The 288,358-nt window shown below is 45.8% G+C and overlaps 2 protein-coding genes and 1 long non-coding RNA gene across 9 annotated transcripts; 2 read left to right on the plus strand and 1 right to left on the minus strand.

Moving 5' to 3' along the window:
• The first annotated feature begins 21,161 nt into the window (after positions 1-21,161).
• NSG1 (neuronal vesicle trafficking associated 1) lies at positions 21,162-52,053 on the plus strand. 2 transcript variants are annotated; one of them, XM_082389978.1, is made up of 5 exons: positions 21,162-21,302; positions 21,696-21,850; positions 25,428-25,544; positions 43,320-43,430; positions 50,204-52,053. In XM_082389978.1, the coding sequence occupies exons 2-5, from the start codon at positions 21,722-21,724 to the stop codon at positions 50,402-50,404; spliced, it is 558 nt and encodes a 185-aa protein (XP_082246104.1). In that variant the 5' UTR covers positions 21,162-21,302; positions 21,696-21,721; the 3' UTR covers positions 50,405-52,053. The 2 variants fall into 2 exon arrangements, with proteins under 2 accessions (XP_082246104.1, XP_082246105.1); XM_082389979.1 differs by lacking the exon at positions 43,320-43,430.
• On the minus strand, positions 51,954-172,660 carry STX18 (syntaxin 18). Of its 3 annotated transcripts, XM_082389977.1 has the most exons (13): positions 172,373-172,500; positions 132,523-132,611; positions 105,194-105,261; positions 105,027-105,099; positions 92,649-92,764; positions 90,808-90,885; positions 90,582-90,648; positions 76,382-76,497; positions 66,944-67,032; positions 57,694-57,752; positions 56,129-56,198; positions 53,680-53,760; positions 51,954-52,986 (listed from the first exon to the last, which is right to left on the minus strand). In XM_082389977.1, the coding sequence occupies exons 5-13, from the start codon at positions 92,755-92,757 to the stop codon at positions 52,891-52,893; spliced, it is 765 nt and encodes a 254-aa protein (XP_082246103.1). In that variant the 5' UTR covers positions 92,758-92,764; positions 105,027-105,099; positions 105,194-105,261; positions 132,523-132,611; positions 172,373-172,500; the 3' UTR covers positions 51,954-52,890. The 3 variants fall into 3 exon arrangements, with proteins under 3 accessions (XP_082246103.1, XP_082246102.1, XP_082246101.1); XM_082389976.1 differs by lacking the exon at positions 105,027-105,099; XM_082389975.1 differs by lacking the exons at positions 105,027-105,099; positions 132,523-132,611 and having other exon boundaries at positions 172,373-172,660.
• A 12,176-nt stretch (positions 172,661-184,836) lies between these two features.
• On the plus strand, positions 184,837-197,300 carry LOC309628150. Of its 4 annotated transcripts, none has more exons than XR_014244201.1 (3): positions 184,837-189,420; positions 190,846-190,983; positions 192,133-197,300. It is a non-coding gene; the product is annotated as an uncharacterized lncRNA (long non-coding RNA). The 4 variants fall into 4 exon arrangements; XR_014244202.1 differs by having other exon boundaries at positions 184,837-189,101; positions 189,241-189,420; positions 190,846-197,300; XR_014244203.1 differs by having other exon boundaries at positions 184,837-186,693; positions 187,980-189,420; positions 190,846-197,300.
• Positions 197,301-288,358: the final 91,058 nt, after the last annotated feature.

The following is a 288,358-nucleotide window of genomic DNA, read 5'->3' on the forward strand; positions in this document are numbered from 1 at the left end:
TTTGGGGGGATGATGGAACTATTCTCTGTGCTCTGAGACTGATGGTGTTTACACAGCTCATAGAACTGTACCCCATTAAAAAGCAAAGTTTTCTCTGTATAAATTTTAATTTTTTTTTTTTTTTATGGCATGCGGGATCTTAGTTCCCTGACCAGGGATTGAACCGGTGCCCCCTGAAATGGAAGCACAGAGTCTTAACCACTGGACCGCCAGGGAAGTCCCAGTGTATAAATTTTAAAAGAAACAAAAAGTGTGCTTTATATCACAGAAAAGAAAAAGAACCCTCTGGCTACTGTTTGGAGAATGGACTACAGGGGCCTACAAAGAGTTGGAGCAGGTTGGTCACCAGGCAGAGGCGGTGATGGTGAGGCTCGGGGGTAGCCAGGGAGGCGGGGAGATGCGATCAGGCTAGGGCTGTGTTTGGAGGTGGGAGTGACAAGATTTGCCGACGGACTGGATGGGGACTGGTGAGGAAAGTAGCGGAATCAGTGATGGTTCCTAGGTATCGCTGTGCACCTGCCTTGGTGGAGATTGGGGGAGGAGCCCTGTACCAGTCAGTACTCAGGTGAGGGACAAAAATCCTCCTGCTGCTTTAGGCAGAGAGCGATTTCATCAGGGAATCAGACGCGTACACAGTCGTTGGAACAGCTGAAGGAGCAGGAGTGACTTCCAGGGCAATCGCACTGAACTGGGTCATCAAGAAAACCACGGAGAGCCACAGTCAGGAAGATGGTGACGGAAGAGCCTTGTCCTGCCCTCGGCTCCAGGCACACACTGCCCTGCAGAATGAAGGCTTTTGTGCTGCCACCTCCCTCTCCACCTAATTCCATTCCAAGCCCAAGACTCATGCAAGTGCATCTAACTGATGGTATTAGTCTCCTAGGGCCACCGTAACAAAGTGCCACACACTGGGTGGCTTCCACAACAGACATTTATCTTCTCACAGCTCTGGAGGTTGGAAGTCCAAGATCAACGTGTCAGCAGGCTAGGTTTCTTCTGAGGCCTTTCCCCTTGGCTTATAGATGACCATCTTCTCCCTGTGCCCTCACATGGTTGTCCTTCTGCGTGTGTCTGTGTTTGAATCTCTTTTATAAGGACACCAGTCATACTGAATGAGGGCACACTCCGGTGACCTCATTTAACCCTAATTACTTCTTTCAATTTAAATGACCTCTATTTCCAAATGCAATCACAATCTGCGATATAATAGGAGGTAAGGAGGGATTCTCCCCTAGAACCTTTTTAGGGAGCTGCCACCTTGATTCCAGACTTCCAGCCTCCAGAGCTGTAAGAGAATAAATTTCTGTTGTTTTAAGCCACACTGTCTGAGGTAATTTGTTACAGCAGCTACAGGACATTAATACACAAGGCTTCTGAAATTCTCACAAAATGTACCTTTGCCTCATTGGCCCAATTGTTCAGTAGAATGTTAGAGCCACAAGGCCCCTCCAAGATCTTCTATGGCATCCAGGGCAGGGCTGGGAAAAAGAACACCTCAGCTCAGATCCCAGCTTTACCTCTTGTTGACAGCGTGACCTTCGGCAAGTCACCTAAGCTTTCTGAACCAAAATTTTCTTTGGTATAAAATGAGGATGATGACATCTCCTTCATGATGTCATCATGAGATAATAATGTACATTGAACAGCTCAACACAGCAATTGGCATAAGTTGCCCCGTAGATTCTGTGTTGTATTTCCTCTGGCCCATTCATCGTCCTTGCACCACCATGGTACTTGTTAGTCGATCGGACCATGGCTTTTCATCTTTGTGAGTAGAAGTCAATTAGGTGGTGTTTGCTACTGATGCAGGAGTCCCAGAGAGCTTAGTGGGATCCTCCAGGTCACTAGGGCCACCCTGGGAAGCAGCCAGGCTCTAGTGGCAGCCCTGGTGTCATTAGGTTAGGTTGGTTCTGGTAGATGCTGTTTTATTAGCGAACACTGGATCCCAGCTAGAAGCTATGGCCTATGCTCAGAGTCAGCCATGAGCATTGAAACAGTGCTTCATGAGCAATAAATATCTCTGGGCTTGTTAAGCATTTCCAAGAGACTGGCGGGTGTCTTCCTCCGAATTGATCTGGATAAGCCACATGGCATCCCTCGCTTTCCCTAACCTCCTGATGAATTACTGTAAATGTCTGTCTTCTTGACAGTTTGGGAACTCATAGATTGGTCATCCATGCTTGCTCACTGGCTCAGACTGCATCTGGGTGAGTCCTCTTTTTTTTAATCTTATAGCCTGAAAAACTGCTTCCTTAGTGTAGAATCCAAACCCTCCTTCCCACCCCCAAGGTTGTGGCTGTAGTTCAGGGCGTGTCCCCTCTCTGGTCCTGCCAGGCCCCCTGACACTGGATTGAGCCATTATCAACCATTAACCCCTTGGCTTGAAAAACCTGTTCCTTGAAGTCCTTGAGGGCCGGCACAGGACTGCAGGGAACCTCTGTGGACCTCAGTATCCTCATCTGTACGTTGGAGACACTCATAGTCATCGCCTCATAAGATGTGGTAAAAATCAGGAGAATCCAAATGAAGCGCCAAGGACAGGGCCTGACCCACGATCAGTGCTCAATAAAGGCTAAGACATACGATTAATGTCCAGAAAAAAATAACGCTCCCTCCAGCGGACACAGTGCTTTCGAGTTTGCAAAGTGCTGAGTTAGATATCATTTCATTGCCGCTGGGCGGCAAGCCCGTGAAGGCAGATCAAGGACAGTGAGGCCTCTGATTCGTGGGTGAAGGAGAAGAGCTCTCAGCCCCACGGTCGGGCGGGAGGCAGCTGAGCAGGGCTCCAGCTTGGAAGCCTGAGCTCTTTCCACATTTCTCCGTGGGAAAGACTAGCCAGCCCCTGGAGAGGGAAGCTGGATTTCTGTGACAGCACTTGGGGAGCAAAGGCTGCATCTACTCATCTCTGTGCTCCTGACACCACACGTGTGACTGGCTCGTAGGAGGACACCCTCAGTTAGGTTTTGGTTGTTGTCGAGGTTTTATTTGTTTTTAATTTTTATTGAAATATACATAGATATATACATACTCTTTTTCAGATTCTTTTCCATTAAAGGTTATTACAGGATATTGACTATAGTTCCCTGTGCTATACAGTAGTAGGTCCTTGTTGTTTTTCTATTTTTTATATAGTAGTGTGTATCTGCTAATCCCAAACTCCTAATTTATTCTTCTCCACCCCTTTCCCCTTTGGTAACCATAAGTTTGTTCTTTATGTCTGTGAATCTATTTCTGTTTTGTAAATAAGTTCATTTGTATCATTTTTTTAGCTTCCACATATAAGTGGTATCATATGATATTTGTCTTTCTCTGTCGGACTTACTTCACTTAGTATGATAATCTCTAGGTCTAGCCATGTTGCTGCAAATGGCATTATTTCATTCTTTTTTATGGCTGAGTAATATTCCATTGTCTGTGTGTGTGTGTGTGTGTGTGTGTGTGTGTGTGTGTGTGTGTGTGTGTGCATTCCACATCTTTATCCATTCATCTGTCGATGGACATTTAGGTTACTTCCATATGTTGGCTATTGTGAATAGTGCTACCATGAACATTGGGGTGCATGTATCTTTTCGAATTAGAGTTTTCTCTGGATATATGCCCAGGCGTGAGATTGCTGGATCATATGGTAGATTTGTTAAATGAATGAACAAATGAATGAGGGCTATGTACAGTGATTGAGTCAGAGGTGTGGATCATGAATACTGAGAGGTCTGATTAATAACACTTTCTCTAAGCCTGCTGAATGCTGAGCCAGCCTTCACAACAATCCATCACTGGGAACATTAGTTCCATTTTACAGATGGAAAAACTAACACTCAGAGAGGTTAAGCAACCTTCTGCCCATCAGAAGTCAAGTGAGTGGTCCAGCTGGAATTGAGTTCAGGCCTGACTGATCCCCATTACACTTCCTAAATAGCCCCCAGGGTATGTGATGGGAGATCATAGACTTTCAAATCAAGATCCTATTTTCTGTATAACTGCAGTTATCCAACTCTTAGAAACATAAAAGCTTACGTTATTTCTACCAAATTATAACTACCAATACTCTTTCAAAGCCTAGGATATTGGTTTCCCAATATTGGCTGCCCTGACAAAGTACCACAGAGTCGGGGCCTTAAACGACAGAAGTGTATTTTCTCACAGTTCTAGAGGGGACTCCACTTCCCCATCATAGGACTTGCTTTGCTGATGACATGTGACTAGAGTGACATGTGCCCCTCCTGAGGAGGAACTTTAAGGCCCATCACGTGGTCTGGGCAGCTCTCTTTTCTCTCTGCTCCTAGATCAGCAGGTCCCTGAGCGGGGTTGCTGCTGCTTTCGTGTTCTGGAATAAGGGGGATGCACGGCGGGACCACAGAGACCTACAGTGGACCTGAATAGGAGCATCCCTGCTGATGCAGCTGGGATCTTAGGGTTGCTTGTTACTGCAGCGTGGCTTGACCTCAGCTGACTTGATACACAGTGGGCATCACTTTATGGATTTTAAGGTGTCCAGTGTAGTTCTTCATAATGATGGAGGGAAACCCTCATTCCTCAGACCCCCTGTTATTAAATTCTACCTGCTGCAGTGTTCATCTACCTGTCTTTGACAATACAACTTTGCAACTGAATCTCTGAAACACCAGAGCGGAGCCCAGGCCTCAGCATTCATCACGGTGCTACCTGCTCCACAGCCCGACTGCAGTCAGAGGCTGGCCACTGGGGGTGTGGGCTTTGGAATGAGAACCAGGCTGGAATCCCACCTTTGTCCTTCCTACCAACCTCATGACCACCAGCCAGTTACCCAACGGATTAGTTGGTTAGAGTATTAGTCTGCTTGGGCTGCCATAATAAAATACTATAAACTGGGTGGCTTTGCAGCAGGAGGTAGATGGGCCCCAGGCCAAGCAGCTGGAGTTTGTCCTCTGTGGACAGATACTCCAGAGCCCTGCCCGGATAAGAGATAAAAGACCACATATTCTTCATTCTCGGAGTCAAGGAGACCTTCCTGACTACACATGCTCAGAAAGGCCCCTTGAAGGTCAAAAAGGGAGGAGGTGACACCACATAGTAGGTGATGTCAACCTACCCATAGGCCTTTTCACTAGAATCCATCTTAGCTAAGAGATGCGGGTGCACACATGGGAGGACCCTGAGATAAACTCAGAACCAGGCAAAGCAAAATGATTGGCCAGGGGCTTCCCTGGTGGTGCAGTGGTTAAGAATCTGCCTGCCAATGCAGGGGACACTGGTTCAAGCCTTGGTCCAGGAAGATCCCACATGCCGCGGAGCAACTGAGCCTGTGTGCCTCAACTACTGAAGCCTGCACACCTAGAGCCCGTGCTCCGCAACAAGAGAAGCCACTGCAATGAGAAGCCCACGCACGGCAAGGAAGAGTAGCCCTCACTCGCCGCAACTAGAGAAAGCCCGCGCACAGCAACGAAGTCCCAATGCAGCCAAGAATAAATAAATAAAATAAATTAAAAAAAAAAAGATGATTGGCCAAAGGAAACCCAGAGGAAATGCCCCATAAAAGTGATCCAAACTACCACGAGGGTGCGACTCTCTCTCTGAGCCTGCCTGTGTGTCTATCCACACGTACTCTTTTTCCTCCTAATAAACACTTTACTCATTTTACTACTTTCCATCTCTATGTGGAAATTCATTCCTTCACAGCTGATGGGCCAGGGCCTTGTCACTGGCCACTGGTCCCTAGTGGTCTAGTGGGTAGGATTCAGCACTCTCACTGCCGCAGCCTGACTTCAATCTCTGGCTGGGGAACCAAAATCCTACTTCAAGCCGCTGCAAGCCGAGCCCACCCGAGATCAGCTTAAACAATAAAAATTTATTTCTCACAGTTCTGGAGGGCAGATGCCCCAGATCAAGGTCTGGCAAGATCAATTTCTGGTGAGGGCTCTCTTCCTGACTTGTAAGTGGCCACCTTCTCACTGTGTCCTCACATGATGGAGAGAGAGCGACAGCTCTCTGGGGTGCCTTCCTCTTCTGACAAGGGCACCAGCCCTATTGGATTAACCCCCTCCCCTTATGACCTCATTTAAACTTTATGACCTCCTCAAAGGCTCTGTCTCCAAATACAGTCACATTGGGGGTTAGAGCTTCAACACATGAATTTGGGGGCAGGCGGGGACACAGCATTCAATCCATAATAGTGTGGTAGACTGAGTAACAGCCTTACAAATACGTCCATTTCCTAATCCCCAGTACCTGTGAATGTCACCTTATATGGAAAATGGGACTTTGCAGATGTGATAGAGTTAAGAGTCTTGAGATGTGTAATCACCCTGGATCATCAAAAGACCTCATGAAATCACAGTGGTCCTTGTGAGAGGCAGGCGAAGGAGACAGGCAGAGGAGGGGACAACGTGATGACAGAAGCAGACACTGGAGAGAAGCTCTTTGAAGATGGAGGAAGGGGCCATGAACTAAGGAATACAGGAGGACCCAAGAAGGTGAAAAAGACGAGTAAAGGCGAGTAAACAAATTCTCCTCTAGAGCCTCCAGAAAGAACCAGCTCCACCAACCCGGTGAAGCTGATTTCAGACTTCTGATTTCCAAAACCATAAGAGAGTAAGTTTGTGTTGTTTTAAGCCAATGAGTTTATGGTAACTTGTTACAGCAACTACAGGAAACTAATACAGCTGGGATTAGGTTTGACTGTGACAGAAAATCCCACTTAACAGTGGCTCAAAGAAAAGAGCTGGGTACAGAGTCTGGAGGCAAGTGGACCAGGGCTGGGGGCAGGCTCAGTGTGAGGTCCTCGGGATCCCAGTTCCCAGCTACATCATCCTGGCCGGGGCCCTTATCCTACGGTCCAGGAGGGTGATTTCCACATAGCAGGCAGCAGGAGGGAGGAAGGGACGAAGGCAATAGAGGCAAGGGGCAGGCACCGACTCTCCCTTACGGAAGGTTACTAGGAGCTGCCACACAACACTTCTACATTTTTTTCTCTTGCCAGAACTTACCTACAGGGCCATACCTCGCTGCAAGGGAGGTAAGACAATGGTGTTTCTACTCTGAACAGACATGTGCCTGGAGGGACCTTTTTTTACAACAGAAGAAGGGGAGAAAGGGTGTTGGGAATGGTCCACATCTGTTATGCTGAACCTGCCTGACCCTGTGAGTCAGGAATGTACTCGCTTCAAGGAACAGAAATCCTGCCCTAACAGAGCTTCAGCAAATTAGGCTTTGCTTTTCTTGGACAAGGAGTGCTTGGTTGCTGGTGCAGTGTAGCTATTACAAAGATGACCACACTTTGAGGGTTGCTTTCCATCCTCAGACTTGGAGTCTTACGGACAGAAAAAGGCTGCTGTGCCTCCAAACATCATTTTTACATTTAAGGCAGGAAGGAGGATGAAGAGTACTGCCAACATGTGTGTCCCTCTTCAGCAGAAAAACAAAAGCTTTCCCACGGACACTCCCAGAAGACTGCGTATAGTGCTCATTGGTCAGGACTGAGCCTCATGGTCTCTCTAGCTTCAAGGGAGTGTGGAAAACCAAGCATTTTGCTTTCCAGCCTCTCCATTACACAGCACATCAAAAGCATGGGTACAGGAGTTCCTATACCAAGAGTTATTATCACAGTAGTTCACAGAGACTTGTATGTGCCCAAAGATGTTCACTACAGTGTTACTTATCACTGGGAAAAATCATAAACATCCTGCATGTTCAACATGTATTGTTTGGGTCCCAATTAATAAGCTGATCATTCAGTGTCTGGCCCCTCACCTGTGTTACTTTATCTGGAAAATAGAAGAAAATATGATTTACCTTTTAGGATTATGGTGAAGACCAAAGATAAGAATAGAGCTTGTCTGGCACATAGCTGGTGCTTAGTCAACGGTAATGTATCTTAACCTCCAGCCCTCCCACTACTTGCCTCATCTTTTACCAACCGAAAAAAAAAGGAGAAATAACCAGTGTCAATGTGTTCGAGGCATCTTGTTAGAAATGTTTCCAGTTGGTTTAGCTTTTAGATCTCAGGAGAGTGAAACTACATATATCCTCTCTCTAAACTCTGGAGGGAGAGGTACCCATTTGGCAGGGTAGGGGTGGCACCAGCTTTGACGCAAGCTGTACTTGGTTGGAATCTGTGTTAGATGACCAGGCTCTACCGTCCTGCGGGGGTGACCTTCAGCCCCTCCTCTGTATCATGGGGAATAGCGCTGACCTCCCAGGCTGTTGTGAGGTTTCACAAGAAAAGTGCCCCAGGTACAGTGTCTGCGATCTAGTAAACCCCAAACCAGTGCCGGTCCCCTGCTCCTGACATCAGATGTTGGAGGAAGCACGCTGTTCCCAGGCCCCGGGGCATCCTGACATTAGCAGTGAGAATACTGTAACATGTTAAGGGGTTCCGTTCCAGTCGAAGTCTCCCTGGCCTGGGCCATCCAGGGCTCCTGGCTAAAAGGTGACCTAATTATTAATGAAAGCTCCAGAGTTGAAAGCTAAGACATAATCCACCCCTGAATGGATTCAGAAGGAGCAGATAATGGGACAATAAAATTAATCTTGTAGAAAAACACAATTAGCTGTATCATTTATAAATATCATCTCCTTCCTCACAGGGTGAAGCGGGGAGCAAGCAGCATAGCCTGAGCTGTTCACAGCCTAGCCTCCGCTTTCACATGGATGGATGCATTTTCTGCTGGGAAAAGTGTTTTCATTTCACATTCCAGGGGCCTTGTTAGAGGTTTCAAAGCAATCTTCAGGAGCCAAGAGGACCCAGAGAACAAAATCGACGTCATGGCCCTCCATCTCCCACACCCTGTCTCTTGCCTGTTTCAAGTCATTTCGATGTGATCGAAGCTCCATTTATGGAGAATGTATTCCGCAAGGGGCCCATGCCAGGCATGGGGGTGCCGAACGGATGAGCCCCCGATTCTGCCCTCTCAGGGCTCACAGGAGACGCAAACCCACCCTGAGCTCCCAGCCCCAGCCATGCGACCCTGAGCAGGTACTTCAGCTCGACAAGCCTCAGTTTCCTTACGGGTGCCTCCCTCCTCTCATGGCCCGGGGAGGATCAGATGGACATCTGCAGAGCCCCCACCCAGGCCTGGCCCACAGCAGCCTCAGCGACCAGAAGCCGGGGTGGCTGCCATGGTAGGGAGTGTTATTTATTGAGCACACGCTGTGTACCAGGCACTGTTAGCTGCAGAAACCTGAGGGCATCGTATTAGACGCTCATGATGCCCCTCATGGTTCAGGGGAGGAAACTGGGGCTCCGAGAGGGGAAATGACTTACAGCTGGAAAGCGACCAAATCTAGGTTTGAGCCCCAGCCCATCTGGCTTTGAAGCCCAAGCTATTTTCTGAAACATTACTCTCTGATGAGTAATGAAGTTGAGCTTCACTGTGAGCTGACGTCTGCCCCCCGCCTTTCGTATGTTGGAGTCCTAACCCCCAGCACCTCAGAATTGCCTGCATTTGGAGAAAAAGCCTTTAAGGAGGTGATTAAGGTAAAATGGGTAACTAGGGTGGGCCCTGATCCAATCGGACTGGGGTCCTTATAAGAAGAGGAGATTAGGACACAGACACACAGAGGGACGACCCTGTGAAGACACAGGGAGAAGGCGGGCATCCACAAGCCAAGGAGAGAGGCCTCGGGAGAAATCATCTGCACCCACAACTTGATCCCAGACTTCAGCTTCCAGGATGAGAACATAGTACCTGTTATATAAGCCCCCAGGCCGTGGTGCTTTGTTTTTGTTTTGTTTTTTTAACATCTTTATTGGAGTATAATCGCTTTACAGTGGTGTGCTTTATAACAAAGTGAATCAGCTATACATATACATATGTCCCCATATCTGTGGTGCTTTGTTGTGTTGCTGAGGGGAACGAGGAAGTGAGTTTCAACCTAGGGAGGGGGTGAGGTCTTAGAGGATCTGCACATCGGGCGGGCAGGTCTTGAAGTTCATTAGGAGGGACCTGCACAGGCAGGGCGGCTTCTGGTCCCAATCCCAGTGTCTTTCTCAGTCTTGCCCTGAGGCACAGCCTGACTTCCTCGGGAGCTTTTCTTCTCTCAACCCAGCTCCATCCCACCCTTGGGAACTACCCAACCGGGAGACAGAGAGGCTCCCTAACAGGCCCTCAGTCTCTTCTCATGGGTGTGCAAAACACACACAAAAAACACACACGCACACAGGCATACACACGCACACACACAAACACACACGCATACGCACACATGAACACCCGTGCACGCACACATGTGCAATTCACACACAGATGCACACGCGCACACATATATACACAGATGGGCTCCTGCACGCACAAAACCCACGCACACACCTGCACACACAGCCACAGTGTCACGAGCTGGCTGACACAATGGTAGAGTGGGTGACTCCTTGGGTTTGAGTCTCAGCCCTGCCACGCCTTGAACAGGTCTTGGTTCCCCATCTGCAAAAGGGCTCTAGCCACAGTACCTACACATACGTTCACTGCAAGTATGCTATTTAAATAAGTCGATGTATGTAAAGTCTTGGTACAGTGCCTGTCGTGTAAATGCTATAAAAGAGTTAGCAATTAAGATCCTTATGCCTCAGAATCATTCTGTCCCCACCCGAACTGCCGATGCACCAACCATTTTGTGACCCGATCATCACCACCCCCGTTTTTTGAGATATAATTCACATACCATAAAGTTCACCATTTTAAAGCATACAAGTCACTGGTTTTCAGAATATCCACAGAGTGGTGCAACTATTACCACTATCTAATTCTAGAATATTCTTATCATGGCAAAAAAGAAACCCTATTCTGTTAGCAGTCACCTTCCGTTTCCTCTCCCCCACTCCCCCATCCCCCAGCAACCACTAATCTACTTTCTATCTGTGTGAATTTGCCTATTCTGGACATTCCATACCAATGGGATCATACAATATGCGGTCTTTTTTTTTTTTGGCCATGCCAGCCGGCTTGTGGGATCTTAGTTCCCTGACCAGGGATTGAACCCTGGCCCTCAGCAGTGAAAGCTTGAAGTCCTAAACACTGGACCGCCAAGGAATTCCCAGTGCGTCATTCCTTTTAATGAGTAATAGTCCATTGTATGGAGAGACCTCATTTTGTTTATCCTTTCATCAGTTGAGCCCACTTTTCGGCTTTTATGATTCATGTTGGAATGAACATTTGTGTACTCATTTTTGTGTGAACATGTGTTGGGTGCATTCCTAGGAGTGGAATTGCTGGACCCTACGTTCATTCTACATTTGACTTTTGGAGGAACCGCCATGTGTTTTCCACGGTAGCTGCATCCTTTTACATTCCCATTAACGGTGTAGGAGGGTTCCAATTTCTTCACATCCTTGTAGATACTAATTATTGTCTCTTGTTGTTGTTATAGCCATCCCCCAACCATCTCTGTGTCTCTCCCTCCTCTCCTTCTCCATGACCTCGTGCCCATTCCTCCTTCACCTTCTGCGTGGCCCATGGTACCACTGAGGGTTTCTAATTTCACGGCTGACTGCCTCAGGATCGCAGTTTTCCCAGGTGCCCCATGATGAACCTCTGTGTTTGCCCAAGTACCTGCAAAGGCTTCTGAGCTGTCCGAGTCACCCGGCAAACATGTTGGAAGGTGCTCATTCCCTTGTCTGTCCCTCAGTTTCCCCAGCTGTAAAATGAGGTACTGGATTAGATTAGGGTCTCAAACTCAAGTGCCTACAGGGGCCAAGCAGGCAAGGTAGCACAGGTGTTAGGCGGATGGGGGCATGGGGGGGGGGTGGGCAGGGCATGGGGGGGGGTGGGCAGCCATTATCCCTATGCAGCTGATTTTTGCCACATAGGAATACCTCTATTCTTAGATCCCCCAATTTTTCAAAAGAAGGCAGGAAATCTGGATGTTTTGTGCAATCTCCTGGTTTTTCAATATTTCCAATGCAAGCAATTTATTTTAAAGTGCAAACAACCAAAACATATCTGTGTATCTAGCCTAGCCCAGCCTTCAGAATTCCAGTTTGCAAACCTGGAAGCAATGATTCTGAAACCTGTGTGTGCATGGGAATCACCTGGAGGGCTTGTTAAACCAGAGTCTCTGATCCAGCCAGGTCCGGGGTGGAGCCTGAGAATGTGCACGTCTAACCAGTTCCCAGGCAAGACTGCTGCCGCTGGTCTGGGAGCCCCACCTTCAGAATCACAGCCCTGGACTAACACCAAGTTCCATCCCAGCTCTGAAATGCAGGTTCGTGATTCTAGACCCCAGAGTGCGGGCTCTCCTCTCGAGGGGAGGAAGCACCACGTCGTGGATAGGGCTCTGGACAGGAGTTAGCAAGTTCCTGTGACGACCACCCAGCTAAGATGGCAGCACGGAGCAGGTACCCTCCACTCTACCAAGTTTTAATCGTGGAAATTCATGCTTGTGAAATGCTCTGAAAACTCTAAAGGGCTATTTAAAGAAACGCATATGACGTCAAAATATGCACTGGTTTAAGATAAAAAAAATGTAAAAACATTAAGGAAGTTATTTGGGCTGAAGAGTTTCTGTGTTAGTTTCCCAGGGCTGTTGTAACAAATGACCAAAAACTGGGGGGTGGGGGGTGGGTGGGCTTAAAACAATAGAAATGCACTCTCTCCCAGTTCTGGAGGCCGGATGTTCAAAATCAAGGTGTCAGCAGGGCGTGCTCCCTCTGAAGGCTCCAGGGGAGGATCTACTGCATGCCTCTCTCCTAGTTTCCAGGGGCTAGTGGCAATCCTCAGCATTCCTTGGCTTGTAGCTGCATCTCTCTGCGCCGTGGTCTCTGTCATTACCTGGCCTTTTCTTCTGTATGTCGCCCTGTGTCCCCTCCTCTTCTTATAAGGACACTGGTCATTGGATTTAGGGCCCATCCTATATCCAGGGTGATTTCGTCCCAAGCCTCAACCAATTATATCTGCAAAGACACCATTTCCAAGAAAGGTCACATTCTGAGGTTCCAGGTGGACATGAATTTTTAGGGAACACCGTTCAACCCACTGCAGCCCCCTTTCTCCTTTTTTTGATTTAGTCTAATAAATTTGGCAATTTGGATATTTTGCTCACAGCAAGTTGGAAAGAGGTAATGGGGTGACTGGTGCGGATGGTTACCGGCAGCCCCCTGAGGGGATGGAGGCCACAGAGATGTCAATAAATAAGCACTAACCAAGCCCCCGGAGCCTGGGGACACTCGGTGTTGGGGGGCTCCCGGCCCTGGGCTCCCTGTCCAGCTCGTGCAGAAAGCTGACCCCATTCTTCAAGAAAGGGTAAGATTCTTTTCAACATCCTTTGTTTTGGAAGACAGGGCAACATACCTTGCACGTTAGAATAACTGTGGTGCAAAATGAGGAAAACTGCAATCTTTGGGAAGACCCACCCCCATTCCCCTGCTGGACCAGAGACCCAGGGGAGCCCGCCTGACAGAGAAGAGGTTATAAATTATGGATGTAAGAAAAAAAATCATGCCACGGCCAGGAGTCCTAGCTCAGCTCAGAGCCTGTGGATCAGCCATGTGCTAATTTCGCTGGGCTGCAACTAACCAAATCCCAGCCCCAGCCTCAGGAAAGGATACATTCCGGACGGAACAGCCCCGTTAGGTCACAGCTGAGCTGCCTGCAATGCAGCTGGGACTTGTGCTGTGTAGTCTCCAGCACACTCCCGGGATGCTGTGAATCTTAGACACTCTCCCAGGGACCCTGGCTCCACGCAGCGTGGAATGTATTGCACTCATCCATCTGTGGGCTTTTTAAAAATTCAATAATTAATTCCACCGTACGGTGCTATTACTGTTATTAGGATTTGGCCTTTCTCTGGTTCTTTACTTTGGCAAAGGGCTTTTATAATCATTTACCAGCTAAATAATTTAACACGAGTTATTGTTACAGGCTGGAAACCTGGTTCTTAGCTGGTGCTGGGTGATATGAAAATGCTTCTGAACTGAGCAGGGTAAAAGCTGGATGGAATTACCTGGCCCTGGTAATTTATTCCCCAGGTCGTGTGCAGTACCTTGCTAGACCTCAACATGCTCTCCGTAATTTGGGTTCTGATTCATCCTGGGCCATTCTTTTTATTTATTTATTTATTTATTTATTTTTGGCTGCGTTGGGCCTTCGTTGCTGCACGCGGGCTTTCTCTGGTTGCAGCGAGCGGGGGTCGTTGCGGTGTGCGGGCTTCTCACTGCGGTGGCTTCTCTTGTTGCGGAGCACGGGCTCTAGGCTCACGGGCTTCAGTAGTTGTGGCACACAGGCTCAGTAGTTGTGGCTTGTGGGCTCTAGAGCGCAGGCTCAGTAGTTGTGGCGCACGGGCTTAGCTGCTCCGTGGCATGTGGGATCTTCCCAGACCAGGGCTCGAACCCGTGTCTCCTGCATTGGCAGGGGGATTCTTAACCACTGTGCCACCAGGAAAGCCCCATCCTGGGCCATTCTTGTCTTGGGAGAGTGAACCAAATGGGGGGGGGGGTTGTGTGGCTTTGAAGCTGGAGGGGAATTAAGTTATGGTTCTAGCCCAACCCCCTCATTTTATGTAAGGGGAAACTGAGGCCCAAGTGGGTTGGTGCTTTGCCTAAGGCCACGTTGCTAGTATGACTCCAACGGGTGGCATAAACTCAGGACCAGAGTTTAGGGTATTGAGATTTAGGGTATTCCCCCTCCCCCATTTCTGGTCCTAAGTGGAACTTGGAGGAAGGGAGGGAGGGGAAAGCAGAGGCAGCTGGGTTCTCCCATCAGCGGGCAAGAGCATCTGGCCGGGGCTTGGAGCAGAGGGAGGGAGCTGCAGTTTTGATCGGGAATCTACACTTTGACTAGGTTCTTGATGTGTCCTGATGTTCTTCTACCCACATACCTTCTGAGCATTGTCTTAACGAGCATATCTCATCTCGGCCTCAGTGGTGTCCCCTAAGAGATGGAATAATAGAACTTCACACAGTGGTTAGAGGGGATTGATAGTCAGTGCCTAGAGAGCACTTACCAGTATTCACTGCCCATTAGCTATAGTTGGTACAGTCTTTCTACCTATTATTATGGTTCCTTTATCTGTAAAATGGGTATAACGATGCCTGCCCCCTACCACTTCGGAATTTTTGTGAAGCTAAAAAGAAAAAGAAAAAAGATGATGGCAGAGAAAGTATTTCATCCTCCTCCTCCTCATCTAGTTCTTCACCCAGGAGGAGGGGGAGGCCAGGGGGTAGGGGTCTTCCTGGAGGCTCCAGAGAGGGTCCAGGCAGGAGCAAAAAATGTTCTCCCTTGGCATTTGTATCGGTCAAGATGCCAAGAGGTAGCAGGTGCCCCGCTAAAATGGGATCGTTTGAGGAGGGATGTGACCAGGGGCCCAGCAGCTGTGGTCTGGTAGCCGGAGTGAGCACTGGGGAGCTGTGACTATTCCTGGGTCAGCAGGGAGGCAGGGAGAGGGGCCTGGGCTCCTCCTGAGTGACCTTCCTCAAGGGACACTTCAGGGACGTGGCCCACCTTCTTCAGGGCCAGCCTGAGGGGGCTGGGACGCAGGACCCTATTGGCCAGAGGGCACTGAAGTAAGCCATGGTCTGTGCAGGCCAGACAGAGAGTGGGGCGGCGGGAGCGGGTCTGCAGAGGGCCCAGCACGGCACCGTTGGTGCCCCCAGTGCAGACGGGGTGCCTGGGAGGCGAAGTGCGTGGGGTGGGAGTTCACCCGGTCTGTGAGTTCACCGCCATGGCTCCCTTGGGGGCTGACCCGCCGAAAGCCCCAGGGACAGGTTCTACTTCTCCGCTGAGTGACTGGCGGCACTACTCCTGGCTGGCCTCAGCTTCCCTGGATGTAAAATGTGAAACGAGGGTGTGGAACTAGAGGATTATTCAACTTCTGGAAAACCCTTGATCCCAAGATGCGTCGTCATTTGATCTGTATTTCCTCCCCAGGCAGGACCGTGGAGATGTAGCTTCTGAACTTGAACACCCCCCCCCACCCGCCAAATAAAGGGAAACTATTGGATGTTCTCCTTGGAACCGCACGCGCTGCTCCCCTGCCCTCAGCCTCTTCTGTCGGTGGTAGAGAGAGGTGGTGTCGCTCCTCCCTCCCCCTCCCTCCCCGCTGACATGGAAAACCTTGGGGTCAATAGATATTCTTTTAGGTTCCTTCCGCCGGACAGTGACGTTCCTTGTCCTAAATATTTTTCTACTCTACCGTCCTTGATTTTAGGGTTGGACAGGTTTGAACGTTTGAAAGCAGCCTGCGTTGTGCAAGCCACAGGAATTTGGAGCTACCAGCATCTTGGAGACAATTACCCAACCAAAAAATTCAACTTCTGCTGACTTTACGTGCATCGATCACACAGAATGGCAATGCTCTGACCACAAATCCAAAAATGGGATTCCAATGGGAAGGATTTTAAAAATCATCTTTTCTTATATCCCAAATCTTGGAGCTGAGAAAAGGAAACCTTTGTGATCACTCCCGTCATTTTGTACACGAGAAAACTGAGGTCCAGAGAGTGCCACTCCCCAGAGCCCCATGTCTTTCTTGCTCACAACCCCTGACCCCCACAACCCCGCCAAGGTCAAGGGCCTCACAGCCAAAGCGAGGTTGATCTTAGAAACATTTGGGGAAAATTAGGAACTGCTGAGTGGTTCATTAAGACTCTACAGGCAGCAACAAACAACCCACCCCCCAACTCCCCCCCCCCAAGACTCCTAAAACCCCAAATACACATACAGTTCTGTTTAAAAATGTAAGAGGTCACCAAATGACTTGGAGCCACATAATCCTGTTTATTTAGTTTCTACAAGTATAAAGAAAGGAATAAAAATATCGCTCATTCATTTCTTAACCATTTACTGAGTCCCTAATGCACGCAGAGGGTTAGGGACTACAAAGGTAAGTGAAACACTAAAATCATAAAAATCACTGTATTTATGATTTTGTCTACACATTATACATTTTACAATAAGGTTTGGCATTTTCCAGAAATGAGCATTTGCAACAGGGTTAAACCTAGGAAGGAGAATGTCTCAATGATGCTATGGGCCACCTTGCCTTCAGCTTGAATTAGACCGTGAATTTTCTCACTACACACTTGAACTTGGCTTTACAAACCTAACATTTCAATGTCTGAATCTACTGTGAATGTAAGATGAGTGGATGCCTACTCCATTTAACATATGGTTCCTGTGTACTAGCTGTGCACCAGGCCCTGTTCTAGGTACGGGGGATGGAGAAATGAAAAATATTTATTTTGCCAGAATTTGCTCCTGTGCTGGGGATCAGGCTGGTTATGGGGAAACCTGCCGGGTGAGCCCAGAGCCTGGCCTGCCTCTGTCCGGCACTGTGTGGCCTGGGACTAGGAATTTACTTCCCTGAGCTACAAAGAGGCTCCTTAGGACCTGGGGAGGATCTCCTTAGTCACTCTGAGCACTAACCCTACACTCGTGACATGCCTCTACCACCTCCTCCTGGCCTCAGCATCACTACCAAGAAGACACTGCAGGGTACCTAATTAGAGGTCAAAGCCATAATAAGAGCCAAAGCTGGCACTGTGTTGGTTTTTTTTAAATATCATAATAGCTCATTTGAGTCTCACAACACTGTGATGGAGGTATTATTATTATTCTTTCCATTTTATAGATGGGGAAACTGAGGCACAGAGAAGTTAAGCAACTTGTCCAAAGTCACACAGCTAGAAGCAGGAGAGAGGATTGGAAATCAGACTGTGTCACACTGTCTCCTGCCGTGGCAGCCTGGGCTCCAACCAGTGGGACAAAGAAGGTCGCCGAGAGGCTAGGAAGTGGAAATGACAGGGTCTTGAGTGTTGGGGAGCAGCAGTTGGCTGCCCTGCCCGGTGGAAGGTGGAGGGGTGGCGGTTACTGCACTCATCTGTGCAGTGATGGATCTGTCCCTAGAAAGGGATCATAACCCTAGAAATGTCCCTAAAAGAGTCATCTAGAAAAACCAAATCCGTGTCAAAAATCCTGTGAATCACTAGGAGTTACAGATTGCTGGTGCTAGGATGAAACTGGGGTCCGAGGGAAGAGCATAGTGTATTTCACAAAGATTTCACTCTGTGGACACTGTAAAAACACCTTAAATCAGTTTGTCCCACAACACAGCTTCATCGGTCCCCAGTTCTGTGACTGTAGCCTCTTCAACCTCATCTCTAGCCAAGACCCTACCCTGCCTGTCCCAGAACCATCTACAACCCTGAGTTCCCCAAATCACTGCACCCTTGCAGGTTTGACGCTTGTGGTAAGCTCAGTGGTGGCCGCCCAAAGACGTCCAAATCTAACCCTCGGAATCTGTGAATATTGCCTTATAGGGCAAATGATGTGATTACAGATTTTTTTCTTAAACATTTTTTATTTATTTCATGTATCTATTTATTTATTTATTTTTGGCTGCGTTGGGTCTTTGTTGCTGCGTGTGGGCTTTCTCTAGTTGCAGCGAGTGGGCGGCTACTTTTCGTTGCGGTGCGCGGGCTTCTCATTGCGGTGGATTCTCTTGTTGCAGAGCACGGGCTCTACGCATGCGGGCTTCAGTAGTTGTGGCACAAGGGCTCAGTAGTTGTGGCACATGGGCTTAGTTGCTCTGCGGCATGGGGGATCTTCCCAGACCAGGGCTCGAACCCGTGTCCCCTGCATTGACAAGCGCCACCAGGGAAGCCCCGTGATTACAGATTTTGAGAGAACATTATCCTGGATCATCCCAGTGGCCCCAAAATCCAATGACAAGTGCCCTTACAGGAGACACAGAGGAGAGGAGGGGGCAGGGCGATCACCGAGGCAGAGACTGGAGGGATGCGGCCACAAGTCTAGCAATGCCTGGGGCCACCGGAAGCTGGCAGAGGCAGGAACAGATTCTCCCCTGCAGTCTCTACAGGGAGTGTGGCCTGGCTGACCCCTTGATCTCGGACTCTGGCCTCCAGAGCTGTGAGATGATACATTTGTTGTTTTAAGCCCTCCAGTTTGGGGTAATTTGTTACAGCAGGCCTGGGAAACTGACATCTGCCTACACATGCATCCCCACCTGGGAGACCTTCCGCCCACTCTGCTCTCCCTCAGGTCCCCCTGGAGAATTTCATACTTTGCCCACAGTCTCCTGCCTTCTCCCCCGGCAGTGGACGAGGTCGCTCCCACTGGCGGGCCCTCTGCTCCTTCGGAAGCCTTGCCATTTCATTTCCCTTGTCCATCAGCTGCCGATGGGGGGGCGCTGCGTGTCTTGTGCATTGCATTGTCCACGTGTGTGCCCTTCACCGAGTCTGGTGCGGCCTGGGCACCCACAAAAATCCCACACAGAACGAAGCTGCAGAGTCCCAGTGACCGGCACCAGTCAAAACCCAGGACAGCGTGAAAAAGCAACTGGCGACTGTCCCCTGCTGTTTCTGGGACACCAACCATGGGCCATACTTGTCTCTGTCCTCCTCAGCTGACAGAGCCTTTGAGGGGGAGAGGGGTCCACACAGGGCCCAGGAGGCCCACCCCGCAGCTCCCTGTGTGGGATTCTGACTGCATTGTTTGTGTGTGTGCGTGTTGGGGCCTAAGATGGGGACAAAGCTATTCCCTCGGTGAATGAAGCCCACAAGGTTTCTTGTGATCTGTAAGCTTAGTCTGGCCAGGGACGCACCTAAACCAGCACCTGAGCAGATTCTAGCTACTCTTCCTCAACTACTGCAGGAAGTAACAAAGCGTCAGGGGGGAGGCTCCCCTGGTCCCCTGTAAGAACCCGGACCACACACAGATGCCTTATCGCTGTACCAGTCCTGCGTTCAAAGGGCCTTTGCCAGAAAGATGCTGATGCCAGGCCCCCAGGTGCCTGCGTCTGGGACACCGGCCCTTCCTGGGCTGGCCAGGGGTCGTGTGCGCCAAGAGCCTGGGTCCTGCCAGGCTGCCCTGTGGTCAAAGGCTCACGTGGACCCTGCTGAGGACTTGGGCCCAGTTAAGAGAAATCCAGGCGCCTCATCTGCTTGTGCCCTCCCGGGGATTTTGAAATCAAGGTGCCCATGGCCAGGTTCCTAGACTGACCTGGTGGCCCAAGGCTCAGCAGGGAGCGAGGGAATAGTGTTCCTGTTCTCTAGCTCTATGGAGAGGAGGTTCTGCCGGGGTGGTCCTCTCATGGCTCTCAGGCGGCAGATGGAAAACGCTGGGTCTCAGGCCATCAGCCACGCAAAACAGAATCAGGCAAAGGGTGTCAAAGTGAGACTTTGGGGGACACCTACTCTGTGTCCTAGCAGGGCCCCAGCAGGACACAGGGACCTGGGAGGTGCCCTTTTTCCAGCAGCAGCCTTCCTTCCGCACCTGGTCTTGTTCTCCGAAACCCCGCAGTTTCTCATCTGGGGAGCCCTAGGCTAGGGCTGGTTGGAAGTCTATAAAATGGGGCCCTAATCTGGGCAGCTGCGACAGTGGCCCCGCTGGGGGGAGAGAGGGCCAACGGATCGGGTTAGAAACCCGCTTCTTCGTTCCAGGACGCCCTTTCTCTGCGCCCTGGATGATCGAGGCTGCCGGCTGCCGGGAGCGGACCCCAGCTTTATCTTCCGACCAGACCAGAGAAACGCTCCAACGCGTCACGCGAAGCGCTCTCTTTACCCTGGATACCTTCCCTCCCGCTACCCTGGGCGTCCCCCCACATCCGGACACCGTCCCCAGCTCTGGAGAGCGCTCCCTCCACATCCTGTACCACCGAAAAACTCCCCCCTCCATTCCCATCCGAGCCTCCTTTCACCAGGGACACGCCCTCTTTTTGTCGCCCTCTCCCCAACCCAGCCACGCACTAACCAGACCACGCTCTGGTCTCTGCCACCGCCCACCGCCTCCTGGAACCCTACCCCGCAGGACCCTTCCCTATCCTTCAGGACTCCCAGATCGGCTCGGCTGCAAGGGGGGCACCTTTTCCCCCACTTTGGAGGATCGCCCCATCCCTAGGATCCCCTCGCCCCTCTCTCGCTTCGAATCGCCTTGCACCCCGGCCGCCGCCCCGGGGTTGCGCAGCCCGCACCTCTCTTTCCCCCATCCCCGGCCTCCAGCCCTGTGGCGCCCTCCCGCCACTCCGAGCCTCCCATCCGGGGCGCGATCCCATCCCCCTTATCGCCCCCCACGCCGAGGTCCCGGCGACTGCGGGGTCCACAGGGAGCGCCCCACTGCGCCCGCCCCGCGCTTCTTTGTGCGGCCGGCGCGCGCGCGCTGCGTCAAGGCTGCCGCCGCCGCCACACGCACGCACTCACCGCGCGCAGTTAACCCCCGGGAGCGGCAGGAAGGGAGGTGGCGAGCGGGGGGAGGGAGCCCAATCGCGCGGCGCCCCCGCCCCGGCCCGCGCGGCGCCGCCTCTGCCATTGCTGTGAGCGGGAGCGGGCGACGCGGAGGCTCGGAGTGCGGTCGGAGTCCAGACCTGCCGGAGCCGGGCGTGGGGTGAGTGCTGGCCGGCAGGCGGGGCCGCGGGGCGCCCGGGTTGGACCCTTCCGCCGGGGAGCCGGGTACAGGGCCGCGCATCTCCCCAGGTGGGAGGGACAGGGGTCCCTGGGCATGTCACCGGCGCGGCGTCGCCAGGACCGGGGACGCGTCTAGACCCGCGGGCAGGGGCGGCGCCCCCTCCCCGGCTGCTAGGCGTCCCTGAGCTCGGCGCTTTCGCCCAGCGGGTGAGTCCGTAAATACACAGCACCCACCTCCCAGCCCTCGGGCCGCGACCTCTGCGTCCTCACGACCCCTCCTCGGAGACGAGGCGGGGGCCGGAGAGCTCGCCGACGCCCGGGACAGCGGTTGGGTCCTGCTCGCGGTGACTCCCGCCCGGCCCTCGCTCCGCAGGCGTCAGCCTCGGGTCTCCCGGAACCATGGTGAAGTTGGGGAACAATTTCGCGGAGAAGGGCACCAAGCAGCCGCTGCTGGAGGATGGCTTCGACACCATCCCCCTGATGACGCCCCTTGATGTCAATCAACTGCAGTTCCCGCCCCCGGATAAGGTGAGAGGCCCCCGGCACCCAGGACCGCCGGGTGCGCACCCCCAAATCTCGGGTGGCGGCCGCAACAAAAGAAACGCGCCGCGTGCGCTGGGGACGCGAACTGGGGGCGGTCTCGGGCGATGTGGAGGACGCCCCTCGGAGGACCACGTACCCGCGCGGGATTCTGGATCGGGTGATCTGGCTCTCCCCCCACCCCCGCCCCGCCTTAGATGACAGCTTCTTCCTGACAATGGAACGCGGTCGCGGAAAGGTCCTTTCTTGATTTTCGTGGGACTCTTGTCCGAGAGAGGCCCCTGGCCCCTCCACCTACAACCCAGCCCCGCTCGTCCCTGCCCCGGGGTACCAGGGGCTCTGGTTCTGGGGTGAGCCCAGGAGTGGTACGGCTGCCCGTCGTGCCTTCCCGGATGATGCAGTTTCAGCCCGATTTGCCCCTTTGGGGTGGAGAGGCCCCTCTCCTTGGCCAGATGGGCCCTCCCTAGGGGCTGAATCCCCCTCCTTACCCTCTGCGCCCACCCCTCCCACATCGGCGGTAGATGCGGCAGGGTGCGCGCTCCTACACCGCCTCCTTCCTCTCTTTGTTCCTTTTGTGAAATCTCCAAATAAGCACTCGTGCTCCTCAGTATTAGGGTAACTGGGGACAGCCATTCATCATCCTCCCCTTAAAGTGGGATTTTTTTTTTCTTTTTGTTGAATTTAAGGAATCCCCTCTTTCTTGAATACCGCCTGCAATCAAGTAGTTTCTGTGTCCATTAAGAGCAATATTTTCAAGAATTAACATTAAAAACGTTTAAACGTCTAGACAATTATATAGTAAAACTCAAACCTAAAATTATCCACACACATCCATTCTGACCACCTTGCTGCTTTTTAAAATCATCCCAGCCACGAGGAAGCACACTCTGTTCCCCCAAGTGTGCTGGCATTTATTGTTTAATTTAATGCCTGGCAGGGAGGTTCTGACTCAGGGCTTGTCGTTTATTGGGGCATGTTGGTGATTGCTGGCCGTGGGGCAGGGGTGGGGATGAGAGACTGTCCCTGCCATGGGTCCTTCCTTTCTGCAGGATTCCGTTATTCCCATGGTGGGCCTTTTGATAGCCTTACTCAGCTCCCCAAAGTGGTTTTGATTCCCCCAACTCTGTTGTCTGTGTTTGGGTAGGAGAGCAGGGGGCAGGGGCCAGAGCGATGCTGGAACAGGTGTTTTATTTCAAGAAAAGAGGATCAGCTGGTCACACCTGTGCACCCGGGTCACGTGGGGCCACTCTGGGGCATTGATGGTCCAAAAGAAGCTTTGTGGGAGGGGCAGGGCTGCCTGAGGACTTGGCTTCCGCCTCCCCCTTCCCTGTCTAGGTGTCAGACTTGCCCAGTTAGCACAGCCTGGCGCCACCGTGCCCACCTTCCCCTCCTGCCTCAGCCTGTGCCAGGGACACTGCATCCCCAGGCAGCACCTCCGTCAGGTGATTCCCTCCACTCAGCCTCCGCTTTCGTCCTCAGTCTGTTCCATTCCAGAACCGTCTGGCATATAGTTGGCTTATACCAGGGAGGAGGTTTCAGGCAGGTATGAAATTCTGGCCAACCAATCAGGCCATCCGGGATAGCCTAAGCAGCTCTGAAGGTGACGAGTCTCCCATCCCTGACATGCTCCAGAGATGCTCCAGAGATGGGCATTCTAGCAGGGAGTGATGGTTGGGCCAGATTTCTGAGGTCACAGATGAGGAAACCGAGTCTCCAGGAGTTTATAGGATGTGTGCAAGGTCACTCGGCTGAAGGCTACCATCCTCCAGAATGTGGAAGCTCTGGCGGGGCCCCTTGCTCTGCCCTGCTTGCAGCCAGACTGCACTCTCACGAGACATCTCTTAACCCGAACAGCGACAACGTGTTGCTCCCAGCTAAGGTTCAGGGAGGTGATGTCACCTGTCCCAGGGGACACGTGTCCGAGGGCAGATAACACAGTTAAGGTTGTAAATAGAATGTGTGCCGAGCGCTGAGGTTCTGAGGTGCAACAGTGCCAGTAGTCACACAGCTGGTAGCAGCCTCGGGGCCAGTCTCAGCTGACGTGTTTGAATGCTTATTACTCACCAGGCACTTGTCTGCATGCTTTATGGCTTTCAATTACTTCAACGCACTGACGTTAGGAGGTAACTACCACTGTTACCCCATTCTACAGATGTGGAAATGGAGGCACAAAGAGTTTAAGGAACTTGCCCGAAGTCACCTAGCCTGTTAGTGGCAGAGGCAGATGGAATCCGGGCTGATGGGATCCTGACCGGGTCCCCACTGGGCTCAGGGTCCCACAGCTACTCAGGTACAGTTGGGGTTCGAGGATGGCAGGGTGAGGCCCAGGTGCTGCCCCCAGAGATGGGTGCCCCCAGGGTGGGCACGCAGGCTGTCGCACTGAGCGCAGGGAGAGCTGCATGTAACGGAAGGGAGGAGGGAGGCAAGAGTGTGCTTTAAAGGGGTGTGGCCCTTGGATCACTTTTCAGTGTCGCATGGCGTGGACCACTTTCTTCCTGAGGCTGGGTCTGGTGTCACAGCTCAGTCTGGGAGTGCCCACAATGTCCTGAGTGCTTGTTCTGCCCTGGGTCCCACCATCACGGAGGGCAGTGTGTCCCCACGCTGTGGTTCACCCAGTGAAGGGCGTTGTCACTTGGGTGAGCAAGAGGGTGGGGGGCTGTCTCTCTCCAGTCCAACTTCCTGGCTTCTGCTCTGGGGGGTGGGCATTTGGCGACTAGACACACATAGCCCCTGGACACTGCTCCCGGACGCCTCACCTCCCCGTCCAATGGGGACAGAGAAGGAAACAGCCCTGGCAACGGGGTGTGATGGGGTCAGTGATGGTGCGGAGAGGCTGTGAGCATCCGAGGGTGGAGGCTTGAGGGGTGGGTTGGGGCGCAGCTGAAGCTGGCGGGGGTGTAGGGAAAGGGCTTGCCCGGGGCAGAGGCAGAGCAGATTTCGTGGTTGGAAAAACATCTCCCACTTCACAGTGGAGAGTGGAGGGGGGACAGAGCAGGGAGACCCTTTAAGGGCTGTTGCCAAGACAAGGGAGAGAGGAGGATGGTGGGGTAGCGACAGACTCCCCAAGGTCGATTTGCTTGAAGGCTGGCTGCCTGCGCCTTCCTAGTGCTGGAGGGAAATAGTGCCCTTGAATCTTCTTGTTTTACCCGTGGCGGCACATGAAGACCAGTGAAAAAATCAACGCATCCTTCCCACCACCTGGGCCGATGAAGCTCTGGGCAGCGAAGGGAGCATCAAATTAGGAGTCAGGAGCCCTGCTGACTACTCTTAGCCCTGCCACCTACTAGCTACGTGGCCTTGACCAACGTACTTAACTTCTCTGCCCCTCCGTTATCATTTTTCCCTCCTGGGGCTGCTATCAGGATTACTAATGGGTAATTTCTCTGAAAGTCTTGGCACAGAGGAGATTTCTAATAAGTGGTGGCTGTTCTCATTCTTTCTGTGAAATGCTTCCTGGTGAAATGGTGACTTTGAACGAGGGTTTCCCCTCCTGTCCTCTCTGGACAGGTGTGTCTGAATGTATCTGGCTGTACTACTGACGGTTTGCTTCTGTTTCCTGGGCAAGGTGGTCGTGAAAACTAAGACTGAATATGAACCTGACCGCAAGAAAGGCAAAGCACGTCCTCCCAAGATAGCTGAGTTCACCGTCAGCATCACCGAGGGTGTTACTGAGAGGTTCAAGGTGAGTGGCCCTGGAAGCGGATGAGATGCTGCTTTTGCCCCCAGGAGGGGTCCGCTGAGCTGCAGAGATGACCTGTGGAGTGATGGGAACAGGACGAGACACCGATACGGGCTGACCCCAGATGTGCAAAATTGACCTTGTGGTTTTTAAAATTTCTTCTTTCTTTCCCTTAACTTCCAAAATGATCAATATTACTTAGTTTTAATAACGGGGAAGACCCATCCCTAAACTTTCTTCTAAAAGAAGAGGTTATAAACATATGACAAAGGTTATAAACATATGACAGATCACTTACCAAACATTAAAATCCCTTCAGTTCCGGGAGGAGGGCAGACAATAACAAAAGGGCAACCCATCGCACTTACTTAGTGCAAGACCCAATCGGAGCCTTGGCATGTGCAGGCTCAGCTAAGCATCCCTCCCCAGGAGGTCAGTACTATCCGTGTAACCTATTTTGCAGATGGGGAAGTTGAGGCACAGGGTGGTCTCAGCTCTACGTGGCAGGACCAGGAGTCAGAGGTGGTCCACTGCGGAACCCCTGTGTTCACACTCCATCTGACAGGATGTGGAGGGGTGGGGCCTGGCTGGCCCTGTACATGGGTTGCTGGAAGTGCTCACTTCGGGGAGGGAAACCTTGCTCTGGACCGTTCTTCAGGGAAGAACAACTGCTGAAAGGGGCAGGATTGCAGCCAGGCCTGGGCACAGAGCCTTCTCCCCTGAGTCTGGGTGGCCTCTGAGGATGGAAGCAGCTGTGTTGGTTGAGGAACAAGTTAGGATATTGATCTTCTGGAAACTTGTTCTTTGGGAAACATGAGAGATGGTAAAATGGAGGCCCTCACCTAGATTCAGAAGGGTGATGTGGGAGACATAAGTGGGTCACCCAGGCCTTGAAGGGTGGCCTTGGCTGGCTCCCTGGTTGCCACCCACGTGGATGTGTGAGCCGCGTCTTTATGCTGGGTGCATGGGCACCTGCCCACCCCCATGCCCTGCAGTTTCCAAAGCCCCTTTGCATACTGCATCCTGTTTGATCTTCATGACAAACCTGTGAACTGGTTAAGAGATGAAAGTGAAGCCCAAGGAGTGAGGTGGCCTTGTGGGGTGATTGGGGATGCCAGGGCGTAATGTGACTTTACATCCTTCCCATCACTCCGTGCTGCCTCCCTGGGCTGGAGGAAAACCATACAGGGGCCGGCCAAGCCAGCGGGTGCCATCAGAGTCGTTGCCGTTTGTGTCTGTGGGGTGTTTACTTGTGTTAGCTCATCTAATCCTCCCAGCAACCCTCCCCGAGAAGCAGGTACTATTGGTATAACCCATTCTATAGATGGGGAAGTTGAGGCACAGAGAGAGAGGCCTGCATCTGTGGTTTCTGTTGGTGGCCTAAGGAGGGTGTATAGGTTGAGATGCTCTTCTGGCGGCTCCTGGCTTGGTAATTCATCCGTGTTGTGAGGTTCACGGGGGCCAGGTTGGACTGACCTAAGGTCAGTATCTCTCTCCCACTCCGGCCAGCTGCTTGGCATGTGCCTCATCTGCTGCCACTGGCATGACCTGCCCTGTCCACACCCGGGGATCGACCCCTGGCTGAGGCAGAGGTGACCTCAGTTTTAAGGTCATGATAGCCATCATCCCGATGGCAGACACCATCTGGATGTCTGAGCGTGTCTGGGTTTGTCATCCCTGACTTGAACTCTGCCTCTCCTGGCCCCAGCATTTTGGGTGTCCACAAAGCAGGGTGCAGTGTGGCACTTGAACAGCTATCCCTTCATCTGTTGGTTGCATGCCAGGCTGTGTCCCCACCTCTGGGGTCCTTTGTTGGTGCTTTTCATGCACGCTCACCTGATGCAGGTCCCCACGTCCCTTGTTTAAGGCATGGGTGACGCACATGGGCCATCAGGGCTCTCAGCAGCCACAGCTGGGCCTTTGTGTGGTTCCCTGGCTCCGGTTGCCCGGAACCTGAGGACCCAGAAGATCCGTGCCTGCCCCAGTGGATCGGGCTGTGGTGGCACAAGTCCTGCCTTCTCTGCTCCCACCTCCTGGGATGTCTAAGAATGTCTAAGAAGGTGGTATATGCACTTGGTGTTCAGTGGATTATTGCAGTGCAGCGGCCATGTCCCCAGTTCTATACATAAGCCAGGCATGTCTGTGCACTTAAATCTGTGGCCTCCCTGTGATTCACAGCCACCCTGAAGGGGGCCTCATTGCCTCTTTTGCAGATGGGGTACTCCCCATGACTCTACCTCTGAGGCCAACACCCTTCCTCACATCTCCTGCCATACACACCTCCCTATGGGCCCCAACTTCCAATTCCCAGACCCTGTTCCCCTTCCATCACCTTCCAGTGCCAGCTCAGATATCACCTCTGCCATGAAGCCTCCTGGGATTAACCTCATTCTCCTGGTGTTTCCACCGCCCTTTGTAACGAGGCAATAACAGCATCTAACAGTAGTGGAGTGCTCCCATGAGCCAGACTCTGGGTCAAGCTCGTTATGCTTATGATCTCATTTTATACTCAGAAACCTCATGAGGCAGGCACCATTATTATCTCCATTGTACAACTGAGGGAAAACCGAGGCGGAGATCTTGAACCCAAGCAGCCTGCTCTTGGCTGTAACACCTGAGGTCCGCGTGGCTTCTGGAGGACACATTTGCATGGGATGCTTTCAGCCCCAGGCAGCCTATTGCGCTGCTGGACTGTTCTGCTTCTAAGAAGCCTTTTCCTTTGTTGATTCAAAACACTTCCCAGTGACTGCTGCCCTGTGGCCTCGATCTGAACACAAGTCGCCCTCCTTCACAGCAGCCTTCGGATATGGGGGGGCCCACGTACCCCGAGTCCTCCCCCGTGTAAGCATCATTTTTCTGCCTTCCTTTCCTTTTATGTCACAGTGACCAGACCCCTTTCCCTGGCTCATGCTTCTCTCTGGGTGTGAGGCCTGTGACCTGGTGTCCCTGTGAGTGGGATGAGTGTCCAGTGGGGTGGCCCTGGTAAGCAAAGGCCCCCTGACCTGAGTTGGTGACCTGGGGGAGAGCCAGAGCATAGCGCCCCCTGAGCCACCGTCAGGCAGAGTGCAGGTGCGGGGCTCTGGGTGCAGACAGAACTTTCCAGCCCCTCTGTGTCGGGCAAGAGAGGAGCTCCCTGATGCCTCCCCTCTGGTGCTGGACACATGTGCAGTGACAACTCCGTAAGTCAGGGGATGACTGACTGGGCTGTTGGCCCCAAGTGATGGGGACTTGGTGAGATTTCCAGGGACCCTCGCTTGTTGGGTAAGTTTGATGGCAGCTCCTGAGGGAGCCCTCTCTGGGCCATGAGTGGGTGTGAGCCCTTTACAGGTGATCACACATTCAGCAGGTGACCCGCCCAGGGTCCCACAGTCAGTGCGAGGGGACCTGGCCAGCTTGACCCAGAGGCCTGTGGGCCTGAGTCGCTCAGCTGAATGACCTGCGTCGTGCACACCTCCTGCCTTTGCTCCAGGGCCCTCCTGAACAGGAAGCTGGTTTACCGGGCTCCCTGCGTGCCGGCCGTGGGGTCTGTGCGTGGGAGGTGGCCTCCAGGTGTGGTCTGGGGCCACCTGTGTTGGAATCACCTGAGGTTCCATTTTAACAGAGAGACCCTGGCCCCCGGGGACGTGGATTGTAACAAGCTCTCCAGATGATTCTACAGAGTTCATGACCCTTTACGGGTGGGCTGCGTTCCAGCACCAGGACGGGGCAGGCTCAGGAGGGCTGGTGCCTTTTGGAAATGCTAACGGTGCTGGCCTTTCTGGAATGTTCTCTCGGCCTTTTACTGCCCAGTTGTGTTTCTGCCATCTCTGAATGCACGCACACAGTGAGGCATGCTTCCGTGGTGGGAGACGTCAGCTGGCTGAGGGCTGGGGGCTGTCTTTTGGACAACTGGGATGCATGTGGGCAACGGAGAGGAGGACCTACACCCCTGCCCCCCATCCCACTTGAGGGTCATCACAGCTGTGGCTGGAACAGAACCTCTTCCTCACCCTGCTGGTGATGGGGCAGCTTCCATGTGGCTCCCCAGCCCAGCTGTCTCCTCGTTCTTTTTGGCTCCGTGTGTGAATCGCAGAAATGAAATCGTGCCTTTCAGCTGTTGAAGCAACAAGTAGATAACATGTCCCCCTTTTGTCTGTAATTTGTGTAGTTCAGGAGCGAGGTGCCGCTGCTCTGCTCCTCATCTTTATGTACCTTTAGATGGCATCCTCGAGATGAGATGTCTTTTTGGATGTTGCTTTATGATTATCACCCGGGGATTAATCTCTTGGCTGCGAGGTTGCTAGGCTGGTTGCTAGGTAACTGCTGGCTGGGGAGAGGGTTTTCCGAGGCTCTGCCACACTGGGATTGCTGGATGAGTCACCCAGAGGTGGCCCGAAGTCTAGGCTTCCGAAGAGGTTAGTGTCAACGAGGAAAGCAGTTGTTTAATTAATTGGAGGTGTATCTATGCCGAGAATAAACATGGGCCTGAGATGTTTCTCAAATTAACTAAACCTAAACAGTGTTTTAATTGCACAGTCCCCCTCACCCATGCAGAGCGGCGTGTCGCAGTGCTGCTGAGGCTGCTTCTTAACACTTGGAGGATGGAGGGGCCATGCTTAGGCAGATTAAAGGAAGGTTTATGCTTGTGGCTGCCGTGATGGAGGGCTGCTGACGCCTCCGACATCCACACACCGTCTCCCTGTGAGTTCAGGGTTCGGGCGAACAAGCCGCGCCCCCTTCCCTGGTGCCACATTGCCTTCGGGGCTTTCAGAAATTCCAAGGTCAGCCTTACACAGTTGGTGCAGGGCTAGGAGAATGTCCTGGAAGGAGAGACCAGGTTTGTTTGAATAGTGTCCATGTGCTGCATTGGGGGTCCCTTTGCCTTCTGTCAACAAATGAATCTGTGGGTGGTTTGTATCTTTTCTCACATCCTTAATGACCTTGAGCTTCCTAGGTGTCCGTCTGTTTTCCACCCTCTCCAATAATCCCCTGGTGTGTTTCAAGATGCATTTGTTAAATATTTATGAACGGCGGCACCGTTGCCTTGGCATTCAGCAGTGGGCGTGGTCTTTGCAAGGTGGCACTGGGGATCCTAGAAATGCATCTCAACACTCTTGTCACCTTCGGCAGAGCGTTATGCAGGGTTCAGCTGCCCCGTTTTGCGGTTTCCTGGCCCAGCTAGAGAGTGGGAGCTTTATCTAGAATGGAATAATTAAGTGGGTTGAGTCATCTGGGGGGTGTGTCTGTATGTTCATTTTGTGTGGGTTACCGAAAATATTTAGTGCTGTATATGCTTGGAGATGTCAGGATGCATCTTATTTTTCCAAGATTTTTTTTTTTTTTAACTGCATTACTCAGCAGAAAAGCACATTTCTTTTCCCCTCCCTCCCGAGGGTGGGAGCGCAGAGAGAGCGCAGTAAGGATGACCCAGCCGCCATCGACCCAGTGCTGCCTGCCTGGGCTCTTAGTAACAGTCTTCAAGGTTGATCTTACTGTCCTAATTTTGGAGGTGGGGAATTAATGTCAGAGAGGAACCGGCCCAAGGTCAGCCGGCTAACTGGGGATAGCAGTAGGATTCGGACCCACATCCACCTGACACCGAGCGCGCCAAGCTCTACTTTCCATACCCACAGCTGCATGGGGCCCGTGGGGTGACTCTCCCCTGCTGCAGATGCCCTAGTTCCCATCCCAGCTGGGCAGTGACCCCCGGGAGGCCCCCCGGCAGGAGAGGAGACCCCAGGCCAGAAAGAGCAGATGGGAACACAGCAAATTCAAGTGCCCATCGAGCTCCTCGTCTATGAAACAGGGTGACTGCTAATTCCCAACTCGTGGTGAACATTTGGAGAACAGGTATAAGGGCCAGGGCCTTGTAAGTTGAGTGGCCGTGTAATTTATGGCCCAGACCAGGACACTTTGGAGAGTGATGGTGGACCCTGTGCATTTGGGATGCCGGGGCAGTAACTGTCAGCCAGGGCTGTCCCGAGCATCTCGGACACATGGTCCCCTCCTTATAACCTCCTTATAAAGTTCACCCCGAGGCCCATATCCTATTTGCTGTCCATTCCTGGCTGTTCTTTCCAGAAAACACCCCTTGGACCCCTCTTGCCTCTGGGGCAGGGCTGCTCTGGCTTGGGCTCACCATCTCTTCCAGACCCCTGCCACAGGCCGGCCTCCTGCCTCTGGCCCTTTTTTTTTTGGTAGTAAAATATACATAATATAAAATTTACCATTTTAAAGTGTTCAGTGCCATTTACTACATTCGCGGTGTTGCCCAACCATCACCATTATCTATTTTCAGAACATTTTCAATCACCCCCAGAGAAGACCCCATACCCACTGGCAGTCACTCCCCATTTCCCCCTGCCCTTAGCTCTAAGCAACCACTAATCTCTTTTCTGTCTCTATGGATTTCCCTATTCTGGACACTGCATATAAGTGGAATCATACAATATATGGTCCTGTATGACTGCTTCTTGCACTTAGGATAATGTTTTCAAGGTTCATGCATGTTGCAGCATGTATCAGTACATTATTCCCATTTATGGCTGAGTAATGTTCCATTGAATGGGTAAGACTACATTTTGTTTATCCATTCATCCATTGATGGACATTTGCATTGTTTCTACCTTTTGGTTAAGTGTGAGTAGTGCTGGAGTGAACATTCATGTACAAGTTTCTTTGTGACCACCTGTTTTGAGTTCTCTTGGGTATGTAACCAGGAATGGAATTGCTGGTTCGTGTGGTGATTTTATGTTTAACATACTGAGGAACTGCTGTTTTCCACAGCAGCTGCACCATTTTATATTCCCACCAGCAATGTACAAGGTTTTCACTTTTTCCATATCCTCACCAACACTTGTTACTTGTTTATTTTTTTATTATAGCCATTCTAGTGGGGGTGAAGTGGTATCTCATTGTGGCTTTGATTTGCATTTCGTAATGGCTAATGATGTTGAGCGTCTTTTCCTGTGCCTGTTGGCCATTTGTTTATCTTCTTTGGAGCGATGTCTATTCAAGTCCTTTCACATTTTTAATTGGGTTGTTTGTCTTTCTGTTGTTGAGTTGTAGTAGTTCCTTATATGCTCTGGATACTAGATCCTTATCAGATGTATCATTTTGCAGATATCATTTTGCAGATATTTTCTACCATTTTGTGGGGTGTCTTTTCACTTTCTTGCTAGTGTTCATTAATGCACAAAATTTTAAAATTTTGGTGAAGTACAGTTTATTTTTGTTGCTTGTGCTTTTGGTGTTACATCTAAGACACCGTTGCCAAATCCAAGGTCATGAAGATTTACCTCTATGTTTTCTTCTAAGAGTTTTATGGCTTTAGCTTTTATATTTAGGTCTTTATTCCATTTTGAGTTAATTTTTGTATATGGTGTGAGGTCAGGGTCCAACTTGATTCTTTTGTGTGCAGATATCTAGTTGTTCCAACACCATTTATGGAAGAGACCGTTCTTGCCCCATTGAATGGTCTTGGCACACTTAGCGAAAAAATCAGCTGACCATGAACACATGGTTTTATTTCTGAACTCTCCCTTCTATTTCATTGATTTATATGGCTGTTCTTATGCCAGTCCCACACTGTTTTGATTACTGTAGCTGTAAGTTTTGAAACTGTAAGCTTTGAAATTGGGAATCGTGAGTCCTCTAGCTTATTCTTCGTTTTCAAGATTGCTTTGGCTATTCACTATACCTTGCAATTTCCATTTCTACAGAAAAGGCTGTTGGGATTTTGATAGGGATTGCATTGAATCTGTAGATCAGTGTGGGAAGTATTCCCATCTTAACATTATTAAGTCTTCCAATCCATGGTGTTTTTCCATTTATTTGGGTCTTCTTTACTTTCTTTCAGCAACGTGTTATAGTCTGCAGTGTACACATTCTTTCACTTTTTACTGTAGGCGATCAACAGTAGTATAAGTAAATCCCGTGACTGTCACCAATGCAAATCACAAGTGTTCTTTGTATCACACTGCAGGTGTTGCCAAGATTTTGGGAAGTGTTTAGTCTCATCATTCCTTTGAAATCACAGTATTATAAGATCTTGTTTTTTTGGTGTGTTAATAAGGAAGCACATGCATAATATATCACAAATGTACATTTTTGCAATATTTTGATAATAGTATTTCAATATAATTGGTTTCTTTTTCCTGTGTGTTGTGTCTTTTGCATTTTAAGCATGATTCTGAGAAGGATTTATAGGCTTCACATGGCTGCCAGAGGTCAGTGGTACAAACGTGGTGGAAGCCCTGCACCAGGCTCTCCCCTGACCCCCGCTGCTCCCACACACTGTTCCTTAAAGCCCACTGCCCACAGCAGTGGGGTGAGGGTCGCCGTGGGGCACCCGCCAGAGGACACGGGGTGATGAGTACAAATCCCTGTACAGTAGCTGTAATTTCATCCCACTGTGTCCTGCTTTAGAGCTTTTATTGACAGCTGCACAAAAGTGATGTCAATTTAGGGACCATGTAGTATCTGCTCTAACACAAACACGTAAATTGGTGGCAAACATCTGTCCTTCAGGCAGCTGGCGACGCCTCCCAGCGCTGTGAGAAATGCTCATTTGGGACATAATAGAGGGGCAGCCGCCTTCTGGAATCCCGCAGTGCCCAGGAACCGTCTGGGCTCCCACCTCTTGGTGTGGCACACGGGGTCCTTTGTCACCCGCCCGTGCCGCTCTCCTGCAGGACATGTGATGCTCCAGCCGCACTGGCTGAACACACTGTGTCCTGGGTGCCTGGGGCTTTGGTACAACCTCTCTCTCCCTCTGACTACAACACACTTTCCTGAGCTTCCCTGGAGCGCTCCCCATCCTTCTAGATGAGACACCCCCTCCTGGACCGCTTCACCGCATGGGGGGTTTGGCCTCTGCTCCCGCCTTCCCCTCCTGGTTCTCACTCTGTGCTGTGATGAGTTAACACTACTCGGCAGAGACCAGGGCTGACCCTGCCGGCCAAGGTCACTCCGTGGTGGCCGGGAGCATCCACCAGCTACTGGGGATTCCGTCGATGGAGGAAGGCAGGGCCTTGGGGACCAAGGCGCTTTTGCCTTTGTGGGCCCTTTCCGCCTTAAGAAAAAAAGAACGTCTTATGACAGTCTTGGACTAAAGATGAATATAATCCAGGCTGGATTCGTTATTTTTTTTTCTGGTTTTTAAGCAAAAGTTAAAACCATTTTCTGGGGTCACTAAAAGCATCGCGGGCCCCAGCACTGGGTTTTGTGTGCCTGATAGAGATGTCGGCCCTGAAACAAAGGCCCTGCCTCTAAGGAAACACCCTTCCGCCAACCAAGGGCCTCCATGGCCTTCATCCCTGGCCTCCAGGCCCACAGCCCCGCCCGGAGAGGACAGCGGCAGGTTTGGGTACTGCCCGTCCACCCGGGTCCCGGCCTCCAGGGGCCCCTGGAGGGCAGAGCTGCCCGGGGTCCTGCCCCCTTCCTGTGCATGATCATTTCCTTAATAAAACCCAGCAAACTGAATTTATGTTCCACTTGATGTGTAGATGCTCCGGATTGGCTCCTGGCACCCAAGGGCTGCCCTGTAAGTCCTCCCTGGGGGATGGGCTACCTGCCAGCTGCATCCACCCACTGACTCATTCACTCCTCTCCCTCTGCCTGTTGTGTGGTTTCAGCCCTGCCCGCAGGGGCTCGGTCTATGGGGAGATGGGCTTGCAAGGAGGTGAATTAGTTTCCTGGGGCAGCTGAGTGGCTTAAAACCACACGCATTCATTCTCTGACAGTCCTGGAGGCCAGAGGTCCTAAATCAGTCTCGCTGCTGTGCTTCCTCTTGCAGCCTCTGGAGGTGTGCGCCTCGCATTCCTTGGCTTGCAGCTCCTCCCTCCACCTGCAAAGCCTGCAGCACAGCATCTCCAATCTCTCTCGGCTCTGTCTTCCCATCGCCGTCTCCTCTGTGGCAGATTCGCCCTCTGCCTCCCTCTTATAAGGGCGCCTGTCATTCCACTGAGGGCCCCTCTGGATAATCCAGGATAATCTTCCATCTCAAGATCCTTGACTTGATCATGTCTGCAGAGTCCCTTTTACCATATAAAGTGGCATGTGCAGGTTCCAGGGATTAGGACCTGGATACCTGTAGGGTATCAGCCGGCTTCCCTTGGCCTAGTCATCTCCCGGCCTGGGGTCCGGGTATGGGGATCTCCTGGCCTGGGGTCCGGGTATCGGGGTGTCCCGGTCTGGGGTCCGGGTGTCGGGGTCTCCTGGCGTGGGGGCCGGGTGTCAGGGTCTCCCGGCCTGGGGTCCGGGTGTCGGGGTCTCCCGGCCTGGGGTTCGGGTATGGGGATCTCCTGGTCTGGCGTCCGGGTATCGGGGTGTCCCGGCCTGGGGGCCGGGTGTTGGGGTGTCCCGGCCTGGGGGCCGGGTGTCGGGGTCTCCCGGTCTGGGGTCCGGGTATCGGGATCCTTGGAGGCTCCTGTGATTCTAATACACAGCGCTGTTTGGGCCTTTTCTGTGCTCAGGTCGGGTCACTGAGGTGGCGGCCGCCCCTCCTCTTGTGTGCGCCCCGGGCTCTTCGGCCACCTGGGCGTCCCGTTGTTCCCATTGAAGGTGCTGCCTTTTCAGTGGCTGGGCCTCCGTCACGTGTACAGGAAGGTGCTGGATTTGATGGTCTCCAGGCATCTTCCTTGCTCTGAGGCCGCAGCCCCGAGGGAGTGGGCCTTATGTTGCTCAGTGAGGGGCTGCTCTGCCCAGGTCTCCCGGACTCCCCACTGTAAATGTGGGTGCTCGCCCTTCACAGCTGAGAGGGGACCGAGGGTCAGGGGACAGATGCCCTTTCCAGGGTCACTGCGTGTGTTGGCCGAGCAGGCCTAGAACCCAGGCCCTTGACACACCTTGGGCAGTGGATGGTGGCTTGTCTCTCGGCCAGAGTATTTCAGAATTGGCTGAGAGATGGAGCCTCGGGCAATCGGGGCTCTCCAGGGTGCTTACAGCCATGGCCTGTCCCAGGGCCTGGAGGAAACACGTATGTCTGGCTAAGTGATTTCACATTCTGTTCTGGAATATTCTTAGTTGTCTCATGGGGGTGGGAGGTGAGGGAGGTTCATGAAACTCTCCAAACTGGGACAGAGTTTCATTTCACTTGACTCAGGAAATGGTAGATACTGGGTTATGGGGGACACATGTGCTCTCGGTGTCCAGAGAGGCTGGCACGTTCCAGAGCCCTCCGGGAGGCAGCGGGCCTGGCCAGGGCTTTGGTGAGGAGGAGGGAAGGCCGCCAGTCTGGCCATGCTGGGGAAGGGACAAGGGTGACCTTCAGGGGAGGTGAGCCAGTGCTGACCACTCAGGGCCTAAAACAGCCTTGGTGTTAGGGGCTGTGTTAGTTTGCTAGGGCTGCCGGGACAAAGTACATCGACTGGGGGACTCCAACAGCAGAGATGTATCGTCTCCCGGTTCTGGAGGCCAGAGGTCCAAGACTGAGGTGCCGGCAGGGCCGTGCTCCCTCTGAAGCCTCCAGGGGAGAAGACCCTTCCTTGCCTCCTCCTGGCTCCTGGGGCGGGGCGGGGCGTTGCCGGCAGTCCCTGGCTTTCCGTGGCTTGAAGGTGCATCACTCCATCCTCCGTCTTCACGTGGCCATGTGCGTGCACCTCTGGGTCCAGATGTCCCCTTTTCATGACACAGTCATACTGGATTAGGGCTCACCCGATGACCTCAGTGAATTGAATCACACCTGCAAGGACCCTATTTCTAAATGAGGTCACATTCACAGGTGCCAGGCTTAGAACTTCCACTTTTTTGGGGGGGGGCGGGGCACAATTCAACCTTGACCGGGGTGCAGCACGTGGGGCTGGCAACATGCTCTCGAGCCCTTGATAGCTTTTCATTCTCTTGATAAACGTGTAAGAGTGTGAGGCCTTGTCCCTTCTTCAGAGACAAGATGCGCAGACCACCTGCTCGTCACACAGGTGGCGGGTGGCAGAGCCGGGATCCAGTTCGGAGCCGGTTGGGGATCTTCCTGGAAAGGCCTGCGGCTCGCTTCTCGGGCCGTGGTGACTGCAGGGGACCCCATGTCATGTAGGGGATGTGAACCCACATTTCTCCCCCCACTCCCCACACGGTGCTCTCCAGCTCCAAGCCGACTCTGGGGCCCGGGAGAGGCCCGGGGTTCACCGAGGCGTGGAGGGGGAGTGGGACAGCCCGCCATTGGGGGCTGGGGTTTGCCATGCCCCATGCCTCCTGCTGACTCTCCGGGGATCTATTCCTTTGCCTTCTCCCTCGGCTGCTCGGGGGACTGTCGTGTTCTTATTTCTCAGTTCTGTGAGCTCCTCGGCCATCGGGCCCAGGAATCCTGGATGGAAGGCCCAGGCCAGGTTCCAGGAGGAGGGCCCCGAGGAGGTGGTTCCCCATGGTCCTGCGGAGAGAGGGGGGTTCTTTTTATACCTAAACAGATGGGGTGCTGTGAACCAAACTCCACGTGGCTTCTGATTCAAGGGATAGGTTTAAGGATACACGTCTCTCCAAGACTTGAGATTATACTTTTTATTATTTTTTAATTAAATTAAAAAAAAATTATTTATTTTATTTATTTATTTTTGGCTGCGTTGGGTCCTTGTTGCTGTGCGCGGGCTTTCTCTAGTTGTGGCGAGTGGGGGCTACTCTTCGTTGCGGTGCGTGGGCTTCTCATCACGGTGGCTTCTCTTGTTGCGGAGCACGGACTCTAAGCGCGTGAGCTTCAGTAGTTGTGGCTCGCGGGCTCAGTAGTTGTGGCTCGCGGGCTCTAGAGCGCAGGCTCAGTAGTTGTGGCGCATGGGCTTAGTTGCTCCGCAGCATGTGGGATCTTCCCGGACCAGGGCTCGAACCCGTGTCCCCTGCATTGGCAGGCGGATTCTTAACCACTGCGTCACCAGGGAAGTCCCTATACTCTTTTTAAAAAAATTGAAATGTAGTTGACATATAGCAATATTTCAGTTTCAGCTGTGCAACAGAATGATTCAATATTTGTGTGTATTGAGAAATGATCACGCTGTAAGTCTCGTTAACATCTGTCACCACACAGTTAAAATATTTTTTCTTGTGATGAGACCTTTTAAGAGCTACTTTCTTAGCAACTTTCAGATACGCAGCACAGTTTTATTAACTGTAGTCACCATGCTGTATACTACATCCCCAGGACTTATTTATCTTTAATTGGAAGTGTGTACCTTTTGACCTCCTTCACCCGTTTCCCCTACCCCCCTGCCTCTGGTACCACCAATTTGATCTCTGTATTTATGAGCTCAGTTTTTATTTTTATTTTTTTTAAGATTCCACATATAAGTGAGCTTGAACAGTATTTGTTTTACTTGGTTTGACTTATCTCACTTAGTATAATGCCTTCAAGGTCCACCCATGTTGTTACAAATGGCAAGATTTCCTTCTTTTTATGGCCGAATAATAGTCCGTTGAATATATATTCCACATATTTATCCATTCATCCACTGATGGACACTTAGGTTGCTTCTGTATCTTGGCCATTGTAAATAATGCTGCAGTAAACATGGGGGTGCAGACATCTTTTCAAGTTAGTTTTTTCATTTCCTTCAGATAAATACCCAGAAGTGGGATTGTTGGATCACATGGTAGTTCTTTTTTTTTTTTTATAAATTTATTTATTCATTTATTTTTGGCTGTGTTGGGTCTTCATTGCGGTGCATGGGCTTCTCATTGTGGTGGCTTCTCGTTGCGGAGCACAGGCTCTAGGTGCGTGGGCTTCAGTAGTTGTGGCACGTGGGCTCAGTACTTGTGGCTCGCGGGCTTAGTTCTTCCGTGGCATGTGGGATCATCCCGGACCAGGGCTTGAACCTGTGTCCCCTGCATTGGCAGGCGGATTCTTAACCACGGCGCCACCAGGGAAGTCCCAGTAGTTCTATTTTTAGTTTTTTGAGGAACCTCTGAATTGTTTTCCGTAGTGGCTGCACCAATTGACATTCCCACCAGTATTGCACGAGAGTTTCCTTTTCTCTGCATCCTTTCTGACCGTTACTGTTTCTTTTCTTTTTGAAAATAGCCATTCTAATAGATGTGATGTGATATCTCATTATGGTTTTGATTTGCAATTCTCTGATGGTTAGTGTTGTTGAGCACCTTTTCATGTACCTGTTGGCCATCTGTATGTCTTCTCTGGAAAAAAGTGCCTAAAAAAAGTTCCTCTGCCCATTCTTTAGTTGGATTCTTTGGTTTTTGCTCTAGAGTTCTATGAGTTCTTTATATATTTTTATATTAACCCCTTATCAGATATATGATTTACAGATATTCCTTCCCATTCAGTAGGTTGCTTTTTAATTTTGTTGATGACTTCCTTTGCTGTGCAGAAGCTTTTTAGCTTGATGTAGTCCTGCTTGTTTATTTTTGCTTTTGTTGCTTTTGCTTTTGGGGTCAAATACAACAAATCATTGCCAAGACCAATGTCAAGGAGCTTATCACCTGTGTTTTCTTCTAGGAGTTTTATGGTTTCAGGTCCTACGTTCAAGTCTTTAATCCGTCTTGGGTTAATGTTTGTATATGGTGTTAGTGGTTGAGTTTTATTCTTTTACATGAGGCTCTCCAGTTTTCCCAGCACCATTTATTGAAGAGACCGTTCTTTCCTCGTTTTATATTCTTGGCTCCTTTGTCATAAACTAATTGACCATACACATGTGGGTTTATTTATGGGCTCTCGTCTCTGTTCCATAGTCTATGTGTCTGTTTTTACACCACTACCATACTGTTTTGAATACCTTTGTTATATAGTTTGAAATCAGGGCGCATGATGCCTCCAATTTTCTTCTTCTTAAGATTGCTTTGGCTATTTTATGGTTGACACAAATTGGAAGATAGTTTGTTCTATTTCTGTGAAAAATGAATATGTAATTTTGATAGGGATTGCATTGAATCTGTAGATTGCTTTGGGTAGTGGTAGTGTGGACATTTTAACAATATTAATTCTTCCAATGCATGAGCACAGAATATCTTTCCAGTTTTTTGTGTCTTCTTCAATTTTTTTCATCACTGTCTTATAAATAGTTTTCAGTGTACAGGTCTTTTACCTCCTTGGTTAAATTTATTCCTAGATGTTTTATTCTTTGGGATGCAGTTGTAAGTGGGATTGTTTTCTTAATTACTCTTCTGATAGTTCACTTATTAGTGTATAGAAATGCAACAGATTTTTGTATGTTGATTTTGTATCCTGCAACTTTAATTTGTTGATTAGTTCTAACAGTTATTTGGTGGTCTTTAGGGTTTTCTGTAGATACTTTGTCATTTGCAAATTGTAACAGTTTTACTTCTTCCTTTCTAATTTGGATGCCTTTTATTTCTTTTTCTTGCCTAATTGTCCTGGCTAGGATTTGTAATACTATGTTAAATAAAATTGGCAAGAGTGGCCATCCCTTTCTTGTTCTGATCTTAGAGGAGAAGCTTTCAGCTTTTCACCATTGACTATGCTGTTAGCTGTGGGCTTGTCATATATGGTCTTTATTATGTACATTCCCTGTGTACCCACTTGTTGAGAATTTTTATCATAAATGCATGTTGAATTTTGTCAAATGCTTTTTCTGCATCTGTTGAGATGGTCATATGATTTTTATCCTTCATTTTGTTAATGTGATATGTCACGTTGATTTTGTGGATGTTGGAACCATCCTTACAACCATGGAATGAATCCCACTTGATCATGGTGCATGTATTTAACATATAGTTGAATTCAGTTCGCTAATATTTTATTGAGGAGGACATATTCTAACAGGGCTTCTTAACCTGTTGTGTGCCATGGACCTCTTCTTGGAATAATATTTTCAAATGCCCAAAATATAGAGGGTTACGAAGGAGTTCAGTTATTTTAAATACAGCTCTCCCTATGGACAACCCTGCTATTCTAGACTGTGGAAAGAGCTGCTGAAGTGGCCCTTGCTGCCCCCAGGGGCCGCCAGTGGGTAGCTGGGTCCCAGGCAGGGCAGATTTGGGTGAGCAGTAGTCAGGTGAATGTGGGGAGGGGCTCAGGTAGGATAGGGTGGCGGGCCTGGGGGAGGCTGTGTGGCCTGGGCTGAGAGTCCAGCTCTGCATCTGCCAACTGTGTGACCCGAGTGAGCAAGGGAATGGCTGTGGTGACAGTTGCAGCAACAATAGCAAACACTTCCTTCCAGAGCATCCACTGTGCCTAGGTGCTGTCCTCAGCAGCACAGCATTGAGCCCTCCACCCTCCCACCAGCCCCGGGAGCTGGGTTCTCTCACTGCCATTGGCTGGCAGGAGCCTGGGCCTGGAGGAGTTGGGTGACTTACCCAGAATCTGGCTGCCCCTCCTGGGTGCTGGGCACCGGCAGGGCTGCCACCCCTGTCAGAAAGCCCCTCACATACTCTGCTGCTCCCTCGGCCGCCGCGTGTCCCCAGGGCCACTGCCCCCTCCTTCCTCAGATTCAGCCTCCTTTGTCACCCAGCTCCATACTCAGCTGCCTCTGCGGTCTCCCTGGGCTGCCCACCTGGGCCGGGTGGTCTTGTCCTTGCCCACGTGCTATAGCGGCCACCAGAACCCAGATGGCACCTTCCCTGGGGGTGCTTTGGGCCTTGAGGCAGCCGTGGCGCCACCCGTGTCCCCTTGTCAGACGCAGGCTCCACGTGCAGGCGGGTTGTCCAGACAGGCTGGAGTGGCTAGAGAGGGTGACAGCCCTGACAGCCCAGGTGAGGGGTCACGGGAAGAACAGGGGGTAGAGGACAGAGATGTTGACGGGGACGGACTGCAGAGATGGGCAGGAAGGGCCTCCTTGGGGGTGACACAGAGACTCCTTGCTTGCTTGGGGGTCTGAGGGGCTGTTCCCTGGGTGGGGGACACAGAGGGGACGGGTGTCGCCCAGGCTGCAGTGAGCGTGAGCTGGGTGGTTGGAGGTGGGGACTCGTAGCCCGGGCAGCAGTGGCCGGTGGCCAGGGTGGCCGTGTGGGGAGAAGAGAGGGAGTAGTGGGGCTGGGCTGGGGGCCTGGGTGCCGCTGTTCCTGGTCACACCTCCCGACCTGACCCGCGGGGCCTCTGCACGCCCTTTCAGCCCAGGACACGCTCTCGCCCCTGCCCAGCGGCTCCCAGCAGCCAGGGAGCATCTTCAAGGCCAGATGCAGCATCATTTCGTCCCCCGTGCCCCAGGCCCTGCAGTGGGGAGGTCTCCCATCGCTGGCCCACTCTGCTCATGGGCTGTCATGCATCATCTGCCGACATTACTGAGTGCGTCCCGTGGTCCAGCCACGGTGCAGAACGCTGAGTCCCTATGCTAATGGGGACCACCCTCCAGGGTGGGGAGGACAGGCTCTAACTGAACACGCAGGAAACTGTCCAGAGTGGGGGTGATAGGGGCCCGGGAGGGTCTGTCTGTCCTGCTCAGCTGGCCCCAGGTCAAGGGCGGGGCTGGTGTCCAGGGCTCAGGGGTGTCTCTGGAACAGCTGATTAGCCGTTGGCTGATGCGTCACTGTGGTGACCCGCAGCATCAGAAGGGCAGCCCACGCCCACGGCTCGATGGTGTGTCCGATGTCCATGAGGCCTGATCGCTATCTGTACCCCGAGCTCTCTGTGCAAGGCCTGGAATACTAGAAATGGCTAGTTTAAAATGAAGGTGATGCATGCTTGTGGTGAAAAAACGAAGATGGTACAAAAAGTTGTCCAGTGTAAAGTGACTCCGCTGACCGCTCATCACCAGAGGCCTGCCGGTTCTGTGTTGCGTGCCTCCTTCCGGAGACGGTGCCCGTGTACAGTGGCCCGTGGGCCTGTGTGTGTGTCTGTGTGCATCTGTGTGTGGGCGTGTCTGCGTGGCCGCCCCTCAGCCCTGCTGACGGCCCCGCCCCCGCCCACAGGTGTCCGTGCTGGTGCTCTTTGCCCTGGCCTTCCTCACCTGTGTCGTCTTCCTGGTCGTCTACAAGGTGTACAAGTATGACCGTGCCTGCCCCGACGGCTTCGTCCTCAAGGTAAGCCCCCCCTCCCCTGGGCCCCCAATGCCTTTGCGCCTCGTCCCCCCGCGTGACTCATGACTGGGCTGGAGCGGCAGGGGCAGTGAGGGGGCCTGGCAGAAGCTCCCCATGGGGACCCTGGGGGCAGGGAAGCGGGGTCACGGCGGGGCCTGTGAAAGGGAGGCTCCTGTCTGCAGGCCCAGCACATCCCCTGGGGGGGGGCAGTGAGTGATGAGGGGACATGCCAGGAAGCAGAGGTCCCGGGAGAGGAAGACCTGCACCGCCACTCGGGTTTGGGAGCAGGGCCGGGCGACCCCAGCCCCCCGACCACAGACCCTGGTCTGCCCGCCATGCCGCTGGGCTCTCCACGCTCGATGCTCGCTTTGCTGATGTGATGCCTCCTTCCCCAAAGGCTACAAGTGGCAGAGAAGCAGACACATGGGGCCGCAGGATTAAGGGGAGAAAAATAAGGGAGGGGGTGGGGTGAAGGGAGAAGCAGGAGGAGTGAAACGCACGGGCCATGGACTTGCTCCCGTGTCCCGTACACTCAGCACCTGGGCCCCCTTTTGGTTCTGAACTTCCCAGAGCCAGTGCGAAGAGGAAAACATGATCAGTCCCAGGATTTGGCGCTGCTGGAATGAAAGCAGAACCCCGTCGTGTGTGCTACTGGGCACGAGCAGAACAAGCCCGGTTGCCCGCTGCCACTGGGCGGCTGCGGTTTGGGTGCTGCTGATGTGAGGGACACAGGCCCTTGTATGGGTTCCTCCTTCCACAGCTTCAAGGCTTCTGACACTTGAGCCCTTCTGCGCTCGGCGAGTGTGCGTTTTGTGCCCACCACGTGAGAGGCCCGTGAGGGCGCCGTGCAGGGACCTGGGGAAGGGCGTCTGGGCAGGGGGAAGCCCCCGGCCCCTTCCACCAGCCCGTGCACACCCCGGGCTGGGGCTGGAGGACTTATGATCTGTTTGGAGGCTCTGGAGACACCATGGTTTAAAGGAGGCTGATCCAGAGGGCTGGGACTTCGAGGAGGGCAGCACATGAGCTGATGCTGGAGGACAGCAGGGCTGAGCCAGGTGGGCGAGGGGAGGAGCGGGGCACAGGTGCTGGCTGGGCCAGTCCGTACGTGGTCCTTGTTGGGGAAGAGCCGGCTGTGGCCAGACTGGAGTGCCGGCCAGAGGCCCCTGGAGGAGAGGGAGGTGATGGGATGGTCACTCGGGTGGCTGGGGAGGCTGCAGATTGGAAGGGAGTGACAGGAGGCAGTGAGACGGCCCAGGAGGCTGCTGCAGGTGACCAGGGAAGAGATGGGGGTCTAGACCGGTCTGGGTGCTGCGGATGGAACAGGAGTGAATCTGGGAGGCAGGGGTGGGGCAGGGGGGGAGGACCTGAGGTCAAGGAGGAGGAGCCAAGGTGACGCAGGAGCCATGCCCTGATGGAACCCGGGTGCACGGAGGACCACTTCCCTGGGGACTGGAGTCCTCGTCCAGGCAGACGGCTCCCATACCTGCGGCCACAGCCCCACCAGGAGGATGCAGGGCTTCCTTCCGGGCTCGTTCTCTCTGTGCCCGAGGCAGAGGGAGGAGTGGGCCCAAACTGCCTTCCCCGTACTGCAAGGCCAGGTTCTGCTGGATAACCTGGTCCAGGTGGAGCCAGGGAGATGAGGCCTAGTCCTCGGACTCACAGCAGCGTTGGACGGCAGGTGTGTGCATGTTTACAAGGCTCTGCAGGTGGTTCCGGTGCACAGCCAGCCTTGGGAATTTAGAGCCCCTGAGAGACTGTTCCGCCTCTGGGGACTTGGCATTTTCCACTGGCATCTAATGGGTGGTGTCCTTCCTGGAGAACGTCACTGGGAGGGCCGGGGAGCTGCTGCCCTGTATCCCACGGCCCTCGGGCTAAGGCTGGAGAAAGGAAGGTGTGAGCGTGTGTGTCCCCTTCCTCCCTCCTTTCTGCGTGTTCGTACATGTGCATCACATGCCACCACCCGACAGTTTACAAGGGGCTTTTAACTAAGATCTCTGATGCTCCCAGAAACCCTGTGGGGTAGATGCCATCAGACCCCCTTTTACCAACAGGAAGTTGAGTACAGAGACGTCGTACCCAAGTCTCACCCTGCACTTCCTTCTTTATTCGGCATGTATTTATTAGCTGCCGCCTCCTGTGTGCGTGCTGGGGTGCTGGACGTGCCGCGGGGCACAGGATGTGTCGGGGGCCTGCCCTCGGAGCCATGTTGCAGCAGCAAGCCAGCAGATCGATGTGCAGAGATGTGGATGCTGCCACGAGTTAGGCAAGCAGGAGTACGTGGTGACCGCGTGCCTGTGGCCACCCCTTCCTGGGGGAGCACGGCGCTCGTCCGGGCTGGGGTCCGAATGAGCGGGGGGCGCGTTGCCGCGGACCTGCTGTGGGCTGGGCTTGTGCAGAGGACAGACTGGGCCGGGCCTGCTGACCCCGGGACCCGAGGGAAGGGCTGACGGGCACAGGCGCCTGAGCTTCTGGGATGCGCAGAGGGGCGCGGGCCAGCCTCTTGCAGGGGGCCCCAAGCTGAGGAGTGTCACGAGGGGATTTAAAAAGGCAGATGTGGGCTGGGGAGGATCGTAGGGTTCTGCTTTATTATTATTTTTTTAAACCATGAAGTCACTGGATGAGTGTTACAGAAAGGTCTTAACATAATGGGAGAAAACTGCCCCAGACCCTACAAGGTGTTTCCAGATGGGTGCTCCCCGTAGACTGACTTTTCTCTCAGGGAGCTTACATGTAAGGTTTAATAGCCAGGCCTCCTGGACCGTGGGCCAGGGCTGTTAGGACACTTTCCTGGGTTCCCTCACCTGTCATCGTTTCATGTTAGAGGCTCTGTGACCTCCCTGAGCTCACCCACGGCTGACATGTGTTTCTGCTGGGGTCTCTCCAGCCAAAGGGGGCAGGTCGCAGCTTCCCCGGAGCTCCCACCCTACCCTACTCCCGCGTGGCTCCCGGACACCCCTGGAAGCCGTCTTCCCCGGGGGCCTTGCCTGCCGCCAGCACGCCCCCCGCACCCCCGTCTTACAGCCTCACTGTGTGGGTGGCAGCGGGACCGTCTGTCCTGGTTGCCTGGCGGGCAGGGCTGCCCCATCCCATCTGGAGGCCTGTCCTAGCCTGGAGCAGAGTCACTCACTGCCCAGCAGGTGTTGGTGGCCTCAGAATGTCTTGCCAGACCCTGTGCTGGTGGCAAGGACAGAGTGAAGGAGAGGTGGCAGTGCAGGTGGGGGAGGAGGGTGGCCGCTGGCCTGCTGGACAGGGGCCAGTTCACCTGGAGGGCCGGCCCTGGGCTGAACAGACGGTTTGCCCCTGCAGAGTGGCCCGGCTGCCCAGTGCCCAGGCGTGGCCGGGGTCAGGACGCCGATGACGGAAGGGCAGGACCTCAGCGGTGCCCCTGTGGGCTTTTAATCTTTTCTGTCTGCTGTGCTGCGCTGGCTGCAGTCCTCACGGCAGCCCGGGGAAGTGACTCATCAGCCCCTTTCTATAAACGAGGGAACTGAGGCTCAGGCAGACCGTGACCTCGGCCTGTAACGTGAGCTCCCGCTCCTGCCGGCCTCAGCCCGCAGATTCGCTGCCTGGAGCTGTGCCGGGCCGTAAACACACTGCGTCCCTTTGTCATTTCTCTCCTGGAAGTAGCTAGCTGGCAGGTGTTTCTGGTCTGTATTTCAGGGTCAGTGACCTGGTGAGGAGACCAGTTCTCCGTGGGGCAGGGCGGTATCAGGGCTGCGGGGAAAGCACGCGTTCATTATTTCCCCTTCCATCTTCACTAAACCAGCGGCAGTGAGCCATGCATCTCTGAGGAGAGGCCCTGACTCAGGGAACAGAGGCGGATGGATGGACTTGCTGTCAAATTCAACTTATTTATAAACCTCTGCCGGATCCCAAAGCTCTCTAAACCCCCCTGCCCCCAAACCATGTCCCATCCTTCACCACCTGCCATCCTCCCAGACCCATGAGTGATGAAATAGCAGCCAGGTGGGCCAGGGCTGGACCAGGCATGACGTCATCACATCCGCTAATAACCATGCCAGGTAGCGCTGCCCTCCCTCTGCCGAGTGGCCACACCTGCCCCTTCCTAGTGTGAGCAGCAGAGCTGGATCCTGATTGGAGGCCACGGGGTGGGCACGGGGCTGCAGGGCCAGGTTCCGCAGGGCCTGTGGTATCCCCAGGGCCTGGCCCAGAACTGGCGTGAGCGGCTCTGCCCCCGATGGGCAGCCCACCTGTGGGAGAGCCTGTTAACCTCAGGCTGACACTCCTTTTCGCAGACACAGGGCTGGTGACCCCTGTAAGAACCATCCGGACGGAGAGGGAGCTCACTCACTTACAGGTGGAACAGGAGGCCCTGGGTCACACTCGGTCAGGCCTCTACATTGGCTCAAATGGGAGCTTTTCTAAGACCGAGATGTGGTCGCTTCTCTCCTCCACAAATCATCTGTTCGGCTCTGTGTGGCTGCTCCTGATACCAGGCAAATGGACCTGCACAGCGGGGAGGCCTCCGGGTCCAGTGGGTGACGTGCCCGCCTGGTGCCCGAAGAGGGCCTGACGAAGGCTGTGGCATTCACTGGGTTTCCCTGGTCCTGGCCTCAGCAGCACCTCCCGGGCAGCACCTCCCCCCTCCAGCCCAGCCCCCTTAGCCCTGTGGACGGAGCTCCGCCACACCCACCTCTGAGGATGCTGAGAGCCGAGCCGGGACCGGGGGGGGGGCCGGGCTGGGGCCTGAGGAACGCTGGCTGAACTTGAAGCTGCCAGGGGGTACAGTCCTGCTCCGGCACCCCGGGGGGACCTCACTGCCTTGTTTCTCACTGTTCTGCCTTTGGGCTGAGCAGTCACCATCGACAGCTTTGCGGGTGGCGGGGCGACGTCTGGAGTGCACTGAGCAGAGGCCCGGGTTGGAGCTCGGTTCCCACACTGCCCTGTGGTCCCTTCCCCTCTCTGGGTCTCACTTGCTGTGACTGAAATGGGACTAACAGATCTCAGCTCACAGGGAGACATTGTGCCCGGAAGGCACTCGGCCACCTGTCAGAAGGAACCAGTGTGGTGGCAGGGCTGGGATGTGGAGACGGGCCTTGGGTCTGCAGAAAGACCCCAAGGAGCAGCCCCTTAACAGGGAGACAGAGCTAACCTGCCTTTAGCTTCCGGAGGCTGAAGAAACCCGGGTCGGGCAGGGACAGGGCTCCCAGAGGAGGTCCCCCCGTGCATCCCAGGCTGGCGCCCACGTCCCCAGGGCAGTAGCCGCCACCGGCCATCCTGGTGACCATCAGGGACTCTGTCACGGTCTCCATGCTGGGCTCACCCAGAGAGGCAGAGGAGCGCGTCGAGCAGCGGGGTGTCCTGCTGGGCCCCAGGAGTTGGTAGAATCCTGGCTGCGCTCTTGCCAGCGAGGTGGCCTTGGCTGAGATGCTGCTCGGGGGGTGCGAGCCGGACCCTGCGGGCGGTGCTGGGAATCGGGGGGTTTAAAAGTCTCCCTGGTGACTGTGAAGGTAGCCAAGGCCCAGGACCCTTGTAACTGCAGTCTCCCTTCACTGTGTGACAGGGAGACCTTGGCGTTCCTGTAATGCTTTGGTTGCTTAGAGACACAGGCAATGTGCCTTCTGCCAGATGGAAGGTTTCTCTCTCTCTCTCTCATTAAAGCCGCAGCTGGCAGGCAGTGGGGCTCCCTGAGGTCTTCCTGGAGCCCCGATTCTGTCGTGTTGCGCTGCCGGCCCCCAGGGTGTTGTCCTTCTCCAGGCAGGTTAGTCCAGCGATCAAAGCCGCTGAGAGAAGGGCGCAGTGGAGGGCAGGCAGCTTCCCTGTGGGGCGCCCCAGAACTTGCTCCTGTCACAGCCCCGCACACCCCGTTGGCCAGAAGTTAGCCCCATGGCTTCTACTGGCTGCCGGGAGGGCTGAGAAGCGTGTCGCGAGCTGGGCACCACGCGCCCCGCCTGCCGCTGGGAGAAGGGTGGGGGGAAGCAGAGTGCAGCCCGCGACCCCTTCCTCAGGGCCTGGCGAGCGACGTGTGGAGACGGGGTGGGCGGCGGCTTAGCCCGGCTGCTGGATGGACACGGGAAGGCAGCCTGACTTTTTGGGGGCCCTAGACCCCCGGTGAGCGGACGAGAGCTAGGGACTGACCTCCCCACCCCCGGCCTCCCCAGGGTTCCACGGGCTGTAGGGAAGTGCCTCTCCCTTAGCGGACAGCTGCCCCCCGAGAGCCCCCCCACCCTCAAGTGCCCTCATGGGGTCCTCGTGGCTTCCTGGGCTCTCTGGATCGCAAGGTCACACTCACAGCTCCCTACCAGGCCCTTGCAGGTTGTGTGTCCTGACCCCCCGACCCTTGCCTTCTCCCCAGCGTTTGTGCCCTGCGGCTCCTCACCCTCTGCTCTGGCCGCGGGCCTCTCTTCAGCCTGCGTCCCCTTCCTCCTGCCCCAAGGACCGGCTCCTTTGGGTCAAGTGCCCCCCAACCCCTGCTCCCAGGAGCCTTTCTGACTCCCCTTCCTTCACTGTTTGAATATGTTGCTTCTGGTGGACATGTCAGAAGTTCCATTGTTTTCTAGGAGATTTAAAATAAATGGCACCGAGTGTAAGCTCTTTAAAGAAGCAGGAAGGCCCGCTGTGTAAGTCCCGTCGCCACGGCCTTGTACAGACGTCCATCCTGTTGCCATGCGATCAGTGTCAGGCAGTCAGCTCATCTCTGAGTCTCCTCCAAGCCCAGGGAGGTGCTCGGTGACCACGGGTTGGGTGCTGCCTGGAGACTCACGGGCCTGCCTCCTGCATCGGTGCGTGCGTCTCAGGGGCCGCTTGTCTTTCAGAACACCCAGTGCATCCCAGAAGGCTTGGAGAGCTACTATGCGGAGCAGGACTCCAACGCCCGGGAGAAATTTTACACCGTCATCAACCACTACAACCTGGCCAAGCAGAGCATCACCCGCTCGGTGTCACCGTGGATGTCAGTTCTGTCGGAAGAGAAGCTCTCAGAGCAGGAGACTGAGGCTGCTGAGAAATCCGCTTAGCGAGATGGGCAGGTTCCTTACAGTGTCACTTGAAGGTAACAAAGGGACTTTGAGGGACATTTCATTAGATATAATTACCGACAATTTAGAGGTTACTCATGTATGGTGCAACTGCTTCTGTTTGCTAATGCTGCTCTGCAAATACAGCTTGCTGCAGACCACCCACGGGCATAAAATCAAGTGCATATCAGCATTGCTTAAAGAGCTCTGACACCACTTTCCATGGTAAAGAATCTTAATTTAGCGACTTTACTGGGATTTATTGGATGCTGTCAAAAAATAAATTTACACTGGGTATGCAAGGGGTTCGGACTTCAGATAAATGATGCATTTTGTGGGATTGATTTTTTTTTTTTAAAACCACCTTACCGTTTGCAAACCTTACACCATAGCCATATCTAGAGTGATCCCTTGCTTTCCTAAGAGCAAGCTGTACTGCACGTTTCTTCCCACCTCCCGCCAATGGCAATAGTGCCAATGGTCAAGATGCACCATAGTGAGCGTCAGAGGGAAGGAAGGAAAGATGCCATCAGGTCGCAGTTGTGCCCTCGCCTGCCCCATGCTCTCTCCTGAGTGCGCAGGCGCTGCAGCAGGTCGGCTCGGGCAGGGGTCACTGCTGCAGGCAGAACGCTGCCTCTCGGTACAGAGGGCGCCCGCTGGGCAGGGGAGCCGTGTTTCCCTCAGTGCATGTGGACTGGGTCAGAGCATGTGAGGTGGGGACTCTGGGAAGAGGGGACCCTGGGCCACAGGCTGCAGAACCCGTCTCCCTGTAGCTAGTCCGTCTGCTCTGTGATGGGCTGAGTAGGAATGAAACCTACCGGCCCTTTTGTTCACATCTATTATGAATAAGTTTGCACCGACAGCCGTATTAGCTACTTAGTTTTAAAACAATTAGCTGGGTGAGAAAAGTGAAAGTGTAATTGCTGGTAAGCCAAGGCTACTTTAATTTTTATTTTGTGGGACAGATGTAACTCCTTTGATGTAAGAAACAGGCAGGAAAGGCTGGGGGCGGGGGGCTGGCGTCACACCTTGGAAGTCCAATTATGACATTTTCATTCACAATCTTTGTAAGACAATTATGTTTCAACCTGAATCTTGACATTAAAGTATATGTTTACAAAATTGCCAGTTAGATAAACTAAGTGTGTAAGATGATTAAATAGAAAAAAAGACGTTCATGGACATTTTCTTCCATGTTATTTACATGTGTTGTTTCTGGTGGACATGTCAAAAGTTTCACTGTTTTTTTACATCAAAAATAAATGACAAATAGTGCAAGATCTGTTGAGAACAAGCATGGTGGTCATGGCCAACTCCATTACTGTTTCCTGAAACGTGCTTCCAAAACATACAGTATATATTTTATTACCAAGGGTGTTTGGACACAACGACCATGACCTTGGAGCAGTGGGTGGGCACAGAGTCGTGGATGTTGTGAAGCTGTGCCGACGCATAAGAGCAATAACTACGTGCCAGAACTTCTTCTATGTAGAGATAACATCTATCAGCAAATTCCAGCCCATGTCAATGCAGTGCCAAGGCAACCCTATTTGTATTTTCTAGGAGACATGTATTTTATTGACTGTAAGCTCATTCACATGTAACTTTTGACATTTTCACTCTGTGCAAATAAAGAACACAGGACCCCTGTGGTGCTCCCCGGACTGTCTGTGCAGAGCCCTCAAACCCACACCCTGGGGCCCATGCGCACCGGGCGCTTTCTGCACAGGTGTGGCTGCAGGTGCCTTGTGCCTGAGTACAAGCAGGCGTTCCTGATTCCTGGGGCTCGGGTGGGTGGAGCGGCCCAGGTCCTTCTCTGGACGAAGCTCCGTGGGCCCCAGTGGCTGGAAGTCGGGCCTTCCCCACCCCCTGCCCACCCATCAGGAGAGTGTTGGGGGCAGCAGTTCTGGGGGGAGCCAGGCCCCGTCCCCACACTTCTTCCTGGACAGGAGGCAGGTGGGCACGCCCTGACTTTCTAACCTTGGACCCACCAACAATACATTAAATGGCTGTAGCTATATTTACTAGACTCACAGGGCGAGGCGAAGGTGACATCTTTTCTACCGCACGACAAGTCTGTGTATCAGTTGGCTGAGGCAGACAGGAAGCCACAGGAAACTATCCATCATCTGCTGTGAGGAGGTACTGGCCAGCGCTCTTCCTGCTGCCACCGGGAGGGAAAGGCCGGCGCCTCCTCTAAGCCTGAGACGTCTGTGGAGCAGGAGGCCCGCGTGCCCCGCACCCCGGGGCAGCCCCGTCAGGTGCAGGAATAATCACCCTCCCGGTTCCTTTCTTCTGGCCTCGGGATTGCGACGCAGACCACTTTTAGTTGTGTTGTTTTCTTTTTCAGCTACTGAATGGGCTTAAAACCACAAGTCGGGTGTCCCTTTTGTGAGTACATATCTCAGTGCCCCCTCCCCCCCGATGGCTCCAATGCCAGGGGCCACGACAGCACGCCCAGCGCGCCGTCTGCCGGGTGTGGCCGCCTAGCTGTCGTACCAGTCGAGGAAGAGCAGGGAGAAGGAGCACATCACCAGGAAGAAGAGCACCCACACGCGGAAGCCAGCGTTGTTCTTGATGGCCTGGGGGGCGGGGCACAGGGGCTTTGGTTTGAAAGGCTCTCAGCGGCCGCGTGTGTCTGCACGTGCTTTCCCTGCGAGGCTGTAACTGTGTGGACGGCTCAAGCCTAGGCTTACCTTGCACAGACGGCTTAATTATTAAGCAAAACCAAAAAGTGGGTTTAAAGTCTGTTAGACAAATGGGCTGCATCTCCCTCTCTGGTTAGTCATCATGTGGAGATCATGCACAATTCTCCCAGGAAAAATGGCTCACGTCCACCCCAGGGTTAAACCCACACAGACAGGATCGGAGCGTGTGTCCACTACCCTGACGTGTGTTTCCTAGTAATGCGATGGCAGTGGTCCAAGAACGGTCCCACGTCAACCCGAACTTGAGGACTGCACTCAGAAAATAAAGTCCACTCAACAGAGTCTACTGCGGTGGCCCTGTAAACAGCGACCAGGGCTCTGGGTCCTTGGAGGGGGTCCAACAAGCCTCTCCTGTGGGGCCCAGCCTGGACTTAGGGAGGGACCCCTGCGCCCCAGCTGGCTCCTCTGCAGGGCAGTGGGTGGGGTCCTGGGCCTGGCAGGGTGGAACGGGCCCATCCAGTGCACAGTCCTGAGACCAGCCCTGTGCACGGGGCCCTGACCGGGTGGACACTACTGCCTGGACTCAGCGCCCCTCCAAATCGGACACGGTGCCCCGAGAGTACCCACCTCTCTGATGTCTTCATTGCCCTCCTTGATATTCTCAGTTGCTCCTACTACTAATTGGTGAATACTGTCAATCTCAGCTTCCTGTCGGGGAAGAGAACAGCAGATAAATACAGCCGCCGCCTCCTTCGCCGAGTGTATGTCACGATAGAAACAGTAGCTGCCACTTACTAAGTGCTGGGGCTCTAGACACCATGAACCCATGGGTCCTCATAGCACCCGACAGGTAGGCAGCACTCTGATTTACAAGAGGGGAACTTAAAGCATAGAGAAGCCCAGAGTCACGCAGCACCCAAGCTGCAGGACTGGGACTGGACCTGGTGCCCGTGCTCCCTCCACGCCGGCTGGCTGCCTTCCTCCACTCACTGGACGGGAAGAGTTCAATCGCAGAGTGGCCACCACATGCCAGGGGCTTCGAAGCACATGTGGCTTTAAAACATACATGCTAGCTTCAAAATGGCACTTTGTATATCACCATTTTCTCTCTTAAAAAAAAAAAAAAAAAGCTAAAACTTAAAAATCAAAATGGTATGCAGGATGTTTGCAAAAATTTTACTGCAAATACTTGGAAAGCTTAAACATGGGATCCTGGGCTTCCACACGAGTGGCTTGCACCCCTGCACCGGCTGTGACCCACACTGCGGTCTAAGGAGCAGGACTGTCTCTCCCTCTGGGCGGTGGGGAGGGAACATAGACGAGTGTGGGTTTTAGGGAAACCTGACTGATACAGTATCGCAGAGAGGAAATCCACCTCCAGCCATCCGATTCCCAGCAGTGAATGCCACATAGTCTAAGGACCTGAGGGCCAAGGACTGCATTGCTCCAAAATCTTGCTTTTTTAGAGAATCTCCAAGTGGGGGCTGGCTGACCGCGGCCACTGTTCCCATGAGAGGACGGGTAAGAACCACCTTGCAACACAGATGAGGAGGCCCAGACAGACTCAGCTCTTCTCAGGTCTTAGAAACCCCGAGGGAGCCAGGCAGGGCTCAGCCTGTGCTCTGCAAACCCCTCCCAGGTCGAGGCCCGGAGCCCTGGGGGTGACACAGGGTGGGGCCCTGAGTGGCTCTCTGCCACCCCCTGGGGCACACGTCCAGAACCCCGGGACTGCTGCTTCCTAACCGAGAACCAGCCCCCAACTGAGACTCAAATGTGAATGGCAATCAGTGCTCCTCAGTGGCTGGGCTGAGTGTAGGAGCAGAAGCAGCGGCCGTGAAAAGTAAGGGCTTTTAGTGCCCTTGGGCCCCAGGACCTCAGAGTACCTTGCTGCATGTAAGCAGCCCTGCTGTAGTGAAGGCCCCTGGCCCGTGGCTCTGGCCGCGCTAGTGAACAGTGCATTACCCAGGTCTGCCACAGCCATGCCCACAAACAACGGCTCCTGGTTCCAGGACTGAGAGCCAGAGGGGGCCCGGATCCCATTCGCCACCCCTGAGAGTGACACAGGTGACCTCAGCCCCGCTTTGCTGAGGGGGAAAGGGCTCGGGAGAGCCGCAGGTCACATGACGCGTGACGGGGAACCGGGTGGGGGCCGTCTGTCTGACTCCACCTGGGCTCTGAGCTCCTCCCGCCACGCCGAGCTGCCTCTAAGGACAAGTGGGTGCTCTGAGAGGGAGACATCTGACTGAGCGGTTTTCTGTGTCTGGAGGCTGAACTGATGGCCATCAGGCTTCCAAGTGAAGGCTTAGCAGATACATACTAGAATAGTTCCTGCAACACGCTAGTGAAAAGGGCAACTCCTATGAACCACCTTGTGTACCCAATGTGCAATGATTTGACTCTGGCTGTGTGGTTTAGGGGGCATTTTGTGAGTGGAGTATCTTAAGCCAAGTAGCCCAGTCTAACACAGTGGAGAAAAATAATTTTGTCTTTCAAACCCTTCCAGTCTGTGGATACTAAAAACAACAGGGAGAATTTATCAGGTGTCTGAAAACTTTGCCAGTTAGTGGCTGCTGGAAGAATTTCAGAACTGTAGGCAGGTAGAAATGACATGAAAATCCATGTATGAGGACAGTCACATTTCCTGTGAGGACGGGACACCTGAGGTGGCGGGGACCCGGCACCTGAGAGGGCCAAGTCTGAGCTTGTAACACCGTTGACTGAAAAGCCACTACTCATGCATCGTGCCGGGTGCTTTCCATGGGTTATCTCGGAGCCTTACGACAACCATGCAGGGGCCACTCTATTTTACAGACGAAAAAACTGTAGTTCAGAGAGGCTCCCCAGCTTCCCAGAGGGCATCCAGAACCAAAATCTAACTGCCTCCCTCCCCCACGTGCTCCGCCGCACAGGGCTGGGGCGTGTGGAGAGCTGCCCCGGACCGCAGAGGCTGCTCCCGGGGAAGGGGAGGCTCTGGGCACACAGCTGCAGAGGCCCAACCACCTCAGAAGAAATGTCCCGAGTTCTTAGTATCTCCCCGTTTTAAGCTAAATCTTAAAACAACTATATTTTTTCTTACTTGTTGTAAAACCTTCTCTGTGAATATCTCTTGGAGTCTGGAAATTTCAACCACTTTCCCTTCGATTTGCCTTCATAAAAAAAATAGATTACACATTAACTCTTAGTACTTGGTGATCTTAACAGCAGTGTCACACATTTCTAAACAAGTCGTCTCTTCTAAGTGAAGGCATGAGAGAGGGAGGGGACGCCGCGTCAGGCTCAGGGAAGGAGAACACGGGCAGAGGAAGAGTCACTCTCCTTACTGGTTCCCCTTTAACATCCCTCAGCTTACTGGGGCATACTGGACTGTTTGGAAACCACCCCGCCCCCCTGCATAAGCTGGCTCCGGGGCCCAGCCTCCTGAGTCAGTGCCTGGGCCAGGGGCACGCAGCTGCGCCCAGTCACACAAAGCAAAGTCTCCTTTAATGCCGAGCCCTGTCCTAGCAACACAGTGACACATGGTGGGGATTCAAAAGAAAACGTCAGAATGTGCTGTCACCCAACATCGTTACCTCTCAGCAGGTTAGGGGGAAGAGTGCATTCACCACTCAGCCCAACTCCCTGTTGAAAGGAAACCTGATTCTGGCTGAAAACATCCCACGCTGGGCTATCAGCAACTAAGTGTGTGGGCTTCTCCCCGTTTCATGGGCAGCAAGGGTGACCCTGGGGCAGGCCGGGGGGTGCATGTCTAGAGGCTGAGCTGACAGCTGCTTTAGCACAGGCAGCGGCTGAGCTCCCAGCCCAGGAGGAAGCGGAAATGTTCGATGGGGAGATGATTCCTAGCTGTGTCGCGTGGGCCTCGAGTCCCCCTAGACCAGGTGAGGGAAGGAGAGGAGACTTGGGAGAAGAGTAAGGAGGGGTGAGGGCGGGGAGAGCACCGTCTCTGAGGAAGGACTGGGAGACCCGCCTGCGAAGGCAGAGACAGCGGAAGAGCCGGGGGCAGCGGTCAGAGTGGAAACACCTGCACTCAGTCTCCAGGGCTGCGCAAGTGCAACGTCAGGATGCATCTTCTTTTGGGAAGTGACCACAGTGCAACAAGAGTTTCGGCGCATCCTTTCAGAATGCTCCCGGCATTCCCAGGGCAAGAGGCCTGAGTGCTTTCACCGGAGGGCTGGCAACCGTACCTGTGTGGGCCACGGCCACGGCCACGGGCCTTCTGCGTGGCTGATCCCTCTGGTGAGGGAGCAGCCGGACCCCAGTGGAGCCATCTGCAGGGCTTCCCTCTGTCAGCCGTCCTTCACGAGGTCTCCCTTTCATCTTAGCGTAATTAAGTGTAACTAGCCCCCACGTGGCAGTGGTCATTACGTTTGGTGTCATCTGCCTTCATGAGCCGACCCTCTTGGATGGGGCAGCAGCACCTGGGAGCCTCGTAGCAGCCCGTGGGGTTATCTCACAGGCCCACAAGTCGAGGGGAGTCAGTGAATTCAGGCAGTTTCCGTGACCCCCTAAATGGCGGGAGGGGGGCTACATTTGGCCCAAGGGCCACATGTGGATGCCTGGGCACCAGAGTAAATTAATAAAGTTCCTAGTTTTGGGGAAAGTTGTAAACTAGGCCATCGGCTCACAAAGGAACCACACACATACCTCACTTCGTCAAACAGGCTGTTCATTTCACCAATCAGGCGCTGATTTTCTTGTTCGAACTGTAAGGAAACAAACACGTTAAGGATGACGACAAACTGACTAGAGTCTCAAAGCAACACAGCCAAAGGCAAGTGTCGAGCAAGGCGTGTCTGTGCAGAAACCTTGGATCCGCCCTCCAAGAATCACTCCGGAGCCCCTCTTTCCAGCGTGGATCGTGGCGGCATTGCTGGAAGACCCTGAGTGTTCGTGTGAGGATAGCCAGGCCGTAGGAAGAAAATGAAACCCCGCAGTGCAGCGGGGCTGCCTGTGGCTGGACTTGCCTCTCACTCATTTGAACCGCAAGCACGCAAGCCGACTCTGATTGGGAGCGCGGAGGCCTGTGGGTCAGCCCCGTTAGGCTGGCCGCCCTGCTCTCCCTCTGGGCCCTCAAGACCTCCTGATATCGTCCTCTTTAAATGGAGCGGTGAGGCTGTGCGGCTGTGCTGAATCAGGGTAGTGGCAGGACCGCACTGGGACTCAGTCTGATTGCAGAGCCTGGCCTTGGCCAGTCGCCACAACAGGGACAGAGGCCCGGGAGCTGGAGAAGCTGCATTCCCGGTGCTCGGGATGGCACCAGGCTTTGGGGCTCAGTCTGGGTAAGAACGCCACCCCAGCACCTGGGGAGTTCATCAGAGCTGAGCTAACTCTGCAGGGTGGACAGCTGCTCTCCCAGCCATCCTGCCAACTCGATACTGGTCAAACGTGAGGATGGCGCGCACCTGAAGCGCCGCCGTGGTGTGGGACCAGGAGGAGCTCCCCCGTCCTGTTGTCCACGATGATGGCTCAGTCCTCACGCGTCCACTCCTCCGTCTCTTCCCCGACGGCTCCCACGTGTTCCCAGCTCACATGCCACCTTCTCCATGATACTGTCCTGGGCCTTGGCGCTCAAGGTTATTTCTCATGTTTCTAACCGTAGCCTGGTATCTTCTCAAAATCCCTTAGAATATTAGCCATTTTCTGCCTTGTACTGAGTTGTGCGTGTCTCAAACTGTCTGCGTGACTATGAGCCGCGCAGGGGGGAACCGTATTGGACCCACACGCATTGGAAAAAGCCGCTGTCCACACGCAGGGGCTCGGTCCACCAGGGAGAGGGGCTGTGCTCTCACCTCCGCACCTGCCCGCGCCGCAACCCTGTCACGCCTGCCAGCCCCTCCGCACCCCTCACCTCCGCCTTGCTCACTCCCGCGCCCCATCACTCAGGGCGGCTTCCTCTAGCGGGGCCTCCTCAACGTCCAGTCCTTTTCCTCTCCCTCCAGCCCCTCCGCGAGGCTCTCCGCTGGCACCCTCCCTTCCTACTCTGCCGGTTTTACTTGGCACACTTGCTGTATTCGTTCCTTCCCTGCTATCTAAGTTCCGCCCTCATCTCTCATATTCTCCTTTGGTCTGCCCTCCATCCCATCAGTCACATGCCGGCCCTGCCCCTGCACCCTGCAGATCAGGTCTGATGCCAGGTCCATGAGCCGGCCACACCACAGGCCTCTCCGAGGGCATCTCCTGCCATCCCCCGCCTCATCTCTGCACAGGCTAGCTCTCAGCCTAAGGTGGATTTATCCTCTGGCCAGGGAACTCCCACTGGTCCCTAGAAACCCAGCATAGGCACCTTCTTAGTCATCGGACGCAGCAGGGCAGGTTTGATCATGTTCTACCATCCCCCTCTCTTTAAAGTTTCTCTGCTCTCGCCTCCACCACTGCACTTCCACACTTGTTCGGGGTCTGGCTCCCCTCCTGGGCGGGGTGGTCTTTCTCCTCTGGACCCCGAGCCCAGCACAGGGCCCGAAACACGACGGGGCGCGGGTTCCCAGCACCAGCTGCTCACCAAGGCACAGAGGCCTCCACTCCACCCCAGGCCACCTCAGAGGACGGGGTTGGCGAGGCTCCGGGAGGGCGGGAGCGGTGGGGAGCCTCCTGCAGGGCCAGGGCAACCGGCAGGCTGCCTTGCTGCCACGGCCCTGCTCTGCAAGAGAAGCCCCGGCAGTGAGAAGCCCGCACAATGAAGAGCAGTCCCGCAACTAGAGAAAGCCCGTGCACAGCAATGAAGATCCAATGCAGCCCCCCCCAAATAAAAAAAAATTTAAAAAAAAGCTATTTAAGGGAATAAAAGCGTCACTTTTGAGTCTGAAAGAATCAGCTCTGTTAACTGTCAACAGTTACTTAAGAGTCTGATATATATGAAAAAATACAATTACTTTAGCATGTGGGTGCTAATTTGACTAATTCTCTCAGGTACTTTACTCAGGTTTTGGTGGGGGGGTTGGCAGGGGGCATATTCTTTGAATTTTTCTAACAATAATATGGCCCTACCCTTTTAAATCTGCAGTCCTTTCATGCTTTTAAACTGTTCCTAAACAAAATTAACTAAGGGTTTGAGGTGGTTTATTACTGGAAATGGTCCTTGGGAACAAAGCTTTCTTTTTGTTTCCTCCCCAATTTAAGGGCACCTGGCTTTCTTTTAAGCCTCTTGGTAATTGTTACTGATTTATTTATTTTTTGGTTGGTAATTGTTACTCCTGAAGGGCTCCTGTTAGCAGCGGTCAGGAGTGGGATCAGATTCTGCCTCTGATTTCCTTCCAACCCATGGGTTCTTGATGCTACCTGAGAAATTCCCCATTCCTGGAGGAAGTGAGAGAAACAAATGCCTCAAGGGATCAAGCAGTGGTAAGGGCTGAGCAGAGAGGTTTACCGGTTTGCCGCACCACATTTATGGAGAGCAGCCTCCATTCAGGGGTCGGGAGTAACAGTGAAACTGCATTTAAAAAAACCAACAAAACCCGTTTCCCACAGGGAGCCATTTAACGAGATCCGGCTGCGCTCTGGTAGGTTCGGCAGCGGCCAGGATGCTGACCGCATTCACTCGCACAGGCTGCAGGGTGGTTTCCGAGACTGTGGGCAGCAAACCTGTACACCTCACCTCTCATCCGCGGAGTGAGGCAGGGAGCCACCAAATGCCAGGCTGCAGGGGGAGGTAGTGGCTATGCCAGGGGCTTTGATGGCCCACTTCCTGTGGCCTCATGGGAACTTCCTGGGTGATGCTGGCCCAGTCTCTGGCCTTCTGTGTGGCCTGTCAGTTTCTCTTTGTGAACAGATGTGGTTGGTTATTCTTATCCTTTCCTGCCTGACCCTGAGGGTGGGGAGGGACAGCTCCTTCATCTTCTAAGCTGTGTGCCCTTGGGCAGGTAACTTAACCTCTCTGTGTCTCTGCCTTCATCACTAAACTGGGGATAACTGTAGTACTTAATAGGGTTGTTAGGAGGAAGATATGCGCTAGTACTGGAAGCTGCTCACCAACTTCACCTCCTCGATAAATGTTAATTACTGTTATTTAATCTCTTCAGGAGTCAGATCCTGGATATGCAAAATGAGTCATTAAATGCTTTGACGGCCCCTTCCCCCTCCCTGGTTTCAAATTCTAGAGGGCCACTACTGGTCTCCTACCCTCTCAGGCCTGAGACGCACAGGCACACAGCGCGCCCTGGGGCTCCCTGCCAGCCCGCACAGGCAGGGGCTTCACAAGGTGCAGTGCTGAATGCAGCCTCAGCTCCACGATCAGCACCAAGGGCAGGGGGACCTACAGGCCCCGGGAAGACACACCTGCCATGCCCTCCGTCTCCAGGAGTCCCGGAAAAGGGAGATGAGAGGCCTGGATGATGGGGGAGGTGGGCGGGCAGGGCCCGGCAAGCAGGAGAGCAGCCAGCCTGTCCTTCTGGGCCATTGCACTCTACGCTGTTGAGGTCTCACAGCAAAACACAGTGCTTTCCCTCAGTGCAGACCCCCAACAGCAGTGGTAGGCATCATGGTTAAGAGTCTAGGACTTGGGGGCCCAGCAACAGTCCCTACCACATGGGGCAGCATAAATTAATAAATGCTCAAGCGCTCACACGGTACTGGGCTGAGACGGTGTGTGTGTGTTACACGCACGTTAGGCAGTATCATTTAACTGCTTTATTCCATTCAGAAGTCAGTCAGACTTCCAAACAGGGCCCCCCAAAAGGGTTTATAATCTGGTTTAAAGGATACAGATCCACATTGTGAATACATTGTTACAGAAATCCTTTTTAAATCTAATCCTCTTTACTATAGTTTTAAAAAGAAAATCATTCCTACCAAGGCCTTTGAGTGTCAGACGAGACCAGGAGAAGTGTCCGCATTGCAAAGACCTAAGAACAGTTCACTGAAGCAACACTGTGAACCCACAGGGGGCTTGGCCTAGAAGGCAGTCTGCCCCCTTGGCTCGGGAGCCCACCGCCCAGGCCCACTCTGGGCCCTTCTAGTTGTGCTTTATCTGTGCCAAACACCTTCACACTTGTGGCTCTGTGACCCTCACCGTGACCCCCACCTGTGCCCCTGTGAACCTCCCCAGGGTCTGTACCCCAGCTTTCACCTGTGTGGCACTCAAATTCTATCAACAATTCTCCTGTTCTCAATGTGTAAGCCAAGCTTGGCCACAGACCACAAGCCCTGCCAGCCAGCCACCTGGTGCTTCCAAGGGCCCACCTCCGGGGACAGGGGCTAGGGACACTTTTCATGTGATCTGAATAACAGAAGTCACATTCATGTCTTTAAAAATTAGTCCAAGAAATACATCACTAAGTGCAGTGGTTTCACTGGAGGCAAGTAAAATGAATGTGGGCTTAGAAAGGAGGTATTTTCTCTGGGTAACATCAGAAAACAATTTGGTTCCACTCAGCCTGACCACAAAACATCTGCTTATATTAACTCAAAGGCATTAATATCCCTGCATCACGAGTGATGAATGGAAACGTATTGTGCGAATCACACAATGCTCCGCAGCCATTCTGGAACGAGTAACAACAGCTCCTATGGGTGAAATAATGAATTAAACTGCTATTATAGGGCTTAATTCATTATTTTACCCTGAGGAACAGTGATTATGACTTATGACCACAATTTGCTGTAACACTTTCCAATTTAAAACCAATAGTATGGCATTTCTTTCTCTTCATTTTCAGGGTTGAGCCTTTTAAATAAGGTTCGGGTCAGTCAGACTGTAAGATATGGTACTTAGCTATGAGCCCCAATTAAGGAAGAAGTGAACTGAACATTAAACAGCTTGTCATAAAAGTGCTGAACAGTACAGCCTTTTGCCCCATCCTCTTGCAATTACGCAATAAAAATTAGGGAGGTCCTGCTGGTTCTGATCGCTTAGGTCACAGATATCATGACGCCGAAATAGCTAGCATTATTGGGAATGATCCCTGGCGTGTTTCTGGACAATGCTTCATTCATTTGGACAAAGCATGTGGAGAAAGCACGGTGCACCAACCATCATTATGGAAAGACGGGCCTTATGACATGAACATGTGTTTCTCATACGCATCAGCTACATACATCACACTCGGAATGTGTGCAGGGAACCCAGGACCACACAGGTCCAGCAACGATCTCTCACTGTTTGTGAGGGAACATTCTCTGAGCAGCTGCTATGTGCCCTGCACTTTCCTGGGCACTCATACATACATGACTGTATTGCTGACAATCCTGTCAATTTACCAAGCTGAAGTTCAGTGAGGCTTATTTTCTTGCCCCCAAATTACACAGGCAGTAAGTGACATAAAGAGGATTAAAAACCAACTCTGTCGAGTCCCAAAGCCCTTGACTGGGGCCATCTCTCACCGGGGCCAAGCATCAGCTAATCACAGATATCCTTGCTGCCAGCCTTCCACTGGTCCAACCCCTGTGCATTTGCAGCTTCTAAGCACGCGTCTGTGTAGGTTAACAAGCCGCTGCTGCTCACCACTGCCTGTGGGGAAAGGCAAGTCCTCTGGCAAACGGCTGACTGCCATTCTTCTAGCTACTTCCTTTATGAAGCGGTGCAGTGTATTTTTTAAAAAGCCCTAAATGGAAGCTAAGTTCTGCCTAAATACAAATGTATTCTTTCTTAATGAAGGGACAGTACTACACATGTCTTCATCTCTAGCAAAGATAGGTGGTCACGTTACATGATACGGGGAACGTGACATCATTTTCAATATAGAGTTATTTTGTATAAACTGAAGAAAAACTATGAGCTTTTAAGAAACTCTGGCCATCATTTGGCTACCAGCGAGCATAATTAACTTGTCCTTTAGCCTGTTGGCTTCTCCGCCGGGGCCTGCCCTCTGGCACTGCATCCCCGGGTGATGTGCTGTGCCTTTCTCTCCCCTGTATGCACTGTTTCAAACACCAGCCCTCGGGTGTATCCCACAGTCACGTCTCCAGCCCAAAACCCAAGCCTACCAGACACCTCCCGCGGACTCACACCTGTCGGTGACCAGGTCATTTCCTGACTGCCGGCATCCTGCTTCCCCAGGTCACAAAGCTCCAGGCTCTTTCTCCTGCCTCGCTCTCTCACACGCCCTGCTGCCCCCCAGTGGATCACCAGGTCCAGTCCGCTTCCCGCAGCATCTATCTCATCTCTGCTCTCACTTCCACTCCCTGGCCGTCGTCTTCAGCCTCTCTCTACTTGACTGGGCAGCCACGGCTGCTGCCTGGAGTCGTGCCGCAGTCTACACTGCGAGGCCTCCGGGTCACGTGCCTGCTGGTCTGGGGGGCACTGAGCACGTACTCCAAGTCAGAGGTGTGGAAGGAAGGCAGGGGCCTGGCAGGCCACTTTAAGGTGTCTGAGTTACTTCCTTAGCTCAGAATTATTTTTATCTATCAAGGGCACAGATAGCTCTGCTTCTTGTTCCAAAGAAAGTCCCACAGGCTCTGAGGGAGCACCCCCATAGCAAGTCCCAGGAAAAGTCATGGCTAATGGTGTCATCACTGCAATCAGTGTCACGCTTCTAAGGTGATGATCTTAAAGGGGAAACTGCTCGTCTGGGTGAATGAATGTGTGTGAAACAGTCCTGAGGATAAAATCTGTATGAAGACTCCATGGAGCGGCAGCTGCCACCCTGCGTGGCCCTTTGATCCTGCCGTGCGGGCAGCACACACACCACAGCCCCTCCCCACACACGTGAGCACTGCCCAGGCCCCCCCGACCCTGTGCAGGCCACGCTGTCCTGCCTCTGTGCACACCTGCCGCTCTGAAGGGGAAAGGCCGAGGGAACTCAGTTATGAGTGCCTTCTGTACGCCTGGCACCCTCTTGGGTTGGCTCACTCAGTCATTAGCCCACCGTGAGGGGCCACCGGTGTTTCAATCCCGCGATCAGGCGTGGGGAAGAAACAGGAAGCCTCGAGAGCAAGAGGACTCCGAGCCAGCTTTCTGCTCTCGGCAGCCAGCGCTCAGGAGAGCAGACCTGGCCCCCTGGCTGGGGCCGGTGAGGCCTCTGTCAGGCCGCCCAGGTCAGTCTGCCAGCGCTCCTGTGCAGGCTACACTCACCTAGACCACCAGATCCCAGCGGGCACTCACATGAGCTGTGATGCAGGAAAAAGGCTCAGGGTTTGGAGCCAGGGCTCGGGGCATGGAGCACGGCTCGGCTGCTCGGCTCTGTGACCTTGCACGGGCTTTGGAAGTTTTGTGCCCCATTTTCGTCAACTATACAAGAGAGATAATTCCTACTTCACTAGACTGTTAGGAGATTAAACAAAACAAGGCCTGCCACATAGAAGGTGTTCATAAATATAAATAATAACAATAATAACTTAGAATATTCTAGTAGTTCTTACTGATGATCCTGCTTTACCATTTAAAACAACCTAGAGTTTTTATATTATATTCATCAAAGTCACTCATCCATTCAACAAACAGTTCCCACCCTGCTCTAGGCTCTGGGAACACAGCAGTGAAAGCAGACAGATTTCCACCCTCGGGGCACCTGTATTCTAGTGGAGGGATGAGGGCAGGATGTGGGCACACAGACATAGTGGCTGGGGCCACTTCAGGCCGGGTGGTCGGGGAAGGACTCTCTGAGGACATAACATCTGAGCCTGTAAGACAGGAAGACAAGAGTGAAGAGCGTGGTGACACGGATGCCTCTGTGTGAGGTCTGGGAGGAGATGGGGGCCTCCCTCACTCGACAGCCATGGCTCGAAGCTCTACCTCTCATCTTCTTCAGGAGACATCAGGAGACTGCTGACTGCAGATAGGCTCAACCACTTACTAACGAGGGGCCCGTGGACAAGAGAGCCGACTGCTTTTTGCCAAAGTTACAAGGAGACAGTAATGCCCCAACACCTCTTAGTGTGATTACTGAGAGTATCACGGATAAGACAAGTACTAAAAAGTTCTGTCCACCGTAAACAGCTGCAAATTAAGGTGTCATTTGCCAGGCACAGCCACTGGAGGGGGACTATGTGGGAACCGGCTTCTCAGCTCTTTGGGCAAGGCCAGCATCCCACCGGGGCAGCTCTAGGACACATCTGTTCCCAACCCCAGGTACACGTACTCCATGTGGCTCTGTCACACCGATGTCCAGATAGCTGTGCACAGACCCGGCTGTAAACGAACAGGCAGGGGCTCTGGCCAAATCTGTCCCTTTTCTTTTGAAACTCACCCAGAGATAATAAACTACAATTGGCAACTAGGGGACAGGTAAATAAAAGGAGGTGATATTCGCAGTTAAGGTGTTACTCTTTTCATTCTTCAGCCATTACTTATGCTTTCTTCACATTACCATGCACCAGTAATTCAAACAATTAAAAATCACCATGGGCTTCCCTGGTGGCTCAGTGGTTGAGAATCCGCCTGCCAATGCAGGGGACACGGGTTCGAGCCCTGGTCTGGGAAGATCCCACACGCCGCGGAGCAACTAAGCCTGTGCACCACAATTACTGAGCCTGCGCGTCTGGAGCCTGTGCTCCGCAACAAGAGAGGCTGCGATAGTGAGAGGCCCGCGCACCGCGATGAAGAGTGGCCCCTGCTTGCCGCAACTAGAGAAAGCCCTCGCACAGAAACGAAGACCCAACACGGCCAAAAATTAAAAATAAACAAATAAATAAATAAAATTAAAAAAAAAAAAGCACCATAGCAGCGATTATAAAAGACCCATTTAGAATAGAAGACTATTTTACTGCTGCTGAAAAGACATCTAATATTAATAAAATTATTCCAAGGCAATTTCTTCTTTAATGCTACTGCAAATTTAAAACATATGAAAAGCATACTAAGAGTTTGGAAATCAAGTGGAAAATTGATCTAAAATATTTATTTATAATTTTTAAAACTCAGTATAAAAATTAGGGCAAGGGTATTTAGGATGACCTCCTACTCAATGAAATATTCTTACTAAAACTAGTTAAAAATACATGATTAGACAGAGAATAGCATTACCATTTGTATTTCTTCTGGGGATAATTCATCTTCACCTTTCCCATCTCCCCAGGTTCCCAACTCAGGTTGTGCTTCGGCCGGAATCTTTTCTGTTAAAAAAAAAAAAAAAATTGAAAGTAGGCAGAAGGCAAAATATTCACTTTAGAATAGGTTGTCTTAGGATGCAGGCATATTTAAAAACATGAGATGGAAGGAAATCATAGAGCTTTGTCCACATTCAATTATCTGTTGGTTAATATTCAAGCACTGCAGCATGACTCTTTACAATGTAAAGATCTGTGTGTGTGTGTGTGTGTGTGTGTGTGTGTGTGTGTGTGTGTGTGTGTGTGTGTGTGTGTATGGATAAAGGGGACCCATGCACAGTTTCAGTATTGCCCTGATCTCAGCAATGGTCGCAAACCAAATGGACATTCTTCAGGACCAGTTTTCAAGTGGACTTGACTTCAAAACACATACTCGTACACTTATACCCCTCCCTCTTAAAGACTGCAAAATGTATGGGTAATTTCATTTAAAAAAAAAAAAAAAATATATATATATATATAAAAGAGAGGAAATAACATACCACGCCAATCCCATTCCCCTCCCAGAAGTGACCACTGTCAGTGCTTTGATGGAGTCTCGCAGGCTCTATCCAGCACACTCACACACACACAGATATGCAATTCCCTGCCTCCTCTGCCCCCACCGCAGCCTAGAGATAATTTATAGTTCTGTGTGTGTGGTAGGTAGTGTGCTTTTCACAAAGATATCAGTGGTAACACAATGTTCTAAAACTTGCTTTTTATAACTTAACAATGCATCTGGGTGATTATCCAATGTCACTCCACATAGATGTACCTTGTTCTTTTAATTGCCGCATAACATTCCACCATAAGGAATTTTCTGTGTAACTGTAACTCCACTGATAAACCTTTGGTTACTTTGGGTTTTCTGCTAGTACAACGGTACGTGTGCCAGTCCATGCTTTGGTGCATTTTGATGTACTCCAGGACGGGAACCTGGGCATGGACTGCTGACTGGCGGTAATTTTACTTTTAATCTAGAGAACATTTTGACCGGGATCACATAAACATGGGCCAGATCTTTGACAGAGCAGACCAACAGCGCAGCTCCCAGAAGGGGCTGCCCCACCCGGGACCCTGATAGAGAGGCCTATGCGGCTCATCCAGGGGTGGGCTGGGAGCAAGGTGGGGGGGGGAGGGGGGAGGCGGAGCATCACCCCTGGGTGGAGGCTGTAATGGGGTCTTTTTTTTCTATAGGTGACTTTGTGTCGGGTGTCTCAGCAGTGCCTCTGGGCTTGTCAGTGGGTTGCCAAGTACTTAAAGGCAAATACTGCTTCTTTTTCTTTTCTTCCCCAGTCTCAGTAAATTTCCCATAGCTGCTCTCAGCCCCATGAAATGGGCAAAAGTCCAGAGTTTTTGTTTTGAGACTGATAAGGGAAAAGAACATAATGATAGCACCAATTTAGAGAAAGATTAGGCAGACCTATGTACAAGGTATGGTTATTATTCTGGATATGTCATCACAAAAAAACTCCACGTCACCTGCGACCTTGTGTAAGTTTTTAAAAATTGGCTGTTTTTGCCAGAACTGTCATCATATTTATAAAAGACACATGTATAACTTAGATATAATATAGTACCTATAAATATAATATATAATTTTTATATAAAAGATATTTATAAAAGGTTGAAAACATCTTTAGAAGCTGAGGAGGTATTTTTCTGAGACGACATTCTTCAGGTGGAACATCTTTACTTTTCACTCGTCCCACCCCCACCCCTAGAGCCCTCTATCTCCTACTTGATCTCATTATTGTGTCCATCTCAAGCTTTTACCTTTATGTGTTTTAAGGATAAGAACATCAAATTTAGAAACACAGAAACATCATTCACATCAGAACGCAGCATGAATCAGCTCTGAGCTAGAATGGAAAGTTTGTTAGGAGCCTTTGCAGCCACCTGGAGCCACCCTGACCTGCAGCTGTAAGAATCAGCCTGAAGCACGGCACACCCCACGCGAGTGCTCTGCCCAGACCTCCATGCACCCCGATGCCAAGACACTCAAGTCCAGACTCCTTGGTCCAGTACTCGAGGCCCTCCGTATGGTCTGGCCCCATCCACCTTTCCCACCTTAAGGCCCACTCTTCCTCCCCTTTCTGTGAGTTTTGCTGACCCAGAAGTGGTTTCTTTACTGACTACATTCCATACCTCTCCCACGCTTTTCGGCCTCTGAGTATTTACTCATGCTGTTTCCTCTGCCTAGAACATTCTAAGCTTCCCCTTTATCAGGTTCAGACTCATTTCTCCGGACCACCTCCTCCTGAAGTTCCCTGGCCCTCTGAGTGGACTACGTCCTTCCCACCTGTGCCCTCTCTTTTGGCACTACTCACTTTCTCAGGGGCTGGAATCTGATCCTGTCAACTGAGGGCAGGACCTGTGACTGACTGGAGAAGAAGGGCAAGAAGTATTCACAAATAACCGTACCCATCTTAGCGGAAACCAATGTCAGGAAACAAATTATAAATGGGTCCACAAAGATCTCATCCTGGCTGAGTAAGAATATGGAAGGAAAAAACCTAAACCTCAGATATGCACAGAAGGCCAGCTGTGACCACAGAGGTGCTTTATTGTGCTGCCTAAATGAAAAAGTAACAAGACTAGTGCCTTTTTTAAGAAACAGGAGTATGACAAGCAAGAAACCACCCTCTGCCTAGAACTGCACCGCCTAGTCCTACACTAAAGTATTTTTTCTAAGTTACATCTCATGTTTCAAAAGCAAAATGAAAAACCTGAAAAGATAAGCAAAAAGACACCACATAGACCAGATTTTAAAAATCCTTCTGCTAACTGTAGATAACCTTAGCAAAATGTCCACGGACAGGAAGAAGCTGTCTTCCAACGGCACAGAGAAAAGGGCAGATACGCGACCCCTAAGAGGAACCAGCTGGGTGTGGGGGACGAGATTTACCTGCCAGCATCGAGGTGGGGACGGAGATGAAATGTCAAAGGCCCTGGAAAACTGGCAGCACCACGGAGGTCTGCGCAGGCTTCCCCCTCCCCACACATTCCCCTTAGGTGACGCATCCGGGCCCGCGGCTCTGAACTGCCTATGTCCTATGACTCCCAACGACCTCCAGCCCTGAGTTCTTCCCTGAGCTCTAGGCTCGCTCCAACAACGGACTCACTATTTCCACCTGGAAATCCAATAGGCATCTCAGACCTCACGCGTGTAGCCAGAATATGATTCTGCTCCCTCCCACTCCTCCCGGCCTCGCTGCCGAACCTCATCATCCTCGCACCTTCCTCCTCTTGGTCGGTCCAGCCCAAACCTAGAAGTTGCCCTTGGTGGCTCTCTGTCTCTCACCTCTCGCGTCCTACCTACTGGCTAACCTTCAGTTCCCAAGTGTGAGCGGAGTTTGAGCCCTTGTCTCCACGGCCATCTCCGTCTCCACCACCACTTCCCTCAGGTGACACCTCGTCCCGCTGGCGTGTGGCCTCCTGCAATAGATTCCCAAGTCCGCTTGGTTCCTCTTTTTCTCACTCCACTCCAGCTCCACACGGTAGTCAGGGAGGTTTTAAATGTGAGCCAGGCCTTGTCACGCTCAGCTTCACAACCTCCAGGGCTCCTCACTACACAGACTCAGAGCTGAACCTTTGCCACGGCCTGTAGGGCCCTGTGTGATCAGGCCTCTGCCTCCATCTCTCACCCCTTCTTGCACCATTCTCACTGGTGCCTCCCTCTGTGAGTGTGAGTGTGTGCGTGTACATGTGTGTGCACGCATGTGGAAATATGCCAGCTCATTGCTCCCTCCTTGATCTTTTCACTGGCTGGTCCCTCTGCCTGGAGAACTTTTACCTGCAGGAAGGTTCTGATTTCTCCACATCCTGCAAACGCGCTTGTTATCATCTGCCCTTTTCATTCTAGCCATCCTGGTAGGTGTGAAGTGGAATCTCACTGTGCTTTTGATTTGCATTTCCCTGATTACTAATGATGTTGTGCATCTTTTTGTGTGCTTTTTGGCCATTTGTATTCCTTCCTCGGAGAGATTTCTATTCAGACCCTTTGCCCATTTTAAAATTGGGTTATCATTTTCTTATTGACTTGTAAAAGTTCTTTCCATGTTCTAGATATAGACCGCTTATCAGATATATGATTTTCAAATATTTTCTCCCATTCTGTGGGCTTTTTTCACTTTCTTTTTTTTTTAATCTTTAAAGCACAAAAGTTTTTAATTTTGGTGAAGGCCAGTTTATCTAATTTTTCCTTTTGTTGCCTGTGTTTTGGTGTCATATCCTTGTTAATCTTTTTTCAAATCTGAGGTCAGGAAGATTTAGCCGTATGCTTTCTTATAAGAGTTTTAGGGTTTTAGCTCTGTGTAGGCCTTTGGTCTATTTGAGTTACTCTTTTATAAATGGTGTGACTTAAGAGTCAAACTTTGTTCTTTTGCATGTGGATATCCAATTTTCCCAGCACCATTTGTTGAAGAGACCGTTCTTGCCCCCTTGAATGATCTTGGTCCCCTTGTTGGAACTCAGGTGACCAGAGCCACACGGTTTTAATTCTGGATTCTCAATTCTGTCCCATTGATCCATATGTCCACCCTTGTGCCAGTACCACACTGTCTTGATTACTGTTGCTTTGTAGTAAGTTTCGAAATTGGGAAGTGTGAGTCCTCCTACTTTGTTCTTTTCCAAGACTGTTTTGGTTATCCTGAGTTCTCTGCACTTCCTCATGTATTTTAGAATCAACTTGTCAATTTTCACAAAGGAATCAGCTGGGATTCTGAAGAGGAGGGCATTGTAACTGTAGATCATTTTGGGGTGTACTGCCATCTTTTTTTAAAAAATTTATTTATTTTTGGCTGTGTTGGGTCTTCGTTTCTGTGCGAGGGCCTTCTCTAGTTGCGGCGAGCGGGGGCCACTCTTCATCGCGGTGCGCGGGCCTCTCACTATGGCGGCCTCTCTTGTTGTGGAGCACAGGCTCCAGACGCGCAGGCTCAGTAGTTGTGGCTCACGGGCCTAGCTGCTCCGCGGCATGTGGGATTTTCCCAGACCAGGGCTTGAACCTGTGTCCCCTGCACTGGCAGGCAGATTCTCAACCACTGCACCACCAGGGAAGCCCCTGTACTGCCATCTTAACAACACTAATTCTTCTGATTCATGACCTTGGGATATTTTTCAATTTATTTGGATCATTTTTAATTTCTTTCAATAATGATCTGTAGCCTTCAAAGTATGTTTTACATTTTTGTTGAATTTATTCTTTTTGATGCTATCATAAAGGAATTGTTGCTTTTTAAATTCCATTTTTGGATTGTTCATTGAAAATATACAGAAATGAAATCTCTGTATAATGGTTTTGTATCCTGCAACCTTGCTGAACTCATTTACTACTTTTCTTTTATTGGTGGATTCCTTAAAATTTTCTGTACACAATACCAGGCGGTTTGTGAATAGAAAAAACTTCCTTCCTAATCTAGACTTTCATTTCCTTTGCCTTCCTAATTGCCTTTGCTATCTTGGCCAGCCTACTAATTGACTTCCAGTACTCATTTGAAAAAGAATCCTGCCCAATCCTTAGTGTCAAGCAATGGATCTCTTCATAGCTGCTCTATGAACTAACGTAAAATGTGCTCTTTGTGGAGCCCTACTGCACATGCCAGACACTGCCTGGCCCTTTATACTAGCTCCTGAAGTGCTCACAACAAACGACAGCCACATGATACTATAGGAAAGTGGAGGCTCAGAGTTCAAATAACTTGTCCAAGGTCACGGTGCAGGACAGAGGCCAGACTGTGAAACCAAGGTTCACGACCCTTCCATGACATCAGACTGCAACCACTGTGCTTTCCCTTCCCTCACACTCGGAGGAAGGGATGGCCCATCTCCATGAACAGCAAATAGATAAAGGTGGGGTACAGCAATGGTAATAGCTTTCTTTTGGGAAAAACAAACAAAATGAAGTAGAAAAAGCCTGTTATATAGGCAGGAATTTGTACATAAAGTGTGCACATTTTTAACAAGCACTAATTCAGATTTTATTACCCTTTGGGACTCCACATAACCAAGGAAGAGATGACTCAGAAATGAGCATCACCAAATGACCATGGAGGAAAGAGCTGCCTGGTGGAGCTGTGGGGACAGTGAAGTGGAGCCAGAGGTGGCAGCAGGGGCCAGGATGCAGGGGAAAAAGCAAGAGAGGACCAAGATGGGGCGGGAGGAGTCCTGAGATGCATTTACAAAATGGGGGAAATGGTTCTCGGAAGTGCCACTAAATGCTGCAGCTGGGACCTTGACGGCCTCCAGAGAGACACCCTTCACACCATTCTGCTCCTACACGCTGAGCAGAAGCTAAACTGGAGGGTTCTCTCAACATTCTGGTGGGCTGGCTTAGTCAGGAGATAACTTCGTGATTATAAAGCATCCCAATACTGACTTTAAGATAAAAATATAAACCGTGAGGAACAGCATTCTTTCACTGACCATTTGTTTTCTACCACCGAGAGGCATTAGGTTCCTTTTGCTTCAGGAAATATTTCCACAGCAACTAAAAGCAATCAGTGCTCCAAATAGAGTCTTCATTCATTCATTTTTTTCAACAAAGATTTAATGAGCACCTCCTATGTGCCAGGTATTGTTCTGGGTGCTAGTGTTACAGCACTGAACAAAGCACATACAGAAATTCCTGTCCTTGTGGAACTTATGTTTCAGTAGTGGAGACAGAGCATAAAGGATATAAATGAGTCAAACATATAGAAGGGCAGCGACAAGTGCCAGGGAGAAAGACAAAACAGGGAAGACCAGATCGGGAGGCTTAGTGCCTCATCCTCTTTCTACTGACCCTCATTCCTCAGGGATCCCAGCCTGTCTCATGGCATTGACGTGATCTAAAGACCTGTCCCCTGACCTCTAGACTCATAAACCCAACTTCCTGCTCAGCCTCTGTGCCAGGCATCCCTAAATTAACATACTCCACGCTGAGCTGACCTGCAGTCCCCGGCCTGCCCCTCCTCAGCCTCCCACATCTCAGTGAAGGGCAGCCACCTTCTACCCACTGCCCACAACCACTGCAGCCTTCCTTGCCCCATCTCCTCCTCATGCCCCACATCCAGGGAGCACATTCTGTGGCTCAACTTTCAAAATATATCCAGAATCCTACCCCTTCTCCCCCACGTCCCTGCTCCCATGCTTGGTGTGGTGCACCACCACCTTGTTTCCAGGAGACTTTAGCAGCCTCCTAACTGTCCCTATTTTGCTTCTTGATCCCCTAAACAATCTATTTCAACAGAGCAGCCAGAGGGACCCTGCTCAAATGTAGTCCTCTGTGTGACAGTCCTCTGTGCAAGCATCCTGGTGGCCTCCCCCCTCACTCAGGGTAAACAGCTCTCCCGTGGCCCGGAAGGCCCCATGACCTTGGTGCCCTGCTACTTGCTCGCTTCCTGTCCCTCTGCTCTTCCCTTACTCTGCAGCCTCCCGGCTGCTCATCAGCACACCAGGCACTTCTGCTTCCTTTGCCTGCGACCCTCTTCCCACAGAGAGCCACATGGCTCACTCCTCACTGCCCTTGGGTCTCTACTGAAACCTCAAGGACTCCGACCTCTCCAGTGGGCCAAATCTCTATTACCAGGACCCTCTCTATTATAGCGCAGACTGACTGTGTACCCAGTTGTGTAATATTCAATTACCATCTGTTCCCCTCTGGACTGCAAGCACACGTGCCTATTTTCTACTCGCTCCTGTATCCCCAACACCTAGCGCAGTGCCTGGCATAACAATTCTCAGTGTGAGCGAGGGACCCAGCAAGGGCAGACTCTCTTCACATGAGATTTACCCTCACCTGGGCCCCAAGACTCTGGACTGGCTTCTCCCCACTCTCAGCAGCCCTGACAATAGTTCCTGAGTGAATGAATGGATGGATAAAGGGTCGAGCGGCTATATCTGGCAGGAGTAAATTTAGATATGATACCCCTATGTATTGTTTACGAAAAGCAGGGCCCCATCACTTTGTGACTGATGCTGGGGTTTTCCCTCATTAGGGACAAGTGGAGATGGGGATGGGAGGGTGTGTGCGAGGCCTCTGGCCTATGGGACAAGGCAGCCTCCAGAGAGGATGGGCTCAGGCTCGACAAAGAGTGACCCACACCTGGAATCCCAGTGCCGCCCTTATTTGTTATTTGACTTTTAATAGGTTATATAATTTCTTCAAAGCTCTGTTTCCTCACACATAAAATGATGACAATAACACCTCAGAAGACTCAATGAGACTTGATTTGTTGACACCCCCAGTGGGTGCCCAGCACAATGAAGGGGGGGGTCACTGAACGCCAGTCTCCTTGCCCTTCCCATAGAAGCTGTTTTCAGCCACAGAAAGGCCTCTGGCATCTTTCAGGCTCACAAAGCCCCAGATGCATTCTGAATTCCCTCACTTGTAATATGCAGGGAATAAATTAGATGCAAGGGCAGCACAGATCCACATGTAAATGCCAGGTCCACCATTTATGAACTTTTAACTTGGACAAGTTTCCTAGCCACTCAGAGCCTTTAAGAAGGCTCATCTTAAAAAAAAAAAAGGTCATAAAATCCATCCCAGAGGGCTGCTACAAGGATGGTGGTGATGTCTGTGAAGATTCAGGACAGTGCCTAGCACCTGGGAGGCATGCAGTAAATGACAGCCATTGTGAGAGTACAGAAGAGGAGGCGAGGAAGACTCTCGGGCCTCAGCATCCTGGGATTCACACAAAGCAAAAGCTCATGTGCCTCTGAGGTAGAGCAAACTAAGAATGCATCCCCTACACAGGGTGGCCACCCTGGCCAGACACATGGATTGAAGATGTCCCTGACGGCATTATATATATATTCCCCTATGTTTCCAGACTTTATAGAGACACTGTATTTATCCAGCATCCACCATGTGTTAGGAGCCCGGCTAGCAAACATGAAGACAGGAAGTGTATAAACCCAGACTTGCATTTTGTCCTAGTGGCTCAATTGGCTGATAAGGGCGGCTGACACCACAGGCTCCGCCCCAAGGCAGGATGGTCAGGTCCAGGCAAGGTCAGGTGCTGACAGTGCGCTGCGTGGGTGGAGGGGAGGCAGCGCCCCACCGTTCCCGAGACTGACAGGCAAAGATCCCCATGATTCTTCCAGGTTCTAAGTCTCCAGTCCCCACCCCACTGGTGCACAGCAACTCAGGCCCTTTCTCTGGACCTTGGTGGCTGCCAGGTGACTGGGGGATCCTCCCACCCCACCCCTGCGGCGGCATTAAGATCCAACTGTGACCAAAAAAGACTGACACTTCCATGTTTCCTTTGCTTTATGCAAATACTAACACCACAAGATGTCTGGGGCTGTGTTCCTTCTTTTTCTGCTTTGTATTTTGGCCAACGTGTCACAAGGAAGAGGCGCAAGGCAAGATTTTGATTTTAATTCATACCTGGAAATTCTTCAGTGACAGGTCTTTCTTCAGAGTCTTTTGAAGGATTCTGTGAAACTTTCTCAGAAGACATGGATTCTCTTGTCTTTGTATTTGGTTCTGGTTCCAGCTTAGATCTAAAGATAAAAAATTAGCAGTCATATCATTTACTTACACAACAGGATTCTGCCTGAAAGCAGAGAGGAGTCACACGTGGCCCTCACGCTTGCTCTGTGCCCTCTGGGGGAGAGCAGAGCCGCTGCCCTGGGCCCAGCGGCCATCCCCACACAGCTCTAGTGGGGCACTTACTACATGGCAGACTGCACACCCCCAGCCGTAGCACGCAGCAGGACGAGTGCCGTCAGGACGCGCCGAAAGAAAGGACACCGGAACAGCCCGACCTCCTGAACCCACACTCTACACGTGGGCAGCAAAGGCCGACTGCTCTAAGTTCAACAAACCCAAGAAGCTGGTTGTCTTACACCAATGCAAAAGTGTTGCTGACTACACACACGCACGTTATATAACAAATATGATATATAAGTAATATCTGAAAAGAACTGAACCGTAAAAGCCCAAGTCTTTAAATATCCACTGGGGGGCAAGGCCCTGACTCAGGTCCCTAAGCCTCAGCACTCAGCACTGGCCTTGGGCTCCTCCCACAGTGTATTCTCTTCCACCCTCAGGGCCAGGTGCAACCTCACGCGCTCACAGAGGCCTCCTCTGACTCTCCTACCTAGAAGAGGCCTCCTCCTGTTACTAACCTGTGCCCCAGTGCCTGTCTGTCTTCCCCCCAGCAGTCACTGCAGTCTGGAATCACCCTGCTCGTTCATTTCTTTATTGTCTGTCTCACTCCACTGGAGTGCACGCTCTGAGAGCAGGGTACCTGACTTTGTAAGTCGTGGTTGCTGTGTGGCCCTAGGTTCTAGATGAGGGTGTGCCATTTAGTGTTTAATAAATATAGGTTGAATGAACGGATACTTTATAATTGTCAATAAATGGCTAATACGAGGAAAAACAACCCGGTTATGAAACAACGGGCCTTGTATTGGAATTCATACAGCACTATGAAAATTCTAGGCAGATTGCTAAAACGATCTAAGATAATTTCCACGTTACTAGGCAGAAAGACTAAAAATAAAAAGAACAATGTAAATGCATATAAGGATGATATAATCAATGCCAGCTAACATTTACTGAGGGTTTATCAGGTATTGGGCACTTTTCTAAGCACTATGTATGCATAAATTTATTTAATGTCATATATCCCTATAAAGTAGTTACTAGTATTAATGGCCTTTTTACAGAGGAGGAAACTGAGGTATAGGGAAGTTAGGAAACTTGCCCAGGTCACATAGTTAGTAAATGGCTGGGGTGGGATGTGACCTTAGGGAACCCAAAACACAACAGACTAGTGTTCTAAGAAAGGCTGTTTCGGAAATGCTCCTCTACAACATTAACAAAAGAAATTTCAAAAGTAATTATAATATCAGTCATGTTAAGTGTTCCAGTTACTATGGCTGAGTAACAGACCACTCTAAAATTTAGTGCCTTGAAACAATATTAATCATTTACCACCTATCGATGTTTCTGGGGTCAGGAATTTGGGAGCAGCTTGGCTGGGCGGTTCTGACTCATGAGGGTACCGTTATAGGGCAATGGGGCCCCACCATCTGAAGGCTTGACTGGGGCTGGAGGGTTCACTTCCAAGGAAGCTCATTCACACAGCTGTGTGTTGGTGCTGGGAGGAGCCCCATCTCTTCCTCATGGGGCCATGCTAATGTGTTACCTGGCATGGCAGCTGGCTTCCCCCAAAGAAAGCAGTCTCAGAGACTATGGTAAAAGCTTGAATGCCTTTTATAACAGCCTCAGCCTCAGTTTATAACAAACTGTCATTTCTGTCATATTCCTCTGCCCAGGCAGTTGCAATGGTCCACTCAGGTTCAAGGAGAGGGAATACAGACCTCATATCTCCCGCTCAATGAAGCAGTAACAAAATCACATTTTAATAAGACCATGTGGAATGGGATATGTTTGGGTGCAGCCATCTTTGAAAAATACATCTGCTATTCTAAGTATCACAGATATGCACAAAGATATCGTTTCAAGGATATTCAGCACTGCTTATAATAACAAAAAAATGACTTAGATGTTCATCAAAAAGTACCTGGTTTAGAGTTGGAAGATACAACAAAAGAGAAGACTCCATTTTCAATAGCCAAAACAAAAAAGATTAAAAAACTAACAATAACAACAAAAATTGCAGCGTAAACTTAGCAAGAAAAGCCCAAAACTCACAGATGTTCTTGAAAGATAAAAAAAATATACTGTAACAAATGAAAAGATATATCATGTTCTTGGATTGAAAAAAGAAATATCACAAAGCTGTTTGTTCTCCCTAATTTAAAAATATAATGTGATCCCAATAAAAATATCACCAGGTTCCCCCACCCCGCCATCGTGAAGTCAGACAAGTCAATTATAAAATTCATTTGGAAACATGCAAGAATAGTCAGAAAAACTGTAAATAAATATTGAACTCTAGTTAATGATATACATGCTGAAGTATTTAAGGATAAGTGTACTGATGTTTGCAATTTATTTTGAAATGCATAAAAAATGCCAAATGGTGTTAACGCCTATGGAGGGAAATCTGGTAATATCTAGCAAAATTATATTTACTTTCTAACCCAGCAATATGACTTCTATGACTCTATCCCAAAGATACAGCAATAATATGAAAAGGTAGGTGCAAGGCTATTCATTGTAGCAATTTTGTAATTCAATTTTAATACAGCAAAATCCTGGAAACTAACCATATGTCCATCAACCTGAACTGGCTTAATAAACTCTGGAGTACTATGGAGCTGTAAGGAATGAAGAATACCTTTATATACTGCTATGGAGCAAATCAAGCAAGGTGAAGAGAAGTGCATATAGAAGGGAACTTCCATAATCTGATAAAAGACATCTACAAAAAATCTACAGCTAACATCATACCTTATGGTGAAAGGCTAAATGTTTTTCCCTAAGATGAGAAAAAAGGTAGGGATGTAGTATACCTGGGCAACAAGAGAGGAGAGAGAACAATTACAAATCATTTTATGAGGCCAGCATTACCCTGATATGGAAATCTAACAAAGATATGACAAGAAAGGAAAATTAGACAAATACCTTCATGAACATAAATGCAAACATTCTTAACAAAATATAAGCAAACTGAATTTAACAATGTATAAAAACAGCAATGCATCATGACCAAGTGGGGTTTATCCCAGGAATGCAGAGTTGGTTTAACATCTTAAAATCAATCAGTGTAATACACATTAACAGAAAAGAAGAAAAGCACATGATCATCTCATTAGATGCAGAAAAAGCATTTGAAAAATTCAAGATACCTTCACAATAAAATGTTTCAGCAAACTAGTACTAGAGAGTGTGCAGGAAAGGGTTGATGCAGCAGGTTTGGGTGTTGCAACTCTACACATTACAAAGAAACTGGCCCTGGACCAGTTCCTGGGAGATAACCACCAAGCTCTTAGAACATCCTGCCTGATAAAGACTGTTTTTGTACCCCTGGGGCCTTGGACCACACCAGACAGTTTACACTAACAATGTGATTAATGTTGGGGTCTTGGACCAAGCTGTTTGAGTTTGACCTCTGGAGGGACTAGAGACTGATTAACTAAAGTCAGCGGCTTGGGTGCTCCATGCATACATGACTGATCCTCAATGAAGTCCTGTGGGCTTCCCTGGTTGACAAATACTGTGTACATGTTGTCCCACATCACACATTCTCATTGCTGGGAGAATTAAGCACTGTCCGTACTATTCCATTGGGAGGACAACAAGAAGCTTGCATCTGGTGGCTCCTGGACTTTGCCTTACGTGCCTTTCACCTTTGCTGATCTTAATCTGTTTCTTTTCACTGTAATACTATACCATGAGTATAACAGATTTTCTGGGTTCTGTGAGTCCTTCTAGCAAATCATTAAACCTGAGGGCAGTCCTGGGAACCCCTGACAAAGAAGGGAATTTCCTAACCTGATGAAGAGCTACAGAATACCTATAGCTAACATCACACTTAATGTGAAGCAATAAATCCTTGCCCCGTAATTAGGAACAAGGCAAGGATGTCCATTCTAACCACTTCTATTCAACATGGTACTGGAGGCCCACATCCTAGGCAGTGCAATAAAGCAAGAAAAAGAAATAAAAGGCATAAAGATTATGTTATTTATATATGGCATTATTGTTTATGCAGAAAATTACACAGAATTTACAAAAAAGCTGCTAGAACTAATATGTGAATTAATTAAGTTTGCAGGACAGAAAGTATTTTGCAGATACAAAAATTAATTGTATTTTATATACACTAGCAATGAGAAATTGAAAAGGAAAATTAATAAAACAATACCACTTACAAGAGCTTCAAAAAATCTAGGAATAAATTTAACAAATGATGAGCAACACCTCTATGCTGAAAATGACAAAATATTGCTGAGAAAAAGAAATTTAAATATAAAGATAGAAATCAATGAAAAGATATACCATGCTTGTGGATAGATATTAAGATATCCATTCTCCCTAAATTTATATATAGGTTCGATATGATCCCTATAAAAATCCCAGCAGGTTTTCTGAAGAAGCTAACAAGCTGATTCTAAACTTTCTATGGAAATATACAAAGGATCTAGAATAGCAAAAACAATATTGAAAAAGCAGAAATTTGGGGGACTAACATCAGCTGACTTGAAGATTTACTACAACGCCACAGTAATCAAGATAGTGAGGTACCAGAATAAGAAAAATCTGATTAATAACACAGAATAAAGAGTCCAGAAACAGATATATATGTATGGTCAATTGATTTTTGACAAAGGTGCCAGTTCAATTCAATGAGGAAAAGAAAGTTGAAATATTGCTGGAATAAGTGGATATTTATATGGAATAAAATGAACCTCAACCTTATCTCACTATATCAAAAAATTAATCTGAGATAGATGATGGGCCTAAACATAAAACCTAGAATCACAAAGATCCTAGAAGAAAACATGAAAGAATAGCTTGGTAGACAATATAAAAACAGATAAATTGGACTTCCTCAAAATTAAGAGTTTCTGCTCATCAAAGGACACCTTTAAGAAAATGAATAGACAAGCCACAGAACAGGGAAACATATTTGTAGCACATATCCAGCAAGGAACTTGTATGCATGCTATACAAAAATAACTCCATTACAAGTCAACAATAAAAAGACAAACAATCCGGTAAAGAAATGGGTTCAAGACTTGAACAGACATCTCAAAGAAGAAAATATACGAATGGTCAATAAGCAGAGGAAAAGGTGCTCTAGACCAGTCTAGAGCAAGAGCTGAAAAAATTAGCTATTACTACCACTCTTACTACTGCTGCTACTATCACTGGGTAATAAGAAAAGGCAGAGGGGTTATATAGTCTTGTGAAATCCTAAAGAAATATACATTTTTTATTCTGACAAGATGCAGACCAATGGAGGAACAGAAGAAAACAGCTGACAAAATCCATTAATAATTCAAAAAATTCAGGGACTTCCCTGGTGGTCCAGTGGTTAAGACCCCGTGCTTCCACTGCAGGGGGCACGGGTCCGATCCCTGGTTTGGGAACTAAGATCCCACATGCTGCGTGGTGTGGCCAAAAATCTAAAAAAAAAAAAAAAAAAAAAAAGAAAAAAATCAAAAAATTCAGAGAAGGGAGAACACTGCTGTAATCAGTGCAAGGGACTCAGCAGCGTCTTCCAATTAGGGGCCAACTAGTGCTCATCTTCTGGGTTGGTGCTGTGGAGGGGGAAGGATTTGAGGAGCCTTGGTAGATCAGCAGGGGACAGGTCTCGGGGGGGCAGCCACAAGCTGCTTGAGTGTGCACAGCCTTGTCCTCAGCCATGTTCCTCAGTAGGACTGGCCTGATGTCCTCCTAGACTGTCTTGGCTGACAGGTTACTCCAGTAATTCCACACATCCATGGTGGTTGGAGACTGGGTCCTTAAACCATTGGCTGATTGACTGCCTGAGAAAGATAAATATGTTCAGAAATATGTTTGGAGACAAAAGTGGGCTTGGATCCTAGTCTGCAGCTTATCTGCAGAGTAGCCTCTAGTCTGCCACTTATCTGCAATGTGACAGGTTTTTTGTTTTGTTTTGTTGTTTTAAATCCTCTTTGTCTGAGTTTTCTTCATCTGCAAAATGAATTAAATAGCGCTTTTCTAAAAAAAGGTTCTTGTCAACATTGAATGAGATCACCCGTGACAACAGACCTAGCATAGAGGTTGGCGTGCAGTAGGTGCTGCCCTGGCTCACCTTGTAAGCACTGGGCCTCAGTTTCCATATCTGTAGAGCAGCTTCCAGTATCTTCTGTTCCAACCAATAAAACAAGGTTCATTCTGCCTTTTTCTGTTTCACATCTTAGATAATAAGAAACCTGGCTTCTGGTATCCTTCCAATATTAACACTCAAAGTCATTGCAAAGACTAAATAACACAGCAGACCAAAAAAAAAGTACTATGGAAAAGGTAAGTACTTTATAAATTCTTACTGCTACTAATTCAGAGAGTAGAAATAACTGGGGGCTTCTCAGGGGAAGTGTCATTTAGGCAAACTCTTGAAAGAGGAGTAAAGTTTTGCCAGGCACAGAAAAGCAGAAAGGATATTCTAGGCATAAAGAACCTAGGTGTGGAATTGCTGGGCCATTGGGTGGTCATTTAACTTTGGAGAACTATTTGGCTGGTTCTTTTTTTTTTTTTTTTTATAAATTGGTTGTTAATATACTTTTCTTTTCTTTTTCTTAAATTTCTTTTTATTTACTTATTTGGTTGCACTGGGTCTTAGTTGCGGCAGGCGGGCTCCTTAGTTGCGGCTCGCCAGCTCCTTAGTTGTGGCATGTGAAATCTTAGTTGTGGCATGCATGTGGGATCTAGTTCCCTGACTAGGGATCGAACCCGGGCCCCCTGCATTGGGAGCGTGAAGTCTTACCACTGCACCACCAGGGAAGTCCCTGGCTGGTTCTAATAAAGAGTTACTTTATTAGAAGTAACTAGCCATAAATCAGAGTTCCAATTATTAACCAGCCATAATGAGAGTTCCAGTTGCTGCATATCCTCCCTAACATTTATCACTTTTATTTTAGCCATTCTAACATGTGTGAAATGGGATCTTGTGGGGTTTTATTTTATTGTGAAATAATCACGTGCAGAGAAGTCTGTAGTACGAAGAATGCTTTTTCCTGAACCATTGGAGAGTAAGTTGCCAACCTGATGCCCCTTCACCTCTGAATATTTTAGTATTTCCTAAAAACAAGAGTATTCTTTGATACAGTCAGAATACAACCATCCATATCAGGAAATTCACATTGATACATTTCTCCCATCCTCTCCCTAGACCCCATTCTAATTTGACCAGATCTCAATAATATCCTTTGTAAGAAAAAAATTCAGTTCAGAGTCACACACTGACTGCATCTAGTTGTCATTTCTCTTTAGTCTCCTTTGGATTGAACAGATCTTAGCCTTTCCTTGAGTTTCAAATCCTTGATACACAATAACGTGCCAGTTATTCTGTAAGACATCCCTCAGTTTGAGTTTGTCTGACCTTTCCTTGCGGTTGGATTCAGGTTATGCATCTCTGGTGTAAAAACAATATGATATGATAGAAGTGATATTCTATTTCTATACTTCTCATTTCATCCTATCAGGCTGTACATGATTTCACTTTGATCACTTGATTAAGGTAGTGGCCGTAACCGTAAAGTTACTCTTTCCCTCTTTGTAATTAATAAGTCCTGGGAGAGGGACTGCTTAGATACTATGCAATTATCAATTTCAAACTTTCAATTTACTCATTTATTTATTCCTCTCTAGATGGGCTCATGATGCCCTACTTTATTCAATGGGTTATAATCTGCTACCATGTATTTTGACGCTCCAATTGTCTCTAATTTGGTCAGCGGAAGCCCCTTCAAACTGGCTTATGTCCTTTTTGCATGTCCCCATCACTCTCTGAGCCGTTCCTTGCTTTCTGGCCCAACAAAATGGTCCAGGCTCATTTTATACTTTCCCTGACCCAGCCCCAGAATCAGCCATTTCTCCAAGGAGCGCTGGTTCCTGGAAGCTGAAATTGCTATTAAAAGGCCAAGATCTGAGTGCTAAGTATTCTCATTGCTACTGGGATGTCGGTGCGTCCAGGCCCTCTCGGTGGACAGAACCAGAAAATATGTGTATGTGTTTGCAGATCTAGATACGCATACACATTTACAACCATATTTCATTTCTATATCTACCTATGTAAAATGAAAACCATGAGTTCACACCAGTACTTTTCATTCCAATTCCATTTCCCTTTCACTCCCCTGAGAGTGTGAAACCTGGCTCCCATTATCCGTATATACTTATTATTTGATCAGTCCCCCTTGTACACTACCAACTTGCCACCTCCACTGCCACTCCTCCCCCATGTGGACACGCCCCTGTCCTTGCTCACTGCCCATGTTGAGCCACCCCTCCTCAGCTTGCTCAGACTCTGACCTGCCCTGGGAAATGACAGCTCCCCGAAGCTGCAGACTCGCGCCTTACTGTGCCCCACTCCATGGCTGCAGGACTGAATTGTTCAGGAAGGAGAGGGGCTTAACTGACTTTTAAATAAAGGGTTCCATTAATGTCTGTCGCCCTTTGTGTCCAGGGTATGCTAATGTGCCAGTTTTTAATTTAAAATGAATAAAAGACTGCAATGCAGCAGACGTAGATGAAGTTGAGTGCTTTTTTTTTTTTTTTAAGTGATAAAAACAGATCTAATTATATACAGAATGTCTACTGAGACCCTCAGGGAAATTACAGATTAACTAGTTGAAGGTAATTTGAAAAAAGCAATTTTTAAAAAGTCATCAGAAAGATCAGTTTATGCTCCATGATTTACTTAAATTGACTTCTCTAACTGAAAGCTGAGCATTTCATAACAGCAATCAAAACAGTTTCCACCTGGCCAACATCTGTTTCCAGGTCCCTTATTTGAAAGACTTTGGGATTTTATTTAAAACTTAAGAACAGGAAGAGATAGAAGAGAGGGAGAGAAACAGATTTTCCAGTTTTAAAACAAGAAAATATGTGGAAGAAGTTCTTTGCAAACCTTAAATAAAGCCCTATACAAATATTAGAGAAAAATGATTAATATTCCAGAGTCAGGCATAGCTCTTCTACTTCTTTTATGCCCCCAACAAAGACTCTGGGTAGAAAGGAGATATTTTTGATACCTAATATTATTGCACTCTCATTTCAAAGATGGCTTTCAGTCTAAGGTATGCACTCTGGCACAGGTACCCTCTGCTCCCACAGAGCGGGAATATCTCACACTACCTTAAGCCATCTTCACACTTACAGATATTTACTGGGCATCTACTCCATACTGGGTGATTTTCAGGCCAGTGCTACTCAAAGTATGGTCCGCAGACTAGTATGAGACTATGAACTGTTTGTTACTGGTCTGCTATGAATAAGTACAAAAATGAAGAATAAGCATATAGAAACTTGTATAGCAATTTGATACTGCCATTTAATCAGGGGGCTCCTGTCTCTGAACAGGGTATAGACCACTTCAGGTGTTGTCAAACTACTGTGGTGGCTCACCAGCAGCACAAGCTATGAACTTGACCTGCGCAGTGGAACGTGACACATCAGTCCCCGATGGACTGCAAAGAACACACAACAAGAATGCGGTCCTTCACCTCAGAGAGTTTGGTCTAAGCCAGGGTCAGCATGCTTTTCCTGTAAAGGGCCAGATGAGAAATACTGGAGGCTTTGTGAAAGAACATATATGGTCTCTATCCCCATATTCTTCTTTTTTTCTTTTGCTTCTTGTTTTACAAACATCTAAAAGTATAAAAACCATGTTCACCTTGAGGGCTGTACAAAAACAGGCTAGATTTGGCCTACAGGCCATAGTTTGCTGGTCCCCTGTTCTAGGTGGTGAATAAGACAAAATCACAGGTGGGGGAAATATGGAGAGGTTGGTAAAAGGGTACAAACTTTCAATTATAAGATGAACAAGGTCTAAGGATCTAATGTACAACATGATGACTATAGCTCATAACACTGTATCGTATAACTGAAATTTGCTAAGAGAAAAGAACTTAAATGTTCTCAGCAAAAAAAACCCCTGCTATATAAAAAATAAATAAAATAAAATACAAAAATTCAAAAAAAAAATAAATAAATAGGTAAAAAAATGATAAATATATGAGGTTATGAATGTGTTAATTAACTAGATGGGCAGGAATCCTTTCATAATGCATACATAAATCAAATTACTACAGTGTACTCTTTAAATATTTTAAAATTTTGTATGTCAAATACAAAAAAGCTGAAATTAAAAAAAAACACACAAAATCATTGCTATGGACTTAGTATCACATCATATCACTTCTTGTTTTCTTCATCTCTATCATCATTATCATCCCCAACATTGGCAAAATTTATTGAGCTCTTACGATGTGTAGGATACCGGGTTAGGGGCTGTGGATATAAAGAGGTAAAAGACAAAATTCTGCCTTCACCAAGCTTCCAATCTAGTTGGAATGAGAGGACCAAATCATAAATAATACTATGAATACATTCTTTAAGTACCAAATAAGTATGGCGAGCATGTGTTGTTAAGTATACCAATTTTTCTTTAAAGGAGAAGGAAAAATGGAATGCAGCAAAATTTTTATCTTTTGTAACCAACCTAAGGGAGTAAATAATAAATAACTCAAGGTCATACACCTGGCCATGGGGTTGGGCACTATTTCTAAAGTGTGTTTGCCAGGTGTTTCAAGAGTAAAAGGCTCCACAGTGAGCAGGGCTCTCTCTTAGAAAGACGTAATCAAGGCACAGGGTCAGTGTAAAGACTCAAGGAACTCTATTATACACTAAGGGTTTCTCAGACTTGTTTGACCATGGAACCTGTTTACAGAGTAACACTTATTTTATTTAGGTTGCCAGGATTTCCTCAGAATATCATAGGAAATTCTCACTTGCATTATCCTTTAGAATTAATAGTAGGATTAGACAATATTCTGATAATTAACTTCAAGCTACAATGATAAATTCAGAAGGTGCTGTAAACTTGTCTAGACTTCCTATCTGTTGTTTCATAACCTGTGCAATGTTAGAAGAAACATAATCTTTCAGGCAATATGTTTTATCAATCTCAAGTCTCCCTTAAAGCAGAACAAATAGCCAAAAGTTCCCACTCTAAGAATATCACTGTACTAGTGAAAAGTGATGTGTTCAAATGATGGGCCAAAACCCATCAAACTTTAAAGTAAGGTTAGCCATGGGTAGATTCAGGATCAGACGACTCACCCACCACTGAATAAGAAAGAAATAGCAATTTGAAGAGAAGCCCTACTATTTTAAGTTTGGATGTGTTCCTGGATTTCTGTGTAGTTTATTACGCCTAAACAAAGAAAATGCTCTGAACTAGTGAAAAACAATATCAGAGGTTAGTTTTAATTTCCAGATCGCCATCTTACACCTCTTCCCAGGAAAAAGAAAGGCGATTGATACACAACCTGATTACTTTCTGGAAAGGGGAAATGTTTCTGATGTTTTAAATTAGAGCATATACCCAGGAGGGCATCTGTTGGCTATTTCAACTTAAATCTTAACCAAAATATTAGTGCTTTCAGGTGATCAGGAGGATATGGGTGTATGTCAAACCCTTTGGGGATGACAAGGTCACCTGTGCCAATGCTGTGTCTATACTGCCCACAACCTGTCCATTTTATAAGCTCTCAATACGCAGACCTGAGGATCCTGTAATGAGTGTCTGTGCCCCATTCCTTCCTTCACTCAAGAACCCTTAACTGAGCACCTACGTTGTGCTAGGCTCTGACTAAGGCACTGGGACCACAGAGAGAAAAGACACAATGGTCCCTGTCTTCAAAGGACTCTCAGTCTCATAGCAGGAGGAAGAACAGAGGTGAGACCCCATCAAGAGTTATCACCATCCGCATGTTCAGCTTAAGGCAACTAACAGCAGGTGCAACTGTCAACTCAGGTAGCACAGTGCCTAGGGATGGGTGAAGAGAGTTACATTTGACAATGGTGCATCCTTCTAAGAAATGGAGCAGGCATGGAGAGAAAAACCCAGAAAGCTCGGCTGAGACTATGTCTGCCTTCATGGGCAAAACGTTTTTACCCTGTTTGGAATAAGAGCCCTTTGGTGTGAGAGATTAGTCTGATATTACCATTCTATGAAAATAAACACCATCAGAGAATAACTTTTCCCTTAGACTGTGAAAGATTTAAAATACGAAACTATCAGACTGCCCCTTTACTAACAAATATGCTTTTCTTTCACCAAGAAAAAAACAAACACGAGAGTAGCAACAATGCCATAAAACATGAGAACTTGGGTTTCTCAAATCTATTTTATAAGAATGATTTTTAACAATAACCATCACCAATGAAAACAAAATAATACAAAAACAAAGACCCCACCAATCCAACTTGACAATGGAAACAACTCTGCTTACAGCCAAATTATCTTCAGGAAACTTGCCATTCATTCATTCATTCCACAGTCCTTACTGAGTGGCTTCCCTAGACTGGGACAGGCATCATGCTGCTCACTGGGCTAAGGGGGCGTACTAGCCGCTTTTCCAAGAGTGGAAGTGTCACACCTGACCATGACAACGCGCAGGGAACCTACATAGGAAGGAGCCACTAATATGGCGCGTGGGAACTGCGAAAGTCCTTAAAGAGCAAGCAACATCTTAACCGGGGCTGGAAGGATGAATAGGAATTTGCTTGCCACATGAATGGGGGGACAGGGGCAGAGAATATAAGTTTATATGTGAAGGGCGTTCTGGGCAGAGACATCAGCAAGGATTAAGGCATAAAAATTTAAAAGAACAAGGCCTCTTTAGAACACAAAGTAGTCAGGTATAGTCAGAGCATAAATCCACGGAGACCAACTAGGAAACAAATCATTACGGGCCTGGAATGTCATGCTGTGAAGTTTAGCTTTGTTAAGACACTAGAGCAAGGGAGTGATAAAAGTATATGTGTTTTAGGCAGATGCCTTCTGGGGTAAGGTGAGGAAAGAACTAGAAGGGAGGGCTGGACTACATGGTGAAGGGTCACACAGTTATTTCCCTCAAGGTTCTCTGCTCAAAGTAATTGGCACAGGGCAGCTATCTGACAGGAGACGAGGATGAACTTCACTGCCTAAATGAGAACAATTCCCATCTGATCTTAATTTGTCCAAACCTCTGCTGAGAACCAGGAACTGAGGAGGCAGCTGCAAAAGCCCCTTCTCACTTTACTCAAGGTACCTGTTAAGTCTCAAGTGTCAAGGTCCGCCTGAGATAAGGAAGCAGAATTGGCATCTCTCGCTCTGGTGGGTGTGAGACCCAGTGACCACGCACCATCTCGATGATAAATCACACACCATCAAGGCCCTAACTTCTCCTCCAGGACTTGCTTTGGGCAAATACTCTGCCTGCCCTCCTGCCTGAGCCTGGACTGCTTCCTTCCTCTCTAATCCCTTACCCAGATTATTTTCTTTCAACATCCAACACAAAGCCCATTGTTTGAGAAATCTGCCCTGGTTAACCTGACATTCAAATCTGAGTTCAGCTATGTGATACCGGGCAAGTAACCCAAATTCCCTGAGCCTCAATTTCCTCTATAATATGGGATACTAATACTTTTTAATAGAGTGGCTGTGAGGACTAAATGAAATAAACATAGTGCCTGACACATGGTAAATGCTTAAGAGCAGTTAATAGTATAAGTTAACATATATTAACCACTCACGGCAAGTGTTTTACCTATATCAACTCATTTTGTTCTCACAACAACCCAACAAGGTAGGTATTATAAATCTTTCCATTTTACAAATGAGGAAACTAAGGCACAGAGAAGTTAAGCAATCTTCCCATAGTCACACAGCAAAGCCAGGATTTGAACACAGGCTGCCTGCCTGCAAGCTGGAGCTCTTAGGTCCTAGGCTTTGCTACTCAATGGTACCAGTCCCCACTCTGAACTTGCTACTGATCTCACTAATTATGACATATCCTGATTAAGTTAGCTTATTTTTCATGTTTATATAGCAACCCAGTCTGACTCTAAAGCACAGTGCTCTACAAACTTTAGTTGCTGTTATTATCATTACTATTATTAATTAAAGAACACCAATGGAGACAATACTTACAATCTTTTCTTGTCCACCACTCGCTTAACTCGGATGGCTCTTTGTTCTGAGTAAAGTTTACATACTCCTGTTCAGGGGAAAATACCAGAGACCACTTAGAACTGCGTCTCAGGCAAAGGTATCATTAAATACAATGAGACAGGACAGTCTTCAGCTAGCAAAGCTAAATGTTGCATCCCATCTATTGTGAAATGCCACATTTGACTTTTAAGATAAAATGAAATACTTTTTAAGTAATCTTCAATGAAATCCAAAACAGCACTCCTGTGCTCCTTCACTTGCTGGGAATGTATCTCCTTGTGGGCTGTAACAGAAAAGGACAATATTCAGGGCTCTGTATTCAATTATACAGAAGAACAATTCATCATCTTCCTCACAACAGTTTCTTTATTAGAAGTATTCTTAAAAATACAGCTATAAAACAAGTCTTGTGTCAAGTGACATTACATTTTTAAAAGAGTAAGATTTATTAGGCTTTGTGAGAGCAAAAGATTAAACCTGCAGAAAAACTAGTCAAATAATTTATGGTTTATTACAGCACGTAGGGATCGCATTTGACACGGCCCTCTTCTTGAGTGCTGACCCCGTTCGTATTAACAGCGTCCAACGCTCAAGCTGACCTTCAAGTAACATGTTTAAATTAAACTCAGAGCACACACGCCCCCTCTGCCTGCCTGTTTTTCAGCTTGGAATGCTCCGTCCTCTCCCTTCAGCCATTCACATTTCCTTTAGACACCGAGTCAAACCTTCCTTCTCCAGGAAACCTTGAGTCACTGAGCCACAAGGATGCCTTTCTTCTGTGAACCATCACTTCTTCTTAGAGTCTGTGCCAGTTATTTTGCTAGGACAGCTCCGGTTTATGAGAGACTGAGTACCTACCACGTGCAGGCACCCTGTTAGTACTTTACACAACTCACTGCTAATGATCCAAACAATCCAAAAGGCAATTATAATTATGCCTGTTTTACACATGAAGAAACTAAGGCTCAGAGTCAATAAGGAGGACAAGGTCACGTGGTTTGGTACTTAATTCCTCATTTTATTAATGTTCATGTATTTTCTAGGTTATCTCAATGAATGTCCTTAAGGGTAGGGGGCATGATCTGTTTCTACCATAGGGCCGCGTAATCTGAGATTCACATGAGGAATTTAGCGGATCCATGAAATCATACACAAAATTTTGTGCATACGTATATTTTTTTCCTGGCAGGAATATCTATAGCTTTCAACAGATTCTCCAGGTTGTCCATGGAAGCTTCCCAAACGAAAGTCTGTGTCAAGCACAATAGCATCTGGCCACTTGAACTCTATGCTATGTTAATGTAATCTGTATCTGCCTAAGCAAATTAAAAAAGAATCAAGGAAGCCATCTCAGTCCCTCAGTAAGAATTAAACATCAGTGAAAGTGAGATGATAATAGTAACCCTAATGCTAGCTATTGTTCTAAGGATGCTATGAGAATTCTCATAACAATCCTAAGAAATATACCTAAGAAATATACACTAAGAAATATCTCCATTTTATAGATGAAGAAACTGAGACCCAGGGCGATTAAGTGACTTGCCAAAGGCCATATGGCCAGAACATGGTGGAGCTGGGGTGGGTACATAAGCAGCCAAGGCTCCAGAGCCTTCCTCTTAACCACAAGAGTCTGATACTACAGTTTACTTTAATACTCTAAGTAGAGAGTTTAGAGGCCTTGCATCCTTGTCCACATGCCATCAACTGCTGCCCCTCTCAGTGCCACCCAGAACACAGGCACACATGCACACACCTCCACACACGATTCATCTTCTCTGACCCTGGCCCCTTGGTAAATTTTTGGTTCTGTCTGGAGAGGTCCTTTCCGCCTCCCTCTTCCCATCTGTTTAACTTGAATTCATGGCCTTTTCATTATTTTTAACAGCTTAGGTTAAAACACTAATCAGGAAAAAAGAATTTTAAAGTTCTGAAACCTAAATCGAAATAAGAACACAAAAGGAGAGCTTTACGCGGCTGTGCCATATGCATCGTGTAAGTACTTAATTGAGTCACAGCTGGCTGGCTGCATCTTTCGGGGCACGGCACCTTGTGTTCTCAGTTGCTGGATCGCTTCTGAGCAGGTCCTCATGAATGTCTGAGCATCCTGGTCTATCTGGTCTCGTTCTGTGTCCGTCATTCTCCCATATTCAGACATGACATGGCTAACAAAGAGAGAGAGGGGGACAAAATTAAAGGGCAGCAGCAAATGACCACACATGGAGTCACGGGGTGTGAAAGGAAGAACAAAGTTCCCTGTTGCAGTGACGTTTAAGCTGAGACTTGAAGGATGAGGAGGAACTGGCCAGGCTAAGAGGTGGGAGAACGCTCTAGACAGTAGAACCAACGCTTACGAAGGCCGTCAGGTAGGAAAAGCTTCCTGCAGACCAAACTGGAGCAGGCCAGGCCAGCGAGGGAGTGTGGCGGGCCTGGAGTGGAATCAGGGGCCGGAGCACACAGGCCTTGTTAAGAGTGTGGGCTTTGACTTTGAGAACAGCGGGGCAGCGACTGACGGCTGTCACACAGCACACTGACAGAGTCGGAGTCCCCCAGAGGAACCCCTGGAGGCTGCATGGAGAGCGCTGCGGGGACACCGTTTGTGAAGAGCTGCTTCAGGCTGGCATTTCTCCCGTGTTCACAAGCGGTCTTCAAAACTCACAATGAAAGAGCTTTTAGAACCATTTCACTTCCCCTGATAATCAGTTAAAACTCTAAAGTTACTGAACAAGTAAGGGTGCCCACTTTCAGTAATGCTGCACCCTGAAGCTGCTGTAGTTATATCGCTGTGCTCATTTCTGTTAAGACATGGGTGGGTGCTGCAGCATTATTATGAACAGTGATGAGATACCCCGGACACTACAGCTGAAATTCAGAATCACAAAATGTCAAGTTAAAAGGGACCTTAGATAATCATTCCATTTCCACCCACCAGCCGCACAAGCTCCCGTTCCCATTCTCACTGAGAATAAAATATAAAGTCCTGATATTCCCAACCTCCACCTGTGACCACACTTGCTGCCTCTCGCCCCCATTCACTTCGCTCCAGTCACACTGGCCTCCTTGCTGTCCCCCAATCAGACACACAGGCTTCGGCAGCCTGGACTCTCGCCCAGCAGATGCCTGCCCTCTCTCGGCCTTCGTATCTCTGCTCACACGGCCTGATCAGAGCCAGCCCCCGGACCACCCCCTGTGCCGCACCCAGCACTCGCCCTCAGTGGTGGTCAGTGCCTATGTTGGTTATTTTTAGTTTTTATTTTTTTAGTCTCCCTAATTCTTTTGTTTTAAATTGAAGTATAGTTGATTTATAATGTTGTGTTAGTTTGAGGTGTACAGCAGTGATTCAGTTATACAGATTCTTCAGTTATACAGATTCTTTTCCATTATAGATTACTGCAAGATGTTGAATATAGTTCCTTGTGTTGTACAGTAGTTCCTTGTTGTTTATTTTATATATAGCAGTATGTATCTGCTAATCCCCAAACTCCTAATTTATCCCTCCTTACCCCTTTCCCCTTTGGTAGCCCCTTTGTTTTCTAAGTCTGTTTCTGTTTAGTAAATAAGTTTATTTGTACCAATTTTTTAGATTCCACATATAAGTGATATCATATGATATTTGTCTTTCTCTGTCTGACTTACTACACTTAGTATGATAACCTCTAGGTCCATCCATGTGGCTGCAAATGGCATTATTTCATTCTAATTTATGGTTGAGTAACATTCCATTGTATATATATATATACCACATCTTCTTTATCCATTCATCTGTTGATGGGCATTTAGGTTGCTTCCATGTCTCAGCTGTTGTAAACAGTCTGTGCTGGTTATTAAGTCACTGTCTCTCAGCTTCAAAGCCGCCCTCCCACACTCTGCTTTGTGATGTGAGGGCTGCGGCTCCCCAAATCACACTACTCCTCTCCGACTGTACGTTCCTTACCTGGCTTGTTTTCCTTTACAGCACTCTGAAATAGTAACTTCCATCTCCTCCCAGGAGAATGCAAGCTTCATGAAAGCAGGGACTTTGTCTCGTTCACTTCTGTTTCCCCAGTACCTAAAAATGCTGTCCCACACACAGTAGGTGTGCTAACATTAGCTAAGCACTTAGTATGCACCAGACACTATTCTCGGTGACTTACATGTATTTTATTTACTTATTAATCCTCGCAATTCATTCATTCACTCACTTGTATACTAATCCCCCATATGTCAGGCACTGTGGCAGGGCTGGGGGTTCAAAGTTAATTAAGTAAGGCTCATTTCTGATTCCCACAGAGGGTACCACACCACAGGGGAGACTGGCACAGACACGGGGGGCACAAGGAACGGCGGTGGATGGCACTGGTCTGAAAGTGGACTGTGGGACCCATGCGGGGAGTGGTCAGTTCATGCAGGGGAGGTGCTGGGCAGGTGGAGAGGAACAGTCTCCACACAGGGGACAGCGGGAGAAGACCTGCTCCAAATCCCCAGCTTGTGGGTCATGGTTGGAATGACCACATAACGTATGATCTACAACAGGACACATCTGAGAATGAAAGGGAAAACAGAAGTATACCAGGTGGTCCCTGTAAACCAAGCATCCTAGCTATGGACCTCTGGGACCCCCTGATTTATTTCAAGGGGCAGCACATCACATGCACCCGGTCAGTGTCTCCACACTGAATGTGTCTAGCATATGTCTACACAATTTTCCAAAGGAATGCAGACAGTATTATGATAAGTACACATTTATTTAAAGTTACCAAATGTGCATTAGCTGTTTCTTCAGTATCAATAGGTTTCCCCCAAATACAACAATCATACAAAATACAAATATGCCACTATCAACTGGAAAGGAGACCCTGTGGTACAGAAGGTGGGGACTGCCGGCTGGCGTAGTCACTGGAGGATTTTAAACAGAGGAATCTGCATTTTGCATGGGGTCTTCTGTGGTCGCTGGCCTGGAGGTGGATGAAATCAGACCCCAGTTAAGAGGGCGCTGAGCATCCAGGAAGAGATGAACAGAGCCTGGGCAAGGCCATGTCAGTGGGGGAGAGGAAGCATAACAGATCTGAGAGAGATCTCATAGGTTGGGTCTACAAGACCGGGCTGACTGGGTGTGGAGGTAAATGAGGAGACGCCTAGGACACAGAGCACAGAAGAAAGCACAGGTGTGGAAGGAACGATGGTAAGGTGCGGGGCCAAAGATGGCACAGGAAGTTTAGGACGTGACAGATGAGGAGATGGAGCAACTTGAGAAACGGTTCAAACTCTGATTCTTCTGTGATGTTTTAAGAACAGCACTAGCTATATAATCGGCATTTGAAACACTCATCAAAAGTACCGAACGCTTGCCAGTGACATAGCCCCAAATTAAGTATCACCATAACAAAATTACTACTATTTGGAAAAGGTTAACCATCTGGAAAATAATTCCAAAAGATATATTCTCACAGGACATGCACACATAACTTTTTCAAACTTTGATTTTATTTCCTTTATGATGTGCAGAGGAATAATTTTATTACAGACTTCAATTTATCTAAATATTAGATTCAGTTTAAGGAGATTATGTTAGGTACAGGTTTGGATTAGTCAATTTATTTCAGGGAGAAACAAGGAAAAAACCAGAGGAGTAAGTTCATTCGCTGGTTCAGAAATTTAAAGGAATAGGCTTTTAAAAATTATCTGGTTGATTAGTATGTTAAGAAAGGGCAAGTTCAAAATTACAAAATACCATTGACATTCTGCCTATTAATTTAATATGCAACTAGATACTTCCTGAAGACAGAGAAGAGGAGAGAATAACGTAAATTATTTTAGACTCTGTTCCAAAGGTTACTGAAAAGGTCTGGACAAAAGTTAAAGACCACAATCTCATTTTTGCTATAAATATTAAATATGAGCGAGTGTAGTACCTTGCCCATAGTATATGCCCAATATACATTATGAAATGAAACTGTTAATGTCTGAGCTACAGACATGAACAAAATATAGACCCTGCTCCCAATAAACTATATCACAATAGGTAATATCCACAGGTTTATGTACACAACTATACATCATAAACAAAGGTTAATAGCCATATAACACTTTCCATGCATTAACACCAACACTAATTCACTGTTCTAAGCACTTCACATATATTTACCCACTTAATTATCAAAATTCTATGAGGTGGGTACTATTATAATTCGCATTTTACGCATGATGCAACTGAGGCACAGAGAGGTTAAGTAACTTGCCAAGGTCACACAGCTAGGAATTAGCAGAGTTTGGATTTGAACCAAGGCATCCTGGCTCCATACTCTTAACCACTGCTCAAGGCACTTCTTGAGTCATAAAAGGTAGAAGAGTTCAGAATAGGGGATGCTTATTCCCTATTAGCTAATCAGAAGGAAGGTGATCTATGAACTAAATCTTGAAAGGCAGGATGTAGCCGTGGGAGACAAGAGCAGACGCTCTGAGCAATAGAACGGAATCGGGAGAGAGGGAGCCTGTCTGGAGAACAGTCAGTGGTTCAGTTTGGCTGGAGCACAGGCTAGGTAGAAGCGATGAGTTCTTGGTGGGCCTCCAGTATGACTTGAGGAGTTTTATTCTGTAGCCAATGGAAAGGCAGAGCTTGAAGAAGATAAATGTTGGCAATTCCACATTAGCTGGAAGAGAGGAGGAAGCTCAGGTGATGGGTTATGGAAGTCAGAAAGAATCCTGCCTTATTCATCTTTATATCCCTAGCACAGGTAGGTGCTAGTAAATTTCTGTCGAACTGAAGACAGGAGCAATGGTAGAGCGTGGGTGGCAAGACCGAAAAGAGGTGATGGATCTGAGATGTAAAAATCGTCAGGAACAGAGTAGACGTTGGAGGCAAAGCATCAGCACACCCTGAGATCTGGGGCCTGGGTAAGCAAGAGACAGTCGTAGAAACAAAGAGCACAGAAGGAAGAGGAGAAAGAACTGGAAATATGAAAGAAAGAAGCTGCTACTAACACTTGTCCTTATAATGCAACTCAAAAGGACAGAAGTAATGCTCTTGAGACTAGATGTTCCATGATTGATACTTTGTTTTCAAAAATGAAACCAGGGCAAATGGTCTTCTAAACACTTTGTGATAAAATCTAGAGAAACTAAAGTTCTGAAGTTCTATAATTTACGAAGGAGAAAGGGAAAAGTCACTGTGACATACAGCACAGTGGCCACAAAGCTGACACAGGGCTGAGGTTACTGACGTTCACCTGATAAAGAGAACAGAACACTGGTGCAGTCCACAAACTAATAACAGACTGCTTTCACACGGTGGACACTCAAAAAATATTTGGTTGCCTGGATTTTGTTTAATTGATCTGACTCTTTCCATCCTAAACTTCCGAGGGCTATAGGAAGAGTCTGGCTCCTGGAAGAATGCCAGGAGTGGGAAGCACTGAGAGAAGGGCCATTTGGAGTTAAGAGTCCGGAGACCGGCGCTGTACAGAGAACGGAGAGTTACTAGCTCACCAGCGGCTGAGTTTAGGATCAAGTGGGAATCAGACAGAGATCAAAATATTGGCTTTATATGATTACTAACCACACATGGCCCCCTAATGGTGCCTGGCAATTATGCGGTATGTCCTCACTGCGTCTGCTTTCCCACTCTCCCAGGTGCCTGTTTCCTATCTTCTCCTCACAGCTCAAACCTCCAACACCTCCGTCCCCATCTGCAGCATCAGTAATAACTGTGCTTCCTGGTTTCTGGGCGCTCCTCCAAGCTCTCCCCACCTTGCTTCCCATGGGCCGGCACACTGCCTTCTCCCCAGCTACTAAGGATGAGGTGTCCATCTCCTAGCTCTGCCCCTCCACCTGGGCACCAGGTTGGCCCCAGTGATTCTCCTTTCTCTCTCGTGCACCATCAACCGTAAAAGAATTACTGCGTAGACACGGTGCTTAGGCAGTGTCTGGCACACAGTGAACACTACACGTGTTAGTTCCCAATAAAATCAATGTTCCCCGTCTACTGGATCTTTCCTAGCCACATACAAACATGCTGTTATTTCTCCCAACTTAAAAAACAAAAGAAAATCTCTCAAATCCACGTCTCCTACCAGTTACGATCCAATTTCCCCGCTTTTTTCAGTAAAACTCTGAGACGCTTACAACCCCGTCTCCATCTTCCTGACTATTCTCTCTCGACCCCATCCAAAGGGCCTTTTGCCCTCACCCCCCCCACTGTGGTCCTCACTCCCCAAGGTCACCGCTGGGTCATCCCTCCCCTGAGTTACTTGCCACAGATTGGATGGAGCTAATGGCTCCCCTCCCCCTGATTTGTTTTCTCCTCTGTCTTCCCTGATAACACTCTCTCCCGTTTCCCTCCTATCTCCCCGCCTGCTCGTTTTCAGGCTTTTGGTTGATACCTTTTACCCTCAGTCCCTCAATCTCTCCACTGTCTACGCTGCTCCCTTGGTGAGTTCAGCTAGGCTCATGGCTTTTTTTTTGTCAGCGTATATACCAGTTCTACAGTGACAAGTCCAAATTTATGTCTTCAGCTTGAACCTCTCCTTGAACTTGAGACACGTATATCTAACTGCTGGCTCAACATCTCTATTCAGATGTTTAATCTGTGTTGCAAATATGCCCCAAACTGAGCTCCTGCCCACTCTCTTCAAACATGCTCCCCCATCTGGGTTGATGGCAATTCCATTCCTTCTAGCTGCTCAGGCCCCAAACCTGGAGTCATCCTTGCACCTCTTTCTCTCTCCCAGCTCACAGCTAATCCATTAACAAATCTCGTTGGCTCTACGTTCAAAATAATTCCAGAATGTGACCTCGTTGCCACATCCACATCCTCTGGGCCATGCCATCGGCATCCCTCACCTGGACCGTGACCGTAGCCTCCCAGCTGGTCTGCTGCTTCTGTCGTGTCCCTCCACAGATTATTCTAACACACTAGCCTTACTGATCCTGTTAGAAAGTTAGTCAGATCCTATCAACCCTCTGTACAGACCTTCTAGTGCTTCCCCCCTAAGAGTAAAAGCCAAGGTCCTTACAAGAGCTACACGAGCCGTAAGACAGCTCACGAGATCTGGCTGCTGCCCTCTCTCTGAGCTCACCTTCAACTACCGCCCCCCACACTCCCCAGTCCCTCCTGCTCCAGCCACCCTGGCCTCCCTGCTGTTCCTTGAACCCTCCAGACATACTCCTGCATTAGGACCTTACACTTGCTTCCGTCTTCTCCTTCTGGAATGTCCTTTCCCTGGATGATATCTATATAAACTGACTGCTTACTTCTTTTAGGTGTTTACTCAATGTCCCCCCCATCTTAATAAGTCCTTCCCTAAGCTACCTTTATAAACTTGTACCCTCCCTGACAATTTCTATTTTCCCTTCTCCCCTCCCCCTAAAAGCATTTATCCTGCTCTAACACTATTATGTTTTACTCATTTATTTTGTTTCTTGTCTATCTTCCTCTCCAAAATATAAGTTCCATAAAGGCAGGGACATTTGTCTGTCTGTTCATTACTGCATCCCATCATCACAAGCAATACCTAGGATTTAGTAGGCTGATAAATCAATATCTCAATAGTCAAATACTTTCTGAATGACCTCACTTAATGCATGAGGCCGACCTGAAGAGGCCTGACACACAGCTACACAACTGTGCTCCTTAATAGGTCCCTCCCGGATTTATTTCACTCCCACCCCAAGACCTGCAGGCACCCCCCTTCCAGAGCCTTCCCTGGAAAAGTGGAGGCACAGAGGGGCAGGGAATGTGTCCATCCTGATGACAGGCACCCAAGAGAAGAGGGAAGAGTAAGCCTGAGGCTCTTCTCAGGGCCAACCAGGAGGCCAGTCTCCTCTCCTCCCTCAGTGCGGCACCTTCCCACGACCCAACCGCAGGGTCCACATTTTCGGGGGTGGGGGGTCGTTGGAAGGAGAGAAGGAAGCCCATGGGTTCCTGGGGAATGGATGGTCCTCCCCTCAGCAGAACCTGAAAAGCAACAGAGACCTATTTCCCTCTCCCAACCCTCCCCAATACTTTGTTTTCTTAACTAGTTTGGCTTAACATGGTAACCCTGACAGAATGCACTCTACCTGAGGCAGAAGACCCAAGAGAGAGGGGGAGGGGCTGGGCAAGCATGCTCCACCCTCCTCCCAACTCCCCAGTCAGGTCAAGGCGGGCGGAGTGAGAGCAGTGAGCAGAGGGGCGGCAAGTCCTGTGCCGCCCCTAACAGAAACCATCTCCTAGAAACCATCTCCGCGGAAACGGAGGCTAACGGGGTCAGGAACAAATAAATAAGACAGGTACCCACTTCCAAGTGGCATTGCACCCGGTGGTCGGAGCAGACGGATAAATGACTAATTCCAAGAACATCAGATTAACATCCTCCTACTCTATTTTGACTTAATGGAAACTCAGCTCAGTGAAATTGAAAAGGTCTAAAGGTTAATTTGATAAAACTGATTACTCAATTAAAAGGTGATGTTCCTTTAGGAGACATTATATATTAACCTTTTAAACTGGAAATTGACAGTATGGTTATTCTATTAGTAACAACAACAAAAACCAAGAAAGTTTCTCCCCCAGGTGGTATCGTTTTGTCGCCAGGATATTAAGGAAAAGGTACATCTACCAGAAGTGGAGGAATTAGTTTTAATTAAAATCATTCAAGAGGTCCAGCCAGAGGCTATCTAGGTTGCATGCTGTTCTGCTCTAGTAAAATGTCATTATTTTAAAAAAATTAAATGGGTCAATAAAGTCTGAGCTCTACATTGTGGAAAAGATTACAGCTTCCTAACTATGCCAAGCTAACATAGCCTTATGGGTCTGAAGGCAATGTTTCTCTCAATTCCATGATCACACTCTATCCAAAATCTTCTCAGGAACAGGCCAAGGCCAGCACATTGCATCGGGAGGCAGAGCAGTAAAAAAAGAAAGGCTTTAAACAGTCTACCACCTTTGGGAGGGAGAGCTTGATGGGAGAAGATAAGGATGGCCTTTCTCCATCTGGAGAGAATGTAGGGCATGGAGGGGAATGCTTATTCCCTGGTCCTCATGTTTCTACATGAATCTACTCCTCTAGCGTGACACCTAACCTCAGCCTCCTCCCTCCTGCCCCTCCCTTGGGGGCAGGGACTTCTCTGATTGGCAGCCTGGCAGAAGGACCTGGGCACGGGCGTGAACATGCATGGAGCCACGGCTCCTCTCTCTCCTCTCCTCTGGGATCCGCCTGCCCTCTCTCTCATATGCTATCAGGGGCCTCTGTGCTCTCTGTGCTCCGGGGCTGTGACCGTTCAGTGGCACCAATGGCTGAGTGCGTCTAATTCAGGAGCCTTGAGCAAGGTCACCCGCCTGCAGACCTAACCTCTGCCGCCACCCTAGGTTTCACTAGTGATCAAGCTGAGAACACGTCCATCTCTGTCATGTCGACTTGACTCTGGCATCCTCTCTCTCTCTTTCTCTCCCTCCCTCCCACCTCTGGCAGGAAATCAGAGGTGCTTTCTTTATCAACTGACCACTGCCCCACCTTCATCACAGGTCAAATGGGATTCCAATTCAGGTACCATTCACCAAGGGACTTCTACGTGCCAGGAACTCTCACACATCTCATTTAATCCTCACAAGAACATTATCCACACTTTATTTAAAACCAAACAAAAAAAGCAAGCACAAAGATGTGAAGTGAGCTGTATACACTTACATGATTAATATGTGGCAGAACTGGGACTAGAACCTAGGTGTGATTGACCCTCAAAGTCCCTGACCTTTCAAAGGGACCAAAACAGGGGCAGGAGTGAAACTCAGACTGCACTGGCTGGCCATGAACTGCAACTGGGAAAAGGAATTCAAGACTGAGTTTCTATAATGGGGTAATGACTGGTCAAGACTAAGAAAGCCTCAGGAGCTCTAGTTCTGCTGACGCTGCAGCCACACAACCAGTAAGTGGCAGGGTGAGACGGGCTCCAGGGACCCTGGTCCTCCGCCCCAGAGTGTGCTGCCATGGTAGCCGGGAAAGGGGGAGGCCGAGGCCAGCTGCCCACTGTCCTGAGCAGCATGACGACTCGGAGTAAGTCCACACCTGCTCTGGAAACACTGACACAGTGCGTGGAGCTGAGCTGTGCTGTTCAAGGAGAATGCCTTAATCCCACCATTATAATCAAAAGTTTAAAACTATTGCAAAGTTACAGAATAGCAGCCTTATAATCTTTTTATAAATCCATTGTTTTTTTAAAAAAAATTTATTTATTTTATTTATTTATTTTTGGCCGCGTTGGGTCTTCGTTGCTGCGCGCGGACTTTCTCTGGTTGCGGCGAGCGGGGGCTACTCTTCGTCGCGGTACGCGTGCTGCTCACTGCGGTGGCTTCTCTTGCTGCGGAGCACGGGCTCTAGGTGCACGGGCTTCAGTAGTTGTGGCACGTGGGCTCAGTAGCTGTGGCTCACAGGCTCTAGAGCGCAGGCTCAGTAGTTGTGGCGCATGGGCTTAGTTGCTCCACGGCATGTGGGATCTTCCCAGACCAGGGCTCGAACTCGTGTCCCCTGCATTGGCAGGCGGATTCTTAACCACTGTGCCACCAGGGAAGTCCCCTCATTGCTTTTTTCTTTGTGCACTGCATTTCAATTGTACTGTCTTGTTTGAATCTCCTAACTAGTGGCAAGTGATCATCACTCTCATTATTTAGAGCAGGGCTCCTTAAACCTTTTCTGAAAAGGGCCACAGAGTATACATATTAGACTTTGAGGGCCATATAGCCTGTCACAGCCACTCAGCTCTGTTGTCGTAGTGTAAAAGCTGCCATCCATAACATGCAAATGAATGGGCGTGGCGCTGTTCCAATAAGCTTTATTTATAGACACAAAAATTTAATTTCATATAATTTTCTTATGTGGTAAAATATTATTATAATTATTATTATTTTTAAAAACTGGTTTTATTTCTTATGTATTACATGTATACTGTTAGGAGGGACAGTGTATTTAATTAACTAGGGAAGAGGAGGTGGGGCACTGGCCCAGCATCTTCCCTTAATTTCATCTTCTTTTTTTTTTAATATTTCTTTCTTCTTTATTTTGGTTGCACCAAGTCTTAGTTGTGGCGGGTGGGCTCCTTAGTTGCGGCATGCACGTGGGATCTAGTTCCCTGACCAGGGATCGACCCCGGGCTCCCTGCATTGGGAGCGAGGAGTCTTAACCAGAGCCACCAGGGAAGTCCCTATTGTTATTATTTTCCCCCCAGCCATTTAAAAATATAAGAACTATTCTCAGCTCACAGGCTGTACAAAAATAGGCAGTAGACTGGACTTGGCCTACAGGTTGTGGTTTGCTGACCCCTGGTTTAGAGGAAGACACTGCATTTTACAGATTAAGTGACTTTCTCAGGTTTGCACGGCTAATAAGGGGACAGGGTGGCCTGAACTAAACCAACCTCTAAAGCATTCACCTGGCTGGATGCCTTTTCAAGGCAAATAATGGGAGTTAATAATGGATTTCCATGAGAGATCTCTACAACCACTTATTTAACCTAAGTTGTAAAGTACTAAAGAAAGGAGCTGGAACTGATAGGCTTATACCGGTTTTATTAAGCTTTCCAAAATGACTGTCGCTTCCATTTTTATGCACTATAAAATTAGCATCTGATGTACATACACCTTTAGAAATAAAATTTACACTGCCATCTAGTGGTGACCAACTATTTTAACTGAGAACTTTAAAGTAAGGTTTTCTTGGTACTAAGCATTAGAATAATTTAGTATATTCCAAAATTATGCAAATGAAATACACTTAAAAGTATAAAGTAGAGAAAGTGGTAGAGATTATTTAAAATTCACCTGGGGCATAATTATTTTCTCTGTTAAAGAATTTATATGAAACATTTTCATTTTTGCATATATTGATAAAGTTTTTTTAAAAATCAGATTTGTTCTGTATTTTCTAACTGTGATAGGAAGGCTTCTGAAGGGCAAAATCCCTTGTTTTATAATGATGAAATCCTAAAAAGATGCTTCTAATGATGTCACTTTGTATGTCTAATCCAACTTTTCCATTAATTTAGGTAATACACTTGAAGCTGACTCCTATGGTAGAAACGCCACACTAAAGCCAGGTGCAAATGTAGGTCAGGGAAGAGCAGGAGGCATGATATCTGCACTGCGGTGTTCCTGTGTCTACTGAGAGCTGGAGTCTATTCCAGAAGCCATTTTGGAAGGCTCGATCAAAATGCTTTTTCTTTTTAAAAATCAACCGAACCAAAAGTTTCTTCACTAGAGGCAAGAGCTCTTGTCTTTCCAAATGGCATTTTTACATGACTTGCATTATCTCTTCATTTGCTCAGCAATATGCAATCAGTGAGAAACTGCCCCATTTCTCTCTGCATGTTTCACAACATATATGGCACACACAGAGCTACAGACACATGGGAACATCAGAATAGGGGACATTGCTATGAGGATATGGTGACTTTGAGGACATGGGGTATGGCTGAGCTTACCTTGGCTGGGGGGAGCCCCTTTTTGCTCTGCAGATATTCTTCCACTGCCAAACTGACCTTCCCCATTACAACCCTAAGTTAGTAAAAAGTGAGGACAAAAAGCTCAAAAGGAATATAGGTATGGAAAAGAACAGTCACTAAAATCATGGTAAAAAATAGACACTTACCTATAAGCATTAATATAATCTTTCCTGTGTTCCAGAAGAAAATCTCTCAGTTTGCCAATGTGCAAAATCTATAATGAAAAGAAAGCAAACGATTTATATGGATAAATATGTTACACTCATATGCAACAAATTTTAAATTAGTAGAGAATGGAATGCAGGTAGTAAAAAGATTTTGAAGCTACAAACTGGATATCTCTGGTTTTAGACTCCTGTATAATCACTGACTTGTTGGGTGGCTTTGGGAAAGTCACCCACATTCCTGGGTCTTGGTCTCTTACCGATGGTTCCGTCTTCCTGTAACTGTTGTGATCTGTGACATAACGAAGAGATGATTTCTAAGGAACTTTGAGATTCAATGAGATAGTGCATGTCTAGTAACTACACAGCATGTGCTCAATAAAGGCCAATTCCCTTCCTTATGTGTCTTATATCCAAAATTTTATAGACAAATATTCCTTCTTCCAAGTGTTCTAGGGGATGTATTCTAAGGCTGGAGCTATCAAGTGTATAAATAGGGCCCATGCAGAGCAGCAGAATTAAAGAAAAGATGCAGGAGCGACAGTTTATCCCTACACAGCAAATCTCCATTTTCCCTACTTCCACGGATGAACAAAACAGACACAAAAGTACAGAGGACGGAATTTGTGATGGCTCATTTCTAGTACTAAAGCATGTGTCAGGTAATGTGTGTGGAATGAGGGATTAAGAAACAAACAAAATAAAAAGAGGTAGGAAGAAACCTAGGATCATGGTCAACATGGACAAAAGTGTTTCCAGAAGGAGAGAATGATTAACTAAGTTGGTGGCCTGCCCTGTCCTTTGACCACAGCTCACACTAGTTTCCTCCTAATGTCCTTTGTACTTATTCCAAACATACGTAGCCGCAGCCTTGAAGGATGTGCTGAACTTTCATCTTTTTCATGAAAGTTTTTCTGTCAAGGCCAACTCAGGCTAATTTTCGCTTTGCTCTGAACTTAAAAGCACTTCTGCATCCCACCCACTGGGCACTCAGCTACACACAGCCACGTCCTCTGGCTTCACTTTTGCATGCACACCTCTTTCTTGGGGGTTAGGAACCACGCAAGGAGGGGCTGCACAGCTTCCTGCATGGCTCTAAGCACAACGTGAAGCCCAGAAGGTGTCAGTCAGTATTTGTGGAATGAGTAAATGTTCAAATGCAAAAATAGTATTTACCACTAAGGAAACATTCAGCATTTGTCTGGAGACAGGTCAGTAAGGGTTCAGTTAAATTTCTCACAGAGTCTAGACTAAAAACAAATATGGTTCAGAAAAGCACCCTTAGGCATCGTAAGAGCATGAATCGAAGAAAAACTGAACTATGGCCATAATATTCATTTATTTACCAGATTACAGACAACAACTGAGACAGCCAGAGTCTGTCCAGCATCCCTGGCTCCGTGAGGAACTCCCCCACACACGACCTCGTTCTTTCCCAGCAGCCCATTGTGGGCACTGACGTCACCGCGCTCATTAACCAGGTTGGGAAAGTGAATCTTGCAGAAGCTAAGTGCCTCGTCCCCAGTCACATGGTTAGTGCCTGGTGGGGCTCAGAGGCAAGCCTGGGACTCTCTGAGTTCAAATCTGACCTGTCTTCCACTAAAGCCACAGCTGCCTTCCTCACACTCTTACTCCTATTTTCCACTGACGCTGCATGTTAAAATCTGACTTTTAAGATTGTTGGGAAAAAAATTTAAGAGATGTGCAAGCAAGGTATTTACTGTACCACATTCAAGATTTAATCAAGTTAAGTCTCCTGTTTAATACATTTCAATGGTTTCCACTCCCTTCCCCAACCCCTGCCTGCAAGGGGCCAGGTAAGCAGTGTGAGGGAGTAAAGCAAGAGGAGTGGAGGGTTCAGTGCATTGGGCAGGGATGAATTCTGGTTTTAAAACACACTGCAGCCAAAGGAAGCACCTCTGCTGGCCAACTTGCCAAAGGGCAGCTAATTGTCATCTCTGGGCCTAACCAATGGGATTGAGTCCAAACCCCAAATGCAGCACTCAAGGCCCTTCACAATTCAGCTCCAAAAGTCCTGAGTGGCCTCAGTCCTGCCGCGCTCCCCACAGACCACAAAGACCACAATGACTCGTTACCAACTGGTTTCCCTTCACCAGGGTGCAAGCTCCTAGAGGTTAAAAGGTCCTCTCTCTTTTCCCAGAACCTGTCAGGCACAATTCCTGGTGCAAAGCAGAGTCTCAGAAACTTTTACTAAATGTTGAATAGATAGTGGGTACTGAATAATCCCCAAAGGATTATACCTACTGTGGTAGACAGGGTAATGCCATTACCTCCGCCCAAAGATGTCCAAGTCCTAACCCCTGGAACCTGTGACTATATTATGTTACATGACAAAGGGGAATTATCGTGACAGATGGAATTACTGTGCTCATCAGTTGACCTTAAAATAGGGAGAATACCCTGCATTTATACTGGAGTATCCAGGTAGGTAGGCCCCTATGTAATCACAGCGTCCTTAAATGGAGAAGAGGGAGGCAGAAGAGAGAGTCAAAGTGATGCAACGGGAGAAGGACTCAATCCAACATTGCTGGCTTTCAAGATGGAGGAAGGGAGCCAGAGGATGAAGGCAACATCTGGAAGCTTCAAAAGGCAAAGTAATGGATTCTCCCCTAGCATCTCCAGAAAAGAACAGAGTTCTGCAACACCTTGATTTCAGTCTATGGAGTCCCATTTTAGACTTCTGACCTACAGAACTAGAAGATAGTAAGTTTTTGTTGTTTTAAGCCACTAAACTTGTGGTAATTTGTTACAGCAGCAATAAGAAACGAATACACTTTGTCTCAGTTTGGGGTGCTATAACAAAATACCACAGGCTGGGTGACTTTAACAACACTTATTTCTCACAGTACTGGAGGCTGCAAAGTCCTGGTCAAGGTGCCAGCATATCTGGTGCCTGGTGAGGGCCCTCTTCCTGATTTGTAGATAGTTGCCTTCTTGCTGAATCCTCACATGGTGGTCTCGTGTCTCTTCCTCTAAGGGTACCAATCCCATTCACGAGGGCTCCACCCTCATGACCTAATTAGGTCCCAAAGGCCTCACCTCTAAATACCATCCCATTGGGTATTAGGGCTTCAACATATGAATTCAACAAACATTCAGTCATAGCATATCTGTTTAAAGCCTTATCCAAAACAGTTTTTTTTAAAAAAGGAGTCAAAGTTTTCAATAAAAAGTTTGAACAGGCCCAAAGGAATCTACTACGTAGGCTAGACCCAGCAGCCCCCCCTTACTGTGGCCCCACCCCCCAGCTTTAGCTAATTTCAGTCCACCAGGGTGGAATGGTGCAAGGGGATAAGTGCCAGGAACAAGAAGGCCCCGGAGGCATCTCAGAAAACATGCTTACAAGAAGTTTCACTTAAAGTACAACAAATGTGATCCCAATTTCTTATGACATGATACCTGAGATTTGCTTCAAAATAATATGGAGGTGGGGAGGAACACGTGAAAGAGGCTCAGTCCTGAGTTGACAGCTGAAGATGGGCACATGCGTACATGCGGGCTCCTTACACTCTCTACTTTAGTATATACTTGACATTTTTTCTTAACAAAACATTATTTTCAAAAAAATCTCCCATTTTGCACTCTTTTTTAACATGTTTGGTGATTCTGAAGTACAGATTTTCTGCTGCCAAACTAGTAATAACCCACATTTGAACCAACAACTCAACCCCACCCAAAATCTCTAGCTATTTTATTTCTAAGTGCTTGCAAGCCTTGCTTAAAGTTCCATTTAAGAGGATCAATGCCACTTAAAAAAAAACCACCACCAACAAAACCTTCATTGAGAGTTTAATACGTGCCAGGCTCTGTTCCAAGATCTCCCCACACATTAGCTCATCAAATTCTCCCAGCAACACTCACGAGATGGGTAACATCATCACACGTGTTTTACAGATGAGGAAACTAAGTCAGAGACAGGGTAAGTAATTTGCTCAGGAACACATGGGGTGAAGCCTGAATGGAACCCAGCATTCGAAGTATCAGGCTTGAGTTCCTAACGCCCAAATTTAAGCACAGATTCTTGGCAGGTGGCAAGTGCAGTTTCCCAGTATAGTAATCACAAAGAGGGATGACTGGGAACCGAGAAAAGCATCCAGTGAGCAACAGCAAGCTGTGTTTTCTTGTATCTGTATTCAACAGTGCACTACACACCTGATGTTACCCGAGAGTGACACACCAGGCATGTGTGTGCCAGGAAGTGTGTGAACTGCTAACTATGTGCTGTCATCGGCTCCCCTATAACAATCAGATGAGTTAGACGTTACCCCCATTCCCGTTTGATAAACATGGAAACTGAGGGCCACATGAGGTCGGTCACAGGATAATAAGGGGAAGAACTGGCATGGATCACGGGTCTGTATGACTCAAAGGCTAAGTTATTTATTCTACATTATATCGTCGTCAAAAGACTAATAAACTATTACTATTTAGCTTATTTAAGTTTGAGGCTTTTCTTCACAGAAATATAAACTGGGTTTCATGTGACAGTATTTGTATATATTGATTTTTTAAATGTTTTCAACTACAGTGGATACAGAAAGATCTGCAAGAAAGGTTTTTCGAATGTTTCCACATAGATCGCTCGTTTTAAAAGTCACTCAAAGTAGGAACATGCCCATATCCAAAGTGCCTGTTTTTACCACTGAAGTCTCCTGCTCCAAGCTCGGCTGTTATTCCTTGTGTCTGCGACACGGGAGGCTTGGAATTCGCAAATACCATAGGGATGCTGGGAGGAAGGCCCACAGCTGTGAGCAAGGAACCAGGATGGTCAGAAGGACTGGCGGTGCAACGGTGACCCGTTCACCCTGAGTATCGATCATCAGACTGCCTCAAAACACAGTTTAAACAAGTAACAAAGGCAACTTCCACGACTGGGTCTCTTCCCCGCGTCTGAGTTCCTCTGCCTCCACGCGTGGTGTGGGGCGGGGTATGAGCAGGGGAGCGGACTCCGCGCAGAAGACCGTGGGCTTTGGGTGGAGCAGGGCAGACGAGAGAGAACGGGCACGGAATCCAGGGAGTTGGCTGAGCTTCTCGGTTCTAATCTCTGCTCAACCTGCACCACTTACTCTGAAGGGGACCTTGATTCCCCCACTTCAGGCTTCGTGTGGAGGGACCCCAGCCGGACGAACTTCCTGTCCTGTCTCCCCGGGCTCCGCTCGCGCGTCTCGGGCAGAGGCCTCACTGGTGCGGGTGCGGAGACAGCAGGGAGCGCGCTCCGCAGCCAGGCAGCACAGAGGGTCTGTTCTGGCCAGCGCGCCACCCATACTTGGCCACACATCTAAAGCCAGGTTCTCCGTTTGGCTTATTTCACGTTCCGACTCCTGTATTTCTTTCAGGTAGTTCCAAAATTGCGCTGGGAAAAAAGAGGTGTTTTTAATAAACTCCCTAAATTCTTAACCTTTGCCAACTGAAATTTTTTTTTTTTAATTTTTTTTTTATTTTACTTATTTATTATTTTTGGGTCTTCGTTTCTGTGCGAGGGCTTTCTCTAGTTGCGGCAAGCGGGGGCCACTCTTCATCGCGGTGCGCGGGCCTCTCACTATCGCGGCCTCTCTTGTTGCGGAGCACAGGCTCCAGACGCGCAGGCTCAGTAGTTGTGGTTCACGGGCCTAGTTGCTCCGCGGCATGTGGGATCTTCCCAGACCAGGGCTCGAACCCGTGTCCCCTGCATTGGCAGGCAGATTCTCAACCACTGCGCCACCAGGGAAGCCCCTGCCAACTGAAATTTTGAGCAAGTTGCTTAATCTCCCTGAGCTTCACTACAAAGGGAGGGCAGGAAAAATGATTCTTTAAAAATAGAAATAGCACGAGTTAATAGCCAACTTTCATCGAGCACATGCTGTGTGGCAGGAACCGGTCTAAACACTGTGTATCCATTAGCTCATTTAGTTCTCCTAATAACCCTGTGGGATAGGTTCCACTATAATCCCACTTTACAGATAAGAAGACACTGAAGTGACACATTTCATATAAATGGTTCAAAATAAACAGGGGACTGTGACTCCCAAACCAAGCGCCTGCGTGCTTTCAGCCTCTGCAAGTCTGCCCATGAAGACAAGCCTACTGTCCCATCCGAGCGCAGTGGGTCTGAGGGCTGCTTTCACCACAGTGCACACAGAACGTTTTAAGATCAAAAGTACCCAATGCTGAGATGCCTTGTTCAGGTCAAATGCAATGTCAACAGCTATGGGTCAGCGCAAAGCCAAGAGCCACATTCCAGGGTCAGCCAGGATCTGGCTTCTCCACGAAGGTGATACTCAACTAAACAATTGTTTAAACTCCATTCTAAAATGACAGGCATTCACGTTGACTCATCCTTTTCTTTCTCTGAAGATGAATCAAGTTCACTTTTAAGTGACTGTATTTTAATAAGGCTAATTTCAAAAATCATCAAGACACTGGACTTCTCCACAAAACACATCTACTGTATAAGCAGACTGATTATAAAAAACAGTAGCAGTGGTCCCTATATTAGATGCATTTGACAGGGAAGAACAGATTCTCACATTACCTGTTGTTACACATAAAGCTTTTACTAGGAGAGACCAAACAAAAACATCCCAATATGTGCAGCCGTGAGATCTGCTCCCGCAGGTAAATATGCACTGCTGACATGGACTCAGCCCCAGGGACTCAACCCCATGGATGGTTGCCCACAAGCATGCTGCTGAACGGGGGGAAGCCAAGGTTGCGCACAGCATGTACTTAGGTAAATTATATGAAATACAGACCTGAAGCTGAATCCACAGAGAGAGAGAGGAATCTAAAAGACTGCTCATCAAAACACTGATGGTTGTCTGGGTGGTAAGATTTGGAGACTTTGCTTTTTCCTAATACCTTTTTGTACCTTAAAATTTTTCTACACTTCGTATGTGTAATCTTTGCAACCAGACAAAAAATGTTTTTAAACAAAAAGGTAAATCTTCCCTAACTAAGAGTGTATACTGACTCCCCAGGCCCCGCAGGGTCAAATCCAATTCCTTGAGCCTGGGACCCCCTAGTGTTCCTGGCCCTGCTGACTTCTCCGGGTTCAGAGCCCTCCCCCATCGCCCAATCCCGGTCTTCTGACTTACTCCTACTCTGCTCAGGGGATACACTTCCCGGGAGTCTTCTCTGCCATTTCCAGGCCAGCTTAAGGACCCCTCGCAAGCACCTCTTTTTCAGAGATGCCACCGTCTCGTTTCGAAATGTTTTCATGTCTATCGAACATAAGCTGCTCAGGCATATGCCTAGCCCAAAGCGGCTCTCCAAAAATGATTTAATGCTCCGAACTGAACTGATTTTCTATCCGCTTCAAGAATTACTAGCAGGGTAAAATAAACTCCAAACATAGTAAGTCTGCTATATACTTTACATTATCCACTAGATGGCAACACATGTATTATAGCAGGAGTAGTAACAGGAACTCTCAAAAATATCACAATTTTTTCCCAAGGCCTTTAAAATTTTCTCTGGTTCTGTATCTTTGATCTAGAATCAAAGGATTATTAAAGGTTAATTGTGCTGTGCAGGCTGAAGCTGAAATGACATTGTTTTGAAATAGACACGCGCACTTGGATGAGCCCAAGGTTTTAAAACACTGCACTCCCGGCAGGTTCAACACAAAGGCAGCTCCGGAGCATGGCTGCCATCTGCCGTCCCAGGCAGCGGGCCCAGCTTTGTTTATGCGTGTCATCCACAGCACAGACCTGCTAGCTGCTCCTTCGTGGGTGTTTTGTAAATTACCCAAAGCAAGATAAACTGTAAAACAAAAACCCTGCTACAAAACGGAGGGATTCTTCTCAAAGGACGACTGCATTTACACTGCAGGGGGGTTCAAAGCAGCCACCAGTGTCCTCTGCAGATCACAGCAGTGGCCTGACTTGCAACGTCCCCTACTACTCTCCCCCGCCACAGGAATTCTGCTCTGGCGCTCATAACACTTCCAACAAAGACCTGATTGATTATGAAACACTAAGTACTGATTTGCATAATTTGCCTCTGCAAGGGACAGCCATTGTTAAAGATTAAAGAGACTCCAGTACGGCCCTCTGGCATATTGTAAAAAGTTCCCTGTAACACAAAATCGTTATTTTTTTCATTCAATCAGTGGACACAGCTTGCTGTCCAGTTTAGTAGGCAGCCAAAGGCACAGTCAGAACAACCACTGTTGTATAAATGTTTGCCAACTACTGATAAGCTAAAACGACTTTTCACAAGGATCATGTTCCCAAGTCTGATTTGGAGGCCCGCTAACGAAATTCCAAATCCACCTCCCTTCAGTCATAATTGAAAAATGCATCAATACCAATTATAGCTAAAAGTTCAGAACCGTCACAGCTCTGGAGCGCGACGACTCTGCTGAAGTCACAGTGAGGGTTGTCTGAGTCCTGTCCCCATCCCTGTGCTAGAGAAGCTCCCAGTGACTAGTCACCCACAAAAGAGCCTGGCATGGCCACAGACATTCCTTCGGTGCTGGGGTCACAGCAGTGAGTGTGTTAAAGGATTACATGTATGAACTGTTCTTTCTCACTTCTTTACTTTCAGCAATTGTTTAGTAATAAGCAAGGAGTCTGAGCCTCCTCCTATCACTTCCGCCTTAATTTCTACTGCACGAGGTCACCCTTCGGCGCGTACAGGGCCCTGGAGGGGTGGCAGCCACTCTTGCAGTCCTCGCACAAGCCCCTCCTGAAGCACCATACTCCCTCGGCTTCCAGGACCCCTCTGTCCCCAGGTTCTCTTCCTAAACCTCTGACAACTTTGCTTCACCTTCTTTCCTTGCCTCTTCTGCCTTTGCACACCTCGGAAACTTAATGAAGCTCAGCCCTGACACATTCTTGCTAAACCCACCCCTTCCATCCATAGCTTAATTTACCATCTACAGAAAATGCCCACCCAGCCCCTGCCTCGCTCCTGTGTTCCAGGAGCGTATTCAACCATCTACTGCATGTCTCACTGGTGCCTCAAAAGCTACATGTCCCAAAGCCTTAGTCACCCAACCACTCATGCTCAATCCTCCTGACTTACCCTCAGCCCCTCCCTGTCCCCACAAGGAGACAGAGCCTCTCTCTCTCGATTCCCGAAGTTAGAAAATCTCAGAACATTTTGACTCTTCCCTCTTTTTCACCCCACAAAGTAAACTGGTCAGCCAGGCCTGTCCAAACCACTGGCTGAAAATCTGCCAAAGGAATGGGCACCCACCAGCCAGCTTCCCTGCCTGCTTTCCCACACCCACCCCAGAGCCCAGACCCTCAGAGCCCTTCCCTGATCCAGCCTCCTCTTTCCGCCTCTGCCCTTTGGCACTGCTGCTTTGCCTGGAACATCTTCTTTCTCATCCACCAAGCACTCAAATGTGCTGGGCCTTAGGAGGTTTTAAAATATGGCATTCTGGGTTCACTTCCCACTTTCTCTGTATGATGCCTTCGGGAGGCATGCTGTAAGTGTCTGTTAGCTGAATGTTATAAATGTTTGCCGCATGTATATATGTTATACACATTACATATATACATGCATATATATGTGTGCACATATATAACATAAATGTTAGTTGAATATATAAAGTGCTCTACCCCATCAGTCTGGAAATCTCATTAGAAAAAAAGACATAGACATTCTTGATCTAAGGAAACTGTCATCAGTGGTTAAATAACCTGTTGTGGAATTTTGCTGAGAACCAGTGCCAACCTTACTGGTTTGTAGTTTCCAGAATTCAGGGTATGTTTTCTAAGGGGGGAGGGGGAGGGGGAGAGAGAGAGAGGGAGGGAGGGGGAGAGAGAGAGAGGGAGAGAGAAATGTGTACGTGAAAGAAGAGAGAGAGTGGTTCTTCTAGTTCCAGCCTTCTACGCCAGCTGCACAGATCCTGAGGAGCAGATGATAGGGACGGCCACACGGAGGGGACAAGGACAACTAACAGGGGTCGAGATGAATTTAGTGGCCTAATTGCTGATATTAGCAACTAACCTTCCAGCAACCTGAAAGGTATTATTTTCTAATACTAAGCCCCTATCTCCTTTTAAGAAATGAAAAAAGTAAAATCTTAGATTCTTAGTGCTAATGACATAATGAACAAACTCATGACAACTTTCAAAAGCTGAGTAGCACCACAGGGCTTAATGACCCATGAAGCTCAATGCAATTCCATTTTAAAATAGGTCTAGGACTCTTAACCTCAAGAAAAAGTAAAAGCGTATCAGGTTCTCAACCTTTTCCTCCTCAATCCTTCTGCCCCAGCTTTCTCTTTACATGTCATCGTCTTCAGGTTCACACTTTAATCTCATTAAACATTTTAATTCCCATTCTACTGGCTCCCCAAACTGCATGGGTTTGGCATGCTGGCACATACCCTCCACTTCCAAAGCTCGGTCCACTCCTGGCCTATCTGAACCCGCTATTTGCTAGCTGACATACAGAGTACACGTCCAGGAAGTAACACCCTGCTCTGCTTGCCTGGAGGGAGCCCCTGCTTCTTCCGGGCCATCCGCTCCACCACAGCTCACAGTTTTTGCTCACTCTGAATCGAGTTCAGCTATTGTGTGCCCCCCACGCAAGTCTTCTCTCTTCTGTAAGCTAAACGTTCTCAATCCCTTAGGGAATTCTTTACGTGAAATACACTTGTGGCTGCTGGTCTTACTTACTAGTCTCTGAATGCAGGAATTTATTGGCCTCCAAAGTCAAATGTGGTTCCGAGAATGGACTCAATACTCTGTGTCAACAGGAGGTGGAGAGCAGGCAGGACCATTACCTCCGTTCCAGCCTCTGTGCTTCTACTAATGCCGCCGAAGAGGATGTTCACTGTCAAGTCAGAGTCAAGCTGACTTAACATCAACTAAAATTATTTTTTCCATCAAGTAAAATCGCTTTTTCCATGAAGAACTATGTCTTCACTATATCCATATTTTCCCCTGGCTCCTTGTCATTTGCCATTCTGATCATTCTGCCACTAAAGACATCTCTAAGTAAAAATTATCATTTTAAAAACTGGAATGAAAACAGGGCTGAAAAAGAAGCATGGAGTCATAGACCCCTCCCGGTGGACAGCCAGATCAACGAACCACAGACACCCTTGCAATCCAAATATTCAGTCCATTAAGAAAAAAATGTTTCCTCCACAAAAATATCACGGTGAGATCTGCTAACCGCACTCTGAAATCAGATCTTCTCCTCACCTACAACCTGATCCAAAAGTGCACAATGAGGCTGGGGGGGACAGGGCTCGTGCTTTGCAAATGTATGCTGGTTAATCATCATTACTTTCTTTTCTGTGTGCTTGGAAACCTTCCTTTTATTTGTTCTCTGGACAAACAGATTAAGACCCAGTATGGGGCAAGCACATTAAGGAGGGAGATAATAAGGCAGAAGAGGGGAAGGGAAGAGGGAGGACAGACAGGGAGTTCCAACCCAGGGCTGACACGGCTTCACATCGCTTTTCAGACCCAATCCAAATCCCGTCTGGTCCGGAGGCTGTGTGTGCAGAGTGCGCACGTATCTTGCTCTGTCCACTCTGGGTAATGCAAAGCATGAACTCCAGAGTCACACAGACCTGGGTTCAGATCCCAGCTCCGTCACTGACTAGTGATAGTGTCTTCTGCAACTTATTGATATTTAACTTCTTTGAGCTTTAACCCCTGACGTATACACTGGAGACAGTAACTGAAGGTGACTACAAGCTGTCAGTGAAAACGTCGGTACTGTGTCTGGTACAAAGCAGGTGCTCAAGCATATTAAGGTTCCCTCCGCCGCCTCCTCGTCGCTGTCTGGGCCTTACCCATGAGGCCAGGTCTGCCTGGATGGGGGTGGGGGCTGCCTGGGGCAGCGGATGGAAAGGGGGGTGGAGGGACCCAGGTCACCTGAAAGAGCTGTGACCTAGAAGGTCATTCACAAAATCGTAGCACTGAGGGGAACAGAGAGCTATGGAGTCAGGGGAAGGAAAGAAACTGGATTTGGCACAAATCCAGCACAAGTGGAGGACAGGTGGTGGTTAACTCTAGTAGCTAACGTTTATTGACTGCTTACTCCAGGCCAGGCACTATTCTAGGAGCTTTATGTATATTTAACTTATTTAACTCTCATGACAACCCTATGAGACAGGCACTGTTACTACCCCCATGGAAGAGAAGGAAGCTGAAGCCCAGAGAGGTTAACACGCTGCCCAAGGCCCCACAGCGAGTCCGTGACTTATCACAACTTGGCCCCAGAGGGTCTGGCTGCGGAGTCCAACTTTAACTGCCTCAGCGGCAACGGGTGGCCCCCGCGGGTACCAAGGTCAGGCGCAAAGAGCAGAGGCAGGAGGGGCAGAGATGCCCTGATGCAGGCTCATCACCACGGCGGCGGGGCACCCGGCAAAGCCCTTCTTGAAAGCAGCTTGGGAACAACTCACGTGGGCACGACCAGCTCCTGAAAAGAGCTGGCTGGACGAGAGCTCCGCTGCCTGCTGTCCTCGGGCTGCTTCCACAGCGGAGCCGCCCCTCACCGGGGCTAACTTCCAGGCACGAGGTAAAACGCGCCCACGGGACGCAGCCGGCGCTTACACAGGCTGCTCCGGATTCTGACTTACTACGGTACGTCCAAGACAGCTCGCTCTCCCAGAGCCGGAACGGTTGCCATTTCTTCAGTTGTGCATCAGAGGACTGGCTGGTTTGAGTTTTAAGAGCCACAGTGAGAGCAAAAATGCTTATTCTTAGATGCGAGACTCACAGGCAGTGAGGCAAGGTACTCTTACCGGAAGAGGCCTTGCGCAAACAACCGAGGAACGCACAGCAGTGCCCAAGCTCCATCCCACCCTCACCCGGGGCCCGCACGTGCGGACTGGACAACAAGGGGCCCAGGCGAGATGGGTGTTTCTTCTCCGCCAAGCACACGGAGCCGACTCCTGCCGCCTCAGCGTCTGTGAGGTGCGTCTCGAGGGTGCGGCTGGCTCCCCCGCCCCCCCCCCCCCCCCCCGCATCTTCTCTCGGCTCACAAGGACTTCCTTTCTCTCAGCGCAGGTGCTCTCCTCCCAGGCAGTCTCTGCACTTACCGCCCCCTTTCTGAGGACCACCGCTCACACTGGCACTCCGCAGCTAGCCCGCCGCATCCACCCTGCTCTCACACCGCGCTTCGAGCGGAAGGTATGGTGGGCGGCCAGCTCCAGGCAGGCAGAGGCACCCGCCCCACGGGCGCACCGGGGACCGGAGCCGGCCCTAGGGCCTCCGACTCTCTGCTCTGGGCCTTGACTCCTCACCTGCAGGCCGCAGAGGTCCTTTCGACTAAGAAACTCCAAGATAATTTTTGGCGTTCAATCCATTTGAACGTTCCTTCTGACCAAACCCTACTGGTTTCTTTTCACTCCTTTTATGCTCTCCAAAGTTTCAAGCGTGATTTTAAGGATCCACGTACTTGGGATCCTCCTTTATTAAGGTTTTTCTGACTCAGGCAACTCAGCTATAGAACCTTGGAAAGTCTGGTCAGAAGAAAGAAATTAGAAATATTTGTAATTGTTCACACATCAATAAAGTATAGGTAAAATAGACAATTAAAGACCATTTGTAATAGGCAACAAATTTGTACGTATTACAAATGTTGTTGGGTAAACAAAAATGTGCAACAAAATGATAATGGCAAACACGCAGTACTTACTACACACCAAGAAGAGCCACAAGGGCTTCGTCCAGATGACTCCATTTCACCCTCGGTGCAATCCTATGAGGGAGGTACCGTCATTATTCCCCCTTTACAGTGGGAGAGGCTGACTGGCTGGCTCAGGGTCTCACTAGCAAGTGACAGAGCTGGACCTGAGACCAGGGGGTCTACTCCAGAGCCTGTACTCCTAACTTTTCCTTGCTCTTATGATTCTTCAGAACTTTGACAAGAGGGGTAAGAGGAAAAATGTTCCATTTATTTTTGAGTTTCTCAAATTAAATTAACTTCTCAACTCTACCCTTAAAATTATGCCTGTATATCTTATGAAACAAATAGTGTAAAAGTCAAATTTGAGTTTCATTTTCTAGGGGGTGGGTTATAGTATCTTTAATTTCATGAGTGGCTTTCCAGAAAGAACTGTGAACTTCAAAGGTATAGTTCTTGACCCTTTTAGGGGGCACAGATCCTTTGAGACACTAACCAAAGCTATGTGTCTGATCTATTCCTTTAAGAAGATGAATATTCCCAAAGATACAAAAAACTTCCTGTCTACCATTCTGAGCTTCAGAGGCTCTTGGCTCACTGGAGTTCAGGTTAAGACCCTCTGGTCACAAAACACAATTCAACAAACAGGCAAACACAGACAAACACAGGAGGGCACAATTTTTTTGTAAACCTCATGTGCCTAAGGAAGCACTTCCAGCTCAGCACCTGGAAGCAGCTGCCGGCCGTCCATCGGCAGAGTCTACCTGCACAGTGGTAACAGTAACCAGGGAGAGGTGGAGGCGGCAGGGGCGCGAGGCCTGCAGGTGTGGGGGGAAGACTGAGCACACTGTCACAACTACTCACACTCCTGCTTTACAGCATGGAGAAAAGGGAAGATGGAAGAGAAGCCCTAACCGAGCGTCGTCACCATCATCATCATCATCAGTGTTTAGTGTTGACTATGCCACTGCGTAGACGATCTCATTTAATTCTCGTAACAAATGAGAAAATGGAAACTGAAGCGCAGAGCTGTTAAATAACTTGCCCAAGGTCACACAGCTAGCAAGTTGAAAAGCCAAGGTCCATACTCAAAACAGATTCCAGAGCCTGTGCTCTTAAATTCTTCATGCTGCATCTCCAAGCTTGGGCTCTTTCAGCATAAAACTCGAGCTGAAGAACCCAACTGAGGAAGAGTTATCATGCAGGCTTCTACAAATTCCCACACACCAAACTCATTAAAAGAAAGCCATCAGTTTTATTTATCGGTTCCTCCAAAAGTACCTGCTAAATGTCTTCTAAATTCTTCCAGTCGTGGCAGAAAACACCATGCAAATAAACACATTTATACCCAATTGTAGTACATTCCACTTCTCAGGAATATGTTCACTCCTTTTGTAGTAAAGAATTAAAAGACTTAAAAAAAAAATGGCATGTCCAAAAAAGAACTATGTCACATTCGTTTCAGATTCCCTAATCTGGCAAGGTTCCTAACTCAATAAGTGTCTGTTGAAAGAGTGATACATTTTATTAAGAATGTCTCATTCTAAAATAAACATTAAGGAATAGCTATACCTAAAACTGGTAGTTGTGATGCATTAAAAGTTTTTTTTAATATGGAATTTTCTCACACTGTTTTTGCAAATTTGTTAGTTTACTCCAAAGGCACGCAACTCTCTGTTAACAGGCAGCCAACAATTTATGATCCAGTTGATAAATCAGCAGCAACTCCTCTTCTCATAAAGAGAACAGATTAGCAACAGAGTATAAAGGCTATGGCAACAAGCAGTTCTATCCAAAGGTAGTCTCTTATTACTAAGGTTAAACACAAACACTCAAAAACATAAAACCCCCAAAGACTGAATGTTGCCCTATTGACATTTTAAAAAATGACCTTTTTGGGGACTTCTCTGGTGGCGCAGTGGTTAAGAATCTGCCTGCCAATGCAGGGGACACAGGTTTGATCCTTGGTCCGGGAAGATTCCACATGCCGCGGAGCAACTAAGCCCGTGCAGCACAACTACTGAGCCTGTGCTCTAGAGCCCGTGAGCCACAACTACTGAGCCCGCACACCCTAGGGCCCGTGAGCCGCAACTACTGAAGCCCACGCGCTCTAGGGCTCACGCTCTGCAACAAGAGAAGCCACCGCAATGAGAAGCCTGCACACCACAATGCAGAGTAGCCCCCACTCGCCGCAACTAGAGAAAGCCTGCGCGCAGCAACAAATACCCAACGCGGCCAAAAAAATAAATACATAAATAAATAAAATTTTAAAAAAGGAGTGTTAAAAAAATAAAGAAAGAAAGAAAGAAAAAATAAAAAAGGAGTGTTAAAATTATTTTAAAAATGATCTTTTTGTTTTAATTATAATATCAACTATGAGGAGAATATGTTTGTGAAGATCGCAAGGACCAACACACACACCTATGCAAGTGGGAAAACAACATAAAACTGACATGTCACAACTTCTCCCAATCTCATTCTCCTGGGACCCTAGCCCTGGGTAGAAATTATGAGCTGGGAACAACATAAAACGTCACTTATTTTGCAAGCCAAGGAAGGGCAAGAGTCACATCAATGTAGACTCGCTCTCTAAACCTTGTACCCAAGAGCAGCAAGTGCACATCCCGTCCACTAGGTGGTGCCCTCTACCACATTGTCCCTCAGAGAACAGTACAGTATATCAAAATGACAACAGCCTGGTTTTAAGATGATTTGTCTCTTGAGGATATACATTTGGTTTAAGTTTCCACTGCAAAGTTAAAGTTCTTAAGATAGGTCATGCAGATCAATTGCTCCTGTAATCTGAAACTCAAAAGAGCAAGTAGTATCTAAACAAGGGGAAGGGGTGGCCCTGAGCTTATAAGGTTCTCTAAAAGCCAGGAGACAGTCAGCCTGGCTACCTCTAATCTCATCATCAAAACTGTTACCTTGTCCAGTTTCTGCTTCACATCAGCAAAGAGAAGAGCGAAATCAACTGAGGGTGGTACAAAGGGAAAACATACATTCAACTTCCATACTGCTTGATAGACGCCAATAATTTACATCCAACAGAAAACGCTTAGATAACATTCGAACCCCCAAAGTGTTTAAGTGCTTTGCTCTATTAAAACATATATTTTTTCTTTATTAGTGAAAACAAAAGCAAAGGAACCAATGTGCGTTTTATCATGAAGCTCTGAGAAAGAGGGCTTGGTAACAAGATACACAGCCTTGCCTCCGAAGTCATCTTTCAACTGAGTGAGTGGGAATAAAATGCAGAGCATGCCAGCCTCAAACAATAATACAAATGTTCAAATTCCAAGCAAAATCCGGGCCTTGTTTCATCATTCCCTGTCCTCTAAAAAATATAGATTCCTTTCCCTCATTGTGGTCTTCTTTGGAGTAAATAAGGCATAAAACTGAAAGTGAAAATAAGGCAAAAATACTATTTCAAGGAATAAGTTACAAAACATTCTAACAATCTCTTTGCTTGAAAAAAATAAAAATAAAATTTAGTTGTATCTAGGATTTAAAGAAACTGTAGCAAATTGCTAACTGCTAGTTTTTATAAAATGGGGACTAGCCTGATAAAAACTGATTCTTACTTAAGTGTTCAAAATAGCAGAAAATAATTAGTTCCTAATACATTTTTCAATCTGTGTGTAATAATAACTAGAAAAATAATGGTTAGATCCTGAGCTGTATATATAGATCTTGATTTTGAGAATCAAATTATATCTTTTCAGCCTACTTTTAAGATTTACTGTTTTATACTTAGACACCTAAATATTTAAGTCCTATATGTGAATTTTATATTGAGAACTCAGTTGAAAGCTTTAAAAGTAAAACCAGTGTATATAATTTAAATTCCTTTTAACAGTTTTTCAGATTAGGTAAAGCATTTGAAACATCATGCATATAAAATTTTCCATTCTTATCCTAGCAACAAGTTTCAGTTAAAATCACATATCAATTTGTAAGCAATAAAACTGTCATCAAAATGTAACACTAACTGCCCCCCCATCCCAAACACATACACTTTTCAGGGACATATACAGTAGTGTGTCAAAGAAAGGAAAGTAAAACTTTATAATGTTCAAGAAATCCTTCAAAAATTCTGTATCTGATCAAATGTTGGCATGACTACTATTTCAAAAGTACCTAAATGTAATAACTGCTAAAGTAATATCATTTTACAGTTACAGTATCCTTACAGTAAAAAACGGACAAATTTCCCCAAGAATTTGTATAAACAACTAAAAATAAAATGCCAATTTGCAATTGTGAGGTTGATGTAATGACAATGAGGTTTAAAACAAATTTTAGACTACTAAGGTTTTTAAATTTTATTTTTATTTATACTCTATATTATGATATCTTTCAATAATTAAATGAGCTAAAATTTTTTTCCGCCCTGCAAAATTAGGAATCTCCCTATACATTAAAATTTAATGCTTCTTTCGTAAAAAGTAGTTTAAATTTTCCTGGCAACTAAGTATGTATTTTGTTTTTTACATGGAAATCCATATGTAGTTTTTGTGCCCATAATTGGAGGGGGACATTTTGGGAACTCCCAAACAATCATTAAGGTTCTTTACAGAAAAAACAAGCAAAATTTCGTACATGTTGAAGAATTCATATTTAACCCTTATTTTCAATTACAGCCAAAGTCTTTATTCCAGAGCCACATAAATCACCATTCTTCTCCCTGAAAATGAGTTTTTAGAGAAAACATTATTAAATATTACATCTGACTTTAATAGAGTTCCCCAATTTGCTTTTGCATGTTTATTATCAAACTCTAATCATGACTTTCCCAAACTTATTTATACTTTCACACAAACTTCCAAAGTTTTCCCAACTTAAATAAAAGCCCACAAAAACCGTGGGAAATGTTTCGCTTGAAAGATAAAAGTAAATTGGTCCAAATGTACATTTGCAATAATCAGTGTTTACTTTTGTTGCTCAAACATTCAGCTCACAGCACTTTCAATATCTGCATTCAACTTAATTTTTTTGTCTCTTAAAAAAAAAGGGAGGGAAAGTAGTTTTCTTTCCCCCCATTTTGCTCTCAAAATATAAACTCATTTAATGCAAAGCATTCCTGAATCAGGCACGTTTTAAACTAAAAGCATATCTAGTCCCAACAGCATTCATATTACATAAGAAACACCAGTTCTTTCAAAACTATCTAATTTCACTTTTCCTAATAAAATGACATTTTACTATATAAGACCCACTTAAAATTTTAGTAACTGAAAATAGCAAAAGAACTGATACTACAATACCGAAGTGGGAAAGAAGATAAGTATTAATTCATTTACTTGGAAAGGTGGGGGGTTTTCTTTAAGCGTCCCTACTATAGATCTTGCGCTATATTTATTAAAATATGACAAACCTTTAACCTGGGAACAATTTACCAGTTAACATTATCTACTGAAAAAGGAAGTATACTTTGGGTAAGTAAAACACTGGAAACTATTTATGCTGCCCTTGTTCAAAGCTGCTTAGAAAACTGGGCTATGTAGGTTTAAAAATAATCATTAAAAAGAGCCTAAAGGGTAACTGCAATACAGTTAATCCACCAGCCAACTGATGCCATTTAATTCTAGAGACAGCAGTTTGTCTCTCAAGGGGGATCTAAGACATTCATAAAGTAATACATGTTAAAGGTAATGAAACTATAAAGAAATATTTCCTAATAAAATGAACATATTTTAAAGTCTGTATGATTGGCAATAGAAAAGATTTTTTTTTAACCATTAAAAAAAAGGCTCCAGACAAGAGATTCTGATTTTGAAGTATGTCACACCCCAGTTCCCCAGCCATGAATCCCAGTTCTTTTTTTAAAATGAGGTCTATTTCCTGTAATTTTAGATATTTTAGAGTACAATTATTTTACATTTTTATGATGCCTTTGGGGTATCATTACAAATATTTTTATGTGTTTAAACTTAGGAAAGTAAAATTAAGTAATTGCTTCTCTTAAAGGGAGCTGTCAACTCTCTCCTGAACAAAAATCTCTGTTTTAAAGCAATCTAGAGATTTATACCCCTAGTAACCATAGAAATTAATCTTAAGCTTTAGAAAAAAATTGCATAAAATGCTCTTTAATTAAATCAGAGCTCTGCTCTTAGAAATAAGGACCCTCTTTTAAAAAGAAAGAACTTTCCACAGAGTAGAATTGTTTTTACTCAAGGTGGCACTCTTTGTGATAAATTAATCAAACACGTTTAACTGACTCGTGAATTTGTGTGCATAGAAAGCTAAATACTTTGTTGGAAAGAAAAAGATTTGCTCAGAGACTGCACCCACTGAAAACTTTTAGTTAAGAAAAGAAAGTGAAACACACAGGATCCAAACCGTATTTGTACATTATCTAAGCGTGAGCAGAAAAAGAGAGAGCAGAGCAAAGAACTTAACAATAACAATTAGGAGAATCACTCAGAGCAGAGCTCACTTTGTTTTCATAAGGAAACCGAAAATATCATTTACAGTGCCTTAATATGAAGATCCATCAACATGTCATAACTCAAATTTCATTCTTGTGATCACTATCACTTTCTATTTCACACATCCTAAAATAAAATAGAGACATGTTCTGAATTCTGCTTATCACCATATGACTAAGAAGTTTCTTTCAGCTTTAGAAACCAGTCGGGGACACCTCAGGGAGTCGGCCACACTCTTCCGCTTTCTTCCCGAGTGGTCTGAAAGAATGTGTGTATTTGAGGAATGGTAAAGACAAACTCCTCAAACATTTTTAAAACATCAAAGTTTCCGAGGCTTATGAAATTCAGGTTTTGATGAAATCTGTGCACTACCAAATTTGATTAACTTTCATGAGATTTAAATTTTATAGCTTTGGGTTTTTCTCTGCATAATGAATAATTTTAGAAGTTAAGCCACATTCTGTTTCCATTATATTTTTAAAAACCCACCCATTTAGACTTTTCTGAAAAAGAAGATAAAAACAAAAAAAGGTTAAGAGCTTAGTGTAGAATCAGGAAACAAAGATACCAATGATCATGTCAAAAAACAAATGTTAAATGTTTGTAACGTGCTCATACAGTATATTGTAAACCCCAAGTAAAGTCCAAACTACAAATGTTTCTGCTTTTAGACAAAGTCCTTGGAGAGGCCTGAAATAGGTATTTCTCCGAATGACTTTAGGCGCTGCTAAGAATGCTAAACATCTATCATCATCTTCTCTAAGCAAACCCACTTTTTGGAAAAGACACAGGCATTTCCTCCCCCCACTGTCCACGGCTAATTTCACAGTCCTACAAAGGAAAACCTTCCCAAGCATTTAAGAGAATCAAGACATCTTAGCACATGTAGTAAGCTGCAAAATGGGACAGAAAATGATGAGGAACTGTAAATGATTTGACACCAGAGTGTGTTCACCTTGGTTGTTCCAAAAACTATCCCACTATGAAAAAAAAAGGGTTTCTGCAGGGGGTGGAGGGGAGATGACAGGAGTCAAGAATTTGGGTTCAGAGATCAGAAAATGATGCATCTTACTATCTTCCTATCTTCACGACTGGCTGCACACTTCCCTAGCAATTAGGCCCCCAAATAAATAATACATATTATGTGTCTATGAATTGTTTTTCTCTTTTATTTCAAACTATAATAACATTAATAGAAATCTAAAAAATCTATTCTAAAGCATCAACAGAAAATGACGTTTATAATGGTTTAAACAACCTCAAAGCATGATGCTATTCTGAAGCTTTTACAATATGATGTTTAGTAAGAACAAAATATCAACGTTCTATTAGAAGCATAGTTGGAATAACTTCATTTCCCGTCTGCTTTTAACCTTATACATGCAAGAACTTATGAAAGATAAAAGAGCCCCGTTTTCACAGAAAACACAGGAACTGGAAAGAGCTTCATGGGCTTTCAACCTCATTGTGTATTTTTAACTCTTCTCCCTCTTGTGCAAAAAAATCAAGTAAATATATACTCTTTCCTTGTACCTCCCTAACTCCATATCCGATGGTGGCTCCTTTAGGACTGTATCCAACAGGCAAAGCTTTACACTGGGGTCAGACACTGGAGGCCTGCAAAGTTGCTTTGAGAGTTCCATAACGCATATAAGAGTACACTGAGGTGACAGTGCAAACGCTATGAAGCAGAAGGTAATAATAAACACAGTAGTAAGAGAGCATTTATTAATCACCTATCTGTACACCAGTACAGAATGGGTAATCCACACAGAGATTGCATCTGGGCTCACAGCGTGCCCTTGGTCAAGTCGCTTCTTTATGCTTCAATTTCCTCGCTTGTAAAATGAAGGGACTGCATTCCCTGATCCTGAAGGTCTATTTGAGCTCCAAAAATTCCATGACTTCTTGCATTTGACTGAAAGCTGAACAGCACATTTTCAAGCGATTTTTCATATTCAAAACTGTGCTTACTTTACAAAGAAAGAATTCAGCGTTTATTTTTGATTACCTACTACAGAACATAGTCCATATTTTCACATATCTCATTTAATCTTCACATTAATCCTCTAATATTATCACCTTTACAATTTTACAGGTAAGAAAATTGAGGCTCAGATATGCTAGAGTTGGTCAAATCAGATCTGCCCGATTAACTATCCATGCTCTTTCCATACATCATGGGATCTCCCCTGACTCAAAGTGACAACAGTACATTGAAGCGTCCACGGAGGGATTAACAATCAAGTGCTGTGTATGCGTACAATGCTGTGCTGGGCACCGGGAAGGCTACACACAGGGAGGAAGGATGTCCCCGTCCCCAAGGGCCCTGCCTTAGAGAGCCAAACCATAAAGCTGTATGCCATTAATTGCAAAAGGCCATTAAAAACCCTACATATGTCATGAAATCAGGGGAAGAAAAGGGTCTGGTGGACTAGAAAAACAGGGAGACGGTGACCTTGAAAAGGGAGAAGGAGGAAGATTTGATTGGTCTCACGTAGGGTCAGGTAAAACGTCTCTCTTTATCCCTTGGCCCTCTTGGCACGCTCTCCAGATGGGTCTAATGGACAAGCAGGCTGAGAACCACTGATGCGGGCAGGGTCGGGGACAGTAAAGCGGACTCTGCACTCAGACTGCCTGGATCCAACAGAGGCTCTGACAGTCACTAGCTGTGTGGATGTGCCCAGATTACTTAACCTATCTTTGCCTCAGTTTCTTCTTTTGTAAAAATGGGTACATACCACACATATATGAGGGTGAAATGGGTTATTTTCTGCTCAGAAAAATACCTGGCATACAACAAGTACTATGCAAAGACTGGAAGGCCTTGAATGCCCCGTGAAGGAATTTCTGTAAGCCAACGCTGTTAAGTGTTCTTTTACAGATGGTGCTGACAGAAGAAGACAGCTTTCTTTCTTTCTCTCTCTTTTCTTTCATATTAAAATTGTACGTTTGAATACAAAAAATAAATGGTAGCCTTGTGTTAGTCCAGGTCCAGGTCCAGCTCTCCAACCCCATGTCTGAATTATTAAACAGGAAAAAAAAAAAAACAACACATAATAACATTCATTTTCAGGTAAAATAATCTGTTGAGTTAACCGTAACAAGATTTTTTTAAAAAGGAGGATCTCACAGTATCCTAGTATAAGGAAATGGAACAAGTTAAAATGGATATGAGAGTTAAAATAAAATGACATAGTACAGTGGGCCTGTCAACTACACACTACGGGCTCTAAAAACTGTCCACGTCTGAAATATTGGGATGGTAAATGAGAACATCTATGATTATCAGATCATGTGATATTTTTATCCTATAGTTGAATTATATTTCATTAAATAAGTGTACCTTCATCAAGATCTCTTTGTCATATATACTTTCAAAAACAAGATTTCTCTCTTTTTATTCATTTATTCTTTACATTCCCAAGAGAAAGGTAAAGCAAGTAATATAAGATCTTCAATATCAAGATGAAGAAACCGAGAGGCAGAGGACTGCCCAACACCACCATTAAGTGACATAAACTCTGATTTCCTTTTTAAACATCTAATGATGAGTTTTGGGGTTTTTTAAAATTAATTAATTTATTTATTTTTGGCTGCGTTGGGTCTTTGTTGCTGCGCGCAGGCTTTCTCTAGTCGCAGCGAGCGGGGGCTACTTTTCGTTGCGGTGCGCGGGTTTCTCACTGCGGTGGCTTCTCTCGTTGCAGAGCATGGTCTCTAGGTGTGCGGGCTTCAGTAGTTGTGGCTTGCGGGTTCAGTATTCGTGGCGCACGGGCTTAGTTGCTCCACGGCATGTGGGATCTTCCCAGACCAGGGCTTGAACCCATGTCCCCTGCATTGGCAGGCGGATTCTTAACCACTGCGCCACCAGGGAAGTCCCAAACTCTGATTTCTTCAAGAGCAACCCCAGTGGTGAGGTAAGGGAGAAAGGAGAGGCCTGGGCAGCAAAATGAAACAGCATCCAAGAGCTGTGAGGCCTCTCACGTCCTGATAACCCCGCATCGCAGGACCGTGGCCGCAAGTCCTGTGTCAGCTACTATGCTCTGGGTTAGTCATGAGATTACGAGAACGTCAGTGTCCTCTTCCGCAGAGCCCCCACAGCTGATCACTGCCTCCCACTGAACTACTCCGGCCAATCCATCAGCGAGCCCTCCAGACTCCATGTCTGAAACGGCTCCTGAATCCACCCCCTTCTGCTCACCCGTCAGCCTTAACCGTGGGGATGCCTCACTGCTGTCCCTGCTCTGCAGGCTCTCCGCTCTCTGATCCACCACCCACACTCCCACCCCACCCACCCAGCTGGCCCAAGCCACAGTAATGGGGGGAGGAGCTGAGGCCTGGGTTACCTGTGCTGTTTAAAAGCAGCCGCTTTGGAGTGTCATTAAAAGCCTCACCATACTGATGCTGCCTACACAACTGTGGGTAGGAAGACTGACATTTTACCTATAACCCTTTCCATGTTAAATAACTATAGTACCACAGGTTTCGAGTTAAAAAAAAGAAAAGGAAAAAAACCTACCACCAGCCACATTAAACCATGGTGTCATGCAGGAGACTCAAATTCTGTAAGTCTTAGCACTTAGGGTGTGCAAAGAACAGCTGTTTGAAAGAGGTAGATGAAGGGTGTGGGAAGCAGTGACTTACATGCCTTTTGTGCGAGGCAGGGAGAAGATTCCTTCATACTGCCAAGACAAATTAGCCTGTATCTGAGAGGACTTAATAGCCAATGGAAGAATTGGCTTCTTAATGTTTTACACAGAAATGAATTCCATAAAAACAGCATTTGAACCAATGAAGGACTGTGTTGGTTTCTGAGGACTGTGGTTGGGTCTGCCATCCCAGATCCAGGACCTAGGTTGGCAATGGGAGTGAATGATCACAGACATGCAAGTGTACCATCGCCCAGACACCCCCTCAGGCTCCACAGCACAAAGGGAGCCGTGAAGACCATAAGACTCCTCCAACCCCTGCCCCCCAGTATCTGTACCAGAAGGCCTGTTTGGTATGGCTTTAGGAGAGCATGACCTCTGATTTAGCTCTCAGGGGCTCAGGCTGAATTCCCAGGATTATTGCACAATATGCCAATAAAGATCACAGACTTCCAATTTCTAAGATGTTTATAATGAACCATGAGTTGCAGAAAAACTGGGGGTGGCGGCAGGCGGGAACTAAGGAAAACTAGAAAAAGCTGTATCACCATTCAACTTGTTCAGCATCGACCCCCGAGCAGGCCCCAGAACTACAAATGGCACCTTATTATTCTGTGATTAATACCAAAAACATCAACAGATAACAAAACATCTATTCACACACTCACTAGCACCCATATAACACCCTGCACCAGGCACAGTTCTATTCTGTCTTACAGATATTAACTCAACTTAATTCTCCTTAATCTATGAGGTGAATAGTACTATTATCCCTATTTTACATTTGAGGAAATTGAGGCACAGAAAGGTTAAATACTGTGCCCACTGTCACTCAGCTAATGCAGAGCATAACTAGATTAAAACCCAGTTAATGTGGCTCCAGAATCTCTGCTCTTAACTAATGTCTATACTGCCTATTGCGCTAGAATTTATAAGATCTGTAAGTTAAAAATGTGTTCACTGGTCCTCAGAATCACCCTGTCGTATCTTCCTGAGATACATCTACTAGGCCTAGAACAAAATGTGTATTGCACCTGCTGAGTTAAACGAAGATTAACTTTATCTTCTAAGACACAAGAATATAAGGAGACAATATGCTATGGTCAGAGATAATGTACTCCTGGGTGTCTACATCTGAGGGTATATGGTATGTGTCAAAGAGAGGTATGATTACTAGTTACTGTAAATGAACAGATGTTGTATTCTTCTACTCATTAAAATTAGTCACATAAAACTTTTGTAACAATACTAACTGGGAAAATCAAACTTAATCACTCTTTTCTATAAAAGGGGAATTCTTGTTCCACAGAACCTCAATGCATATTGTTTTTACCACATAAATTTACAACTGATTTATATATGTCTTCCCTAAATTTGGAAGTTTTTTTTTTCTTTTTAGAACAATTTTTCTCTGGAGGGAAACACTCCCAGGGGTGGCGGAGTGGGGCGGTGGGGGGGGGGGAAGCAAAAAGAAAACAGATTTGAAGTCACTTTTCTACTTCTTTGCAAAATAATACTGGATAATAAACCCATTAACAATAATAAACCCCAAATAACTATAATATTACTGCCAATATATCAGAAAGGTCTCCCTACTAGACTTGCTGTACTTTGAAACACTTAACCTCATCCTTTTTTTTTTTGTTGTTGGTTATCTTCAATCCTCAATACAATGACTGGCACATAGTCCCCGTATCCCATAAACATCTATTGAATTGCTAAATAAACCTAACACTGGCCCAATCCAATATCAAAGACTTCATAATCTTTCTAAGAAAAACAGTTTTGTGATACCAGTTCACTGGTACACAACACTATTGTTAGGACAAAACAATCAGGTAATATATAAGCAGTCAGGACATTTAGGAAGGATAATAAGAACAATTAGTTTATATCCTTAAGGGTATAACTTAGTACTCCCAAATATTAGGCAAATAGCAAAACAGCTTAAATTTTAAGAAAAAGATCTAGGTTTCATATCAGATTAAAAAAAAAAGAGAGAGAAATGCTAATAAGCACTAGAAAGACTGTGGCCTTCTCTGAAGGCCTTTAAGAATAAGATACTCATCGTAGGGCTTCAGGTTATTTTTGCAAGAAGACAGAAAGCTCACCTAGGCAGCATTTTCCAGCTCTAGAATTCCTTGGCTATAGCCTATGAGACAAAATGGACAACTAGGCCGAACAGGCAAATGAAGAAAAAAGGTGCCACTTCTTAGCAGGGGGATAACAATTTGAGGCTATCATGAACTTACATATAACAGACATTTAAAAAATTTATCCCAGTGCCTAACAAACTTTCTTCGAAGATCTTTTCTTTTAAATTAAAAACAGTAGCTTTATTAATGCACAACCCATTTCAAATTTGAAACACAACTCTAAGCCATACCTTGTGGACTGAAAAGCCGTAATTGTAATGTGGAATGAGACCAACTGAAATCAATATAAGAAATTTGAAGTAAGTAAATACTTTTTTTTTTCCTAGGGGGTTAGTATAAAACGTATGAAATTACAGTAGTAAGAAGTTATTAATTTTAAATTATAAAGTGGAATTGAGGACTTCAAAATATTCACAGATTTTTCAAAGAATTCTGAAAGCAAAGAAAACCGTATCATGCTCTGGAAAGCTTACCTTTTAGAAAAACAGCATTTAATTTGCCCAGCTGCTCGACCATGTTGCACTGCAAAGCCACAGCCACATGGATCCCACCAAGCCCTGCACTGATTATAAAGTTGTATTTTCAGGTTCACAGATATTACACTGACTGGCTTCTACACAAACATTCATTATTTAATCGCTAACCCAATTTAATTATTAAACCTGAACCAGGTGAGAACAGGAACTGTGTCGACTTACCTGTATACCAGAATACTCTGGCAAGCACATTTAGGAAAATTTCAACAATCACTGGGCAAAGAATCACTAGTAGCAGAATGTTACCTTCAAGTCAGAAGAATTAACTAGTAGGCACTAAAAACGTTTGCTAAATGAAAGAATAAAGGAATGTTCATTCAACAGGGGGAAATGGCTTTTCAAATATATTTTTTTCCAAATAAAATGACTGCTGATTAATACAGCAGTTACTTGTGGATTTCTCCCCACTGCCCACAGTCCAGATGGGTCACTACTCCCACCGTTAGGATCCCAGCCATGGAGGTGAAGGTAGGGCAGCTGTGTGAGATTTAACAGAGCACAAGCATCAGAGACTGTGTATCAATGAGCCTGTCCTCAGTGGGATTTTAAAGTGGGTTTTCCATCACTTGGTATTAGAAAAAATTTTGCCTCTTCAACTACATTTTAAGTTTCTTTTTTAATAACCTTATTTTCTGCTAATCACAGAGAATTTGTGAAATAAGCAAAATATAAAGAAAATAAAATCAACCCATAAGATCACCTAGAAATAAACTCTTTTACCACTTTGATGTATTTTCCATTTTATATATATATATATCCTTTATATAATTGGAACCATATTATATGTACAATTTTATAGTCTACTTATTTTAATTGACACCATAATGAGCACTTTCTCACATAATTAAAAAATCTTCTTAAAAACTACTTTGATGGCTATATCACATTTCATTGTTTAAATTTACCATAATTTGACTATTTTTCTACCGCTGGATAACTAAGTTGTTTCTTCTGATTTTCCACAGGATAAATTATGCTGTAATGAACATCTTTGTGCTAAACCATACCAGAGTATTTTTGTATACTAAACCTTTATCTGATTTTGTGATTCCTTAAGACAAAGTCTTAAAAGAGGAATTACAAGCTAAAAAGTTACAAACATGTTTAAATCTTGACATATATTGCCAAACGGTTTCCCAGACAGGAAAGGAACTATTTGCCTCATACGGCATCCCAGTCCCAGGCACACAGCGGCAGTCCATGAGCAGTACTGCCAAGACTCCCCTCCCTTTGTTTGCCTGTTCAGAATGACTGCTTTTTAGAACAGTAAACAACACAATTATCTTAATACCATTAAACCCGATTTCTTCTGCCTCAAGTTAGTGATCATTTTCTATATACAGGGCAAAATAAGACTTCAGTTTCCTCATCTAGAAAATGAGGAGAGTTAGACTAAATGGTCTGTAAGGCACTTGTGAGTACTAACATTTTACAATTCTTATCTGTCCTTGTGCAGACACCGTATGTGTAGGTTCACAGGACACCAACAGGAGAATAAAACGTAACCTATTCACTTAAAGCTGTTCAGCTCTTATTCAATCTTGTTTCTCTTGGAGCAAATCATGAACAATAACTGCAAATTAGAAATACTTAAATACAATTGCCATACTGTTTTATAAAAAGAAAGATAATATTCACTTCTGGTATTTAAGTACATAAACTAGTTTTTGATTTTCAATTCAGGCTCCATAAAACTAGATGCAACAGCTGGAAATTCTGATTCAGAATTTTGACTTCACAGAAAACCAGATGCTATATTGAAGATAAGGTTTCCTGGAGAAGTGCAGCATTTTAAGAGGCAACAGAAAATCTGTATTAGATTTTCTGCAGAAAAACAGAAACCTCCAGGATATTAAGCATTAAGAATCTGCACATTAACAGAAAGATGAAGCTGCCAATCTGCAGTTCATATTTCTTAGCAGCAATATAACCTATTTACGTGATGCACGCACACAGACCTTTATTACCCTATAGGTGTAATATGCCTAAAAGTACCTGCCAGATACCTCAAAACCACTTGCAGGTAAAAGGAAAACAAATGACAACTATTTTTTTAAATCTTTGAAAATTACATTAGGATAAAAAGTACCAAAAAACCATTATTTCAGTGGAGAATTCAAGCGGAATCTTATTACTTGAAAAACAGTAAAAGTTACCTTAAACACTGTAATTGGAAAAACAAAGAAAAAGGATTTAGGGAAAGTGGCATTATTATTAAGATAGCAAGACAGCTACTGACTTAAAAACTTTACTTGTAAAAGAACATTTTATTCTTGAAAATTAAAAATGAACTTCATAGCATACAACACTACTCCGGAATAAAAACATTTTCCCTTTTATATCTTTTCAAAGAAAACTGAAAGGGTTAATAGATTTGGAGTCAAATTTTACATGAAAAATTTTTTTCCTGCATCAGTGAAAAAATATTTATTGAGTTCTTACTAGATGTCCTGAGTTGAGGAAATTGTGGTTGGAAAAAAAAAAAAAAAATCACAGCTCTTTGCCCTCGTGTGTCCTGAAGCAGTAGTCCACACAACGGAGGGATGGGTACCCCTGGAAGCACAGGAGGGACTGCTGTGGTGTATCTGGCACACATAGTTTTAAGGAATTCTATTTCTAGAGCCTCAACATCTATGTATACTCTTTTCTGAAGCAGATCTGCCTGTGAATCTGCTGTGACCCACATCCTGCTGGTTCTACTTTCTTACAAACACTTCACAAGCACCCCTCTCCCACTTCTTAAAGAAAGTCAGAGCTCCACCATACCTGAACTTCCTATGGTGCACTGTCCTGGACATAAAAACCTCTAACAAAGGGACAACTATAAATTCTGGGAATGACTCTAATGACTGGACAAGAAACCCTTTCACAAGTCTGGTGGGGGGGCGGGTTCCAATTTTTTCCACTCAACACAATTAATGGAGGATCTGAGTTGTCAGCTGACAGATCATTTTAAAAAGTTTTGATGACAGTTTGGGCATGTAACTCAGAGGAAGTTCAAAGAACAGAGTGGAGCGCCAGCGCTATAACAAAACTCCTTCCACTCTTGTCCGCTTATGTATGCAAACAAGGTTTCCAAGGTTTCTTGGCTCTTACGTCATAGGAAATGAAAATTAAGAATGTAGTTGATACTGAACACTGTCATAGTCTAGAAAAAAAGTAGCATTCATCCACTTGCACATGATCTAGTTAAAAAAATCTGTTGCCTTAAGAGACTTTTCACGTCAAATAACGTATTTTTTGTTTTAATCCATGTATATTCGTAATAATTGCAAAGGTAGCTCAACACAGAATAATTTAACACAATAGTTCAACAGAGAACAATTACAGCCTTTTGGTCATCACCGGAAATACCTTAAAAATTAAATTTCTACTTGCATACCTATTTTTGTTGCAAAGAAGTATAAGAGAATGAGCAATAAAATATTTTCAACAATAATGAGGGATAGGATAATATTATGTGGGGGAAGTGAAATGGAGTTTACGGAGAAAAAGAAGGACTGTAAAATTTATGACTATAAAAAAGATTTTTTAAGGTTTTTTTTTTTCCAACAAATGATGGTATCAAATATAGTATTTAGATTCCATGGGATACATTTAAAAGAATGATCAAAAGTTTAACTTTAAAATGTCAAGTTTTATAGTATGCTGGAAATTATATCCTGTGCAACTATTTAAACTTATAATGAAAAATTATAGATGTCAGCTTGAAATATATGTATGAGGTTACTTAGTTTTTTTCAAAATTCTTTTAAAGGACAAATAAACAAAAATATTTAAAGGTCACTGGTTTATGGGCTGGTAGGGTGAAAAACACTGAACATACATAACTGTAAATAATTAAACAAAGTTCTGTGAAGTAAAAACATAGGGATACTATAAACGCATAAAACAGAGGCACCCAACCTACTCTGGGGTGAGGGGCAGAGAGGGTTTCTGCCATGAAAGGTAAGCCTCAAGAGGATAAGGATTGTGTCTGTCTTATTCATTCTTATATTCCCAGAGTCTAGAATGAATGAGCGAAGGTGATGCTTGAACTAAGAAATAAATAAATTAGCCTGGCAAAGAGAGTGGGAGGAAAAGTGTTTCAGACAGAGGGAACAGCATGTGTAAAGACTATGAGGCAGAGGAGAACATGAAATGTTCAAGGAACCAAGCTGTATCATTCCAGGCTTTACAATCTATATTAGAGATTTTTTTTTTTCCTAAAGAGGTAACTGGAAGGAAATATTTTAATCAGGGAAGTGACCTAATTAGGTTTGCTTTTAATATATTATCTCTCAGAAACAAAAACAAAAACAAAAACCTGTTGCTAATCAGTAAGAAGAGGGAACTCATTCATTCATCCATCAAATATTAACTGAATATCTGTTTTATGCCAGGTACTATATTAGGCAGTGAGGGTACAGGAGTAATCAAACAATGAAACCCTGAGAACTTGTAACCCATCAAGAAGTATTTAAGAGAGTGAAAAGACAAACTAACTGGGAGACTAAGAGAAAATACTTGCAAATCACACATCTGACAAAGGACTTGTATTCAGAATATGTCAAGAACTCTCAAACTTCACGCTAAGAAAACAAACAACTCAATTTTAAAATGGGCTAAAGACTTGTACAGACTCCTCACTAAAGAAGGCAAACAGACACATGAAAGCTGTTCTACATCATTAGCCATTAGGGAAATACAAATTAATAATGAAATATCACTACACACACACCCATTAGCTAAAATAGCTAAAATAAAAAATACTGACAATACCAAGTGCTGGTGAGGATGTGGAACACCTAGACATCTCACATATTGCTGGTGAGAATACAAAATGTACAGCCACTGTGAAAAACAAGTTAGCCGGTTTTTTTTAAACAGCCTTATTGAGATATAATTCATATAGCATACAATTCACTCATTTAGAGTGTGCTATTCAGTGGTTTCTAGTATATTCACAAGTTGTGCAACCATCACTTCAATCAATTTTAGAATATTTTCATCACCCCAAAGATCCCATATTCATTGGCAGTCATTTCCTGTATCTCCCCAACCCTCCCAGCCCTAGGCAACCAACCTACTTTCTGTCTCTATGGATTTCTCTCTTCTGGACATTTCATACAAACGGAATCATACAATATGTGGCCCTTTGCGACTGGCTTCTTTCACTTAGCATGTTCTCAAGGCTTATCCATGTTGTAATAAGCATCAGTACTTCATTACTTTTTATTACCAAATAATATCCACTGTATAGATATATCATATTTTATTTACCCATTCCTCAAGTTGATGGACATTTGGATTATTTTCACTTTTTGATCATTATGAATAATGCTGCTAAGAACATTTGTGCACAGGCAGTTTTTTTTTAATAACATGAAACATATAGTTACCATATGACCTAGCAATCCCACTCCTGGCTATCTGCCCTAGAGAAATGAAAATTTATGCTCACACAAAAACCTGTACACAAATATTTGTAGCAGCTCTTTTCATAATTGTCAAAAACTGGAAATAACCCAAATGTCCTTCAACAAGTGACAGATAACCATGGTACCTCCATATAATAAAATACTCCTCAGCAACAAAGAAGGAACTATTAATAAACACACATCTTAAATGAATCTCAAGGGCATTATACTCACTAAAAGAAGTCAGTTTCAAAGGGTTACATACTACATGATTCCATTTACATAAAATTCTCAAATAACCTAAACTATAGCAAGGAAGAACCAGTTGTGTGGGGGGAGGGGGGTGGGGGGTGTCTACAAAAGGGTAACGTGAGGGAGATTTTGGAGGTGTTGTAACTGTTCTGTATCCTGACTGTAAAATGGTTATACCAAAAGAGAATATATATATGTATATATACATACATGTTGGTGTATATATATATACATATATGTATTACAATTCATAGAACTGTACAGCAGAAAGGTCAGTTTTATTGTATGTTAATTTTAAATTAAAATTAAGAAAAAAAAGAAGCCAACTAGAAAGATAACACACTGACTCTCCTAGCACCTTATGCTCCAGCCTGGAAAGTAAGCATTCCGTATTTACTGCGTGCTTATCGTCTATCAGCTACTGTGCCAGAGAGCTGACCACAGAACAAATGACTTTGGCCATCCTAACACAGATGTAAAAGTCCAAATATAGGGTGTCTTTTAATTTAAATACTAGCTGGCCTCCCACGACTGCTTAGGAGAATTATGAATTATCATCAAATAAATGTACCATGGCTGACACTCCTTCTAGAGCGTAAGATGCATTATAGAAATGCCCAGGTGAAAAACACCTGCTTTTAGGACTTTTAACTTGGGGCTCATATCCCAAACCACTGTTGTTTTGTTTTTGTTTTTTGTCTGCTCATGGTGTCTTAAGAGCCTGTCATTTGGGCCTCTCCATTCCCTGTTGAAGCTGCTCCAGAAGAAAACTGCCTCTTTTGACTGCCCTTTCTCATCTCTCATTTATGCTATGTAGCCTATATTTTACTTTAGATCATCCCAAACATAAGCTCTGAATTTGGTGAAAATCCAAGAAGTTTTGGTGTTGCAGTCAGAAACAGAAAGAAACATCACTTTAATTATGTAGGTTATATATATGAAATTTGTTATTTTGGAGCAAAGACTGAGCCCAACACTTCAGGAGACCAGAAGTAGTAGATCCCAAAATACCAGGGCCATTCTGAAGTCAACAAGAAGAAGCTGGTTTGTAACAAAAACTGAATTAAACTTGGGAGTCAAAAGACCCCAATTTGAATGATCCTGGCTCTGGTTACAATCTAGCCAGATTCTAGACAGGTAAACAATAAATATAATAAATATGTTAAAAAACATATAATAATAAACAGTAGTAAGTCTGTTAATAAAGTATATTAGACGGTGATAAATGTTATGGGGAAAAAAAGAAAAAGTAGAGTAAGGGAAGGGAAATCTAGGTAGAATGTGGGGGAAGAGATGAATTATAATTTTAAATAGAGTGGTCAGGATGGCCTTATTGAGAAGATGACACGTAAGGACATGCTTAAAGGAGTGGAGGTAAGAGTCATCCAGACAGATATCTGGGGGGAAGCATTACAAGTACAGGGAACAAGTACAAAGGCCCTAAGACAGGAGTAGACCTAGCATATGTGATGAAAAGCAAGGACACCAAAGGTCTACTGGACCTCTGAGCACAGATGTCAAGTAGGTAATCCAACGTAGAGTTTGAAAGAGAAGTTGGAGCTGGAAATAAAAATTTAGGAGTTACTGGAGCTCAAATAGAGCTGTACGGTTGGATGAGACAACCATTCATTGTTCTTTGAACAAACACTTAATGAGTGCCTATGTGTCAGCTAGGCCAGGGAGAGTGGAAAAGAGACAAGAGAGAGAGAGAAAGAGACAAAACAGAGGAGAGAGAGAAACTTAGCCTCACAAAATGCTCTGCAGTTCATCTGTAGTTTTAACCAGAGCAATGGGGGAGGCCAGGGGGAAAGAAACTGTGAGAGAATTCCCCGTCACGGTTTTTAAAAAACATTAGTCAAAGAAAGTTACAAAAAAAAAAAAAAAAAAAAAGATTTAGTGAAAAGTGTAAGAAACATTAAATCTGATTCTTAATCTAGGAGATTAACTGCAGGACTGTGCTCAGCACCTCAAATTCTCGTTGTTAAGTCATCACTAACATTCTTTTCATCAATTTTTCATTGAGAAATTCATGTATATCAGTCTGAAGATGAATCAGAGGTACCTTGCTTTCTGATAGTTTCAAAGAGGAATTTTGCTTGCCCAGCCCATGTTAACACAGATGATGGCAGTTCCTTGTGGTAGCCATGCTTGATCAAGGCCATTGTAAGACAGTGTGTTATTCCACATAGTTATTCCTAAAAATGGATATTTCACCCCTTATACATGAGCTGAATGTAAATCTCAAAAGAAATCTTAGGGAGGACAGCATAATTTTGATGCAATCCTAGTAGCAATTTATGAATAGATTTTGCTTCAAAAGTTTTCAAGTTCAGAATATATGTTGCTTAGGTACCCAAGAAAGGCTCCAAAGGTCCATTTGAACAATGTGTGTAGGTGTGGTAGGTGAATCAATAGTCCCTCTAAACCTGAGTGATGGGATATCTGTTCATTAGGTCAGCTTTGTGCTGAAAAATCTTAAATATGGAACTAAAATGTGTACCAATAACGAAGCAACACTCACAATTAGTTCATGTACACCTCTAGATTAGTTAAGGTTCTCTTGAACAGCAACTGCTTCTAGCTAGCATTCCAAAAAAGGGGATACTAAGGTTATCCAACAAGTTTGAAAGAGGGGTTAAAATTCAGGGTTTATCACCCTAAGCCCTACTGAAATTTTGAGCCAGGTAACTCTTTGTTGTAGGGGAATTATTCTGGGAACGGGGGCTGTCCTGTACATTGCAGGATGGTTTAGCAGCATCCCTGGCCCCTACCTACTAGATGCCAGAGCAGGCCCCTAGCAGTGACGAACAAAAAGGTCTCCAGACATTGCCAAAATCCCCTGAAGGCAAAATTGCCACCAGTTGAGAGTCATTGGTTTAATGCCAAAACATGTGAAGAGCAAAGATCCAGCTGGACCTCTGAAACAATTGGAAGTGGGTATTTAAAACTCCTCTTTGAGTCTGCCTAAAGGTTTATCAATTTTGTTTATCTTTTCAGAAAACCAGCTCATAGTTTCATCCATCTTTTCTATTGTTTGTTTTCGTCTCTATTTCATTTATTTCCTCTCTGATCTTTATTATTTCCTTCCTACTACTGACTCGGGGCTTGTTCTGTTCTTTTTCTAGTTCCTTTAGGTGTAAAGTTAGGTTGTTCATTTGAAATTTTTCTTGTTTCTTGAAGTAGGCCTGTATCGTTATAAAGTTCCCGCTTAGAACTGCTTTTGCTGCATCCCATAGATTTTGGAAAGCTGTGTTTCTACTTTCATTTGTCTCAAGCTGTTCTTTGATTTCCTCTTTGATTTCTTCATTGCCTCACTGGTTTTTTAGTAGCACGTTGTTTAGTCTCCATGTATTTGTGTTTATTCCAATTTTCTTCCTGTAATTGATTTCTAGTTTTATATCGTTGTGGTCAGAAACATGCTTGATATGATTTCAATCTTCTTAAATTTGTTAAGACGTGTTTTTTGTGGCTTAACATGTGATCTATCCTGGGGAATGTTTCACATGCACTTGAAAAGAATGGGTATTCTTCTGTTTGGGGATGGAATGATGCTCACCATCAGGGAAATGCAAATCAAAACCCCAATCAGACGTCACCTCATACCTGTCAGAATGACTATCAACAAAAAGACAAGAAATAACAAGTGTCTATAAGGATGTGGAGAAAAGGGAGCCCTCATGCACTATTGGTGGGGATGTAAACTGGTGCAGCCATTGTGGAAAACAGTATGGAGGTTCCTCAAAAAATTAAAAATAGAACTACCATATGATCCAGCAATTTCACTTCTGGGTATTTATCCAAAAAACCAAAAACACTAATTCAAAAAGATATACGCAAAAAAAAAAGATACATGCACCCCAATGTTCACTGCAGCATTATTTATAATAGCTAAGACATGGAAGCAACCTAAGTACCCATTGACAGATGAATGGATAAAGATGTGATACACACACACACACACACACACACACACACTCACACACAACGGAATGTTACTCAGCTGTAAAAGAGAAAGAAATCTTGCCATCTGCGACAACATAGATGGACCTAAAGGGTATCTCATGCTAAGTGAAATAAGTCAAACAGAGAAAAACAAATACTGTATGTTTTCACTTACACGTGGAATCTAAAAAACAAAACAAATGAACAAATATAACAAAACAGAAACAAACTCACAGATACAGAGAACAAACTGGTGGCTGCCAGAGGGGAGGAAGGTGGGGGGAGGGGTGAAATAGGTGAAGGGAATTAAGAGGTACAAACCACTGGTTATAAAATAAAGAAGTCACGGGGATATAATGTACAACACAGGGAATACAGTCAATAATATTATAATAACTTTGTATGGTGTGAAATCTCTAATGATATCAAATCACTGTGTTGTATACCTGAAACTAATATTATAAGTAAACTATACTTGGATTAAAAATAAATTAATTAATTTTTAAATTATAGAGCTCCCTTGATTTCTAATCCCTTTTCTTCTCTGATTTTCAGCTTTAATTCTCTCACTGCATCTCAGCAATGGGAACATGGCCACCAACAGCTCCTTTTATTTGATAAAATCCAGGCCTCTGGACAAAGAATGACTCTTTTCTCAAATTGCAATTTTTAAGAAATCTTAGGGAAGGATTCTTATTGTCCTGATTTGAGTCTGATACCTACCCTTTGTGTGTGACCTGGAGGATGTTACATGGAAACACAGCAGCTTCTGCTGAAAATACCAGTTTGAAGTCAGAGACGGTATCAGTTCCCAAAAGGAGGAAGGTGCTTATTGTTGATAGAAGGGTGGTTTGGGACAAAAAAATATAATAGGCATCCACCACAACCATTTAATAAGGAATAATAAGCATAACACAGAGCAAATAGTCAGGAAAATAATATTTCTTCATAATATTGAACTTGCTTTTCTACATTTGAGGCACGTCTGTGAGTTAGGTATTCTGGGCAGCATCAGAGTCCACTGAGAGACCATTATAATTTTTAGGTAAGTGGGCAGGCAGAGTACATAACATCTATGCTTGGCTGTTTTGTCACTGATGTATTTTAAAGTGAATTTCTGGATGATACATTTAAGTAATCCACAGATGAAATTTTGGAATATTACTATTACTGTAATATTACTGTCCACAGGCAGACATGACAAAGGACTGACAGTTGGTATGCTTTGTGGGCTACTAGCAAAATATACTTTTAACATGTGACTCTGCCTAAGTCAGCGGAAGACCATAATTGAACAACCATTGCCCAATTTGTGGGCTAACAGAAAACCAAATGTTTGCCTTGAAACTTTCCAACTGGGTTCAAGAATAAAATCCAGGAATATGATAATATACACATCAAATGGGCATGAATGCATTCAATTCAAAATTTAAGGAAGGAAGCAGTCTAAGTTTAAAATTTTTTAAAATTTTCCCAAAGACTAAGAAGAGACAGGAGACAGGAAATCTTTCCCTGGTTCTCCCATTAGCAAATCCCAGAAATTATATTCCATGTTAATTTAGAAGCACCTGCACCTTGAGAGTAAGATCAGAAAGAGCCTAGCTCCCAAATCTCAGCTTGAGGCACGCCAGAGCTCTCAGGATTTCCATTCATCTGTTATCTCACAGAAGTAGGCTCAAACACCTGACTGCAACTTATCCCAGAAGAAGCACCCCTTTACAGAGCCAGGAGCCAGTCATAATCAAAGGAAGGACAGAGAGAAAGGCTTGAAGCAGTAGAGGAAAGTGTAGGGGGTTTCAACCTGCAGAGTCATCTCCGTCAGCGTCACGGGAGTTGGGGCCTCTCCCCTCTGTTCTTGAATCTTACCGTGTTAGAGTCAGTTATAGGGGCTACATTCACCAGCAACACACAGGAATACTAATATTTTCAAAGTTCATCAGTAGATTACTTAAATATGACACCTTGGAAATCTCCAAAATTCCAAGCTTAGTAAAAATCACATTTCTACATTTTAAACAGACACCCAACAAAAAGGAATAACCAATGAGATTCTTAATCCTCTGATGAGGAAAAAGTAACCCAGCACTCACATCCTCACTGCAAAGCCAGAGGTCTGCGGTGTCTCTGTGCTAATGCAGTAATAACGTGCTAGTTGGCTGCGATTAGACAACCATAAACTTCTATCTTTTCTTATAAAAGACTGATGTTCAATCACTGCTTTTATAAATGCCATAATTTATTTTCATTTTAACCTGAGGGCAGGGCTGTGATAAAGACACTGAGGATCTGGGAGAAACCCATGCATGAGTCACTACTGGAGGAAGAACTGCACGATTCCAGCTTCCACTGAGGGAGAGAATCCAGCCTAAAGGAGACATGATGATCAACCCTCAGCCTTCAAATTCCACGAGGCCAGGACTTGTATGTTATGATGTCTCCGCATCAAGCAGCACCTTGAAAGTGCTCAAAAACTGTTTACTGAGTGGTCATTGCTGCAAGGCTTCTCTATAAATCAGGAAGACTTGTAGATACACAAATCAAAGAAATGTTTCTCAATCTTTTCACTGCAGATGGGGAAAGCAGTTGCATAAATATTATCGTAAGTAAAGCAATCAATTTGTCAAGCACAGCAACAGACAGTGCAGCGTGAATGGAAAACAGAGACCTCATGAATGAAATTCATTCTATCATTGTTCTCATTTAAAAAAATTTAGAGTGAGAAATAAAGTTCTTTCAGCTATTTGGTTATAGCAGAAAGAGAGAGCTTCAGTGTTATTTAGATGTGATTTCTACTACCTTTTAAAGATCTTTCACTCTTGTCGTTCAATACTAAGAACCCTGAATGGATGGTCCACTTTGTCCCGATTTTTCAAGACATTCATATATTTAATCTTAAGCCCTTCCAACCTGGCTTCTCTTAACTAACTCTTCAATGAAATTCTTCTCTACATGATAACCAATTTAACATGGTCAAACCTCCTGGTTTTCCTCTGTTGCATGATACTTAACCAATTATTTATTTAATCAAAATTCTCTCTTCCTTGGGATCCAGGATATTCCAATCTGTATCCTCTACTCTCTGAGGGCACGTCTCAGGAATTATCCTTAGCTCCTGACTAAAGGAGCACCTCGTAGCACCTTTCTCCTCTGAACTTGACCTGTGGAATATACATACATCATATACGGCAGAGTACGCAGGAAATGTTGCATGTGTTTTGCAGAGTGAATGTTCTTCTCCCACACTCAATGCTCAGTGTTCCCTCCTCCATTTGGCGTTCTCATGCTGCCCTCACACAGCGTGAGCCACCCAAATCACTCCAGCAACTCCTTAATACTTTCCATTATTTTAACTGATACACACAATCAAGTATATTTATATTTGATTACGAATGCCTATCTTTATGGCCCAGTGGCCCTATGTGGTCTATCTAATAAAAGCTAATATTTAGTGAGCATTATTATGAGCCAGACGCTATTCTAAGTTTTTATACACACACACACACACACACACACACACACATAGACCACCCTATGAGGCAGGTACGATTATAATTCCCCATTTCAGATGAGAAAACTGATTCACACAGAGGTAAAGTAACTTGCCTGGCCACACAGCTAGAAAGTACCACAGCTGGGGCTTAAAACCTGGGCAGACTGGATTCCAGCCTCTCTGGTCTAAACCACCACACCGTACTGCCTTTATATCAGCCCAATATTTTAGAACTCTTTTTTTTTTTAAATTAATTAATTTATTTATTATTTTGGCTGTGTTGGGTCTTTGTTTCTGTGCGAGGGCTTTCTCTAGTTGCGGCGAGCGGGGGCCAATCTTCATCGCGGTGCACGGGCCTCTCACTATCGCGGCCTCTCTTGTTGCGGAGCACAGGCTCCAGATGCGCAGGCTCAGTAGTTGTGGCTCACGGGCCTAGTTGCTCCGCGGCATATGGGATCTTCCCAGACCAGGGCTCGAACCCGTGCCCCCTGCATTAGCAGGCAGATTCTCAACCACTGCGCCACCAGGGAAGCCCCAGCCCAATGTTTTAGATATTATCTATGTCAGTTAAGGATTTATCTTTGATTGCATTTCTTTTATATCTTTCATTTGATTCACTATATTCACTCAACAAACGTTTTTTGCATTTCTACTATGACCACACACTGTGGACTGAAAATCAAACAGGATGTGGCCAGTGCCTTTAAGAAGCAAAAATGGGGAAGACAAACAGTCAACAGCTGCAGTGAGTTCAATAAGTGATATAACAAAACTATGGGCTGCATCGTTTTAATCAATGAACAAACCAATAGTTTTCTATGTGTCCAGAATGTCTATAAAGATAAAACTTATATTTTCAAACAATCTTGATGTGCCAGAAAGAACATAAGAGTTGAGAGTGACAAAACCCTGATCTGAATTCTTGTCCTGCTGCTTTGGGGTTCATGACTCAGTCAAGTCAGCTTGGGTTCTCTGAAGCTCACTATCTCTTACTTACTCTTATCTCTAAAACAGGGAGGCCTTCCTAAAAGGATTGTGAGAATTGAGCGAAAACGACTGGCAGACTGGAACGCTTTAAAGAAATACTAGCTATTATTCACACACTTAGACCTCATGTGAGCCCTATAACAACACAGCCCAAAAGACTAACTGCTCTATATCAACAGATCATAAAGCAATGTCCTCAACCATAAAAACAACTTCTCCAAGGTTATGTTCAATTAAGTGTAAATATCGGTTAAGTACAAGTATACAAGAGGAGATGTAGCTTAGAGCAACAGTGTTTCTGAGGAGTGGATCACTTTGTAAAGAGAAGAGTAATTGGCTGGCTGAAAGGAAAATAGTGGGGGGTATTCAGGGCAGGGTACCAGCATGGCCAGAGTCATTTGGTGAGAGAAATAAGATCTATATGAGGAAATGGCACAAAAAGAAAAGGAGAGAAAGACTAGCGTTGGGTTAAGAGGGGCTTGGATGATCTGAGAAAGAATATGGATATGGTGACTGAGCCAGGGAGAATGGGATGAAAGTAAGGCAGACAGTGCATTCATCCATCATCCAGCCAACAAGGAGCGAATGCCTGCCACAAGCAACATTGTGTTTGATGGTGGAATACAACAGAACATAGCACACATCCAGCCTTTGATCTGAAAGAACTTACAGTCCAGTGGGAGTGGCATTAAACAGGTTAATAAACAAATATAAAAATCCAAACCAGGCTAAGTGCCATGAAGGAGGTAGCTTCAGTGGCCCAAACACCACATAATGAAGTAGGAACTAGGGGGGAGTGCTGGTCTAGGAAAAACTGGGTGGAGATAGAAACAAGAACACTTTAAATGGATTAGATAAGGGAGGGAATGAGACAGGATCCGAAGGGTCTCTCAAGTTCCTACTTAGAAGGACTAATCTTTCACCTTCTCTGTGAAGATCCTAAGAAGCATGGGGACAGGAAAGAGGTAAAGATATCGTACTATTCTAGTCTAACTGAGCAAATGTCTCATGGAAATATTAAGCATAAGGTATTTGTAACACTCTTTAGGTTTCATTTTCCCCATATAACTCTCAGAAAGTTCATTCATGCAACCAAATACAACTACTTCCCTCCCCTATGACAGAAGCTTCAAAACTTCCCTAGAACGGTGAGACCTAAATGAACTTAAAACAAAACAAAAAACCAAAACACCATTCTGGGAATGGTCATAAAGTTTCTAGAAAAATTCATGGTCCAATATGCAATGATGACATCCAATAAATACCTCAAAACATTGGTTTCCAACGCTAATTAGAATGTGAATGACTTGAATACTAAATAATGGGGAAAAAAGAGCTTTAACTATTGCATAAGCATTCTAAAAACTGTAGTCATCTTTCGTTTGTCTTGTGTTTTAAGAAAAACTTGAAGTTCCAAGATTCCTGGATAAAATTTAAATATTTTGAACCGCCAGAGCGGTGGTTAATTCTCACACGAAGATTCATCAAATCATAAACTGACTTGAAGAGAAATGGTTTGAAGTGGATTTTGAACACTATACACTGTATCTTATAATGGATACCAGCCTGATGAGCAAATGCAATAAAAAATGTGTAAAGAGAAAAACAACTGTAAAATATATTTGATAAAAGAGACAGATTTGTTTTGGCAGTTTACATGTATTTTTAAAAACATCTTATTAAGTGTACAAAGCAACTGAAAATTACCTTAACTATAGTTTTCTAAGTTTAAGGGCAAATAAATTATTTTTTCCTAGCACATAAAAAAGAGTTATAGTCAGCAGCAACATTTTAAAGGCTACTTTAAAAAAATACTACTCACAGGTATAATCCCCTCCCCCACCCCATGCAGTCTTTTCTCCAGTGCAAATTATTGATTTGCAGACAAAATTATTCAGAAAACACACATCTGATTATAGCATAAGCTATCAATGACACAAAAGCTTTTGTGATGAGAAAAGGCAATATCTCAAATCTAAGAAGGTAAAACACCAAGTAGCAAAAATGAATCCTTTAAGAACTATCAAACCAAACAAAAAATAAAATTAGATATAAATTCAAGTTTTAGACTGTGGTCAATTGAGGTCTAGACAAAACCCTATGTTTGTTCACTGCCTAGTCTCCAGTCTGCTCCAAGTTTGAAAAGGTAATTGAACACAGTCTATAATTACTGGATTAGACACAGATGGGCTCTGTACATTTCAGGGGGAAAAAAGCACTGTTTTGATTCATTTTATGATTGCCTGTAAGGTCAGACTTTTCAAAATGTACTTTCATCTGTTAAATGGTTTCTCAAATTCCCTGGGGTAGATCTTCAATAACTGTGATGTTTTAAGCAATTTGGGTCTATCAGATCCTGTCTTTGAATGTAACTAGCTGCCCATTTTCTAGTATTATAAATGTGCATGTAGGTTAATTGCTACATCTCTTACATATTTTCTGAAGTTGCAGTTTTGGGGGGAAAAATTGAAAAATTGTGCCCCTTCTCCGACAGGAATTGGTCATATTGATGAGGATTTTCACATAAGAGAAAAAATTTAGCTATTTAATAACAAATGATTTACTGTCATCTAAAGTCCATGAAAAATATTTTCTGACTCAAGTGAAAAACAGAAACAAGGAAACAATCAACATTTGGGACAAAAGCTGTAAGCAAAGTAAGTTTAGATTCCTTCCAACTAATTTATAAAACAAGGTAACACACACTTGACTCACCTTATGCATTTTTATTTAATAACTGTAAATGACTAGGATGTTGTCTGTGTAAACACAAAAAATGAAAAATTATTTCCTAATCTAAAAAAAGAAAACCCCTAAACATAGCATTCTATATCACTTACAATAATAATGATGTCATTATATAGCAGTGTATTATAAATTCATGGTGGAAAATAATATCTAACTTGGAGAATTTGGTATTTGGTCCCTTCAGTGTCCTGCCTATCCTATTTCCAAACATCTCATGTTAAAACAATTTAGTCAATAGAGCTAGACACAAAATTTTTAATTATAGAATTTGTGGCATAACCAATAGCTTCAGCTAAAATACCACAAAAAGTCTTCTCTGCTTAGTACACTTAACCACAGAAAGTAGATTCTCAGGCTAAAGACTTGGTCAAAGGGGTTCCCGACTCCACCAAACGAGCCCCGAGAAAAGCTGGTTCAGGCCAAGGGCGGTTCTGTACCAGCGGCACAGAGGCTCCAGGCCCAGCAGGACAGCCTTCACCTCGTTCCCACCTTTCACAATGTCACATTAGACTCGCCTGTTTCTTTTTAAAATCTCCTTCATTTTCTATTCCCCAAGTTCACTTCAGTTGGCTACTCTGTGATCCTGATAGTATAGAAACACCTCAACAGGAGAAAAAAAAATAGAGTGTAGAGTAAGAAATAATTCTAAAAAGTTTTGATATGTTTTAGGAAGTTGGTTTTGTGTGCTTGTGTGTGTTTTAACACACATGGAAAAGGAGAATTTACAGTCACCTAATAAAACCTAAGTTGATATTCTTCATGAAATTATACATGCAAATAGGAAGTATTTACAGACAAAGATTTATAGCCATGTTCAAGAAAATTTAGCAATTTTACTGACACTCTCTTCAAGATGCATAAATATAATCTACTTATAACCTCCTCTTGTCACAAAACCAAGGAGTTTCTAAACCACACAGATAATCTTGGGTTTTTTAAAACACACTAATTTGAATGGAAGAGAAAATTTTTGCAGAGACAAATGTTTATATCACTATTTACATGAACAGAGCTATCATCATTTCATATGTAAGTGTTCCCATAAATGTTGTTCCAACTATAATAGCCTCACGTGTACTAAGGAAGTGGTTTTTTAAATTAAATCTATTATATATTTGTTGTATCTTTATGCACAACGAACAGGGGCCTCTATTTTATATTTTGCATATGTATGGATTTTCTTATTAAAATTTCCTAAGCATAAGATATATCTGTATTAAGTGACTAGAAGCTCAGAGTACCACATAAATGCTGTAGAAAATTATTAACAATTTCCGTCCTTGCTCTCCATCGAGCTCATGCACAAAACCAAGATAATATCGGAATAAAGTATTTGTACAGAAAACCATGACAGAACTTTGGCCTTATTACTGTGCTATTCTATGCTTTCTTCGTAAGGGTGTATATAAACTGAGTGCCACAAGCCAACCGAAATGGTAAAACGGCCAAGGAGGGAAGTTTCTCTAGGTAAATCTGTTCGTGAAATTAAATATGCGTTTCACAAGACTGGTTACCAAAAATTGTGCCTTAATGTCGACTACAGACACACAACAACTACTTAAGAGAACACAAGGGTTTTCTTAAAAAGATATACATGCTATGAATTAATTCCATCCTTCCTTCCCTCCTTCCGTCCTTCCTTCCTCCCTCTCTCTCTTCCTTTCTTCCTTAATTTCATTTCCAAAGTCACAGGAAACACATTTAAAAATATTATAATGAATTTGATACATATTATTCTGCATCAATACCCGGTTTTACCCCAGCTCTGGCTCACAACAATCGTTACTCACATACATGTGCACTTTATTTCTTTAACATTAATACTTTAAATAAATTGAGCTTAAAATCAGGAAACTAACTATAAGAAACAAAAGAAAGCCTGGAAAGATTTCTTCTTAGCCTTTCTCAAAGAAGGCCTTTCCCTTTTTAAACAATTTACATGATGTTTTATGGTCCTTTTAGAAGAGAATTATGGTAAATGGCACTCCAAGTGGGTTGTGTGAACCCACAAACCACTCCTCATAAAAACTGCTATAATTTTCCAGGACAGGGACAATAAAATATCATACACAAGCCAAAGCTAAATCATGGTGTGACCACAGTAACAAACACATTATTTTCATGAAAATTAAGCATGATAAAGCTAACAAAGAAATGACAAAGAGAAAACTTCTGACAGATTTTCCTCAGTCTACTTAGCACTTACACAAGCATTTACAGAATTTTCCTTCATTTCCTAAGTGGCTTGAAATACAGGTGCTAATCTAGTTCCCAAGTTTTTATATGTAGTTCATCTACTTTCAATAAGAGATTAAGAAAATAAGTAACTACAACTGTAGCTCAAAGAACACTATAAATAAGCCAATCAACCTACCTAAAATTATTAACATTTTTGTTTCTAATCAAATGTTAAACTTTATGGAAAGTTCAAATGAAATTTTCCGGAGATGCATTTCCCATTTCAGACCACTAGGGACCAACGAGTGTCTTCCATTCCCAAATCAGTAACTTCGTGGTTAAGAGAATGAACGTTGCAAACACTAGCAATGTACTCCCTTCTCCCGAACAGAACCAAATTCATTATCTGTGAAACAGCTGAGAAGATCCAAACACTGTACAGAGAAAAAAGGATGATCAAATGAAATTTTTAAAAGATGAAAGTAATTCAAATGGTATAACTCTTTAATCATCATCTACTTTGAAAAACTTCCCACTTTCCCTTTCCCCAAGACAGAGTTATTAAACATTAAAACTGAAAAACAATACTAAGACCATGGTTTTCTACCTCAGGGGTGGGAGAAACTACAATACCACACTGCCACAGAAAATAAAGCCTGCCTAATACAATTTACTGTTGCTGATCACAGCAGCTTATTGCTAAGTCAGGCATAATACTGAAATTAGGATCAGTGAGCCAGGCCAAAATATCTATACAAGAATATCATTTACAGAGAGTTAGCTTATGATGCAGTAAGAATGGTAAAATGAAACAGCATTTTCTACTTATATCTGGTATTATTAATTCTGGTCAGAGAGAACTATTTAAAATATTTACAACACTCCTTCACAGCAAAATATTGGAAGAGAATTGGAATGAAATAATACAAAGCTCTGAAACAAGCTAACTGATAGAAACCTTAACAGACATGTTCTACTGCTTTTCAGATTCTTATGCTAAAATGGATGGCTCTTTCTAGAGTAAAAAATTATGCTAAATTTATATAGTATTTTTGCACGTAGCTCAAAGTTCCCAACTCCTTCTGAAAGAGTACTGTTAATTAGCATTGAAAACTTCTAGGAGAATATGGCAATGATTCAATTAAATCTGCTAAGACATCGAACACAGAAATTTGCTCTCCTTCCTCCCACACACAAAATTTAATATAATAATTCTAAAACAGCGAGCTGGAGAACAAAAGTTGAACACCTGAAATGCATACTTGTCAAATCCTTTCATATAAAAATGCACTTTTTTATAAGAAGAAAATTTTTGGCTTCTAAATCAAACTTTAAGAAAGAGGACATTTAAAAACGATTTACAATATTAGATATAAAGAACAAACAGTAATGTTTAAATAGTTTGCTGTTAAAACTAAATTCATTACTCTTGAGGTTAAATAAAGCTTTGTATGCTAAAGTATGTCATTGTATTTGTTCAGACAGTCTAGCGGGTCTTTGTTTGTGTTTATTGGAAATGCCTTCCAAATACTAGGCCCCAAATCAGAGCTTCCCAAATGGACTCTGCAGAGAAAAAACACTGATTCCAAAAAGAAGACTGTGCAAACAATATAGTTCCAAGATAAATAAACCTACCCAAACCAACTAAACTGTTCTTCCAGGTTAATCAGAGACTCCTGCCTCATAAAATATATCTTTCAGAAAACTTAAGATGTCCACATGTCAGACTTAAAATTAAAATGATCTTCAGAACTAAAAAATTTCATCAGCCCAAACGCAATGAACAATTTATCTAGTCTTGCGAACAGATACGAAGAATCTTTGAAGATGCAAAATATCTTCACCTCATCCTACAAAATCTGACCTGACTCCTCCTCCATTTACCAAAGGCTACCCACCCATCCCTTCCACTGCCCTTACTGGACTCTACATTATTTGCCTAATACGGCAAACCCTGTAAGCAAAAAGAAGAGTTTACTGAATCTCTTTCCTTTAGGTCCCTCACTGACGTTTCCTTGGGCCCGCAGCATGGGGGCATGGGCCGATCTGCATGGCTGGCTCTACACACGTATCGTGAAGCCTTTACAATTGACCACACAAACACAATACCACAATGTAGGTCAACTTGTGCACTGAGATGGCAACGTGAAACTTATATAGAAGTAAACTACAGACACAAATCTAAAAGGGTAGAATTCCACTCAGTGATCCTAAAATTATTTCAAGGAATCAATCTCCAAGAATGCATCATGAAATCAGAAGAGCCCAGTTAAGCTTTAAGACGGGGGGGAAAAGATGAAGAAAGAAAGAAAATGAAAGACTTTAGAAGAGGCAGCAAAGGTTTCACCAATCATTATATCATTGAGAGGGCTCAAACTACAGATGAAGTTAGAATACAGAAGATTGTAGAAAGGGCATTTAAAATTATTAACTGATCAAAAATTTGTAGTTGTCATTTAAAAAAATACAACTTAGCAATTCAGTTCAGAAAGAAGAATATCCCCAGAAACATACACATCTGTTTAATATTACAAGCCAACTGTCAACATCCTAAGTGAAGTTTTAATTTAATATTTTTTCTTTCTTGATGTTTTACCTTTAATCAATGCCTCATGAGAGTATCAGCTTTCTATAAGAAACTGTTAAATATAAAGAAATGTTATTGTAGCATGTTTATAAAATCATAGTTCGAGAACTTTTTATTTTTCCAAAGCCTGACCACAACTTAATTATCTGCAGGACATTCCAGGCTCACAATTGCAAGCTCCAGTTCCCAAGCAATTTTAAACAATATCTACTGTACAGGACAGAGGGTACACAACAGACCGCAACATGGTTATATTTCCAAAAGTCAGCATTAGGCCCTTTAGACATGGTTTTTATTTTCATTAAACAATATTTGTTTCCTCACTAATCATTAAATGGTTTTCATCACTATTCCCTGTTTTCCTTTCACATGTCAGTTGTTAGCATCAGTGTTTGTGTTCATAATAAATAAAAAAGTGACCCACCCGGTTATTTAAAAACGAACACACACGATGTCTCATTCAACGAGTGTTAGAGATTCCATGACAAACTCACACCCTGAATACTGTTCTATTTTAATCTAGACTTTAATGGAGTAACAAACTGTACAATACTCCTTTAAATCAGATTTAAGCTTTGTGCCTGCTTATGTTATTGTGGGCACGTAGATCTAATCAGTGGTTCAAGACATATACTTGGGAAAATGCAAAAGGAAGAAGAAAAGACAGCAAGTTCATATTCCTGACCATAATGGAGAGGAATTGAAAATATTGCCAATTCCTACAGATGGATGAAAAAAGTAGCCTGATTAAAAGTAACATGCCAGAAACTGACCAAAATGCGGGGGAGCAACTGACAGAGCATTCCAGAACCTTAAGAATGATTCTGGGGAAGAAAATCTTAAAAAAAAAAAAAAAAAAAGAGAGAGAGAAGAGAAAGCTGTATGCTGTGAGGTTATTAAGAACAATTTTAAAATATATGAAGTATGGAAGAAACAAAGAAAAATACATCAAAGTCAGAGGTAAAATTAATAGCCAGTAGAAAAAATAATCCAATAAATAATCCAGAAAATCTTCAGGAAGTCAGATACTTAAACTGTTACACTGGAATCACCAGAGTTTTCAGAAGAATAAATTATTTAAGTCCAAACAGACTAATTTTGGATTTCAGATTAACTGGCCAGTGGATATGTAAGCTCAGAGAGACAGATGCATAAATGCAGGGCACATGCATTTACTGGTTTCCATGTTTATTTATCAAACACTTTATAACATTTCCTGTGTGCCAAGCACTTTCAAAGCGCTTTGCTCATTTAATCCTCCAAAATTAGGTACTACTTAATTCCCATCCTATAGATCAGGAAATGAAGTTAAGTAATTTGCCCACAAGTCACACACCAGTAGGTAGTAAAGCCCAGAGTCCATGCTCTTAACTAACCACCATGCCACCAACCTCCCAGGTGACACTGCCTTTATCTAGATAAGAAGAGGTCTATTACTTGGAGGGACCCAGATGCCTAACTCCTCCACAGCCTCCTTCTCCTTCTCCTCTACCAGCCTCTCAGATGTTGCCATTCCCCATTCCCAGGCCCTCTTTTCTTCGCATTTGAAATTCCCCTTGGGTAACCTCACTCCTTCCTCAAGGCTTCAACCTCCACCTATACTCCGATGTCTCCCTGTCTATGTCTCTGGCTCAGACACCTTTCCTGAGGTCCGCTTCTGTATCTACCACGGCCTGATAAACATGAATCCCTTGGGTGGGTGTTCAACAGGCACCTCAAATAACCACAAAGATGAACTCATCTTGAACTGAACCAGACTCATCTAGTCACCCACAACTGAAACCTTGAATTCCTCTAGAACCATTGATTTTCATCTCCTACATCTAACAAGTCCCAAATCCTGTCAATATATCTTAAATCTGTCCTCTGTCCCTATGGTCCCTGGCTCAGTTCAGGTCTTCACTGGGTGTTGCTCAGACTGCATTACTGCAGCAGTCAATGGGTCCTCCTCCTCACTGCCAGCCCTTCTCACCTCCACTGAGCTTACCAACGGCCAGCAGAACGATCTTTCTAAAATCCATACCTGATCCTGCCAGTCCCCTGCTGAAAACGTTTTATGGTTCACCATGGCTTTGAGGATAATGACCTTCCTTCCCCAATCTAGGGAAATCCCTCCTACTCTTCAAGGCTTAGCTCTCCTGTGAAGCCCTCCCTGCTTCGAGCCCCTCCCACTGAGTTCTTCACTTCTACCTCTGTGTCCATATACACTCTGATAACAGCACTTATTACAACATGCTTTAACTATCTGCCTATTAGTCTGTCTTTTCACTAGACTATGAGTTTCTTCTGGTCAGGGATATTGCCTCACTCATGTTTGTACACCCAATACCTAGTTGCATGCCTGGCATACTCTATCCAGAGTGTTCAATGAAGAGTGAGTGAGTGAGTGAGTGAGTGAAGAATTCATTCGCAGAGATACCCTCAGTCCAAAGCAATATCAATAATCTGTCTAAGGCAGAATGAAGAAGCACAATTTTGAGTGTAACGTACATCTACTGTTGGCCACCCACATCCATTGCCCTCCTCCTGGGAATAGCTCCCCAAATTTCTTTTGGAAATCATTCTTTCCCTATTCTCAGCCATGTGTGACACTCCTCTATTTGCAGAGCTGGGTCCTAAGCAGACCTCTGGAGATGGGATTAAGGAGAGGCATCTGCCTCAGTTCCAAGATGCTGGTGGGTACTCCGAGGAAAGCACCTCTCTCTTCCTCTGGATGGGGTAGTATGGCAAGTAAGGTCTGCACGTGCTGCAGCTCTACAGCTATCACGAAGCAGAGTTTGGGGGTACCTTAAGGGAGATGTTAATACCACGAAGGCAGATCATAGGGAGTGAGGTAAAAGGCTTTTGGTGACACTGCTTTGTCCCCTGGGTCCAGCCGAGCTGGAGGTTAAGTCCTATTACTAGACTTTTCAGTGACATAAATCAATAAATTCCCTTAATCATTTAAGCTAATTTACATTGGGTCTCTGTAACTTGTAATTGTAAGACTCCTGATACAGCAAGCTAGTGTTTTGTGGGAAGAAAATCAAGCTACTCATTTGAAGAAAGGCACAGAAAAAGGAAACAAAACAAGGAGAGGGTGAGAGTAGACCACAAGTTAAATCTGACAGGCAAAAGGTTAACAGGGAAAAAGGTTAACAGGATACTCCAAAACACAAATGAGAAGGAGATTCAAGATGCCTTCCTTTCCAGACAGCATTAATCAGGCCTTTATAGGGTATTCTATGGTACATTTATGAAAAGAATAAAGTTTTATAAAGAGCTAGAAGAAGAAATAAAAAAAATAACTAACGCTTCTTCCTGAAAAGGCCTTTATGAGCAAAAGAAAGGGCTTTGGGATAATTTAATCTGGAGAAAGCAAGTCCTAGAGGCAATTTAACTTGTTGAAGGGTTATTTATAAGGAGGTGACTAAACAGCTGTTCTCCAATTTCACAGGGAAAAGAATTAGAGGAAATTGATTTATATTTCAGTATGAAGCTGAAGGCAGGCAAAAGGAAGAAGTGCTCGAGGGAGAACTGTTAATGGTGAAAAAAAGCTAAATGAGAAACTGGATTTTTATGGCTTTTAGAAGATGGAAAATCACCCATGTTGATTCTTTTAGCTTTGGGTCAAACTAGTAAACAAATATTTGAGAACGCCTTCTATTTATTTAGTCACATACCATGTACTGAATCACCACTACGGACCAGGAGCAGGGCTGGGCATTGGGAAGAAAAACGTGAGTAAGACGTGGTGACTGTCCTGTCTAACGGCTGCAGCACTAGCTACCAAAGCCAGTGAGGGAAATATTTAAAAAACATCAAATCACTCTCACCCTTTCCTTTTCCATCTCCCATGCTCAAAGATAAATAATATAGTTTAGACAACAGCACTTGGAAAGCTAAGCAACAATGCAATCATTAAATAACAACATGTGAGTGCCTATCTCTTTGCTAGATGGGATACTGCTTGATTCATAAATCACTGAATAAAGCCAATCAGATCTTCAAAAAGCAATAATAATAACACCACCAAACAATAATGCAAAGGCTGTCATAAGCCACACATAGTTGCTGGCTTAACGAGTAATACAGGCAGCAAATGCTTTGAATTCAGAAGAGATTAAACTACCCTTTAAGGATGGGTAGAATATGAGTTAAGTGAAGGGGAGCGAGCCGTCCGAGCAAGAGAAATAGCAAGAGCCAAACAAAGAGACAAGAAAGCAGAGGAGTTTGTGAAAAGAGCAGCTTGGTTAAAGCTGGTAGGATGATCCAGGGAAGTGTGGGATGTAACGCTGGAAAAGTGGGTAGGGCTAGCTTTATAAAGACCTTTGAAGACCAGCCAAATAACACAATTCACTGTGTGAGGAATGGGCAGTACTGAACACTTCTGAGCACAGGAACATAAGGAAAGCAGCATTTTCGGCACAGTGGCTTGGCTCTGGGCGGGGGCGGGGAGTGCTCAGTGCTGCTCCATCAGCTCAGGCTCAAGATGGTGAGGGATGAGCCCACATGGTAGCAGTGGGCCGGATGAGAAAGAGAGGAAGCACAAAGCACAGATTAATTTCACAAATACGTGCTGAACTCTGCACTTCGTCTCTGCTGTGATGGGGAGTGGGACACAGTCCCTGCCCTCTTGGGCCTGAGAACTCACTGGACAGGGGAGGCCAGCAAAAGGGAAACTGAGACAAGTGCAGAAATGGTGGTCAGCATGGCTGATTGGCCGGTAGGCTCTGATTCCCAGAATTGTATTTACATGAGCTGAACAAAATCAAATAGTCAAAATATAAACAGAAAAACCAATCCTCCCAAAATATCACCTGATGTGTATCATGGGAGATGCTGATTTTTATTGCCAGTTGAGTCATGGAAAAGCATAGCAGCAAATATGCCTGTACTGACTGAATTGTACCAAGCAATGAATACAAAAAAAGACTTTATAAAAGAAAGAAGGTCTTTTTTAGGACTGAAATGTTTCCAGATTTCATCCTTTGACATAACTGAGATATATTCACAGATTTCCCACTTACCTACAGATAAGTATTTAGACGCCTTCAGAAAATTCATCACCTTTCCTTGATATCTCTTTTTTTTTTTTCTTCCTTCCCTTCATTTAATTTTGATTTAACTTCCTCTTGTCACTGCTTGCTTGCAAATCACGGCCTCTATGTCTGGAGTCAATTAGGGCTATAAAGTACCCCACCACGCCTTCATCTGGGGACCCATTTATATATATTTTCTTATTTCAAGAGGTAGAGCTAAAAGCCCGTAACTCCAAAAGTTTCCAATCAACCATCACATTCTATTCTTTGGAAAAGTATGCTTCTCTCCGCAGTTAAGAAGACAACATCAAACTATATTTTTCAAGAATATTTCCTCTCCACCTGTATAAAGATGAATTGTGCTTTGGGAATTCATTTGCAAAAAATGGCTTGAGTGTGTGTAATACATGCTTAATAGCAATAACATTAAAAAAATCTTTCTACCATTTAAAATTAAATGTAATTTCCTTATTACTTTAATGGAATCCTTTGGAATTGAAGTATTTAACTAGTCCCTTTCACATCAAGTATTCATTATATAATTCCCTTTTAATATTAGGTATATTAGGTATGTAAACCATCCACTGACAGAATAAAAACACACATTTTCACTGAAACAAAAACAGGAGAAAGACAAGGCAGCTTGATTCAGAATCTGATAATGGGTTACAGATTCCAGTCCAGTTCAGATTTATAGTCAAAATGCCACAAGACCATTTACCACCTCTAACCCTTCAGGTCATATTTGGAAGAAAAGTATGAACTGCCACATCACTAAGAGAACATCTGTTTGAGCCTAAAATTCTTGACATTTCCCTATTGTAAAGTTGAGGGAGAGACAGAGAGAAACATATCGCCTTTAAAAGCCACCTTAAATAAAAAGGCAAAGATGAATTGTCCAAAGTTCTATCCACGGGGAGAAATTCCCTTTGTCACTATCTTTCAGGGTCACCCCTGAGTGGGGCTACAGTACAATCCTGTCTATTGATGGCTGGTACCAGCCTATTGGCTAAATCCATCCTAACCCATGGGATGCCTGACATACACAGGTAAAAAATTCTAGGGCTGGTGGGCAGACACATAATCTGAGTAATAGATTGTGGATGCAAAGCCTTTACCCAGTTCCCAAACCAACTCCTGCCTCTTCCAGCCCTCCAGTCTCCTGCTAGAGCCTCGAACTGGCTGCACCCAATCAGAAGCCAGGGAACAAGGACACCCAGCCACCCACTCCTTAAAGATCAGCCTCCTGATGCAGGAGCAGAGTGGAAAGGATAGAGAGTAGATCTGTAGGGGCCGAGGGGTAATACCTGGCACACCCCATTACCTACTTTTCACACTCCTTCCAGTTAAACTGAGCTTTCCTCAGATTTTACCATCCTGTGCTTTCCCACTCCTAGAGCCTTTGTCATGTGTTCAGTCCTGCATCTCCTCTCCATTCCACATGTGGAAAATCTGGGAGGCGCACCTAAATGTCACCTCTTCCATGAAGCCTCTCCACAACCTTACCCTGAAGTAATCTCTCTGCTATCTAAATTATCAAAGTTCCTCTTGTGAAAACTTCTATGAGTATGTCTTATGAGTTTACTTAACACTACCTGACGCAAGTATTTTTTAATCTGTTTACTTGTTTAGTATAAGTTTCCCATTAGAATATACTCTCCATGAAAGCAGAGATTTTGGTCTGTCTTACCTTTGCTCTATCCCCAGGGTCAAAAACAGTGCATAGCGTATAGCAGATGCTCAATAAATATTTGTTGAATGAATGAATGCCTTCTTCTAGATTGTTAGCATATTAATGACCAAAATGAAAGTCTCTTTCATCTTTCCAGCCCAAAGAGCAATCTAAGTGCCTTCCTTATACTTATGGGCAGATACTCAAAAAATATAAGCTGATAATGAAGTAGTTGCCATTTAATGAGTATCTCTAATGTACCAGATACAATGCTGGCAGCTTCACATGAAATATCTCATTCAGTCCTCACAACAACCCTAAAAGGTAGTATGGCAGAGCTGTGCCTCCAGGATGAAGGCCCCCATTCCCCCAACATCCAGAAGAATTGCCTGCTGATGGCTCACAGCTGAGTCTCTCTCAGGCACTGTCCTCAGAAGAAGGAAGCTATGTCACCCAGCTCGAAGGCCTTTCCCTGGTGAAGCCCTCATCTGATGACTGACCGATGGTTTTTAAAGGCCTGGCCCCTTGCCTCACCTGAGCAATTCTGAAAAATCATCTCAGCTCGAGTTCTCCATGGGACTGACTGTTGAATGAACAAATAAATAACAAACTAGTGTCCCAGTGACAGAAAAGGGAATTATACTTTTTCATATGGATATAATATATAAGTTGGGTCTACTTCTTTCTCAATGATTTTACTAACTAAAACTACAACCCTTTTTCCATTTTCCCAAAAACATACCTCAACACTACCTCTAAAAAATACACAGTTACTACTAATTGTTGACTAAAAAAAGAGTTTGATTTGGAGGCAGCTGTACTTCCCCAAAAGCTAGTCAGGCATTTTCAAATACCTGTGATCTATGTAGCAAAATATGCTCCTGAAGACAGTAGATGATATGACAACACGCCAAGGAGAGAATCACCAGAGATCTGACCTGTGCCATACAAAGTGATGTCCAGCTCCAAAGTCCCAGGACAGCACTCAGCATGCACATACCCCTGCATTCACAGAGCCTGGAGAGGTGGCAGGCGATCCCAGGAATACGGCACAAGCTCATCAATGTTACATCATCTTGGGCAGGGCACCTCGGTTTCTTCATGAGTAAAGGAACCTAACTCGCAAGGACAGTCAACCAAATTACAAAGCTTTTAGCATAGTGCCAGGTAGAGTAGGTGCTCTACGAGTGGTAGCTATTATTATTGTTTATTATTTTTTAGAATGACAACCAGAAAGCTAAGACATCAATGAAACATTTGTGGATGATTTTCTTGTACAGGTTAAGAAAGTCTGAATTGAAAATCCAGCTAAGTTACAGGAAAATTACTCCCTTTACAAAAGATTTACCACAGACTTCCTTTAAAGAGGGGCCCCCTCCGTTGTACATTTAATATATAATTAGATACTGCTTATTCATGACATTTTTCCAATCAAAAGATATTAATTCTTTTCCATTTCCTTCCAATGCAAATAAAAACTCATCTGCCTAGAGTTTTACTTATTCTGTTTGCTTCTCATTTCAAGAGTAATACGTGTTCATTAGAGAAATTCAGGAAGATAGAAGCAGAAAAATAAATCACCCATAGTCTCATCAGCCAGAAATAGCCATTGTTAACATTTTAGTGTATTCCCTTCTATCATTATGTCCATGCCTAGAGTTTTTTGATTTTGTATATATAGTTTTAATTGTATCTGGTTTTGGTACTATTTTTTAATATGAGCAATTCTTCTCATGTCATGACAAACTCTTCAGTATGCCATATTCACCTAATAATTTCTTGTACTTGGAAATAATGCTATAGTGTCTCTATGTAAAGTACTTGTGATAGCTGCTATCATCAAAATCAACACCATTATTAAGATTACTGCTGCTACTTTTTAAACTCAGAAAGACCTCCCACTTCTAGAAGATAGGTCAATATTTCATACACATTTCCATTTTCTTCAGTTTTGCTTTTACAATTAAATCTTTAGTCCATGTAAAAATTTACTTTAATGTGTGTACAGTAAAAGACAAGGACCTAAAAAAAAAAAAAAGCCTTTTTTTTCAAAGTGCTAACCAATTATCCCCAAATCACTGAATAAACCTTCTTTTTCTTACTGATTTACAATACCTCCCTAAACAAGAGTTACACACACATACACACCTGGCCTAGCAGGCTTCACTGATTGATCCATATATGCATATATTATTTTTTGGCTTTAAAATGTTTTAATATTTGGTAAGGCTAGTACACCCACCCCAACACACACACCCTTCCACTTTTCTTCAAAAATTAATTAGCTATTTTCACTCACCTTCTTTTCTAGATAAATTTCAGAACTACTTTCTGCTGGAATTTGGAATAAAGCTGCACTAAATCTACAAATTAATTTAGGAATAACTGATGTCTTTCTAGCACTTCTTCCCTTCCACATACACAATATGTGTTCCTACTTATTCAAGTTTTCTATATCTCTCTACAAAACTGGGAAGTTTTCTTCAAATGGGGCATTTACATTTCTTATTAAGGTTATTTCTAGAAATGCTTTTTGTTACTACTGTAAATGATTTCATTAGATTTTAAATGGTCATTAATTAGATTTGGATGGCCACTGATTTTTGTACACTTATTTTGTACAAAAGCTCAGGAGGCCTTCTATAATCTGCAGACTATAAAGTACCTCCCCAAGTTTGTTTCACGCCACTGACAAAGAAGAACCCACTGGCCTAGTCAGCCAATTTCCTTACTGTCACTGAAATACATCCTGCTCAGGCTCACCACCTACCCAATTTTACTTGCTCTTCAAGGCTCTGCTCCCACGTAAAAGTTTTCCTGACTAGCCTGCTCCCAATTATCACCTACCCCTTTCCATTCTCCTCCAGCACCGAAATAAGTTCTCATACATTTAACACTTTCCCCAAAGGTAGGAATAATTTTCTTTTTATCAAATCAGGGCATCCAATTTTTTATATTTGAGAAAAGATTCAACAGAAAACAAGTAAAGTGAATTTATATACATTTTGCCTTCTATCTTAAGAGATTATAAATTTGAAACAAATTTGGTAAAAAAATGTACTGTTTGTTTAAAATAGTGATAAACTGAAAGCAGCCTAAATATCTTTCAATATAGGTTCAGGTGAATAAGTTATGTAATTTTTTTTTTTTTTTTAGGTAAGAGATTTTTATTCTGCAATATTATTTTTAATGGTTATGCAGCCAAATAAACTGATGACAAGAACAATACGTATTGACATAGAAAAATGTTCACAATATGTTATTAAGTGAAAAAGCCAAGACAAGACAAAAAAAAAGGAGGGGCTAGAAAACGGCATTGTAGAAAAATTGTTTTTGTTTAATAGGAAAAATGTCTGAAAAAATATATATGAAAATTAAAACAGTGGCTATTTCTGGCCAGTAGTACTATATGTGAGTTGCACTTTCTTTTTTATTCTGTTTAATGAGCACTTACTGTTTTTATAATCAGATTTTAAAATCAGTCAACTTCAAAAACATGCCTCACTGATAACAGCCCATTATAAGAGTACATAATCACTATTAAATCAAATATACTTGTGGAAACATACCGAACAACAACTTTGAAAAACAAAATCATTTTTTTTTATCTAGGTGAAAAATTCTGAGTACATAGGAGCTCGGGGGGAAGTATCATAAGGCGCTGGGCAGTTACTACTGCAAAAAGCATTTTAAAATATATTCTGAAACTTTCAGAAAAAAGAGTACTGAATCATGGAACCACCCTGTTGAAAAGGTCCTTAACGATTATCTAGTCAAAGCTCCTCATTAAACAAGAAAAATGAAAAAAACAAAAAGGAAACGAAAAACAAAAATAGAGGTTAGGTGAGTTCTCCAAGATCACACAGTTAATTATTGGCATAGTCCAAAAGTATTTATAATTCAAAACTTATGCTTTTTAATTCCTTTCTTAACTTCTCCCAGTCAAGATATGCTGCAGTCTGTCATTTCTACTTAGACTATAAAAGACAAATGTTGATTTTACTAGGGTTTTCTTATCATCTGTCCAAAAAGTGAACAGGAATGTATACAATATTGTGAAATGAAAAGACTCACTTCTCTTGGTTAAATATAGCTTATGAGCTCCATAAGAAAGTTTTGACAAATAGGCATTAGGTTAGACTGTGACAAGTAGGAGAAGGCAAATTCTAGTATTTACAGACTTTGAGAACCTGAAAGTCAGGAAGAAAAAAGTACTACCGAGTTCAAAACTACAACTGTGCTGCAAACTTTTCATATGTGAGTTATATGATATATGAGTTCATTCAACACATCATACTTTTCACTTCTCTGGTTTATTCACTTTCTGTTAGAGGGTTCGGAAGGGGCCTCTTTTTAAGTCAATTTTAAACTTAATATGTTTTAAGCACAACAAGTTTTTCATAACACAAGCCATAATTAACCATTGTAAACGTCACTGATACTTTGCCCACCAGAGGGAGCCCATATAGATTTTCACATAACAAGAAACCTCAAACATCAAGTTTGTATGAATTCTAGAATCATATTATTCATAATATGATTAATATTGTAAAATCACTTGATAATATTATATTTCTATTCCCTCAAATAGAGAAAAATTAATTGAGATCACATATGTAAAGCCCTCAACAGAGTTCCTGACCTATAGCAGAAGCTCAAAAATAATTGACTTTCCAAAATTTGGATCCTCCTGGGTATTAGTTATGGCACTCAAAGAAAATAATCTGGTATTCTAACTTGTACACAAGTTGGTGTGAGCTCAGTTGATATCTGCCCTGATAGATGGTTCTATCCTTGGTATGTTGACAAACCTGGTTCTCAAGCCTGCAAGATAGTATCAGACCGTGGACAGGAAGAGTTCATTATCAATGTCATCCTGAGAGGACCTGTTTTGGCAGCCCTATCCTAGTAGGTGATACACTGAACTACTGGCTACCTGCCAACTAGAAACTGAGAAAAGAGGGAACTCTTTGACCCATTCCAGATTTTTCTTGGAATGAAGGAGAAAGTCAATTGACTATCCCTGAGAACCATGCTTCTACAGTATGTGATACAGTCATTACCACCAAGATGAATTTCTTTCAAGAATAAAGAATGCACAATTGAGCACAAAAGTCTGTGTAAGAACCTGGTGTCTAAATGGCCCTACTGAGTATCCCCATGTGCAGTCTGGTGTGGTTGACTTGCCTTGTAGCTCTCATCATAGTAAGGCCCAGCCCAGTGTTCACTGGATTTGTGATGTAGTTGGCTGGGCATATGAACTACGTGTCTTTTTAAAGACTCAATCATCTCCAAGATCTAAATATGACAAACCTAGAGGACCCCAGGGGGTTCCAGCTATGCTCTCCAATCCAGATTTACCAAGAAGCACTGCCATTGGGGAGTTACCCACCACTTGTTGTCTTAATAAAACTCTAATGTCTGTTGGGCCCCGTGAATCTATTCTCCACTGTTTAGAACTGAGAACGGGAAGGCATGATTAATGGCATCCTACTCTAACTTTGAAAAAAATGTTATTGTGATATCTACCGCCATGAAACTTGCCAACTAGAAAGCTGGGAATTATTCTACCTCTCCCTCTTTCTAACCCCACCAATGGCTACATGTTTTTAAATCCACCTCCTAAATATCTACTTCATCCCTCCACTCCTCTGTCACTAGCTCATCAGCTCTCACCTGGATTACTGCAATAGCCTCCCAATTAGCTCCTCTATGTCAGTCGTGTTACACTCCAAACCCATCTGCAATATTGCTGATTATTTTAAAAGACAAATATGAACTTTTCAGGCCTCTTCTCACATAGCTTAGAGCATAAAGTCCAAACTCCTCAGCACTGCTGACAATGCTCTCACCCAAGGTCTGGCCAACTTTTCCTCTAAAGAGCCAAATAGGAAATACTTCAGACTTTGCCAGCTACAACTCTACCACTATAGCACAAAAGCATCCATAGCCTACGTGGAAACAAATGACCGTGGTCGCATTCCACTGAAACCTCATTTACAAAAATTGGCAGTGGCTGGATTTGGCCTATGGGCCAGAGTTGGCTGACCCCTGCTCTAACCTAATCCAGCACAGCCCCATCCCCTGCCTCTCTGCCCCTCACCCAGGCCTCCTCCAAAAAAGGGTTCCCATCACTCCAGCCTTGCCTCTGCTCCCCCCAGTCACCCTGCTGTTGTACACCGGTGCCTTTGCTAACACTCCTCCCTCTGCCAGGAATGTGATTTAACTCCCTTCCTTTGTCTGGTAGAATGGTTCTCATCCTTCAAGGTTCAGTTTGATTTTCTACCGATTCTCCCTCAAGGGGCTTTAGTTATCCTTCATTTCTATTTTCAAAGAGCCAGGACATATGTCTCATAGTTTTTTGTGTCCTCACAATGACTGACACCTATCAACAGTCCAATGCTTACAGGAGGTGGGATAAATCAATTAGTATTGAATAAATATAATTTCAAAAGGTAGTCTTCATAAATCCTGGAAAATTTCAGGAGTGCAGTCCATACAAAGGGCTCACTATTTATATCATGGAAAGTCACTAGCACTGAGTTCTGCTTACAGTACACACTCAGTTATTATGATCCATAAACACACAGCATCATGAAGTTAAAAGAAGACTTGGAGAACATTAATGCAGTGAGAAACTGTGTCTCTCTGAGCCCTATGGCTGGTTCCAAAGGGGCTCCTCAAGGAGAAGGGGGAATGGCGGTAGAGGGGCAAGCTGGCTAATGAACCTCTCTCTTCCCCGCCCCCTCATCCCAGCCTTAGCAAAAGCTGCTCCTTATTTCATTTGCAAAAAGAACTCTCCGTTAATTTTTTTTTAAATCTATATGATTCAACAGACCCACGTTCTGTTTGAATCCTACATCCTAAACCTACACTGTTTCCTGATCTATTCCTGTCTTGTGTGGGCCTATCTCCAGCTTCTCACTGACCCTTGGCACTTGTTGCCTGATACTGCTTCTTTGAACCATGCTCCCTCAACTGAAACCCAGTTTAAGTAGAATTATACTCAATCTATTGAGTATCTATCTATGGATAAAGTCTATTTCCAGCTACTATGGATAATAATCCAGGTGGTCCCAGCTTAACCTTTGGCTCCAAACATTGGCACACAAGTTCAACACTACATCTCAGAAGAAAATCGAGGAGGACCTGGGGAATCAATGTGAACATTACGGTTGTCACTTCTACCTGAGTTATTATTTATGGGTCTGCTTCTCCACTTGACTATAAACTCTTTGAGGTAGGAACTAAATCTTACTAATAAAATAAAAGTTACAATTTATTCAAGGTTTATTCCAGATACTGGATTAAGTGTACATATATACTGTATAATATTAAGGAATCATGTTAGGATCACACATTTCTAGAATTGGAAGGAGCCTTGGACAGAGATCAACCAGCTCCAAAATTAAAAGCAAAGTGACACAGTAGATAACACTCATTCTTTAATTCAAGAAACATTTACTGAGAACCTATCCTGCACTATTCTAGAACCTAAAGAGTCTTTGTTTCAATGAAGTATATAGTCTAGTGGATAAACAAGTCAATAGATACATGATATGTTAGATGATGACAGGAATAAAGCGGAGTAAAGAACAGAAAAAGGATGCTACTTTATACAGGGCAGTGGAGGAAGGGCTCACTGAAACAACGAATGAGCAGAGGCCTAAAGATCAAACCACATGGAATCTGGGAGAAAAGTGTTCCAGGTCGAGGGAACAACAAGCGCAAAGGTCCTGAGGTAGGAATGTGCCTGGTGCACGTGAGGAAAGCAAGGAGGCTAGGGCAGCTGGAGTAGACTAAGAGGAAGGTGAGAGGAGGGGAGGCTCAAGGAAGGTAGCAGGGACCAGACCATTTGGCTTTGGGTTGCTGTAAGAAGTCTGAATTTAAGCCAGGAACTAAAGGTAATTAACTCATAAAAAAAATAAAAATAAATGACACTTAGCTTTCACAAAAGCAATGTGTAATAAACAAAGAAAAATTCATTTGCATGCCTACTCTGAAAATAGAATTCCCAGCAACACAGAGTCGCTGTTTATCTTATAAACAAGACATCTTTGTTTTACAAGAAATCGCTACAGTTATAGTCTAAGCTGGCGGTTTTACCAATGTGGACACTGAGGTGCAGAAAGATTAGGTGGTCTGTCCACTTCATGGCTGAACTTGGTCTAGAACACAGGTTCCCTGATGTTCTGTTCACTGGCTCCTGTTGCCCCTGCATACTCAGTTTGGCTACTTAGAGGGGTCTTGGTTTACTGTGTATTGCTTCCCCTGGACTCTGTAACCTTTATAAATTAGTAAGAAAATGAAAGAGCTGCCCCTACGAGGCACCTCCAGACACATTCCCACACCAAAGCCTGTCACACAAACTCCCACAATTCTAGTTTTTTATTCCCCACAGAGTTGAAGACCACCAGGCAGGTAAAGCGAAGACAGGTCAGGCACTGTGCTAGGGACTAGAAGGAACATTTTTGTCGGTTTTGCCTGCCCAGCATCCCTTACTCCCTAGTGTCAGACACAGCACTCCCTTCTCCAAGGTTCTGGTGGGGCAGCAATCACAGCACCCAACCCACCTCTTGGAGTGGACATCTGACCTGGCCATGTGAAGAACCTTATCCCTCTGAGGATGTAACGAGGGCTCAGGACCCAAGCAGAACCAACTAGAGTCCTTTCCTGGGGTTTTATGGATACGACCTAGAGAAAGAAGCTCCTTCCTGTGTTTCCCAGTTATACAAGCCAACATATTCCTATTTTGCTCAGGTTAGTTTAAATTAGGTTACCCTTACTAGCAATCAAAAGAATTCACACTGATGCAAGCACTTGCACACCTTTTCTCATTTCATCTGCATAACCACCTTATAAGGTTGCTATTATTCACTCTATTTTAGGAGTGAGGAAACTGAGGTTAAGTAACTTGCCCAAGTTCATGCAGTAAGTAAAAGGCATTCAAATTCAGGTCTTTCTGCTCCAAATCTTATTCAGTATGCAGTTATGAATTCAGTATTAACTCAGGAAGAAGAAACTCAGCTGAAGAATTTTTGGTTTAAAATTATAGTGGAAATGTATGTATGGGGCAGGGTGGGAAATAAGCAACATTAAACTGGAGTCAAAGGACCTGGCTTCTTCCTCTGGCTCTGTCCTTTGACCTCATCTATTATGACTCTGGGCAAGACATTTCACTTACCTGAGTGTTAGTTTTCCCACCTATAAAATGAAAAGACTGAACAACATGAACTTAAGATCCTTTTAAGTACTAAAAGAAAAAAGTCCATGGTTCTGCTTCAGGCATACAGACTCTATTTTTACTATATGTTATGTAGGATGTCAGCAAATATCAACTTGAATGTCAGGTCCAACAATAGGTAATGGTTGCCTGGGGCACAAAGGATTCTGAGCAACACAGATGTACTGTGAAATTAACACTGGCTTTCATGGTCCCAGGGAGGGAGAAAGAGGAATAGCTGCATGCTTGCCACACATATGCCATCGCGGATAGCTTCACCTTGACAGAGGAGTGTCACTGCCTCCACTATCGATGCTGTTTAGTACCTACACAGGATTTTCAGATTCCCTCATGAACTTACTTGGTTCCCCTTTGCAAGTAAAGAATGAAAGTACAAGAAAGCAAAGTGGTGTAGGGAATAAAGTTTTGTGCCACTGATGAAAATACATCTAAATGGCCTACACGGGGTTAGGGTAGGAGGGTGAAGGGGAACAATAATAATCATTATGGCTCTTTACGATATATACAAAGTCTCATAAGATCCTAATAATCAGCTTACCAGTCAAGTAGGGTATTATCATGCCCATTTTATAGAAAAGGGAAATGAGACTCGGGTAACAGGACTTACCCAAGTCACCCACATCTAAGTAGCAGAACCCAGATTGGAATCTAAGTCTTCTAAATCCAAGACCCAGTTTCTACTCCCAAGGTCCCCATTAATCCCACAGCCCAAACGAGTTAACTAATCAAGCTCCCATTGCAAAGTGGCACAGTTACCACTGTTAGGAGTTGTTCAGCTATGAAAAGTTCCTCCCCCCCCAAATCTGAAATGCCATTACTAATTTGTAATTTAATGGGTAGACACGCACTGAGTATAAATAAACTGAGCATAAAGTTACCCATCTCCACACCTTTGTGCATACTCTTCTCTTAGCCTGAGATGCCCTTCTCCACCCTATCTGCACTGGACCCAACTACTCTTCTTTCAAGATTTGTTTCAGGCATCAGCGCCTCTGTAAAGCCTTTCTTGGCCCTGACGCATAATTGAACACACTCTCCTTTGTGTCCTACACAACGTCTTCAAGGCGTTGTGGCACTTCTTTTGGTAATGTGTCTGTCTCTCCCACCATTCCTTTTAAATCGTGTTATTCTAACACAATGCTGGTCAGAAGGTAGGCGCTTAATGTATGCTTATTGATGGATTGAATATATTCATCTGGACCAATTTCCCTTCCGAGGCTTGAATATCCTCTAGAAACTGCCAGTCACTAATTCATGCATACATATATTCATTAAAAAATATCTAAGTGTCTACAAAGTACCAGGCACTGCACTGTGTATCAAACAGAAGTAGAATTACCATGAAGTTTAAGCATCAGGGCCCCTCCCTTGCACCCCCCAATGCTCTGAACCTTTTTTTTTGTGACTCTGTATTTTTATTTCTTAAAGAGGACAGACAGGACTGTATAAGCTTCAAGCTCCACAAAAACTAGATCCACCCTTGGTGCCAAGGCTACAAAAGTGAACCTGGCAAACTTTATCTCTCTGCTTACAGAGTTTCCTGTTTAGTGGGGAAGGAGACAACCATTTGTTCATTCACTGATTCAACAAACATTTACTAAGCAATGCTATGAGTCAGGCTTCGGGGATTCTGAAGTGAAGCCAACACTGTTACTGCCTTGAAGGAGTAGGTCCCTGCTCTCCCGAACGAAAGCCTGCTGTGTTCAGGGAACAGAAAGTAGTTTAGATGGCTGTAATAGAGAGTGTTTGTGAAAGATTATCCTAAACCAGTCTCAAGACAGACCGGTCCCTGGCATGAACCCTAACCTATTGCAGGAAGCAAGGAGAAGGGACAGGGCGGCCGAATGCGATCTTGGATCTCAGTGCGGGGCGGGGGAGAGGAGGGGGCTGAGACAAGTAAACAGAAGAGATAAATACACTGTGACTGTAGTCAGTGCTGCGACACGAAAGCAGAGGGCGGTGGGGGAAGCTTCGCCGGCGTTCAGGTCTGCACGCTCATTACCTCACAAAGCAGCCCATGTACGTTGCAGACAGAGTTCCGAGTTCCCCAACATGCGTCCCCATTCCTCGACCTAAGGCTGTTCCTTTCCAAAGACAGCCGTCGACTCTCTAGGACCAACTCTCCTGCCCCCCCCCCCTTGACATCACCTTCTCCAGGCGCTTCCCTCACCCACTGCTTACGGGACAGAGTCCGGTTTGGGGTCTGGGGTCCCTGCCGCGGGTCCGCCCCCCTCTCCAGCCCGCCGTTTCCATAGCAACCAGCTCACCACTTCGCGCGCCCGGCTGGAGAAGTCGCCCTTAGGCCGGGGGCTCCGGCGGAACAGCTCGTCGCGGCTGCCCTCAACCCCGCCGCCCACCGCCACTCCCAGCGCTTTGTTGCGCGTCTTCACGGTCTTGACGCTGGCCCGGAACAGCAGTGTGATATCCACTGCCATGGCGACCCGCACCCACGGACCCCACCAGGTCCGCCCACGTCAGCAGCCGGCGACCGCGGCGCGAGCCGGGCAGCTGGAGGACCGTTCCGTCTCCGAACGCCTCCGCCCGCCAACGGCGACACGAGAAGAAAGGTTCCGGCCCGCCCGGGGCTACCGCGGCGAGAGGAGAAAGGTTCCGGCCTCGGTCCGCGCGCGTGCCCATCCCCTCGGAGACCCGGACCCCGCGACGCTCACATCCGCGCCCGTTTCTCCTCGCGGCAAACTTTGGCGGGCTTGGCATCGCGGGGAGGTCCCGGAGTCCCGAGCCCTCGCGAGCTCGCTTAGGGCGTGTAGGCCCCGGGACCGAGGGGATCGGGAAGCCGGAAGGCTGGCTCCATTCTCTTGGCTCCCTGTTGCGCGGGTTGCGAGGGGACAGGAAGCGACCCAGCCTGACCCAGACCTCATGGACCCACCTTGTGCGGGACCGAAGCACGTGGGCGGTGACCACCTGGGTGCAGTAAGTGCTAGGGCAGAGCAGGTGTGCACGGCACAGAGCTAGAGGCCAGAGGCCTTTCTTTTCCAACCGTCACCCACCTGATCTGTAAAATGAAGCCAGCACCTTCCTCAGTGTTACTGTGATAGTTAAGCGAGATAACAAGTGCGAAGTGTTTTGGCGTTGCTTGGCTCCTAGAGACCAATGAAAGTTAGTTACCGTTGTTAATAATAACATTATTGTTAACATTCTTGTTATTAATTATGGTGGGTGAAGCTCTATAGAGAAGGCATCACACTGTAGAGAAGGCAGATTTGAAGAATGACTAGGAATTTATCAGATGGAGACAAGGACGGAAGAGTTTCACTGGTTTCTGTTCTTGGTCATGTATGGTTTTTAAATATACCATTTTAAGTCATAGTTATTTAAGTCGACTGAAAGTTAGTGAATTCTTTCTCCATTTTGGTTCGAGGTTCAGATCTAATTCAAGATCTCTTTGATTTCATCATTTGTTTTCTTTTTTTCTAAAGAGGATGCACAACTAGAATATGTATTAAAATGTGGTTGTCAAAGAGTGGTAGGCAAAATAAAAAATTATTTTCATATCAAGATGTTATTTATCTTTTCACTCTTATTCTCTCATAAGTTGTGCACAATTGGGTTTCCCAGAGACTGGGTGACTTGTGATATTGCAACACTGAATGCAAAACAGCTGTCTTCTATTAGGTCAAACTTTAAAAAGATTTGCAAAAATGTAAAACAGTGCCATTCTCACTAAGTTGTTTTGGAAATGCTTTTTTTTTTTTTCACAGAAAGATACCATTTATGTTAATATGTAATGGATTTATCTTTACTTTGAATGAATATTTAAAATTTTTGTTTTAATTTCTAATACAGTAAATATCCATAGCTAAAACCCATACAAACAAAAGCTGTTTTAGGGCCCTCAATAATTTTTAACAGTGTAAAGGAGTTCTGAGACCAAAAGTTTGACGCCCGCTGTGTTAAATATGTTTTCAGACATCTATTTTATCAGAAATAGATGTCAAGAAAGTACATAGGCACCTGGAAGGAAGAAGGAAAATGGTATTTAAAACCCACACTGTAGCCAGTTCAGCCTTCCCTTATAAGGAAAATAAATTTTCATACAGCTTTCTTCCACCAACAGAGTAAGGGAGAGAAAATGAAACAGAAATTACAAAATCTCTGCCAATGATTCTGCCTTGCATAAGTGGCCCTTTGTCTTATCGAGACATTAATGAGTCTTTGGCTTATGAAAAGGTAAGTCTGGGGCAGAGTAGAAGGAGAGTTAAATCACCCTGCATAATAAAATGAATGGGACTGAATTAAGGGTAAGAGGGAGGAACCAGAACCCAGGGAAGGGGCCAGGAAAGGAGATAGTAGCTCACTGGGTAGGGTTTTTGAGTGGGAGGGGGCTGAGCTACACCAAAGCTTCAGTGAGTAGTGTGTTTGGTGCGACTGGGTTTTTTGGGTAAAAAGTTTGGGAGAAAGGTCTAAATTTTCTGTCTGCCTCTGCAAAGAAGATTATGGAGATGAGACCCATGTGAGCTCAAAACATCAGGCTCTAAAACCACAAGTGACCACAAGCACCTAAAACCCCTAGAAAAGTTACAAAGACCTTGAGGAGGCCCTTGGATGTCCCACAGACCATGGGATATGAGCTGTTGCATTTTTATTATTTTATTTTACTCTTCTAACCTCAAAGAGCAAGGTCACTTCAGTTGACCATGGACTAACGGAAACCCCATAAAACTGAGAGGGGATGTGGATAGAAAGGAAGAACAGAAGCAGGGTGGGAGTGTATTACAAACTTCCAAGTTTGAAGTGGTACACAAATTACATTTCATTAGTAACAGTGTTTCATTCATTAGGCTAGGCTCTCTACTCTTGAAAAACAGTGGGGCATATTGGAATTACCGAATAGAGTTCCCTATAACAGCACCCCCCTTACAATCAGGATAGATGTAGGCAGCTTAGAATCATCTGGGGAGTCTCATGGAAGTCATTAAATGCAGCCTCCACCAAAAAGAGGGTGTATTGCCCAACCGGGTGCCCAAGCCATGACAGAACTGTGCTGTCAGTTAGAAGGAGACATGTAGTTGTCAGCCACCGAGGTTTTGTCATTGTTGCATCCTGTAGAGACGTTGGTTTTCTAGCCCTACTGCCTGGGGAAAGTTGGTGTAAGCTGGCATTTGCTGTATGGAGGAGGGTGCCCAATGCCTGGAAGTGTGAATTCCTGCAGGGCAGCATGGGGAGACCAGTTTTCTGGGTTCATGAAATCATGGACTTGCCACAATAATGTAGTAACTGGAGACCCTCCTTGGTGGTCTGTTTCATTGTTCACTCATATTCATGGCTTCTTCTAGGGGAGGATTATAGTTCCTTGACCTATTGACAGCTACTTGACCAGGTGATTCCTTTTAGCCGTGAAAAGTGACGTGTTGGTTCTGGGCAGCAAATTTAAGAGCTAACATGTGGTTCACTGTGCTCTCTTCTCCCTCTGCCATGGCAACCTGTAATGTTCCATTGGGTCATCAACCTGGGTCCCTGAGTAAAGATGACACGGAGCACAGCCAACTAAGGACGTGTGCTGGCAGTGAGAAGTAAACCTTTGCTCTACTTGTCCATGGAGATTTGGGGTTGTTTGTTACTGCAGCATAATTATCCTATCCTGACTAATACACCCCATATCCAGAAATCTACCAAAACAGACTATTGGGTACATTCATCAATTACCAACATTGCAGTGTTATCTCTCAGTAGGTAAAGAACAGAGAGGAAGGAACTACTAGATTACACCTAGATCTAACCAATAGAAAAGACCTAGTTAGGAGCGTTAGAGTGACAGAAACCCTGGAAGGCTGGCCGTGCCATGGTGGAATTCACAGTGCAAGAGGAGAGGACTTGGAGAACATGTGTTTTCACTTTAGAAAGTGGACCTAAAGAAATTCATCAAAAAAATTTTTTTTCTCAGGGGTTCTAAAAAGGACCATGACTCTAGGGATGAGAAGCTCAAAGAGTAAACTTGTTCCTAAGGAGGAACCTAGCTAAAGAAATCAGGGTGATGGAGAAACTGAGACCCTTGTACACTGTTGGTCGGCATGCAGAATGGCACAGTCACTATGGAAAACAATATGGAGTTTCCTCACAAAATTAGAGATAGAACTACCACATAATCCAACAATTCTGCTTCTGGGTATTTATCCAAAAGAATCAAAATTGGGATCTCAAAGAGATAGTTACACTTCCATGTTCATAATAGCAGTATTCACAAGAGTTCAGACATAGAAACATCCTAAATGTCCATTGATGGATGAACGGATCAAAAAAAAAAAAAAGTAGCACATACATACAGTGGAATATTATTCAGCGTTCTTTTTTTTTTTTTGAAGGAAATCCTGCAATATACAACAACACAGATTAAACTTGAGGACATTATGCTAAGTGAAAGAGGCCATTCACAGAAGGATAAATACTGCATGATTCCACTTATATGAAGTATCTAAAATAGTCAAACTCATAGAAGGAGAGAAAAGAATAGTGGTTCCCAGGGGCTAGGGGAGGGGGAAGTGGGGAGTTGCTAATTAACAGGTATATAATTTCAGTTACACAAGATAAATAGTTTTTTGAGACCAGCTGTACAGCATTCTGCCTACAGATAACAATCTTCTTACAACCTATCACTCTGACATCAACTCTGCTCCTCCCTCTTCCACATTTAAGGACCCTTGTGATTATACTGGGCTCACCTGGGTAGTCTGGGATACTCTCTGGAGGACAGCTGATTAACAACCTCAATTTCATCTGCAACCTCAGTTTTCCCTTGGCAAGTAACATGACATAGTCACACTTTCCAGGGATTAAGGCTTGGACATCTTTGGGGGGCTATTATTCTGCCTACCCCAGTGGGGTAGCTCCAACAGAAAGGAGGACTGATTATGAGCTGGGCAGATACCTTTTGCCTTGTCTCCCTGGATGAACAGAGAGATCCACCTATTCTTTTTCCATTTCTCAAACAATGTTTCCAGTCCTGCTCCTTGAAACATTCCAAGGGTCTAGAGAAATAAGGAAAATAGAATATCTGCCCTTAAAGTATTTAATCTAGCAGGAGGCTTTCAGATATGCAAAGTACCAAGATTTCCTCTGAAATCTTCTAGCCCCTTCCACCTCTCTTAAGGAAAGTATCCTACTTTGTTGTACCCATTTCAGAGGACTCAACTTGCAACAATGTAATCAACAGTTACCAAAGTTCAAGTCCTCTCCCTCCCCTCACCCCACAGCTTTGCAAGGTTGGCGCCACTTCCTCCCAGCACTCACTTCCTCCACCCCAGGCGTTTCGTAAATCACTTCATAAAAACTCATTTACTGGTTTCCCCAATGTAATGGTAGAAATAAACTGCTGGGCACACACTTGGAAGCTTCCTCCAGAAAACTCGTGCTTCATTTTGTTGGCATGGCATCTTGGTTTCCAACCTGAATTTCCACCACCTTTGCTTTTCTGACAGTATCTTCTGTAATTAACGTGGCCGAATCCTCCACTTTTTATTGAGTTGGACAGCAAATCACAGAATAAATGCTTTCCCTTGCACTTTAAAAGGATTTAATAGGAAAATATTTTTCTTACATCCTGTTTCAAGGGGAAAGTGTGATTTTAGGGGACATTTTATAGTTCACAACAGGATATTGAAGGGTATTTGGTTTTGCTTAGTTTCTTATGACTGTTTCTCCAGCATGAAGTGGTGTTTTTTGTGATTATTTAGATAAGTCTGATTAAGGTAGGTAAATAGTCATAGAATTATGGAAATTTAGGACGGGAAAGGTCCTCAAATATCATCCAGGCCATTCCCCTCGTATTTCAGGTGAGAAAACAAGTAACTCATCCAAGATCACACACTGAGTTAGTGGGAAAAAATGAGATTTTATTCTTTATCCCTAAACTGTTCAGTGCCCCCCCAGACCAGCTTTTTGGTGGGAGTGGAGGTGGAGGTGGGAGTGGAGGTGGAGGCGGGAGTGGGGGAGAGGCATTTATACAAAGGGACCCATGTGTTTCTATACTTATATGTATCATATAAGAACTTTTGATTAGAGAATTGGGCTGACTAGTAAGTGTGGATTCGTGCATGTTATATCCATCCATCCATCCATCCATCCAGGCAGGTAGATTCCAAACACATTTTCAGTGTCTACTCAATAAGTGGCACTGTGCTAGGTGCTGAAAAGATAAAAACAAAGGTGAAGTCCCCACCTTGGAAAAGGTCAAAAACTAATGGGGCAGATAAGTGTATATATAGACACATGTGGCATCTTCCCAGACCGGGGCTCGAACCCATGTTGTGCTCTGTTAAGCACAATAACAGAGTTTGTTTTTTTTTAAATGACATCTCTGAAGAGTGAAATTTTTAAAAGCTTTATGTATCACTAGCCCACTCTCCAGGGATAGGAAAAGATCAGCATGAATGAGAAAGGGGACACAACTGCAGGAATAGAACTGTAGAGAATATGTTCTGGTGGCCCTTTCTCGCCATTTCAGTCATCCCAGTCTTGATGGGACTGTACAAAGCTGGAATGAGGTCTTAGCCTGTTATTGTGGCAACAGCCTGGGCTCTGAGTCTGACAGTCTCACGTTCAAATCCCAGTGTGAATTAAACATAAAAAATATCTATCCAACAGGGCTTTGGAAGTGTGAGTTGAGCTGATCTACATAAAGTGTATAAGGTAGCATCTGGCATAGAGCTAATAATGAAAGTACAGCCATTGTGGCAATAGGTCGTTGAGGATTAACTTCATGGCTGGTGGTGTCGGGGCAACTGGAGGTCGTGGAGAGTCTTCTTCAAGTATCGGAAGGAGACTTGGTTCACTTTCTGGTCTCTGCATCACCCAGCTAATGTGTACTGTGCAATGGTGAATAAAGGCTGAGACGGTACCTTGGATCAGTGTAGGGGTTAAAGGAAGCACTTAGAAAGTAATTGGACACCGTGGTTTGGGTCAGTCTCAGAGAATGTTTCTGGGAGTTGGAGTATTTATTCTGGAAAAGAGAAGACTTAGGGGATGGATGAAATAAAGGTCCTCGAATGTATGAACCAGTGGATGGAGACCAGCTGTTCCCTATTTCTGTTTTGGACAGAATGAGAGAAAATGAGCTTACAGTGAAGCAGGAGGGATTGAGGCTAAACATCAAGAAGTATTTCCTGGATGTGGGTGTTATTGGACTTGGGAATGATTTACCAAAAGGTGTTTAATATCAGGACAATGTCTCTTTGGGCCACAGACCTTTAAGTGTGGGAGCATTGGCTACACATAGGGATGGCTACACTCTCAAGCTCTTTCCAAACTGAGGAGCCCATGTCACTCACAGAATCCTTTAACAGGAGAACACGAGTCTCAGCCAACCCCAAACCACTGTCCTAGACCTTGGCCTGTTGTAAGAAACAATTGTGCTACTAACCTCCAGCAATCTGCCCTTCGACATTCCACAAATACCACGATTGCTTATGTAGGCTACTCCAGTGACCAAACACCTCCCCTCTCTGAAATTTATTAAGAAATTCTCTGTAGGGCTTCTTTCAACAAAAGTACGTTTAATAAAGCTTGGAATTTCCTCACAACATATTTATTCCTGTTCATGTATTTTTAGGTCTTCATTATCACTTGTCTTCACCTTTCTTTGCCTTGTAGGCGTAAGGCAGGCCAGCCCAGCAGGATTCCAAAAGTTATCAATAACCAGGAATTGACCACACTGCTGGAGTTCTCCCCAACCCTCCCATGAAAGCCAAGTTTCTCACTGTTAATTTAGGAAGACTTTAAGCCAGCCACCGGTTTTAATAATAGTTCATCAAAAAGGCAGGCAAATTACAGCTCTAAGTTAAAATTTGAACATAAAAGTCTCACTGTGAGCTTCAGTGTTGGAATAGTTTTGAGTTATTTCCCCCCAAAAGTAGGCTTGATGGGTTAGGTTTGTGTTTTAAGTGATTTAAAGTTGAGTGGCTATAATCTGGAAGAGGTTTTTAAGAAAGAACCTGTATCATTCAATCATTCAGTAGTTAACGCTCCCCCAAAGTGTTTTGTTGGAAATGTCAAATTCATTATAACAATCCACTAATTTAATTTACGAAGTCCCTAATTGTAACCAAAGGACTTTCACATGTTGGATGCCTCCTGTCAGACCCACAGGACTCTGTTGGTTACGAAGGAGCCCAGGCTGGCCCCCCCTCCCCTGTTGTCGAAGGAGGAGTCATGGTTTCCGTAACTCAACAGACTAGAAAAATATTCTCATCGTCCTCTACTTCAGGTTCTTACCCACACATGGCCGACAAAGGGAGGAAAGGCAGAGGCAGCTGCTTTACCCATCGTCGGCCCAGCCCCCGTAGCCAGCCGGACCTTAGCTCTCGTTTCTATGGCACCCCGATGGCCACCCTCCTGGGTCTGCAGAGAGACCTCCTCCCCTCAGACCTTCTTTCTGTCCTTCCCTCCCTGACTGCTTGGTCTATTGAAGCCCTGGAGGTCCCCTTGGCTCCTCCCTTTTCTTGGGCTGTCATTCATCTTTGCTAGTGGGGCTCATGCAAGGACTTAAGGGAGGTCTCCTCTGCCCCACTGGGGGGATGGTGTAAACAATGGTCAGATGTTTCATTCATGCTTCCGGTGTGAGCTCTGCCACCTCTTTCTCTACGTCATGTCTTCCTCCTCCTCCACCTTGAGCTGTAGTCCCTTCATTTGTCTTAGCCTTGGGGAGTGTAGGTTCCAGGAAATGCAGGATGGGCGTGAAGATGGACATCCATTCCCCACAAGCAGATGAACGGAAATTTCTGGCTTGGGTGACTCATTGCCATTAATAGAGATAGAGGAGGATGATGATGGCGGCGGTGATAGTAAATCCTTACGTACCACTTACTAGCTTACTTACTTACAAGCACTATTTTAAGTGTTTTATGGGCAATAAGTCACACAATCCTATGAGGGAGGTCATCTTATCATTCCCATTTTATAGATATGAAAAACCAAGGTACAGAATGGTTAAGACACTTGCCTAAAGTCACACAGCTAGTAAGTAAAGAGCAGAAGTGGAACCCAAGCAGCCCAGCTCCAAAGTCTGAAATGCCTCCCATGGAGAGATCAGTCATGCCAGAAGTGCTTGTGGGCCAGACAGGCGGAAGTGCAGAGTAGCTGCAGGAACTCTGGCTTTGAGACCAGAGGTGGACTCAAACAGATTTAGGGGCCATCTCTACCCCCGGGCTCCTGGCCTGGCCAGACCTCCCCACTGGGCCGCCCTTCCAGCTCTGCCTTGCTGGCTGGACCAACATCCTCTCTTTTCTCCATTTCACTGACTCTCGCCCATGCATCCTTCTTATTAAGCCACCCAATCCCACCCCAGGCATCTCCAGGCTTAGCGTATACTTCCTGCCCTTGGAGTTACTACGGGTGCCAAGCGTTCTGCTGCACCGTTACTCTGTTGCCTGCACATCAAACTTCTGGCTCCCTTTCACATCGGCATCCCCAAAGTTCACATTTACATACAGCATCCCTAAGAGGAATTTGATTCAGAGTTAAAAGGCAGATGTAGTGACAATAGTCATCTCCTTGGGAAGGAGCGTTTTCACCAGGCGGTTGTTTTCCTCTATCCCGCTCTGCTCCATCTCTGCTCCAGCTCATGGAGCTGGAAAGCATGAGGACCCCATTCAAAGAATATAATTTACATGAAATAGTTTCCAAATTTATTAAGGAAGCAGACAGCAAAAGGAAACCCACAATTAAGGAGTTTTTGCACGCATTCAAAGTCTTTCCACTGACTGAAGTATCATCTTCCTGAATTAACGAGGTCTGGCAAAAACTGTAGTGCAGAAGTGTGCTCCACTTTCAAGACTTCGGGGTTTACCATCCCGGGTGGGGCAGGCAGCTGATATGGAACTGGCAGGGAAGAGTTATAGAGAACAATTTGTTTTGTTAGGATGTGTTGCCAGACTGAAATTGCCAGGCTGATACTGTAGGTACAGACAGAGAAGGAGCTTATGTGTGCAACTAACTATCGACCCATCAATTTCACTCACTATCTGTCATTTAGCTCACTCTCTAACCATCCATCCACTTAATACTTATATCCTACCTTGTTTTCAAAAGCATTTGAAAAAGGTAGCCAGAGATCTGGACCCAAGAACAACTAGGGGAAGAAGGGGTTGGGCAGGTAGCAGGTAAAGCCCAAGATGAACTTCGCTCGGACCAAAGGCCACTGTCCCCTGAGTAGCTTGTGACACAAGAGATCGGTGGCTTTGGAGTCAGGCACGGCTGGTTTTGAATCCTAACTCTTTCAGTTACCACCATTGACTAGCTCCTTCATCTTCTTTCTTTGTTTTTGAACATCAGAATCATACTTAACCATTGGGATGTTGGTAGATTAACTAGTACTGTTAACAATGTGCTCCTTATGTGATACCTGTCATTGAGGCGGCAACTATTTTACTCATTCTCTGAATATTTACTGAGCACCTACTATGGGTCAGGCACTGCTTTAGCTGCAGGAACTATGATAGGGGATGGATAGCCCCGCTCTCATTGAAATTTCTTCGAGTACTTTTTTGCCTTTTGCTCATTAAAAACCCTTACACAAGGCATAAGATCAATACATAATTTTTCTAAACCTTGGAGACCAAAGCAAGTAAAAGAAAGAGTACCAAGACCCAGAATCTGAGAGACACATGCTCACATGATTTCTTTACAAAAAAGTAGCAAGAGGTTTTGCTATTTGTTGTTTGTTTTTTAGGAAACTTACAGCTGTTTATAGAACAGCAAAAGTAAATACAACCTGATGTTTCAGCTTCAGGCATAATATCCCAGACATTTCTGAAATCCACAGAGGGTAGTTTTTACTTCTCCAGAATGTCTCCCTACCCCCCAACCCCGCCTGCCTTCCTTTTGCCTCCAGTGGAATAATATACACAAACTTTACCTAAGAAAATTGTATGAAAGACAGGCCAGCGCAGAAAACACATTCCTAACAAAGTCTAAAGAGTGCAGGATTCATTCACTCATTCCTTGGACAAATGTTTATTAACATGTACTGTTCAACCAATACTGTGTAAGTGTTAGGGGCAACATGGTACAAAACAAATGATGCCAGGCTTCAGGGAAGAGAGGCTGTTACACATGCACCAGGCAGAGGCAGGAAAAACACCGCACAATGAATGCTCTTAATGAAGTGGTGCACGGGGAGAGGGGGCAGGGGGGTGGGGTGGTGTTTCTCCTTGGGCGTCGGGAGAGGGGAGTACAGCTTCCGGGAGCAAACAGCCCTTACACTGGCCACTCTTCCCTTCTCTTGGGGAATCACTGATGAAAGAGAAATAAAGTCTGAGAGGTGGAGATGGTGAGGGCTTTACTACCTAGACTTAGAGAATAAGATTCTCAGGACGTCGATCTTAGCATCTATTCCCAAGCCTTCACTGGATGCTTGGATCTCTCCCGGAAAACTCCAGCAAGGGGCCATCTATTTTGTATCAAAATACTCTCATGGATGGGGAACTCAACGGGAAAGCTCTTTCTGTTTTGCTCCAATTTGTTCATTCGGCAAATATTTACAGAGCCGCAAACGTATCCCTGGCTCGGCAACAGGCACTGGGAACATCAAAGTGAATCAGACACAATCCCTGCTCTCCAGCCGCCCCCATCCTTCCTGCTTTTTTTTTTTTTTTTTAATTTAATTTTTATTTTTGGCTGTGTTGGGTCTTCGTTGCTGTGTGCGGGCTTTCTCTAGTTGCGGCGAGCGGGGGCCTATTGTTCGTTGCGGTGCGCGGGCTTCTCATTGCGGTGGCTTTTCTTGTTGCAGAGCACGGGCTCTAGGCCCGCGGGCTTCAGTAGTTGTGGCACGTGGGCTCAGTAGTTGTGGCTCGCGGGGGTCTAGAGCGCAGGATCAGTAGCTCAGTAGCTGTGGCGCACGGGCTTAGTTGCTCCGCGGCATGTGGGATCTTCCCAGACCAGGGCTCAAATCCGTGTCCCCTGCATTGGCAGGCGGATTCTTAACCACTGCGCCACCAGGGAAGCCCCCTTCCTGCTTTTTGGAGGCCACTTCTTCTGCCCTGCTTTCCCCGTTCCCTCTCCTGTCATGTGGCTTTTCCTTCCGTCACCATTTGCCCGTGTTTCTTCCCAGAATTGAGCCCTAGACTTCAGGTGTGGTCTGACTCTCATGCCTCTGTTGTCTCTCGTTCTGAAAACTGTGCGTGTATTAGAGTGGCTCAGAAGCTCATTAATGTTTTGGCAGCCAGCTCCTACTCCTGATTCACAGGAGCTGTTGGCTACCAGCACTCCCCACTCGCTCTCCCTCCCCCATCCCCCATCCCCCATCCCCACCCCCATCCTCATGTTTGTCCTCTAGGCTATTAAGCCTTGCCTTCCCCATCTCCCCCCTGTGTGGGGCAATTCTGGACACCTGCCCTTATTAAACTTAGTCTTATTACATTAGTACCCTTGTTGTAGCTTCTTGAACTTTCGAATCTTGTTCCTGTTACCCAAGAAGACCTCAAAAGCTCTGCATCTCCTGTTAGAGTGTGTGTGTATGTGTGCATATACACACTAGGGTTCAGCTCTGAGGAGCCCACCTGTGAGGTTCTGAACACTCCTTTATGAAGGCAGCTCATTCATACACAGATTTTTTCATTCTGCCACATTTATTCAACATCCCCTAATGAAACTTCAGTTCTTTGAGAACTTTTTGCCTAGGTATTACAGAGAAAATGGAAGCAAAGTAATCCATACTAAGGAGTAAATGGTTGATAGTTTACCCTCTTCTTCACTACCCAGGGTGTTTGCTTGCTAACCCAAATGCAAACCTTATTGGTGAAAAAGCAGACGGTAATGTCAGGAGCAAGTGGAGGTTTGTTTTAAATTGTATCATTCGGCTGTGATGGGGAACTTTCAGTGTACCACTCAACCCTCTCCTCTGTTGGAGCTTCTAGAAAAGGAGGCTGGCTACCCCCAGGATCCAGAAATGTTCAGAGAATCCTCAGCGTGCGTTCTGTTCATCCCCACTGTCCGCCAGTAAACTGCATTGAGTTCAGAAACGCCGTGGTGACCCCAGAACCCTAAGATTCTCTTATCTTTTTCCAGCCTCAACTCACAAATTTCTCTGTTGTTATTGGATGGGGGTGGCAGACTTTGGCTCAAATCTCTGTTTCTCAAAGCAATTTCTTGCCAAGACCACACCTGGGTAAGTAAAACTCCAGCTTACTGTGTTGGGGTAAGTGCAGATGGACTGGGGTCTGCTTCTCAGGAGTCTGGGTAGAATTGGAGAAGCAGAGCCTTAGCAGATCCAGCTTTGGAAAAAAATTCTTATGTGGTAATAATACCACTTTCTCATAGGATTAGTACAAAGATTAAATGGCATAATGGCTGTAAAAGGCTTAGCACAGTGCCAGGCTTGTAGTAAGTGTTTGTAGGTATTGTATTACTTTGGAAAGCTAATACAGAACACAATCCCCCAAATCCTCCTAATAGCAGTTTAAATAGGAAGGGGAGCTATTTTCCTCACATAGTAATCAATCATAAAAAATGTACCACACTAATGCAAGATGTACTAATAGGGGAAAATCAGTGGGGGCAGGGATGATGGAGGGAGTATATGGGAACTCTCTGTACTTTCTGCTCAATTTTTCTGTAAACCCAAAACTACCCCCCCAATAATACCTATTTAGAAAAAAAAAAGATAATAAAGTGCTATAAGAGAGGTCTGAACAAAGTATTGTGATAGTATAGAGAAAGCAGTAATTAACTTTCCCAGGGCACACTGAGGAACCTTTCCAGAGGAGGTGGATTTGGTTTGAACAGAATCTTGAAGGGTAAGTAGAAATTCACCAGGTAAAGCGAGAAGAAATGTGTGTATCAGGTGCATCACACCTGTACAAAGGTGTCTTTGTCAGGATCATTATCTGATGTGTCCACTGATGTATGTCCCAAGTATCTAGAGTTCTGCCTGCCATAGAGGAAGAGCTCAATGAATATTTGTTGAATGAATGAGTGGTAACTTGGCAGGACCTGGCAAAATAGAATTCTATTTCCTAGCAAGGCGCAAAGATTATCAAAAGTGTGATAGGTACTTATTTTATAAACTTCCCATCCTATCCATCCTTAATGGCTAAAAGGATATCCAATGTTTCCAGTTGCTCTGGGGCTGGGGAAAGGGCATCCTCTTGATGTTGATGTTAGTGCTCTGAAGGTAATTCAGTGCCAAAGGAGGGATTGGATTGTCAGGGACAGAAACTTGCTTACAGTATACATTTATAAACGAGCAAAAGCAAATCTGGAAATGTCGCATTTCAAGACTGTTTCTCAGCCTTGAGCAAACGGCCTGTGGACTGGATCATACTCAAGTGGCACTGGCCGCCTTGGCCAAATGAGAAACCTGTCTCCAGGAAGGCGTCTGAAGCAAAGGCTGAGCCCAAGCCCGAGAGAGAAGTCCCACCCCTGTGGGCGTGGCCCAGTCCCCAGAGGCGGACAGAAATCCCACATACAAAGCACTAAAGCGACCTGTACCCAGAGCAAAGAGGAAACGATTTGGAATCCAGCCTCTGTCCTCAGGGGCTTACGTCTCCAGGCTTCAGGCAGAGCCTGTGTTCTTTCTTCCTGATCTTTCACCTCTTGAAATCTCCAGTTCCAAGACTTGAGTGAACAACTTCATAACTTGGTCAGTGTTGTATTTTTTGTTTATCTTCCTGGGTACTAACTAAGTACTAACTGTGGCCACACACCGTGCTAGGGACTTACAGAGCGCTCTACACTGACCAACCACATTGTGCCAGGACTTTTCTAGGCCTTGGGGGTAGAAGGAAAAACAAAAGAGTCCCCGCCTACAGGGAGCTTATGTGCTAGTGAGGAAATGAGCCATAGACAGGGAAACCCAAGTTAAAATGTCAAGTAGTGAAAAGTACTGTGAAAAAAGATAACCAGGTAAAGGGACACAGATGACTGACCTGAATGAGGAGCTATTTTCATAGGTCTCTCGGATGGGGCACCTGTGAGCAGAGACCTTGGATACAGTGAGGAGAGGGCTTTGTGGAAATCTGGAGAGCCACACTCCAAGCAAAGGGAACAGCTAGTGCAAAGGCCCAGAGGCAGGAGAGTCCTTGGCACACTGTAGAAACATCCAGGAAGCCAGTGTGGCTGAAACACAGTGAGGCGTGAGGAGATGGGTAAAGGTTGTGTAGGACTCACAGACCAGGGTCAGGACTTTGTTTATTCCAAAGGTGATATGGAAGCAATAAATGGTCTGAGCAGTGAAGTGATACGACCTGATATATTACACACACACATGGTCACACACACACATACCCATGTATATATACATGCACACACAAAAATTCTCAACTTTACAGAAAAGTTGAAAGTATAGTACAAAGAATTTTTTTTCCTCAACCATCTGAAAGTTGTCAGTATGATGCCTGGTCACCCCTGAATACTTCAGTGTGTATTTCCAGAGACCAACCACCAGATTCATGAAGTTCATATCATGCATTTCTGCATCTAGTCCTCAGACCACACTCAAGTTTCACCCTTTGTCCCAATAATGTCCTTTATGGCAAAAGGATCCCATTTAGAGTCACACCTTGCCTTTAGATGTCAAGCGCCTTTTCGTCTCCTTCAGTCTGGATTGTTCTTCAGTCTTCCCTTGATCTTCATGACCTTTACTGTTTTGAAGATTACAGGCCAGACATTTTATAGAACATACCTCATCTGGGTTTGTTGTTGCCCTAAGGAGCTGGTTGTTTACTGGGTGGGGCAGACACATAAGTGAGAAGAACAATAGAGGGTCTTCTGGACCAGGACGTGGCACCCCACTGTGAGCTACTGTAGCCAATGCTGTCAGTGCTCTTCCCAGAGACCCCCTACACCTTGAGCCCCCAGACAACTCAGATGCCCTTTACTGGCTCTGCCTGCCCATCCCCCAAGCTTCTGTGTGCTCTGCTTTTAAAGACTGACACCTGCAGCCTTCTTCAAGGAGCTACCCTGGGATGCTAGAAGTGTCTTCTGCGCTGGCAGCGATGGCCAACAAACAGTTCCTGCAAGTGTGTCTCTCCGAACCCTGCCTCCCCCCAGCCCCCAGTAGCCAAAGACTGACAGGTAGGAGAGTCCATGTTCCTTGCTTTGCAGGCAGTATAAATTGGGAGGTGTAATTTGTTTATTTATTTAAGTAATTTTTTACGAGCTTTGTTTATTTATTTTAGATGTCACATATAAGTGAGACCACAGAGTATTTGTCTGTCTCTGTCTGACTTATTTCACTTAGCATAATGCTCTGGAGGTCCATCCATGTTGTCACAAATGCCATATTTCATTCTTTTTATGGCTGAATAATGTTCCATTTTTATGTATGTACTATATCTTCTTTATCCATGCATTCATTAATGGACATTTAGGTTGTCTTGGCTATTGTGAATTGTGCTGCAATGAACATGGGAGTGCATATACCTTTTCGAATTAGTGTTTTCATTTTCTTCAGGTAAATACCCAGGAATAGAATTGCTGGATTGTATAATAATCTTATTTTTAATATTTTGAGAAATCTCCCTACTGTTTTCCACAGTGGCTGCACCAATTTACGTCTCCACCAATAATGCATAGGTGCTCCCTTTTCCCGCATCCTCACCAACACTTGTTACTGCTTGTCTTTTTGATAGTAACCGTTCTGACAGGTGTGAGGTGACATCTCATTGGGGTTTTGATTTGCGTGTCCCTAATGATTAGTGACGTGGAGCATCTTTTCATGTACCTGTTGCCCATCTGTCTGTCTTCTTCGGGAAAAGTGTCTATTCAGAACATCTACCCATTTTTTAATTGGATTGTTTGATTTTTTGCTATTGAGTTGTATGAGTTCTTTGTATATTTTGGCTATTAATCCATTATCAGATATGATTTGCAAACATTTCTCCCATTCAGCTTTTTGTTGTGCAAACGCTTTTTAGTTTGATGTAGTCCCAATTGTTTACTTTTGCTTTTGTCGCTTTTGGTGTCAGATTCAAAAAAATCATCACCAAAACCGATGTCAAGGAGTTTATGGAGGTGGAATTAACCCTCAGGAGCTCCCTGCGAGATTAAGTAAGACTGGGACTTTGCCTAACCTGGCATCCTTGCTTGCCCTCTTTCCCTGCCCTGTTCTGCTTCCCCCACTCCCCTACTGCTTTTTCCTAGGAGCACTTCCTTAATAAATCCCTTGACCATTAATTCTCACCTCAAGGTCAGCATCTGGGAAACCTGGTCCAGGATTCACCTACCCAGTACTTATCCTCCCTCCTGCCTCTCTCACAGGGGGAGATATGTGGTCCAGTCAGGATCCCAAGCAGCCACGCTCTCGTTCCAGAGCTCCTGCGCTAAACCAAGAAAACTCTGAAGGCAAGGGAAAAGACTTCTCATGAGGGTGAGCTGAGCAGGGCCTCGGGGGTGGGGGTGGGAGTTCATTAAGTAGAAAATGGAGAGAAGAGCCTTCCAAGGACACGGAACAGCACGTGGGTTGATGGAAAAGACCAAGGAGCCGAGAGAAGGTCAGTGGGTGGGAAAAGATTGAAGTAGGTGAAGTGTGTGAGTGCTGGCTTGGTCTCCCCGCCCCCACACGTCTCCGTTTGAGAGTGACCACCTCCCCAGGCCCCCAACACACACAAGAACACACACACACCAGCTGTCCTGAAACTGTGCGCATCCCTGCCCATCCAGCGAGGCCCAGTGCGCTAATTTACTCCCAGCGTGTAATTCTTCTGGGCAGCCTCAAGGATTCCTTTGGTCTCAGAAATGGCCAAAGGGTGTGTGTGTGGAGGGGGGGGGGGCTGTTTTATTTACAAAAAGAAAATCTTGAAGATAATTACGCACTCTACTTGACTCTGAAATGGACAAAAAGCGCTTCATTATTGGCCCCCTTGGGGTAAGGCGTCCTCCCACCTCCCACCGAAGGAGCTGATGTTCACTGCGAGCCCCGACACCCGCGCCCCCTCGGTGTCCAGGGCGCGGCGGGGCAGGGATGGCCACCGCGCCCCGTCGGACAGTCTGGCCCTGTAGCTCTACGGGCGCGGCCCCGCGGGGATCGTCTTCGGAGCTGGACGGTTGCGCACACTTTGAAGTGCGGCCGGGCCTAATGAAGGGCTTGCTGGGCCGCGGGATCAAGTGTCAGCGCCGCCGCGAGACGCAGCTGGGCGGACAAAGGGCGCTCGGCTGCCTCGCGGCGCGGAGCGGGACAAAGGCGGAGACGAGCACGCGGCAGGAGCCAGCGGGTGGCCGCGCCTCCCCGCGCGCCCCCGCCCGGCTCCCCGCCGCCCGTTCGCCGTCCCCGAGTTCCCCCAAGCGCCTCCCGGGGGAGGGAGCTGCAGCGCCAGCCGCTCCAAACGCAGCCAGGACTCGTCTCTACCCAGACCTGGCCCGAACCAAATTTTGGTGACAGTGTGACCTTCGGTTTCTCTTATGGCGTGTGAAATTCCCACTGACTGCAGTGCTTTCTTTGCACCGTAAAGACTTAAAGCGCCTACCTTCCAGGCACTCTTCTAAATCCTTTAGCGTTTATTAACCCATTTCCGCCTCCCCCAAACTCCTCGAAATGGGAGAATGGTTAGCTCCGTTCTACAGTTAAAGGAAACGAGGCACGAAGGGACTGCGCCACCAGTCTGCAGAACTAGAAGTGGTGCTGCCAGACTGGCTGGCCTCAGAGTCCCCAACAGATCGTATTTTCATATTTGGTATTTTGCTCATCTGCCTTTTTTGGTGTGTGCATTAATTTTGCTTTTAAAAAATATACTGCATTAAAATGTTATCTTGGATACCCAGTTTTTTTGGCGCCCATTTAAATTTTGCCTCGCAGACAAGTGAAGGAAGTACTACCCAGCTGGTATCCACTCCCCTCTACTGCCTGGCATGGATTCTCACAGCAAGCTCCCGCAGTTGGGGTTACTGACTCCCCTGGATATTTCAGAAGGGGAAAAACCGAAGCTCAGATTTGGTAAGTGACTTGCCCAAGGATTTCTGGCAGGCTAGTATGCCACCAGCCCTGAGCTAGTTAGCATGCCAAGTTATGGTGACTTGCAGGCCCTTAGGTACCTCTGTTGTGGAGGTCCCAGTTGTCATCATAGCAAACTCTTAAAAAGAGCAACATCCCACACATTACATAGAACTTTATGATAAAATTTTTGAACGGATTTTTTAATGATTTTAATTTTGCATTACTTGGTTACAAGGCCCTAATTTATAATGGCTGCAATTTCTTAGGATTGACTGGGCGAACTGGGAAGTTCTTGCAAAGTGAGAAAATCTAAATCGTTTTCACATGTAATGAAACTTTTAGGAATAATTAATTTAGCAACTTAATGATGTTGACACGGTGCTACCTTCTGTAGACCTTTAATTAAACATTTATTCGTTTTGACTTTGCAGCTTGCTTTTATCGTGGTGGAGCCAAAAATTACTTATCCAGGTCTCCAACATTGCTGTTGGAAAGCCCTCCTCACAGCTTGTGAGTTGCAGGCTCTTCCCTAGGGTACCCATCCCCTAGAATGGCCCCGCCCACGCCAGTCCCGCCCCCGCACTCTGGGGGACGCTTCCCATCCTTCCAGTGTTGCGACTTCTAAGTAGGCAGGATCTCCTCTGGCTAACCAACTGCTCAGCAATGAGTTTACCCAGGGCAAGAACTAACTGTAACCAAGTGTCAACAACTCTCCTACCGCCGATAGAGGGAGGACGCTTGTCAATATTGATTGAATTGTGACTTTTATCATGGAAGTGGGGGGAAGGATGTGAGATAGAAAGTGTTCCAGAAAAGGGGCAGAGTGTCCTGGTGCTGCCACTAATGGTTGGTGTCCCCAGGGATGCCTCTGCCCCTCGCTGGGTCTCAGTTTCCCCTTCTGGGAAATGAAGATGGACCCGGAGATTCTAATATGATGCCTCTTTCAGTGCTACCATTCTTCAACTGATATGGTTCGTGGAGGAGGCAGTTTGGTTTCACCCAAATGAGCATTATGGGAAGGGAAGACACCAAGGTTGGCTTTGGCAAGTGGGGTCAAATAAATGTTTCCAGCAGTGGTGGCTTGTGATTCTCTGCATTTTTTCTGGGTGCAATCTCCCCGCTGCCTCCCACTTTTCTTTGTATCCTTAGCAGATACTGAATGACCTTCCTGTGTCTGTGACCACCAGGCTGTAAGCACGCGTGCATCTTTACCGAGGGCCCGGCACCAGGCCTGATGCATTCAGGTGCTTAATCATGGTTGTCAGGGAAGAGCACCTTTTCCAGATGAGGAAACCAAGGTACAAAGAGAGGAAGTGGTCTACCTCGAAAACAATCCAGCTCCTGTGATGTTTCTGCACAACCTTCCCTGGAAGAGGAGGATTTTATATGTTTGCAAACTGGTGGACTTTGTTACCTGTACCCAAAGCACAATCTGAGTGAGCTCACCGAGGGGCATTGTTTTCCTACCGGGACAGCTTTCAGGAGAGAAGACAGAGAACTTTCCTCCTTACTTAGGAAGCTCAGCCCCATTCCTCCTCTAACCATCTTAACCAGAGGCTTCTGGCTAATGGCAGCTGTCTGGGAGCCCTGGAGCCCGGGTTCCGGCGCTGACTCTGGCTCTGGTGCAAACATGCTTTGGGATTCAGAGCAGTCCCTCACCCTCTCTACACCTTTGTTTCCTTGGCAGTAAACAGTAGGCTGGACTAGAGCCGTGCTGCTCAAGTACATCATGTGAGGATGTTGTTAAAATGCAGTCTGATTCCGGCGGTCTGGGGTGGGGCTTTTCTAACAAACTCCCTGGTGATGATGCCATTGCTCCTGCCAGTCTTTGGACCAACTTTGAGTGGCAAGGACCCAGAGGGCTTCTGGGGTCACTTCTGGCTCTGACTTTGAGCCCTGGCATCAGACACGTGGAGACTGACAAACAGTTGCCCGGATTTGGGCCAGCGAGGGCAGTAAAAAATGTGAAATGATGCCAAGGGTCCTTTCAACCAACAGTTACAAAAATCATCATTGTCATTACCATCATCATCATCAACAACAACAAACATTTGTGCAGTGCATTTCGCTGTCCAGAGCAGCTGTCACATCCTTGAACCCAGTTGACCTCTGCATGCACCCTGGTGGGAGAGGAGGACATGGCCGGGGACTCTATTCAGACCTAGCCAGAGGATCTGGGCAAGAGCACAATAGCCCCCTAAACTATTGTTTCCCCTCGGCCCTTTGATTTTCTTAGCATTTTTTTGGTGTCTGCTCTCTGACCCCTTCTTCCTTTGTCTCCTAATGCACCTCTTCCCGGTTCCTAATTCTCCCCTCCCCCAACATACTCATACACAATGTCAGGGGGAGAAAATCAGTGCATCCACCCCCAGATTTCCCACTTTTGATCCTCTCTCCCCTCTGAGCAAATAGAACCCAGACTCAGGGATTGGAATCTTGGCTCATTTCAGGGCAACCTGGGGCAAATCACTTCACCTCCTTAATGTCCCTCTTCTTATTTGTAACAATGGTAATTTTCCTTAAAGTGGCATTTGTTGACACTATGCTCAGTGACTCCATCCTTACCATAACCCTAGGGAGTAGGAACTATGAGTATTTCCATTTAGTGGATGGGGAAACTGAGGATTTAGGGAGTTTACCGGCCCAAAGTCACCAGCTGGTCAGTGGTGGAGTCAGGACATCAAACCATGGCTGATTGACATCAAAGATCACTGTAGATTCACATTCGGTTGTAAGAAATCATACTGAGAGAGCTAGGGCAACCTCTGTGCAGTCTTCCGTAGTGAAAATGTCTTGCAAAGCTATCCTATGATATCAATCAATATATTGATATTGATGGAATCCACCAAACTTAGATTTCCTCAGTTTTACATGTACTTATGTGTGTGTGTCTATATACACACACATATATATTTAGTTCTGTGCAATTTTAGCGTATTTGTAGGTCCATGCATTTACCACTACAGTCAAGACACAGAACAACCCCGTCACCACAAGGACCCTTCGTGGTGCCCATATATAACCATACCTCCTTCTCTTCCTTAACTCTGAATCCCTAACCCTGCAACCACTAAATCTGTTCTCCAGATCTATAATTTTGTGATTTCAAGAATGTTTTATAAATGGAAGCATACATTTATATGATTTTAGGGTTGACTTTTTTCACCCAGCATCATTCCCTTGAGACCCACCCAAGTTGTTTCATGGACTAATGGTTCATTCCTCCTCCCTGCTGAGTGGTGTTCCATGGTATGGAACCATTCACCTGCTGAAGGACGTTTGAGTTTCCAGTTTCTGTCTATTGTGAATAAAGCTGCAATGAACGTTTGTGTACAGATGTTGGTGTGAACACAAGTTTTCATTTTTCTGGGATGAATGCCTGAGAGTGTAAGGTCTTTACTTTTTACCCCAACTTTTGTGGCCCTCCAGGTTGAATGCAAAGATAATAACACCAACCAAAAAAAAAAAACGAATCAATTAGTGAGATTTTACTACATATTTGGCACTACTGTAAAAAATTTGCATGAATCAACTTATGAGTCCTCAAAACAACCTTAGACTTAGGTACTAGTATGATCCCTATTTTACAGATGAGGAAACTGAGGTGCAGAGAAGCTAAATAGTCTAAGGACACACAGGTTGTAAGTGAACATTCAGGTTGCTTCCCTGTCCTGGCTATTGTAAATAGTGCTGCAGTGAACATTGGGGTGCATGTATCTTTTCAAATTATGGTTTTCTCCATATATATGCCCAGGAGTGGGATTGCTGGACCATATGGTGGCTCTATTTGTAGTTTTTAAAGGAACCTCCATACTGTTCTCCATAGTGGTTGTACCAATTGACATTCCCACCAGCAGCGTAGGAGGGTTCCTTTTTCTCCTCACCCTCTGCAGCATTTATATACTGGCCATTTGGATGACTTCTTAAATGCCTATTCAAGTCTTTTCCCAATTTAAAAGAAATGGAGCTATCTGTCTTTTCCTTAACGATTTATAAGAGCTCTTTATATATTTTGAAGATGGATATTTTGTGGGTATATGTAAAAAATATGTTTTACCATTCTGTGGTTAGCCTTGTACTCTTATAATGGTGTCTTTTGATTAATAGAAGTTTTTGATGATGTTTAATTTATCAATCTCTTCCTGTATGGTTAGTGTTTTCTGTGTACTATTGATAAATTATTACCTATCCCAAGTTCATAAAAATCCTTTTCTTTTTATGTTCTAAAAGCTTTATTGTTCTGGTTTTCCTGTTTTGGTCTATGATCCATCTGGAATGAAATTTTGCATATGATGTGAGGTAGGGGTCAAAGTTCATTTTTTTTTCCTATGGCTTTTCAGTTGATCAGTACCATTATTGAAAGACTTTTTTATTTTTGCCAGCTGCATTATATTGGCCCCGATATATGTGGGTCGATTTCTGGACTCTGTTTTGTTTATTTCTTTATCGTCACATAATTACCAAAATGTTTTAATTACAGTAACAAAAAGACTTGCTATCTGGTAGTGTAAATCACCCAATTTTGTACTTTTCAAGATTATCTTCACTGTTATCGGTTGATTGCAGTTCCATATGAGTTTTAGAACTTGTCAGTTTCCACAACAATCCTGTCAGAAGTTTGTCAATATTATTATTATTTTTTAAAAAAATTAATTAATTTATTTTTGGCCGTGTTGGCTCTTTGCTGCTGCGTGCAGACTTTCTCTAGTGGCGTCGAACAGGGGCTACTCTTCGTTGTGGTGCGCGGGCTTCTCATTGCGGTGGCTTCTCTTGTTGCGGAGCACAGGCTCTAGGCACGCGGGCTTCAGTAGTTGTGGCTTGTGGGCTGTAGAGTGCAGGCTCAGTAGTTGTGGTGCACGGGCTTAGCTGCTCCACGGCATGTGCGATCTTCCCGGACCAGGGATCGAACCCGTGTCCCCTGCATTGGCAGGCGGATTCTTAATCACTGTGCCACCAGGAAAGTCCCTATCAGTATTATTAGTCTTAAAAAAATTGCCTTTGGGCTTTGTTGATTTCTTCTGCAAGTTTATTTTTTATTTCACTGGTTTCTACTCCTATCTTTATTGTTTTCTTTCTTTTACTTTCTTTGGGTTTAGTTTTCTGTTCCTTTTCCAGGTTTTGAGACTGAAAACTTAGATCAGAGGTCAATGAAATATTTACCAGATAGTAAATCTTTTAGGCTTTACAGGCTCTACAATCCCTGTTACAATTATTCAATTCTTGTGTTATAGTAAAAAGCAGCCATGGTTAATATAGTAACAAATTGCAGTGGCTCTGTGCCAATAAAACTTTATTTATAAAACCAGATGGTGGGTTAGATTTGGCTGATGGACTGTAGTTTGCTAACTCCTGGTTTACATAAGTGATTGTTTTTTCTTTTTAATATGTATATTTAAGTTTATATTTTCCTATAAACTCTGTGTTCATTGCAGTTCATTGCATCCTACAAGTTTTTAATGTCATTTTTTAATTATCATTCAGCTAAAAATATTTTAAAATTTCCTTTTTTTGTCCCATGAATTATTTAGAAAGCTATATATTTTTTTTTTTTTAATTAGGTCCTATCTTACACCACTCACAAAAATTAACTCGAAGTGGATTAAAGACTTAAACATAACACCTGATACCAGGAGCACTCCTAAACACTCCTGGTTTGGTACTACCTGATTCAAATCGATTTTTGCTCCAATAACCTCTTAAAATGTTTACTATGTCTCAGTTTATCTATTAACAGTTCTGGTATCACAAGAGGGAACCAAAGGAGGCCCCAAATGATCTCCCAGGAGCAATGATTAATAACCAAGCATAGTTTTAGAAAGCTATATCTTAATTTCTAAACATTTAGCTGATTTCTTAGTTATGTTGTTATTGATTTCTAGCTTATTTCATCATGGTCAAAGAATATATCTGTACCATGATAGTCCTTTCAAATTTGTTGAGACTTGCTTTATTGCACAGCATGTGGTTTATTTCTGTAATCATTCCTTGTGCTCTTGAAAAGAATATGTACCTGGAAGTTGTTGGTTACAGTGCTCTATATATTTTTGTTGGCTCAAGTTCATTAATTATGTTGTTCAGGTCTTTTATATCTACTGAATTTTTGCCTGTTTTTTCTTTCAGTAACTGAAAGAGGTATGTTAAATTTTCCACTATGAGTATGGATTTGATTATTTCTCTTTTTTTTCTCAGTTTATGTTTTATTATCTTGAGGCTATGTTATTAGCTGTGTACAGATATAAAATTTTTATATTGTTTTGTTAAATTGGCTCTTTAATATTATGAAATATCTCTAGTAATAAATCTTGCTTTAAAGAATATATTATCTTTTTAACTATATGTTGTTAAAGACATGTAGCTATCTCTATGTCTATATGTTACTATGGTTAATAGCAATAACTATATTGTTAACATAATCAGCTTTTCCTATCCTTCTAATTTTAACTTTTCAGACTCCTTATATTTAAGGTACCTTTTTCTTATAGTCACAATACAATTGAATTGTGCTTTTTTAGATATCTGACAATTTTTGCATTAATATAAAAATTTTAAAATTTATTCCGTTTTCTCTGCTCTGCTAACTTGTTAGTTATACATTCTGTTATTATTCCTGTTACCCTAGAGAATAAAACACCCACCCTTGACCTATTGCATCTACTTTTGGATGTTACCATTTCCTAGATAATACTTTTGTATTTGTATTTCCTACATAAGGCAAGGGCCTGACAATACTTTCAGCTTATTTATCCTTTCTGCCTTTTGTGCTATACTGTCATGTATTTAGTTCTACATATATATTAGTTCCCCAAATACATTGTTATTTTTTGTTTTAAGTAGTCAGTATTTACTTATATTTACCAATATATTTACCATTCCCATTGCTCCTCATTTCTTTCTACCTTATTTGTGCTTCTATTTCAGATTATTTTCCTTTAATATATTCTTTTAGTGCTGCTTTTCTGACAGTGAACTTTCTCAGTTTTTATTTGTCTAAAATATCTTTATTTTACCTCCATTTAAAAAGTGATATTTTCACTGGGTATGGAATTCTACTTGGCTGCTCAGAAGATGCCATTCCATTGGCTGTCTTCCATCATTTCTGTTGAGAAGTCTATTGTCAGTCTTATTGTTGCTCTTTTTAAGATAAAGTATCTTTTAAATATTATTCTCTTTGCTGTTAGTTTTCAGTAGTTTGACTATGATTTGCTGTCAGAAAGCCTGACTCTTTCATTTGATGTTTGACAGTGACAGCCTTCAAGCCCACCTCTCCCTCTTCCCCCTTTGTCCCACATCTGGGCAAGCTCAGAAAGCCTGGGTGCATCTTCCCTTTGTGCCAGTGGGAAATTTGAACCACACAAGTCTGAACCTTGTGTGGGAAGCCAAATCCCAGCTCTGTCCTCTAATCACCATAAAAACTGAAGCCAGTCTTTTTTTCCGGGCTCTCTTAATCTCTTTTCTTTGTGTTTATCCTGCTTGGCATTTGTAAAGTTTCTTGAATCTGTGGGTTGATATCTCTAATAAAACTTGGAAAAATGCTGAGCCATTTTCTCTTCAATGATTGATCTTGCCTGCACTAGGGTTCTACAGAGAAACAGAACCAATAAGATATGTACATTATATATATACATTCTCTCTATATAGATATATATCTATGGATATCTATAGATACAGATTTATTTAGAGGGATTTTTTAAAGGAATTAACTCACGTGATTGTGAGGGTTGGCAAGTCCAAAATTTGTAGGGCAAACTAGCAGGCTTTGAGTCTTTTTTAATAGATGCCAGTTTCTGGTGATTTTCTACATCATTTCTTCTATTTTCTTAGGCGTATTAACCATACTTATTTTAAAGTTTATGTCTGAAAACTCCAATATCTGGTTCCTCTGTAATCTGTTTTCACTCTGTTTTTCTCTTTACTGTTGGTATTCAACCCTGTTTCTATCCCACCTGGTAATTTTTTATTGCATGCTGGAAATTGTGTATGAAAAATTGTAGAGCTTTTGGATGATACCATATTCTTCCAGAAAAGGCTTAATTTTCTTCTTATTGATGGATAAAGTATGGCTACGTCATCCTCATCCAGTCACGTTCTGGCCTATGTTCCATTTATCATATTCTTAGAGTGTAGCCCTTTAGGGTTTCAACTGAAAGCCTGAGGTGTTTATTAGGAACGCTTACTCTTGATTTACCCTGAACTCCAAATTTTGTTTCCCCAAGCCCACGAGACCACCAAATTCTGTGCTTAGCCTCCTAGCAGATACTTTCTAGTTGGGTTCTCTGTGTCTCTCTCCCTGTGACTGCATAGTTTAGAATTTGGTACCTGTCTTGTAGAGAAATTGAGTGCAGATTATAGCACTCACTTGTTCATGGCTCTCCATCCTCTGGTATCTTGTTCCCTCCACCAGGTGCTTGTTACCCCTGGTATCTAATTTTTTCTTTATCCTTCTAATCTCAGTAAGATGCTGCCTTATGTTCTGGATCGCTGCTTTTGATTCGGCCTCTATGACCCACATGGTGAAAAATACCCCAAGAGCTAATCAGCAGAGGATGTAACACTTATTTCAGTGTGTTTTTGTGGGGTCTTGATCCCTCTAGTCTGACCTGACTGGGATATTTTTGGATGCCTTCAAACAACTCTTTCTTTAAAACAATTCAGCCTTTATAGTTGTTCTCAGTGAGAAGTTTACTCCGAATACTTTTGTATAGCTACTTGTGTATAGCCAGAAGCAGAGGAAGTTTGAATTAAGTTTTGTATAGGATTTGCATAAAGAAAGTTGCTAACTCAGTGTGGGTTCTCTTCCCTAATGAAAAAAAGGTTAATGGTTTGTCTGGATAGTGAGGGAGAAACCCCAGTGTTCTTTGCTTATTCAAGACATGCGGTTGTTCTAATGGCACTGAAAGGAGGTCCACATTTGAGAGTGAAGAAGGGACAGTCTCTCTGTCCTATGTCAGTGCATAAGACTAGGTGGGGAAACTTGAGACTGGCAGGAACTAACAGAGACCAGCTGGGGTTCAAGGCCCTCTCGTGGATGTTCTTTAGTGGGCAGGAGAGACCTCTGAAATGGTGTTTTCCAGCATTTGTGCTTTCATCAGGTTCCTAAAGGGTCTCGGGGATAAAAAAGGTGAAGATCCAGTAACCTAATTGGAGGACTGAGGCGGCCTGAGAAGAGGTGTATTAGTCCGCTCCAGCTACCATAACAAAATACTATGGACTGGGTGCCTTATGGGACAGAAATATATTTTCTCAAAATTCTGGAAGCTGCAAATCCAAGATCAAGGTGCCATTAAGGTTGATTTCTGGTGAGGCCTCTCTTCCCAGCTTGCAGATGGCTGCCTTCTCACTGTGTCCTCATGTGGCCTTCCCTCTAAGGGCTTGGAGAGAGAGAGCAAACTCTTCGGTATCTCTTCTTCTTCTTATAAGGACATGATTTCTATCAGATTAGGGCCTCACCCTTAGAACCTCATTTAACCTTAATTATCTCCTTAAAGACCCTATCTCCACATACAGTCACGTTCTGAGGTTCTGGGTGTTAGTACTTCAACATATGAATTTGTGGGGGGCGGGGGGGAATACTTCAGTCTGTAAGATCAGGGCTATCCAAATTATGGTTAGTGGTAGAACTGAGGCTGAAGATCGGACATCCCCTGGTACCTCCCTGATCCCCAGTGATGAGCTTCTTCTCATCAGAAGGATGCATCTTCTCATATTTATGGCTTCTGTGCCTCACATAATAGCTGCTCAGCGAGTATTTTATGGAACTGAGTGAACCTAGGGGTTCTAAGTGGGATCTCTTCTTGGTACAAGATATCATTTTTCCCTTTCCTAATGTAAAAACTAGCCCAGAGAGAGTAGATGGTTGACCCACAACCGCACAGTGAGTTAGTAGCAGAGGATGGGCTAGCACCCAGGTGTCCTGCCTCCAAACTCAGTGCCTACCCGCGGTAGGCCTCTTCCACTCCTGCAGTCCTTGCTAAAATCAGAGAAAAGGGAGCAAATCTGTGAGTCAGGGAGTTGGCACCGACTCTTTCCTCTCACAGGATATTTGTGTTTAAATCTCTATGCCAGGCCGAGGAAGAGAAATCTAAGCCATGTGTGTGCACGGGCTCTGAAAGGGCTGGGTAGGTAGTGGGCTGAGGCCTCGAGACAGGTCACACTGGGGAGGCCTGATTTGCTTGGCCTCCTGATTTTCCTACCTCCAACCCCGACTTCATTTTGTGATACTGGTGTGTGCATCTGTGTGTGTGTCTGTGTGTGTGCAGAAATCTTGAAAGAGTTGGACTGGGTCTGTATATCTAACACTAAAGTGTTCCAGCCCCAAATCCCAATTGCAAAGCAGGCCAAACTAGGTCATGTCTTCATATCCAAGTTATAATTTAAAATAGTAAATGAAAGTGAAATGTTCCTTAAAATGTTAAGAAAAAACTATTTCAGTTTCCAGGATAGAGTTTAAAACAATACCGCCACGGAGCTAAGAACTTTCCGTGGAAAGGAGCAGATTTCTTACTGCTGGTGAAAGTTGCTGAGAAAGCTTCTGGAACCTTCCGGGTCCAGCTAAGAATGCCTTTTCTGATCTTGCCACCCACTGACTGGCTGGCGTTTGGCATGTCACTTGTCCTCTCTGGGCTGTGGTTTTTTCACCTGCACTGGTTTGTTCTTGTGGAAAGATTACCATTTGTTGGGAGGCCCCTCTTTTCATTCCAGCACATCCTCTCTGTGCCCATCTGTCATGTGAGTATTGTGACCCCCATTTAATAGGAAAGGAAGCAGGTACAGAAAGGCACTCAGCTGTGAGTGACAAAGCCGGAAAACAATACCAGCGCTTTAGACTGCATGGTGATCTTTGCACTCTTTGAGTAAGCAGGGCTGTGTGACCTTGGGCGAGTCAGTCAACCTCTCTGTACCTGTTTCCTCTCTGTAAAGGGAACCATAATAGTGTCCACTCTAGAGGGTTGCCATGAGGAGTGAGTAAATGAAGCTCTGATGGTGCTCGGTGTGTTCTCAGCCCGACCCAGAAGTCTCAGGAAACTTGCTCAGCAACTTGAACCACCATTTAGAGGTCTGCTCCCTTCCATGGAAAGTTGTTAGCTTTGTGGCAGTGTTGTTTTAAACTCTATCCTAGAAACAGAAATAGATTTTTCTTAACATTCTAAGCGCTGAATTCAGTGTAAGCTATGGGCACTACTTCTACTGTCGTTCAAATCTGCGCTTTGGAGACAAGACCCTATGGTTATAAGCAGCAAGCACCAACTCTGGTTCACTTAAGCAGAAAGGCCACCTCTAGGATGATCGATCATCATAGCTCTTGGAATCCACAGAAAGGCCAAGGCAGGCTCTGGAAGGAGAGGAATCAGGGCACCTGTGAGGGTGCAGGGCATGTGAGCAACAGAAGGTGAGGCCAAGCCAATGCTGGGCAACTGGCCCCAACCCTCTTTCGAGTTACCTCACTCTGTTCCAGACCAAAGTCTGGGGGAGGGAGAAAGTAGCTGCTGTAACAAATTATCACAAACAAGTGGCTTAAACCAGAGCACATGGAGGGATGAATAGGTGGAGCACAGAGGATTTTAGGGCAGAGAAACTCTTCTGTATGATACTGTAATGGTGGATACATGTCATTATACACTTGTCAAAACCCATAGAATGTGCAACACGGAGAGGGACCCTAATGTAAACTATGGACTTATGGCCAACAGAGTAATTTGGCTCACGTGCCTACCTCTGGCAATGGCATACGATGGAGCCACTGTGGGGGCTTACAGCTTGCTGGGCCCCAGTCCCAGACTTTCTGACTCAGCAGGTGTGGGGAGGGCCCTGAGAATGTGCATTTGTTACAAATTCCCAGGTGATGCTGACGCTGCTCGTCCCAGAATCACGCTTCAAGCTAAGAGGAGGCAGAACTCCTTGACTGACGTTCTCACCCAGCCTGTATATGGTGGGAAGAGAAACTTCCGGAAAGATCATTAGGATGCAGAAGCTGGGAGCAATGGCCGCCAGGTGGCAGGGACACGAATGTCCAGGTTGTTAGGGGCTCCCGCTTTGGAGAAAGTATGCGATGCAGTCATGAGGAAGGCGTGCTCAGAAATGATGGAGGAGGATAAAGAGAGGCTGGCAGAGATCATGCTGGCCACTGAGACCCACGGGGTGCTGGGTCCTAAGTCCTGGCTGAGTGTTCAGTTGCTTGGTCACAAATGGTCCCATGGGAGAATGAAGGCTCAGTGGGCCCCTGTTACATATGTCCCAGTGATGCCCTTGTAGGGACAATTTTACCTGGATCTTGGAGCCAGAGAACAAGCTGGAGGGAGAATCTGCTTTTAATTCTTAGAAACAAGGAGCCTGGATCAAATGACCTGTGGGACCAGCTGACTGGGCCCGTCTGCCATTCTCTGTGCTCGCATCCCAAAGCTAATGATGTCATAGCCCTGGGCTGCGTCCGATCTGTGTAGTTAGGTTGATGGGATTAATCAGCTCATGTTAACATGCTGATGATCATGAAATAAAGACGACCATTTCAATAGGATACTCGGGGCTGGGAGACTAAAGTGAAATCATTTGGACTTTTAAAGAGGTCACGGTTGAATTATCACAAAACTTCCTTTACTCAAAGCAGATGCTTATTAAGATTAATTTAGTGTGAAAAGTGAACCAGACTGAGTCTAAAAGACATTGTCTCCTCAATTATGTAACAGGACACCTCCTTATTGTCCTCCGCTCACTGAAGATGATTGTGTATTCCTCCAGGGACGGTTCAGCACGTCGAGTGCAGTCCCTCTTTTGGGGATGCTCAATGACATCTCAGTGTTCACACAGAGACAGGGTGAGCAGAAACAAAAGAGAACAGCAACTGGGAAAATAGGGGCTGAAGACAGAGCCCATCTTTCTGCTAAAACTGTGCATTCAGCAATTTCTAGAGTTGTGCCTTGTCTGAAGATGAGAAACAGACATGGGGAAATGACGTCACCTTCTTGAAAGGTAGTAGATGCTTGTGTGATGATGGGTCATGGTGACTGTCCGGGTCATTTGGGTCCAGAGGAGGAACTCTGAGAAGCATGACTGGCAAGGATCACATTTATTGGATCCTTGAAGCCTCTAACCTTCCTTCCGGACTACTGCAGAGCTGTCATCATCTCAAGCCTTTTTCCTTTCTTTTTTAAGCAAATAAGATCCATTCCTCTTGTTTGTCTGTTTGTTACAGAAATGTCCCTTTTTAAAGATCTTTTCCCTTTGCTTCCAAGACCCTCTGGAGCCCTAACTCTGATCCTACCTCTCATCCTCTCCTATTCCCTTCCCTGCCTCCTCTTCCAAAGGTAATTCCTTGAATGTTGCTTTTCCCCAGGGCTCAGGGCTCTGCTTCTACTCACTGGAAACACTCTCTTCCCAGAGTTAGTTCATCCAGCCCCATGTTTTAAATGGTTACTTTAAGCCTAGAGATACCAGAAAGGCAATGCTACCTGCCTTAATAAAGTAAAACCCAGAGTCTCCCAGATTAGCCCTGAGAGGAGAATTCTCTTTCTTTTTAAACGTCTTTATTGGAGTATAATTGCTTTACAATGTTGTGTTAGTTTCTGCTGTATAACAAAGTGAATCAGCTATATGTATACATATATCCCCATATGTCCTCCCTCTTGCATCTCCCTCCCACCCTCCCTATCCCACCCCCTAGGTGGTCACAAAGCACAGAGCTGATCTCCTTGTGCTATGCAGCTGCTTCCCACTAGCTATCTATTTTACATTTGGTAGTGTATATATGTCAATGCCACTCTCTCACTTCATCCCAGCTTCTCCTTCCCCCTCCCCATGTCCTCAAGTCCATTCTCTACGTCTTCGTCTTTATTCCTGTCCTGCCCCTAGGTTCTTCAGAATCATTTTTTTTTTAGATTCCATATATATGTGTTAGCATACGGTATTTGTTTTTCTCTTTCTGTCTTATTTCACTCTGTATGACAGACTCTAGGTCCATCCACCTCACTACAAGTAACTCAATTTTGTTTCTTTTTATGGCTGAGTAATATTGCATTGTATCTATGTGCCACATCTTCTTTATCCATTCATCTGTCGTTGGACACTTAGGTTGCTTCCATGTCCTGGCTATTGTAAAGAGTGCTGCAACAAACATTGTGGTACCTGACCCTTTTTGAATGATGCTTTTCTCAGAGTATATGCCCAGTAGTAGGATTGCTGGGTCATATGGTAGTTCTATTTTTAGTTTTTTAAGGAACCTCCATTCTGTTCTCCATAGTGGCTATATTAATTTACATTCCCACCAACAGTGCAAGAGGATTCCCTTTTCTCCACACCCTCTCCAGCATTTACTGTTTGTAGATTTTTTGATGATGGCCATTGTGACTGGTGTGAGGTGATACCTCATTGTAGTTTTGATTTGCATTTCTCTAATGATTAGTGATGTTGAGCATCCTTTCATGTGTTTGTTGGCAATCTGTATATCTTCTTTGGAGAAATGTCTATTTAGGTCTTCTGCCCATTTTTGGATTGGGTTGTTTGTTTTTTTGATATTGAGCTGCGTGAGCTGTTTGTATATTTTGGAGATTAATCCTTTGTCATTTGCTTTGTTTGCAAATATTTTCTCCCATTCTGAGTGTTGTCTTTTCATCTTGTTTATGGTTTCCTTTGCTGTGCAAAAGCTTGTAAGTTTCATTAGGTCCCATTTGTTTATTTTTGTTGTTATTCCCATTTCTCTAGGAGGTGGGTCAAAAAGGATCTTGCTGTGATTTATGTCACATAGAATGTTGTGCCTATGTTTTCCTCTAAGAGTTTTATAGTGTCTGGCCTTACATTTAGGTCTTTAATCCATTTTGAGTTTATTTTTGTGTATGGTGTTAGGGTGTGTTCTAATTTTATTCTTTTACATGTAGCTGTCCAGTTTTCCCAGCACCACTTATTGAAGAGGCTGTCTTTTCTCCATTGTATATTCTTGCCTCCTTTATCAAAGATAAGGTGACCATATGTGTGTGGGTTTATCTCTGGGCTTTCTATCCTGTTCCATTGATATGTATTTGTTTTTGTGTCAGTACCATACTATCTTCATTACTGTAGCTTTGTAGTATACTCTGAAGTCAGGGAGCCTGATTCCTCCAGGTCCGTTTTTCTTTCTCATGATTGCTTTGGCTATTGGGGATCTTTTGTGTTTCCGTACAAATTGTGAATTTTTTTGTTCTAGTTCTGTGAAAAATGCCATTGGTAGTTTGACAGGGATTGCGTTGAATCTGTAGATTCCTTCGGGTAGTATAGTCATTTTCACAATGTTGATTCTTCCAATCCGAGAACATGGTATATCTCTCCATCTGTTTGTATCATCTTTAATTTCTTTCATCAGTGTCTTATAGTTTTCTGCATACAAGTCTTTTGTCGAGAGGAGAATTTTCTGACGGGAAGGGGTATCTAGCCACCTGGTCTCTGTCTGAGTTTTCTTTTCTTTGGAATTCTTGTTCACCCCTCCTCTGGGGCATGTCAGGAAGGGCCTGCTTTCCTGCAAATCTCTGACCTAAGAGTGAACAATCCCTTCCCCTTGGCTTTCCTAAAGCACAGTTGACAAGAGAAGCTTTCTTAATATGGGGCTACATACAAAGGAAAAACTCAAGGGTAATAAGCAGAACAAGACCAAAGAAGTTAAACAGCTTGGCTTACAAGGTCTGAACCAACAGAGCTGTGTGAGTTATCTAATGCTAGGTAACAAATCAACTCAAGATGTAGTGATGTGACACCATCATTTATTATATTCCTGGTTTCCATTGGGTGGGAATAGAGAAAGGCATCTCATGGACAGTCTCACTTGAGAGCTCTCCTGTGGTTGCACTCACATATCAGCTGGGGCTACATCATCTGAAGGCTTGGCTGGGGCTGGAGGATCCACTTCCAAAGTGGATCACTCACATGGCTGGCAAGCTCTTTCTGGCTATTGGTTGGGGGACCTCGGCTTCTCTGCCGGTGAGCCTCTCCATAGAGCTGCCTGAGTATCCTCATGGCATGGTGGCTGGCTTTCCCTAGAGCAAGTGGTCATTGCAGGAGCTGTAATGCCTCTTATCTAACCTCAGAAGTCACACACGTCCAATTCCTTAATATTCTATTGGTCACAGAGGGCCAGCCCTGATTCAGTATGGGGGATGAGTACACAGGGACATGAATGCCAGGAGGCATGGATCACTGGGGACCATCTTGGAAGCTGGATACCACAAGAACCAACTTGTTCTCCAGGATCTGTGGGACTGTCCCATGCCATGAGGATTCCTATGAAGAGAGGGTTTTAGGTGCCTTCACTTTTTGGCTTCACCCATTGTCACAGATCAAGCACCAACTGGGCAAGAGCATGCAGGGCCACCCCTCTTCCAGTTTTATCTTTAGACATCAAAAGTGGAGAATTTAATTAATCCTACTCCACAATTCATGGTATACTTTCATCATTGTTCTACGGGAGGCTGCTTTTTTGCTTTATTTATTTATTCTCTTTTTATCTCCACTTCACACTTGCACTCTCTCCTCTACGCCCCTTCCTCATGACCACCACAGGCAATCACTTTAAAATGTTTGATGAATGTCTTAGTCTGGTTGGGCTGCTATCACAAAATGCCATGGACTAGTGGCTTAAACAACAGACATTTCTTTCTTACAGTTCTGGAGGTTGGGAAGTCCAAGACCAAGTTTTAGTCCTTGGTGAGGGCCTTCTTCCTGGCTTAAAAATGGCTACCTTTTCACTGTGTCCGCACATGGTGGAGAGTGAGAGAGGCTGGTTTCTCTTCCTCATCTTGTAAGGATGCTAATCCCATCATGAGACCTCACCCTCAGGACCTCATCTAAACCTAGTTACTTCCGAAAGGACCCACCTCCAAATACCATCACATTGGGAGTTAGGATTTCAACATATGAATTTGGGGAGCACATAAACATTTAGTCTATAACAATGGGTATCCTTGTATTTTTATGCATACTTGGAAAATAGGTAGTGTTGTTTTGTCTGTTCATGGATTTTTAATCTCCATGGATGTTATTAGATTGAAGAATTTGCTCTGTATGTCATTTGGTTCACTTAGCACCTATGTCCTCAGAGGTGGGTTTCTGCCCCATTTCATTTATCCATCCTCCTGGTGATGGATGGACACCCAGATCACCTCCAACCCCTCCACCACAAATGATGCTTCAAAGAAACCCTTTTCCCTTCAGTCCTGAGTGAGAATTTCCCTGGGGTCTCTACCCAGGTGAAGGTCCCTGGTTCATAGATATATATATATATTTAATGTGAGTACATGTGAGCAGGTAGCTCTCCAGGGCACACTTTACTCTCCCAGACTCTAGACCAGAGAGAGAGGATGTCTTCTTATCTCCCTTCTTCAGGCATTCCTGACCAGGTCCAAGGTTTTGATTGAGAAATGTACCACTTCTCCAGGAAACCAGATGAGCTGTGGCCCACACAAGGGTAAGAGTACGCCCTTACAGGACTACCTGCAGAACATAGCCTAATGTGGCATCCCAACATCCTAAAAAGAAAAAGGCTATCATTGCATGGTCTGAAAGGTCTTGTCCTCACACGCCAAGTTCATGTCTCTATCCCTCAACTCTTTGCTGAGCATCAGACCTGCCTATCCTGTTACCTGCAACACATCACCCCTTGGCTATTCCAAAGGCCGCTCCAACTCTGCTTGTCCATATGCCATATTCTTTATCTTCGTGACCACTGCCCCCTTCCTGGAATGGTATCACCGGCTCCTCCTCAGTCACCCGGTCACCATCATTATCATCACTGCCCCTTGGTGAGGTTCTGCCAGGGTCGTCTCCTAGACATTTCTGGGGTCTGTTGTTTCTTTACTGTCCAGACCACATCACTCTCGCTCAGATTATTTCACCAGTCTCCTGACCCCCACTTTTCCAGGTACAAAGCCAGGTTGCTCACGTACAGAAAGCTCTGAGAGGAGAAGCCATGCACGACCTAGTCTCCAGCGCAGGTTCCCGACTCTGACACACAACTGGATCCCTGCACCAGGAGAGGAAGGTCGGATCAGCTGAATCAGAATCTGAGAGTGGAGTGTGAGGGGAAGAGAGACTGGCATTTCTAGTTTTAAAAGTTGCACAAACTTACGGTTACCAAAGGGGAAAGGTGGGGGGAGGGATAAATTAGGAGGTTGGGATTAACATATACACACTACTTTCAATATATTTAAAATAGATAACCAACAAGGACCTACTGTATGGCACATGGAACTCTACTCAATATTCTGTAATAACTTATATGGGAAAAGAATCTGAAAAATAATGGATATATGTATATGTATAACTGAATCACCTCGCTGTACGCCCGAGACTAACACAACATTGTAAATCCACTATACTCCAATATAAAATAAAAATTAAATTAAAAAAATAAAAAATAAAAATTGTACAAGTGATTTAGATGGGCAGCCTGGGTTGAGACCTGCTGCTGTCATGAAGTGCTTTTCAAACTTAAGTGAGCAGATGAATTACCTTGAGACCTTGGCAAAATGCAGGTTCTGATTCAGGAGGGAGGATGCTGTGTTTCTAACAAGTGTCCTGATGCTGCTGATACTGCTGGTCTGCAGACCACACTTTGAGGAATACATTTCTAGTTTACACAGTGCCCAACACACCACCTGCCTCATAGCAGATGCTCAAGAAATGCTTGTTGGATGCATAATGCATGAGTGAGGGAGGGAACGCCAGGCACTTACACATATTATTTCATCCCATTTTCACATCACACTGAGTGGCTATTGTTCTTTATTATACCCATTTTACAGCTGGTAACTGGGAGGCAGACAGCTGTAGCAATTGACCTGCGTGCTTAAGATGAGTGATCATGGACACACCTGTTCACTCTCTCAGTCTTAGTATTTGTTGTAAAAGAGGGAGAATAAAAGTAATTACTTCATAGAACTGTTGAAAGGGACAAATGACACGGTGCATGGAAAATTCCTGGCAGAGTCGCTGGTGTTTTCTAAGTGTTCGGTAAAGGGTAATTTAAAAAATGGTGCAATTTCCCACCCACTAGGATGAGTAGAATCAAAAAGACAGATAATGACAAGGGTTGGTGAGGATGTAGAGAAGTTGGAACCCTCCTACACAGCTGCTGGCAATGCAAAATGGTGCAGCCACTTTGGAAAACAGTCCAAAAGCTCCTCAAAAAGTGAAACATAGAATTATCACAGGACCCAACAATTCCACTCCTATCTACCCAAAAGGTTGGAAAAAAGATGTCTACACAAAAACTTACACACGAATGCTCATAGCAGCATTTTTCATAATAGCAAAAAGTGGAAACAACCCAAACATCCATGGCTGCTGAATGGATAAACAAAATGTGGTCCATCCATACAATGGAATATTATTCAGCTATAAAAAGGAGTGAAGCACTGATTTATGCTACAACATGGATGAACCATGAAAACATGCTGAGTGAAAGAAGCCAATCACAAAGGGCAACCTATTTTATGATTCTATCTATGGGAAATCTATAGATACAGAAAGTAGATTAGTGGTTGCCTTGGGTTGGGAAAGGTGGGGAATTAGGGGTAATAGGCAAAAGGTACTGGGTTTCTTTGCAGGGAGGATAGGAATGTTCTAAAATTGATTGTGGTGAAAATACTAAAAACCATTGGATTGTACACTTTATTTTTTTTAAATTTTACTGAAGTATAGTTGATTTACAATGTGTTAATTTCTACTGTTAATTTCTACAACAAAGTGATTCAGTTATACATATATATACACACTCTTTTTCATTATGGTTTATCACAGGATATTGAATATATTTCCCTGTGCTATACAGTGGGACATTGTTATCTATTCTATATATAATAGTTTACATCTGCTAATCCCAAACTTCCAATCCATCCCTCTGCCACCTGCCCCCTTGGCAACCATAAATCTGTTCTCTATGTCTGTGAGTCTGTTTTTGTTTTGTAGATAAGTTAATTTGTGTCATATTTTAGATTCCACATATAAGTGATATCATATGATATTTGTCTTTCTCTGTGTGACTTACTTCACTTAGTATGATAATCTGTAGGTCCATCCATGTTGCTGCAAATGGCATTATTTCATTCTTTTTTATGGCTGAGTAATATTCCATTGTATATATGTACCACATCTTCTTTATCTGTTCCTCTGTCGATGGACATTTAGGTTGTTTCCATGACTTGGCTATTCTGAATAGTGGTGCTATGAACATAGGGGTGCATGTATCTTTTAGAATTATAGTTTTGGCTGGGTATATGCCCAGGAGTGGGATTGCTGGATCATATGGCAACTCTAGTTTTAGCTTTTTGGGGAACCTCCATACTGTTTTCCATTGTGGCTGCACCAATTTACATTCCCACCAACTCTCACTGTGGTTTTGATTTGCATTTCCCTGATGACATATTTTCATGTGCTTCTTGGCTATTTCTATATCTTCTTTGGAGAAATATCTACTCAAGTCATTTGCTTATTTTTAAATTGGCTTGTGTGTCTTTTTGTTATTGAGTTGTAAGAATTCTTTATATATCCTGGATGCTGCCTAACTTTTATTCTTCTAAGTCAAAGGTGCTTTAGCCTAAGTTCTGTCACTTGAAAGAAAAAGGAATACTCAACGTAAATACCATCCCTTTCCCTCTTACTCTTGCAAACGTCAACGACTTACTGAGTGCCTCTGAGCCTCAGTTTCCTTATCTATGAAATGGGGATAATAATAGTACCTGCTTCCCAGTGTGGTTTTGAAGATCAAATGAGCTCATATATGCAAAGTGCGTAGAATAATACCAAGCATGCAAGGTAAGGGCCCCATAAAGACTGGCTATTGCTATTATTATCATTACTATGATAAACTAGTACAACCCTGTTCATTATCACCTTCATTTCAGGTCCTAAAGCCAGGTGCAAGTGAGGGAAATGACCCCATTGGCGAGGTCCTATTATGTTCTAGTCACTTTCCTTATATTTTTTAGATTTCTCCTCCCCACACCCTTTTCAGGTAGGAAAACAATGTTGTTTGAGGAGACTGGGCTCAGAGCGGTGGGGTAACCTGCCCGAGATCCACAGCTCTTAAAGCAGGATGGAATGTGCCATCCAGACCCTCCTCCAACTCAGCAGAGGCCTGTGGCCCCAGCTGCTGTCAGCCCGCTGTCAGCCCCGTCAGAGAAGGGGGCCACCTCGCCTACGGTGACAGCCCTTCTGAGGGCAGCCTGCCTCTGACTGATCAGGGTGTCCATGCTGAAGGGCCAGCCCAGCTCCAGAAGCAGCCCTTGGGGGTCGGGGTTGTATTGCCTTTAACTTCTCATTCCCCTCCCCCCGCAATCTGATCCTGAGTCCCTCCCCTCCCTCTGTCATAAGCCTGGACTGACAGCTTTCCTGGGGACACAGGACTTTCAGTGTTAAAGCCGGGGATGTCTAGCTGGGATGAGCTGGTGACCTTTGTGTGCTAGACCCCATCTGAGGCTGCATCTAGGGAACCCTCCTAAGACTGGAGTTCAAAGCCAGCTCAGGCTGGTGCCGGAGGCCAGGCTGTTTTGCATCAAAGAAAGTGTGGAAGGAGAATGTCAGGGATGAGGGCTGAGTCTCCTTCACTCCTTATGCTAACTTGGGACAAGACTCAATTCTTTAAGTGGTAAAGGTGAGAGTCATTAAGACATGAGAAAATTAAAGCTCACTGAGGCCGGGGCTGTGCTGTGTTGCTTGTCCCGGTATCTGATCTCGTGGCCTGTCGTGGAGTGAGGCTGGGACACGTGCCCATGGGAAGTGGAAGGAAGGAGCAGGAAGCCTCACTCAGGACAGTCTGTCTCCTGTGCTTCACAGCCCAATTGCCAAGGTTTTCTGGAGGATCCACAAAACAGCTGAACCGGTTTTCTGTGTACCCCTAGTCTGTCTGCTTAGGCCCAGGTTGCCAGGACTGACTTCTTGGTTAGAAACCAGCCTATTAGTTTATGCTAAAAGTGTATAAACAAGACTGCCCATTCTCAGAGTTTCATAGGTTTTTTTTTTTCCCCTTCTCTTCTATTTTTTTTAAAAATAATTCTTTTATTGTAAACTGAATTGTTTCTTCCTTTGTATTTCTAATTGGTCATTGGTTTTTTTTTAATTAATTAATTAATTCATTATTTATTTTTGGCTGTGTTGGGTCTTTGTTTCTGTGTGAGGGCTTTCTCTAGTTGCGGCGAATGGGGGCCACTCTTCATCGCGGTGCGCAGGCCTCTCACTATCGTGGCCTCTCTTGTTGCGGAACACAGGCTCCAGATGCGCAGGCTCAGCAGTTGTGGCTCACGGGCCCAGTTGCTCCGTGGCATGTGGGATCTTCCCAGACCAGGGCTCGAACCTGTGTCCCCTGCATTGGCAGGCAGATTCTTAACCACTGCGCCACCAGGGAAGCCCCCCTTCTATTTTAAATCCTCCTTACACTGTTGTTCCTTGACGATGGTCTATGGCTATCTGCCTCATGTTGGAGTGTATTAGTCTGGGTTTTCCAGAGGAATAAAACCAATATGATTGATTGGTTATAAGGAATTGGCTCACGTGATTATGGAGGCTAAGTCCAGACCCAAAAGAGCCGATGGTGTCATTCCAGTCCAAGTCTGAAGGTCTGAGAAGCAGGAGAGCCATTGGTTCCAGTTCAAGTCTGAAGGCAAGAGAAAACTGATGTCCCAGCCTGAAGACAGACAGAGAGAAAGAATTTTTTGTTACTCAGCCTTTTAGTCTAGTTAGACCTTCAGCTGATCGGACGAGGCCCACCCACATTGGGGAGGGAATGTGCTTTACTTGGTCTACATTTGAGTTTAAGCTCATCCAGAAACACCACCCCCCTGACCCGATACACCCAGAAATAATGTTTAACTGGGCTCCTGTGACCCAGTCAAGTTGACATGCAAAATCAACCATCACAGTGAGCAAATGTGCATGCAAATGTCTAACCCTAATGTGTCTGGGTCCTTCTTCTGTTGCTGAATAAATAGCTGTTGACTGTTGGATGGATGACCAGTTGCTCCAAGGGGCAGTTGTGTCAGGCACCAGATACTGTTAGGATGTGGGATTTGGGACAGACAACCTCGGGGTAGGCTGGGAGTAGACCTGGTCCCAGGAGCTGGTCTGTCTCTGTACTGATTTGAATAGTGTACCCTAAAAATTCATGTCCTCCCCGACCTAAGGATGTGGCCTTATTTGGAAATAGGATCTTGGCAGAGGTAATTAAATTAAGATCATACTGGGTTAGGGTGGGTCTAAATCCAACAACAGTCCTTGTAAGAAGAAGATGCACAGATATGCAGAAAGAAGAAGGCCATGTGAATCCGGAGACAGAGGCTGGAGCGATGCAGCCACTGGAATGCCAGGAGCCACCAGAAGTTGGAAGAGGCAGGGAAGAATTCTTGCCTTGAGCCTTTGAAGGGAGCATGGCTCTGAGACGCCTTGATTTTGTACTTCTGGCCTTCTGAACTGTGAGATAATAAATGTCTGTTGTTTTAGTCCACCTGGTTTATGGTAATTTGTTTTGGCAGCCACAGGAAACTAACAGTCTCTGTCTTGAATAAGCAGCCACTGGGTCTTTCTGCCTCTCAAGGCTGATTGCCTGGCACTGCTTCTCTTTCTGGAACACTCGAATCCCCTCTGATGGACCTGTCCCCTTAACTGTAAATGCTCAGGCCCCGTTGGGCTTTGGTAGGCCCTCTTAGTTTGTCATTTCCCTGTTGCTTACTGGGCCAGGAGGTTCAGATTAACTCTGAGGAATTCATTTGCATTTTAGATAAGAAAGGCCGGCTTACATGGGATGGCTGTAGGGGGAGCTGACCGGGGAGCTGAAATCCAATCCTTCTGGGCTGCTGACTCAACGAAGCCTTTCTTCCACTGGGGCACTGCTGGGCGAGACCCTGTGACCTGGGGGGTTTCTGGTGCCCGTCCTGCAGGAGAGGTCGCACACAATTCACTGCAGTTTGCAGGCTTCCTGGCCCTCCCTGAGGGTAAAGAGTTTTGTTATCTTTTTCTAATTTTAAAATAAATGCATATTCGTTGAAAACAATTCAGACAATAAGTAAAAGTATAACGTGGCAAAAATGACCCTTAATATCTTCCTACTGAACCATTATTAACATTGTGTCAACTCTTCTCCATTCTTACTTATGTGTTTATGGACAGATACACACACACCCTTTTTCTTTGTTTATATGTTTCATTTACATTTTATTTTATTTATTTATTTGTTTGGCTGTGCCACTCGGCTTGAGGGATCTCAGCTCTCTGACCAGGAATTGAACACAGGTCATGGCAGTGAAAGCCCGGAATCCTAACCACTAGGCCACCAGGGAACTCCCTGCATTTACATTTTTTAAGAATGATGTGCACTGTACACACCATTTTATAAGCTGCTTCTTCACTTCATAACACTGTGCACACCTTTCCACACCTATCATTATGAGCTGATATGGACATTTGGGTGGGGTTCCTGCCCCGACCCAGACACTATTAAATTGCTTTTCCTTGTGACTTTGTTTTTCTAGACATTGAATGTGTGTAAAGATCTATGTTGTTGCCCTAATCAGATCTCACCACGGTGTAGAAATCAATGAGAGGTAGCTTTTAGGCTATTAGGTAGAGCCCTGAATTATGAATTAAAATCCTGAAATGAAAACAAGATTTTCGGGGTGCCTGTTCCTTTTTTCCTGTGGGACCTTGGGGAAGGATTAAGAGATGCAGTCTTCTACAGGGGTGTTGTTTACTGTTGAGCTGGCTCAGAAGGTTTGTTTATGTATGTGCTGGTGAGCAGGTACGGAGTGGGTACACCTCTGGACCCTGGAGCCTACCGCCTGTGTTTCCAACCTCAGCTCTGCCTACTCACTGAGTAAACAGGTAAGTTACCTGGCCTTGCTTTGCTTTAGTTTCCTGGGACTGCTGTGACATATGACCACAAACTGGGTGGCTTAAAACAACAGGAATGTATTCTCATAGTTCTGGAGGACAGAAGTCCAAATCAAGGTGTCAGCAGGATGTCTCCCTCTGAAGTCTCCAGGGCAGAATCCTTTCCTGCTTTCTCCAGCTTCCGGTGGCAATAAGCAGTCCCTGCCTTTCCTTGGCCGTAGCTGTGTCACTCTAATTTCTGCCTCTGTCATCACAGGGCCTTCTCACCTCTGTGTGTCTACGTCCAAATCTCCTTCCTTTTTCTCTTATCAGCCACCAGTCATTGGACTGAGGGCCCACCCTTGTCTAGGAAGCCTTATCTTACCTTGATTACATCTACCAAGACTCTATTTCCAGCTAAGGTCACATTCTGAGGTTCCAGGTGGACATAAATTTTTGGGGGGGGGACACGATTCAACCCACTATACCCATCCTTTAAGAGGACATGTAATTTGTAATTTGAGGAATTTGTTAATACATATATATCACTTAGAACAGCAGCTGGCCCGATGAAGCCCTCACAGTGGTGGTCATTATGATGCAAGAAACCTTTGAAAAGGCTCCGAGGAAAATTATGTATAAATGCCCAGTGAAGCACACTTCCCAGCCAAGCAAGCCCCCTCCCCTTGCCCCCGCCCCTCTTTTTGAGTCTTTCTGTCTCCTATGCCAAAATATCAAGTTTTCCGCTTGCAATCCTTCCATTCAAGAATGGTTTATCTAGCCATTTGTTTATGTGTGGAAAATGCATAAAAATTTATAAAATAAACCCATTTACTTCCAGACGAAAGTTAGCGTTTTTGCCCGGAGTGAATTTTTGTGGCCGAGTTATAAAATTCCGAAAATAAGGGTTTCTAATGAAACGGCGCTACCCTTTAATGAATCTCACTGCCCTCACTGTAATAAAGAATGTACAATGTTTGGCATGATATACTCTGGAAAAATCGCCTAATGTGTAATATGAGTGATCGCCCTCTTTGTGAGCCAAGCTCTGTTTCCATTTTGTCGGGTAATTCAGCTCAACAAATATTTACGGAGCAACTACTGAGTCTCCGGCGCTGGGCCGGGCGGTGGGGATGTACAGACAGCATTAGTGAGGGGTACGGTTTTGTAAGTAGCAATGGCCTCTTGACCGGGTACGTGTTGAACACTGTTCTAAGGGCCTTATGTACCCTTATATCCTAACAGGGCCCCGTGAGGGAGGCGCATGTCTGTAACCCCATTGACAAAGGGCACACTAGAGGTACAGGGAGGCCCAAGTGATTTGCCCATCATCATGCAGACGGCAAGTGCAAAGTCCGGGTTCACATCCAGGCAGTTGGGGTCCAGAGTTCATGCTCTTAACCACTGTCCTGGGCAACCTCCTCCAACAGGTGCCGTGCAGTGGGGTAAGTTCAGTGCCCAGGGGTTATGGAAGCCCATGGGAGGGAGGGCACAGTCTGGGAGGGCCAGAGAATGCTTCTTGGAGGGGCGTCCTTGCAGAAACTTGGAGCTAGGGCTGACGAAGGAGAGAGGGGATGAGCAGGCACAGTCCCTGAGCTTGGAAACAGCCTGGTGTGTCCACACGTGTGTCAGGTGTTGCTGGAGCCGCATCACAGGAGACAGAGCATCAAGAGATGAATCCAGAGATGTGGAGCAGGGATCAGCTTGAGGAATAGCATGGACGCTGCCCTGAGGACGTGGAGGTTCTCCTGCATGTGGAGGAAGAAAAGCCTGGACCAGGGTTTTAGGGAGAATGGCACACAAATCTACCTATTATGTTTCTTTGTTATAACTGGAGTGTTTCAGGACATGTCACCTGGCTGTTCATTTCAGAATTGGGAAGAAAAAAGGAATATAGGGGGGGAAAAATACAGGCTATCATCTCAAAATTCCATCTAACCTGTTATCCTTCTGTCTCATTAGATATATTTGTATCCATTTCATCTTTCAGCCCCAAAGGTCTGAATCTTACCAGTTTTTTGCTGAGAACAAAATATTCCTGCTGACACAGTAATATCAACAAACACTTCTGAATGCTTCTTATGCACCAAGCACTGTTGCAAATGTTTTACATGTTTCAGTTCATTTAAGCCTTACCAGGACTCTAGGAGGTAGGTCCTATTGGTATTCTGATTCTTAGATGAGGAAATCTGAAGTACAGGGAGTTTTCTCAGTATCACGACCTTGTAAGGGGTTGAGCCAGGAGTTGAACCCAGCAAATGGCTCTGTCATCTGGCTCCATCATTCTGACATGAATGGGATTTCCCCTTAGCATAGCATAACCCACACCATCAGTGGGCTTCAGGTGTGCTATGGATGAATTGTGCCCCCCCCCAATTCATGCGTTAAGCCCTAATCCCCCAATGTGATGGGGCCTTTGGGAGGTCCTTAGGGTTAATGAGGTCATGAGGGTGGGGCTCCATGATGGGGTAAGTGCCCTTCTAAACAGAACACCAGAGAGCTTGTTTCCTTTCTCTCTGTGCCATGTGAGGACACAAAGAGTAGGAAGCCATCTACAAGCCAAGAAGAAGACCCTCACCAAGAACCTGACCACCTTGGCATCCTGATCAGATTTCCAGCCTCCAGAACTGGGAGAAGTAAAGGTCTGTTGTTTAAGCCCCCAAGTCTGTGGTATCTGTTATGGCAGCCTGAGCTGACTGAGACCAAGTGTGCCAAGATACTGAATCTAATTGTCCTCAAAGGGGGTGGAAACATACACCTGCTGTGTTGCTTCTGGGTCAATGGTGGACCCCAACGAGTCAGCCGATATGATCTGTGTGTGTGAGCCATGGCAAGATAACGGCAGTGCTATATTGTGTCCTGCTTTGGCATGAAGAGTGCTCTTAAAAGCCCATGAAAACTGGTACCCTTGGAAGTGTGCATCTTGGGACAGACACTCAGAGACTGGGATCCAGCTCTGCCATTCACAGGCTCTTCAAAACCCCAGGCATATTTGATGTCTCTGGACCTTGATCTTCTCACATGTAAAATGGGGGTAATAATACTTACCTCTCAGCATTGATATGACATTTACGTGAGATAATGTAGTAAAGTGCCTGGCACCTGCTGAGTGGTTAGTAATGGTGGGTGGAACATTAATATAGAATTGGCTCTTCGGTACCTAGCTCAGGCATCCCCTCATCTTGAAAGCTCTCCCCTCTCGGTCCCCTCTGTGCCTCATACGTGCTGATGGTGGCTCCTTATGTTACGTTCGTGTTACTCACTGACTTTGTCCACCTGCCTCTCAGATACACAGAAGATCCTTTTGGTACAAACAGCTTAGGGTAGCAGCAGAGGGATGGGAGAAGGGCTGTGGATGAGTGTGAGGCGACAGAAGGAAGGTCATGTCAGAATGATGCAGAAGGTCACACAAGGGTGCCCCGGGTGTCTGGGAGAAGAGGAGAAGAATGGGCAGGGTTGCTGGTTGTGTAGGAGGAAGGTTCAGGCAGGTGGTTTTGGGGTGTAGAGAGCTGGGACACAAGTGCACCCCTGCAGGGTTTTAAGCAGGGAGTGGCTTGTTCAGATTTGCTAAAGTCTAGATGGGACCCCTGACTGCAGCGTGGAGATGCCGCAGCATGAGTGAGCCTGCAGAGAAATGGGGAGCCTGGCAGGGCAGGGGCTGGCCGTGACCTGTGGGCCTCGGGGTCTGAGCCGAACCGGCTGGCTGGCTCAGAAGTTTCAGCTAGATGATCAGGGTTGTTAATAACCTCACAGGCAGACAACGTGGTCCCTGGACCCTCTCCAGAGACCTGACCCTTCTCCCCTGTCCCCAAGGGTGCGATGGGGAAGCTGGTGCTGGAGTTGGGAGGCTTTCTTCCATTTTTTGTCCCATGATCATTAGGTCTGCTGATAAGCGAGGATTATTAATTAAAGGGATAAAGCATGTGCTTCCAAGGGTGATTACCCTTACTGTAAATCAGACTTAATGGTGGCAGAAATTCATTACGGATTCATTTCCTAATGATAACGAATTGGTTCAAGCAGATGTCAGACGCAGCCGTGACTGTAATTCTAATTCTGGGCTATGGGAATAGAAAATGTCCAGGACCAAGGAGTCTGGGCCCCCTTCTCAGAACTTTGGGCCTTAGCAGTGCATCCAGTGCTGGCCTTCTCTTGATGACCTCCGAGACCTTGCTCTTTCTGTGCCTTCTTCCAGGAACGGTGGTCCTGATACCTCTTCGCTGGAACTTTACTTCCCTTGGAAGTCTTCCCTGACTGCTCCTGGGCAGGATGGGGGCCCCTCTGGGCTCATGAAACTCTCACCACATTGTGGTCCCCTTGGGGGCAGGCACTGGCTTAAATCCATCTCTGCTTCCCCAGCGCCTGGCACATAGTCGGTGCTCCAGGTGAGGGCGGAATTAATGATGAGTGAGCATGGCGGGGTGGGGGTGGGGGGTTGATGAAGGCATCTGATGTGGCTGAACCTGCCGCAGACATTTTACTTGGAACTTGGGCGCCAGAGAGGAACCCCTGGGACAGACACGGTAGGGCCCTTGGTTGCCTGGAACATTGGGCCTCCCCATGAGGACCAAGGTGAGTCCAGGTTCCTCCCCAAGGCACACGGATGCCCGGACTAGGTGGGTCCTGGTCCTGTGGAATTCACAAAAGATTACAAGGCAGCAGGAGGTCAAGGTCCCATGTGCCTGCTGCTAAGCCTGTATTTCCTCACCTGTAAGATGGGATAACAGTGGTTGCTGTGAAGAGTAAATGAACTAATATGCCTCAAGTTCAAGTGCTTAGTGCCAAGCATTCAGCAAATGTTAGCCATTATTATTATTATTTTGCTGAACCGATGAGGTTGAATCGCCAATCTTGTGACCAGGAGGAGAGCAGTTGTTATTTGTCAATGAAGACCCACGCCCAGCATGGCAGACCAGGCCTCAGAAGGATGTGGCGAGGTGTGGATGGGAAGGAAAAGAAGGAAGAAAGAACAAGTGGAGGTCTAGAAAGGCCCGTCCTGAGGAAGGGCAGTGTATACCGAGTGAGCAGGGAGGAAGGACAGAAGGGGCTTGGGCCGCACTGCCCTCCAGAGTAGTGTGGTCAGGAAGTCAGCTCAGGGGATAGGACAATCGTCCCCAATGTACCACGTGGCCCTCTGTGTCTGCTCTCTCCAGCCAAGAGCTTGCAAGGTGAGTTGGGCCAGGTTTGGGTCCTCTTCTGGTCTGAGGTTGAGCCACCTCCCTCTGGACATTCAGCCAAGACCCAGGCCCGGCTGTCAGCTTGCTTCCCTGCCACCTGGAAACCTGGCCAGCTGGCCTCTAAGGAGGCAGACTCTCTGCAGACAGGGGGCTGAACTCCCGGGGGAAAGAGAGTCTTTTCTCATACCGTATTTTGTTGGCGGGAACAGGAGTTGCTGTTTGGGTCCTTGGGAACTGGCAAGGCCTCTTAGGACTGTCATCTGTAAGAATCTATTAACATTTAGAAACACACATTTCCTTTGGTCCTGCCATCCCACACTGGGAATCTCCCCTGCAGAAACGAAAGCCCTAGAATGTAAGGCCATAGGAACAGGATGTTTATTGTCGCTTGTTTATGGTGGAAAAGCCTGGAAGCAATTGGAAAGTCCATTGGGACTAGAAAGGTTGAAGAAGTTAATGATATACATCTTTTTGGAACATCAACCTTTTAAAAATTAGATTTCTATGTAGTGATCTGGGGTGCCGTCCTTGATATATTAAGTAAAAAACAAACAAAAACTCCAATTTGACCAGTAATGTGACTTGGGCAATGGCACAAAAAGTTAATTTAAAAGTCCTATGTGTGTATCTGTATGAGTCTGCCTGAGTTTGCTTAACAAAGCACCACGGACTGGGGGCTTAAACAAGAGACATTTATTTTCTCATAGTTCTGGAGGCTGGCTGTCCAAGATCAAGGTGTTGGCAAGATTGGAGGCTGGGAGTGGCTTGGTGTCTCTAGGTTTTGGGTGAGTACATGGCAGGAAAATACTAGGGAATGAGACTGTAAGGGGATTGGGGCCAGGTAGCATAGATCCTTTCATAAAAAAGTAGGACTCGGAGAGAGGACATGCAGATAACCCTTCCAACAGCCTTCCCCATTTTACCTCAATGAGCTCTTACAATTGAGTGAACTAGTATTATTGCCATTGTGCAGATGAGGAAACTGAGGTATGCAAAGGTTAAGTGACTTCCTAAAAGTGGCTCAGCTAGTTAGCTGTAGAATGGGAATTCCACCCAGGCAGCTGTGTTCCAGAGGCTCTTTGCCTGACTGCATCTGTACCGAGGGGTCTGTGCTATTCTCAGGGATGACCTTGACCAGCGTTTTTAAGCCCTACAGCGGCAGAGGCTACATCTGCTGTGTTTTGGTGGCACTCCTAGTATGCAGTCTGAGCCTGATACCTGGCAGAGACTGGTTCCATTCTTCAGACTTGGGAGAACAAATGAACTTTGGGAGACAGGCAGGGGGTGCTATGCCCACATAACAGATGAGGAAACTGAGGTTTGGGCTGATTATCCCCCAAGGTCATCCACGTGACTCCACACCCGGGATTTCTCCTCTTCACCTATGCATGCTTCCTCATAGGCCTCACAGCAACCCTGTAACAGCAGGGGTATTTATTCCCCTTCGAGGTGGGGAAACTGAGGGCCTGAGAAGTGAGGAGCCTTCCTGACCTCTCACAGTAAACAGAAGCAGAGAATACTCTAGTTCAGGATGCTGGGTCTCACCTAATCCCTCAGAGGCACGCGGTTCTCACGACACATCTGGATGTGGTTGGCAAAGGCCCCTCGTGCGGAGGGTTTCTTTTCCGAGTGCCTCTTTATAGACTTGTAATGAAATTCTCTTGTGCTTTGCGGATCCTGTCTTGTCGCTGTAAAGATAATTCCTTCTCCAAGTGGAAGACAGAGGCTTTTTGTTTGCTTTCCTAACAGCAGTAGAGACAGGTGTACCTCTCTTAGACATCTTCATTGCTGTTTGAAAACGAATCCTTCCATAGTGGAGTTGGGGTGAGGATAGCAATTGTAGCGGGAGAAACACTGTGCTGTGTGTTTTCGCTGTGATCTCGTTGAACACTCCTGACATCTCTGCTGGATCAGTATTACTATCTCCTTTTCTTTTCTTTTTTTTTGAAAGGAGACCTTTCTTTAAAAAATTTATTAATTTATTAATTTATTTTTGGCTGTGTTGGGTCTTCGTTTCTGTGCGAGGGCTTTCTCCAGTTGCGGCAAGTGGGGGCCACTCTTCATCGCGGTGCGCGGGCCTCTCACTGTCGCGGCCTCTCCCGTTGCGGAGCACAGGCTCCAGACGCGCAGGCTCAGTAGTTGTGGCTCACGGGCCTAGTTGCTCCGCGGCACGCGGGATCCTCCCAGACCAGGGCTCGAACCCGTGTCCCCTGCATTGGCAGGCAGATTCCCAACCACTGCGCCACCAGGGAAGCCCTACTATCTCCTTTTAATGGAAGAAAAGACTGAGGTTCAGAGAGGAGGTCGTTCCTGCTCAAGGGCAGGTGCTAAACAAATGACAGCGGCAAGACTTGCTGTTTGAATATATCTTGAATCTTGCCCTCCTTAGCTGTTTTCTCTGTGGCCCCTGCCTGAGTCCAGGATCCTCGCCATCTTTCTTTTGGACCAGTTCACATCTGAGGCTCTGGGCCTCGAATCTTGTCCCTTCTCCTCACTGCCTCCAGCTTTTCCTAAACCACTAACTTCTTCAGCCGTTTCCCTGCTTAAAACACCACCGAGTCCCGACTGGCCTCGGGAGAAAATTCGGTTCATCAGCTCCACTTGGAACACTTTCTAAAATGAGTTTTCATAGGAGTCGTCCTTTGCGAGAGAGGACTTATGACAGAGACAATATGGTGGACCAATAACAATAACAGGTAGAGTGGGATCGCAGATTTACCCAGCACCCCTCACGCAGGCAAAGGAAATGCAGCTTCTGTATTTTCTAGAAATGACCTAACCTGTGCTGTTGGGTAGCAGCAGAAAGGGGAGAGGGACCCACAGTTTGATAGTCCTGGGATCTCAGTCTCTTCCACAGTTACAAGTCTCCTTAGTAACAGATCTCTTTCAGGTGCGCGCTCAGACTTTCCATGTCTCCTCCTTTCTTGGCATCTGCAAGGGTTGAGGGTGACGCTTCCATGACCCTATGGAGGCAGGTTGGTTGGGGTGGCATGTCCAGTTTGGGCTGATCTGGTCCTTGGGCCCCTGTGTGGGATCTCATGAGGGTCAGCTGGGCCCAACTGGCCTCTGGGGCAGCCTCTGAGCACTCATTGCTAACAGTCTTGGCTATGTACTTATTTCTGCTCTCAAAGTCTCTGCATTCTGTGGCTCCTTCCTTCCGACTTGAGCCTCTCCTGGTCCCCTCATCCTTTTTGCCTCTCGCCAAGGCATTTGGGAACCTCTGGGTGCTCTGTTGATCATGGAGAATGAGCAGTGCCTCCTTAGGGTCATGTATCCAGACATGTCCTCTGTCGATGCTTCCCTATTGCCCTGGACCGCCATGTTGGTTGTTGGACCACATGCAATGTGCAGCTTCTCCTAGAGGCTTCCAGCCTCCTCTGGCTCTGCCTGGGTGAGCAGGTCGTGAAGCTGAGGCTCTCTGGTTCCTCCAAATTATGTGGTCATTTCTACCTCAAGGTCATGGGCATATCACTTCTCTGTCCCACCTCCTTCTCTCTCCTCTTCGAGAGCCAGATGGATTTATTTCATTCTCCTTCCTGTCTGGTAGGGACTTCCCTCCGTCCATCCCTCTTTATTCCAAGGTGGCATTCTTGTTCTCCTATTTCCTGGGACCCTAAAGTAGAATGGCTAACAGAAAATGAGATTTATAGTAAGGTAGAGGAGATGAAAATATATATCTGTATAATATATCCAAATATTATTCATGTCACAGTAAATGAAATGAACACTTGGGCTTCTCAGTAGCCCTGTAAGGCTTTTTTTTTGGGGGGGGGGGCGGTGCCGTGCCGTGTGGCTTGTGGGATCTTAGTTCCCCTACCAGGGATGGAACCCGGGCACTCAGCAGTAAAACTGCCGAGTCCTAACCACTGAACCTCCAGAGAATTCCCCCCGTAAGGCTTAAAGATAAGGGAACGGGCTCTTAGAGGTGAGGTGATTTCTGAAAACCATACGGAGAATTAGTGAAGAGTCTGAAATTGACCCAGGGACCCTGACTCCTGGGTCAATGCTTGTTCCACTAGACAGTGACAAAGAGATATGGGGTGTCATGGAGGGCACAGACTTTGGAGTCAGACAGACCTAGGTGTGAATTCTGGTCCCCCAATTCTGGTAAATGACCTTGGGGGAGTTACTTAACTTCACTGAGTCTGTTTCTTCAGCCCAAAATTGATGGTATTAATACTTAACTTTCAGTTTTGTTGTCACAAATAAATAGAATGATGTAAAGGATAGGCTACATGTTTAGTTAGGATGCATTTGGCTACGAGGAAAAGAACACCCCTCCTCAACTGGCTTAATCAACAATTAACTTATTATCTCACTTAAAAGGGAGTCTGAGGATAGGGTTGTTCCAGGGTTGGCTAAACAATGTCAGCAAAGACTGGCTTCTCTCCATCTTACCTCTTCGCTTTCCATCCTCAGCGTTTTCATTAGTTCCCCTCATAGTTGCAAGATAGCTGCTACAGCTCCAGACATCTGATTCTCACATACCCATGTCCAGAGGCAGAAGTAGGACATTTTTTCTTCCCTTGTGCATGTCTTCTGAAGAGTAAAGAAATCTTTCCCAGATGACCCCCATCAGTCTTCCACTTACATTTTATTTGTCAGAACAGATCACATATTATTCTTGGTACCTACAGCTGCATAAGAAAGCATCCCAAAATTTAGTGACATAACTACAACGATCATTTATTTGGCTTACAAATCTGCATTTGGGGAAGGGCAACTTGACTTTGCTCCGTGCCTAAGCTGGGGTGGCTCCACTGGAAGCTAGAGAATCCAGTTTCAAGATGGCTCCTTCACACAGCTGGCAAGTTGGTGCTGGCTCTTGGCTCGGAGCTCAGCTGGGGCTGTGGGCCTGGGACCTTGATTCCTCTCCATTGTGGACCTCTCCATGGGCTGCTTGAGTGTCCTCACAGTATGGTAGCTGTGTTCCAAGAACAAGCCTCCCAAGAGAACCGGGTGGAAACTATATTACCTACGACGTAGCCTTAGACGTCACATAGCATTTTTCTGCCGCAGACGCAATCCCACCCAAATTCAGAGGGAGGGTACCTAGACCCCTGCCTGTCAACGGGAGGAGTGTCAAAGTCATATATTCAGAAGAGCACATAGGATGGATTATATATGGGTGCAGCCATTTTCGGAAAATACAATTTGCCGAAATACACATGCTTACCTATTAACTAATCAATAACAAGGAGGATGAGACCGCCATGTTTGGCTCAGACCTATCTGGATTTGTGAGAGTGGTGATGGGGCAGGGCATTGGCCAATATGGAAAAAACAGGAAACTGCAGTTAGCTAGGCAACCCAAAGTATTGCATTGGGGGCAGCTCAACAAATGATAAATGTTACTATCATCGGTCATCTAGTTCTAAGACTAGGTGGATATATATTGAGAATCTTCTGTGCGGCTAGTCAGAGCGGAAATGTCCTCCAGAAAGAGTTTCTTGAGGGCAGCTGTACAAGCTGAGCTGACTTTTCTCCCTAAGCTCCCTGCCCCATTATGAGCTACCTTCATGGCTTGACTTTCCCTCATGCTGGAAGGGCTAACATTTTATTGGTACGGAACATTCCAGCAGGGCAAGTTAGTGATGAGTTGAGCCTTTTCTGAGGCCATTGTTCCTTCATGCCTGTCTATTTCCTTGTAGCTGTTTTTGGGTGTTAGAAAATTGGATTAAGCTTCAATCGCATTTTCCGCTAAACACAAAAGTCCAAAATTAGTAGCACATTTCTAACAGACCTCACTTCAAGCCACATCAAATTAACTAGAGTCGTTTTAAAATGGTCCTGTATATATTGCGCAGCATGGATTGGAAAGGTTTATGAAGTGAGGTATGTTTGTAAATACTGGAAAGCTCAAAATTGTTTTGACCTTGTGATATTTGAACCATTTTCTTGTAAATTGTATTCAACTTGGAATTGACATCCTGTGGATTTATAGCCCTTTTCCCCTCTACATACTGCTTTGGAATTTTATTACAAGCTCGTTTGATGATACTTTGTTTTTATAAACCTTGATGTTATCCAAAGTTGCATAAGATCAAAGGATATTGAAGATAGAAACCTCCTTTGAGAGCTCTTATTCAGCCCTCAGAACTCGCTCATTTTAGGGTTGAGGAAATTGAGACTCAGGAGGTGAAATAAGTTATTTAAGCCACATAGAATGTGGGTGTCTGGGCTAAGAGTTGAATTCAAGACTCCTGGATGCAGATCGGGTGCATTCTGGACTAGAATGAACACATACATTGAAGGGACATAGGCAGCCTGAACTCTGCACTGAGCTACCTCTCTTAGTAGCTGTGTGACCTTGGTTATGTCGCTAACCTCTCTGAGCCTCGGTTCCCCCTGCCCCTATGAAGTGGGGATATGTGTCCTTATCAGGGTGGTTGCAAGAATTAAACAAGATGATAACAAGCATGAAACAGAGCCCAAGACCTGGTTCACAGAAGGTGCCTGGTTCCCTGTTCTTTCCCTTTTCTAAATGGCTCCTTGTCTAGTGCTTAATCCTGCTGAAACAGTCTTGGGGGTGGGGAGATGCAGGGGGCCTGGGCCTGGTGGCAGTGGGGGAGAAGGAGGTCTCAGGGGGCCGAGAAGAAGTGAGGGATACTAGGAGATGGTGTTTGTTACCCAGGGGCTGCAACTCAGGTGCAGGATCCGTGGCTGGCAGGGAGAGTAGATGGTGCCCCTCTGCACGTTTGCTACAGGAAAGCTTTTGCCATCTACTCACCTCTCAAGCCTTGACTCCAACATCACTTCCCTATGAAGTCTTCTCATCCTTCTCTCCTCTGTGCTCCTCCAGCTCTGAGCTCTGGCTTAAGGACGGTGTTTGTCCGCCTGTCACTAGAGGGGCTGAACCAAGGAGCAGTTCGTGTCCTTTCATTTCACAAGGAGTCTCGATATGGGCAGTCCTGGCGGGGGCAGCAGCTCAGTGATGTTCCCAGGGACCCTGGCTCCTCCCCCCACACCATCTCCAGTGTGTGGCAATCATTAAAGTGGTTACTTCCTGGTTACAGGATGGGCATTCCACCCCAAGTCTCCCACTGGAGTTCCAGGAAAAGGAAGTAGGAAGCGACAGTAGAGAAGGATGTTCAAGCTTTCCTAGGAATCCTTAGCAAGCTCTGCTTACAGGTACTGGTAGATTAAAGATATCCATGAATTCTTTGCTACTCTCCTCGGTGAGGGATAGGGTCTCTGTGTTCTCGCCTTGAATATGAGCAGCCTCAGGGGCTGCTTGAGCAATAGAGTACAGCAGAAGGGGTGCTGAGCTAGTTTCCAGGTCGAGGCTTTAAGGAAGTGGCAGTTTCTGTTCCCTAGCTCTTGGAATCCTCTCTCTCGGTACCAGGCCACCATGCTGTGAGGAAGCACAAGTCACCCCATGGGGAAGCCCATGTGAAGAGGAACTGAAGCCCCCAGCCCACAACCAGCACCAACTTGCCAGCCATGTGAACGAACCGCCTTGGAAATGGATCCTCCAGCCCCAGCTGAGCTGCCCCTGCTGATACCACTGGAGCAAAGATGATACACATTCAGATCATAAAGGAAATAGAACAACGGTTGCTGTGTTAAGTCACCAGGTTTGGGGTTGGTAGCCCAGCTGAGCTGCCCCTGCTGATACCACTGGAACAAAGATGATACACATTCAGATCATAAAGGAAATAGACAACGGTTGCTGTGTTAAGTCACCAGGTTTGGGGTTGGTTTTTCTGCACTGCAATCGATAATCAGAACACGTGCCATTGGCCAGTAGGCTGTCACGTGGGGACCTCTAACTGCAAAAGAGTCTGGGAAATGTGCAGGCACGTTGACACCTAGAGAGAAAAATCAGGGTTCTCTTAGTAAAGAAGAGAGCAGACAGAGAGTAGGCAGTTGGCGTTGCTAAACTGGCATCTGTAATGTTTTATCAACTTCATGGTTGACATGCCTGTCATCTCTATCACTCTTGTCTCCACTTAAAAAATTTGTTTACCCCATAAATCATGCAGTCCACATGCAAAGAGCAGGCACTCCATATATATTTCTAAATTATATATGTATAATAACTGTAAATGTATAATGAATGTTATAAACCTTACAGTAAAATTTCACAATGGATTTTTAAAAAATACTAAACAAGATTTCTTAAAAGTCTATTTTTATTCTCTTCATTCCCAGTGCTAAAACAGAAATTATTAATAATGTTTTGGATGCTTTTTAAAAAACATCCCTTACTCTGTGAAATCTGTAGTTAATATCTCCAGGCACAACATATAATCATTCAGAGAAGTTTGTTGCTAATGATAGCAGTTGTAGATCCATGTTTAGCTTGTTTTCCTGATGAATTTCTCTCAATCTCTCTCTCTCCCATTTCCTTGGCCTCTGATTAGATGTCAGGGTTTTTACCTATGAGATGACAGAGAGCTCATACTTGGAGGAGCAGTGTCAGATCTGCTGTTTTCTGGCCCACTCAGGCTTACCTGTTGAGTGTTGTCTGCAATCTGTGGATTCTCTGCAGGAATTTTGTTCAGCTATGTGTGCTTGTTAAAGTTCATGTAATTAGCAAGATAATATGAAGTTGCAAACCTACTTTACCTGGTGCAGGTAACTACACTGTTCCGGACAGGCCAGTGGAAGAGCCGGGATCACCACGAATCCTCCCCATCCGCACCCTCCACCCCCGGCATATTCCACCACGTGATGACTAGTTCTCCCTCTTTCTGCGGGATGCTCACGTGGACCCACCAGACACAGGTGGGCTCCTGGGCACCAGCATCAATCCACATATTAAATGCAGCAGAGCTTAATTTCCTAAGTCCTGCTAACTATTAGATAAGAAGAAATAGACGTAGCAATTCTTACCCATTTTCTTACATCCCAGTGTCATTGTGTACAGCCCCAGGTGTGCATTTTCCCCCACTTTGGAGAACATCAGCCTCTTAGGATGTGAGCTTCTTGTGGGCAAAACTTATGTCTTGCACATCTCTGAATCCCCAGTGTCTGGAGCTCTTCTGGCACCAAGAAGTTGCTAGCTCAGTGTTTGCTGAATGAATGAACGAATGAACAGGATCGGCCTATGAGTAACAGGGCCCCGAGCTCTAGGACAGGGCTCAGGGGTGAAATTCTGGAGCCTGGGCAGGGTGTCAGATTCAGGGACGTACTAGTCCGAAACCCTCTTCATTAGTTCCTGCCTAGTCTTTCCATCTGTAAACAGAGAATTGGAATAATAACACGTTCATACCCATTGTCCACAGGAGTTCACGAGATGATGCGTGAAAGAATGAGTGAGACTCTTCCAGGGCCTGACACCATAGTTGTTCACCCAGGGTACGTTCCTTCTCCTGGAAAAAGAAAGTAAGACAGAGCGGCAAGGCCATTGCCTGGAGGCAGCTGGAGTGTCTGTGTTGGTTTCCCACTGCTGCTATAACAACATAAATTTATTGTTTTACAGTTCTGGAAGTCAGAAGTCCCATGTGGGTCTCACTGGGCTAAAGTCAAGATTTGGGCAGGGCTGGTTCCTTCTGGAGGCTCCAGGGGAGAATCAGTCCCTTGCTTTTTCCAGCTTCTAGAGGTCACCTGACTTCCTCGCCCCGTAGCCCCCTCCTTGCCTTCAAAGCCAGCAATTGCATCACTCCAACCTCTGCTTCTGTTGTTACATCGCCTTTTTTTAAATTCATGCTCTTGCCTCCCACTTATAAGGACTCTTTATAAGTGGACCCACCCTGGTAATCCAGGATAATTCCCCATCTCAAGATCCTCAATTTAATCACATCTGCAAAGTTCTCTTTGCCATTCATAGTTTCCGGGGCTTAGAATGAGAACATCTTTGGCTGGGAGATGCTGTGATTCAGCCTATCCCAGTAAACTACCATCCCAGTTTGCCTGGGGCAACCAGTTTTAGCCCTGAAAGTCTGGTGCTCTGGAAATTTCCTTAGTCCCATGCAAACTGGGACTGCAGGCTTACTGACAGGCAGCATGATATTAATGGTTAATACGTGCGCTATAGAATTAGACAGACCTGGATTAGAATCTCCTTTCAGCCACTTACTAGGTGTAGTACATTGTGCAAGTTGCCTCAGTTTCTTCATCTGAAAAGTGGGAATAATAACAGCTAACTTTGAGGGTTGATGTGAGGATTAAATAAGAAAATGTGTGTAATGGTGACACACACAAAACTGGTAGCTGTCACCGTTATTGGTATTCTGTGGAGAGGTCTGCGTGGCGTGCAATGGGGCCAGAGGAACTGTCCCCACTCCCTAACTCATCAGTCCTGAGCCTGCCCCACCCAAGCCCAGCGTGATCCCAGCTCCTCCACGGGCACTTTCCCAAAGATAACCTGTGCAGGAGGGGAAGGGCTGGAGCAGGTCAACATGCTCTGATCTGCTGAGCTAAGCCCAGCTCCTGGGGGCTTCCTGAGTTGGGAGCCCACCAGGCCCCTCAGTCAGAAGTTCAGGGGGTGGACAGCGACCTTGGCAAAGCATCAGCAAGGCGGGATCTTCCTGGGCTTCTCTTCTCCTCCCTCTGGAAAGAAACAGCGCAGGGAGAGCCCCCCATCCACAAGTCCAAACTCAACAGCTTATTTAAGTTTATCGAGAGGTCAGTGTATTTAACTCTGGGCTGTTTTGCTGATTGGTATTTGTTTAGGAGACAAATTTGTTCTGCATGAACAAGTCATGGGTATTTCGTTCCCTGACTGACTCAACAGGAGATGGCTACAGAGTCTGGGTACAGTGGGATTTTGACCTTGGAGGAGCGGTTGGCCTGAATTAGAGAATTCTGCATCTGCCTTGTGATTGCATCTCAGTTGAATTTTATTTCCTGTCTCGACTTTTGGAAGCACTGGGCATCTGAGGCTGGGTTCCTGCGTTAGAGTCCCCATGCCGGCAGGCCTTAGGAATGAGAGTCTGCCTTGATGGAGCCCATGGCTTCAGAGATGCACGGTCTGACATATCCGGACCTGTGGAGCAGGGTGACAAGGGAGGCAGGGCAGCTAGCAGAGCCCAAAGATGGCTAGCTAGGTGGACAACGAGAATAAGTTCCAGAAGTTTCCTCTCAGTATGCACTGGGCTGGCCGCTGGGCCAGTGGTTGAGAACAAGACATACACATAGGCTGTCCTCGTGGAGCCAACAGTCAAGCAGGGAGACCCCTGATTGCAGTTACACAAATAATTTAATAGAAATATTGGCCCGGGGCCCTCTCCAGCTTCACTCCTGGCTCTCCCAATGCCCGTCCTCACTCCGGCCATGCTGGGCAGCTGGCCATGTCTTTGCTTGGGCTGCTCCCACTGTGTGATAAACTCCTACTCATCTTTCAAAATTCACCCCAGGCAGCCCCGATCAGGAAGTGTTCCCTGCCTTCTTGATGCCCCTATACTTTATTGTCCCTTCCCCTGTGTGACCTGCCATGCTCTTATCACACTCTATTGTAATTCATGTGTTTACTCAATGTCTCTCATATTAGTTTAGAGTAACTTTTATTGGGATATAATTCACATAACATAAACTTCACTATTTGAAAGTGTACCATCAGTATTTTTAGTAGATTCACCCTGTTGTATAACCATCACCACTGTCTAATTCAGAACATTTCCATCACCGGCCAAAGATCTTCCATACCTGTTAGTAGACCCTCCCTAAGTTGCCCCTCCCCCAGCCTCTAGCAACCACTAACCTGCTTTCTATCTCTATAGTTTTGCTTATTCTGGACATTTCATATAAATGGAGTCATACAATATGTCACCTTTTGTGACTGGTTTCTTTCACTCAGCATATGTTTTCAAGGTTCATCCAGCCTGTAGAATCAGAATTGCATCCCTTTTTTGGCTGAAAAATATTCCATTGTATGGATATATCACATTTTGTTTATCCATTTATCCATTGATGGACATTTGGGTTGTTTCCACTTGTTGGCTACTATGAGTAATGGTACAATGAACATTCACGTACAAGTTTTTGTGTGGACGTATGTTTTCAGTTCCCTTGGGTATGGGCCTAGGAGTGGAATTGCTGGGTCACATGGTTACTTTTTGAAGAAGTGCCGAATTGTCTTCCAAAACGGCACGGTTGACATTCCCAGCAGCTGTGTACAGGGTTCTGATTTCTCCACATCCTCACCAACACTTGTTATTATCTGTCTTTTTGGTTATTTATACCCATTCTAGTGGGTATAAGGTGGTATCTCATTATGGTTTTGATTTGCATTTCCCTAGTGATTAGTGATGTTGAGCACCTTTTCTTGTGCTTATTGGCCATTTGTATATTGGCCATTCTCTGTTGAAGAACTGTTTATTCAGATCCTTGGCCCATTTTTAAACTGAGGCTTTTTGTTGTTGTTAAGTTGAAAGAGTTCTTTATGTATTCTGGACACTAGACCCTTGCCAGATATATGATTTGCAAATATTTTCCCATTTGCTCTGTTCGCTTTCTTGTTAGTGTCCTTTGATGCACAAAAGTTTTTAAGTATGGTGAAGTCAATTTATCTACTTCTTTTCTTTGGCTTTTTGTGCTTTGGGTGACATATTAGGAAACTATTGCCTAATCCAAAGTCATGATTTATACCTATGTTACCTTCTAAGAATTTTATCTTTAGCTCTTACATTAGATCCTTGATTTGATTTATTTTGAGTTAGTTTTTGTATCTGGTATGAGGTAGGGATCCAACTTTATTCGTTTGCCTGTGGATATCCAGTTATTCCAGTGCCATTTGTTTAAAAGACTCTTTTCTTTCCCTCATTGAATGGTTTTGGCACCTTTGTTGAAAAATAAATTGATCATAAATGTGACAGTTTATTTCTGGACTGTCAATTCTATTCCTTTGATCTACATGTCTATCCTTATGCCAGTACAATAGTGTTTTGATTACTCTAGTTTTATAGTCATCTTTAAAATTAAGAAGTGTGAATCCTCCAACTTTGTGCTTTTAAAGTTTGTTCTGGCTCTTCTGGGTCCCTTGCATTTCTATATGAATTTTTGTAATAGCTTGTTCATTTCTGCAAAAATGGCTGTTGGGCTTTTGATAGCGATGGCATTGAATCTGTAGATTAATTTGGGGAGTATCGCCATTTTAAACAATATAAGTTCTTCTAATCCACCAATACAGGACCTCTTTTTATTTATTTAGGTTTTCTTTCATTTCTTTCAACTATGTTTTGTAGTTTCAGCATACAAGTGTTACACTTCTTTGCTTAAGTTTGTTCCTAAGTATTCTATTCTTTTTGGTGGTATTGAAAATGGAATTGTTTCCTTAATTGAATTTTCAGGTAATATTATGAGCCACTGGAGGGCAGAGTCAGTTGGCATAGACAGCCAGCTGTGCACCAAACCTGGTTTCCTTTTCCCCAGGCACTGGGGTGGGGCCCTGTGCCTGCATCACTGGAATGTGAATGGGAGTGATGTGGCCACCTCCACACCTGGCCTGCAAACCTCCTGGCATGGTCCTCACACCATCTTTTCCCATCTCTCGCCCAGAGGTCAAAGCCCAGGATGACTATGGTAGCCACTGTGGGAGATGGCAGTTTCCCCCTGAATAATCCTGCAGAATGGATCCTGCCCCCAGCAGACAGGTACCTCTGTGTGGGACTCTTATGGGAGTGAGAAACATTTCGTGAAGTCACTGCAATCGGGGAGTATATTTGTTACAGGAGCTAATATTATTTCCACCTATATGGTCGCTGTTATTTCTGAAAATGTATCATAGATAATAGGTGCTCCATAAATTTTTTTGGAATGAGTCCATTTTAAGCCTCCCTAGCTTGACACTTCCAAGATGTCTTTTTTTTTTAATTTTGGATTTTCTTTTTCTTGGGGGGGTGCTGTGCCACACGGCATGCAGGATCTTAGTTCCTCACCAGGGATCAAACCCATGCCCCCACAATGGAAGCTTGGCATCTTAACCACTGGACTGCCAGGGAAGTACCCTTCCAAGATGTCTTGGATTTTCATCTTTACCCTTTGCTCCTAGCAAATATCTGTTGAGTGAATGAATTCATTCCAACTTTGCCTGGAGTACAACAAAATAATATTTGGGGAGAACATGAAAAAGTAGAAAATTGGAGATAATAACAAGAGCCCTTTCATTTGTAAAAACGTTTTTGGTGGGACTTCCCTGGTGGCGCAGTGGTTAAGAATCCGCCTGCCAATGCAGGGGACACAGGTTCAAGCCCTGGTCCGGGAAGATCCCACATGCCACGGAGCAACTAAACCCGTACGCCACAACTACTGAAGCCCGCGTGCCTAGAGCCTGTGCTCCGCAACAAGAGAAGCCACCGCAATGAGAAGCCTGCGCGAAGCAACGAAGACCCAACGCAGCAAAATAAATAAATAAATAAATTAAAAAAAAAAACCCAACCCTTTTTGGTGGAGGTTAAAAATTGCTTTTACCCATGTTTTATCACTTGATCCCGTCATATCCCTGTGAGATAGGTACACCAGCTACCCCATTTGACTAATGAGGAAACTGAGGTCCAGGAATATCAAGTAATGAACCCAAAGTTCTATCACTAGGAGAGCTGAGACGAGGACTCGAAAGGACAGACACAGGCCCTACTCTCATCCCACCAGCTGCCTCTGCCTCTGAGCATCAGGGGTTGCACCAGAAGGGGTGATGACTTGAGGGGGCCCCCAGGTGCCCAGATTAACGTTGTTTCCGGCTGTGTCTGTGAGGCTGTTTCCAGGTGAGATTAACATTTGAATGGGTGGATTCAGTAAAGCAGACCCCCCCACCCCCCAGTGTGGACGCAGGGGAATCATCCAATCCACTGAGGGCCTGAACAGAACAAAAGGTGGAGGAAGGAGGAATTTGCCCCTTTATTCGGCCTCACTGAGCTGGGACATCTCATGTCATCTTCCGTCCTTGGGCTGGGATTTACATCATCGTGTCCCCTGTTCTCAAGCCTTCGGACTCGGACTGAATTACACCACTGGCTTTCCTGGGGCGCCAGCTTGTAGATGGGAGACAGTGGGACTTCTCGGCCTCCGAAGCCAATTTCTCATTCCCTCTCTCTCTCTCCCCCCTATAAATAAATAAATAAATAAACAAATAAATAAATAGGAAAATAGGAAAATTCATATTTGTTCTATTTCTCTGGAGAACCCTCATACAGATGCCTTCCTCTCTGTTATTGTATAGGCTGTTCCCTCAGCCCGGAACATCTTCTTACCCTTAGCTATCTCCTACTCTGTCCACACCATTCTGCACAGCCCTCCCACCTCCAGGAAGCCTTTCTGGGATGGGGTAGCTGCTTTCTCAGAGACCATATCACCCAAGCTTCTGGCGTCAGAGACGTGGCTACAGTCTGTAAGAGTGTGGGCTCCAGCTCTGACCTCCAGGATTTGAATAGTGACTCCAAGTGACTTCACTGTGTCTTGTTCTCAGCTGCCAAATGGGGATGGTCCTGGCAGGATCCAGCTTGCGAATCTGTCCTGAGGGTTAAATGAGATGACACATGTACAGAATTGGAGCAGTGCCTACTTGAGCAAGAACTGAGCTACTGGCTCTTCTCTATGGCACTATGTTGCCAACACTGTCCATGCGTCTCCTCCCAACGAGACCCTGGGTGAACTCCTTGAGCGACCTGACAATACAGTAGGTGCCCAGTAAGTATGAGTGGAATTGAATTAATTGCACATGGGCAGAGCTCCCTCCTACCTGGTTTACCTCTCAGCCTGTTTGGATTAAATGCAGCTCCGCAGCAGAGAGCTCTGTGCCATTGGTCAAGTCCCTCAAAAATGGAGGTGATTTTATAATTAGATCATTAAAGAATGTTTATATCAATACACCATTGCTAACAGAACCTTTATTTAAAGGCTTATTGAGTTTATTTAAGCACCAACTTTTTTGTACTGTCTAACACTCATGAAAATGATCTTCCCAAAGGCAGAAATAGAAATTAAGAACAAACATTTTGATTCAGCTTTGGTTAAAATGAAAAAAACAAAAACAAACAAACAAAAAAACGATGTCACAATTTAATTGGACAAACCTGGGACAGAAGAATTTGATTTTTAAAAAAAATTTTATTGGAGTACAGATGATTTACAATATTGTGTTAGCTTCAGGTGTACAATAAAGAATCAGTTATACATATATATATATATATATCCACTCTTTTTAAGATTCCTTTCCCATATAGGTCATTATAGAGTATTAAGTAGAGCTCCCTGTGCTATACAGTAGGTCCTTATTAGTTATCTATTTTATATACAGTAGTGTGTACTTATCAATCCCAATCTCCCAATTTATCCCTCCCCCCCCTCTCCTCCCTGGTAACCATAAGTTTGTTTTCTACATCTGTGACTCTATTTCTGTTTTGTAAATAAGATCATTTGTACCATTTATTTTAGATTCCACATATAAGCGATATCATATGATATTTGTCTTTCTCTGTCTGACTTACTTCACTCAGTATGACAATTTCTAGGTCCATCCATGTTGCTGCAAAGAAGAATTTGATTTTGATGAGCACTTTGTAATTTCAGAATGTCTTGCTGGTAAGGTGAGGCTGTTTACATTCCATGACCAAGGGAACCCCGAAAATAGAGGAAGTTTCCCCAGACAGGAAGGGAAAAGTCAGTTTAAATTTAATTTTATAGAAGCCCTTTTGTCCATGTTTTTTGAGATGAAGCAAAAACTTCTTGGAAAAACAATAGCTACAACTCCACTCTGGATTTTTATCACTGTTAAATACAGAATTCCTGCTAAACATCTTCAGAATGTGTCACCCATCCATCTCGAAGCATGTGCATCATTGCACATTAAGTTATTAAATATTTTATTTGCACATTAAATACTACTTTATGGTAGGATATAGAACTTGTTCACTTACATTGTAAGTAGACTCACCAGCCTCCAATCACTTGCTGCATCTATGGTATAAGTTCTCTGAAAATGTGGGATCCCTGCATCTAGTTTTTCTCCTTCTGTGCTGCAGATAACATAACATAATGCCCTTAGCATATTCAAAAGTCCAAACACAATGGCCACCGAGGTTCTTGGACATGGGATTTCAGGGCACTTTGGAGGAGTTATTTTCCTGCTGTAAGAGATGTGAATTAAGCAGCTCAGTTGGACATGAGCCATCAGATGAACCTAGGACCAAGCTCACCAGCCAGAGGTAGTCAGGAGGTCCAACACGCTTGTAACACAGAGAGGAGGAATTTCCGGTTTTCTTTCAGACATAGGCTAGTTTTGATTCTGTCTCATTATTCACCCGGGAAAGCAACTCAGAACCTGCCCAGTGACAAGTGTTTTTCTCCAGTGGCCCATTCATTCTTTATTTTATTCATTTATTCATCCAAAAAATATTTACTGCATGTCTACCACACATGTCAGGCATTATGATGGAAATAGCAGGGAATATAACGGACCAAAAATCTCTATTCCGAAGGTGCTTTTATCAAAATGGAGGAAAAGGAAACAGACAGTAAACCGAAACCAGCATATAATGTACAAGGTAGTGATTAAGTGCCACAGAGATAAATAAAACAGGTGAGGGGTAGAGAGCCCCCTTCCCCACGTGAGGACCAGGGAGAGGACGGCCGTCTATGAGCCAGGAAGCAGGCCTCACCAGACACTGAATCTGTCAGCGCCTTGATCTTGGAATTCCCAGCCTCCGGAACCATGAGAAATAAATATTTGTTGTTTATAAGCCACCAGTCTATGGTATTCTGTTATAGCAACCCAAACAGACTAAGATGATTATATATAGAACTTGAAAATTTACAAAGCTTTTTTTATAATAGTGGTCATAATAGTAGCAGTTTGCTCTGTGCCCACTGTGTGGGAGATTTGGGTTCATTCAATTCTTCCAGCAAATAATTCATTTGTTTATTCATCCATCCATTCATTCATTCATTTTGTATTGGTAATTATTGTTTTACAAATGAGAAAACTGAGGCCCAGTGAGTTGAAATGATTTCTCAGGTAGCCAAAGGAAGAACTGAACCCAGATTTGTCAGACTCCAGAGCCCAAGATTTTTCGCGATTTTTTTTCTCTCATGGTTTGTCACTTGTAACTTACTTTTCCTGTAGAGACAGTGGGTCCCGCTAATCCCCTGGCATTGTAACACATGTAGCTGTGACTCTGACTTCTGGCTCCCCGGGGTCCCCTGCCTGAACCTTGGCTTTGCTTGTCAGCCTCCCCCGTTGGACTAGGATGTGCCTGGGGACCAGGGGAGACGTCACTGGTCTCTGAGTCCCATCAAATCAATGAGATAAAACTGAGAGAGGTCACTTGTCACAAGAGCACTGGGCTGGGAGAACCCCACCAGCACATGAGGCACCTTCGTAATCAGTATTCGTGGGTTTACTCATCCGCAGAGCAGACACGTTAGTTGGGAGAGGGTGGGCAGTGCCAGGTGCCAAGATAACCAGGAATCTCAGGGGCTTGACACAGTGAAGGTATATTTTAGTTGGGTCACACTCCAGTGCTCTCCTGCAAGTGATGATTGGGGGATCCAGGCTTCTTCCATCTCAGCACGTCATTATCTTAAACACGTGGCTGCCAAGGGCACCTTGGAAGGAGAAGGGAAAGGGTGCATTTAGGACCAGAGCTGAGAGCGGCTTCCATCCTCCCTGCCCATATTCCATTGGGCATAACTCAGTGCTATGGTCTTTAGCTGAACTGCAGGGAAGGCTGGGAAATGTAGACCAGGATGTGTCTGGGAAGAAGAAATGAGGTGGTGGACCCACCGCCTTGTCTATGCCACGGCCACCAGATTTTCCCAAATCCTGTATCTGGACCAGAGTCCAACAAACGTAGGCATCTTTTGGCGAGAACAGGGCAGGATTTTGCAGTTGGTATTTTAGGACAAATCATTGCCAGAATCACTGGGGCAATTCTCTTTCACCTTTTGAGACTTAATTTTCCCATCAATAACATAGATGGTTGTTCCCAATCTGTGGGCTGTGGATCCCAGGAAGGGGAGACTGAGTAGTTGCTCTGAGTCTTGGAATCTTCAAGCAAACCTAGCATGGTGGCAGATGGAATGACTTTTGATGCTATTGGGACTAAGAAGAAACATTTATTTGAAAACCTCACTGTTTCTGTCACGGATATTCTCAATGAACATAAACATGGAAATATAATTTCTATCAGGGGAGGATTTATGAAACTTTCTTATGTAAGAGGTTTTATAATGAAAAATATCTGGAGCCACAGAATAGCTTATTTCTGTCAACGAATTTGATTGAGAACTTTCCCTATGCCAAGCACTGCACTTGGTTAATGAACTAGAAAATAGAACCCTGTCCTGAAGGAACTCGAAGTTCAGGGGCATGTGTGTATATTGGTGGGAAGCCCAATTATAAAATAATTGGATAAGTATTCTGATTGAAGGAAGCCCCTCATCCCTGGGAACACAAGAGGAAGGGCACCTATTCCATGCTGGGGCTATCAGAGAAGATTTCCTGGAGGAGGTGGCATTTCAATTGAGACTTGACAGTTACTAGGAGTTAGCCCGGCTAAGAGATGAAGGAAGCTCATTCCAGGTGGAGAGAACTGGTAAAGAATTAGAGGCAAGAATGATTAAGGAGCACAGGCAACCAAGGAAAAAATAGATACATTGAACTACATCAAAATGAAAACCTTTTGTGTGTCAAAGGACACTATCACCAGAGTGAAAAGGCAACCTATGAATGCAAGAAAGTATTTGCAAGTCATATATCTGGTAATGGGTTAATAACCAGAGTATATAAAGAACTATGACTCAACAACAAAAAAACCCAAACAACCCAATAAAAAATGGGCAAAGGACGTGAGTAGACATTTCTCCAGAAAAGATACAAATTGTCAATAAGCACAGGAAAAGATGTTCAATATCACTACTCCTCAGAGGAATGCAAATCAAAACCAAAATGAGATACCGCTTCACACCCATTATCAAACAAACTGGAAATAACAAGTGGTGGGGAGGATGTGGAGGAATTGGAACCCTCGTGCGCTATTGGTGGGGATGTAAAATGGTTCAGCTGCTATGGAAAACAGTCTGGCAGTTCCTCAAAAAACTAAAAACAGAATTACTATATGATCCAGCAATTCTACTTCCGGGTATATACCTCCCAAGAATTGAAAGCAGGGACTCGAACAGATATTTGCACACCCAGCTCACAGCAGCATTGTTCACAATTAGCAAAAGGTGGAAGCAACACACATATCCAATGATAGATGAACAGATAAACAAAATGTGGTCTATGCACACAATGGAATATGATTCAGTCTTTAAAAGAAGCGAAACTCTGATACAGGCTACAATACGGATGGACCTTGAGGACATTATGCAGAGTGAAATAAACCAGTCCAAAAAAAGACAAATAGTGTTTGATTCCACTCTTATACGAGGTGCCTAGAGTAGTCAAATTCACAGAGACAGAAAGTAGAATGGTGGGTGCCAGGGGCTGGGGAGGGGAGAATGGGGTGTTAAGTGTTTAAGGGGGCTATCAGAGAAGACTTCCTGGAGGAGGTGGCATTTCAATTGAGACTTGACAGTTACTAGGAGTTAACCCAGCTATGAGGTGAAAGAAGAGCATTCCAGGTGGAGGGAACAGGTAAAGACTTAGTTCTGGAGATGGATGTTGGTGACGGCTATACAACAATGTGAATGTACTTAACGTCACTTAATTATGTTAAAATGATAAATTTTATGTTATGTATGTTTTACCACAGTAAAAAACATTAGCGAGGGAGGAGTGATTAAGGGCCTTCTGGGTGGTGTCTGAGGAGCTTTGGGACTCCATCTCCCATTTTGCCCCTGCTGAAAGCTCACTAAGGCCTTGCTGGCCTGGCCTGTTGTCTCAAAGGCATTTCTGAAATACCTGGCTGGGGGGCACCGTTCCTGCCCAGTGATTGGGGAGGGGGAGGGGGAGGGAGAAGGATGGGAGGATGGGAGGATGGGGGGGATCCTCCCGGGAAGCTGGCCCAGAGCGTTGACCTCTCTGGCTGGCTTCCTTCTGTCCGGTGCCAGGAGTCATCTGGAATCTCTAAAAAGTTCATTTAGCACAAAGGCAGAGGCTGTGACATTCAGGGTCTGCCCCTTATTGGGAGACCAAACTGCCCTTTAAAAGAGGAATTAATTCAAAATAAGTCCTTAGGATCACAAATCATTAACAGACATGTTCCAAAAATGTCCAAATAATTGCAACTTCAGGGGGTTCTGAAACCCTCTGCGTCGTAAATGGGAGAATTGTTCAGGATGAAAGGAGGGGAAAAGCTCCGACGAAGATTCCAACTTCATATGTGAACTGGCTCTTTTTTTCTTTTCTTTTCTTTATTTCAGCTAGAAGAGGTATCTATTGAAGGAATTAAATTTTGTTTCATTTTTCTTTTTGGATCTTCTGGCTTCAGAGGGGGTGGCAAGAAGTTAAAACCCAATGAGAGCTGCTGCCCTTGTGATGTTTCAGCTGTTGCAGACAGAAGGGTACCAGGAATCTATGGAGGTGGAGGTAGCAGGTCTCGACTGGAATTCAAATTCGGATCAGAGAGTCATGTCATGCGTGTCAGGATGCCATGGTCAGCACTTGACAGCTTAGGATAGTGGCGATTTGCCTCCAAATAAACTGTCTTTAATGTCCTCATTTCCTGGCAAGAAAGAAGGGTGGCGACTGAAGGTACATGGGGTCCCCCTTGAGCTAGAATGGCCTGAATTGCAACCCTGGAGGCCCCCCAGGAGGAGGAGCTCATTTGATTCCCAAATTTGTAGGGGAGCAGCAAGAGTCCTTGGCCCACGCCTGCCTCGGGTTAAGGAGCCGGGTTCTCTGGGAGGTTTGGTTATTCCTCCCCACCCCCACCAAGCCCTTCCTCTTCAGTTTCCATTCACCTTTAGCCCGTTTCTTTAAGAGGCACAGATGAGGTTTCAACTTCAGAGGGGGTGGCAGAGCGGGGGAGCCTTTATGAAACTGTGACCCCTGGGGGCTGCGCGAACCAGCACCCCTCCCCGTCCTGCCCTGCTCCACCTCCTCCTGAGGACCGCTGGGTGCCACGCAGCAATTTCTGCCCCTGATCTGACAGTGACAGTTCGCGGGCCTTTCCCCCTCTCTGTTCCCCTTGGTGCCGGGCCTTCTCAACTTTAAGGCCGATAGGGTCTTGTCATAAAGTCTGGCTGGAATAGGCTGAAGGGAGACAGAAACTGATAAACTTCCTTTTGATCTCTGATCTGCAAAGCCACTCCGAAAAAATAAATCACAACCGTGTGCCCACCGGGGTGGGTCAGAGCCGGTGGAAGCCAAGAAATATTCCCTCTGGAGCTCAGGGTCTGTTGATCCGCCCCTCCACCCCCCGCCCCCGGCACGTTACATTTCCGAAGGAGGGGGGCAGCAGGGAGGGATACCCCACACTCAGAACAAGGCAGGGAACCTAATTAGGTGAAAATCATTTAAATGGTTTTCAAGGCATCGCTTGATTTAAAGCATTTATCACCACCTAACGCATAATTAACAGCAGGACAAACGATTGAACAAAAAAGCTCTCTTCTATTCAGAGGGATTATGTTAATTTTCATTAATCTTATATATTACCATCTCTCTCCAAATGAATGTTATCTTAAAGGCCCAAATGCCTCCTTTGATCTTGGGGAAAAGGAGAGAGAGAGAGAGAGAGAGAGAGAGAGAGAGAGAGAGAGAGAGCGAGAGAGAGAGAGGAGATTGTAACCTGTGTTTTTTGGAAATGACATTTTAACAGCAGGCTCCAAGTACAGTATCAGAAGTTTTCTGTATTCAAGAGTTAATCCACTCACAGAAAAGAAGGAAATTTTGTTGGGAGGAATGAGAAACTGTGCTTTCCCTGTAAACTGGAGAGGATCTGCTGGCTCAGTTATTTAAGGTTCTAACAGAACATACTTGGATTCTGTGATAACGTTCCATGATTCCCTTATTCGACCTTCCCTCGGTATCCATCGGGGAGTGGTTCCAGAACCCCCTCAGATATCAAAATCCACGGATGTTCAAGTCCCTTGAATAAAATGGTGTAGTACAGTAGGCCCTTGGTATCCACAGGTTCCGAATCCACAGGTACGGAGGACCGCCTGTACAATTTTGTGATTTGACATGTTTGCTCGCCTTACCTTTCCAAGCCCACAAGGTTCCTCATGATAATTTTAGTTTAAAGAAATCAGTGAAGACCATGCCACTAACTAGTAATAGCAACTGGCTTAACATTAATAATAACCACACACATACTGCCCTTAGTTTGTTAATTGCTTTACAATGGACATCATCAAATCTTTACTGCAGCCCAACTGCTGTTCCCATTTTGCAGATGCGGCAGTTGAGGCATGGGGAAATTTAGGCCACTTGTTTCAGTCAGATGCCAGTAGCGGGGATACTTGCCCAGGCTGGCAGCCTCCAGAGCCTGTGTGGTCAACCACGGAAAGAGGTCTGGTTTATCTATGGCCAATGCATGCTGGCCTGTCAAGTAGAATATTACTGCAGTCCATCTTCTTGAGCTCCCACCTCAGCTGTGCCTCCAGCTTGCTGTGTGATTTTGATCAAGTATCTTTTCTTCCGGGGCCTTAGTTTCTTCACCACTAACTTCTGGAAGCTGTACTAACAGCTTGCATTTATGAGATTCTTTGTTGAGTGCTGGGAGCTGTTATTTTCTCATTTTACAGATGAGGAAACAAAAGACTAAAGAGGCACTGCCCAGGGTCGCACAGCTGTAATTGCAGAGCAGGGATCCGAACCCAGGTGGGCAGGTCACTGAACCCCTCTTAATCTATATCCTATGTTGACACGTAAAATCAAACTAGGGTGCCTTTCTGGTTTTAAAATGATAGGATCCCAACACAAAGGGCTTTCGTGGTGTTATCTTGACTGTGGTGGATACACAAATCTGCACAGGTGATAAAATTGTTCAGAACTTCACACACACACGCAAATGAGAACAAATAAAACTGGAAAATATGAATAAGCTTGGTGGATTGTATCAGTCAGTATCCTGGTCTTGAATACAAAAAATATTTTGTAAAATGTTATACACTATTGTTTTGTAAAATGTTACCATGGGGAAGTGTACAAGGGGTCTCTCTGTGTAATTTCTTACAACTGCACATGAATCAGGAATTCCCTGGTTGTCCAGTGGTTAAGACTCTGTGCTTTCATTGCCAAGGGCCCAGGTTCAATCCCTGGTTGGGGAACTAAGATCCTACAAGCTGCGCGGTGCGGCGAGAAAAAAAAAGAAAAAAAACTGCACGTGAATCTACAGTGACCTTAATAAAAAATTGTATTAAAAAATATAAATGAACTAAAATTGTAAGATTCTACCCACAATCACATTGAGGAGCTCCATTTTGTGTATGCAAAGTGTTGGGATTAAATAAATTATCAGTTCTTGCCTAAAGGAGTGTAATGAATTAATAATAACGATAATAATAATAAACTACCATTAATGAACTGCCTATGCATTAGGTGCAATGCTCAAGCACTGTATTAACTTTTGTAGCAATGTTATTATCACAAGATTATTTACAAGCTGAACCTGAGAGAGGTTAATGAATTTGCCCAAAGTCACCCAGCACATAAACAGCATGTTTTGAGCCAAGCCGGACCCTGGATCCCACCCGGCCATATTCTCTTCAGACCAAGCTAGGGATCCCTGAGCACCTACTATGCCAGTGCTTCCCGTTAAAATAATCTGGCACGGTCTGGTGAGGCAACATCACCCCACTTTGTAGATGAGGACACTGAGGCTTAGGGTAGGAAGAGGCTTGAATCCAGCCGCCTCTTTCTCCTACAAGGAGGAGATGGAGCGGAATGCGGGTCTCCCATCCCATGGGGTGTTATGGGGCTCAGGGCACACCTCCAAAAAGAGGGCGCCTGGGCAGCCCCGGGGTGAAAGGCAGGGCCTAGATAAGCCCAAATGGGTTTCAAGAGCTAAGAGCAGGGTGTGAGTGGAGCCCGGGCTGTTTATTCAGCTTTAGGGGGAGAGATTTCATCCAGGGCTCTGGTTGGTGATAAAGCCATTCTGTTTTCAAACCAAACACGTCCTTTCCTTGGAGGACTGGGAAGTTTGGGATGAAAGATATTGCATGTCTCTCCTGTGGATCTTTCCAGCCATATCACCAACCAAATATCTCACTGGGGGAAAGTCAAGGGGATCCCAAAGAGGCTCAAACCACCGAGGGTAACTTCAAAGGATAGTCATCCAGGAAGCTGAAGTTTAAAAGGCCTATGATGAGTCCATTAGAAAAGATGGTCTGGACACATCGCTGGCCTGGCCCCCATGGTCCCTGACCCTGACCGAATGCCCTGCAGGGGCTGTAGAAGTATTTGCGGAGAAGGCTGGCTCTAATTCAGCCCTGAGCAGAAAACTTGCATCTCACCGTGGAGGGAGCCAGCACCAGGCCCTAGGAATTTTCTGTATGTTCTGTATGTGTTTAAGATTTACCACAGTCCTGGGAGGGAAGAATTCTGATACCCATGTTATAAATTCAGAACATAAGGCATAGAGAAGGGTCTTATTCAAGGTCACAAGGCTGGTAAGTGGTAGATCTCAGATTGTCCATTTCCAAAGCCGGTTCCATCACACTGAGTGGTATTGGCCTGGGTAGTTACAGATGATGACAGTGATGACAGTGACCCCTTCTCCCTCTCCTCCTCCACGTGCTCCTCCTCCTCCTCCACGTGCTCCTCCTCCTCCTCCACGTGCTCCTCCTCCTCCACGTGCTCCTCCTCCTCCTCCACGTGCTCCTCCTCCTCCACGTGCTCCTCCTCCTCCTCCACGTGCTCCTCCTCCTCCTCCACGTGCTCCTCCTCCTCCATGTGCTCCTCCTCCTCCTTCACGTGCTCCTCCTCCTCCTCCACGTGCTCCTCCTCCTCCTCTATTATTATTATTATATTGTGGCAGACAGTACTTTCTAAACATGACTGCCACTATAGCTCCCATTCCACATGTCCTTCTGATAATGTGACATTGACACTGCTCCCACTGAGTGGTGGGGTCTATGTCCTCTCCCTTTGAACCTGGGCAGACTTCTGATTATGGCGGAAGTGACACTATGTGACTACCAAGGCTAGTTCATTAGATCATAAGAATGCCACGTGTGCGTGCCTTGCTCTCTTGGGTCACTGTCTCTTGGAACCCAGCCGCCATGCTGTCAGGAAGCCCAAGCTAGCGCACAGAGAGAGGCCACATGTGTCCCAACCAACAGCCCAGCTGACGGGCGGCATGAACCGCCAAACGTGGGAGTGAAGATGCCTAAAGATGATTCCAGCCTTCAAGCCGCCATCCATTTGAGTCTCCTGGCTGAGGGCCAGAGTTTGGGGAACAGAGACAAAGCCTGTCCAAGTTCCTGACCCACAGAACCATGAGTATAACAAAATGGTTGTTTGGTGCTGCTACGGTTTAGGGTTTGTTTATAACTCAGCAGCAGTAGCAGAGCAAAGGCAACCACCATGGTGATAGGAGCTGACATTTACTGAGCACTCGCTGCCTGCTCTGTATTCTGTAAGAGCTTATAGAGTCAGAGGTGGAAGGTGCTTTATGTCTGGACCAGTGATTCTCAACCCTGGGGAGATGAAAAATTTAGGTTTCCAGGCTCCATCCCAAACCTGCTGAGTCAGCTTCATGCCCAGCATCCCAGTGGCCACAAGTTCAATGGCTAAGGCAGGGTCAGAACGAGCCCAGCAGAAGGGATAGGCCAACTGGGGTCAATTGAATGCAGCAAATATTACTGATAACCCTTACCATGTGCCAGGTGCCTGGGCTCGACCACCCTCACAGTCTTGTAGAAGATGGAATACATGGGTGTAGATGACATAATGCAAAAGGGTGTGGCAGCCAATGATTATTTACTGGGCTCTTCCGTGACACTTTCCTGGGTACTTTATATACATAAGACTATGTTATGACCCCACAACTGCTTCTTTTATTTTTTTTAAGACACAGAGATTGAGAAAGTTTAAGTAACTTTCCTAAATTGTCTAGCTAGAAAGCAGCTGGCCAGGACCTAAATAAACCCAGGTCTGTTGGATTCCAAAGCCTCTGTCTTTCCTTAGCCCCTGCTGCCTCTTGGAGTAGGAGCCCAGTGTTATGGGAGATGAACTGTGAGCTCAGAGGAAGGGGCTGTTATTGCTAGTTGTGGGATGCTGGGCTCTCTCTCAGTACCCATTCTCCCTTCTTTCCTAGTAATGGGCACATTACTACATTCCCCAGCCTCTTTTGCACCTGGGTGACCAAGTGAACAAGTTCTGGCTAATAAGATGCAAACAGAAGTCCTGTATGGTATTTCTGGAAAGCCTCCTGAAAGAGAGAGCATACGTTCTTCTTCCCATCTTCTTTAAAACTCTTCTCTCAGGAATGTGGATGCAATGTCTGGAGCTCTAGCAACCATATTAGACCATGAGGATGAGTATTCATCCCAGGAATGGCAGAGGAGTGCCAGAGGAAGTCTGGATGCCAGATGATTAAAGAGCTACCATACTAGTCCCTGGATCATCTACCTCAGGTCATTCTCATGCAAGAGAGAATGAGCTTTTACCTTGTTTAGGTCACTGTTATATTGAGTCTTGTTTCTTCCCAGCTGAATCTGATCCTGAGTGATACAATGGGCAGCACAAAATATTCTGAGGAAGAAAATGAACTGGGTTGGGTTTTGAAAGATGGGTAGGACCAAGATGTGTGGATGGGGGAAGAAGTTCCTTAAGGGTGCTGGGAACAGCAAGAGTGAGGAGGGTCCTTGGGGCGGTGTGTGGAGTATGACAGGGGGATTTAGGAGCTAACAGGGTTGGAGCAGCATTTTGGAGACAGCGCCAGGGGGAGAAGATACAATTTCAGTTGTTAAGCACTGGGGCGCCACTGAAGGTGTCTGAGTAGAAGAGTGAGGTGTTTGGAACTGTGTCTTACTTCATGGAGATCTGTAGGAAAACGTGGAGAGAGGTGAGCCTGCACCAGAAATGGGGCATGGGACTGGTTGGAAAGGAGGTATGGAGACAGCTTTTGCAACAGTCCATGGAACAGCTAGTTGATTAAACAATGGTGTGATAATACTACAGATAATTTGACATCCATTAGAATAACAATGTACAAGAAAGTGAGATAACATAAAGTTGCTTATGATAGGTTGTTCTATGACAAAAATAGGTCCCCCAAACAGTGTGTAAGAATCTGATCAGTTCCTGAAAATTAAAAAAAATTAACTCTATGCATTTTTTAAAAAGCCAACGAGGTTATTCTCCAAATGTTAACGATAGTTTCTGCTAGGTGGGGGTATCTAGGGGTGATTTTTGTTTCTTCTTTTTGCTCGCTGTTTTCTAGATTGGTAGTGATAATAATAATAGCTGAGCTCTCCTGCAGGCTCACAGAGGTCTGGGCCCAGCTTAATCCTCACATTTTTTCATGCATTAGCTCTTTCAATCCTTACAATACCCTGTGAGGGAGAGACTTTAATTTTCTTCTTATTATATTTGAGGAGCAAATTATTATTATAAACTTATTATAAACTGAGGAGCAGAGAGTAGGGGCCTTGGTCCAGGGGAGGGAACAAGAGGAGAGAGGGGTGCTGATGTGGAGAGGGAGCGGAAGGAAGTCCCGGCTGGAGGGAGTTCCCAGGGAGGGAGAAGAGATGGGACAAAGGGGTCAGAGGATGGATGGCCCTTTCTCAGTAATCCCAGCAGACATCCGTATGGGCCTTGATAGTTTCTAAAGCACATCGTGTGCATCTTTCCTAACATCGTGTGCATGTGTTCCTAACAATGCACTTGTTAGGAACGATTGTCATGCTCTTACGGAAAAGGAAACAGTTCTCAGAGAGCTTAGCAAAGTGCTCAAGATAACAAGGTGTGTGAGTCAGGATCTGAACCCAGAGCTCTCCACCTGATGCAAAATTTCTTTCTTATTTCTCTACCACACTCTGCCCCAAAAGGTGCTAGTTGCAGTCTATACTGGAAATCTGTCTATTTGGCCTTCCTGGCTCCCTTCAGCCATGAGACTCTGTACCTGCAGCTGGAACCATTGAAGAAGAGACCTTTGATGGCCTGCCTTTTGGCCAGAGTCTCAGTCTTGACCTGTCTGCATTTCTTGACCCAACTGGACCCTGACTTCACCTGCTTCTGTTTGTGGTCCAGCTTCATTCCTCAGTCCCGATCATTCACCCTGCTTCCTTGGCCACCTTCCTGACCAAAGTCAAAGCTGCCTTTGACCTCCTGGGATAAGGGCTCTACTCCACTCCACCCGGTCCCTGCTCCACCCTCTCCCCGCAGGTAACCCTGCCCCAGCTGGGCCTCTCCAGCCTGGGATCCGGCCCTCCCCATCCTCCACCCTCCCCTCTTTTGCCAGCCACCTCCTGCACCTGCCAAGGCCACCCGTCCAGGGGAAAAGCCCCTGAGAACACTCTGTCCCTCGTGTCAGACACTTCCTTAATTCCCCTGATCTTTCGCTGTTTCAGTTTATCGCAAATGATTTTCCAAGCCAGTGGATTTAATTACATTACACTTAGGGAAATTGGTGCCATTTCTTAATTACTTTTATAGTTGAAAAGCAATTACTTAGCAATCACATGAAGGTCTTCTTGTGTTTCCTGGGGCTCTGCAGCCTTAAAAAATGTCTGCAGGGAAGCAGACAGAGTTTAAGAGATTGGGTGTGCTCTTTTTGGGAACTGGGGTAATTGGTTCTGGGGAGAAGGGTAAGTTTATTTCTTTTTAATTTTTAATTTAATTTTTATTTTACATTGGCGTATAGTTGATTTACAATGTTGTGTGAGAAGGGTAAGTTGTGTGGTATAGAATTGGATGAAATAAAGTTTTGTTTTGTTTTGTTTATTTTGTTTGAATCATGATCCACCTAGTTGTTTAAGCCAAAACCTGACAGTCATCCTTAACTGTGCCCTCTTCCTCAATTCTCTGTACCTGGTCATGCATGACATCCTTTGGATTCCATCTCCTGATAACCTCTTAAACCTGCCGAGTCTCAGCTCTCCCCTGTCTGGTCCAGGCCACCGTCATCACTCACTGAGTGATAGCAGTAGCCTCTTAACTGGTCTCCCTGTGTCCACCCTGGACCCCATGGTGGGTTGAACGCTGGCCCTCAAAAGATATGTTTACCCAGAACCTGCGAGTGTGACCTTACTTGCAAAAAGGGCAGCAAGTGAAGGATCTTGAAATGAAATCATCCTGGATGACCCAGATGGGCTCCAAAGCCAATGACAAGTATCCGTAGAAAAGAAGGGAAGGGAGAAGATACACAGAAAGGCCATGTGAAGATGGTGGCTGAGATTGGAGTGATGCATCTATAAGCCAAGGGGTGCCAAGGATTGCAGGAAACCACCAGAAGCCAGGAGAGAGGCCTGGAATGGATCCTCCCTGGAGCCTCCAGAGGGAACCAACCTTGCTGACATCTTGATTTTGGACTCCTGGCCTTCAGAACTGGAGAGGATGAATATCTGTTGTTTAAAGCCACCCAGTTTGGGATAATTTGTTATGACAGCCCCAGGAGACTAATACATTCCCCTTCAGCCAATGTTCAGTGTTTGTCACTTTTGTGCTCAAAACCCAATGGCTCACATCTCATGTGGATAAAATCTAGGATCCTGACCATGACCTCAGGGTGATGGGTTTAGACCCCAGCTCTCTCTCTTTCCCAGCTTCTGCCACTCTTCTCTGCCTGCTTTGGCTTCTTTGCTCTTCATCAAACACACCAAACCCATTCTTGCCTCAGGGCCTTTGCACATGCTCATCTATCTGCCTGGAATGATCATTCCCAGAGACCCACGTTGCTCCCCGCCATGGTGGCCTCTGCTCCAGGTCACAGCTACAGAGGAGCTTTCCCCAGCCATCAGACATAGACATAGCCCCACTCATCCCTCTGGACCTTGCTCCATTTCCCATTAGAGCCCGTCTCCTTTGCTCCATGTTTTCCTTGCTCCCCTGTGCACTGTTCATCCCCCTCCACTAGAATGACAGCCTCCCGAGGGCAGGGCAATATCGTATCCCCAGCACCTACAACAGCACCTAGAACAGATGCTAAAAAAATATTTGCTGAATGAAAAACATTTGTCATTGGGTGAGGAGCACATGGAGGCTCCTGGCTCTGTACCCTCTGAATGGGTGATGCATCCTTTAATGAGAAGACTTGTGTGACCTCCAGAAGTTGCATCCCCTTCTCTATATGCCTTGCACAGAATAGGGGAGCATGTGATGGGCCGAGCTGGATGGAGTGGGCTAGATGTGGATTAGAGGAGCACACACCAACCCAGGACGGCCCCCAGACCTCGGTTTGAATCCTGACAGCTCCACTTACCTGCTATGTAACTTGGGTAAATTATTTTCTTTCTCTGAATCTTTGCCCTCATAACCCTGTGGGAGAGGAGGTGGCCAGTTCCTCCCTGCTCCTCACCCTTCTAGCTTAGTTACTTCTTAAATACTGAAGAAGGGAAGAGGAAATGAATGATATAAAAGGATGTTAAAGGAAAACAGTGCATCCATGACGTCATTACCCTGTAATATCCATTTCCTTTTCCTCCTCTTCTCCTGGTCCATACTTAGGTTTCAAGCACTCGTAAGCATGTTATATGTGCAGGTTTTATTTTATTTTTAGAAAATTTTTAATTACAATAAACACTGAAAGGTGCACATGTGTGTAGTGTGCTGCATTTTCACTAACTGAGCACACCTAACACCCAGAACCCCCTTGAACTTTCTTGCACTGACTGCCTGTCTGTTTCAGCTGCTGGCACCCTGATCTTGGACTGTGAAAACTATCTGTTGCTTATCTGTCACCCAGCCAATGGTAATTTATTATAGCATCCCCAACGGGCTAAGACAGTGGTGGGGTAAATTCCCAGATATAGCATTGCCGGTCAAAGGCTCTATGAATTTGCCCCTTTGATAGCTATTTGTAAAGTGTCACCGTAGGGTTGGACCCGATGGACTCAGATATGGCGGATAGATGGGGGAGCAGGGTGGCAGGGCCAGAGATGGCAGGAGACCACTGTGGGTTCCAGCTAAGGGATGAAGGTGGCTGATCTGAGGCCACAGTAGTGAAGGGAGGCTGGGGCAGAACCCAAATACATATTTGAGGTAAAAATCAAAGGACAAGGAAATGGTGATTGGTTAGAGAAATGTTTGGGAAGAGAGGAGAGTGAGAGTGCTTCAGAATGATTCCAGGGGGAGGCAGAGTAGGCCTACTGTCCCCTAATATCCATTCTGTCCTTTTTCTACAGTAACTGAGTTCTTAGCTGGGCATGTGACTGCCCAGCCAACGCCTACTTGCCCAGACTCCCTTGCAGCCAGATGTGGCCATGTGATCAAGCTCTGGCCAGTGGCATGCAAGCAGAAGTGAGGCATACAACCTCCAGGGCACATCCTTAAATGCAGGAGCCTACCTTCCTTGGTCCCCTTTCATTTCACTGGCTGGAGTGTGGATGAGAGGGCAGGAGCTTGAGGCGTCATTTTGGTCATGAGGTAGAAGTTTCCTATTAAGGCAAAGGGAGAAGATAGAGGGAGTTTGGATCCCTGATAAGAAAGAAATGGGTCTCTATCTTGTTAAACTGCTGTTTTTCTGGGTCTCTGTTAGAGCCGCCAAACCTGAATGGCTGGTTACGCTGATTTGTATCTTTCACTGAAACAGGGCTGCAGGCAGGCGGCTGAGCAGTTCATCTTTCCGGACACTGAGGGTCCCCTCTGTGCCAGGTGCTGGGTGCTGGGGCACAGTGTGGCCGGGGCAGAGACAGTTACCTCACCAGGGACCCCCAGACACATGGGACCTGCAGGAGGGGCCGAGCTGGATGGGATTGAAGGCTTCCCTCAGGACATGGGACGTTTAAGCTGATCCCTGCAGGGAGAGTAGGCGTTAGGGCTAAGGCACGTTGGGAGTGGAGTTTCTGGCGGAGGGAACAACAGAAAGCAGCACATTTGAGCCTCAGCAAGAAGTGCGGTGTAAAAATGAGACTTTTATACAAGAGAACATGGCCTGTCCCAACTCTCCTTCTGGTGGTTTGTGGCCATCGGGGAAATATTAAGTTATTGGCTGTTGAACTTTTAGAAAGGGTCTTCCTTGATTCAGGGCTCAAAGACATTTTTCCATAAATGAAACACTGACTTGCCTCTGGAACTTTCTTCCCAGAATCAATGTGAGGACGTTCTCTGGTGGGTTCCCTCTGGGTCCTTCCAAGCTAATTGCCTTCAGGGAATTCATTGGATCTCCGTCCTTGCCAGCAACACTATTCCCTCAGGAGAAAGCAAACGGGCAAAGACACAGGCTGATAAGGTGGGTTTGGAAACCCATCAAGGGAGGAAATGTTCTCCAGCTAGACAAAATACAATTCTCTTACACAAACACACCAAAAGCAAGGGTTCAGACAGCGTGTTTCAGGTCTGACTTAAATGGGCCAACTTAGGGAATTCAGAGGGTTTTTCTCTTTATTTCTCTTTGCCTTTCTAGGGGACAGCAGGTCCTGCTGGGGTGTCCCTTCCTATTTCTGTTCCTATGGGGGGGCATGACCCTTGAGGGGACGTAGAGTTTCGTGTGGAGGACACATCTGGGGAGGGCATTGGGATCCACCCACTTATTTATTAGTCACTTTTTCATTCCACACACATCAGAGCATGGTGGGCCCGCATGTGCGCTCGAGGTGGGCCATCTGTGACGCCTGCCTCACGGTAGTGAATCTGGCAAGTGACAGTGACCGTAGAAGGTGACAGGTGCTGTGTGAGGGGCTCTGGGGTCACAGAGGGAGGCCCCGAGTCAGGCTGGATGGGAGTCAGGGAAGCGCTCTTGGAGCCTGGATGAGGCACTCTGGAGTTGGGTCCTGAGAGCTGGGTGAATTGGCCAGGCATAAAGGAAAGGTGGGCTCTGGGAGGGAGGACAGCCTGGGGGAAGGGCTGGGGGCCGGCTGGGCAGTCCTAGTTCCAGTCAGGGAGCTGCAAAGCCCCAGGGTAGCTGAGGCACGGAGGAGGGGGCCTGGGCAGCCAGGGATGGAATCCTAGAGGCTGGCAGGGTGGCCCCGGGCTTGGCCGTAGCCCACAAGTCAGCTGAGCATTTGCAGACTTCAGTGCTGTGTGCCAGCCAAGAGGACAGGCACAGCCGTGGAAGTCGCTGCCCCATCATCCGGTTCAGATGCTTGGGTCCAGGTGGGAAAACACAGGTGGTTAGTGCTGAGGTTTTAGGAGGTGTATCCGTTTCCTGGGGCTTCGAAGCAAAGTACCATGAACTGGTTTAATACAACAGACCGAGCCAGTATGCTCTCGTTTTACCTGGATTACATCTGCAAAGACCCGATTTCCAAGTAATAATAATGGGTAATGTTGCATCCACAGCCACTGGGGGTTAGGACTTGAACTTATATTTGGGCGACGGGGGGCGGGGCACAATTTCACCTACAACAGGAAGCTAATCCAGCACGCTCCTCTGCTCTCCACCTGAGCTCTGAGTCACCAAAGTCATGTGGGCAGAGTCAGAATTCCAGCTCTGTGACTTGATGAACGTGGTCTTAGTTATGCTGCTCCAGTGGGCTTCCTCTGGCCACCCCCGGAATCTGGCAGCTTCACCACCGAGTCCAAGCCACCCTGCAGAGAAGGGGGCTGGAGAGGGCCGCACATGTTGCTCTGATGGCACGTGGAGCACAAAGTCAGGGAGGAAGATTGCCCAACAACACAGGTCCCGGGGGCAACAGAGAGCAGGGACAGGATATCCCCGGAGAGGGTCCAGGCAAAGGCACTGTGCCCACTGGGACAGATCGAAGGGAACCAGAGAGTGGAGCGCAGAAGTGAACCTAGAAGGAAGTCTGCAGGGGGTCAGTGGGGTGGGAGCAGCCCCCATGCCTCCCCTCCCCCGGCCCTGCATTCCCGCTCCTAGGATGGATTCCTAAATCATCAGAACGCCTTGGGCTGGATTAAAGGATGCAGCCAGTCATTTTGATCAGTAACCCGTCCAAAATAAAACAAACCCATCCGACGCCTGGGAAACAGCTAGGCCCTTGACCACGCGCGCTTTTTTAATGGTTTCTGGTCTGCACTTCTGGCCTCCACCCCCCAGGCCCAGCGTCCCAGAAGGAGGCCCACTCACTGAAGTAGCCTATGCGGCAATGTTTGGCTGTTTGCATTTCTTGACAAAGGAAATTTGTTGGGCTTAAGCTGCCAAGGGTTTGCATCTGGATCCTATGATGTTTGGCTTCGGGAGGGCTGTGTGCAGAACCGGCTCCGGGGGCCTCCGCCGGCCTCCATGTAATTAACTTAAGTGCTCCGAAGATGAAAGCTTATTTGCCTGATCCCGGATTAGGGCATCGGCAGAGAAGGTAGGCAGCAGACTGTATGAGTTATCTCCCACTATTGAAGTTTCTAGAGATACCAGCGGTGGACAGTGGAAGTCAGGAAGTTTGGGCATGTTGGAATTTATTAAATTTGCAATTAAAAAAAAAACCCCGCCCCCAAGTTCTGGATGCCAGCGCAAGGAGGTTAAGTGGAAACATAACTTTACATAATAAAGTGGTTAATCATATTCCACTTTAGAAACACTAATATCATAAATTGGCCTCATGCTTTCGTGCTTCCAGCTTCGACAATAGAGCTGAGACATTAATTTCCTGGTTTGGTATAACTTCTGGGGTTTTCCTCCTGTGCCTCGTCCGTCCTTCTCTCCTCCCTCCTCCTCCCTCCTTCACCCCCTCAGCTGGAGTGGGGCAGATAACTTTGATCCTTGGTGCTCTGGGGGCCTGGGGAGGTGGAACGGGGAGGGGGTGGGGATTCCTACAGGTGATTTTTAGGCCTGAATTCCATTGTGACAGCAATGATTTATTTTAACTACTAACTCAGGAAAGCAGGCGCCACCAGGATGAATACCTCCACTAGCCCCTAGCAGACTAATTTTACTGTTTATGAATCACTAATATGTTTAAGAACCAAAAAAAAAAAAAAAAAGAAAGAAAAAAAGAAAAGAAAGGGAGTACCATTTTAGATAACTAAAAATAAGACTTCCAGCCAAGACCCCATGGTGCCCAAACAGTCCTACATGGGAAAGATGACTTTGGATTACAAGATAGAGAACACATGGGGTCCAGATAGCTGCCCCCCACCTCTGCAGCGGGCAGAGGCTACTGGCAGATGAAACACTTTCATCTCTCCCAGGGAGATAAACTGGCTGGTCTGGATGGGCCTCTTTATTTACAAAAGAAAATTAAATCCGTTTTAACACTTGCACCGTTCATAGGAAACACATGTCGGCTGGTAATTGTTTTGAACTCAATTTCGAGCCGGCCACACCACATTGGGTAGCTCTTGCGATTTCGCACTGGCTTGGGATGGCCGTGGAATTTGCACGGAGTTTCTTCCCAATTCCAGAGGGTCTGTAAGGGGACATTCCTTGGCCGAACTGGCAGAAGACTGCTGTTCAGTTTCCTGACTCCTGCAGGAAAGCACTTTCTCCTTATTGCCAGAAGGTTCCTCCCAGTGCCCCTCGCCCCACTTCTTATCAGGGATTGGAACGGATCAAAGGGACTCAGAGCCCTGATTGAACCCAAAGGGCTTCCCTCCTGCCTGGGAGTCTTCACAGAAGGAGAAATAAAAGGTTGGGTGATTTTCCCAAGAGAGCCTGATAGGGCTTTACAGCTGCCAGGAGGTGTCACTCAGAATCCGGGTGTCACCCAGCTATCAGACTTCGCTTTGCAAGAGTCAATATGCAGGCAACCCCTTGCGGATCTTGTGGAAAGGAAGATTCTGATTCTGTAGGCCCCAGCTGGGGCCTGAGACTCTGCATTTCTACCACGCTCCCCAGTGATGCCAGTGTGGCCGGTCCCAGGGCCACGCTTGGGGTAGCAGACCTCTCCCAGGCATCAGCATCCCTGGAGGGTTTGTTAAGACACAGTTGGCTGACCTCACCCTCAGGGTTACTGATTCCACAGGTCGGGGGATGAGAATGTGTTTCTGATAAGCTCCCAGGTGAGGCTGATGCTGCCAGGTTAGGGACCACACTTTGAAAATCACTGTCCAAGAAATGCCCTCTCTGGGGAAACTGAGACTCAGAACGATTTTCCCAAGGTCATGTTGCCCAAGGTGGCAGACCTGGAGCCCGTATCCTGGTCCAGTGCTTGTTCTTTTATCCACGAAAAAAAGGAGCCCATCCTTCCAAGGGGACCCCTCACTGCCAAGGCACTAGCAATGAACCTGCTTGAGAACAGAGAACAGATTCGAAGCACCTGGGCTGCAGCAAGGCAGTCCCTTGCTCTGAAACGCCCTTCTTCCTCTCCTTCTGAAGTCCTCATTTTCAAAGCTCAGTGTCGGAAACACCAGAGAAACACCAGAGAACAGGACAGAGGAAGCAGGAACAGGTATTTCGTAAATGAATGAGTGAATAAATTACTTCCCAGTGGCATCCTCTCCTGCTGTGTGTCCTTGGACAGGTTACTTAACCTCTCTGAGGCTTATTTTCCCCATCTGTAAAACAAAGATGCTAATGTCTACCCCACAGGGTCACCGCTAATAGCGGTAAAGCACCAGGCAAAGATGAGTGGTAAATGAAAAGTTACTTCTGTTGTTTTTTGCCATTATTATTATTTATTACTATTTTTGCCTTTGGGGACGGAGCAATATTTTCATCCTTACTGCCACTCTTTTGACTCAGGTTTTGCCTTTCAAGAAGTTCCCTGTCGACACGCAAGTGTTCTTTGGGAAAGTTAATATCTTAAACTGTTGTTAAGAGACACGATGATGACTCAGAGTGACGATGACTCATAATTATTCAGCGCTTTACGGTTGACCTGACAGTTTCCCCACAAGTTGAGTCATTTAATTCTCCCACAACTCCAGTGCAGGAAGTGCTATCAAGTTGAGGCTTGGGGAGGTTGAGGCACTTGCCCTCATTCCCACAGGCATTTTTCCCCACCTCACTGCCTCTCAGGGCAGCGGCTGGGGAAGGCAAGGGGGATGCACCTACCTGAGGATGGGGTCTGTTTTCCCAGGATCACATCTCGAGGGGTTGAGGCCACATGTTCCCTTCCAGCTCAGAAAACAGCCCCTGCAGAAAATCACTCTCCATAGTTCCAACATGTTTTCTGAGGAATGTTTATCCTGGAGATGCTTTTTGGGGTCAGATACACTTGGGGGCACCATGTGCGCTCTCCCACACCTGGGCCTTCAGAAGGTGCACCGGCCCGTCAAAGCCCCCAAAGGCCCCTGGGTGAAGAAACCTTCTCACTTTGTCAGAGTGCAGCATTTTCTAGACCTCGTTCCTGTGGCCGTCTCTTTCCCCTGCACCACTGGGCATCACTGGGAATTGACTCTGGCCTCTTCTCCATCCTTCAGCAGCCAGCATTTGCTCCATCTTTATTTATTTATTTATTTTATTTTTTTTAGAGATAACAAACATATGTTATTTAATTAATTAATTAATTAATTTATGGCTGTGTTGGGTCTTCATTTCTGTGGGAGTGCTTTCTCTAGTTGCGGCAAGCGGGGGCCACTCTTCATCGCGGTGCGCGGGCCTCTCACTATCGCGGCCTCTCTTGTTGCGGAGCAAAGGCTCCAGACGCGCAGGCTCAGTAGTTGTGGCTCACGGGCCTAGTCGCTCCGCGGCATGTGGGATCTTCCCAGACCAGGGCTCGAACCTGTGTCCCTGCATTGGCAGGCAGATTCTCAACCACTGAGCCACCAGGGAAGCCCTGCTCCATCTTTAAATGCTTCTTTCACTCAGCCTTTAGGACTGCTGTTCTCTGCCTGGAATTCCCCATTTCCCCTGACCTCTCACTTCTTTCAAGTCTCTGCTCAGGCACACTCTGACCAGAGGCCTTTCCTGATCACCTGATATGAAACAGTGAGCCCCACCCCTGTATCTATCGCCCCAGCTGCTCAGCTGCTTTCTTTCTCTTCACAGAACTCAAGACCATCCAGCTGACACTGCTGTCTTTTTTTTTTTTTTTTTTTTTGGTGTCTCACTGCCCAGTAGAATACAAGCTTCATGAGCGCAGGAACATTTCTGTTTTGTTCTCTACTGTTTTCCCAGTGACTAGAACAGTGCCTGGCCTATTGCGGGCATTCATTAACATTTGTCGATGGAACGAATGACGGAAGGAAGAAAGGAAGCTGGACTAGCCGTGTGACTGGTGCTCGGCATCTTCCCAGTCGGCGCCCTTGCCATAGACATCTGGTACTCAGGTCCTCAGTGCTGGCTCCGTCCAGGCCTGGGGTTGTCTCCTGGCATCAGGGATGTGTCAGGCATGAGCCCCACCCCAGAGGCAGAGCTGCACGTCAGTGTGACAAGTGACGGCTGCTGAGTTTGAAAGGCAGGCAGCATATAACAGTGGACACCCAGGAGTTCTGGAGTCAGGAGGACCTGAGTTCCAATCCTGCCTTAGCACTGATCGGCAATGCAGCCTTGTCAAGTTACTTAAATGTCTTGAGCCTCAGGACCCCATCGTTAAATGGCAGTGAGCAATGGCCACCTTGCACGCTTGTTGGGGGTGAGCAGCCATCAGGGATTAAGTGCCTGGTGTGTGGGCAGGGATGCATGTGGACTACAGCAGTGGCACGAAGAGGGTGGAGTCCCATTTTGCCATGGTTAGCAGGTGGCCAGGAGAGGCCTCTGAGAGGAGATGGGGCTTGGACTTGAGCTGAAGGAGTCCCCAGGCAGATGAGGCAGAAGGCAGTGCTATAGTCAGAGCCCCAGTGCAGACGCTGGAGCCAGAGTGTCTGGGTTCAAATCCTGGCCCTGTCTCTGACCAGCTGTGTGACCTTGGGCACATCGCTTAAGCTTGCTGTGCTTCCGTGTCCTGATTTGTAAAATGGGGGTTCAGTCTGGTAAGTGCTCAATAAATGTTAGTGGTCTCCATCTTTATTATCAGGGGTGAGCCAGCAGTGGCAGGTTCTGGGAACTTTAGGAAGGCAGTCGGGGTAGAGCTCATGCTGGGTCTGGATGAACATGAGACAGGTGTCCTCCAGACCATGGAGTGACCCTCCCTCTTAGAAAGGCGAGGAAGGTACTCTCCATTCCCTGTGGGAACCCTGCTCATTGACCAGGAGTGGATGCTGTATCCAGCACCTGGTCACCCACGAGCTTCCAATGAGCCCCCCCCACCTTGTGGCCCTTTGAATCCTCAGGAAAAGCACAGCATCTTGGCTCAGAATGGGCCTCAGAGCTTGCAGAATTAGAAGGAATCTTCTCCCACCAGGCGAGACACAAGCCCCTAGCTCCATTTTACAGATGAGGAAGCTGAGGCTCAGAGAGGCACACACCTGGGTCACACTGGGGCTCCGGTATTCTGCCCCTCCCCCACCCCTTCGGCTAGAGTTTGCATATATTTGCAGAGGCTAGTTGATGACATCCTGAGGAAGGTGGGAGCCTGGCTTGTGATGTGGAGACAGAAACCCCAACGTAAAGAGTCTAAACATTCCCAGATTTTTTGTATTAAAAACTAACATTAAAAGCTTGTTTTTCCTTTTGATTTTGGTTTGCTTGTTTGGGGGCTGTAGAATTACATCTCCTTCCCTAGTAAGCTTTTCCCTCTGGAAAGGCATTTCCTTTTGGAAATATCTGATTGTATCTGATCCTCCTAATCAACACGTAAGGGGAAGCCCAAGGTTATAGTAGTGTGCACTTATGAGGGGGGATGGGGAGATGGGGTGCAGGGCAGCGAGTACCTTGTGAGCACCTGTGTTAACTCCAGGCTGGGGCTTCCCTGAAATGAGGGTTCCTGACTCCTGCCTCTGGTCTCTTTCTCCCACCCAGACCACTTCCTTAGATCGAAGGCACTTCTTCTTTACAAATTAGAACATGGTGGAAAAGTCAAGCAGAAATGACCTTGAATGACTGTCCTCCCACTTCATAGCTGTGTGACTGGGCATGTCACTTATTGGGTCTGGGCCTCAGTTTCCTCATCTGCAAAATGGGGATAATATTCAGCTTTCATTGGGTTGTTGTGAGCATTAAATAAGACAACACAGGTGGGGATATAACAAATGGTCAGTTAATAGCAACAATAAGAGAAATTATTATCATCAAGGATAACAATTCCCTTGGATGTGTAGGAAACGGTGGCTTTACATCCCATGTCTTTCTAGCCAAACAGCCGTGGGCCTCTATGTTTAATAACATCTCTGTCCCAAGGCTGTGTCTGGGATTAGCAGATTTGAATTCAGGAACTGAAGACACAAATGCCAACTGGGGCCAGAAAACAAGGGTCCGGGAGTGAGGCCAGGTGGGGCTGATGCCTCTCCGAAGTGAACAGCTACTGCCAGCTTCATCCAGGAGGGAATGAGCCCACGGAGGCCACGACTCACAGTTTTTAAAGAGAAAATAGAAATTTGGATTTCTGCTTGAAATCTCCCAATTTTTAAAAATTAACCACTATATGAGTGGCTTAAACAACAGAAATTTATTCTCTCACAGTTCCAGGGGCTGGAAGTCCAAAATCAAGGTGTCGGCAGGGTTGATTTCTTCTGAGGCCCCTCTCCTTGTATAGACGGCTTCTTCTCCCTGTGTCCTCACGTGGTCTGCCCTCTGTGCGTGTCTGTGTCATAACGGTCTATTATACAGACACAAGTCATATTGGATCAGGGCCCACCCTAGTGACCTCATTTAACCTTGAATGCTTCTTTAAACACCCTATCTCCAAATATTGTCACATATCGAGGTATTGAGGGTGAGGACATCCACATATGAATTTTTGGGGGACACAATTCAGCCCATAACTTGCATGTTTTTGGAAACCCTGCCCGAGCCACACACCAGGATCTGTGGCTCCTGTCTGAGATGTCTTCCAGGGAACGTGTTTGTCTGGGTCCTGAGGTCCAGACACAGAAAATCAGTTCTTATGAGCTTATCCTCCTGTCAATTTCCCACTTTCTCCTAAAAGTCGAATTCTGGTGGGCTGAGGGTGCTGTTTGCTGGTTCCTGCTCTGGGTGTGGTTAGTGAGGAGGGCTGTCAGGAGGGCTGCCTTCCCTCTCGCCAGGTCCTTATCTGATGCTTGTGGGGCCTTGATTGAGGCCACCTCTTGCCTCCTGCACTGGGCTGCTTCATGTCAGGGCCTGGGAATCTAATCACCAGTATTATTCTACAGCCTCAGGTCACCTGAAAAAGTTCTGCTGGGGATCTTAGGGACCTTGTAGCTGGAAAAGTTGCTGTAAATTAGCAGTTTACTGACCACTCATCCCTGGAAGCATCGGGAGAATGGAGTCTGCTTATCTGTTTGCAGAGGATCAGCTGTGGAGTTGGGGGTGGGGTGTATCTGGGCTTCCAAGGCTCTGGAATCCATAAGCAGAGAGCAGGCCCGAGGGCAACATATTCCTTGGTATCCTCCACCCCAGATGCCTGCCTTTGTGGTTTGGCAAGCATCCTTCCTTACCTTTTGTTCTATGCACAGGGATGTACATACGTCCACCTTTCTAAAGCAAGAATGAGATCATACATATGAAGCTTCACAGCATGAAGTCTGCCTGAGGTTACACAACAAGCAGCAGCATTGGGATTCAAACCCTGCAACCTGCTTCCAGAACCCCAACATTTAACCACTTATTTTACTGCTTCCCACCTGTGGTTTTGTGGCTTTTTTTTTTTTCCCAGTAAACTATTTATCAGGATTCTCTGTGTTAATCCACACCAATACCACCACTCTTAAGGGGTGATACTATTTGATATTGGGAGAGATCTGAAACGCTGGTGTTCTAGCTGTGAAATTGGCCCCTGACTTCCCCAGGAGTGGGTCAGAGACCTGACATTGACTGCAGTTACCTCTCAGCCATCTGCCAGCACCTGGTCTGGGTCATGGGGAATCTCTTGACACAGTTTTTCATCCCATTTGTTTTTCTGAACTCGTTGACTCTGATTCTTCCTCTCATTAATTCTCACGCTCCGATAATTTCCATTTCCCTGAGGAAAAAGGCAAAGGCCTTCTGAGCCTGACCTGATGTGGGCCTCATTGCCACCTGACCTCTCCTCCCTTGACTCCCCTTTGCTGATTTTGTCCAGCTCCACTGGCCTCCTTTCTGTTGCTTGTATCACACCAGCCACAGGACCTTTGTACTGGCTGTTCCCTGTGCCAGGAATATGTTTCTTTGAACACCTGCATGACTAGCTCCCTTCCCTCCTTCAAATCCTTGCTCAGCCTCTGTCAGGACTACCCTATATTGAAAGTATAGGCACCCCCCCCCCCAGCCCCCTTGGAGGCCCCTCTGTTTCCCCCTTGGCACCTGATCCCCTAACATATTACATGACTCACTGTGTCTACTGATGATCTGTCTCCCTCCACTAGAATGTAATCTCCACAGGGACAGAGATTTTTTTATGTTGTTTGCCTAAAACAATGCCTGGCCATATAGGAGCTCAGTTTAAATTTATTGGATGAATGGATAAATGTAAACAAACCCCAGTTTTCCAGAACTCTAGGGGCCTTAGAGCTCATATAAACCACTACTCCATGGTGGAATTTCTGCTCCCCACTCCCAGAAGGAAATAAAATACACACACACACACACACACACACACACACACACACACACACACACAATCCCTTAACACACTGGGTTCCACTCAAAGATATGTACATGAAGCACGCAGCACAGTGTCTGACATGTGGTGGGTGATCAGCAAATCTGGGTCCTCTTTCCCTTTCCTGGGAAATGTGTCTTTAGAGCATCTGGTGGGTGCAGCTTCTCAGAAAGGACTACCCAAGACCCTGGAGACGAGTCAACTCTGTGAGCACTGCTATGGGCTGAACCGTGTCCCCCGCAAATCCATATGTTAAAGCTCTAACCCCCAGGACCCCAGAATGTGACTACATTTCAAGACAGAGTCCTTAAAGAGCTAAGTGAGGTAAAATGAGGTCATTAGAGTGGCCCTGATCCACCAGGACTGGTGTCCTTATCCGAAAAGAAGAGTAGGATACAGACATGCACAGAGGGATGACCATGTGAGGACACAGGAAGAAGATACTTTCTACACGCCAAGGAGAGAGGTCTCAGAAGAGACCAACCCTGCTGACACCTTGATCTTGGACTTCCAGCCTCCAGAACTCTGAGAACTTAAGTTTCTGTGGTCTATGTTGCTCAGTCTGGTAGTTTGTTAGGTGGCCCAAGCCATCTAATACAAAGCCCACACATGAGTGGGCTAATTTCACATCTTATGAATGAAGACTCTGAGGCTCAGAGAGGTGAGGAAGCTGCTCTGTATCCCCCAGCTGGCTTCCAAGCCCACCTCCAGCTCCCAAGACCATGTTCCTTGCACCGCACCAGGCATGGCTAGAGCTAAGTCCTGAAGCGGAAGCTGGCAGAATAATAGCCTTTGCCGGGGAGCTGGACAAGGGGGAGAGTCCACGCGTGGAGGCTTCCTGAGCCCTGCCTCCACAATGCGGTTGCCCTCCCAGAGCAGAAGCTTCCATCTGTTCGAGAGGGAGCCTTTCTCTCTGGTGAGTTTTGAGGAGGGGGTGTGTGGGCTTCTCCCAACACCCTGGCTCCAGAAAAAAATGTGCCTCATGAGAGCAGCTACAAGAATAAATCCTGAAGATGTTTATCCTGAGAATTCCAGGCTTAATTTATGACCTCCTCCAAACAGCGTCGGCTCACCAGCCATTAGGTCATTATAAGAACAGCGTCTCCAGGTCCCAGAGCATAAATACCTGCTGTCAGCTGAGCCGGGAGAGGGCGGGCTGCTTATGGGTGGGGGTGGGTTGGGGGCCTGCTGGGCTCCCAGTTACCTTCCAGCCCCTCCAGAGGACCTGAGGCTGCTCTTATCTACTCCCAACCAAGATGAGATTTAAACCTACTCAGCCTCCAGGACTGCATCAGGCTCTGAATTTATTGACGGCAATTTGTAGGATCAGGTAGAACACCCACAAACCAACGCAATTAGCAGGAACTTCTGCCTTGTTAGATAAAGATGCACAAAGGGCCAGTCTGAGGCACCACCTTTAGCCACCATTGCCGCAAACCCATCTGGATTCCTGGGGAAATTCTCCAGGGTTCAGTGGCTTGGGGCAAAGACACTGATGTTTTCAAGAACTTAGCAGCTCAGGAGTTTCACAGGGACACCTGGAGAAGGGGAGTGGAAAGGCAGACAGGCCTGGATGTGAGCCCTGGCCCCCTACATACCCGTGTAGGACGGTGGTATGTAACCTTTTGCCTTGACTCTGAGTGCTCAGGGTCGGTGACTGGATCTTACATGGACAGAGTGCCAGGCACACAGTGGGTCCTCATACTGGCAAGCTCCTCTTTCCTGGTACAATTCTTTTTCTAGAAACCTCATCCTTCCACCTGCCAGGTGAATGTGGTCATTAATTGATTGATTATGCATTCACTCATTTACCTTTCAATGCGCTGATTTATTCAGCAAAGGTTTACTGTGTGCCTGCCATGTGCTGTCGCTGGATTAGGCTATGGGCAATATTCCAAGTGTCTGGCTCTTTCTTTATCACTTGAATACTGCTCTCACTGCAGTGAGGACCTTACTGGCAGGCAGGGAGATGTAGTGGAGCAGGAGCAGACAGGCATCCGAGTTTCCTCATTTCCAACATGGGGATGGCGCCTGGCACACAGTAAGTGCACAGCTTCTTTTGGACCTGTTTATTATGTTTACTGTCATTTGTTCCCACTAGAATGTAAGCTCCAGGAGAGCAGGAATTTTGTCTGTTTTGTTCACTGATGCCTGGACCAGTGCCGACATAGTAGGTCCTCAATAAATACTTGCAGAATTAATGAGTAATATTAATAATAACTCATGGACAACTTTCATGGCCAGAATGTTTGCGTCTGTTTCTCACATTTAAAAAAGTCTCGGAAACAACTGTTCTCCATTCTAACCCCATCTCTACAGCATAAAAAGCCCCATTGGTTATATCAGTAATTTATTTAGTTCTGAAAAGCTTTTGATTGGCTCTGCCTCCTCTCTGAGCCCTTTCCTTCGGCTTTCTTTGAATATCCGGCCTGGCTTGTTCACCGTAGAAAGGAATCTGTATTTTTCACTCTCTGAAGACTGCCTAAGAGCGCACACTAAAGCTTCTCTGCCAGGAGTCCTGCCCTGACCACACCCATCCTCCTTCCAGACCACGCCCATCCCTCGTCGTTGCCACGCCCACCTCATCTTCCACTCGGGGACTCTGGTTCCCCGCGGGCACTTTTGGAAGCCTCCTTTCTGGTTGCAGCTAAGGTATTTCTCTGCACACGTCATCCTGATGCCAGTTGAGACCAAGTTTCCTTACCACCAAGTAAATTTGAAAATTATTTTGCTCAAGGAGAGAGCAGATTACCTATACTTCTTGCTCCGATCCAATTACCTAACTCCACCCACCACCATCAAAAGAACACGTGCATACTGTAGGAAATTTGGAGAGAACATAAAAATATATAAAGCCAAAAAACTATCCATTATCCCACTACTCAGAGGGCTGGAAATAATGTTTTGGCCAATTTCTTTATAGTAGTCTCTCTAGCTACTTTTTTTCTTCATGGGCTTATTAATCATTTGCAAACACCATTTTGTGTTCTGTTTTTATACTGTAAAGTGATCTTACATGTTATCCATTTCTTTAAAACAATTTTATAAATCTCATTTTTAATGGATGCATGATAATCTGTAGTGTGGATGTACCATCATTTCTCCATCAGTCCTCATTTTTGGACATTTAGGCTGTTTTCAGTAAACAGTTGAGTGATGAGCATAGCTGTGCATAATTCTTTGCCTGCATTTTAATATATTTCCTAAGGCTTGATTGCTCTAAGTAGCTTTATAAGGGGTCAGAGAGCGCCAATCTTTTTATTTTTTAATTGTGGTAAAATACATATAACATAAAAGTTGGCATTTTAACTTTTTTAAGTGTTCAGCAGCACTACATTCACATTGCTGTGCAACCATCACCAGCATTGAGAACTTTTTCCATCTTCCCAAACAGAAACTCTGTATCCATTAAATACTGACTCCCATTACCCCTCCCCCACTCCTGGCGACCACCATTCTACTTTCTGTCTCTATGGATTTGGCTATCTAGGTATACCTCATATAATTAGAACATGCAGTATTTGTCCTTTTGTGCTGGCTTAATTCCCTTAGCATAATGTCCTCAAGGTTCATCCTTGTGGTAGCATGTACCAGAATTTCCTTCCTTTTATGTGGAGAAAAGAGGATCTTTGTACACTGTTGGTGGGAATGTAAATTGGTAAAGCCATTATAGAAAACAGTATGGAGGTTACTCAAAAAAATTAAAAATAGAACTACCATATGATCCAGCAATCCCACTTCTAGATGTATATTTGAAACAAAATCAGTGATTATGAGATATCTGTACTCCCATGTTCATTGCAGCATTATTTACAGTAGCCAAGATGTGGAAACAACTGAAGTGTCTGTCGATGGATGAATGGATAAAGAAAATATGGTATATATATGTGTGTATATATATGTATATATACATATATATACACACATATATATGTATACACACACACACACACACACACACACACACACACAAAATGGAATATTATTCAGCCATAAAGAAGACTGAAATCCTGCCATTTGCAACAACATGGATGAACCTGGAGGGCATTATGCTGAGTGAATTAAGCCAGGCAGAGATAGACAAATACCGTATGATGTCACTTATATATGAAATCTAAAAAGAAAGTCAAACTTGTAGAAACAGAGTTGAATGGTGGTTGCCAAGGGCTGGGGTGGGGTGTGTGTGTGGGAGAAATGGGGAGATGTTGGTCCAAAGGCAAAGACTTTCAGTTTTAAGATAAGTTCTTAGGATCCAATGTACAGCATGGTGCCTATAGTTAATGATATGTATTGTGTACTTGAAATTGCTAATAGAGTAGATCTTAAAGAGTTCTCACCACACACACAAACACACACACACACACACACACACACACACACACACAAAGTAACCATGTGAAGTGGTAGATTTGTTAAATTGAAACGTATACGTATCAAATCATCACTTTAAATATGTACAATTTTATCTGTCAAGTATACCTCAATACAGCCAGAAAAACAAAACAAAATGAAACCAAAAACTATGTCCTTGGCCACCAACGAGAAATTAAAAGGGCATGTGGGTGAAGCACTTTCAATCTAGGGCCATTCCTGGGAAAACAGTTTTCTGCCAGCTACACTGTGTTCACACGGTGAGGACCAGCGGCCAGCATTAGATTGATAGCAAGTCTGATCAATATTCTTATGTTTTTAGTTGAACTATTAAAAATTGTTTTAAAAAAGCATTTCCGTTCCTTTTAAGGCTGAGTATTCAGTTGTATGTATAGACCACATTTTGCTTCTCCATTGGTCATTTGGGCTGTTTCCACCTCTTGGCCACTATGAGTAATGCTGCTGTAAACATTGCTGTGCACCAATCTTTTAAATATTCTCGATAAGCTTTACCATTCGGAAAAGTTGTACCCATTTACATGTCCACTAGCAGTGGGTATAGAGTGCCTATTTTATTATATTTAGTGCTTGATGGCAATTTTTAAAATAAAAGACCTGTGAACGTGGAAGGGGGGATGCTGTAATGAAATTACATATAAAAGTGGGAAAAGGCTTATTCTATTTACCCACCTATCCACTCATCCCCATAACCACCCTTCTCCTTCCATCTACCTAACCACTCACCTACTCATCCACCCATCCATCTGTTCAATGTTCTACCCACTCTCTCACCTGTCTACCCACTCACCTATCCATTCATCCATCCATCCATCCTATTATTTGCAGTTCTGACTTCCTGGGAGCTACTCCCACATTTGTTTACAATACCACAGAATAAAAAGGTGAGGATATCAAAGGATCTGTCTTTCTCTGCCTTTTATTCTGCCAGAGCTATCTGAGTTAGCTACGGTTACTTCTAAGTCACTGCCCTGCTCCCTACCCGTGGCCCCCAGTCTCACTGAAATTTCTTCACTGAATCTTTTCAGCGGAGATTAAACTCCCCGCACCTACCCACCGCCCAGTCTCCACCATGTTATGAAAGCACATTCAATTGTCAATATGGAGTTTCAGTCTCACCAATGTGCAGCCTCCGCTTTTGCTCTTTACCAAGCAGGTGGGTTAATGAGGTGGCAGCCTGGGATCCTGGAGTGGCTTTTAGGGGGGCATTTTGCATGTCCCTTAGCTCTGAGACATCTCCCCTTGCAGATAGCATCTTGGGCCTGAAGCTAAGATAATTAGGAGGTATTTACAGTGATTTAAAGCTAATTGTACATCCTGCTGTGTTCCCACTTTGTCCTGCAGTTTGTAAGGGGAGGTTTAGGGAGGGTTGTGTTTGTGTTTTAATAGAAATGGAAATGACAGGTATATTGTATGGGGACATTTCTATGAAAAAATAGAAAACAATCATAATATTTACAGGTCTATCAATTCCCTAGAAATCACTCTAAAATAGACATAGGAAGAGAGGTTTTCTCAAATAAATGTAATAAATAACAAGGAAAGAAAAAAGCACTTTAGAATTAGGTCCAATTGGTATCTAAAAAGAAGAAATCAGAGATGACAAGTGGACCCCAAAGTTGGCTTAACAAAAATATTTTAAATTAATTTTAAAAATTAATTACAATTTAATTTAAAAATTAAGAAAAACTACTTTCTCACCTAAAAACAAAATGAAAGGTTTACTGTCATAGAGGCGATGTCCACATTGAAAAGCGGACAATGTCAGAGACGGATGGAAGCTGTGGTCCATCTTCTGGATCCCGGGTTCCCGGGTTTTGCACACTCAAGGGTGTCTCACCACCACCTTTTATAGTAGCTCTACTGCTTCCCCAGCGGCTTCCTTTGAGAGCAAAATTGTCGGCATCGGTCCAATGGACACTTTAGAGAGAAGCCTTTTCATAAGATTTAGCTGAGGACCAAGCCAAAAATACCACTTCGTGGGCAAAGATTCAGCCTGGGAAACGCTACCCGTGTGTGTCTGTGCTCAAGCCTCCAGCCTTCTAACTGCCACGGGGAGTTCATGCCACCACCACCCCTTCCCAAGAAGCTGAGCATCTGAGCATCGGGGCGGTTGGCAAGAGCACACGCTTATTTTAGAAACAATTTTCCTGCCTATACTGCTCCCTTTCCTAAAAACTCTCTTGTCGTTGGGCTTTCCTGGGGCTGTTTCAGTCTTTCAAGCCCTCTCACCCCCAAAATGAAAACATAATTTCGTTGATTTGAATTTTCTCTTTTCAAATAATGTTTGGAGAAAAGAGGAGGGGAACCCAGATGGGACAGTCCTCTGAGAGCCTACATCTTCCCCTGATCCTAGAAGGATCAGCAGAACATTTCCAGAACTTTCCAGAAAGTTCTGGAAACCCATTCAGAAGATTCTAACAGCCTCTTCTTCTCCGGAGGAGTCACATCTTCCCTAGAGCTAAAGTTAGGAGTCTTCCATGGGTGCCAAGTGTCACAGCTGTCCTCACGTGTGGGACATCTGGGCAGTGGCTCTTGCTGAAGAAAGGCAACTTTGTGAGCACACGTGTATTATGGTGAACATTTTCACGTTGGTCTCTCTCCTTACTTTCTCAATTGCACTGTTGAATGTCCTACTCTTTAGTTGTTGTTTTCATTCCTTCTTTCTTCTCTCTCTTTTCCTATTCTTAAGTTCTTTAGTAAATGTTACTGGTAATTATGAGTTCTTTATGACTTGGATCATATCTGTCTTAAGTCATTCCAAGTATCCTGCCTGTCTCCCCACGGAAAGAAGCTCTGACTTGATAAGAATTTCCTTGGCATTTGAGCTGGGGATCCTCATTCCTTGTTGGGCTGAGAGGGGCTCCCTCTCTGCTTGGGGTGCAAGCAGGAGCTGGGTGTGTGTGTTTTCCTGGGGGAAAATTTAAATTTAAATCGACCTCAACAATGAAGCCAGTAAAAGTGCCTGGGGATGCCTTGCCTTTGAGGTTAGAAAACTCTTGTATTGATATTTGTGCTTCTGAGTCACCAGTAGTCAAGTCTGCAGAACTGCCTTTTCAGAGGCAGGAAGTCCTCAGGCTAAAATGTAAATGCTCTACCTGAACATGCTACTCAGTCAGGCTTTTGAAAACCAAAAAGGAGATGAACTCACAGATTACTTTAAAACACGCTTATTCTTCTGGCGGATTCTCGATGCAAAAATGTCTGTGCCAAGTTAACACTCCCACTCCCACCCCTCCCCCTAACTCTGGTCATGTTCCAAGTATGTATTTAAAAAAGAAATTTTTTAAAAAATTGAAGTATAGTTGATTTACAATGCTGTGTTAATTTCAGGTGTACAGCAAAGTGATTCAGTTATACGTACATATATATTTTTTGCAGATTCTTTTCCCTTATAGGTTATTAGAAAATACTGAGTATTGTTCCCTGTGCTATACAGTAGGTCTTTGTTGGTTATCTATTTTATATATAGTAGTGTGTATATGTTAATCCCAAACTCCTAATTTATCCAAGTAGGTCTTCTCTTTTCCTTAAAAACAAGAGATTTTTCCTCCTCATTCATTGTGCAACTCAAGCCGGCAGTTAGGAAAGGTTGTGATTACTGAAAATATCAGAGTAGGTTCATTACTGTGAACAAGTGATTGTCAGCCTATAGCTCAGTTCTTTCCATACTCCCTCTTGCCATACTCCTAAGAATCCCATGTTAATGCATGTCTTTCATGCATTCTACATGGAGTCTGAGATGCTTATGGTTGATAGCAAAAGAAAAGGTCTTAGGAAACATACTTTGCAGAACAGAGGTAAGGGGTGTGTTTGGCCAGTGATGTCTGGGGTGGGTTTGTAGTTCCCAGGTTTTACACAAGAGGGAGCTTTGGTATCCCATTGCACAAGACCCTGAGGATTACAGGGTGTTGTGTGGGGTAGCTTTCAGTAAAAGTATTTCATAACCAGGGCCTGATTACTCTTGGCCAAATGACTTCTGACCACAATTAAGAAAAAGGAAAGTTATATTTGTGCAGATTCCTTGTCTGTATACTCAAATTGAATGGAATTTTGCAGTCCCATGACAGTTTCTTAGAGTTCAGGCCTTCTAAGGAAGGAATCAGGTTGTCTAACTGGAGTTGTATCATTTTGCACAGCCAGAGTCCACAGTTGGCAAAACTAAGAAATGGCCAAAGATTGTCATCCCATCTCAAAATGTTGCCAGGTGGTAAAAGTTCCAAAATGAGCCCTGCCTCTTTCCTGTTCTTCATTCTTTATCTCATTAAAACCATGGTCCATCCCATCCCCTATACTCCAGATTCAGTTTCTGAGGTAGAGCTAAGCGAAGTTTTGTGAGAAAAAAAATCTGATTGAATTAATTCCCCACTGTGACATGAATTAATCATAGTATTCCTACCTGAACTCTTTCAGAATTAACAAAACAAACAAATAAACAAAAGTTAGTTGACAAGAGGGCACCCAATTTAGGCTATAGTTGATAGAATTCAAATGTTGGTACAGTGATACGGAAAAAAGTGTTTATGTTAGCTAGATGTGGATTCAAATCCAGATCTTGTCACAGGGTAACTTTGGAACAGTCACTTCAATAATGTACTCAGTAAGTACTTATTAAGTGCCTACTATTTGCAGAGCACCAGAGATGCAAGCATGAGCAAAACCAGACAAGGACCCTCTTTCCAGCAAGTATAGTCTTAGGGGAAGAGGCTGACATATAAATCAGTCATGGAAATGCATGTCAATTCACAACTGGGGTAAGTGCCACTGTGGCAGTTAGCAGTGATGTTCTCTGAAGAGTCGTCGCCTTATCCCTCATCAGACACATGGTAGGGCTGCACTTTCCCATTCCTTTGAAGTTAGGCCTGGCCTTGACCTGCTTTGGCTAATGAAATGTGACCATAAGAGTCATGTGTCTCAGTGATGAGTGGAAGATTTAAAAGCCAGGGCACCATTGCACCATTCCCTTCCCACTGCTTCGGGGAATGTGGGAGCATGTGCCAAGATGAAGCCTCTGCTAGGCCTGGGTCCCAGAGTGACCATGATGAATTAGCCCCACCCCCCACCTCCCATTATCCCACAGTGAACCTGTAGCACCAGGGAGAAATAACCTTTGATCAACCACTGAGACTGGGGCTTGTTTGTTACTGCAGCAGAGCCTGGCCTATCCTGACTAATACAGCCCCACTAGATAGGTACTTGGTATTGTGAAAGTGTATAGTAGGGGAATGGGCTGGTTAGGGGAGGTTAGGAGAATGTCTCTGAAGGTGTGACAACTGAGCTGAGATCTGAGAAAGATAGGGAGGGATCCTGGAGGAAGAGCATTCTAGATTTTGAGCTAGGGGGCAGATATGTAGATGGAAAGAATTGGATGGATTAACCTCTCTGAGCTAATTGGCAAAATGGGACTGATTGACTTATTGAGAGGATAAGCCGTAGCCAAGCGAGAACCCCCAACCTAGAGCCTGGTATGCAGTAGGTGCTCAGTGAATACTAACAGCTACCACTTATATGTGTCAGATACTGCATAAGCGCTGTGCATGTAAAAATTCATTCAATCCTTACGTAGTCCTATGATTTAGGCATATTATTATCCAGAGTAGAAATTGGGACACAGAGAGGTTAAGTAACTCACCCAAGGTCACTCAGCTAGTGAGAGATGAAACTTGTATTTGAATTCAGAGGCTTTTAGCCCCTTTGCTACCCTGCTTCTTAAGGTTGGTGTTTTTGTTATTACTATGGTTTTAGCATAAAGGCAAGGAACCTTTTTCCTCTGCATCACGCCATACCAGGAACAACTCATTACCAATTTAAAGCCCTGTGTGTGATGATGTACAAGCACTTCTAAGGCCCATTAATATCCTGTATCTGTCAACTATGGCCTCATGATGCTGTGTAACAACCAACCACAGAATTCTGTGGCATTCAGTAATGGACACAAGGTGTGTGTGTCATCTGGGGCAGCACATTCAGGCTGGGCTCAGCTGGGTGGTTCTGCTTCAAGCTGCCAGTCAGCTGAGCTGGGCTGCAGTGGCTCTGCCCCCTGTGTCCTCATTTTTGGTTATTTCTGAAGGAACAGCAACTCCTCAGGGACACTCTTCACAGGATGCTGGCAGAGTGCTTAAAAAGCAAACAGAAGCACGAGGTAGGGCTTCAGGTCTTGTCTGGAATTTGGCAAGGGATCTGCTCAAGGTGGCAGAGCCAGGATCTGCCGGAACCTGGGTGCACACCTGTGTCTGTTGAACTGCGGTGCTGGAGAACTTTCCGTGGCATCTTGCTCCCTTGCTTAAGGGGAGCCAGACCCTTAGAGAGGCACCCAGGATAGAGGTGACTGGAGGTGGTGATGTATATACATCTATGTGCATGTCTATGTTTCTGTAAAATGACTGGACGTGAAAGCATCCGGGATTCTCTGGGCAGGGGCGGGTGTGGAGGCGCTGTGAATGGAGCATGGTCTTCAGAGTCTAAAGCTCTTTTCCCTGTTGCTGAGTCTGGGAGACTGTACTGCTGTTACAGTGCTGAGAAACTTGATCTTGACCCTGACTCCATGGCTGCAAAAAGTCCTGCCGACGTGAGCACCTCATGCTCATCCCCATGGAAATGTTGCATTGACTCTCACAGTAGAACAGGGCACCTGATTTCTTTAAAGTTTTACACTTTTCCTTTTCCTTCATTTCTATCGATTGCCTCTCTTAAAAGCCACAGTTTCATTGGCTAAGACAACTTGGCAAGTCATTGCATCTCAATTGGCCCAGCCATTGAATGAGAATAACACATCCAGGCTTGTTGTGAATTTAAATGAAATGATGTGCCCAGGGCAGGGTGAGTGTATTCGTTTCCTAGGGCTTCCATAACCAATTGGGTGGCTTAAACAACAGAAATGTATTTTCTCACAATTCTAGAGGCTAGAAGCCCAAGATCAAGGTGTTGGCAGGTTTGATTTCTTTCTTTCTTTCTTCTTTTTTTCTGGCCACACCGCGCAGCTTGTGGGATCTTAGTTCCCCGACCAAGGATTGAAACCGGTCCCTCGGCAGTGAGAGTCCTAACCACTTGACCACCAGGGAATTCCCAGGTTTGGTTTCTTCTGAGGCCTCTGTCCTTGGCTTGCAAACGGCCACCTTCTCCCTGTGTCCTCACATGGTCTTCTCTCTGTGCATGTCTGTGTCCCAATCTTCTTTTCTTAGAAAGATACCAGTCAGATTGGATCACGGCCCACCCTAGTGACCTCATTTTACTTTAATTTCCTCTTTAAAGGCTCTATCTCCAAATATTGTCCCATTCTGTGGTACCAGGCATGAGGGTTTCAGCATATGAATTTTGGGGGGTTACAATTTGGCTTTTAGCAGGTGATGGAAGGTCATGGCCCCAGTTCTGGCCCTTTAACAGCTAGGCGTCCTTGAGCGAGTTCCTTCTGCTGCTGGGACCCAGTTTCCTCATCAGAGAGGTGGGATTGATCCTTCAAGCCCTCAGAGGAGGAGGTACGAGGAGGGTCAAGTGCATTAGGAGTGCTGTAGCTCTGGGAACAACAGGGAGCGTCCCTCAGGTAGCATCCTTCTCCGTCAGGTTCTGTTGGGACCGGCTCTTCTGCACGCTCTGGCCTGAAGGGACCTCTGGAGTCAGGGCAGATGACTAGGGGACAAGAGATGGTGGTGACCTGGCAGTCTCTTTGTGATCCGTCAAGGCAGCTGACACGCTCCTTCCCAGCCAGGCCCCATCAGCCCTGCCTGCTTCAGGAACGGAACTGAGCTGAGGGCTAAGGGCTTGGGCTGCAGGACCTGATCCCCTGCACCTAATGCCCGGCTCTGCTACTTACCACCAGAGACAGGGTGAGAAACTTGATGGTTTTTATTCCCTTCTTTTAACCTAAAAAATTTGGTGGAAATAGCTAATATAGTCACATGAATCAAAATCCAAAAAATCTAAACAAACATACAGTGAGAGAACTTTCTCTGCAACCCTCTCTGTCCTCTCCTGACAGGCTTCCAGTGTTCCGAGTTTCTCGTGCACCCTTCAAGAGTTCTGTGCACACAAGCAAGTGTGCACAGGGGTTCACCTTCCCTACCCTCTTCTGCTCTGTACTTTGCTTTTCCCACTTAACTCTCCATCCTGGAGATGGCAAGATACCAGCTCATGAACTTCTACATTCTGGTTACTGTTGTCCCATCACTGGGTGCCACCGTGGGCTATACTACAATTTATCATCAACACCCTATGGATGGATATGTAGGTTGTTTCTAATATTTTGGGCCAATTACTTTAACCCTATCTGTCTCAGTTTCCTCATCCGTGAAGAAAAGAACAGAGCCTGGCACAAGAATTGTTCAATACATGCTAACTATAAAGGGTGGCGCTTTGGGTCACTGTTCTCTTCCCCTATTTCATTTTCATTCCTTTTTTCACTAAAACTCTGAGACTAGTTGCATGCTGTTCCCTCTTCCTTTCCATGCTGTTCCCCCTTCCCTTTCTCTCTTATCCATTCCCCTGTCCTTGGGTGACTCAGCTATGCGGTTCTATAGCTTTGTCCTTCTCACCAAAATCAAAGAAACGCAAGCACGCTAAGCAGATACCAGCGAAGTAATTGACAAAAAGAAAGAAACCATTAAGCTATCTGGAGCCAGCCCAAGCTGGGGAATGGAGAGTCCAAGTTTAAATTGAAATTCGGAGTTTTGGTTATTACTTGGGATTAGATCTTCATGTTGAATCAAGACCATGGTTATGTCTTCCAGGGCTGATGAAACTTTCTATTACCTACAAGGGAGCAGGAAAGTCTTGGGGATGATCTGAGTTTTCACTGGCATGAGATAAAGGGCAGGTAGGAAGGGACTGTGAGAAACAGAAACACAACTGTTTTCCTGATTTTCCTCCATGTTCAACACCCTGGTTACATGACTTTATGCTAACGTGTATCATTCTTGAACTAACGTGGGTGTCACTCATCACACCCTCTGCTCCCTGAGGGCAGGGTTCTGTCCACTTTGCTCACTGTTTGTCCCCACGGGCTGGCACACAGCAGACGCTCAACAGCACTCGCTGAGAAAATGGATGAAACGTGGTGGCCCAGACCTCTGGCTGCCTGAGAGTTTATCCCTTGGTGTAAGTTGGTCTGGACCCATTGAGATGGATGCCTGGGTGATATGGTAGGTGGTACCTGCCATCAGGTAAGACTCACCTCAGGGTTCAAGTGTGCTTCTTCACTCAGGTAAGTGGGAAACATCCAGACAGATGTCCTCGGACTGACTCAGCTTCTGTATTTGTAAAACGAAGGGGCTTAATGACGCCTGCCTGCCTAAGGGGAGGCAGCAGGGAGCAGTGGTCCTCACAGGGTTGGGTCTGCATTTCTGCTCCATAAATTAACACTTGTGTGACCATAAGCAGATCATTAAAACAATAAACAATTCTTCTTGAGCACCTACTGTGTGCCAGGTGCGTTCTAATGCTTTACAGATATTAACTCATGTATTCTTCCTGACAGCTTTTGGAAGTAGGCTATTATTTCTGTCCCCATTTTACAGCTGAGGAAATGGAGGCACAGAGAGGTCAAGTAACATGCCCAAGGTCACAAAGCGAATAGTAGTAGAGTCAGTATAGGAACCTGTATTAGTCAGCTGGGACTGTTGTAGCAATATGCCACAGATTGGATGGCATAAACAACAGGAATTTATTTTCTAGAGTTCTGGAGGCTAGAAGTCCAAGATAAAGGTGTCAGCAGGGTTGGTTTCTCCTGAGGCCTGCCTCCTTGGCATATAGACAATGGTCTTCTCCCTGTCTCCTCACATGGCCTTTTCCCTGTGCATCTTGCTGCTCATGCCTCTTCCTCTTCTTTAAGGACACCAGTCCTATAGGATCAGGGCCCCACCCTTATGACCTCATTTAATCTTAATCACTTCTTAAAGGTTGTATCTCCAAATACAATCACATTGGGGTAGGGCTTCCACGTACGAATTTGGGGGGGGGAACATAATTCAGTCCATGACAGACCACACACAGTCTGCTCCAGATTCTGGGTTCTTACACTCCCCTCCCTCTACCCCACTTCACTTTTCTACATCTCAGTTTTATCACATATAGAACGATAATAGTAATGATATCTATACCAGAAAGTTGTCAGAACATAAAATGAGATGACATGTAAAGACTTTTAAGACAATCGAACACTATTCAAATATGAGGTTGTTAAAAAGTAAACCTCCATCACCCACAGAGATGAGGATGTGCAGGCTGATGTTTAGGACTATCTGTTGGCTGGTCTAGTCGGCAAGACACTCTTTTTAACTGTCTCTCATGACAAAATTCAAAAATTAACCTTCTCTGGGATGTCTATCTCCTCTTGCTCACTCCTCCCCATCATCCATCTTCCCTGTATCAAGGTGTCTACCATGCATTCAAGACTCAGCTTCAGTGTTGCCTCCTACAGGAAGGCTTCCTGGATTTCTCTGGGCTGAGTACTCACCCATGGCCCTTGTGTTCCCTTTAGCTCTAGCATACATCACAGGTACTGAGACTGCCTGCTACTTTTCAGCCTCTCCCCAGACTGAAGCTCCTTGGAGGGGTTGTCCTCATCTTATTCTTTTCTGTTTATATGGGGCCTCATGCTGTGCCCGGCATGCAGCATGTGGTCCTGGAAGTGTTCAGGAAAGCAGCCTGCATTTCTTCTTTTCCAGCTTTCATCCATTTTCCTTCTCCTCTGCCTCCCCCTGGTATTCTTTCTTCAGTTCTAAACATTTCTCTTTTCTGAGTTCAAAGCATAACATGTCCTCCCTAGAAAATCTGGCAAATTTGAAGACTCACATGTAAAATAAAAAGCTGTGATTCCACTACCTCTATATTTTATTTAAGCAAAGTTCTTTCCACTCCTTTTCCTCTGCACATATGTTTTCTTTTTCTTTTTTAAAAATATTTATTTATTTTTGGCTGTGTTGGGTCTTAGTTGTGGCACTCGGGATCTTTCGTTGCAGTGCGTGGGCTTCTCTCTAGTTGCGGTGTGCAGCTCCAGAGCACGTGGGCTCTGTAGTTGTGGCATGCAGCCTCTCTAGTTGTGGTGCATGGGCTCTCTTGTTGTGACGTGTGGGCTTAGTTGTCCCGCGGCATGTGGGATCTTAGTTCCCCACCCATGGATCAAACCCACGTTCCCTGCATTGGAAGGCGGATTCTTAACCACTGGACCGCCAGGGAAGTGCCTGCACATATATTTTCTTTGAATAATTATCATGCCTCTATTCTAGCATCCTTAAAGCTGCTTTGTAAACACCAGTTTCATTGACAGCTGCATATTACATTTTCTGTGGTGTTATTGATTTTCCCATCCCTATTCCTGCCTTTGTAAATCACCCTTGGGTTCTCATCAATTTCACTGGTTCCCTCCTCCCTGGCTCCGCATGGCTTTCCCATCTCTCCCTTCCAGTGAGTCACCTATTCCTTAAGCCTACAAATTGGTCGGGACTCTTTGTTCTTAGAGAATCACAGAATTTTACGTATGTGTTTTATTTCATCCTGAGGGTCTCAAAGCTGTTGAAAGGAGGGGATTACTCCTCGGAAAGTGACTTTGCCTGGGAACCCCATTTTTATTAATCCCCGGGCGACTCCATCAAGTGAGTAGGTGTAAAATACAATCAGCCCCATTTACAGATGGAAACACTGAGGCACAGCGTTTGCTTCTCCTAAGGTGACGCATGCATTCTGAAAGTCAATGGAACTGACTTTTTCTTTCCAGTTGGCTGACGTCCTGGGCTAACCAAATTTCATTAAGGCTAAGTGCCTTAGCTGCTTTTCTTTTTAGTCTAAACAAAGACCAAAAATAATGTACCCCAAAACACTGCATTCTTTATAAAAATATTCCAGGAGGACAGGCTGGGGAACTACTCCTGAGATACAACTTAGGAGTCATTTCCATGGGAAGCCTTCTTGTCTTTCCAGGTTCGAGTTCAGAGCCCCCTCCCCATGCTTGTCCCTGGTCACACCCGGTTGTCAGCATCTGTGCTCATGTCCCCACCCTGGCTCTGCAAAGACCTAGACAGGAAGTGCCATTTTCTTCTTATTTCTGCATTCCCTTTATCTAACGTGCCTGTGACATAGTCGGCACTCAAATATGTCCAAACGAATGAATCCACAGTCTACCATGTGAATTTTGGGGCTGAGAAATGGAAAAAGAGACACAGGGAGATAAAAGTTTTAGGAGAGAAGGCAAAATTAAGTCAAACTGAGACAATGCTACATGCACCAGCTGATTCAAACTGCTGGCCCACATGGCAGTCACCTTTCTCATTGTAAAGGACACTTGGTGTTCAGTTCATCCATCCATGTCATATGAGTGGGTACCAGTGAGGTGGTCCTCACTTTGTCCTCCGGCCTCACCCAGGCTGATCACCTTTTGGAACTCTGAGCCAGGTGATCCCATCGGGATCCCAGGACCATGTGAAGCTGTGTGTGGGCAGCCAGATGGCTTCCCTCAGGGATATCAGTCTCTTTTCCCCTTTCCTTTTTCCTTTCTTCACTCAGTTGTTCACGAAGTGTTTGTTAGCACCTGTAGTAGATGTCCCTTGGTGATCCCCGCTTCTTGGTATTCATGCCCTGGATAAGCCCCTCCCCTTGAGTGTGGGCTAGACCCAATATGACTCACTGCTAACCTGAGAATATGGCAAAAATGATGTGAAGTCACTTCTGTCGTCAGGTTCTAAAAGTCTGATTTCATCTTGCTACCAGATGCTTTCTATTGACTTCTCAGTGTGTGCCTTTGAAGAAGTCGGCAGGCACGTGGCAAGAAACTGAAGGTGGCTTCCAGCCAACAATGAGTGAGAAACTGAGGCCCAGCCAATAGCCACGAGGAGGTGAATGCTGCCAACAACCACTGAGTGAGCGGCTCCTTCCCCAGTGGAGCCTTCAGATGAGACCACAACCCCTGGGCTGGTACATTGATGGCATCCTGGCAGAGACTGTGAAGCAGAGCACCCACCTAAGCTCTGCCTGGATTCCTGACCCACAGAAACCATGAGATAATAAATGTTGTTTCAAACTACTAAGTTTTGGGGTGATTTTCTGTGTAGCAGTAGATAATGAATACAGCACCCACTCTGGCCCATTGTCTTTGATACTTTCTACCGGCACTTTGCATTCATTTGTGTCCCCTCCCATGATCTCCCCACCCTGCTATTTCCCAGGGGCTGGAAGGATAAAAACTGCATTACCAGACTCCCTTCCTGCTAGTGTTCTGGATGTAATTTAGATTCTGCTAATGAGATGAGCTTGTGAAAGGTCTGAAAAGCAGGATTTTTGCTGTGGCAGCTAATGGACAGGCTCTGCCAGACGTGAGCTTTTGCAGTGGCCACACTCCATGTCCCACTCTCTATTTATCAGTTCATGGGTGTTGGGTTGCTGGGACATCTGCAGGGATTTCTAGCTGTTTCTTGAGTTCAAAATTGAAGCAGTGGTGAAAACTGAAGCTAAAAACCCAGTAGCAGCAGCATAACTTCTACTCATCCAGCTTGTCCAACAATTTTGTAAGCACCTATTCCTTTATACTGACTACCTTTCTGCCAAAAATACCTAGACACATTTCTGTTTCCTGCACTGAACCCTGCTGATGCAGCCACTCACTGTTCAAGGCCCTGGGGCCACAGGTGAACCTGACATAATTCTAGACCTCAAGATACTCACACTCTAGTGATGGAGACAGAACATTAGAAAGTACTTTCACTATAATGTACCTGTCTCTTAACTCCCTACTGGTTTACTATGAATTTAACAAACTTAAGCTTCAGTGTCCCTCACTTGGCATGGATCCCTTCCAGGGGTCTAAGAGAGTCCTTGCAATTCTGGTTTCATAATTGTGTGGGTTTTTTCCTTAATGAGCATCCCCATCCCAAATTGTATAAGCTCCTGGCCCATAAACACCTGAATCAGGTCCTGGCCCTGGGGAATCTCATCCGCTTGATGACTTAGCGCATCCGCCTTGTAGCGGAAATCTCTCAGCAACACCTCATCAGCCAAGACTGAGCTCCATAGCTCCACCCACTCACTGGATATCACCCCTGGGTTGTCCCTCTGGCACTTTAAACTCAATACTTATTCTTTCACCAAAACTTCCTTCACCCTGGGGGTCCTCTTCGATTGACTGCCATCACTGCCCACCCACTGGCCCAAACCAGACCCATGGGTGTCGTCATCGACTCCCCCTTCTTGGTCCTACCTCATTCATGGGACTGCTGCACTGTAGACTATTCGTGAAAGTGAGAGTAAGTGAGAATGAGGCAGATTTGGATAACCTGTCACCGGAAGGGTGGCCTCATGGGAGGGAGCTGCCTGGGCTCAGGGTCCAGGGAACAGTATCTACCTGAGTAGAAAACATGACACTGGAGCCTGGAGAACGACCCCAGGGTCTAATCCCCACAGCAAGGTAAGTACGGAAGTGAAAACAGAGTCAGGTCAGTATCCAGATAATTAAGAATGAGGAGGAATCCAGTGAGGAGGAGTTGAGAATGACTCAGAATTAAGGTTGTGAGGGCAAGAGTGGCCCGGAGCACCCCCTTTACACAACGCCTGTTACTTCCAGGGTCGTGTCTATGTGTAGGTTCCCCCAAAGCAGATCCTGAGACAAGGATGCGACTCAAGTAATTCATGTGTGATGTGTATAATATAGTATGAGATGGACCCAGAAAACGGAACTGAGGTAGGAAGAGAAGAAGAAGCAATAAAGGGGGTGAAGTGGGCAGGTCCCCGCTGTGGGCATCCTGAGCTCAGTCCCCCAGAGGGTCCAGAGAGTGTGCAGAACCCACCCCAGAGCTGCCCCCAGAGGAGGGGAGCCTGGGGGATTGGTCCTCCAGCTCTCGTCTGGCTCTGGTTAAGGGTGGCTCCTGGACTGTCCACCTTCTAGCGCTCTGGCCACCCCATTGGCCAAGCCAAACGAGCCCCTGCAACCAGAGGAGCCCTGGGCCTTGTTTGGGAATGTCTGCAGTGGCCTCCGGGGTACATGCGAGGAGCTACGGGTGGGCATTGGTGGTCCTTGCTCCGGGTGCTGCCTATGCTTTCTTAAAGGCTGGACCTCTTCCCTTTGGCGCAACCTCCTCCATCTCTCTGGTGGGGAGCGAGGGGGCACATCCCTCTCCTTGGGCTCAGTGAGGGCCCAGCAGCAGGCATGGGGCACACTGAGGCAAGAGCTCACTGGCTTTGAGTCCCAGAGACCTGGATTGAAAACCTGAAATTGCAGCTTGATAGCCGTGAAACTGAGCAATTTCCTTACCCTCTGAGCATCACTGTTCTCATGCGTAGGGTGGGAATAACAGTACCCGCTCTGCAGAGCTACTGTGAGAGTTAAACTGATCCCCAGTAGAACCCCTCTCCCCCGCAGCACTGCTGCTGAAGAGCCGCAGGGATGGGTGGATTCTGCTTACTCACTGATTTCCCTGGCCAGCCCCAGCTGTGACCTTGGCCTGGGGGCGTCCCCCGATTCCCAGCTCTTGCTCCCACTCAGCTCTTACTCATCCTTCCTTTGCTTCTTCCAAAGCAGCCCTTCCAGGGCAAGAAGTGCCTCCGGGCAGGCTGAGGGAGTCAACGGGACCGTTGGACAAGGACACGTGAGCACCTTTGAAGGGTCCTAGCTGGCAGAGCTCCCTGCCATCACAGGGCCGTGTGGATCACTTTTCTCAGCTCATGGAATGACAAGACTGCAGGAGGCCCCCATGGGCTTGGCAGCCTGGCCAAGGTTTAGACAGTTTCTTCTCCTGTTTGAATAAGAACCGAGGTGAAACTGCATCTTTGCCTCGTTACCTCTCCTGTGGCCAGGCAGCCTGACAGCTGGAGCTGCTTGTGAAGTTCCCCTCAGCTTCCGCAGACGCTTCATAGGTGAGGAATCTTCCAGTGGGTTTCAGGGCTTGCTGCCCCCTCCCCTTCATGTGGGCAGCTCCCTTTTGAATCTCCTTTCCTCCACATTTAGGAGGTACCTGAGCCCCCAAGATGGCTCTGAAAAACCTTGGCCCTGGAAGTTGTTCTCCCCAACCACCATAAACCTAAAAGGTAGAATGACCCTTGAGTGTTATTTAGGAGGCTCAGAGAGGTTAAGCGACTTTCCTTAAGTTGCATAGCCAGTTAGTGGCAGAATTAGTTATAGCAGCCAAGTTTGCTGACCTCAGGTCTTCCAGTATCTGGGTATATGAGAGAATTTTAGACTCCAGATGAAGGCAGGACTCACCTGGACTCACCTTCCTACCTTATTGAGGATTCATGAGAAATTGAGTAGAAAATGCTGTGAAATCTCCCATAAAGGTGTAGCTGATCATGACCAGGGGCTTTTTTTTTTTTTTTGTCTGTGTAATCTGGGAGCCAGTGGGAACTAGTGTGAGAAAAAAGATTAGGTGCCCAAGTCAGACACTCCCAAGTTCAAATCCAGGTTTCTTGAGTTCCATGCTGTGTGATCTTGAGCAAGTCACTTAAGCTCTCTGTGCCTCGGTTTCCTCAGCTGTAAAAGGATGATGTACTTACCTCACTGAGTTGAGTTAAAGTGCTAAGCACAATGTCTGGGACATGATAAACCCCAGTAAATGTTAGCTGTGACTATTATTAACATTATTATCGTCTCTACGAAGGTTAATTTATTAATAAATATGACATCAAGTAAAAGCTCAATAACTGATAGCCATGATGATTACTGTTGCCCTTAGCAGTATTAAACCTGGGAGTGGCTCCCTGATCTCCTAGGTGGGGAGGCTGCCCTGGAGGAGAGGGGAGAATATGGTCTTTAGAGGAGATGGGGATGGGTCCTCGTGAAGGCTGAATGAGGCAGCACCACACATACCTCAGGCCGGACACGAGGATACAGGGCAGGGACCCTGGCTGGAATGATCCAGATTCTCTGCTTCAAGTTAAGTCGCAGCCCAAGTGTTATATGACATCAGGGAACTTAAAGGGAGAGAGGGGCAAGGTTAAAAGGGCTGGGGGTCCTCAGCCCTGGGCCTAATTAATTGTGTGGGCTAGAGCAAGTCACTTCCCACTTCAGGCCTCTGTTCACTTGAAGAGGAAGAGGTATATTGAGCTGACCAGCCCCTCTCAGTTCTGAAATTCTGTCTATCCACCAACCCATACACCCATTCATCCTTGCATCCATTATCCATTCATGTGTCCACTCATTCATTCACTCATCCCACATCCATCCATTCTTCTGGTCATCCTTCCCATCCTTCCATCCATCTTTCCATCCATTTCTCCTTTCATCCATTCATTCATCCATCTACCATCCTACATACCAGGGCCCCAATGCTGAGGAGTTTGCAGCTGGAGTCAAGGTTCCACAGTTGATCTGTGAGCCAGGCTTCCATCCCAGGGCTGTCTGACCCCCAGAATCACCAGGCCTCCCTGCATCTTGACCTTATGGCCCTTCCTGCTTCTGTGAGCTGTCAGGCAATGAGGGCTGTGAGTTCAAACCATTCTTCTGCACTATTTTGCGTCATGTGCTGGGAACCCCACTCCACGTGAGTTTCCACTTCTAATTCTCATTCAGTCCTATGAAGCAGGGCTTCCTACACCGGTTAATCCAGCAGAGGACTGAGGTTCAGAGAGATGAGAGTTAGCCCAGGGCCCCCTCTGTGATGTCTGTCCCGAGGCCTTCTCCCAGAGCTGCCCTCTGCCCTCCTGTGCCCGGCACTGAGAGTCCCATGCCAGGTCTGGACCCTGGCTCTGCGTCTTGGGAAAGTTACATCCCTCCCGTCCACATTTCCTCATCTGTGACATGGGATAATGATAGTCCCTAAGAATGCTGTGGATGTTATCTGGTGTAATGCATGTGAGTGGTACAGAGTAGACACTCCAGTGTTAGTCAATACTATTCTTATGCCTCTTATTTGCTACCTGTCAAGTTCAGACAGGTCGTAGGTAAATTTTAAGGAGAGGACTGACTTCCCAGTAAGTATTTGATAGGAGGATGGAAGGTAGGAGGGGACCATCCCTCACACTCAAGGCCAGTGTGTCAGGAGCTGCTGGTCCACCAATGCGCAATCTGAGGTCCCTCTCTTCTACCGTGCGAGGTGGGCACTGGGGCCACAATTAATTTCTTTGACCACAGAGAGGCAGGCATCAAGCCTCATTAACCCGATGAGTCCAGGAAGCGGCGAGATTTGTGTAATCTTGTTTACCCTTCAGCTGGCTTCCCGGGACGACACTGTGCTGGTGCTGAAGCCTCGGTAACTCCAGTGAATTTCCTGTGCCGGGCGGAGGCCTCGCATCGCTCACTAAGCCTTGTCTGCTCGCATGAGAGGCCGCGCATCACCTTGCGCTCGGCCGGCCAGGCGCTCGTCGGCCCTCTCGGCCTCCTCCAGCTGCACTCCGGGGTCAGGCGAGGTGGAGTGAGCCCCTGCCTCCCCCCCGCCCCACACTTGCCGAGACACATGGAAGCATTTTGTGGAACTCTCCAGGCCACACAGAACAGAGGAGGAATGAGAACTCACGTTCTCTGAATGTCCCCACGTGCCAGCAGCTTTCTACCCACTAGAGGTCCGTCCTCTAACTACCATGAGGGGACCCCCTTTGGGGTGACTTCAGAGACTTGAGGGGGTCTGCTGGAACCCTAGAGGATGGAGAAGCAAGAGGTCACGGAGGGGCACTGAGTTTGGGGTCGTGCTGCTTGGATTCAACTCCTGCTCCCCTGCTTCTCGGCCCAAGAGATCTTGGGCAATTTCCTTGTTTGTTTTCTCATCCATAAGCCCTACGCCCTGGGGAGTCAGGAGAAGGGAAGGAGATGCTGGCACACAGTAGGAGCTCATAAAATGTTGGTTCCCCTCTTTCTCATTCATTCATTATTCATTCATTCAGTAATTCAGAACTTACTAGATGCTGGGCCTGGCAGTTGAGCAGTGACAGGACAGAGATGGAGGACACTTCCCCTCGTGAAAGTTACTGTTTAGTTGGAATGACAGTCGCTAAATTATACTAATAATTTAGTAGTTGCCACTGTGATACATTATACAAGGGAGAATCTATAGGGGGCTCTAAGAGCAAAGCCGGGGGGACTGACCTTAGGCGGAGGGGTTACCTTGAGGGAATCCCAGGGAGGGTCTCCGCAGGGAGGTCAGTTTTACCCAGAGACCAACCTGCAGGTTGGGGGGACTTCGCCCCTGACGCGGGCGGGGGCTGGGACGGGGAGCACCCCACCCAAGGGGCGGCGTAGGCCAGGCCCACGCCGTGCTGGGAGGGGACAGAAGGCTGGCGTGTTGTGGGGATGGGGAGCGGAGGGGCAGTGGTGGTAGGCAGAGCAGGTCGGGTGGCCGGGACGTCACAGGCCTCCCCCGCGGCTGCCTCCCCAGCGGCTGAAATGAAGCTGGGCAAAACTTAGGAAACATTGTCAGCATAAAGCTCCTAGCCCACTAAACTCCATCACTGTTTATCCTGATGGGTCGTGGCTGGCAATATCCCCCTGGGCCTTTGGCTGTGGGTGTTTGCAAATCGTCCTTTCATGGCTCTGCTAGTCCCTGTTGTTAAAACCAGATATTTCGTGCCAAAAGCACAGAAGCAGCAGGGTCCCGGTGGACCGTGTCCAGGTGTCTAGGACAGAGGCTGGTGCAGAGCAGAGGGATGAGGCAAGGAGGAGCTTCCTTTCGCAGCCTTCGTGAGCCCAGAACTGTCTTTTCTCCTTTCCTGATGATGTTCATGTAGCG

This window comes from Balaenoptera borealis, assembly GCF_965194805.1.
Source record: "Balaenoptera borealis genome assembly, chromosome: 4".
Classification (NCBI taxonomy): Eukaryota; Metazoa; Chordata; class Mammalia; order Artiodactyla; family Balaenopteridae; genus Balaenoptera; species Balaenoptera borealis.

Coding starts and splice junctions, on each gene's coding strand:
- NSG1 (XM_082389978.1), top strand. CDS start 21,722: ATGGTGAAGTTGGGGAACAATTTCGCGGAGAAGGGCACCAAGCAGCCG. Junction 25,545..43,319: donor GTGTTACTGAGAGGTTCAAG/GTGAGTGGCCCT, acceptor CCCCGCCCACAG/GTGTCCGTGCTGGTGCTCTT. Junction 43,431..50,203: donor CCGACGGCTTCGTCCTCAAG/GTAAGCCCCCCC, acceptor CTTGTCTTTCAG/AACACCCAGTGCATCCCAGA.
- STX18 (XM_082389975.1), bottom strand. CDS start 172,540: ATGGCAGTGGATATCACACTGCTGTTCCGGGCCAGCGTCAAGACCGTG. Junction 90,649..90,807: donor CATTGAAGATTACTTAAAAA/GTATTTCATTTT, acceptor TCCCCTGAACAG/GAGTATGTAAACTTTACTCA. Junction 57,753..66,943: donor CCCCAGAAGAAATACAAATG/GTAATGCTATTC, acceptor GTTTCCTTACAG/TTCGAACAAGAAAATCAGCG.